We start from the raw sequence: 288,358 nt of genomic DNA, 5'->3' as shown, positions 1-288,358 counted from the left end.
CCCTGTGGACCCTGGCGGCCAGCCAGGCCAGTCCATAGCTCCAGCCTTCTGGGCCAAGGCCTGTGCAAAGAACCTCTGAGGCCCAACGTCAGGCCTGCTCTCCACACACGCCCTGAGACAGAGACCAATGCCATCTTTTGTCAAAAGCTGGAGGAGAGCTTGCCGTGTACAGTGGTGCTCAAAAAAAAAAAATTTTTTTTTTAAATTTTATACAACTGAATGATTCCTTTGAAAACTATCTTATGCATAAGTACAATCTAGAAAACCAGAGTTGGGCCCTGGTGGCTGAAGGTGGATGCAGGGTTGGCTTGGGGCCCCAGGGCTTCTGGAGCACTGCTTGAAGTCTACTTACCCAAGAGGTTGGCACTTACTGTGAGAAGCATGAGAGGCTCCATGATGCTTAAGGCTGGCTTCAGGTTCAAAAGAATGAGACAGGATTGTGGCAGACTCATTCCTGGGTTAGTTGGCCGTGGGGAGGACTGCAGGATTCCAGGTTTGCCACATGCATCGGGCGCTGGTCCACTTGACCTGGGCACCACGCAGTTCAGCACCTGTCACTCCCTGGGTAGGAAACTTATCTTCACTATCTTACATTTGGTAAGCTGAATCTTTAAAAATATGAATAAGATTAAGAGCTACAGCACTCTTCCTTTTACGTTGCCCTTACAAAAGGCATCATCTGGTTTTTCTGTATCAACAAAAGAAAAATGTTTAAGCAGAGATCTTGGTGGAGGATCAGTGGCAGATCTGTACCTCTGACCCCGGGGCTGGCAGAATGGCTCACAGTGGAATATTCAGACAGACCTCCTTCTCCTAGACGTCAGGGATCATGCCCATGGGGGAGTTGACCATGGTCACGGTGTTCTTGCCAAAGAGCTGGAACTCATAGTAGATGAGCTGTTCCCCAAAGCCATTTTTGGGCTGGAGGATGAGCCGGCAGGACTTGGTCCATGTGTGGGCGTCCAACAGGGACATGGCCTGGTACTTCATGAGACAGGCGAGGCAGAGGGTGGCAGAGCGGCTCAGCCAGCAGTACACTGCGGCAGGGTGCGGCCCTGCTCCCTCTCCATCTTGTGATGTGGTCGGCCGCGGGGTCGAAGTCGCAGAGCTGCGAAGTGTGTGTGTCAGCCACAGGCACCGGCATGCGGTGGACGTCCTCAGATACGGTGCTCACCGTGTCCGCTGAGAGGGTGATGACCATGCTGATGTGGCTGCTGGAGAGCGTGAGCGTGTTGTCGGCGGCCACCCTGCTGCCGGCGTACAGGCTGCTCCTGACGGCGAGAGGCCGCTGACCGAGGGCTGCGGGAACTGAAACAGGAAGGCCCACGGGGTGCTGTCATCCGACTGGTGGGTCAGCTGCCAGTGAGACATAAAGGCTGCATCTTCCTGCTAGGCTGTGTCCACGGAAAACACTCTCGCCTAAGCGGGAGGGTAAGTGCGCTTAGATAGCAACTTTAGGTGAGGGTCTCCGGGTGAGAGAAGACCGGTCACGAACAGGGAGCCACTATCCCTGCCGCCCGCAGCTCCAGTTTCCATAGCACTGATCCCTTGTCGCAGAGAGGAATGGGCCGTGGTGGGTCTCCGGAGAAACGCCGGCCTCGTTTCCCTGTCCTGGAGCTGCTGGGCCTGAATTCATCTGCCCTGGTTACCCGCCCTGCCATCATGCGGAGGACCGCAGCGGTCAGTCGAGAAGCGCGTCGCAGCCCACTCCTTCTCGCCCATTCCATCTCCATGGCAATACTGAATTCTCACAAAAATCTCTTTAAGTGTGATTCTTTGCCTCCATTCTACAAGGAAGGAATCAGAGGTTGAGAGACTTAAGTAAAATAGCTGACGCCCACCAAGAGAATAAGGACCAAAGCTACCATACTGGTGTGGACAGGTAGCATGAGAATTCCAAGGTCAAAGTAGCCTGTCCATAAATTCAGGGTTATTATCACCAGCATCTCAAAGTTCTTGCATTTAACTCTTCCTGCTCACATAGACCCTCAAAAATATCCTCCTACCCCAAAGTATCAATAAAAGCCTTCAAAAGATGCCTCTCCTGGGCCCATGGACTATCTTGTCAGTCAGCCAGCACCTACCATTTTCACAGTCCTTTCTCCAGGAGAAAGGAATGGCTACCCACTCCAGTATTCTCACCTGGAGAATCCCGTGGTCAGAGGAGCCTGGCGGGCTTCAGTCCATAGGGTCGAAAAGAGTTCAAGAGACGACTGAGCGACTAATACATATTCCTGGCATCGATGTCTTTCCTAATGCAGCCACTAGGGGGAGAGTCAAAGCCGACATGGCTGATGGACATCTTGGAACATCCTAACCCGCGTCCCCTCCTGGTCCCAGAGCTGCCAGTTTTGAAAATGTCACTGTGGTCCTGGGTGCCACAGAGAAATGGGGACACTGGCTCTTGTCCTTTCACAGTGATGCCCGTTGTCACATGGACCTTGAAGCAGCTCACCCAGTGTCTGATTCTCCCCTTTCTCATGAAGATTCCAAACCTGACCCTCCTTTTAGCTTTCCCCAGTCCCCTCCGCTGTACCTCAGGCACAAAAGAAAGCCAAAAGAGGACAGAATATCGAAGTCAGCTTTTACTAGGATATTTTCCAGAGCATCTTTCATAATTAAAACTTCTATAATTCAAGAATAACTTTCCTGTAGCACTGACAAAGAATAGCATCATGTAGTTCTGTTTATCCAGAGAAGGCAATGGCACCCCACTCCAGTACTGTTGCCTGGAAAATCCCATGGACGGAGGAGCCTGGGGGGCTGCAGTCCACGGAGTGGCGAAGAGTCAGACACGACTGAGCGACTTCACTTTCACTTTTCACTTTCATGCATTGGAGAAGGAAAAGACAACCCACTCCAGTGTTCTTGCCTGGAGAATCCCAGGGACGGCGGAGCCTGGTGGGCTGCCGTCTATGGGGTCGCACACAGTCGGACACGACTGAAGTGACTTAGCAGCAGTTCTCTTTATCAGTTACCACAGCAGTAGCATAGTTTCCAATTCACTCAGTTCACCAGCTTTAAACATATGTGATTATTTTTTTTCTCATTTGGGGAGGTCCAAATTATTTCAAATTTTGTTCTAGAAATGAGATTTTGTTAGTATGTTTTTAATCACATTATTTCATATTTACATAATCCAAAATCACATAAGGCTATATATGTCAATACATGAATATTTCAGCCCTTTCCACTTTCCCCCTTTTTCTTAAGAAGAAGGAATATTACTTGGGAGTTAAGTGTCAAGTTTCTCCTATTGAGTGTGAAATCTGGGAAATGAGATGATTTTTGTAGAAATAAAGACAGATTACCCACCCCAGAAGCCCAAGTGTATCACAGAGATTCAGACGCTGAGAGCACTAGTTTTAGGAAGACATCACTGTGCATGAACATAGGGATGAAAAAGAAGGAGGAAGTGAATGAGGGAATATCACAGTGATGAAGGGAGAGATTAGATGACAGAACAAGAAACAGATCTTTAGCTCTATACTTGAGTGGAGACTCATAGTCAAGAGACCAAAAAGGCATGTCTTTTTGTTTCATGGAAATTTTCAAAGACTATAGAGAAAATGGGAAGAGAACATTTTATATTTTCATGAACCACTTCCAGAAAGTTCTTAGGAGACTGCTACAAGGCATTATAGAAAGACTGAGAACAATAAAGATGTCTGAAGAAGATGCACCCAAGTACTGTGTGAATCACAACAAACTGTGGAAAATTCTGAAAGAGATGGGAATACGAGACCACCTGACCTGCCTCCTGAGAAATCTGTACGCAGGTCAAGAATCAACAGTTAGAACTGGACATGGAACAACAGACTGGTTCAAAATCAGGAAAGGAGTATGTCAAGGCTGTACATTGTCACCCTGCTTATTTAACTTATATGCAGAGCACATCATGAGAAATGCTGGGCTGGATGAAGCACAAGCTGGAATCAAGATAGCAGGGAGAAATATCGATAACCTCAAATATGCAGATGACACCACCCTTATGGCAGAAAGCAAAGAAGAACTAAAGAGCCTCTTGATGAAAGTGAAAGAGGAGAGTGAAAAAGTTGGCTTAAAGCTCAACATTCAGAAAACTAAGATCATGGCGTCTGGTCCCGTCACTTCATGGCAAATAGATGGGGAAACAATGGAGACAGTGAGAGACTTTGTTTTTGGGGGCTCCAAAATCACTGTAGATGGTGACTGCAGTCATGAAATTAAAAGATGCTTGCTCCTTGGAAGAAAAGTTATGACCAACCTAGACAGCATATTAAAAAGCAGAGACATTACTTCGCCAACAAAGGTCCATCCAGTCAAAGCTATGGTTTTTCCAGTAGTTATGTATGGCTGTGAGAGTTGGACTATAAAGAAAGCTGAGTGCCAAAGAATTGATGCTTTTGAACTGTGATGTTGGAGAAGACTCTTGAGAGTCCCTTGGACTGCAAGGAGATCCAACCAGTCCATCCTAAAGGAAATCAGTCCTGAATATTCATTGGAAGAACTGATGCTAAAGCTGAAATTACAATCCTTTGGCCACCTGATGTGAAGAACTGACTCACTGGAAAAGACCATGATGCTGGGAAAGATTGAAGGCAGGAGGAGAAGGGGAGGACAGAGGATGAGATGGTTGGATGGCCTCACTGACTCATGGACATGAGTCAAGCTCCAGGAGCTGGTGATGGACAGGGAAGCCTGGTGTGCTGCAGTCCATGGGGTCGCAAAGAGTCAGACATGACTGAGTGACAACTGAACTGAAAGAAGATGCTCTTTTAAGCTTTGCTAGCATTAATGTACTCCCCCCTTTGGCTTTTCTTTTCCTCCAAGAGACTGAGTACAGATATGAATTGCTGTCAATTATGTTTTTCTGACACACACTGCTTTTGAAGACAACATTGCTTAGAGACTTAACCATATGTATTCCCAGTTGCACTCAGGTCATACAAAGTAACAAAGAACCCCCTCTCTTTTCAGGAAAAAAAAAATGGCCCTCAAGCATATCATACCTATAAACAGATATCAACCAAGATCAACAACTTTTAAACCTCAGTTTGATGTGAACTGGGACGTATGCCATTTATGTTGAGTACCATCTAGAACTGGGACTAACTTCCTTCATACCAGTAGGTGTGTTTAAGATACTCAGACCAGGACTTTCCTGGTGGTCCAGTGGCTAAGACTCCATGCTCCCAATGCAGGGAACCTGGATTTGATCCTTGGTCAGGGAACTAGATCCCACATGAAGCAACTAGTAGATTGTGAGTTTCACAACTAAGACCCAGCACATATGGACACCTTATCTTCAACAAAGGAGGCAAGGATATACAATGGAAAAAAGACAACCTCTTTAACAAGTGGTGCTGGGAAAACTGGTCAACCACTTGTAAAAGAATGAAACTAGAACACTTTCTAACACCATACACAAAAATAAACTCAAAATGGATTAAAGATCTATATGTAAGACCAGAAACTATAAAACTCCTAGAGGAGAACATAGGCAAAGCACTCTCCGACATAAATCACAGCAAGATCCTCTATGACCCACCTCCCAGAATACTGGAAATAAAAGCAAAAATAAACAAATGGGACCTAATGAAACTTAAAAGCTTTTGCACAACAAAGGAAACTATAAGTAAGGTGAAAAGACAGCCCTCAGATTGGGAGAAAATAATAGCAAATGAAGCAACAGACAAAGGATTAATCTCAAATATATACAAGCAACTCCTGCAGCTCAATTCCAGAAAAATAAATGACCCAATCAAAAAACGGGCCAAAGAACTAAACAGACATTTCTCCAAAGAAGACATACAGATGACTAACAAACACATGAAAAGATGCTCAACATCACTCATTATCAAAGAAATGCAAATCAAAACCACAATGAGGTACCATTACACGCCAGTCAGGATGGCTGCTATCCAAAAGTCTACAAGCAATAAATGCTGGAGAGGGTGTGGAGAAAAGGGAACCCTCTTACACTGTTGGTGGGAATGCAAACTAGTACAGCCGCTATGGAAAACAGTGTGGAGATTTCTTAAAAAACTGAAAATAGAACTGCCATATGACCCAGCAATCCCACTTCTGGGCATACACACTGAGGAAACCAGATCTGAAAGAGACACATGCACCCCAATGTTCATCGCAGCACTGTTTATAATAGCCAGGACATGGAAGCAACCTAGATGCCCATCAGCAGATGAATGGATAAGGAAGCTGTGGTACATATACACCATGGAATATCACTCAGCCGTTAAAAAGAATTCATTTGAATCAGTTCTAATGAGATGGATGAAACTGGAGCCCATTATACAGAGTGAAGTAAGCCAGAAAGATAAAGACCATTACAGTATATTAACACATATATATGGAATTTAGAAAGATGGTAATGATAACCCTATATGCAAAACAGAAAAAGAGACACAGATGTACAGAACAGACTTTTGGACTCTGTGGGAGAAGGCAAGGGTGGGATGTTTCGAGAGAACAGCATGTATATTATCTATAGTGAAACAGATCACCAGCCCAGGTGGGATGCATAGACAAGTGCTTGGGCCTGGTGCACTGGGAAGACCCAGAGGAATCGGGTGGAGAGGGAGGTGGGAGGGGGGATCGGGATGGGGAGTACATGTAACTCCATGGCTTATTCATGTCAATGTATGACAAAACCCATTGAAATGTTGTGAAGTAATTAGCCTCCAACTTAAAAAAAAAAAAGACCCAACACAGCCAAATAAACATATAAATAATAATAAAAAGATATTCAGACTCATTCAAATATTCTGGATTTTTCATAGCAAATGCTGGCAAGAGATTTGTGCTTTCTGGGTAGTTTTAGATACATACATCTTCATATCCTTTTTCTTCACTTATTCTCCTCTTTGGGTCACAAAGTCAAATTTTATAGATTTCACCCCACTCTACTGCTGAATCCATCCCATTTTTCCTATTTAAAAATAGTATCACAATCATTTCATATGACTGCTCATAGCAGTTCCTAGTGGATTAAAACAACTAGTTCATAGTGGATTAAAACAACTACTATTTATTTAGCTCATGATTCTGGGAGCTGGCTAGTTATTCTGATCAGAGCGAGCTCAGTAGATCCCTGCTGGACTTGTGTGTGCTTCCGGAGGCAGCTGGTGGACAGCTAATGACTGGATGGTCTAACGTGGTCTCGTTCATGTGTTTGGTGGTTGGCAGGCTGGAGTGACAGCCCATGTGCTTTTCATCACTCAGCAGGATCGCCTGGGTCACAAGGTCCCAGGACAGACAAAAGTAGAAGCTGCATGGCCTCTTGATGCCTTAGTTTGGAACTCACTTGATGTCACTGGTCACAGCAAGTCCCCAGGTCAGCCTCAGTTTCAAGGACCAGAAAATAGACTCCATCTGTTGCTGAAATGAGCTGAAAAGTACTGAGGCCATTTTTTACAATGTGTTCTACTATTGCTATTTCTGAATTCACTGTCCCTTACTGCAGAGAGACACTGTAGCTAAAACTGTATGCCATCTTCTTGCCATTTACTATAGGGGAATTTGTACAAGAGCCATTTACTGGCTGCTCCTGAATTGGGAGCAGTATTTTGGCAAAGTTCCTATCAAGAGTACTAAAAGGTAACCAGACACATGGTGTGTATGTTTGGTAGTAAAAGCCCTGTGGATCTGCTAAATTCCATTAGAGTCACTAGCAGTGCTGTATGGCGTGCAGAGTGAATGTCCCCTTTTATGTACCTTCATTAACTGGTTAATCAAGTGGCAAAATGGCCCTTAGAGGAGGACTCTGCCATAGCAGAGTGGGACGGAAGACATATAGACAAGACATATGGAAAAGTTTGAATCCAGAGAATGGAGACAGAGATGGTCAAGGTCCCCCAGTGCAGAATGGGAATGAGGTTGGGAGGGAAAGGTTTCTTTACTAGTTACAGAGTGATAGAATGTCCTAGAAATTTGAGAGGGCAGCTACTAACAGATAGTAGGCACATGAAATGGTGATGGAAAATTCCAATCACCTCACAACTTTGTCTAGTCCCTTTTTTTCTAGCCTAACTTCTCCCTTCCCACCTCCCCCATCCTCAACTCCAATTAATTGATGCTCATTTGCAATTTGCTAATTGATGTCTTCTTTATCTTAATACCCTGCCAGTGCTTGACACACAGAGGTAGTCAGCAAGAATGAAGATGGCAAGACTCAGACCCCTGAAATTAGTGAGTTGATCCATTTCCTTTTTTCCCTGAAGTTTTCCCTAGGTCTGAGTGACGAGATAGTGCAGATCAGTATCATTCCCAAATTCACTGATTCTTCTATAATTAACTTCTTATAAAGTGGTGCTCAACAAAAGCTTGTTGGATAGAAAGATGGATGAATGGACATGAAGAATTAACGCCAAGAGTGGGAAGAAATTCTGAGGATTGAATACAGCAGTGGTCAGAGTCGGAGCCTGGGACAGACAGGAAGGTTGTTGAGAGGCTTTCATTGAGGAAGAGACATGGGGAGGATAAAAACATTCCCCCAGCTGCTCTAGAGCAGCCAGCTCACACAACAGCAAACCTGGTATTTTTATTCTCAGGATGTCTGCAAAAAGATCTAGCCTCATGATCTTGGGTTGTTTTAGTTTTCAACCTTGACTTCGCTAGGTAATATTTTAAAACACAAGTTTCTTTTGAGCAATTTTATGCATAATCCTGTGACTACTCAGTGACTTCTCTCCAAAGTTTTACCCTCATTTCCACATCTATGTCATCCACAACATCAACAACATTTGTGTGCTATAATAGAAGAATAAGATCATGTAGCTTAAAGACATCTGTAGGCCACAGAGTTTTAGAAATGCAAATCTGTAGTATCAAAATTTTAAAGGATAAAACCTGTAACCATTTTTTTTCCTCTGCATATGCAATCCAACAACATTATAAAAATCCCATCACACAAAACAAACTGCAGCATCAAAAGATAACTTTAATAAAGAAAATATTGTTCTATAGTTCTGTGTTTAATTATGTCATCCCAAATTCAATTTTGGATTGAAAGCCACCTAACTGACTTTGAAACTGTGTATTTCAGGAATAGTCTTTTCAAAATTATACTCAAATAAAGAAGTTAATAAAAGACTTTTTAAAAAAAAAAAAGCAAAAGCTGCCCATATCTGTTATTTTCCTTCCATAGAGTCTGACATTTGATAGCATATCTTATTATTTTATTTCAATGCAGTATTCAGGGAAAGCTTTTGAAACCATTTTGATTACCCTGACAGCTGAAATAAGATTTTTACAAGAACAGCATATTTGGAGCCAAAGATCTGGTTGACACAATGAATGCAATGATGAAAATCATTTTACAGCAGCCCAGCTTAGCATATTGGCTTCATTTAAAATTTATATCACACAGGTTAAAAAAATTTTTTTTTCCTCTAAAAGAAAACAGTAGCTTTCAATTCTTTCTGATGGCCAAGAAAAGTCCTAAAGCTTTGGAGATTTGAATAGCTATTAGAGTCCCAGGAACCCATTATCCAGCATCTTAAAATTATTTTCAGAGGTTTTGAAAAGGAAAGCTATCTTGGAAGCTGCATAATTAAGAAATTAGCAGAATAGCAGACCCCTGCAGAGACTTAATAAATTGTGCTTGAACATGTGGAATGCTCCCAGTAAAAATCCACCCTCTCAAAACTGTTCTAATAGGCATTGAGACAGCAGTGGTTGAAGATTCAAACTGGCAATCAGATTCAAGACACATTGCAGGCTTTCATCTCTATTTACATCCCTTCATAGAAGGTTAGAGGACAGGAAACAGCATCTTCATTTCATCTGGTACCTGCGGTAAGCAGAATCATGGCACCCCAAAGATGTCCATGACCTAATCCCCAGAACCTGTGAATATGTTATGTTAAACGGAGAAAGAGAATTAAAATTGTAGATGGAATGAATGTTGATAATCAGCTGACCTTAAAATAGGGAGATTATTCTGGATTGTCCAGATGGACCTAAAGAAATCACAGGAATCCTTAAAAGTAGAAGAGGGAGACAGAAGAGATTAGAGTGATGCACTATGAGATGGACTCAATCTGCTGTTGTTGACTTTAAAGATGGAGAGACAACAAGCCAAGGAATGTAGGAGGCTAGGAAATGGATCCTCCACTAAAGCCTAGGAAAGAAGAGAGACCTGCTGACACCTTGATCCTAGCTCCATGAGATCCATGACAGACTTCTATATCCTATAAAACTTTACAGTAATACCTTTACATTGTTTTAAGGTACTAAGTTTGTAGTCATTTGGTACAACAGTGATAGGAAACTCACATGACACTCATCAGGTACCCAACTACACAGCTTATATTGCCCCCTGACCCATGTAGGAAATGCAAAGCTGCCACAGAACAACATCCAAGATGTGGATAGGTCACCTGGACACAAAGGCACCACACGTACAGCTTCCCAACAACCTTTCATATGGTGCCTGTGATAAAAGCCCCAGTCGTGCATACCAGTGCCCAGCAGCCCCAGTCAGGAGCAGTTCCTCCAGACCAAGGCCTCATGACAAACGAAACAGACACAACATCCCACATTCATTGATCACTGCAGTCCGTAGGGACACAGGACTCTGAAGTCCTTCTGACAGGCAGACCAGGATCTACTCAGGGCTAAAATGAACATTTCCTCAAAGTTATGATTCCAGTGTCATGATATTTACTACATTTCAGGTTGTTCAAATCTGGAACATAGGGTACCCTTCCCACAGACATCAAAGACAGGGGACTTGCTTTCCCTAGAGCCAAACAGTGCAGAGAAGGACACATCAATGTTTCAGTGCTCACTAATTCAGTGTTCAGTTCAATTCAGTTGCTCAGTCATGTCCGACTCTTTGCAACCCCATGGACTGCACCACACCAGGCTGTCCATCACCAACGTCCAGAGCTTACTTAAACTCATGTCCATTGAGTCGGTGATGCCATCCAACCATCTTATCCTCTCTTGTCCCTTTCTCCACTTGCCTTCAATCTTTCCCAGCATCAGGGTCTTTTCAAACGAGTCAGCTCTTCACATCAGGTGGCCAAAGTATTGGAGTTTCAGTTTCAGCTTCAGCTCTTCCAATGACTATTCAGGGCTGATTTCCTTTAGAATGGACTGGTTGGATCTCCTTGCCATCCAAGGGACTCTCAAGAGTCTTCTCCAACACCACAGTTCAAAAGCATCAATTCTTCACCACTCAACTTTCTTTATGGTCCAACTCTCACATCTATACATGACCACTGGAAAAACCATAGCTTTGATTAGACAGACCATTGTTGGTAAAGTAACATCTCTGCTTTTTAATATGCCGTCCGGGTTGGTCATAACTTTTCTTCCAAGGAGCAAGCGTCTTTTAATTTCATGGCTGCAATCACCATCTGCAGTGATTTTGGAGTCCCCTCAAAATAAAATTTGTCACTGTTTCTATTGTTTCCCCATCTATATGCCATGAAGTGATGGGATCAGATGCCATGATCTTAGTTTTCTGAATGTTGAGTTTTAAGACAACTTTTTCACTCTTCTCTTTCACAAGAGGCTCTTTAGCTCCTCTTCTCTTTCTGCCATAAGAGTGGTGCCATCTGCATATCCAAGGTTATTGATATTTCTCCTGGCAACCTTGATTTCAGCTTGTGCTTCATCCAACCCGGCATTTCATATGATGTACTCTGCATACAAGTTAAATAAGCAGGGTGACAATATACACCTTGACGTACTCCTTTCCCAATTTGGAAACAGTCTGTTATTCCATGTCCAGTTCTAACTGTTGCTTCTTGACCTGCATACAGATTTCTCAGGAGGTAGGTCAGGTGGTCTGGTATTCCCAACTCTTTCAGAATTTTCCAGAGTTTATTGTGATCCACATAGTCAAAGGTTTTGGCGTAGTCAATAAAGCAGATGTTTTTCTGGAACTCTCTTGCCTTTTCAATGATCCAGTGGATGTTGGCAATTTGATCTCTGGTTCCTCTGCCTTTTCTAAATCCAGCATGAACATCTGGAAGTTCATGGTTCACGTACTGCTGAAGCCTGGCTTGGAGAATTTTGAGCATTGCTTTGCTAGCATGTGATATGAGTGCAATTGTGTGGTAGTTTGAGCATTCTTTGCCATTGCCTTTCTTTGGGATTGGAATGAAAACTGACCTTTTCCAGTCCTGTGGCTACCGCTGAGTTTTCCAAATTTGCTGGCATATTGAGTGCAGCACTTAACGGTGACTTTACTGAACCTCAAAGAATGAGAATCAACTGTATTTAAATCACCAAAATGATGCGGGAATAGAGCTGGGAAGAATGACATGCAGCCTGAAGATACATTTTTGTCAAGAAAGAGAGACCAATGCATCTGGAGTCAAGCAAAACAACGCAGAGTAGCAGGTGGTAATGTCTGATGCAAAGCTGGAGAGTTGGAGGAGGAAGGAAGAAAACTCTGGAAGAATCAGTAAAGAACAATTTAATGTAAGGAATGTGCTAATATCAGAAATGGGAGATATTAGGGGCAAGTCTGTGATAGAAATTTTTTTTTTCTTGCTTACTGACCAGCTTTAAACCTCAGCCTGTCTGTGGTCACCCTCTCCTTCTATCTGTCTGGGAGCCCAGGTTCTTTACACTCCACACAACAACAACAGCAGGTCAACCCTCTTCTCAGCCTCTAAGTTGGGAAAAAGAAAAGGTCAGCTACTGAGTACACAAGCATAATTCTATCTTATGACTCAATATGTCACAAAATAGAATCCATTCTCCTTTGCTATTTCTAAATAAACACCTCTATTATGTCCATAGAAGACAAAGGTTACCTAGTGAGAGAAATCACTCATGAGAGAAAAAAATACAATTTTGAACAAGGCTTTCAGCTGACCTATACAGATGTATGAAAATAGGACTAAAATCTATACCAGATGATGAATTCGAAAAGATGAAAACATAATCAAATTGCAGTAACATTCCTCAATTTAATTTAACCTTAGAAGGGCCTGGTCAATGGTCTCTTAAAATTTTCACCCAGTGATTCTCCAGGGAACAGAGAGAAAGAAAAATTATACTTAAATATATGCATGCATATTTATAAACATACTGTAGCTAATCTTTTTTTTCTACCAACAAATATTTCCAGATTGCTCATTAAGGCTTCTCAGCTTAAAAAAAAAAAGTCTTTGGCAAAGAGGCTTCATTCTGAAAAACTGGAGGGCTAGTGTCTAATCTTGAAGTACTTCTGAAAAATCCTTCACCAAAAAGTGTAACATTTACTCTGCCCTCATAATTATGCCAACTTGTAATGAGTTTTCTTTCGGGTTTTAGCAATTCTCTGATTATTGATTAAAAATTCACCAAAAGGTTAATATCCAACAATAACTTCAAAAAATTACCCAGACTCCCTTTCCTAAACTTATTTTGGGTTTGTTATTCAATTCCACTTAAAAAAAAATGTTAAAGTGGAAATCAATGATGTACCAATTTGACAAGGTTCTTCCATCTTTAGGAACAAGAAAAACTTAATAAATTGTTAGCATTAACCAGAAAAGGAAATGAGTGCGTGCATGCACTGCTCACTCACGTCTGACTGTGAGCCATGAACTGTATCCCAACAGTCTCCTCTGTCCATGGAATTTTCCAGTCAAGAATACTGGAGTGGGTTGTCATATCCTACTCCAAGGGATCTTCCTGACCCAGAAATTGAACCTGCATCTCTTGTATCTCCAGCACTAGCAAGCGAATTCTTTACACTGTTCTAACACTTGGGCCAATTGATGCAAACAATTGACTCATTGGAAAAGACTCTGATGCTGGAAAAGATTGAAAGCAAAAGGAGAAGCGGGTGGCAGAGGATGAGATGGTTACATAGTATCACTGACACAATGGACATGGATTTCAGCAAACTCCAGGAGACAATGTTCATGGGTTCTCAGTATCTCAGAATGAAGGTAAATTGGAGTGGTCGAACAGGAGATGGCAAGAGTGAATATTGACATTTTAGGAATCAGTGAACTAAAATGGACTGGAATGGGAGAATTTAATTCAGATGACCAATATATCTACTACTGTGGGCAAGAATCCCTTAGACGAAATGGAGTAGCCCTCACAGTCAACAGAAGAATCCAAAATGCAGTACTTGGGTGCAATCTCAAAAGTGACACAATGATCTCTGTTTATTTCCAAGGCAAGTCATTCAATATCACAGTAATCCAAGCCTATGCTCCAACCAGTAATGCTGAAGAAGCTGAAGTTGAATGGTTCTATGAAGACCTATAATACCTTCTAGAACTAACACCCAAAAACGATGTCCTTTTCATCATATAGCACTGGAATGTAAAAGTAGGAAGTCAAGATATACCTGGAGTAACAGGCAAATTAGGACTTGGAGCACAAAATGAAGCAGGGCAAAGGCTAACAGAGTTTTTCCAAGAGAATGCACTGGTAATAGCAAACACCCTCTTCCAACAACACAAGAGAAGACTCTACATATGGACATCACCAGATGGTTAATACCAAAATCAGATTGATTATATTCCTTGCAGCCAAAGATGGACAAGCTCTATACAGTCAGTAAAAAACACAAGACCAGGAGCTTGCTGTGGCTCAGATCATGAACTCCTTAGTACAAAATTCAGACTTAAATTGAAAAAAGGAAAAAAAAAAATTGAAGAATGGAGGGAAAACCACTAGACCATTCAGGTATGACATAAATCAAATCCCTTATGATTACACAGTGGAAGTGACAAATAGATTCAAGGGATTAGATCTGATAGATAGAGTCCCTGAAGAACTATGGACAGAGGTTCACGACATTGTACATGAGGCAGTGATCAAGACCATCTCCAAGAAAAAGAAATGCAAAAAGGCAAAAAGGTTGTCTGAGGAGGCATTACAAATAGCTGAGAAAAGAAGAGAAGCTAAAGGCAAAGGACAAAAGGAAAGATATACCCATTTAAATGCAGAGTTCCAAAGAATAGCAAGGAGAGAGAATAAAGCCTTCCTCAGCGATCAATGCAAAGAAATAGAGGAAAACAACAGAATGGGAAAGACTAGAGATCTCTTCAAGAAAATTAGAGATACCAAGCGAACATTTCATGCAAAGATGGGCACAATAAAGGACAGAAATGGAATGGACCTAACAGAAGTAGAAGATATTAAGAAGAGGTGGCAACAATACACAGAAGAACTATACAAAAAAGATCTTCATGACCAGATAACTATGATGGTGTGATCACTCACTTAGAGCCAGACATCCTGGAATGCAAAGTCAAGTGGGCCTTAGGAAGCATCACTTCGAACAAAGCTAGAGGAAGTGATGGAATTCCAATTGAGCTATTTCAAATCCTAAAAGATGATGCTGTGAAAGTGCTGCACTCAATAGGCCAGCAAATTTGGAAAACTCAGCAGTGGCCACAGGACTGGAAAACGTCAGTTTTCATTCCAATCCCAAAGAAAGGCAATGCCAAAGAATGCTCAAACTACTGCACAATTGCACTCATCTCACACACTAGTAAAGTAATGCTTAAAATTCTCCAAGCCAGCCTTCAGCAATATGTGAACCGTGAACTTCCAGATGTTCAAGCTGGTTTTAGAAAAGGCAGAGGAACCAGAGATCAAATTGCCAACATCCGCTGGATCATCGAAAAAGCAAGAGAGTTCCAGAAAAACATCTATTCCTGCTTTATTGACCATGCCAAAGCCTTTGACTGTATGGATCACAATAAACTGTGGAAAATTCTGAAAGAGATGGGCATACCAGACCACCTGACCTGCCTCTTCAGAAACCTGTATGCAGGTCAGGAAGCAACAGTTAGAAGTGGACATGGAACAACAGACTGGTTCCAAATAGGAAAAGGAGTACATCAATGCTGTATACTGTCACCCTGCTTATTTAACTTATATGCAGAGCACATCATGAGAAACGCTGGGCTGAAGGAAGCACAAGCTGGAATCAAGACTGACAGGAGAAATATCAATAACCTCAGATATGCAGATGACACCACCCTTATGGTAGAAAGCGAAGAAGAACTAAAGAGCCTCTTGATGAAAGTGAAAGAGGAGAGTGAAGAAGTTGGCTTAAAGCTCAACATTCAGAAAACTAAGATCATGGCATCTGGTCCCATCACTTCATGGCAAATAGATGGGAAAACAGTGGAAACAGTGGCTGACTATTTTTCTGGGCTCCCAAATCACTGCAGATGGTATTGCACCCATAAAATTAAAAGACGCTTACTCCTTGGAAGGAAAGTTATGACCAACCTAGATAGCATATTAAAAAGCAGAGTATTACTTTGCCAACAAAGGTCTGTCTAGCCAAGGCTATGGTTTTTCCAGTGGTCATGTATGGATGTGAGAGTTGGACTATAAAGAAAGCTGAGTGCTGAAGAATTGATGCTTTTGAACTGTGGTGTTGGAGAAGACTCTTGAGAGTCCCTTGGATGGCAAGGAGATCCAACCAGTCCATCCTGAAGGAGATCAGTCCTGGGTGTTCATCAGAAGGACTGATGTTGAAGCTGAAACTCCAATACTTTGGCTACCTGATGCGAGGAGCTGACTCATTTGAAAAGACCCTGATGCTGGGAAAGATTGAGGGCAGGAGGTGAAGGGGATGACAGAGGATGAGATGGTTGGATGGCATCACCGACTCTATGGACATGGGTTTGGGTGGACTCCAGGAGCTGGTGATGGACAGGGAGGCCTGGTGTGCTGCAGTTCATGGGGTCGCAAAGAGTCAGACACGACTGAGCAACTGAACTGAACTGAACTGAGCAGAAAACAGTTTTTCCCAATCACTATCAAGTGACTATCATCTTTCATCTGGACTATTGCTAAACTGCCCATTTAATTATTATTAATTATTCTGCCTACTTAATTTGTTCTCCTCACTGCATTCTTTTCTATTTTTTCTGAAAAATAGTCACAATTTTCCCATGTTTAAAATCTACCAATGCCTTCACATTTCTCTACAAATGAAGATCTAAATTCCTGGTGGTCAAGGGTTTTTTTTTTGTTTTGGGGTTTTTTTTGTTTGTTTGTTTTGCTCTGCAAATGCAAGATCTCAGGTCCTGGACCAGGGATTGAACCTTTACACCCCCTGCAGTGGAAGGGCAGAGCCCTAACCACTGGACCACCAGGGAAGTCCCCTGATGGTCAAGGTTCAAAAACAGTATGATACAATGGAAATATATTGGGAACCATGTATTGAATTTTAAATTTTATAGCAGCCATGTGTTTTCAGAAAGTTTTAACATGGTAAAAATAATTTTAATTCTATATTCAATTTTAGTCAGTCTATCCAAAATATGATCATCTCAATATGTAATCAACAATTCAAGTACATTTTAAATGTTACCACTATAAAAATATAGTTATGTGTGGTGACGAATGTGTTAATGAACCTTACTGTGGTAATCATTTTGACACATATACATGTTTTAAATCATCGCACTGTACACCTTAAATTTACATGATGTTATTTATCAGTTATATTTCAAAGCTGAGGAAAACACTAAAATATTATTGAAATATATTACATTCAGGTTTTCATATTAAGTGTTTGAAGTCCGATGTGTATTTTACTCTACAGTGCATCTCAAATTGGACAAGCCACATTTCACATGCTCCACAGCCTCAAGTGGCTAGGGGCTGCAATATTGGACAATGGAGCTTACAAGATCAAGACTATGCCAGGGCTTCCCTGGTGCCTCAGATGGTAAAGAATCTGCCTGCAATTCAGGAGACCTGGGTTCGATCCCTGGGTCAGGAAGATCCCCTGGAGAAGGGAATGGCTACCCACTCCAGTATTCTTGCCTGGAGAATTCCATGGAAATAGGAGCCTGGCAGGTTATATCCATGAGGTTGCAAAGAGTTGGACAATACTGAGCGACCAACACACTCAGTCTTCTCAAGCTGTGGACCTATTTAACCTTCAGGTCCTCAAAATTCAATTCTTTGAATTTTCCTAGTCCTTTATACATGTTGAGTTTTCATACAACAAAAAATTTGAAAGAACACAAAGTTTTTTTTAATGGGCAAAAGATTCGTATGACATTTCACCAATGGAAATACACAAACGGCCAATAAGCAAGTGAAAGCTACTCAACAGTCATTAGGAAAATTCAAATCAAAATCAAGATGACATACCACTTCACATCCACTAGAATGACTATAATTAGACAATAACAAGTATAGATGAGAATGTGAAGAAGCTGGGAGTCTCATATACTGCTGGTAGGACTGTACAATTTTGTGCTTGCTTTGGGAAATACTCCAACAGTTCCTTAAAATGTTGAATATAGTCACCATCAGTTCAGTTCAGTCGCTCAGTCATGTCCGACTCTGCGACCCCGTGAATCGTAGCACGCCAGGCCTCCCTGTCCATCACCAACTCCCGGAGTTTACTCAAACTCATGTCCATCAAATCAGTGATGCCATCCAGCCATCTCATCCTCTGTCGTCCCCTTCTCCTCCTTCCCCCAATCCCTCCCAGCATCAGGGTCTTTTCCAATGAGTCAACTCATAAGACCCTACAATTCCACTTCCAAGTATTTACCTAAGAGAAGTAAATGAAGATATATATCTACACAAGACACATGTCCATACAGACATAGAAATAACCTGTTAGGTAGGAAGTTAGGCACAAGCAAGAGGGGTGGCCTAGCCGAAAAGGATGCAAGCTGATCTCTAAACGCCATCCCAGACATGCCCAGGAGAGCTCACAGATATGCTGCAAAAATAACCACAGAGACTTTTCCAGCTCCCGCACATGCACCATAAGCACACACTGGATACAAACTAACCACAGGGGCTTCTCCAACTCCAGCATATGCGCTGGTGATGCACAGCTGTGTCCTCAAGTAACCTTAGGCAGCTAGGAGCCCATTAAGGGTTCATAAATATTCTATACATACATACATCTGATTATAACAGACTGAATTATGGGAAAGACATGTGCAATAGAACCTCTTGTTATGTAACTTGCAACTGTCAATCAAAATGCTCAGTCCATGCCCATATAAATGAATATGTAAAAACCCTGTTTTGCGTGTGCCCAGACACACCCCCTTCCCTGATTGGCCTTAAGTGTATGCTCATTTGCATTTTGCACAGGGCAGCACCAAGAGAGGGAGACAGGAAGTATAAAAAGGAAAGCCAAGAAACACTGCCGCTCATCTGGAGTTGGCCTACTCACATGTTTTGGGAGTGCTTAACAGAAGACTTGTTCACTAGGACTGTAACCAGTTTTTTGTGTTTTTTTTTTAATCACTTCTATTATGATATATGAGTTGAGATGTCCTGTCAGAGATATAATTAGTCTGTCATTCAAGGCCTCATAAGACAAGAGAGAGGGGAATAAACTAACCTGACAAACCCTAAAGGTCTGTCAACAAGCAAAAGGGTAAAGTATTTTGTGTGTGTGTGTGCATGTATATGTGCACATGTCTGTGCATATGTCTGTGCATGTATGCATGCTTAGTTCCTTTAGCAGAGTCCAATACTTTGTGACCCCTCCCCCCAGGCTATAACCTGGGTTACCATTTGCTCACTCCAGGGATTCTTTGCAACCCAGGAATCAAATCTGAGTCTTATTTCCCCTGCACTGGTATATGGAATTTTTTTTACCACTATACTACCAGGGAAGCCTACATGAAGCAATGTGTGTGCTGTGCTAAGTCATTTCAGTCATGTCTGACTCTTTATGACCCAATGGGTCATAGCTTACCAGACTCATCTGTCCATGTGATTTTTCTAGGCAAGAATACTGACTGGAGTGGATTGTTCCCTTGTCCAGGGGATCTTCCTGACCCAGGGATTGAATCTGAGTCTCTTACATCTCCAGCATATTGGCAGGCTACATATAGTCCATGGGGTCACAAGAGTTGGACACGACCTAGTGACTAAACCACCACACAGAGATAGAGAGTAAATAAATAGTTGCCTAGGGGGCATGAGGATGGAGAGTGACTGCAAATGGGCACAGGGGCTTTTGGGGAATAAGGGAACCATTCCAAAACTGGGTTATGGTGATGGTGGCACAACTGTATAAAATTATTAAAAATCAGGTGGTGCTAGTGGTAAAGAACTGGCCTGCCAATGCAGGAGATGTTAGAGACATGGGTTTGATCCCTGGATCAGAGAATATCCCCTGGAGGAGGGCATGGCAACCCACTCCAGTATTCTTGCCTGGAGAATCCCATGGACAGAGGAACCTGGTGGGCTACAGTGCATAGGGTCGCACAGAGTCAGACATGACTGAAGCAATTTAGCACACATAAAATGAGTGAATTTTATGACAAAATATTTATCTCAATAAAGTTATTTTAAGTAAAATATCCACACAAAATTAAAAAATAAATCTGCAGTAGTGCATTGGGCAGTCCTGAGGATCTGTCTCTTGCTTCCATAGTGTTTGAATGGAACAGATGCAGAGATGCCCCTTCCTCCAATGTCTGTCCACCCTCCAATATCCTGGGCCTCCAGACCAGCCACCACTTCTTTTGAGCTTAACTCCTTACTGATCAACCATGAGCCCCCAGATTCATCAGAATGATGCCACCCAGGTAGAGGCTGCTGTCAACTGCCCAGTCAACATGTATCTGCACGCCTCCTACACCCACCTTTCTGGGCTTACTTCCACCACGATGCTGTGGCTCTGGAGTGCATGGGCCACCTTCTCAAGGAATTTCAAACTGGCTGGAAACTGGTCCCTGGGGCCCTTTGCTGCAGTGCGTCCAACTAGACAAACCTCTCCTCTTCTGGAGCAACAAAATACAAAGAAACTATAAGGAAGTAAAAATAAATGCAAGCATGTATAGTTGGGACAAATTATGAACAATAAGAGAAAAAGACTAAAAACCCAACTGCTACTTCTCAAGAATTGGAAGTAAAAACAGGGTGTCAGGAGCAAAAACAAGGTACTGCACATGATCCCTGTACTCAGCATCCCTGGACCCATCCCTACCCTCATTCCATTTGAGAGGCCAGCTCACTCCCCTGTCAGAGAGCCAGTAAGGCAACCTGTTACTAGTTTTCCCTCCCTCATGCTTAACCCTAACTCAAAAGGAGCAGGGTAAAACCCAGGGCGCTGTGGAAGCCATCGAGCTCGGGGAAAAGCACCGGAAACCGGCCTTCATGGACCTGCAGGCCCGGGGCTCTGCCAGCGCAGCCCCCACCTTCTGGAATTCCTGGACAGCAGGAAGCCCCCCTGGTGTCAGGGCTTCTGCCTGAAGCCCCTTTCTACAGCTGCTAGGCAGCTTGTTAACCACCCTGGAGACTTGCCTAAGCCTTGCACCAAGTGGAAACAATAAAACTTTTTGTAGAAAAAAAAAAAAACTTGAATGTTTACATCCTGCTGTAACATTTTCATGCCTTTTATATTCCCAGTCTCCTCCCAGCAGATCCTAAGTTGCAGGCAGGGAAGAACCATTCATGCCTTGCTCCTGGTTGTAGCCCCATCATCCACGCTATGCCTTTCACTGAGCAGGGCTCAAACAGCTGTTGACTATACTGAATAAATTGCTTAGGCAATTTCAAAAAAAAAAAATCACAGACACTCAAAGTTCTTAAAAATCCTACTCAGCAATAAAACACACTCAACAATATGGATGAACATTATGAAAGAAGCCAGAAACCACTGATTACATACTATATGATTCCACTTACAAAGTTCTAGAACAGGGAAAACTAGAAATCTGAACAGTGGTTACCTAGGAGACCAGGGGGCAGGCATTGAGAGGGAAGGGGTACAAGAGAACTCGCAAGGTGATGGTAGTTTATAGGTGTTCGGTTCAGGTCAGTCGCACAGTCATGTCTGACTCTTTGCGACCCCAAGGACCGCAGCACACCAGGTTTCCCTGTCCATCACCAACTCCTGGAGCTTATTCAAACTCATGTCATGCCATCCTCTGTCGTCCCCTTCTCCTCCTGTCTTCAACCTTTCCCAGCATCAGGGTCTGTTCAAATGAGTCAGATCTTTACATCAGGTGGCCAAAATATTGGAGTTTCAGCTTCAGCATCAGTATTTCCAATGAACATTCAGGACTGAACTCCTCTAGGATTGACTGGTTGAATCTCCTTGCAGTCCAAGAGACTTCTCAAGAGTCTTCTCCAACACCACAGTTCAAAAGCATCAATTCTTCGGCGTTCAGCTTTCTCACATCCATACATGACTACTGGAAAAACCATAGCTTTGACTAGATGGACCTTTGTTGGTAAAATAATGTCTCTGCTTTTTAATATGCTATCTAGGTTGGTCATAACTTTTCTTCCAGGGAGCAAGCGTCTTATAATTTCATGGCTGCACTCACCATCTGCAGATTTTGGAGCCCAAGAAAATAAAGTCTGTCACTGTTTCCGTTGTTTCTCCATCTTATTTGCCATGAAGTAATGGGACCGGATGCCATGATCTTAGTTTTCTGAATGTTGACTCTTAAGTCAGCTTTTTCACTCTCCTCTTTCACTTTCATGAAGAGGCTCTTTAGTTCCTCTCCCCTTTCTGCCATAAGGATGCTGTCATCTGCGTATCTGAGGTTATTGATATTTCTCCCGGCAATCTTGATTCCAGCTTGTGCTTCCTTCAGCCCAATGTTTCTCATGATGTACTCTGCATATAAGTTAAATAAGCAGGGTTACAATATACAGCCTTGACGTGCTCTTTTCCTATTTGGAACTAGTCTGTTGTTCCATGTCCAGTTCTAACTGTTGCTTCTTGACCTGCATACAGATTTCTCAGGAGGTAGGTCAGGTGGTCTGGTAGTCCCATCTCATGAAGAATTTTCCACATTTTTGTGTGATCCACACAGTCAAAGGCTTTCAGTTCAGTTCAGTTGCTCAGTCATGTCCGACTCTTTGCGACCCCATGAATCGCAGCATGCCAGGCCTCCCTGTCCATCACCAACTCCCGGAGTTTACTCAAACTCATGTCCATCGAGTCGGTGATGCCATCCAACCATCTCATCCTCTGTCGTCCCCTTCACCTCCTGCCCACAGTCCCTCCCATCATCAGGGTCTTTTCCAATGAGTCAACTCTTCGCATGAGGTGGCCAAAGTATTGGAGTTTCAGCTTCAACATCAGTCCTTCTGATGAACACCCAGGACTGATCTCCTTCAGGATGGACTGGTTGGATCTCCTTGCAGTCCAAGGGACTCTCAAGAGCCTTCTCCAACACCACAGTTCAAAAGCATCAATTCTTTGGCACTCAGCTTTCTTCACAGTCCAACTCTCACATCCATACATAACCACTGGAAAAACCATAGCCTTGGCTAGACAGACCTTTGTTGGCAAAGCAATGTCTCTGTTTTTTAATATGCTATCTAGGTTGGTCATAACTTTCCTTCCAAGGAGTAAATGTCTTTTAATTTCATCGCTGCATTCAACATCTGCAGTGATTTTGGAGCCCAAAAAAATAAAGTCAGCCACTATTTCCACTGTTTCCCATGAAGTGATGAGACCGGATGCCATGATCTTAGTTTTCTGAATGTTGAGCTTTAAGCCAACTTCTTCACTCTCCTCTTTCACTTTCATCAAGAGGCTCTTTAGTTCTTCTTCACTTTCTGCCATAAGGGTGGTGTCATCTGCATATCTGAGGTTATTGATATTTCTCCCGGCAACCCTGATTCCAGCTTGTGCTTCTTCCAGCCCAGCATTTCTCATGATGTGCTCTGCATATAAGTTAAATAAGCAGGGTGACAATATACAGCCTTGACGTACTCCTTTTCCTGTTTGGAACTGGTCTGTTGTTCCATGTCCAGTTCTAACTGTTGCTTCCTGACCTGCATACAGGTTTCTGAAGAGGCAGGTCAGGTGGTCTGGTATGCCCATCTCTTTCAGATTTTTCCACAGTTTATTGTGATACACACAGGTAAAGGCTTTGGCATGGTCAATAAAGCAGGAATAGATGTTTTTCTGGAACTCTCTTGCTTTTTCGATGATCCAGCGGATGTTGGCAATTTGATCTCTGATTCCTCTGCCTTCTCTAAAACCAGCTTGAACATCTGGAAGTTCACGGTTCATGTATTGCTGAAGCCTGACTTGGAGAATTTTGAGCATTACTTTACTAGCGTGTGAGATGAGTGCAATTGTGCGGTAGTTTGAGCATTCTTTGGCATTGCCTTTCTTTGGGATTGGAACGAAAACTGACCTTTTCCAGTCCTGTGGCCACTGCTATGTTTTCCAAATTTGCTGGCATATGAGTGCAGCACTTTCACAGCATCATCTTTCAGAATTTGAAATAGCTCGACTGGAGTTCCATCACCTCCACTAGCTTTGTTCGAAGTGATGCTTCCTAAGGCCCACTTGACTTCTCATTCCAGGATGTCTGGCTCTAGGTGAGTGATCACACCATCATAGTTATCTGGGTCATGAAGATCTTTTTTGTATACTTCTTCTTTGTATTGTTGCCACCTCTTCTTAATATCTTCTGCTTCTGTTAGGTCCATACCATTTCTGTCCTTTACTGTGCTCATCTTTGCATGAAATGTTTCCTTGGCAGCTCTAACTTTCTTGAAGAGATCTCTAGTCTTTCCCATTCTATTGTTTTCCTCTATTTCTTTGCACTGATCTCTGAGGAAGGCTTTCTTATCTCTCCTTGCTATTCTTTAGAACTCTGCATTCAAACGGGTATATCTTTCTTTTTTCTCCTTTGCCTTATAGGTGTACATTTGTCAAAATTCAAAGTGCACACTTAAAAATCAGTGCATGTTGCATACAAATTATATATCAATTAAAAAATCTGAATACCACTGGTAAAAACTAAAATTAAAATTTATTTAATAAATAAAGCCTCCTAGTTCTTTAGTAGAAAATTCAAGGTTTTCCATGTCCTGGTCACTGCATGCCACTACACACTCACTTCTTAGAAAGTTGCCCCACTGCCCTCCCCAAACTGCACCCCCAAGTCCATCCCCACAAACCCTGGGCTCCAGCCTTATTAAACGACTGACATTTCCCCAAACACACCACGTCCATCCATTTCTCTGTACCCTCCTCTCCTGAACCTCCTCTCCCTTCCCTGACAGCTGGGCACCTACTGATTTTGCAAAACTTCAGAAAATTTAGTTATGGTTGCCTGGAGCAGTGGGCACTAGAGATCTTTTGGGGTGATGGAGCCATTCTCAAATTGGGTTGTGGTGGTAACTGCAACTGTAAACTGACTGAAATTCATTGACTCGTACACTTAAAGCAAGTGGCTCTAATAGTATAGTATGTAAATTAAGCCCCAGTCAAGGTATTTGTTTTTAAAATATGTAACATGTAAATCAAACCATCATGCTATATACTTTAAACTTATAATGTGATGTCTCTATGTCAATTTCTCATTAAAACTGGAAGAAAAAAAAAAACTAAGCTCAAAGATAATCCCTCTGTAAAGACCTTCCGATCCCCTTCCAAATCCTCAAACCAAATACCTCTTTTCTCTGTCACACCTCTCTGTACTCTGTACCTACTCCTGTTAAAGGCTTCTGTGCTTCAGTACACTTTTTTCTCTAAATCTCTCTATTCTCAGATGCTAAGTCCCAAGGGTGCTACCTTATCTAAGCTTTTGTCATCCATGCCTAAAACCACACCTGACACATAAAGCAACTTAACTGCAGCTCATTCCAGGCTCCTTTATCCATGGATTTCTCCAAGCAAGAATACTGGAGTGGGTTGCCATTCCCCTCTTGAAGGGATCTTCCTGACCCAGGGACTGAACCCAGGTCACCCACATTGCAAGCAGATTCCTTACCACCTGAGCCACCAGGGAAGCCCCAGATAAATGTATTGCATTTTAACTTCATAATTCCTTGCACTATAAGCCTAAGAGTTGGGTCCGGGTTAAAACTGAATGTTTCCCTATTTTGACAGTTATGGCTTTCAATCTTTTGAATGCATGAGTGTTGCTGGTAAAAACATGACAAATACCCACAATGTGCATAGTTGTGATTCTTGCCCTTGGACTTGCACTTCAACCACCTAGACTCCCCCTACTCCTACCTGTATTTAAAATACTCAGTTCATTTACATGGATTTAAAAGTCTGTCAAGAACAGAATTTGGAGAATGCCATCCAATCTCATCAACTCCAATTTGCCAGCCCACAGTTTGGTTAACAGCAGCACTGTAGGCTTCAGAGTGTCTTAGAAACCATACTGTGTTCTGATTCTTAGCTTTCTTGTCCTAATGTGGTCATCACTCAATTCAGTTCAGTCACTCAGTCATGTCTGACTCTTTGTGACCCCAAGGACTGCAGCACACCAGGCCTCCCTGTCCATCACCAACTCTGGAAGCTTGCTCAAACTCATGTCCATCCAGTCGGTGACGCCATCCAACCATCTCATCCCCTGTCGTCCCCTTCTCCTCTTGCCTTCAATCTTTCCCAGCATCAGGGTCTTTTCCAGTGACTCAGTTCTTTGCATCAGGTGGCCAAAGGATTGGAGTTTCAGCTTCAACATCAGTCCTTCCAATGAAAATTCAGGACTGATTTCCTTTAGGATGGACTGGTTGGATCTCCTTGCAGTCCAAGGGACTCTCAAGAGTCTTCTCCAACACCACAGTTGAAAAGCATCAATTCTTCAGCTCTCAGCTTTCTTTATAGTCCAACTCTCACATCCATACATGACCACTGGGAAGACCATAGCCTTGACTAGATGGACCTCTGTTGGCAAAGTAATGTCTCTGCTTTTTAATATGCTGTCTAGGTTGGTCATAGCTTAACTTCCAAGGAGCAAGTATCTTTTAATTTCATGGCTGCAGCCACCATCTGCAATGATTTTGGAGCCCAAGAAAATAGTCTCTCACTGTTTCTATTGTTTCCCCATCTATTTGCCACGAAATGATGGGACCGGATGCCATGATCTTAGTTTTCTGAATGTTGAATTTTAAGCTAACTTTTTCACTCTCCTCTTTCACTTTCATCAAGAGGCTCTTTAGTTCTTCTTCACTTTCTGCCATAAGGGTGGTGTCATCTGCATATCTGAGGTTATTGATATTTCTCGCGGCAATCTTGATTCCAGCTTGTGCTTCATCCAGCCCGGCCTTTTCCATGATGTACTCAGCTTAGAAGTTAAATAAGGAGAGTGCCAATATACACCTTGACATACTCTTTTCCTGATTTGGAACCAGTCTGTTGTTCCATGTCCACTTCTAACTGTTGCTTCTTGACCTGCATACAGATTTCTCAGGAGGCAGGTAAGGTGGTCTGGTGTTCCTATGTCTTTAAGAATTTTCCACATTTTGTTGTGATCCATACAGTCAAAGGCTTTGGCATAGTCAATAAAGCAGAAGTAGATGTTTTTCTGGAACTCTCTTGCTTTTTTGATGATCCAGTGGATATTGGCATTTGATCTCTGGTTCCTCTGCCTTTTCTAAATCCAGCTTGAACATCTGGAAGTTCATGGTTTACATACTGTTGAAGCCTGGCTTGGAGCATTTTGAGCGTTACTTTGCTACCGTGTGAGATGAGGTCATACTAACTTCAATGGAAACCCCTGAAATGAGTGTTGGCCCCAAGTCTTCCCCACTCAGCAGGCACTGTTTCCAGGTTGTGTGAGATATCACAGGAAAGTGAGAAAACACTGGATTTTAGGTGAGTGGCCCTGAGCACAATCCCAGCCTCACTCATCATTACCAGGTGACCCCTGGAAGGTACCTACTATACAGTTCTAAGGTGTGGCCTCAGCTTCTGCAAGTTTAATAACTGCCCATTCAAACTTACTGAGCAACCCTGCACATCAAAAGAGGCAGAGTATGAGAATGTGCTCTTTCATTTAAAATGTTCCATCAGTCCAGAATTGCTAATCACTGCCTTCCTTGCTGGTTTTCTTTTGCACTTTGCCCTAATGGCTCAGTTAGTCCATTGGGATCTGTAAATTATCCCCCAGCTGCTGTAGAACAAAGAACCACTTGATACCCTTCAATCCAACTGGAGAAATGTACACGGAGTAAAGTCTGTATAAAGGGCACCTGGCTCAGTGCTCTACACGTTTATTCCCTGAGTGTCTCAGATGTTCTGCAACAGCTGATCATAGTAATCTGCTTTAAAATAAAGTGTGCTATTGCTAGGTCAGCACAAAATCTAAAGGATGGCATTTGTTCTCACCTTTAAGCTTTTCTTGTATTTTTTCCCCCAATTTCCCACAAATAACACATACTTCTATTACATTAGGGAAAAGAGTTTAAACAAAAAAGAAAAGAAAAAGGGAAAACTTTTATGCTCATTCTATTTTAGACCAACCATATATAGGTAATACATTCAAAATACAAAGCAGGAGACCCTATTAGAAAAACTTTTATATACTGTCTTCTTGACAACTCTATGAAGTAGGTGTTATTATTTCTTTCCTTTTCACAGATGAGGAAACAGAGGCCCAAAGATGAAGTAATGTACCCAGAGTCACACAACTAGTAAGCAATGGAACTGGGATTTGAACCTAAGCACTTTGGTGTTGAAGTCATGCTTTCAACTAGTAGTCCAAAGGGAAAGACTGTGATTTACTGGTATTACCATCTACCATGACTTTAAGAGTCCAATTACACAAGCAGGCTCCCTAAGGAGAAACCAGTGGTCTATTAGACTGTGGAATCCTGAAGGCAAAAACAATGTGTGATTCATCTGGTTTTCTCTACCAGTTAGCTTTTGCTGCATACCAAACAACCCGAAAACTTAAGTACTTAAAAACCACAACCAGCAGTTTCACTCATAATTCTGTGGGTTGGCATTTGGGCTGGACCTTTTTTTGCTGGTCTTCTGCCATGCTTCGTTGAGACATGCCAGTTAACTGCTGGTCAGCTAGATGTCTCTGCCTCTGGAAGTTGGCAGGCTGTCAGATGGGGTAGTAAGACCCCTAGCCATAGGTGTCTGATCATACAGCAGTCTGGTCTGGGCTTCCTCACATGGGAGAGTGGCAGAGTCTCAAGAGTGGATAAACCTGAGTGAGCAAGAGTTTTTCAAGTCTCTGCTTGCATCACATTTGCTATTGACCTATTATCCAAAGCAAATTATGTGGCCAAGCCCAGAGTCAGTGTGACAGGGGACCACTCAAAGGCATGGAGGCAGAGGAGTAACTCATCTGCGGCGATTTATGCAATCTACTAGTATCTCCATAACCAGACACAGAATCTAGTAAAGAGTAGACATAAAATGAATGCTTATTGAACTGAATGATATCTCTCTTTCATAAAAAAATCAAAAGACCAACAACCTCCCCCTTCTCTACACAAAAGACACCAGATCATGCAGGTGGAAGAGGCTGACTGATACCTTCTCACAGAGGAACACCTCGCCCTGGATAATGGAGCCTACCACTTGACAGCCAGCTCCCAAAGCAGGATCTTCTCAGCTCATGGGGTGAGGGGTATGTTCTTACTGGGGGGCTGCTTCCCTAAAGCTCTTAGAATCCCAGGCCTCATTCTCATCAATGGTTCCATCAAGCTTCCTAAGGGACCTTCCCTTCTCCACAGCTTCTGTGGTGTCCCTTAGGGACACGTCTCTGAAGCTGCTCCAATTAGCATCCCTGCTCACCCTCTAATGGTTCCCTAAAGTTCTGCAGCCCTTTGAAGAAAAGGGCACAGGAAGAAACAATTGTGTGTGTTTTAGGTCAGTACTTTCCAATGTGGGATGATATTTTCCTCATGGGATACTTGGCACTGTCTAGACATTTTTGGTTGTCACCATTGGAGGAAGGGGGCTGGCATCCTAGTGGGTAGAGGTCAGGAATGCTGCTAAATATCCTGTAATGCACAGGACAGCCCCCACAGTAAAGAATTATTCAGTTCAAAATGTCAATAGCCACAACTGGTAAAGAATCTGCCAGCAATGCAGGAGACCCTGGGTCAGGAAGATCCACTGGTGAAGGGATAAGCTACCCATTCCAGTATTCTTGGGCTTCCCTCATGGCTCAGCTGGTAAGGAATCCACCTGCAATGTGGGAGACCTGGGTTCGATCCCTGGGTTGGGAAGGTCCCCTGGAGAAGGGAATGGCTATCCACTCCAGTATTCTGGCCTGAAGAATTCCATGAACTGTGTAGTCCATGGGGTTGCAAAGAGTCAAGACACAACTGAGCAACTTTCACTTTCATTTCATGTTTGAGAAACCATGCCTAAGCTCAAAGGGAGCACTTCTCCATCCTAAGGATGCACCCACTGTCCTGCCTGGGACTGTTACATGGCTGGATCCATCACCCACTCTAAGAAGAATCAATGTCTAAGCAACAGTGCTAAATTCTCTGTGCAACTTAAATCTCAGGAACGGTTCACTGGGCACCCATAATTCCCCAGGTTAGACTGATAAACTAAGATCTAAATGGAAGGTTAGTTACATGCAACATGATCTTATTGTCTCTTTCTATTATCTATGCTCAATGCTACTGATTCTGCGGGTAATTTTCTCAAAAAAAGAAAGAGGAGTGCTTAAAGGTTTTTATTGTGAGCCACTTAATAGCCTCAGGAAAGAAAAATGGCTTCCTATGGAGAAGAGCATTGTGGGACTTCTGTGTGAACCATTCAAACCCTTTGATAAAATGCACATGAGTTGCAAGGAATAGATGACAGGCATTCAGTTTTAACAAAATGATATGTGTTCCGTGGAGGAAGAGAATTTCTTGCCATCAGAGAGACCACCAAGAATCGAGGGAATAGAACTACACAGACATTGATTGCTTTGGCAGCTCCACGTACAAAAGGGACAGGAAATGAAAGCCTTGATTCTAGTCACCCATCTCACTGTGACATTTTAGCAATGCTAATTAGAAGAAAGGCGCTGACATTTCCCCATCATGAAAGATAAACTAAAATTTACCCAGGAAATTTACTTCTGGTTTTCACAGAAGAATTCTAGAGTAATGGTGCTTTTTATTAACCCTGGACTTCGTATCTTGCCTGTTCACTTTCTTGGACTCCTGTGTGCTAGTAGCTAGAAACATCTTCCATGCTCATTCCCCAGAGCTCCTCATTCAAGAGAAAGGCAGGGAAAGGAAGAAGGCAGTGAGGGTCCATGGCTCCAGCTGCTCTTTGATTTACTTTAAACCTTTTCTTTCTTCACTTCTTCCCAGGACCTGAGGCTTCTCAACACCCTCCTCCACCTGCCCTGCATCTCCCTCTCCTCTCTTCTTCCTCCTGTTTCCCTCACCCCTGCCTCGGGGCCCCAGAGCCCCTGGAGGGCACATGGGGACTAACAGGAATCTCAGGCAAGATGTGGAGATATGACCCATGTTGGGGGAAGGTACATAGCTCCCTCCACACCCCACCGGGTTTGTGGTGAAGCTCAAAACAGGATTTGGAACAAAAGCCCCTTTACCCTGGGTCATTCTCCTGAGGCCAGGCCAGTCCTGGGATTTAGACTCATCCAAGGAAGAGCCAAGCATCCTTCCCTAGCCCCTTGCATGGAGAGCCCAGCTTCCCATGTGGGCCGTATCCTCTAGCATCCTCTAAGCTGGCCTCTACTGTGATTGCCTAGACTTCTCCAGGTAAGCCTCGGAGCAGCAGGAAGGGATGCCCAGGACCAGGCCTTGGTGGAGGAGTTTCTCAAGCAAAGTTCCCCTGTGGGTTCCTGATGAAGATCCCATTGTTACTGGTTCTGATGCCAAAGTCCTCTCACTTCACAGGAGAAATTTTAAGGGACTGTGAAGCTGGGCTCTCCATCCAAGCTGGGAACCACCTTTGGTTGAACATCATTAATCTCCATTATGTCACAATGGAGTCAGAATCTGCATTGAGTGGTAACCATGGAGTGTAAGGCATAGAGACAGCTGACATGCTGGGATAAAAGGTCCAAATGCACATTGAAAAAAAGATGGGCTTTTGAGTCACAAGTTTCTTTACTAAGTGCCTATTCTGTACTAGACACTGCACTAAGGACTATATATTCCTCACCCCCAAAGGCTGTGTGACTTTGGGCAAGGTAGTTAATTTCTGTTTCTGTTTGCTTTACCAGGTAGTGATAGCTACCTTGCAAAGTTGTTTTGAGGACTACTTGAAACAGCATGTGGAAAGTTCCTGGCATGTGGAAGCTATCTTAACTTAAGCTGCTATAACAAAATACCATGGACTGGGTAGCTTAAATAACAGAAATTTATTTTCTCACGGTTCTGAAAACTAGGAGGTCCAGTCCTGGCTGATGTGGTTCCTGGGGAGAGCTCTCTTGTTGAGCTGCAGGTCTTTACCTCCTCACTGTGTCTTCACATAGCCTCTCTTCAGTGCATGCGTGCAGAAAGGAAGGGCTCTCTTTCTTCCTCTCTTATAAAGCCACTAATCCCATCATGAGGCTCCTATCCTCATAGTCTAAAGTGAAAGTGAAAATGAAGTCGTGTCCGACTCTTTGTGACCCCATGGACTATAGCCTACCAGGCTCCTCCATCCATCCATGGGATTTTCCAGGCAACAGTACTGGAGTGGGTTGCCATTTCCTTCTCCAGGGGATCCTCCTGACCCAGGGATCGAACCTGGGTCTCCCGCATTGTAGGCAGACGGTTTTTACCATCTGAGCCACCAGGGAAGTCCACTCATAGTCTAATCTAACCCTAATTATCTCACAAAGACTCCTCTCTAAACACTATCACTTTGGGGGTTTAGGCTTCATATGGATTTGGGGGAGACAAACATTCAGTATGTAACAGTAAGCAGTAGGTATTAAGTAAATGGTAGCTGTTATTATCACTAAGTTATTATTAATAAAACAGGTATTGACACTCAGGAAACAGCTACAATAGCATGACTTGGTCTAAGACAAAGGAAATCTGTCTCAAGCACTCACTCCCCTGAATCAGTACCAGCAGAAAGTAAAGCATCAGTTTCTTAGTGTCCCTTCTCAGGCTCCCAGTGCTAAAGCAGCACCAAGCTATTTCTCCTTGCTCGCTCTTGAGGCTTCTGGTAAAGCAGGGTCCCTCAGCACTGGTTGAGCACCACTGATCTGGGCAGACTGCAATTGTGGCTATTAACCATGATCACTTCCACCATCTACAGGGCATTCTCTGTGGTCCTCCCACATCTGAAGTGTTACATGCCTATTCACTTGGCTCCCTTCTAGTTGTGCAACATGCAATCCTAGTTGTTCTTCCTTATTCTGAGGATTCACAGCACCCAGGATCAAGATTCTCCCCTCTTGGTTGATTTCCAAAATATATAAACACCTCACACAACTCAATATCAAAAAAAGAAAAACCAATCCAATCAAAAATTGGATGGAATACCTAAAAAGACATTTCTCCAAAAAAGACATACAGATGGCAAACAGCCACATGAAAAGATGCTCAACATAGCTAATTATTAGAGAAATGCAAATCAAAATCACAATGAGGTATCACCTCACATCAGTTAGAATGGCCATCATCAAAAAGTCTACAAATAGTAAATACTAGAGAGGGTGTGCAGAAAATGGAACCCTCCTACAATGTTGGTGAGAATGTAAATGGATAGAGACATTATGGAAGACAATATGAAGGTTTCTCAAAAACAAGAAATAGAACTACTGTATGATCCAGCAATTCCACTCCTAGGTATACATCCAGAAAAGATGAAAATGCTAATTTGAAAAGATATATGCACCTTAATATTCATAGCAGTACTACTTACAATACCCAAGACATGGAAATAACCTAAATGTCCACTGACAGATAAATGGATAAAGAAAATGTGGTTCATATGTCTACAATGGACTATTACTCAGCCATGAACAGAAGGAAATATTGCCATTTGCAGTAACACAGATGGATCTAGAGAATATCACACTAAGAAGTCAGACAAAGACAAATATTATATGATATCATTTATGTGTGGAATCTAAAAAATAACACAAATGAATCTATTAGCAAATCATAAACAGACACAAACAGAAAAGAAACTTATGGTTACTAAAGGGGAAAGGGAGAGGAGAGAAGGATAGATTAGGAGTATCCTAATTATTTAACAGATGCACATTACTGTAATATAAAATAGATAAGCAACATGGAGCTACTGTATAGCAGAGGGAACAATGTTTAATATCTTGTAATAACCTATAGTGGAAAATAATCTGGATATATAACTATATACTTGTGTGGGACTTCCCTCATAGCTCAGTTGGTAAAGAATCCACCTGCAATGCAGAAGACCCCGGTTGATTCCTGGGTCAGGAAGATCCGCTAGAGAAGGGATAGATTACCCACTCCAGTATTCTTGGGCTTCCCTTGTGGCTTAGCTGGTAAAGAATCTACTGCAATGCAGGAGACCTGGGTTTGATCCCTGGGTTGGGAAGATCCCCTGGAGAAGGGAAAGGTTACCCACTCCAGTATTCTAGCCTGGAGAATTCTATGGACTGTGTAGTCCATGGGGCTGCAAACAGTCGAACACGACTGAGTGACTTTCACTTTCATATATATGTGTATATAACTTAATCATTTTGCTATACACCTGAAACTACCAGAATGTTGTAAATCAACTACACTTCAGTAAAAAAGAAAAAAATATGTGCAAGTGAGGAAGAGCAAAAAACAAAAAGATTCTCCCCTCTTTAAATCTCTAAGCAGAAGTCTCTACCCTCCACCTCCTCACATTCTTTGATAGCCAACCCAGTTACAGGTTGTGTTCAGGGCAGACTTCACACCTCCCAGTAAACTCTTCCTTTTCCATCCTGAGAAGGGTGGAAAGTATGTTCATTTCTATCTTGGTGAATCTCAAGTTCAAGAAAATAAGTCAAAAATTAAGTTCTCAATTACTTTCTACATGATTTTCAAAAGGATATTTCCTGGTGGAAAGATAAATGCTATAAAATTTCAACAAATTCAGTTAAAGGGAAAATAAACATCCTCACGTGTTTTCATGGAATATGGACTTTCATAAGTTCTTACGCTTAGTCGCTCAGTTGTGTCTGACTCTTTGTGACCCCATGGACTGTAGCCCCCACAGACTCCTCTGTCCATGGGATTCTCCTGGCTAGAACACTGGAGTGGGTTGCCATTTCCTGTTCGAGGTCATAAGTTCTTAGAGGCTATTTAATCAATATTCCCAGATAAAATATTAAATTCTCTCTGTGTCAATTACACCTTTTACCCCAGCAAATGCAAGCAGAATGTCTGATGAAAAGAACATCAAGCTAAACCTCAAGGAATCTGGGCTCTGGACCAAACTCAGTGTCTACTGGGGGTTTCAGCTTCATCGTCATCAGGTTTCCTTCCATCATGAGCATTCTGCATTGGTTTAAGAAACAATTTCCTGAACTCTAAAGTAGCTACAACATTTAAACATGGTGTTCTGTTCTACATGAGCCCCTTTTTCCAAATGCCACTCGATTTCAAAGAGCAGAGAGAACCATCACAAACCGTTTAATCCAGCAAACACTGATACAGTGCCAACAGAATTCTTGATAGGTTCAAATACTTCAAAATTCCTTGAGTACCCACTGGCTTGAACCCTTAACCAAGCTTATATGAAATATACTTCTCTTATTTACCACTGCATTCTTAGGCATCAGTCTTCTGTTGAACTAAAGGGGGAAAGAGATAAAATTTCAATATAGACAGACTGAAGTTTACTTTCTTTGAGGCAAATATTGCCCCCTATTTTATCACCTGAATATTAAAGACTATAATATATAATCTTTGGGCTGAAAAGTAAAAATGGGACACAGAAGTGAAGGCTGTATGGATGAAATGTGACCTGTGCATTCTGATAGAATGTAAAGTAGAAGATGGTATGTGACATAAATCCTCTAATGCCTCTCCTGCAAGATTCTGGGAAACAAGAGTGTGATACTTCAGACTTCCATTTATCTTATCTGGAAAATGGGGATGAAATTATGGGTCTCAAAGGGAAGTTGTCACAATGAAAATACATTCACATCAGGAGAGTTTATTGAGCATCTAGTCCGTGTCCCACGCCATGCAGGGCCAATAGGAAACAGAAGGGCAAGAAAGTCCCTGTGCTGACCATCACAGATCGCAGCCTCTGTTCTCTCAACACAAACAGGACTGAGCAAATCTCTGCAGACGCCATGAAGGATCCATCTGACCAAAGAACTTGTGAAAATTTTACTGATCATCTCCACAGGAGATCGATTCCACTGCATAGCATACAATATTGTCCTACAAATATTTGGTTTTTATTCCTATAAATAACTCTTCCCACATCTCCTCTCTGAGCCATGTAAATTCCACCATCTTCTTCTTCCACCTTATTTGTGTGAAGATTTTAGCCCTGTCCTGGCTTCTCTCTTCCATCTTGTGTCTCCCACCCAATACTGAGATGGTAAGCTTCTTGAAGTCAGTGTTTTATACTGAAGTAGCACAACCAAAAGCACTTTTATTTAAAAAAAAAAAATCTTCCATTCTCTCCAAAACAGCAGGCTGATGGTGGGTGGATGTGAAGAGCTGGAGGCACCCCAAATGCCTTATCCTCAGTAAAACAGCTTTCCCATGTCTGAGGAACACTGCTGGGTGAGCACACACAAGACTGGAGAAAGATGCCTGGACAGCAGAAGAAAGGAGAGGAATGGAGGAGGGTGAGTAGCCTGGAGCCGTAAGTGGGGTGGCTGGTGGTGTCTGGGCTGAATGGCTGAGAGGACAGACTTGGCAGGAGCTATTAATGGAGTTTTTGAGAGCCATAAGTATACACAGGCCCTGGCATGGAGTGTGGATTTGACAGAGAAGGAGGGGCGGTAGAAGTAAGGGCAACTGCCCTACTGTGAACTGTGAGGGCTTACGTACAGGTAGCAGCAGGGTGTGTTCTGAAATCAGAACAAAAAATATATTTTCAATCTAAAATTTTTAACATGACCGGATAACAATTCATAAATGTCTCCCACCCTAGAATGACCCTTTCATCCCTCTTTCAGTCTTCTTTGCACTTTTCAAGATTCAGATCAATTTCCATTCAACCCAAGAAGCCTTCTCAGAATTTCTGGCCACAGCAGCTCTTTCCTTCTCTCAACTTACAGGTATAATTTGTATTGTTATGCTGCTTTCTTTGGGTTCTCCCCATCCTGCCATCCATCCAATATACTATTGAATATTATCTAAGTAATCCTTAACCACAGTTATCATACCTCTACTCAAAAAACTTCACTGGCTTCTCTCTGCCAACAGGAATTTAAAAATGGAAGAGGATCAGTCACTTACAATCATTGGCTCAGTACCTCTCATGTGTCAGCATTTTCCCCAGAGCTTGAGTGAAAGTGGCAATGTGTCATAATTCATTCGTTTTTCATACTATTTTATAGCTTGTGATCCTGCCCTGCTCATCTACATGCCAATTCAATGCAGCTTCCAAAAATTCAGAGCCAGAGGGGACAAAATTTACGGCAAAAAATATATTATTGTTTTTCAAAGCCTATCATAACCTAACAATCAAAGGGTTATGCACTGTATCATCCCCAGAAATATCCATATGTTATTAAAAGGAGTCTAAAATCCCTTTGGAAGGAATCATTCTGAAACTTCCATCATTAGACCACTGTAATGCTACTTAAATATCCCCAAACCTGTTGCCCTGATCCAGTCACACACTCCCCACTATACGATTTTCCTGAAAGTTTATCCTAACTTCCAGTGAATGTTCAAAGGGTTGGAACCAAAATTACAACTGATTCAAGCTCTGTCTCCAACCCTGGCTATTCATCAGAACCCCCAGTGCTCCCTCCAGGTCAATTAAATCAGGACCTCAAGGGTTGGGCCAGACGTCAGTATTCTGATTCTGATATGTGGCCAGGGTTGAAAGCACTGCTGCGTCTTGCTCTCTCAGCAGAAAAGGGGGTCTTTCTAGGTCAGCTGGAGGGGGTTCAGGAGCCAGGTCAGTGCACCAGTTCTTGAGAAGGCTGGCCAGGGCAAAGAAGGATGCCAGCTTTGGAGAACCTGGGCACCACGCAAAGGACTGGGGCCAGGACACCCAAGAGGACCAGGACACCTGCCCCCTCAAGAAGAAGGGAACCTTGACCACATACGCTGCCTCCGTGAGGAACCAGCCACATTTTTACGGCCAGCTAGACATGCAGAATCTTTCTGGTGTTCCGAGCATCACGTAGCAGTAAGGAGAATCAGTTAAACTTTCCTGCAACACTCTCTTGCTTCTAGAGAAAAAAAATCTATTTTATCTATAATTCTGCAGAGAAATCCTGTTGTCCTCTGACTTAATTTAAACCACTATTAAATCACTTCTTCTCAATAGATTTTAAAGACATAAAAGACATCTCAGAATGGCTATGTTTTAACACTGATTTTGGTACCAACCACTCCTGACTTTGGAACCAAGCTCTCAGAATGAATTTTCAGGGAGATTCAGGGTAAAGATCAGTGAACAAACACAACCTCAAACAATAAAATTGAAACAATTTGTCAGGCTCGCTTTAGCTCAATACTATAGGTGACACAGAGAGCTGGAGACCAGAAATGATACAACTCTTGGAATTAAAAATGACTCAAAGCTTCAGATAACATTATATTTTATTCCTGATAGGGTAACTTTCTCTCTCTACAACGTTTAGTCTTCAAGGCTTCCAGATATTTCTACAACTCGAATCCAGTTATTGAACAAGGACAACAGAGCCTTTACATCCAGAATGTAAATCTGTAGAGTGTTCAATGCTGCACAATCAATCACCTCCTCCATAATATATAATAAAAACTAGCCTGGTCATGTAAGTAAACTTCCTGGGCCCCATGACTAAAAGAAAAACAAATCCTTGTGGCCCTCCTTGTCCCTGGATCCCAATACCCTCAAACCCTTATTTCTGTCACACTCCTCCAACCACTCAAGCCATACCCCAAACACCCACCACACGGGCCTGTCCTCTCTCCTTAGCCTGCTGTGAGAATGGGCTCACCCCTGGGTCTCTTGCCCTCAAATCCAACTCCATTCTCCCCCAATGGGGAAACGTTCCTGCTCTGTTCTGCTTAGGAGGTCAGCGCTGGGCATTTGAAATAGGGGTGTGCCTTACCCTGTGGGACCACTTTGTCACTGGCACTTACATTCTCTTGCCCACCAGCCTCAGAACAAATGCAAGACATATGTCTAGATACAAAAGTAGGTACATGTATGTATCTATATTTGTGTATATGGATATGAATGTGTATTTCTATGAATCAGTGAAAGAAAATAGAGGATCCTCCCCCCAGCTTCCCTATTATCTCAGCCCATTCCTAGTGTGTAGCTGTGACAAAGAGTTAAAAGGAATAAGCATGCTCACACAAACCAAACAGGACACCTCACTCCAGCACCCTGCATCATTAAGCCAGCCTGCGGCTTTTGAGACCTCAAGGCTCCAGAGATAACATAACTGAAACTCTGACAGGTGTCAACTTGCCATCATATGGAATGTGCAGGATGGCATCTGCTGGAAAGGAGTCCCAGACACATAAAGCAGGAGGCAAGTCCTTCTCCCCTCCACTGGTCTTGTCACGCGAGACATGGACAATCTGTCCACAGCTTTATCCACACCCTGTGACTCTCCTGCTTAGAATCTTAGCATTTCCAGATCCAACTGTAAACGTCTGACTCTGTTACTGTGGAAATGAATGGTGGGAGTAAGAGAGTGATGTGGAAGGAAAGTTGACTGCAAAGAGAAGGAAGGGAGGTGTTGTCCTTTCCTAGACTCAGAAAAACTTGGGGCTGGAGGTTCTGGTTGGCTCATAATGACCTCAAATATGTGATCATCCAACCTATGATCAATGCCTCCTGAAGCAACCCATTCTATTTTCTTACTGCTTTAATCATCAAACCCATTAAAGTAAGTGTCAAGATGGTAAGTCTTACAGAGCATGGATCTTAGCCTGAGTTGTTCACTGATCCAGCTCCAGTGACTAAACAGTACCCGGCACAGAGCTGTCACTAAACAAATACTTGTTAAATGAATGAGCGCCTCCCAGTGGCTCCCAACAATGATTCTATTTCTACTCTGCAAAATTCAAAAGTCTGTTTTTCTTCACTATGATGGCCTGGCACATTTTTTAAGACAACTATCATGTACCCACCACAACTATTTTCCTTTCCAAGTTTAAATCCCTGGTTTGTTCAGCCATTTCTTATACAGTAGACCATGAGTCCCCCCAGGAAAGATTTATCGGATGCCTGCTGTGCAGTCACCACTGGAGAGAGGTGGGACCCTCAAAGAATTCTAGGTGTTATCTACTCCATTCATCAGAGGCTGACTCTCTCATCCACCACGTTGTTCTCCTTTGTCCATGAGGACAAAAATGAAAGGCTCTAGCAAATGACAAACATAAACCCAGGTCAACTGCAGCTTCTGTTCTGCCCCAATAAAGCTCTTTGGCTACTTCATCCCACAGGAGGAGAAGGAGAGAGAGGAGGAGGACAAGGCAGAGGAGAGGGAAGAAATGAGGTTAACTTGGCACTATTTTCATGGCTACACGCAATGGTTCTCAACTTTGGCTTCATGTTGGAATCACTTGGGAAGCCTCAATAAAAGATGGACTCCTGGAAGCCCATCTCAGAGATTCTGACTGAATTGGTCTGGGATAGAGGCTGGGCACCAGAATTTTTCAAAGCTCCTCCCAAGTGATTCTTTCATGTAGCCAGGGCTGAGGGCCACTGTGCTTATGCAAACCCCTGGGGATCAACATTTTTTTTTTTTTTATTAGTTGGAGGCTAATTACTTCACATCATTTCAGTGGGTTTTGTCATACATTGATATGAATCAGCCATGGATTTACACGTATTCCCCATCCCGATCCCCCCTCCCACCTCCCTCTCCACCCGATTCCTCTGGGTCTTCCCAGTGCACCAGGCCCGAGCACTTGTCTCATGCATCCCACCTGGGCCGGTGATCTGTTTCACCATAGATAGTATACATGCTGTTCTTTTGAAATATCCCACCCTCACATTCTCCCACAGAGTTCAAAAGTCTGTTCTGTATTTCTGTGTCTCTTTTTCTGTTTTGCATATAGGGTTATCGTTACCATCTTTCTAAATTCCATATATCTGTGTTAGTATGCTGTAATGGTCTTTATCTTTCTGGCTTACTTCACTCTGTATATGGGGCTCCAGCTTCATCCATCTCATTAGGACTGGTTCAAATGAATTCTTTTTAACGGCTGAGTAATATTCCATGGTGTATATGTACCACAGCTTCCTTATCCATTCATCTGCTGATGGGCATCTAGGTTGCTTCCATGTCCTGGCTATTATAAACAGTGCTGCGATGAACATTGGGGTGCACGTGTCTCTTTCAGATCTGGTTTCCTCAGTGTGTATGCCCAGAAGTGGGATTGCTGGGTCATATGGCAGTTCTATTTCCAGTTTTTTAAGAAATCTCCACACTGTTTTCCATAGTGGCTGTACTAGTTTGCATTCCCACCAACAGTGTAAGAGGGTTCCCTTTTCTCCACACCCTCTCCAGCATTTATTGCTTGTAGACTTTTGGATAGCAGCCATCCTGACTGGCGTGTAATGGTACCTCATTGTGGTTTTGATTTGCATTTCTTTGATAATGAGTGATGTTGAGCATCTTTTCATGTGTTTGTTAGTCATCTGTATGTCTTCTTTGGAGAAATGTCTGTTTAGTTCTTTGGCCCGTTTTTTGATTGGGTCATTTATTTTTCTGGAATTGAGCTGCAGGAGTTGCTTGTATATATTTGAGATTAATCCTTTGTCTGTTTCTTCATTTGCTATTATTTTCTCCCAATCTGAGGGCTGTCTTTTCACCTTACTTATAGTTTCCTTTGTAGTGCAAAAGCTTTTAAGTTTCATTAGGTCCCATTTGTTTATTTTTGCTTTTATTTCCAGTATTCTGGGAGGTGGGTCATAGAGGATCTTGCTTTGATTTATGTCGGTGAGTGTTTTGCCTATGTTCTCCTCTAGGAGTTTTATAGTTTCTGGTCTTACATTTGGATCTTTAATCCATTTTGAGTTTATTTTTGTGTATGGTGTTAGAAAGTGTTCTAGTTTCATTCTTTTACAAGTGGTTGACCAGTTTTCCCAGCACCACTTGTTAAAGAGGTTGTCTTTTTTCCATTGTATATCCTTGCCTCCTTTGTCAAAGATAAGGTGTCCATAGGTTCATGGATTTATCTCTGGGCTTTCTATTCTGTTCCATTGATCTATATTTCTGTCTTTGTGCCAGTACCATACTGTCTTGATGACTGTGGCTTTGTAGTAGAGTCTGAAGTCAGGCAGGTTGATTCCTCCAGTTCCATTCTTCTTTCTCAAGATTACTTTGGCTATTCGAGGTTTTTTGTATTTCCATACAAATTGTCTTCACCCATTTTAAAAAATACAGTTTAGTTGCACCACAACCATACTCCTTCATGTACACATTGTCTATGGCTGCTTTTGTCCTTCAGGAGCAGAGTGAAGTAGTTGTGATGGAGACTATGTGGCCAGTAAAACCTAAAATATTTACTATCTGGCCCTTTAGAAACAAAATTTGCTGGCCTCTAGCTGAAAACCAATATCAAATTCAGTCTAGAGTTTGAGGAATTTATGGCTTTGCTCTTGGAAAATCAAGGCACCCTCAAGAGTCTTCTCCAGCACCACAATCTGAAAGCATCAATTCTTCAGTGCTCAGCCTTCTTTATGCGAGAGCTGGACTGTCCAGCTCTTTATGGTCCAGCTCTCACATAAAGAAGGCTGAGCACTGAAGAAATGATGCTTTTGAACTGTGGTGCTGGAGAAGACTCTTGAGAGTCCCTTGGACTGCAAGGAGGTCAAATTAGTCAATCTTAAAGGAAATCAACCCTGAATAATCATTGGAAGGACTGATGCTGAAGTTGAAGATCCAATACTTTATCCACCTGAAGAGAAGAGCTGACTCTTTGGAAAAGACCCTGATGTTGGGAAGGATTGAGGGCAGGATGAGAAGGGAATGACAGAGGATGAGATGGTTGGATGGAATCACTGACTCAATGGACAGGAGTTTGAGCAAACTCTGGGAGATGGTGAAGGACAGGGAAGCCTGGTGTGCTGCAGTCCATGGGGTCACAAAGAGTTGGGTAAGACTTAGCGATTGAACAACAACAACAAATAGTTTGAGGAGTTTATGGCTTTTCTCTTGGAAAATCAAGGCACCATTATTTGTTTTTAATATTAGACCTTCCTACCTATTATGGCCCTGGACCCATTACTACTTCTCAAATTGAGAAACACTGCCAATATTTTGCCAATATCACCTATCACAACTCTGAAGATGAGAAGCAATAAGTTTCATTCTGTTGTATGAATGTATATAGTAGAAAACCTAACATTGCCTATGACTGCATTTGGTAATTCTCATTAGCAGGTAGTTATTGACCAGAATGAGTATGCATTTTATACATGTTTACATATTTTCTATCTGAGCAGACTGTGTGCAGCCAAGCTTCCTACTCCATTCTCTAAATCTACAAGCTATGAAAACTTAAGCTTATAATATATAACACATATTTTATATACAACATGTACTATTTAGAATATACCATATGGTATATGGGGCTTCCCTAGTGGCTCAATGGAAAAGAATTTGCCTGCAATGCAGGAGGCACAGGGGACACAGATTCAATCCCTGGGATGGGAAGATCTTCTGGAGAAGCGAATGGCTACCCACTCCAGTATTCTTGCCTGAAGAATTCCATGGACAGAGGAGCCTGGCGGGCTACAGTCCATGGGGTTGCAAAGAGTCAGACACAACTGAGCAACTAACACACACACACACACACACACACACACACACACACTATATACTAGGCAAGCTCTAGATGTGAGGCAGACAGCCCTGCTGTTGCATGGTCTCTTGGGTGTTTCTGGATCCACTCTGCAGATGTCTCTAAAGCTTATGATCAGTGATCCATGGGAAATGAGCCTTAAAATGAACGTGTTTCACTGAAACTTTAGGCATGAAGAATATACAGGAAGATGCTCGTAAGAATATCTGCCCCACTCAATTGTCCCTAGATGATTTCCATATTGTGAATAATCTGAATCTCTAATATCATGTAACATGATCTGCTGATAGCATGGCCTGAATGTTTATGAGTAATTATGGCAATGCACTTCTGCCCCAGGTGAATTAGAATGAGTGATATCTTTCTCTATTATCTGCATAGTTGACACGCGCTTTCTCAGAGACTCATTTTCCATGGGACATTGATAAGTCCTAGAAATTGCCAGAAACAGCCAGAGAAACTGCAGTGAGGCCTGAACCTGCCTCACTCCCAGACTTGCTGTGGTCTTGGGAGCTTGCCAGTTGAGAGGACGCAACGCTGAGCTGAGCTGAGCTGCTGGCACGCCTCAGAAATTAACTGTGTAATCATGCTTCCTGCATCACAGTCACTCTTGTTTCAGTCAATAAGCCTGTAAAGAAAATGGAATCATTAACTAGAATAGTAAAATCAGAGGAAGCATTTTAATGCATTTACTATATGAAATGCTTTCACCACTGGAAAGTCCTTTGATGGAAGTGTAGAAAATTGCTGAGAATTTACAAAGGCAGAATGATCTTCAGAGCTACTCCTAAACATTATACCAATCTGCTTTGAATCACAAGTAATAAATGGCTGTACAGTGGGTCCCATGCACAAATACACAATTTATTAACATGTATTTTGACAAGACAATATGGGAACCCATTTAGATTACCTTAAAGTCACAAATACAGACACCCAGGTGCACATTTACCTGGTCTTGGAGTGGCTGAGAAACCATCTCCCAGCTCTACCTCAGCTGAACTGTCATCTCATTACTCAGCATTGAGTGGCCCTGCTTCCTGGTCCTTCAAGTGTAACTGTCAACATCATCACTGATTTCTGGAAATCCAATTCAAATGATCACAAAGAGCTGTTGCTGGACTTTTAGTCTCAAGTATGTGTTTTCTGTCATCTAATTATTTTCAACAACAATCTACCTATGATTCTATCTGTCAGAATGTGCAATTAAACCTGAGGACCCCATTTTCACATGTAGCATAACATAGTACATCTAGTACATCAAGTTGCAGAAAAATAATTATTCTGATTACAGCCCCGGGCAGGGAAGATCATACTCTATTCTTTCCCTTATAGAATGTCTCACATCTCAGCTAGCCATGGTAGAAAAGGATTTGACCCTAGCACATCACTTCTGAGCAGGGAACATCATGCTCTGTTTTTCTGCCTTGCAGAGTGGCCCACGTATCAGGAGAAAATGATGGTGGTGGGATTTGATGTGGGCTAGACTGGCTCTACAGAGAAGGCAATGGCACCCCACTCCATTACTCTTGCCTGGAAAACCCCATGGGCAGAGGAGCCTGGTGGGCTGCAGTCCATGGGGTCGCGAAGAGACGGACACGACTGAAGCGACTTAGCAGCAGCAGCAGCAGCAGACTGGCTCTAAGGCCACATTATTTGTGCTTCATGATAATGCTTACTAGTTAAGAGTAAGAATGGGATAAATCTTTTAATAAGTCAGTTGGTCACCTGATACTCTCTCTGTTGGTCAAATCCAAAGTTAAACAGTCACCATATGACCCAGCAGTTCCACTCTGAGGTATATACCCAAGAAGAGTGAAAATGTAACTTCACACAAAAACTTGTGCATGAATATTCTTTCCAGAATTATTCATAAGAGTCCAGCAGTGGAGACAACCCAAGTGTCCATCAACTGATAAATGGATAAACAAAATGCAGCATTTCCATACAATGCACTACTATTCTGCCACAGAAAGGAAGAAAATTCAGATACCTGCTACAATATGGGTGAACCTCAAAAATATTATGTTAAGTGAAAGAAGCCAGACACCAAAGACCACATGCCTATAACTATGCTTATAGGAAATTTTCAGAAAAGGCAAATCTTTAGAGACAAGAAGTAGATTAGGAGCTGGGGGGACAGGGGTGGGGAATCGGGAGTGACTGCTAATGGGTATAGCGTTTCTTTGGGGGTGATGAAAACATCTGGATTAGATTGTAGTGATAGTTGGTAATTTTGTGAATATACTAAAATCCACTGAACTGTAAACTGTGAAAAGGTGAGTTTTATAGTACGTGAATTACATATCATATTTTAAGAAGGAAGGAAGAAAACCCAAGGAATAAGAGGCAATACCAAGGAAAAAACAAACTTGGAATGGGGTGGGAAGATGGCTCTTCAAGGCTGAGATTCAGCCCTCACTGGAGAGAGGGTGGCTGCAGCCCACTGGGTGGCAGAGAAATTGGCCAGGTTGCCCTGGGCCACAGCTGATTTCTGAAACAAGCCAAGAGCCATGGCCTTGGAGCTGTGGGCCAGCGCTGAGAAGCTGGAAATCCCCCCACAAGGAGCCAGCAGAACAAGATGGTGGGAAGAAAACTGGTCACTGGGTGCTAATGAAATTGGAAAGCTGCCCTTAGGGGTGCTGTCGAATTTGTAGGAAGCTGGCAAGGGCACTGGCTGGACTCTCCAGAAAGTCACCAGGGTGCTACCCACAGGAGATGCCGCTGAGCTTATGGGGAAACCAGTCCTTCCATGGAGAGCCTGCCCCTGAGCCCCATGGCTGGGGCACCTGCAAAACTTGCCATGAAGTTGCTTGCAGGGGTGCCACTGAAAGTCGCTGGAGTGAGCTCCACCGGGGGTCCCACATGCCAGCCCAATACTGCAGGAACAAGAAGAAGCAAAGTACACACACAAACCAAGAAAAGAAGTCACTTCCTCCTCCAGGTTCTCCCCAAGACCCTCTACCAACAGAGCTTAACCCAAGGCCAGCTGACAATAGAGCAACATTCCAGGACCACAACCAGGGCAACAGAGAGTGGATTTGGAGCTGAGAGGCAAGAGATTGATAATAGGCACAGATCCTAATGGTTGTTCTTCAAAGTTCATATTCAAGTGTGTTTAGAAAACACTGCTTAATATGCCACCCTTAAAATACATATTAGCATTTTAGCAACACTGAGGCATGGGGAAGAGCCCTATTGAACTCTGCTCCACGTGGCATTTCCAAAACTCATTTGATCACAACTATGTTTGTCCTGATAACTGACACACTGCAGAATCCTCCCTGGTAAGCCCTGGGTGTGGCATCGGGAGACTGGCGTGCAATACCCAGGAGTGAAGCGGCACTGCTGGTGAGCAGCTTGTGTGCCTTCGCAGAATCACATGGAGCCCGTCTGCTATTGAAGGGACTCCTCTGGAACAGAATGCACACAAATGGAGTCATCTGGCTGGGCTCCTTCGTGGCATTTCCATTGCTTTATTTACTGCACAAAAACCATAAGTTCTGCAGACTGTGGAAATACAGTTTATTTAGGTAACTAAAAATATCCCCTGAATGCCATTTGGCCATTGCTGTATTTCTCAACGCCTCCTGCTCACCCAGAATTGGCTCTAAATTACCCCTTGATGGTGCAATGGAAACAGGATGGGATTTAAAAGCTGGAATTAATGGCATTAGGGTCAGGGGCCTTTGAATGCTATAATCCTGCCTGACCACTCTCTCCATTTTCCCTTTTGGGGTTCCTGAGGGAACTAGAAACACAAAAAGAAATGAGTACAAATGAAAACACTATTATCTGCACACTGGAAGGGGCAGATTGCAGCTAGGGGAAAAGTAAGCATAGGTGGGCTGGGGGGGGAGAGCCCCTACATCGTTCAGTCTCATGTTCAAAACCCAGTTCCACCCCTCTTTTGAACAAGATAGGGAAGGAAAATATAATTTTTCCTCTACCCTTTCATATTTTCATCTGGGGCCCCATTAACCAAAGACAGATTAGCAAGAGAAAATGAACAGGTTTGTTAACATGCAAACATGGGAGAGATCTAGGGGAAAGTGAGTAACTCACAGAGCTGGCTCAGAATTCAGGCTTGAACACAGGCTTGCATCAACTATACTTCGATTAAACAATAAATAATTCAGGCTTAAATATCATATTCGACCAAAGAAAGTGAAGGGTGTGTGGGGGAAGCCAGTTATGGGGAAGTAATAGGAAAAATACAGCGAATAAGAATAAGCATTGATATGCAGATTTAAGCCAGTACTTCCTCTTTTGATAAGGGGACATAAGTGACAATTCAAGCTACCAGAAAGATTCAGATTATCTATATAGAATGTAGAGGATTTGAGTACTCTCTTGGGTTATTTGCTCTGGGAGAAGCCAGCTGCCATATTGTAAGCTGGCCTATGCAAAGACTGATGTTGTCAGGAACTGATGGAGGCTTCTGACCAATAGCCATGAGTATCTGAGACCTCCTAACCACACCACATGAGTGGGCCATCTTGGAAGCAAATCCTCCAGCTTCAGTCAAGTCATCAAATGACTGAAGCCTCAGTGATAGCTTGGCTACGACCTCGTGAGAGACCCTGAGCCAGAACCACTGGCCAAACTACTCCCATATTCCTAACCCTCAGAAACCACGTGATGATAAATTTTCATTTTAAGTCATTAAATTTTGAAGCAATGTGTTACACAGCAATAGATAACCAAGACTCTCCAAATGCTGTTGTTGTTGTTCAGTTGCTAAGTTGTGTCTGGTTCTTTGCGACCCCATGAACTACAGCACGCCAGGTTTCCCTGTCCTTCATTATCTCCTAGAGCTTGCTTAAACTCATGTCCATTGAAGTCAGTGATGCCATCCAACCATCTCATCCTCTGTCGCCCCCTTCTTCTCCTGCCCTCAATCTTTCCCAGCATCAGGGTCTTTTCCAATGAGTCAGCTCTTCACATCAGGAGCCCAAAGTATTGGAGCTTCAGCATAAGTCCTTCCAATGAATATTCAGGGTTGATTCCCTTTAGGATTGACTGGTTTGATCTCCCTGTAGTCCAAGGGACTCTCAAGAGTCTTCTCCAACACCACAGTTTGAAAGCATCAATTCTTTGGTGCTCAACCTTCTTTATAATCCAAGTCTCACATCCATACATGACTACTGGAAAAATCATAGTGTTGACTATACAGATCTTTGTCAGCAAAGTGATATAATTCTGAGGAAATGATTCTGAACTCTAGGATTCCATCTCATTTTTAAATACACACACACACACAAATAGTGTGCATGTTGCATGCTTAGCTGTATCTGACTCTTTGTGACCCCATGGACTATAACCCGCCAGACTCCTCTATCCATGGAAGTTTCTAGGCAAGAATACTGGAGTGGGTTGCCATTTCCTTCTCCAGGGAATCAAACCTGCGTCCCCTGCATCTCCCGCACTGGCAGGTGGATTCTTTACCACTGCACCACCTGGGAAGCCCTTAACACATACAGAAATAGCCTTGAGTACAATTCTCTCGTCATGATATCTGGTGAAACCAGGATTAAGATCTCCAAAATATATTATATCACAACTATATTCCTTGCATTTATTCCCATATTCATTCATTCAGCAAATATTATCAAGCACTTACTATGTGCCAGGCAATGTTCTAGGCAGTGAGGATACAGCAATAAGCAAGACAGGTAAAAACCTCTGCCCTCATGGGACTCAGATACTTGTGGAGGAGAAACAACAATATATAGAATATTAGGCAGCAATAAGAACTAAGGAGATAGAACAAAGCAGTGAGTTTGATCAATCAAACTTCACTTCCGGCTCTCGGAGCAATCCAGGGCAGCTTTCCTCTGTGAGGTGATTCAGAGAAAGGGCAGCTTTCCTCTGTGAGGTGATTCAGAGAAAGGCTCTTTTTATCTTCTGGTTCTTCTGGTTCCACCTCTAAAGGGTCTCAGAATCCTCTAAAGATGACCAGCCAATGAGGACAGTAACAGAGGAGCAGGTACACTTGTATCTCAATCACCTCCAACCAAAAGTGGCCACATTCTTTCTACTCACACACCACAATGGCAAAATGTTATGCAGCCCCACGGAGATACAAAGCCCTCTGGGAAATGTAGCCCCAACAAAAGCTCTTTGCTACAAAAGGGGTGCCGAATCTGAAGTAGGGAGCCATTTTTCTCCAGTCCAGTCTCATTCATCTACTCCAGCTCCGCCTGTTCTATCTGTTGGGTCAGACTTAAGCCCAGGCCCTATCACGCCAAGGGGGAAAAATGTCTCCTACTTTGATATTAAAATCCCATCACAGAAAATTCAATTCTTTTTCTGAGTCATCTATTTTTTTTAACATCTTGCCAAAAATGCAGTCCCCTGAAGTGGTGATGTATGTAGTTCTCAATCCTTAGAGTGGGTTATTGGATTTCCCTTTTTATTCCCTGAGATAAGAAATACCAGCTTAGCTGGGAACTCACGACTTTTAATGAGAGAAGAGAAGGGAGGCAGAGTGGACATGTGCCAATAACCACTCACAGCTCTGCTACGAGTGAGTGGTTGGGTTCTCCATCACAAACTTGAAACTACTCCTGGCATCTTCTTAACTGCCTACCAACAGCACCTCTCCCAAGTCAAGGAAATACTTGACAAATGTGTATTAGCTGCATATAGTTCTTCTCAAAGAGAAAAAAAGAGCCCCAGTTAATTGCACAAGCAACTAAATGTCAGGAGTAATCATTGAGATGAGAGTAGTTCATCAAAGCAAGTCAGGAAAGAGGAGTCTATTTAAAAGCTAAATGGGGTTCTAAAAGGTAGACCCTGAAAAGTGTGACTTCCAGGCTGATTTTATTTTAATGCAAAGATCCACTCTTTCCTCTCACTCCCTATGATTATTTTATACAAATTGCATTATATCAATCGTTAGTGAAATACAGGTGTAAGCTTCATTTTCACTTCCTAAGACCAAAAATGACTTTGGAGGGGCCAAATTGTATTTTTTTAAAAAACATCTTTTAAACCTTCCTATGTTCTGGAAGTAACAGATGCAAACTCAGAGACACATTGCCTTAGGTGATACTCTCAGTGTTTCTAACTTCAACCTGTGACCTTCTATGCTAAAGAAATTTATTCACCCAAAACAATTTACTGGCTTCCCTTTGGAAAGGCTTATTTCTATAAAAGTGAATTAATTTGTTAACCCACAAGAATAAAGAAAAACTCCTTGGGTTTTTATTAGCAATCACATCTGTTTCAGTTCTGTCTTGGAAACAATGTGTAAAATGTCACTACACAGACAGAATGCCGCAGTCATTTTAACCCAGGCGACATTAGAATACATGCTGGTCTTGGTGTTTCTCTCTGTGACATTAGAATGAGACACTGCATGAGAATAATACTCTCATCCCAGTGATGCTTCTTCAAGTCATTCAAGGGCTCTTCCTTGGAAACCAGCTTGCAACCTGGTCAGGGCTGTGTCTATCATTGACAAAGGCTTCAAGAAAGGGTACATCTAAAAAATGAGGCTGATTTTCTTTAGGCGGCTTAAAAACCACCTTTGAAAAATGTATTGTTTTCTAGGATTTCTGTAAAAGAGTACCACAAACCTGATGGCTTTAAACAGAGGAAATTTATTCTCTTCCAGTTCTGGAAGCTAGAAGTCCAAGATTAAAATGTTGGCAAGGCCATGCTCCCTCCAAAGTCTGTAGGAGAGAATCCTTCCTTGTCTCATCCAGTTTCCCATGGCCCCAGGTGTTCCATGGCTTATGGCAGCAACACTCCAGTCTCTGTCTCCATCCTCACCTGGCCATCTTCTCCCTGGAGGTCTTGGTTCTTCACTCTCCATTTTCCTCTTCTTATAAGGATGCCAGTCCTAATGGATTGGGGCCTGCCCTAGTGACCTCATCTTAACTTTGTTACATCACTGAAGACCCTCTGTCCACACATTCCAAACTCTATTTCCTCACATTCACAGGTACCAGGGATTAGGACTTACAATTCAACTCAGAAGGCACTCCAGAGAAGGGGTTCAAAACAACGTTGAAAGATCACAAAACCCTCTAAGCTACTGTGAAGGTCCTACACTCAATATGCCAGCAAATTTGGAAAACACAGCAGTGGCCACAGGACTGGAAGAGGTCAGTTTTCATTCCAACCCCAAAGAAAGGCAATGCCAAAGAATGTTCAAACTACTACTCAATTGCACTCATCTCACACGCTAGCAAAGTAATGTTCAAATTCTCCAAGCCAGGCTTCAACAGTACGTGAACCATGAACTTCCAGATGTTCAAGCTGGATTTAGAACAGGCAGAAGAACCAGAGATCAAATTGCCAACATCTGCTGGATCATCAAAAAAGCAAGAGAATTCCAGAAAAACATCTATTTCTGCTTTACTGACTATGCTAAAGCCTCTGACTGAGTGGATACCACAAACTGTGGAAAATTCTGAAAGAGATGGGAATACCAGACGACCTGTTTCCTGAGAAATCTGTATGCAGGTCAAGAAGCAACAGTTAGAACTGGACATAGAACAACAACTGGTTCAAAATCAGGAAAGGAGTACGTCAAGGTATATATTGTCACCCTGCTCATTTAACTTATATGCAGAGTACATCATGCAAAATGCTGGGCTGGATGAAGCACAAGCTGGAATCAAGATTGCTGGGAGAAATATCAATAACCTCAGATATGCAGATGACACCACCCTTATGGCAGAAAGCAAAGAAGAACTAAAGAGCCTCTTGATGAAAATGAAAGTGAACAAGTTGGCTCAAAACTCAACATTCAGAAAACTAAGATCATGGCATCTGGTCCCATCACTTCACAGCAAATAGATGGGGAAACAATGGAAACAGTGACAGACTTTATTTTGGGGGGCTCCAAAATCACTGCAGATGGTGAGTGCAGCCGTGAAATTAAAAGACGCTTGCTCCTTGGAAGAAAAGCTATGACCGACCTAGACAGCATATTAAAAAGCAGAGAAATTACTTTGCCAGCAAAGGTCTGTCTAATCAAGGCTATGGTTTTTCCAGTAGTTATGTATGGCTGTGAGAGTTGGACTATAAAGAAAGCTGAGTGCCGAAGAACTGATGGTTTTGAACTGTGGTGTTGGAGAAGACTCTTGAGAGTCCCTTGGACTTCAAGGAGATCCAACCAGTCAATCCTAAAGGAAATCAGTCCTGAATATACATTGGAAGGACTGATGCTGAAGCTGAAACTCCAATACTTTGGCCACGTGATGCAAAGAACTGACTCATTTGAAAAGACCCTGATGCTGGGAAAGATTGAGGGCAGGAGGTGAAGGGGACGACAGAGGATGAGATGGTTGGATGGCATCACCGACTGTATGGACATGGGTTTGGGGGGACTCCAGGAGTTGGTGATGGACAGGGAAGCCTGGCATGCTGCAGTCCATGGGGTCGCAAAGAGTCGGATACGACTGAGCAACTGAACTGAAGCTACTGCAAGGACTTTGCAAAATAATATTTACAGAGTCCAAAGCAAGAATACAAATGGAAGGCCACATTCCATAATCCTAAAGAAATAGCACTTACAAACCAAGCTAGAGCCACAGCCTGGCCCACGATCCCACCTAACACCCCACAGCCCAGAGGCCACAGTTACCTCCGAGAGGCTCACAGAGCTGAGGCTGCCAGCAGCAGCCATGCGGTTGAGTTCAGACAACAGAATGGTTCTCACTGGGCAGGGTGCAGTGGAAGCAAGACCCAGGGATGACTGGACCTGCCCCAAATCAACCAGGTCCCTGAGGAGCCAAGGGGAAGTTCTAAGAATTTTATGAAACTCCACCAGCTGAGCAGAAGGGAAGGAGGGAATGCAGTTATGTGCAAAACCCTGTTTGCCTAGTCACTCTTTTGGAATGACTGGGGCAGTCAAGTTTTAATGAAAGCAGCCACTCTTTTTCGGGTTTCCGGGGGCAGAGGCAGTGCTTCCCACCACACACACACTTACAGGCTTTTAGCCAACCATTCTCTGGACCAGTGTGATGTGGGGGGTGGGGTGGTCTTTCTGGGGAGCCTAGGTCATCCAGTGCATCGCTCCCATAATTCCCAGTAAAAAGTTACTGTACTTTTTCGATTGTTTTTAAAACTGCAAAATTCATAAAACTTGTTTAAACTTTCAAACTCTATGAGTTCAAAGAATTCTAAATGTCACCTTTCATTGCTTGTAATGTGTGGGGCCCAGAGCAAGGGCCCCTCATATCCTAGTCTAAGGGCAGCACTGAGGCCTGGTTGTTATTTGTTTAAAAGAAGAATCCTTGTTCCTTTATAAGCCCTAGTGTACATGCATGCTCAGTCATGTCCAACTATTTGCGACCCCATGGACTGTAGCCTGCCAGGCTCTTCTGTCCATGGGATTCTCCAGGCAAGAATACTGGAGTGAGTTGCCATGCCCTCCTCCAGAGGATCTTCCCAACCCAGGGACTGAACCTGGGTCCCCTGCATTGCAGGCAGATTCTTTACCACCTAAGCTAACAGGGAAGCCCATAAGCCCCAGCCGCGTGCTTTGTCGCTCAGTCATGTCCGACTCTTTGCAACTCCATGGACTGCAGCCCACCAGGCTCCTCTGTCCATGGGGATTCTCCAGACAAGAATACTGGAGTGGATTGTCATGCCCTCCTCCAGGGGATCTTCCCAAGCCAGGGACCAAACCCATGTCTCCTGCATTGCACGTGGATTCTTTACCAGGGAAGCCCGTAAGCCCAGTGAAAGAAGTGAAAGTGGCTCAGTCAAGTCTGACTCTTTGCGACCCCATGGACTGTAGTCCATGGAATTCTCCAGGCCAGAATACTGGAGTGGGTAGCCTTTCCCTTTTCCAGGGGGTCTTCCCAACCCATGGATTGAACCCAGATCTCCCACATTGCGGGCAGGTTCTTTACCAGCTGAACAACAAGAGAAGCCCAAGAATACTGTAGTGAGTAGCCTTTCCCTTCTCCAGTGGATCTTCCCGACCCAGGAATTGAACCAGGGTCTCCTGCATTGCAGGTGGATTCTTTACCAAATCAGCTATCAGGGAAGGCCTAAGAGGGAGGTACAATTCCTGCAAGGCTCCCTCATTGGAGGAAAGACAGCCCACACCCATCTCACCAGTAGGGGGCAAAGTGGTTACTGAGGCTAGTCTGACCCCACTGACTGAACTGTCACTGACCAATTCAGCCAGGTTCTTCTAAAAGCAAGACACCTGTTCCACTTGATTCTCGGGCAGGGCAACCCAGTTTGAAACACTTTAGTGGAGGCAGGAAAGTGCAGACTGGGCCAAAGTTGTGAGGTTGTGAAATCTGAGGTTGATGGGCTTTTAGGAGACTTTCAGTCTTCCTTTGGTTCATCTTTTAACCAGTCCCACCATCCTGCTTTCTGCTCCCAAACTCATTTCTCCCCTCCTACCAATTCCCACCAGTTCTTGGGCCCAGAGGCCTTTTGGGCTTGCCACCTACTATCAGGAAAGTACACTGTCTGATAAACGCATTTATGCTGACATGTTAGTACATTTAAACATTTTTCTTTCCAAGGTTATTGACTTTTAAAGTGAAACATGGGAAGAGGGGCAATGCTTAACCCAAAGGGAAAACTCTGGTAATTGAATTGTAGATGTCAGAAGATATATTATGCTTATATTGGGAATTTTCCCAGTACTTCTCCCTTTATGGCATATAAGTCATTACCAACTCTACTGAAAGTAAAGCTTGTCCTTGTTTTATTATTATTATTTCAGTGTTTATATGAAATATTAACTAATTATATTATCAAATAAGTTTATTTATATAATGAATTTATTAGGCTCAGTTGGTAACCCATTCTAAAACTCTAACTCTTTGGACATACACAGTGTCCAAACACACTATATACACACATATGTATACTGTATACATACACAGTATAAGAGCAGAAACAATAGTTCTTCCTGTCTAATAAAACCTTGCATTTCTAGTTTATACTTGGACATCTGATCCTGGGAGCAACCCTGGATAAGGTATGCTGGATAGTTAGTATGGTCTGTTATTCCCATTTTACAGAAGAGGAAATTGAGGCTTAGGGAACATAAGTGTCTTGCCGAAGTTCATGTAATTAAATGAAGGGAAGAGGTGAGGTAGGGCTCAAACTGATCTTTTCACTTCGAGCCTGGGAGATAAATATTAGCAAACAGATAAGAAGGGAGAAATGAGAAAATGTGATGCCGATAGACAACTCCTAAAAAGCAGGCATCACAATGTGAACTCTGTAGACAGGATTTTCAGAGGTGTAATGATATCTCACAAAGAAATTGAGGTATCCTCCTGAACTTTATCTGAAAGGAAAGTCTGCAGTTACAATAAACTTACAAACTAGAAGAGCTCAAAAAGTTCTCCAGCTTTGTTAGTGAAAATAGATCTGTCTTTCCCTTGTGGCTCAGTGCGTTAAGAATCTGCCTGCAATGCGGGAGACCTGGGTTCAATCCCTGGGTTGGGAAGATCCCCTGGAGAAGAGAAAGGCTACCCACTCCAGTATTCTGGGCTGGAGAATTCCATGGACTGTATAGCCCATGGGGTCGCAAAGAGTCGGACACGATTGAGCAGCTTTCACTTCACTTCACTTAAGTGGCACAGGCCATGTCCTCCACTCTCAACTCAAAGTACTGTAGGACAATCAGAAAAAAATGGATATGGAATCTGATTACTTTTTTAAAAAAGAGAAAATCAAAAAGAAATGTAAAAGTAGCTTGCTGGGAACCGTCTATAGAGTAGCTCCTCTTAGAGACAGAAAGTGAGAAGACAGTTACTGTCGTTTGACACACATTAGCTTAGACCAGGCCCAAAGGAAACTCTTGCTCCTTCTGAAAGGTACATTTCACCTGTAGTGCCATCAGCCACAAGATTAGAGTCTGACTGCACCAGTTCTCCACCTGTCCCTGTCTCCATGACTTTTGTTATGAGATTTTTGTAGTTCACCTCACTAATGATGCAGAGTTTATTTCCTCACTCCCTTCAATCAGAGCTCACCCAAGAGTAGATGAAGCCTAGACCACATGAGGCCTTGCATGTTCCCACTTGCTCTGCAACTGCCATGAGAACATACCCCTGATAACTTGCTGGAGGATGAAAGATACATGGAACACAGCCACAGTCAACCTGGCTGAGGTCAGTCTAAATCAGCCGATAGCCAGCTGACCCCTTGACAAGACAGCAAGCCCCAGAGCTCTGAGACATGAGTGAGTCAGGTCATGATCAGTCAAGCCTAGCCTACAGGAACCTACAGCCAGCCAAGCCACAGATGTATGAGAAGCCCAGCCAAGAGCAGGAGAGCCACCTACCAAACGACCCCACATCGCGAGCAATAGCTCTGGTTATTGCTCAAAGACTAAGGTTTGTTTGTCATGCAGCATTACTGGAATAGTAGATAACTGATACAGAGTCCTAGCTTTTTGGCTCCACTCTTGTTGAAGGAGAGTCTAGAAAGCCAAAGACAGCTTCATGATACCTGACCACTCAATAGTTTCATGGGGCAGCCAACCAATCCACTTCTTGTAGCATCTTCCCTCTGTCCCTGAAAAGGATGCAAACCTGTCAGTAACTCTGTAGGTTAAGCTTTCTTGGTATCTTTCAGGAGTAGACCAGCCCTGACCACATGAATCATGGAGATACAAAAGAATGAGCAAAGTCTACGCTTGTGAAGGATATTTGGTGGTAGCACAGCATGGTTTCATTTCTGTGAACAGTTACAATAAAATATATATGTATGTACAGAAAAGGACCGGAAAGGACCTTACATACTGAGGCTCCAGAAAGGTTTTTTTCCAAGGAGACTAGGTTGTATTACAGGTTAATAATCTTCTTTTGCTTGCCCATAATATCTAATAATTTCCTGAAATAAACCTGAATTTGTTTAATTTTAACAAAGAGAAACATAAACCAGGAAAGAAACAATAAAACTTTAAAAGAAAAAGAACAAATATTTAAACTTATTTTCAGGGATTGAGTGGATTATTATCATTTATAGTTTAAATCAATTATGCAGAATTGTCAGATGAAAATTAACTGAGATTTTAAAAGCAGAAATCATGGGAAATTCTGAAAAGCAGACAAAATTACTTGCAGACATATAAATAGTTGCCAGGTGCACCCAAATTAGCAATGATTTAAAAAACAAGAAAAAGAGACTGGGTATAAACTTTTTCCAATGAATTTCTGCCTAGAGCAAGAGTGAGCAAACTTTTTCTGTAAAGGGACTAATATTAAGAAAATATTTGAGGCTTTGTGGGCCAGACTGCCTGTTACAACTACTCTGCCATTGTTACATAAAAGTAGCCACAGACACTCTGTGAATGAATGAGCATGAGTGTATCCCAATAAAACTTTATTTATAAAGGCAAGTGGCACACCAGATCTGGCCCAGTGCCATAGTTTGCCTACCTCTGGCATAGACAACTGCTGGCATAACAGTAGTAGCTAATGATCATATTGACAGTAACTTACTACGTCATAGGGATGAAGTGTTCTCTGCATCAGCAGGCCCTGTTCACCTTTGCCTGTTGTCAAATCCTTTTCCTTCTTTATGTCTCAACAACCTCTTCAAGAAGCCTGAGACCATTTATCTTAGAAGGATGTTCTAATCACCTATTTATTGATATTTGTCCTTCTCCTCCACTAGGCTAAAAGTACCTAACAGCAAGATTATGCCTAAATCACTTTTATATCCCCACAGCCTTGTGGAGAACCTGGACCATAGTAGATACTTACTAAATGAATGTGAAGTAAATGATTCAGCAAAACAACAGTCACATCAAGACAATGAGAAGACAAGCCACAGACTGGGAGAAAATATTTGCAAAAGATACCTCTGATAAAGACTGCTACCCAAAATATACAAAGATCTCTTAAAGCCCAACAATAAGAAAATGAACAATCCAGTTAAAAAATGGGCACTAGATCTGAATAGACACATCATAAAAGAAGATAGGCAGATGGCAAACAAGCATATGAAAAGATGCTCAACATCCTATGTGTTCAGGGAATTGCAAATTAAAACAGTGAGATACCACTATATACCTATTAGAATGGCCAAAATCCAGAATACCAACCACACCAAATGCTGGTGAGGAAATGAAGCAAAAGGAACTCTCATTTATTGCTGGTGGACTTACAAAATGATACAGCCACTTTGCAGACAGTTTGGCAGTTTCTTATAAAACTAAACATACTCTCCAAATAATTCAGCAATAGTCTTTGGTATTTACCCAAAGACTTATGTCCAGACATACCTTATGTCCACCCAAAAACCTGAATACAGATATTTATAGCAACTTTATTTATAATTGCCCAAACTCAGAAGCAGCCAAGATGTCCTTCAGTAGGTGAATGGATAAACTGTGGAAAATCCAAACTGGAATAATATTTAGCACTAAAAAGAAATGAGCTGTTAAGCAAAGAAAAGATATGCAGGAGGCTTAAATGCATATTACTAAGTGAAGGATGCCAGTCTGAAAAGGCTACATACTATATGACTCCAACTATATTATATTCTGAAAAAGGCAAAACTGTGGAGATGGTAAAAATATGAGTGGCTGCCAGGAGCTGGGGGCAAGGGGAAAGGATGAATAGGTGGAACACAGAACATTTTTAGGGCCGTGAAAATACCCTGCATGATATTATAACAATGGATACATGTTGTCAAAATCCATAGAATGTACCACACCAAGAGTGAACCACAATGTAAACTATGGACTTTGGGTGATGAGATGTGTCAGTGCAGGTTCAGGGATTGTAACAAACATACCTCTCTGGTGGGGGATGTTGAAAGTAGGGGAGGCTGGGCGTGTGTGGGGAAAGGGGTGTATGGGAAATCTCTGTACTTTTCTCTCATTGTTGCTGTGAACCTAAAACCAGTTTAAAAAATAAAATCTACTTAAAACACACACACAATTACATCATTATTGCAAGTGCTGCCTCAGCCTCTTCTGCGGTCCTTTAGGAGACATTTAAAGCTAATTACGCATAGGCAATGGTTTGTAAGATCTGACTCCAAAAGAAAAAGTAACAAAAGAAAAAAAACTAATAAATTGGACTTTAATCAAATTTAAAACTTCAGTGCTGCACATCAAGAAAGTCAAAAGACAACCCACAGAACTGGAAAATATTTTTTACAAATCATGTATCTAACAACGGACTGTTATGTAGAATATGTAAAGAACTCTCACAACTCAAGAATAAAAAGGCAAATATGTCAATTTTAAAGTGGGAAAAGGATTCAAATAGACATTTCTTGAAAGTGTACAAATAAGTATTTCCTAGTCCAAGAGTGAAATACTTCAATAATAATGACTGTTAACACTATTAATTTTATGTTGCTGCTGCTAAGTCACTTCAGTCGTGTCCGACTCTGTGCGACCCCATAGATGGCAGCCCACCAGGCTCCCCCATCCCTGGGATTCTCCAGGCAAGAACACTGGAGTGGGTTGTCATTTCCTTCTCCAATGCATGAAAGTGAAAAGTGAAAGTGAATTTGCTCAGTCGTGGCTGACTCTTAGCGACCCCATAGACTGCAGCCTACCAGGCTCCTCCGTCCATGGGATTTTCCAGGCAAGAGTACTGGAGTGGGGTGACATTGCCTTCAAGCAATTATTAAATTCTCCCAAATAAATAAATAGGGAAAGGGACTGACAAGAAAAGTGACTACTGAGAGAATGCATTAAGTGAATACCTTTAGGAAAACCCTTATAATGGTTTATCCCCACCAATGTTATACAGTTTTAAGTGATTAGATTATATGTGATTCTAATTTCTGCAGAATTGTTCAATGGACATTCAGTCATAACATTAATCAAAGTAAACTTTAAGAATTTAATTTTTTAAAACCATTACAGATATAAAAACACAGTGGGGAACTTTCAGGCCAACTTCTGCAGGAAAGTTTGACACTGAAAAGGTAAGTGGGAAAGCAAAGCCTCAAGATGCTTTAGTCCTATGGCCCGTAATTACTAACACAAATACTTGTCTTCAATTCCAAGGCCATTCCAATTCAGAAGAACTGAGCCAGAGTCCTGGATACAGAGAAAGGGGGGCCTGCGGTAGGCAGGAGTAGGACCTGCCTGTCTCTCCCTTCCCCCACACCACTGCCACTAAACCTCTGTGAATGGCATGGATCTGGGCCAAAGCAGGAGGGGAAATGCACCCCAATATTAAATCAAGATTGGAGGAGCCAACTCTGGGGAACAATCATCTACTTAAAATTTTGGATGTTTTTAAAAATATTTGAAATTGAAGTTACCACCTGGGATCCCTTCTTAAGCCACCTGTAATCCTTTTTGGACTAAGGTTTAAACTGATACTTAAAATTTTTATCTATTTTTTAATGTTAGAAATGATAATATCAAATATTATCAAACGATAATATCGAATTTCAACTTTTCCTACCCACTTCGTAGGTTGTCGGTTCCATTTTGCAACAGGCATTCAACAATTAGTTTTTATCAACCTCCATAGCAAAGTGAATAAATACAGAATTGTAAAAAAGAGCACTCCCTTGTTTTTACCGAGTCTGTCTCCAAAGTCCCTTGATTTAAACAGAAAAAGAATTTATTTCCTTTAAAAAGAAATAGCACTTTGAATAATCAAAAATAAGGAATGTCAAAATGGGAGAAAATAATTGCAAGTGAAGCAACTGACAAAGGATTAATCTCCAAATTATGCAAGCAGTTCAGGCAGCTCAATATCAGAAAAACAAACAACCCAATCAAAAAATGGGCAAAAGACCTAAACAGACATTCCTCTAAAGAATATATACAGGTGATTAATAAACATATGAAAAAATGCTCAACATTGCTTATTATTAGAGAAATGCAAATCAAAACTACAATGAAGTGTCATCTTATACCAGTCAGAATGGCCATCATCAAAAAATCTATAAACAATAAATGTTGAAGAAGATGTGGAGAAAAGGGAACCCTCTTACACTGTTGGTGGGAATGTAAACTGATACAGCCAATATGGAGAACAGTATGGAGATTTCTTTTTTTTAAAAATCTAGTAATAAAACTACCATATGACCCAACAATCCCACTACTGGGCATATGCTCTGAGAAAACCACAGTTCTAAAAGACTCATGTACCCCAATGTTCACTGTAGCATTATTTACAATAGCCAGGACATGGAAGCAGCCTAGATGTCCATCGACAGGTGAATGAATAAAGAAGTTGTGGTACATATATACAATGGAATATTACTCAGCCATAATAACAACAGAAAAAAAAACAAATGTGAGTCAGTTCCAGTGAAGTGGATGAACCTAGACCCTGTTATACACAGTGAAGTAAGTCAGAAAAACAAATATTGAATATTAACACATATATAGGGAATCTAGAGAGATGGTACTGATGAACCTATTTGTAGGGCAGCAATAGAGACACAGACATAGAGAACAGACTTGTGGACACAGCAGGGGAAGGAGAGGGTGGGACAAATTGAAAGAGCAGCACTGAAACATCTACAATGCCATATGGAAAATATGGGAATTTGCTGTAAGATCAGAGAGCTCAACCCAGTGCTCTGTGATAACCTAGAGGAGTGGGATGGGGTGGGAGGTGGGAGGGAGGTCCAAGAGGGAGGGAATATACATATACCTACGGCTGATTTGTGTTGATGTATGGCAGAAACCAAAACAACATTGTAAAGCAATTATCCCCCAATTAAAAACAAATTTTAAAAACTAAGGAATGTAAAAGTTATACTAAATCCAGTCAATCAACAGTCAAGCTTTTTTCCAGCTAATTAAAAAGTAGAAAAGAATCTGGTTTCCATTCCATTATAATTATATTCCTTTCAACAAAAGTGTGATAAGCTAAGAGATCATGACAAAATGCTATCACTTAATTCTAATATTTTCAGTCATTCCAAATGTGTTCAATTCTATTCTATACATTTCCAAAAGTCTTGTCTTACTCTCAACACTATTATTGGGAACTTCATAATTCCTAAAGCATTAGTTTCTGACTTAAGTGTACATTTTGCAAATATATTTTGTTCATATTAACTAGAAAAGAAAAAATAATCCTATTACAATCACTTAGAACAATAACAAAAGAATATACAAAGATGCTCTTAGGAAAACTTGTCAAAGACTTGGAAATGGGCAAAAGATAACTGAATGTCCTTACAATGGAGGTAGTGGTGAGTATTTTCCAGCCAACCTTCCCAGGATTATTTAATTTAATTCAATAGGAGTGTGCACCTTTGATTGACTGTCATTACATTGACTGGGCTATTTTACAATTCTGCAAGGGTAGAATTTGTAGAAAACTGTAAATAATGCAAATTAATTGTTCTCCACTGAAATCCCAGTTAATTTTGTCTAGTAGAAATAGAATGAATTTCTGTCCCATAAAAAGAATAACCTCAAACATTATGTTTTGTTGGCATATAGGATAGCACTATATCCATCTATATGTAAAACAAGCCATGTATCTAATTTTACATTTTCTAGTAGCACATTCAAACAGGTAAGAGGTAAAATTCATTTTAACATATTTTAAGTCAATATATCCAAAATATTATCATTTCAACAAGTAATCAACTTTTAAAATCCAGAAATATTTTATATTCTTTTTTACACTAAGTTTTCAAAATCTAGTGTGCAGTATTTTACAAGTATAGCACATCTCAATGCATACTAGCCACAATTCCAGTGTTCAACAGCCCATTATAGTTACTGGCAACATACTGGATGGCACAGCTATAGTTTTTCTTTGTCTGCATAGGTCTGAATGGTTTAACTATCACATCTTCCCATGCAACTATTTGCTAAAACACTTTTGGCATTAACTCTAGATACTTCTTTAGCACCTACTATGTGCCTGGCTGTTTATTGCTCACTAGGGCAAATATAAAAGCTGTGTAATGGATTTCCTCTGTCCTTAAAGAGTAAGGTGATTATTATTATTATAAAAATAATTATATAAATGAATTCTTGAATTTAGAGGATAATAGAGAAGCAAGAAATCAATACAGATAGGCATAGTTGAGGATGAGGAGGAGATTTGAAAGGGAAGAAGGGTGTTCTTCCCTTCCAAAAGGATATTCAAGGCTTAATAAAACAGAATGGTAAAGGAAAGGGGTATATTGGAACTTAGACAAAACAGGAAGTTACTGGCCTGATTTTGTCAAAGTATTTATTTGGTTTAGATCATGGTTTTCATAATATATCCTTGCTCTTTGGTGGATAAATTAGTGTAACTTTAGAATGAAAACAGATGTTCTATGTTGTACAATCTCAACTGTGTTCTACATATGCGTTTTAAAATATAGTAGGGAAACACCCAAAAATGGCCCTTGGATGACTAGATTGATTATGGTGGGGTATAGGATGATCCTGCTTCTTTGAAGTTTGTTATCCCTTTCATTTTTTTTCAATAATCAGATGAAATTTTTTTTCCATTTATTTTTATTAGTTGGAGGCTAATTACTTCACAACATTGCAGTGGGTTTTGTCATACATTGACATGAATCAGCCATGGAGTTACACGTATTCCCCATCCCGATCCCCCCTCCCACCTCCCTCTCCACCCAACTCCTCTGGGTCTTCCCAGTGCACCAGGCCCGAGCACTTGTCTCATGCATCCCACCTGGGCTGGTGATCTGTTTCACCATAGATAATATACATGCTGTTCTTTCGAAACATCCCACCCTCGCACAGAGTCCAAAAGTCTGTTCTGTACTTCTGTGTCTCTTTTTCTGTTTTGCATATAGGGTTATCATTACCATCTTTCTAAATTCCATATATATGTGTTAGTATGCTGTAATGTTCTTTATCTTTCTGGCTTACTTCACTCTGTATAATGGGCTCCAGTTTCATCCATCTCATTAGAACTGGTTCAAATGAATTCTTTTTAACGGCTGAGTGATATTCCATTGTGTATATGTACCACAGCTTCCTTATCCATTTGTCTGCTGATGGGCATATAGGTTGCTTCCACGCCCTAGCTATTATAAACAGTGCTGCGATGAACACTGGGGTGCACGTGTCTCTTTCAGATCTGGTTTGGTGGGAATGCAAACTAGTACAGCCACTATGGAGAACAGTGTGGAGATTTCTTAAAAAACTGGAAATAGAACTGCCATATGACCCAGCAATACCACTTCTGGGCATACACACTGAGGAAATTTTTATAATTAGAAAAAATATGTATTATTTTGGAAAAAATGTATTCTGGAAAAATGTTGCACTTGTTTGATGACTCCAGAAATTCTGAAACTAGACTGAACAAATAGGTATGTCTAACCACTTGGTGGCGCTAGTGGTAAAGAATCCATCTGCCAACGCAGGAGACGCAAGAGAGGCAGGTTTGAGCCCTAGGTCAGAAAGGTCGCCTAGAGTAGGAAATGGCAACCTGCTTCAGTCTTCTTGCCTGGAAAATTCCATGGACAGAGGAGCCTGGTGGGCTACAGCCCATGGGGCAACAGAGAGTCGGACACGACTGAGCGACTAAGCACAAACACACAACCACTCCAGTATGATCTCCTGAGGTTTTAAAAACTCGAACAAGAGTCCGGGGCTTTTCATATCACATATTTCATAACAAATGGCTATTGGACTGATATACAGTGGAGTAAGCTTTCCTCCATTTTCCATGAATTTTGTCTTGCAACTATGAGAAAAGTCAAGCACTGCTCAAGTTAATAAGTGGCCATGTAGGGTTGATTTTACTTTTGGAAAAGCAGCTTGCTAAAGGTGGCCACCTCATTGTTTAATAAGGTTAATAGCTAATGGTTTTTACTGGGATGGTTGTTCACTTGATCACTCAGCGTCTACTGGTCACGCAACTGATGGGGATGTTAAACACAGCTTTCAATCTTTAACCCTCAGCTTTATGATTTAACTTATGGAACAAACTGTTGTCATATTTTCCAGTCAACTTGATCAAACAGCTCTTGAAGAATCACTGGATTATTTACTTTCACTTTGTCCACCTTACCTCTAGCACCGTCATTATGTCTTATCCTTATTTGCTTTTGATATTTACTAATTACTATTAACCATTGCCCTTTGTCTACTCTCTTCTCTCATTCTGACTCTTTCCACCTACTCAGCTATTTCTCATCCTTCCCACATAGTCTCCTGCTTTAGCCCAGTAGTTTCAAGTTAGACTTCTTGAAATACGCCTGGCACATTTTCAAAATGTTAGGACACTTGGTAGACTTACAATGAGATGGCTGTTTAAGTGTGATAACTCCTTATCAATCAATGAAGTTAGCAATCTTTACTGATCAACCACTGTATTTATGGTTTTATGGCACTACACAGATTTTTTTTTTTTAAAGCAAATGTGGCCCTAAAGAAGTCCTGAATAGCTTGCTTGTACTCATGGAATCAAGCAGAGAAAAGCATGAACTATAGAAAATAGCATATAAATATATACATGCCTTCACTGTAGTGCTCTTTATGCTATTGAAAACACTAGAAACAATCTAATTATCCAACAGGGGAATGGGGGAGAATTACATATTTATGTGTGTGTGTGTGCGCATATATATATATATATATATATATAAACAATGAAATATCATGCAACTATTTGAATAGTGATTGATATCATTTGAGTTACTAAGAATAGCCTTTTAACATGATTTGCTTTTACATACATGATCCCACTCACTTTCCTGTCTCTGGATCTTTAATGGTCCTCTGTTACCTGGATGAGATACCTTTTCTCTCCCCTCCCTGCCAGTCTCCCCATCTCCAAAACCAAGTGCTACACATGCATCAACAAGCATTGATTGCGCACTGTGCCAGTTGGCACTTGCTCTCATGGGGCTCATGGTCAAATAATTACACAAGTAAATATATGGTTACATCTGGAATGACTGCTGCAAAGTACAGTAAGTACCCTACATATGAATGAGTCTCCTTTCAAGAGTGTGTTTGTAAGTCCAATTTGTAAGTCAAAATTAGCCTAGGTACCCATCTAACACAATTGGCTATATAGTATTGTGCTGTAATAGGTTTATAATACTTTTCACACCAATAATACATTAAAAACAAACACAAAAACTAGATAAAATATTTACCTTACAGAACAGTACCTTGAAAAGTTCTGTACAGCACAACAGCTAGTATATAGGGGCTGGCATCAAGTGAACAGGAAAGAAGAGTTCCTGACTGGAGGAGGGAGAGGAGGTGGGAGATGGTAGAGCTGAAGGACTGTCAGCAATACGAGACAAGAGGGCGAGGTGCAAGTTCACTTACATCTGACGTGCCTGGACATGTGAACCCAAGTTCACATCTTTGAGAGTTTCCAACTCGAAGGTTTGTGTGTAGGGGATTTTCTGGTAAAGCAACAGATGTAAAAGACAGTAATCTAGGGAAGTCTTCCCTGGAGAAATGACACTTGAACTGGGACCTGAAGAAAAAGTAAGATTTATGAAGCAGTGGGGGTAGACAGCAGGGGGAGCAATGTGTGCGCGGATTCTGTTACAGAAAATGCATGGTGTTTTCAGAGAACTGAAAATAGGTCAGTGTGGCCACAAAATAGGGAATAATAAGGAAATACTTTGAAACAAAGTAGAGAAGTAGACAACACGGCAACTATATAAGACTTCCTGGTGTATATTTAACAGAGCAATGGGAAGTTACTGAAGGACTTGAAAGTTGAGAAGTAGAAAGGCGATGTCATCAAACTTGAACTCTGAAAAGATCATACTGGCTTCAATGCAGAGACTGGATTGGAAAGAACACTGGGTAGACACTGGGAGACCAGTTATGAGTCTAGGACATTGATCTGGGTGAAAGTTCTAGCTTGATCTAGGAAGTTGGCTGTGGAGATAGGAAGAGACGGATCTGAGAGGTATCTGGAGGATACAGTTAGTAGGGCTTGATAATAGACCAGAATGGAGAATGAAGGGAAGAAGTGGCCAGGATGACTCCTGGGTTTCTGGCTTGTGGAATTGGATAGACAGTAGTGTCATTCATTAGAAGATGAGGTTCAGGATTGAAGATCACAAGTTTGGTTAAGTTTGGCCCTCCCATTATGGGCTTATAGATAGTTACTGAAGCCATGGGCATAGATGAAACTGTCTAGGAGGAAAGGATATAGTGAGAAGAGAGGAGGGTCTGAACTGAGTCTTAAGGAACTCCAATATCAGATGGAAGATGCAACTGCAGAGGCAGAGGAAAACAAAAAGTTAGAGAGACCAGCAAAACCACAAGAGTGGTGTCTCAAAACCAAGAGTGCCAAAAGCCTTCCACAATCTTTCCAAACTGTGGTGATTTGTCAGCCCCAAAACTTTAGTTAAACATTTTTATAGCACCTTTTCACTTTATATTCCTTTCCACATATATATTATGGCTATTTGTGCACATATCATAATACCACCATTAGAGTGGAGGATCCTTAAAGGCAGAGGCTGTGCCTTTTTTAATCTTTGTATCTACAACAGATAGCACAGTGTTGATTATATGGTATGTTCAATAATTATCTGTTAAAAGAATGAACGGATTGTGGGATGGTAAGTCATTAAAAATTTAGTCAAAGAACTATTGTGACATCCAATGATGTTAATGGCTCCTTCAAAACTGAGGTCTTAGAGATGTACAATATTGCACTCTACTGAGAGGATCTAAGATAGATGAGATGGCTTAGGATGTATAGCATTTTCAACAATACTCAGTAATGCCAGAGAAGTCAAAGTAAAGCCAAATCTGTAGTCTACCTATAATGACTATAGTTACGGTCCACAACATTTTTTGAAATGGACTTCTCCAATGTTGTTGGGACCAATAATCATTTTCAAATTCGCACTGATAAGCTACAGTGAAAACTGGGTCTAATAGTCACATAGTCAATTTACATAACATTCCCTTCATTAAGAAACTTCAAAACTTGTGGTGGGAGCAGATTTCAGAAGTTATTTGGGGGATTGCGGGGTGGGGGTGGGGTGGATTGTTCAAATCACTAGGAATCTATGTCCAAAGCACTGATGTCATTCGACTAACTAAGCTATAAGAAGTTGTCAATAGGTTTTCATGTAAATAATCTGTTTCTTTCTCTGTACTCCCAGCCTTCTCTCCCCACTACTGGCTCCACCTAAGTTCCATTCAACCATTCAGAAACAAAGTCCAATCAACCAGTGTGGCTGGAGCACTTATGGACAGTTCCATGAAACAAGAAGGACCTGAGTGGGACCTTAAAGGATGGACAAACCTTCGGTAGGCAGTTTATGAAGAAGAGTCAAGCACATTTTTGCTGAGCGGTGGGGCTGAGAAGCAGTCTGAGGGGCCTGGTGTTCAAGAGATCCTAACCTGGCCATAGTAATGAGTTCAGCTAGGAGGCAGGGCCATCTGTGGTCACATTAAGAAGGTTCTCAAATGCTTGATGCCTGAGTTTAAATGTTATTCTGAGTTGGTGGAGAATCTGTATTGCAACTGGATATGAAGGGGGGTGGGAGGAGGAGAATGTCAGCATCACACATGGAACTCTTTCAAACTACACACAGTCTCCCTTCACCGCAGCTGCACACTATTGCTGAAAGAACATAGCATTCAGCTAAAACTCTCAAAGGCACAGAAAAACTTGCTAGCTGTGATAAGAAATTAACTCACTCACCCCTGGGCTTTGCATTCATCTTCCTGTTCCCTCATTCTGATGGCCTCTGGAGCTTCTCCCTCATCCTCTTTAGCTGAAAACAACTCAGAGTCTTTTTCTTTGTATTTCCATGACAGAGTGGAGACAGACATTTTCCAAAATTACATTAGCAATCACTAAGATATATCAAACAAAAAAGGTAAGAATAACAGAAAAAGTCAATCTTCTCAAGTAAGGATTTGAAGTCTAGAATTACCTAAGCTAGATAATGTCACTGAAGCTGTATGCCTGAAGTGTCCTACTGTTGAAGGAGCATCTTCCATACAGGAACTCTGATCCCTACATAAGGGAATTCAATTCAATACAGAGCATACAGGGCTTCCCAGTTGGCTCAGTGGTAAAGAATCCACCTACAATGAAGGAGGCATAGGAGATGCAGGTTTAATCCCTGAATTGGGAAGATCCCCTGGAGGAGGGCATGGCAACCCACTCCAGTATTCTTGCCTGGGAAATTCCATGGACAGAGGAGCCTGGTGGGCTACAGTCCATGGGGCAACAGAGTCAGACATGACTGATGTGACTGAGCACAGCGCATACAACTCTCACTAAACCCCTCTCTTCTCTCCAATTCTCAGCATCCCCAAATGCCCAGGAGCTTTTCACTATTGAACCTGAGAAGTTACTCTGTCATCTGTGCTGTCCACTCCCACCATCCTTCTCCCTTGACTACTTCTCTTTTCCATAAACCATCCCATGTATCACTCCACCACACCAAATATCACAGAGTTTGTGCTACAAACTCTGTTTTAGGCAAGAAAAGACCAAAGGCTATACAATGGAAAAAAGACAACCTCTTTAACAAGTGGCGCTGGGAAAGCTGGTCAACCACTTGTAAAAGAATGAAACTAGAACACTTTCTAACACCATACACAAAAATAAACTCAAAGTGGATTAAAGATCTAAATGTAAGACCAGAAACTATAAAACTCCTAGAGGAGAACATAGGCAAAGCACTCTCCGACATAAATCACAGCAAGATCCTCTATGACCCACCTCCCAGAATACTGGAAATAAAAGCAAAAATAAACAAATGGGACCTAATGAAACTTAAAAGCTTTTGCACTACAAAGGAAACTATAAGTAAGGTGAAAAGACAGCCCTCAGATTGGGAGAAAATAATAGCAAATGAAGAAACAGACAAAGGATTAATCTCAAAAATATACAAGCAACTCCTGAAGCTCAATTCCAGAAAAATAAATGACCCAATCAAAAAATGGGCCAAAGAACTAAACAGACATTTCTCCAAAGAAGACTTACAGATGGCTAACAAACACATGAAAAGATGCTCAACATCACTCATTATCAGAGAAATGCAAATCAAAACCACAATGAGGTACCATTACATGCCAGTCAGGATGGCTGCTATCCAAAAGTCTACAAGCAATAAATGCTGGAGAGGGTGTGGAGAAAAGGGAACCCTCTTACACTGTTGGTGGGAATGCAAACTAGTACAGCCACTATGGAAAACAGTGTGGAGATTTCTTAAAAAACTGGAAATAGAACTGCCATATGACCCAGCAATCCCACTTCTGGGCATACACACTGAGGAAACCAGATCTGAAAGAGACACGTGCACCCCAATGTTCATCGCAGCACTGTTTATAATAGCCAGGACATGGAAGCAACCTAGATGCCCATCAGCAGGCGAATGGATAAGGAAGCTGTGGTACATATACACCATGGAATATTACTCAGCCTCAGCCGTTAAAAAGAATTCATTTGAACCAGTTCTAATGAGATGGATGAAACTGGAGCCCATTATACAGAGTGAAGTAAGCCAGAAAGATAAAGAACATTACAGCATACTAACACATATATATGGAATCTAGAAAGATGGTAACGACAACCCTATATGCAAAACAGAAAAAGAGACACAGAAGTACAGAACAGACTTTTGGACTCTGTGGGAGAAGGTGAGGGTGGGATGTTTCGAAAGAACAGCATGTATACTATCTATGGTGAAACAGATCACCGGCCCAGGTGGGATGCATGAGACAAGTGCTCGGGCCTGGTGCACTGGGAAGACCCAGAGAAATCAGGTGGAGAGGGAGGTGGGAGGGGGGATCGGGATGGGGAATACATGTAAATCTACGGCTGATTCATATCAATGTATGACAAAACCCACTGAAAAAAAATAAATAAATAAAGGAAAAAAAAAAAAAAAAAGACCAAAGGCTATGCCTAAATGTCACGCTTTCATCTAAAACCATTCTTCCAATTCCTTACCTGACCCTAAGCTCTGTGGTCATCAAGCTCTGCATGTTCTTCAGCACCCAGGAAAACTGTCAATATTCACAAATCCGACCTTATTCTTTTTCAAGCCTCCTTTATCTGCTTGAGGCCTGTTGCTAAGCTCCAGGTTCCTGACAGAGGTACATACTTACTTCACACCCAAAGAAGAATACCCAGTAAACAACATTTATCATGTCCATAAAACTACTTGGTCTGCCATCCTTGAAATGACCCTCTCAGCCTACTCCTCTTCCTCTGCTTCCAGCTTCCCCACTCTTAGCATGTACTTGGAAAAGATGCTCTCATACAATTTCATAATATAACACTTCCTTAACTTTATTAGAAGACTAAGATAAATTCTGAGTGAAAGCTGGCAAATATTAAGAGGAAGGAAAAAGAGAAAATTAGGTAACAACTAGTGCCAAAGGTCTGTTTTAAAAAGGTCCTAAAAGTGTTTACGATCTTCCCTTTCAGTAGACTTATTTGGCAAAATATATTAAAAGTTCTATGAGTACAATTCCCTCAAGAACTCTTAGTATTCACCTGGAAGTGAGGACCAAGCATGATATCCTGCTTGAGTGTCCTGTGGAAGACTGTAAGTACTTGTGGCCTAGTTGAAAAGAGAAATCCACTCCTGTGGATCATTTCCAAATTTGGCCACCAAAAATTTCCTTATTCTTGTATACACATGGCACTCCTCCCATCAAGAGGTGGACCCATTTTCTCTTGGATTGATCTTGTAATTTGCTTTGGCCAGTAGAATGAGGCAGAAGTGACTTCTAGTACTCCTAAGAACTACAAGAACTTTAAAACCTTAAGAAGAGTTGTAATTTCGGCTTTTGCCTTTCGGGGAATCAGTTGACAGATTAAAAATCTCAGGCTAGGCCACTAAATGAGAAGAAAGAGGCCCAGCTATTCAGCCCCCAACCACTCCAGCTGAATACAGGAACATCATATCTAGCAGAAGAACTACCCAGCATAGCTCAGGCAACTCAGAAAACCCATGAGAAATACTAAATTGCTATGGTCTTCAGCCACTTAAGTTTTGAGGAAATCTATTATACTGCCATAGAAAACTGAGATCTGTTTATCAATTCAACCCACTTCAGTCAAGGATATCAACATATCTGGATCCCAGATAACCTCTTAGTGTTCCTAGTTTTTATGTTTGAACTGTCCTTTTGTTATTGGAGTGTTCCATATTGATCTCAACCATGCAGGAAGCCTGGCGTGCTGCAGTGTATGGGGTCGCAAAGAGTCGGACACAACTGAGCAACTGTACTGATGCATTCCAAAGAGTTTCAGTTTCAAATATTATGCCCCATTGTTTCCATAAGAACAGTCAAAGTTATTAGAGCTTACTTTGAGTTCACAAGCTCTGACCATTTTATCTATATTACTCCTTTAATATAGTTACTCCTCTAACTTCCTCTTCGATTCCAAAGATACTTTGGATTTTATTATTGAACTGAATTTTAAATTTTACTTTCAAAGCGTCCTATGCCTATATTTGCTATGATAATTTCCTCTTGAATGTGTTTTGCAAGTTTATTCATGCTTTTCAAATGTAAATTCAATGATGTGAAAGCAACGTGTATTCAGACGATAGCATTCATCAGATGTCACCAGTGAAATGAAAAGATTCTCCAGGGATTCAACTCTAGTCCTTCTCTCTTCCTTACACTATAGAATCTCAGCATGGCTTTATCAATGTCAATGACTTAAAGTAGCATTTGTAAAATAATGACTCACAAATCTAGACTTTCCATTTGGACTTCTCTCCTTAAATTCAGATATCATTCCAACTGCCTATCAGGTAACTCTACTCAGATGCTCTACAGGCTTCATAAACTTGCCATTCTCAAAATGGAATTCATTGTCCCCCAAACTTATCCTTCCTTCCTTAATCCTTCACTCAATGAATGATAGCAGCATTCTTCCAGAAATCTGGTGTCAGGAAGGAAAAAAATTCCCCTCTACCTTTATAGGTTCTTCTGACTGGTTTAAGAACTAAACTGACATGAGGCAGATTAATAGGAGAAAATTAAACAGAAGTTTGATAGCATTTATACGTGGGAGAGACCCAGGAAAACTGAGCACCTCATCAAAATGGCTGAAACCCTCAAATTTTGTGCTATCTTCAGCTAAAGATTAAAGAAGATGTTGGGGGTAGGCATTTTGGACATCAAAGGGGAGAAAGGCAATTGACATGGAGATGGAAAAGCAAACATTTTATAAACAAAGGTTTGTTAGGCCATGCAGAGACATTGGGACAGAGAGAAGAATTTTAACAGATTTTGCTTCATTCCTCCCTGTCTACATACTATAGTTGTCTATAGAGATAGTTTCCTTCCTGGAACAAGTCTTCTATCTATAATCTTTAGGCAGCTAGAGGGAAGGTCAAAAGTTCCTCCTGAGTCTTTTGAGCCTTGACTGTTTTCAACTCAAAATGATCCACATGCCAAACAGATATTTGGGGGTAGCAAGTTTTGTTCCCCCTACAAATGTGGGTCTCCCCCAGCAGACCAGAAGTCCTAAGATCCATTCATCCCTACATCTCCAAATTCTAACATATGATCTAATATATTGTAGTGCCCTGTGTTTCTTTTCAATTAATAATTGAATGAACAATATTTCCACCTGGTTCTATTAACCCCAATAAGAAATATCACCCCTGTCTAAGCCAACCAAATGTGCCAATACTTTCAGCACCATCTAGTCATGTTCAAGGTAAGACTTCATGAGGAACCTTGTTACCACAAGCAGGAGGAGTAGGAACCAAATGAGCCACCACTGGCCACATATGCTTGGGAAAATCTTGGCCTCTACATGCCATGACACATAGCCTTCCTTACATGGGCTTGCCAAGTGGCACTAGTGGTAAAGAACCAGCCTGCCAATGGAGGAGGCTTAAAAGACACAGGTTCGATCCCTGGATGGGAGGAGATCCCCTGGAGAAGGGCATGGCCACCCACTCTAGTATTCTTGCCTGGAGAATTCCATGGACAGAGGAGCCTGGCAGGCTACAGTCCATGGGGTTGCAAAGAGTCAGACGTGACTGAAGTGACTTAGCACTCACACGCACCAGGACTGACAGAATACCTTTGAACTGGTTGCATGATGGACCCACTGCCTCAGTGCCTGAGCCCTACTGAATCCAAGCTCCTTTCTGAGCAAAACACATCACCTTCCTAATTACAGGAATGAGACCTCTTCCCAGTCACTCATGCTGCCATGCCCCCAAGATATTCTTGTAGTTCACAGTTGTATAATATCAAATGCCTCTATCTTATGGAAAACAAGTTTTTTTTAAACATTTTTTTTTCCTGATTACAGAAGTCCAGCCAGTTCTAAGTAGTTTAATGACAACTCAGTTCAAATCTATGTCCTTTTTAATGCACCGTGTTGCAGATGTTAATCCCTCTTTCCTTTTGGGTCACATATACAAACCCATGTCCTTCCTGGTTCATAATGCCCCTCTTCCTCTCTCTGTAAGCTCCTGGAGGTCCCACCTGCTTCAAACCCAAAACAGTCTGGGTCACAGGTATTTTCAGTTTGTCTTGCTAGCCTAAATGTCTTTCACTTTCTTGGAAAGATCATGACCGACAGTTTTGTGAAAAATATTTTTAACATTTATGTCTGTAATAACTGCTTTTTTATTCAAGACTAATAGCATCTTAAATAATTATTTGATCTGGCAATTTCTTTATGAAATCAAGCACAGTTTCAGATATATATGAAATATCCTCTGGGTTTATCATTCTAGACTCTAAAAAGTAACTATTTTTTTCATTCAAAAACATTTGCCCTTCTGGAGTTTGGGGTGATTATAGTGGGTTCATTCAAAATATTCTATTAATACAGCACTTCCCATTTCATAACATCTGAATAAAAAAGCAATTTAATTTCCCTGAAAACAATTTTTTGCATTAAAATTCATTATATCTATTTACATAATTATAGCGAAAGCTCAATGAAAACCACCAATCTATTTAACATCTTCTGCTTGATGAAGCACATTAGAACATGAATATACAGTCAAAAGACAGGTTTCTTTTATTACCAGGCTATGTTACGCTATTTCTATAACAAATCTTACCGCCCTCTACCCATCCTTTGTCTTTATATACGTAATTTATAAAACTATGCTATTATAAGTTGAACTAGGGAGGGAGATTTAACACTTGTGAAATGTGGATTATAAATAAATCAATGCCAATGTGCTATCAGCAAAGGTCTTAACATATGTACTTTCCTTAATAAAGTAAAATAAACGTATTAATAGTTTATAAAAGAATGGATAACACTCAAACATCAGAAAAAAATAATTCAGTCTGGCAAATCTTTTCACTTAAGTCCGAAAGTAATCTTTGGATTTATAAATTTAACACAATCCCTATCAAAATTCTAGCTGCCTTTTTTTGTGTGTGCTTTTTTTGCAAAAATTAACAAACTGATCTTAAAATTCATATGGAAATGCAAGGGACCCATAATAGCCAGAACAATCTGAACAAGAAAAACAAAGCTGGAGAACTCACATTTCCCGATTTCAAATTTTATTACAAAGTTACAGTAATCAAGATAGCATGGTACTGGCATAAGGGCAGATATATAAATTAATGGAATACAATTTAGAGCCTAGAAATATGCCCTTACATTTATGGTCAACTGATTTTTTATAAGGGTTCCAAGACAATATGAAAAAGAATTAAGTTGGACCCCTACCTCACACTACACAGAAAAATTAACTTAAAATGGATCCCTAAGAGATAAAACCATAAAACACTTAGAAGAGATCATAGGAGTACATCTTCATGACTTTGGGTTAGAAATGATTTCTCATATATGACACTAAAAACACAAATGACAAAAGAAAAAAGTAACAAATGGGACGTCATCAAGATGAACAATTTTGTGCTTTAAAGGAGACCATTAAAAAACTGAAACAACCCACAAAATGGGAGAAAAACATTTGCAAATCACATATCTGTTATCTAAAATATGTAAAAATCTCTTACCACTCAATAATAAAAAGACTAGTAACTTATCTAAAAAATGGGCAAAGGATTTGAATAGACATTTCTCCAATGGAGACATACAAATAAGCAATAAGCATCATCAGTTGCCAGGGTCCAGCCTCGGCAGGATCCAGGGGATACCATCAGGATGAATGGCATCGGGGAGGGAGGGAGGGAGAGAGAGAGAAGACACGTGAGACCAGCCTTGATAGGGCCAAGTCTGTGTTTTACTTTTTGACTACTGGTTTTATACCCTTTCACAGAACGTTTTCAAGGTACAAGATACTTACTCATGATTACACAGGATTAGTATTACATCATTTTGTTTTTTTGGGAAAGCAGGATGTTTTTTGTTTTCTAATTCAATAGTAATTCTTAGCACATGATCTTCTGGTCTTGGGGCTATTAACATTTTATGCAGGTCAGGTGATTGTAAACCTATTTTCCGTTTTTATGGTGACCTTAACTGAAAGGTAGCAGTCTCATAGGGAAATAGTACAGAGTAGAATTATATCCTTGTTAATACAAAAATTAATCCTTCTGCAAAAGTTATCAATTGCGTTTTTCTAAGAAGTTTACCCCATACTGACTCTGCGACTTTGGTGAGGCAGCTTCTGCCTAGCACTCCTGGCTGACAATTAACAACCATCTCATTGTTACCACACTAGGGCTAAGTCCTTATTTCTCTAGATCTTTAACTATATTAACAATGGTTTCTATAACACAACCTTAGCACATTAAAAGCAAAAACACAGCAAGCAAAACACAGCAAGCAAATGTCAACCCAATAACCACCTATAGAATAATTTTTCTTATGTTTTTTTAATAGGACTCCTTTACCCCTTAAAAAGGCTCTATGTCTATTAGGGCTTTTATATAATCAGGTTCTATATGCTATTTTATGATTAGGATATTATAAGCAATCATGCATATTAGTACCAAGGGCATAAATGCATTTGGCTAACAAACTACCAGCAAAGGAGTTTAAATTAAAACACTCCTTTCACCCTGGATAATCTCATAAAATACCACCACCTGGGAAACTTATTGATTAAAGTTCTAAGTTGATTCTTATTTGGGAAGAGATCAGGGAAGGCCTTCTGCCTGTGTCACAGAAATTAGGGAGTAGTCTATTGAGGCAGGCATCAGAAAGACAGATATCATCTTTAAGGTGAGTGCTGGAGGCAGCTTTTCGAAATCCCTGAAAACCTGATCTGCCTTGCCTGTCAGGCTTTCTCCCTCATGACCTTGTCAGGGGTAGGGTCTCGTGTGTTGGCTTTTTCGAAACCCCTGAAAACCTGATCCGCCTTGCCCGTCAGGTTTTCTCCCTCATGGCCTTGTCATGGGTAGGGTCTCGTGTGTTGGCTCGCGGCAATCAGTCATAAGGGAAATGTAAATCAAAACCACAGTAAGATATCACTTCATACCCACTAGGATGGTTATAATCAAAACGATGGACAATAACAAGTGTTGTAGAGGATGTATAAAAACCAGAACTTTCTCACACTGCTGGTGGGAATGCACAATGGGAATGCTTTGGAAAAAGTTTTACCGTTCTTCAAAGAGTTAAACATTGTGTTACGATATGACCCAGTCATTTTACTCTTGGGTATATACCCAACAAAAATGAAAACATATTTCCACATAAAAACTTACACACAAAATGTTCATAACAACACTATATCAAAATAAGCAAAAAGTGGAAATATTCTAGATGTCCATCACCTGATGAATGGTTTAAAATTTGATGCATCCATTTTTTCAGTGTTCTTAGACCCAATTCCAACGTGTGTCAGTTTCCCACACAACACCACACAATTCTTGGACACCAGCAGTGTGCTCGAAAACTCAACTCAATTACATCACTATCTGCTCAGAGATAGCCTCAGAGTCCACAGGTTAGAGGTTCAGTCCTACAAGAAGGCTCCTGTCCTCCACTCCAAACACCATCTGCAACCCCAGGTTATCTGTGCTTCTGAGCAACTGACTATAAATCAAATGTCTCCATGACTCCCTCCTTGGATTCAATTACTTTGGTAGAGTGGCTCACAGAACTCAGAGAAACGTTTTATTTACTAAAGCATCAGGATATTATAAAAGGATAGAATTCAGGAATAGCCAGATGGAAGAGTTGCATAGGGTGGGGGATGAAGAAAGGGCACGGAGCTTCCCTGCCCTCTCCAAGTGTCCTCCTACTCTCCCCAAATCTCCATGTGTTCACCAACCAAGAAGCTCTTCAAACCCAATCCTTTTGGGGTTTTAAGGAGGCTTCATTACATAGGCAGGAAACAATTAACTAAAAGATTTAACTCAATCATTGGCCATTGGCAATTGATTCAGCCTCCAGCCCTACTCCCTTCCCAAGAGATCAGGGGTGGGACTGAAAGTTCTAACTCTCTAATCAAGTAGTTGGCTCCACTGGCACCAGTCCCCATCCTTAGGTGCTTTCCAAGTCATTTCATTAACATAACAAAGACCCTTTGCTACTCTCATCAGTTAGGAAATGTCAAGGGTCTTAAGAGCTCTGCAAGAAAACAGCTGAAGACCAAATACATAGTTCTCCTAACTCAGCATATTATATCCATGCAATGGAATATAATTCAGCAACAAAAAGAATGAAATACTGAATAGTAGAAACATGCAAGGGCTAATGAAAAATCCACTCAGAAAATACCACATACTACATGATTCCATTTATACGAAATATCCCGAATAGGCAAACCTATAGAGACAGAAAGCAAATTAGTGATTTAGTGCCGGGAAGGACAGATGGGGTGAGTAATGGGAAGTGACTATTAGTACAACCCAGATTTCTTCTAGAGGGAATGAAAACTAGATTGTGATTATGGTTGCACATCCTGGGAATATAAGCAAAAAATGAATTATACACTTTAGGTGAATTGTGTGGCATGTGAATTGTATCTCAATCCAGCTGTTAAAAAGAAAAAATTAAAGTAATCTTTATCCCATTTCATGTCAAAATTCATTATAAAATCTGAATTAGGAAATAAGAATTAGGAAAGGTTTATGAACTTCCTTTTCTTCCCTTAATAGTTTTGATCTTTAGCTGAACATTTTGTAACTGAAGTGTCTGCTAAGTTGATCCTATCCCTCTCCCCAGTGCTAATTTCATCAAACTTCCCTTCATCTGTTCTTTCCCCCACTGAGATCAGTACTCTTGTACTTAAACGATGCAATCCCAAACGACTCATTTATCTCTTGAGTGGCAAGCAGCATTGCCACAAGAAACCATTTTTCTCTTGATTTTAGAAGACTTGGCCAGTCTGCAATCTACATTCTGCTTCCTGATAGACTGCTCAGATAATATTTCTTTACTTTTGTCAGGAAAACTTGTGAAAGACTTTGAAATGGACCCAAAAAATTATTTTCTGGGTGTGCCACTGGTACATCTTTCCAGGTTATCTGATTCTATAGAGGCTTGTGCCTTTCATTGTCTTTGAGATATTTTACAACTCTACGCACTATTTGTTGTTGTTTAGTCTCTAAGTCATGTCCGACTCTTTTGTTACCCCCATGGACTGTAGCCCACCTGGCTCCTCTGTCCATGGAATTTCCCAGGCAAGCATACTGGAGTGGGTTGTCGTTTCCTTCTCCAGAGCATCTTCTCGACCCAGGGATCTAACTTGAGTCTCCTGTACTATAGGTGGATTCTTAACCGCTGAGCCACCAGGTAAACCCTTTTATTGTGTCATAGCTGGCCATATAATGTTAGCACAATAGCTAATATACAATTGATACTCAATAGTTTTTTGTTAAATAATCTTTTTTCCCTTTTACTACATACCTGGAAGTCATATCTATCGTCAGAGGAGTCCCCTGATGTAGTTAGTTTGTGTCTTCCTAAATCAGGTCTGTGTTGTTGGCACTGCCTTTCACCAAGAATACCACACACACAGCAGATCTGGCCTCAATTCATGTGATTTGAGGACTTGCATTCTACACATGAACTCCATTATTTTCAGTCTCAGTAAAAATGTCAAAATAAACAATTCTATAATTGAATAGCACACCGGTCAGCCCACTGCCCATCTCCCCAGTCATCACTAGCAGGCATGGGAGGATGGTACAATTTCCCATCTAAGAACTTCATTGTGACTTTGTAAGTTAATTTCCAGTCTTCATGAAGCTAAAGGAGTTGTTATTAAGAGTATCGGTGATTCAGCCTTTTCTCATTCTTAGCAGGTTTAAGGCATAAAAAGAAGGCAAGGGGTGGATGCATAATAAAATGAGGTGCTAACTCTATTATAAAAAAAGAAGAGCAGTTTTACAATTATGAGGCAGTAAAGAAAAGTCTCTCTTCCTCATCACCAAGTTTTGACTGTGGTCTAGGAACTAAGGCTTGTCCTTAAATGATGTGTGTTTACTCATTCATTCACTCAATCAACATTGATTAAGCACCTGCTAGGGATCTGGTACTGTTGGGCAACGTAGCAAATACCAAAGGTGCCCTGCAGAGAATTCCCTTATAAGCTAAAGGACTGTCCCAATGGCCACTAAAGGACTGCACTCACCTGCATATCCTGGAGGTGCCAGGATGGGAGTGAGTAGATAAAAGACCCCAACTTCCTACTCCTCAGGACACTGCACCACAGCCTCTCTCAAAGCCTCAGAGGGCTTGGGCCTCTGTTGCCCACAGTGATTTCCCGCTTATCCATGCATCTTTTGATTGCCTTTCCACCTTCCCTTTCTTCCTGGAATCAACTCCAAAACAAACTATCTGCACCCTAATCCTTGCCTTGGGGTCTGTTTGGGAGGAAACCCAAGCTAAGCCAGAAAATGTCTGTATCCACGTGTGGGTGTGTGTGTGGGTGTGGTTGTTACCAAACAAACCTTGGGTCCACTCTCCTGCAGCCCAGCAAAGCCAATCTACTGACACCAGGCTGTGGTGAAAGAAAGTACACCATTTATTGCAGGGCCAAGCAAGAAGAATGGGCAGCTTATGCTCAAAAGACCTGAACTCCTCAATGGCTTTCAGGAAAGGGTTTTTAAAGGCAACATTTGGGGTGAGGGTTGCAGCTCATGGAATTTCTTTTGATTGGTTGATGGTAAAGTAACAAGGTAATGTTTCTGGAATCTTAATCACAGCCTTCTGGTTTAAAGGTCCTTCCTTCACAGGTTGTAATTCCCTTTAGTACTCTTTGACCCTTCAGGAAAGCCTGATTCACCTACAAATCTGCTTGTGAGGGGGTGCTGTGAAGGGCAATGAGGAACAGGATCATGAATGGAGGTGAATCCTCACCACAGCCCTCCTCCTCCCTTCTGAGGACATTCTGGTTAGAGGCAGCAGTGTGGGTATATCCAGGAGGACTGCATTTTAGTACAGATCTTCAGTTCAGGTCATGCTCAGCTATGGTTCACAATGGCACAGCCAGTCACACAGCACTTAGAGGATAACAAGAAGGGACCAAGGGAGCCTCCCCTATTTCTCAAATGCACCTGAGCAGTACTGCCCAAAAGAAATAGAATGTGTACCTCAAATGCAAGCCACAGATGGAATTTAATGTTTCTTGTTAACATATGAAATTTAAAAATTTTTTAAAAGGTGAAAATAATTTTAATTTTGTGTTTCATTTAAATAATATATCCAAAATATCATTTCAACATGTAGTCAATATAAAAATTACTATTGAGATCTTTTCCTTTCTCTTCCTAAGTCTTTGAAACCTTGTGTGTATTTTACATTTACAACACATTTCAATCCAAACTAGGCACAGTTCAAATGCTCAATAGCCACATGAAGTTCATGGCTACAGTACTGGATGTTGCTGGCCTAAGGGAAGGCGACCCTGAAAAAGAATAGGCCCTTAGATAATAACCCCTCATACACAATGTTTCATGTAGCAGCTTAACCGAGGCTCTCAGTAGCAATCAGAGACCACGACAAGCAGGAGTAAGCCATGGAAGAGGAATAAGGAATGAGCCAGAAGCCAGCCCTCCTCTGAGAGATAATTGTGTGTGTAGGCAGCCCCACTGTCTGGGCCACATCTGCTGTGTCAAAACCCAATTAGGATTCCTACTTTCTACTGTGTCAGGAACAAGTTGTACTTCCTGGTCTCTTTATTTCCTGCTACTATTCCTTCTATAAGTTTCTTTTTAAAAATAAGAAAAAAAAAATCTTGACTCATTCTGCTTGTTTGCTGTGAGCCATGAAGTTCCTTGCCTCTGATCTGGGGGTCTTATACCTTCTGCCAGCATTCAGGGAACTATGTGTAGGCTAGCTTGTTAGGAAGGTAAACTCCCAGCCCCTCTACAGTTCTTGATATTATCATCCCATCCTTCAACATCTAAGGAAGGTTCGACTCCTCCAATTTGACTTACTAACCCGTAGAGCTCTTAACACTTCTTATTTCTACCTAGTCTTTACCATTTACCATAGAGAATATTTTGTTTTAATTTTCCATGTGTCTATTTTAACATCTCCAACTCCCCACCACCAATGTTGCTCTATGCACAATATTCCTTTAAATGTTTGCTTACTGACTCATTGATTTTTGCCCCATAAATATGAGACATTTTGCACCTTGTGATGATGGAGTCCTCCCTGCTCCTTTCTACCATAAGATATGAGGATGATGCACATCCTCCTTTCCTCTCTCATATGCTCTCCTTCCCTCAACCATCCTCACATCCTTCAGCATCCCTTTCTCCTAGAGTCACTTACCACACTTTCCTTTTCATAACGCTAAAACCCATCAACTCAGTGAAATCCAGCCTACTGAATCTGGAGTTATGGGACACAGAAGCTAAAGATCACTTTTTAAAATGATTAGTGAATGCCCAGCACACATTCGTCTTCAGAATGCCTCAGGAAAAAATTTTCCCCTCACCAAAGCAAATCCCTTTGGAAGGAGGCTGCACTATTGAGACTACAGTTAACAGGCCTCCACAGTCCTTTTCCTCATAGGAAAATGAATCATTATGGCATGAGTCCATCAGCAGACACAGGATGTTAACCATTTTATGGCAAGTAAAGTGGAAAGGAAAGTGAAGTTGCTCCATCGTGTCTGACTCTTTGTGACTCCATGAACTGTAGCCTACCAGGCTCCTCCATCCATGGGATTTTCCAAGCAAGGGTACTGGAGTGGGTTGCCATTTCCTTTTCCAGGGAATCTTCCCAATCCAGGGATAGAACCTGGGTCTCCCACATTGCAGGCAGACGCTTTACCATCTAAGTCACCAGGGAAGCAAGTAATTACACCAGAAATTTTCAATTAGTTTAAGCTACTCAACACTTCAAAAGGTACAGAAATAATTTTTTATTCTCTAGATTTAAGTGATTCTTGTCTTTCTTTCCTTCTTACCTCTTCTTTTTTCCCTCCCCTTCTTCCTTTTTTTCAAGCCCACAGCATTAAACATGCGTTTTTCAGAGCTTTTCAAATTGCAATGGACAAATGTGTAATGATCTTACTGCCTGGATGGAATACATGGTAAGCAGCTCAGATTAATCTGTAATATCAAAATATTATAGATTTTCCTGGGTTTCCCTGGTGGCTCAGTGATAAAGAATCTGTCTGCCAATGCAGGAGATGCAGGTTTCATACCTGTGTGGGGAAGATTCCCTGGAGAAGGAAATGGCAACTCACTCTAGTAGTCTTGCCTGGAAAATCCCATGGACAGAGGAGCCTGGTGGACTACATTCCATGGGGTTGCAAAACAGTCAGACACGACTTAGAGACTGAACAACAACAAATAGGTTATCTCAGTGGCACTGAGTTGCTCACAGACCATGAGATTCGTCTATAATCTGATTAAGGGTAAACATATCTATGTGAAATGGAGCACTGTTGTCTGTAAAGGGAGTGGGAAGTTAAGGTAGATTGAACTGAAACTTCCCCTCACTGCCTGCCTTCATTATCAGGGTTAGAGGTAGGAAGAATACTGAACTTTAGAGAACTTCACTGTAGTGTGGTTCATCAACACTGTCATGGAGGGGTTGTCCACTGAAGTTCAAGATGGGTAAGCACTGAATATAGTATTAGCATGTTAAGGAATAGCTCCAAAGCCATGTTGCTATGGATGGAATTCCAGCTAAGCTATTTCAGAGGACAAGATGGTTGGATGGCATCACCAACTCCATGGAAATGAACTTGAGCTCTGGGAGATGGTGAAGGACAGGGAAGCCTGGCGTGCTGCAGTCCATGGGGTCACAAAGAGTTGGACATGACTGAGCAACTGAATAACAACAACATGTTGTTATTACTGGGCAATTTTCAAATCATCTTTGGAAGGTGATTAGGGCCCTAGGTGAAGAATGATGTTCAATTTTTAGGAACCTAACAGGGAAATCATCTGCAGCTTGCCTTTTTTTTTTTTTTTTTTTTTTTGCCCACCCCATTCATAGGACCAGAGCTTCCCACACTGTAGTACCAGCTGAAGTGGAGAGAAAAGCTCCTCACATCCAGTACACTACTGGGAAGTCTGAATTCAAAAGTCCCAAGAAGAGATAGGGGCTTTATTATTCTACACGGAGGGTTAGCAATCCTGAGGCATGTGCCAAAAAGGAGGCCTTCAATGGAGATGCTTTTAAAGAGAGAGTATTTGAGAGGTAGGACAGCTAGAGAACAAGGGGACATTCATGTACTCCAATGGCTTGGACAGTGAGCACTTTGCCTCTATGTATAATACAAAGGACCAAGCCAGCCTCAGTCACAGTTCAGTTCAGTTGCTCAGTCATGTCTGACTCTTTGCGACCCCATGGACTGCAGCATGCCAGGCCTCCCTGTCTATCACCAACTCCGGGAGTTTGCTCAAACTCATGTCCATGGAGTCGGTGACGCCATCCAACCATCTCATCCTCTGTCGTCCCCTTTTCCTCCTGCTTTCAATCTTTTCCAGCATCAGGGTCTTTTCAAATAAGTCAGTTCTTCCCATCAGGTGGCCAAAGTATTGCAGTTACAGCTTCAGCATCAGTCCTTCCAATGGCTATTCAGGACTGATTTCCTTTAGGATGGACTGGTTGGATCTCCTTGCAGTCCAAGGGACTCTCAAGAGTCTTTTACAACACCACAGTTCAAAAGCATTGATTCTTTGGCACTCTGCTTTCTTTATAGTCCAACTCTCACATCCATACATGACTACTGGAAAAACCATAGCTTTGACTAGACGGACCTTTTTTGGCAAAGTAATGTCTCTGCTTTTTAATATGCTGTCTAGGTTGGCCATAACTTTTCTTCTGAGGAGCATCTTTTAATTTCATGGTTGCAGTCACCATCTGCAGTGATTTTGGAGCCCAAGAAAATAAGGTCTGTCACTGTTTCCATTGTTTCCCCATCTATTTGCCATGAAGTGATGGGACTGGATGCCATGATCTTAGTTTCCTGCATGTTGAGCTTTAAGCCAACTTTTTCACTCTCCTCTTTCACTTTCATCAAGAGGCTCTTTAGTTCTTCTTCGCTTTCTGCCATAAGGGTGGTGTCATCTGCATATCTGAGATTATTGATATTTCTCCCGGCAATCTTGATTCCAGCTTGTGTTTCATCCAGTCCAGCGTTTCTCATGATGTACTCTGCATATAAGTTAAATAAGCAGGGTGACAATATACAGCCTTAACGTACTCCTTTCCCGATTTGGAACCAGTCTGTTATTCCATGTCCAGTTCTAACTATTGCTTCCTGATCTGCATACAGATTTCTCAAGAGGCAGGTCATGATCATGACAACATATTCTTTTTCAAATGTTAATTCGTTCCTCAATACAGGCAACTTGGCACACCTTGGAGATACTGTGGGTTCAGTTTCAGACAACCACAACAAATCAAATATCTCAATAAACTGAGTCACACCTGTTTTTTTGGTTTCCCAATGCATGTAAAAGTTATGTTTAAGCTATGCTATAGTCTACTGAGTGTTATATTCAATACATACCTCCATTACAAAATACTTCACTGCTAAAAATGCTAACCATCATCTGGACCTTCAGCTAATCTTAATCTTTTGCTGGTAGAGGGTCTTGCCTTAATGTGGATGGCTGCTGACTAATCAAGATGGTGTCTGCTGAAGACTGGGGTGGCTGTGGCAATTTCTTAAAATAAGACAACAGTGAAGTCTGCCACATAGATTGACTCCTCCTTTCATGAACAATTTATCTGCTGCTGTCTTACATAGGTACAATTCATGGTGCCCCAAACAATTCCAATAGTAACAAAGATCACTGATCACAGATCACCATAACAAATAATAATGAAAATGTTTGAAATATTTCAAGAATTACCAAAATGTAACAGAAAGACACAAAGTGAACAAATGCTATTGGAAAAAATGGTGCCAACAGACTTGCTCAACAAAGGATTGCCAAAAGCCTTCAAATTGTAAAATACACATTATTTGCAAAGTACAATATAACAGGTATGCCTGTACATAGAATAGTGTTAAAAAGACATTATTCTGAGTCTCCCTTGTGGCTCAGTAATAAAGAATTTGCCTGCCATTGCAGGAGACACGGGTTAAATCCCTGGTCCAGGAAGATTCTACATGCCATGGGACAACTAAGTCCATGAGCAACAACTACTGAGCCTGTGCTCTGGAGCCCAGGAATCACAACTACTGAGCCCACACACCTAGAGCCTGTGCTCCACAACAAAAGAAGCCACTGCAATGAGAAGCCCATGCACCATAGCGAAAAGAGTAGCCCCTACTTGCTGCAACTAGAGAAAGCCCACATGCAGCAATGAACACCCAGTATAGTCAAAAATAAATAAAAATAAAAATATACTATTCTTATTTTAGACATTAGAAAAAATAAGGCACAGCCTAAGAGTGAAGTGGAAAATCAAGGAGAATGGAAATGGGAACAGAGTGGGCAGTAGAAGTTTCCAGGTTTGTCAGCAAGAAAATCCATCAAACAATGTCAAACAGCAAACCAATACAATGTCAAACAGCAGACAAAGCTAGAAGAACTTCCACACCATTGGTGTAGCAGATGCCATCTGCAACCCACCCATATCCCCATACTTACCACTTCCATGCACACCAATCTGGCTTCTAATGCCTGTACCTGCAATTCTCTTCCATGAACTTTCTTTGGCTGCCAGAGCAGCCCTTTCCACTGGAGGTGTTGAGGGATTAACATCGCCCTGGGAATAACAACAGTGGGTGGATGAATATGCCAGCTCTCCTACCTCTCAGGAGAGCTGACACTGAGGTGTGTGTTCTATATTGGTTTCCCAGGATTTCCTCAGTGATACTGCACACAGGCTGACCACAGTCATAACTAGCATAATCTCCCATCCTGTATTTGCTACCTTCTTTTCTCCAGCTCACTTCCCCACTCCCCAGCAGTGTTTCTTAGAATTAACTCACTAATTTGCACAGAATTTTGGTCTCAAGATCTTCTTCTTGAGGGAACCCATACTAAGAAAACAGCCTATCCTATGAAACTAGAACAGTGACAAACCTGTATTGGTGTCATCTAATTCCAATAAATTCATGTAATAGAATTCATTCCAGAACTAGTCTGCCAAACATCAACACGAATCAGCCATAGGTATACATACTGATGTTTGGCAGAGACCATCACAATACTGTATAGCAATTATGCTTCAATTAAAATTAAAAAAAAAAAAAAAGAACTAGTCTGGAAAAGATTAGTTTCTATATCACCCATTTCCTGGGCTGTACTAGCTAGTGGAAAATCTGCAGAATGTGACCCTCTCTCACCCTCTCTCTTCCCTATATTCCAGGCCATGCCCCACTAAGTTATTTCCAGGAATCTCTAGAATGTGTCTCATGTATGCTGCAAACAAACCAGTCAGGACCCTGCCACTTGAGCTGGCTCTATCCCCTGCCCAATGTCCTCAGTAAGGGGTCACCATCCCTAAAGAGGCAAGAATATACAATGGAGAGAAGACAGTTTCTTCAGCAAGTGGTGCTTGGAAAGTAGGACAGCCACATGTATATCAACAAAGTCAGAACACATTCTCACACCATACACAAAGATAAACTCAAAATGGCTTAAAGACTTAAGTATGAGACACCATGAAACTCCTGGAAGAGAATATAGGCAAAACGTTCTCTGACATAAACTGTACCAAAGTTTTCTTAGATAAGTCTCCCAAGGCAATAAAAATAAAAGCCAAAATAAACAAATGGGAGTTAATCAAACTTAGAAGCTTTTGCACAGCAAAGAAAGTCATAAACAAAACAAAAATACAACCTATGAACTGGGAGAAAATATTTGCAAATGATGTGACCAACAAGGGCTTAATTTCCAAAATATACAAACAGCTCATACAACTCCACAACAACAACAAAACAAACAACCCACTTGAAAAATGGGCAAAAGACCTAGGGAGACATTCTCAAAGAAGACACACAGATGGCCAGTAGGCACATGAAAAGATGCTCATCATTGCTAATTATTAGAGAAATGCAAATCTAATCTTTTTTTGTACAGTTCTTCTGTGTATTCTTGCCACCTCTTCTTAATATCTTCTGCTTCTGTTAGGTCCATACCATTTTTGTCCTTTATTGAGCCCATCTTTGCATGAAATGTTCCCTTGGTATCTCTAATTTTCTTGAAGAGATCTCTAGTCTTTCCCATTCTATTGTTTTCCTTGATTTCTCTGCATTGATCACCGAGGAAGGCTTTCTTATCTCTCCTTGCTATTCTTTGGAACTCTGCATTCAAATGGGTATATCTTTCCTTTTCTCCTTTGCTTTTGGCTTCTCTTCTGTTCACAGCTATTTGTAAGGCCTCCTCAGACAGCCATTTTGCTTTTTTGCATTTCTTTTTCTAGGGGATGGTCTTGTTCCCTGTCTCCTGTACAATGTCACAAACCAAAAAAGTTCTTCATGACCCGGATAATCACAATGGTGTGATCACTCACCTAGAGCAAGACATCCTGGAATGTAAAGTCAACTGGGCCTTAGGAAGCATCACTACGAACAAAGCTAGTGGAGGTGATGGAATTCCAGTTGAGCTCTTTCAAATCCTAAAAGATGATGCTGTGAAAGTGCTGCACTCAATGTGCCAGCAAATTTGGAAAACTCAGCAGTGGCCACAGGACTGAAAAAGGTCAGTTTTCATTCCAATCCCTAAGAAAGGCAATGCCAAAGAATGCTCAAACTACCACACAATTGCACTCATCTCACACGCTAGCAAAGTAATGCTCAAAATTCTCCAAGCCAGGCTTCAACAATACATGAACTGTGAATTTCAGATGTTCAAGCTGGTTTTAGAAAAGGCAGAGGAACCAGAGACCAAATTGCCAACATCCATTAGATTTACCAAAAAACAAGAGAGTTCCAGAAAAACATCTATTTCTGCTTTATTGACTATGCCAAAGCCTTCAACTGTGGATCACAATAAGCTGTGGAAAATTCTGAAACAGATGGGCATACCAGACCACCTGACCTGCCTCTTGAGAAACCTGTATGCAGGTCAGGAAGCAACAGTTAGAACTGGACATGGAATAACAGACTGGTTCCAAATAGGAAAAGGAGTACATCAAGGCTGTATACTGTCACCCTGCTTATTTAACTTATATGCAGAGAACATCATGAGAAACACTGGGCTGGAGGAAGCACAAGCTGGAATCAAGATTGCTGGGAGAAATATCAATAACCTAAGATATGCAGATGACACCACCCTTATGGCAGAAAGCGAAGAAGAACTAAAGAGCCTCTTGATGAAAGTGAAAGAGGAGAGTGAAAAAGTTGGCTTAAAGCTCAACATTCAGAAAACTAAGATCATGGCATCCAGTCCCATCACTTCATGGCAAATAGATGGAGAAACATGGAAACAGCGGCAGACTATTTTGCGGGGCTCCAAAATCGCTGCAGCCATGAAATAAAAAGACACTTACTCCTTGGAAGGAAAGTTATGACCAACCTAGACAGTATATTAAAAAGCAGAGACATTACTTTGCCAACAAAGGTCCATCTAGTCAAGGCTATGGTTTTTCCAGTAGTCATGTATAGATGTGAGAGTTGGACTATAAACAAAGCTGAGCACCGAAGAATTGATGCTTTTGAACTGTGGTGTTGGAGAAGACTCTTGAGAGTCCCTTGGTCTCTCAAGGTTGGATCATGAGATCCAACCAGTTCATCCTAAAGGAGATCAGTCCTCAATATTCATTGGAAGACTGATGCTGAAGTTGAAACTCCAATACTTTGGCCACCTGATGGGAAGACCTGACTCGTATTTGAATAGACCCTGATGCTGGGAAAGATTGAAGGCAGGAGAAGGGGATGACAGAGGATGAGATGGTTGGATGGTATCACTGACTCAATGGACATGAGTTTGAGCAAACTCCAGGAGTTGGTGATGGACAGGGAGGCCTGGCGTGCTGCAGTCATGAGGTCACAAGGAGTCAGACACGACTGAGCAACTGAACTGCATTGAAATCAAATCTACAATGAGGTACCACCTCTTACCAGTCAAAATGACCATCATAAAAAATTTTGCAAGTAATAAATGCTGGAGAGGGTGTGGAGCAAAGGGAACCCTCTTACACTGTTGGTGGGAATGTAAATTGGTACAGCCACTGTGGAAAACAGTGTGGAGGTTCCTCTAAAAAACTAGAGTTACCATATGATCCAGGAATTCTACTCCTGGGCATCTATCAAGACAAAACTATAATTTGAAAAAATACGTGCACCCCTATGTTCATAGCAGCACTATTTACAATAGTCAAGACATGGAAATAATCTCAATGTCCACTGACAGATGAATGGATAAAGATACCATACTTATACAATGCGGTATGACTCAGCCAGGAGAAAGAATGAAATAATGCCATCTGCAGAACATGGATACAGCTAGAGATTATCATACTAGGTAAAATAAGTAAAAAAGAGAAAGACAAATACAAATGCTATCACTTATATGTGGAATCTAAAAAATAACACAAATGAACATAGCTATGGAACAGAAAGACTCAGAGAGAACAGACTTGTAGGTGCCAAGCAGGAGGGGAGAGGGAAGGACTGGGAGTGTGAGATTAGTAGATTCAAACTATTACATGTAGGGTAGATAAACAACAAGGTAGGTTCAACTGTACAGCACAGGGAACTATATTCAATATCCTTTGATAAACTGTACTGTAAAAGAATATGAAAAATAATATATATGTATAAGCAAATTACTTTGCTGAAATTACCACAGCTTAAATTAATGGATTGTAAATCAAGTGTACTTCAATAAAATTTTTTTAAAAAATAAAACCAAATTAAAAAGAAAGGATCATCATCCCTTCCCTGGTGTTCTTATCACACTGAGGTTACACTGAGCTCCATAGGGAGGGAGAGGAATGCCCCCTGTCTTAGTCATACTTTTGTCACTTGGGCACCTACATGGTATTGTGTTCCCGAGTCATGTAAGCTCTTTGTGAAAATGCCCCTCTGGCATCTGCTGCCTGCAGCCCCTTCAAGCAATTACCTCAATCATGATCCCCCGGGGCCATTATGGAGAGCATCTCCAAGACTGGATCATGCTGCCCTCTAAAGTCTTTTTCCATAATCATCCCTCACCTCTCTTGATCTCATTCCTCCCCAAACTCCTCTGCCTATAGACCTTTGGTGCCTCATTAGTTATCTCTTCCCAGAAATATATGAATTGCAGGGCTGCTCACAGCTTGGGCCTCAGCAGGGATTCACACTTCATTTATTGTCTAACACAGACACATACAGATCATCCACACTCTCTATCTTCACTCAGTCCATCTCAAAAATCAGAGCTAAAATGACTTTGGGCCTGGAATCAATTGGATACAGTGATGAATTGGTCTGATAATTCCCATCATAAAACCAACTCTATAATGTGTGGTCACAGACTCAGTCACTTTTCATTCTGTTCTGTCTGAAATTCTGTAACCTTTTCTAAACAACATAATTTACCTTTACTTTGCCCTGGAAATTTTGCAAAGACTATTGGTCCAAAGTCATGAAGTTCTGACCTGATTAGATTTGAGTAGCTGATGGGAAAAAACAGAGGTCCAGGAGTTCTAAAGTATTTCAAGCAGAGTATAATTGGAATGTTAAGAAAAGATCAAGAGGTAACAAATTGAACATAAAAACACATGAAATCTGAAAGATGCTCAAATGCCACATCCTCTTTAAATCCCATCCTGTTCCCTTCACACACCCGTAGTCATGCACGAGCACAAGAGACCACTCGCTCACTTGAATAGGCACATAACGCTTGGCTCAACATGGACAGGGTAGCACCTGATTCTGAAATCAGACTCTCTAGGATCAAATCTGTGACTTGGATGAATTACTTGACCTCTACATGCTTCAGTTTACTCATATGAAAATGAAGATATAGTCCTAATGAATTAACTATTTTTGAAGCTCTTAAAAGAGTAGCTCACAGAGTAAGCACTATATATATGGTATTTATTTTGCTATCTTCTGTTTTATTTTTCATTACCTGAACATTTGTCTTAACCTTTCTACCAGATTTTAGATGTCAGAGGACAGAAATCACATCTTCATATTAATATTTCTCTTGCATTTGCAAGATGCTTGACAGTAAATGTCCAAAGAATTTGACATGATTTAGTGTCCACCAAAACTGAGGCCTCCTCCAGGCCCACAGGGAATATTTTTATCACAGCATGATGCCACAATGATGAAATTAATTCAGCATAACAGAAGTAGATAGAAATGAAGTTTGAAATAATATGCAAATGTAGGACTAGGATGAAGGATTTACTGACACTAAACCCAAGTAACGGAAAGGACCAACTGATGCCACCAAGATCCCGCTAACAATCCCAGCAACGCTTGAGGGGATCCTGTTTCCTTGTATTTCTCACAAGATAAGCCAGAATCTTCAAACTGGATACTCATCACAAAACTAAGAGGAAACAAACAATCTAAAAATTCATTAAAGTATAAGAAATGTGTGTATTTTGCATGTACCAAAGAATGAAGAGAAAGTGTTAGTTGCTCAGTCGTGCCCAACTCTTCACGACCCCATGGACTGCAGCCCACCAGGCTCCTACATCCATGGGATTTTCTAGGCAAGGATACTGGAGTGGGTTGCCATTTCTTCCTCCATGGATCTTCCTGACACAGGGATTGAACACGGGTCTCCTGAACTTCAGGCAGATTCTTTACTGACTGAGCTACCAGGGAAGCCACCGAAGAGAAAAGGCTCATCCAAATTTATCAAAGTTCCTTCATACATTGGAAGGAATGAAATACATGAATTCCTACTGCTCCACCACCTGCAATAACAGGGACCATTTATTTCATACTTATTCTGGGCCAAGCTATTTAAACACATATGTTGGTACCTTCCAGGTGATAGATTAAATACATATCTAATTTTGTTCCTTCCACCAAATTACACTAAACTTTAAAAAAAAATCCCTTTTTTGGTAAGTATGGGGAAAGAAGAAGAGAAAATAAATTTTTGAAAGTTGGCCAAGCAAGGTACTGGAGGACCTCTTTAAAAATACTACTCTTCAGAGTGAATTTGAGTGGATAGGCTAAGTAACTAAATTTATCCATTTCTGATTTCATTCACAGTGATATGTTCTATCGTGTGAAGCAAAGTTTTTGATGCCTCAATGGAAAAGTAATATTTAATGGCTTATCAGAAAATGTTAATTTAATTATGAGTGAAAGTAATTGTCTTTTTGTCAGCACCAATACATTATTTAAATATCTTTAGACATCTGTGATTGTATAGGCAAAGTTCACAGCTTAGGGAACTATTAAAAATGTCCTTTGCTTGCTTGCTGAGTTGCTCAGTCATGTCCGACTCCTTGTGACCCCAGGGACTGCAGCCCCCAAGGCTCCTCTGTCCATGAGATTTCCCAGGCAAGAATACTGGAGTGGGTTGCCATTTACTTCTCCAAGGGATCTTCCTGACCCAGGGATCAAACCTGCATCTCCCATGTCTCCTGCATTGCAGGCAGATTCTTCACCCGCTAAGCCATCAGGGTAGCCAAAGATATAAGCTACTATGTCCAGCAAGTTTAAATAATCAGAAAGATTAGGTTGCAGTCCCCAAATGTATTTGCCAATAATGAAATATAATTTTTTATTTTTCACATTTGAGATATAATTGACATATACACCACGTAAGTTTAAGGTGCTTAATGTAACTAGCAAAATGATCTGATTTACATACATCATGAAGTGATTACCACAGTAAGTTTAGTGAACATCCATTGGAAAGATGATTTTTTAAAATAGCATGATGAATTATTTGATCTCCTTATGTTTAAAATTCCTAGTGGCCACTAAAATATGAGAAATATATTATCTGAATAACAATCAGGTTTTTCGGTGGCAAGAAATTTTCCCTCTCTCTCATGAATAAATTTGTAAAAGTAGTTTATAGTCTAGAAAATAAGTTGGTCTACTTATAAATATATGTCTACTTTCTCAGTTCCTAACACCATCATCCTGGGTAAGTCTACAGATAAGACTTCAAAATGGAAGTGGAGCAGAATGTGCCAGCTCAAAATATGCCTCTTTGGTATAAAAATTATCCTGAGGCTGATTATTTTTAAGGAACAGCAGACACACAGAAGCAGCTCTGAAAAGAGAGCAGAAGTTGCTGTTTTGTCGGCGACATTTACATTTTAAGGGAAACCTCCATTGGTAAGGCCATTTCCCTCTCTGTACCAGGAAACGGAGGATGACTAAAACTCTAGAAACATATTAATGGAGAAGGCTTGGAGGTCAATCTGTATTAACCACCTTACTCATATTTGCTGTACTTTTCCTAACATCCTCCCGTAACTGGCTCCCTTCTCCTAACATCTCCTTTTGTCTTCAGTTGGAGATGGTGTTTATAACAGCATGGGCCATGCCAGGGAGTTACTCAGTTCCTCTGGGTCTCTCCCATCTATCCAGCAAGTGTACATGTCATCAAACTTCTGTTTGCTTTTCTCCTGTTAATCTTTTATCACAGAGAAGTTTCTTCCCTTGTGGCTCAGCTGGCAAAGAATCCACCTGCAGTGCGGGAGACCTGGGTTCAATCCCTGGGCTGGGAAGATCCCCTGGAGAAGGGAAAGGCTACCCACTCCAGTATTCTGGCCTGGAGAATTCCATGGGCTGTACAGTCCATGGGGTTGCAAAGAGTCAGATACGACTGAGCGACTTTCATTTTCACTTGTCAGCCAGGAACCTGGAAAGGTAGAAGGAAAATGAGTTTTCCTACCCTACAAAATAATATTTATTAAATATATATATATGCTGTTTCAATAGGAACATTTCTCACCACAAGTGATAATAAAGCCAACTCAAACTTGTTTATACTAAAAAGGAACATTACTGACTTAACTGAAAAGTAAAGGGAAGGAATTCTAGTTTCAGTTAAAGTTGTATAAAAAAATAACAGCAGGACTCACTACAGTCCATGCCTTGACTTGCTAACATCTATACACACCTTCCTTTTCACACCTAATTTTAAAAATGTATCCTTCCAACATCATGCAACTATTTGATGACCCACCAAAAATGTACTCACTCCCTTCCTAAAAGGATATAGCCCAATGTTAAGTCTCATTAAGTTATTATAATCAAGATGCCTGGGTGATGTCTCCCAGACAGGTCCACACGTAGCGCCTTGTCGTCTGTAAGTCTATGGAGAGAATCTTTAACCACCCCAACAGACCCAATATACAAAGGTTGGGGGGAGACCAGAGTATAAAACAGGACCATTGTTAGAAAAACAACTCCCATTTGGGAAAAAAAAAAGGAAAGGAGGAAAAAACCACAATGATTATGAGTAATATATTCTACTTAAGAGGGATCTCAACGACTCCCTTCTGTAGAGGGTTTTGCTCTCTGGGAAAACCCCCCTTATTCACTGTCCTCCATATATGCATCTGAGATGGGCTTTGGTGGGAGACTCTCCTTTTAAGGGGCTGCACCTTGAGCAGTTTGATCCCCATTGTTGCACATTTGGGAGACTGAACTTGATGTTTCAGGCCAAACAGGAGATCACAGATTTTTGCTCACAGAATTAGGGTTTCACCTGTAATACAACCTTCTTAAAAGCTCAATTAGATTTTTTGCTTATACTCACTCACTCAATTCTCTGAGCTAAGAACATTAAGTGAGAGATCTTATCAAGTCAGAGCCCATGAATTTTAGACCCTAACCAAAGAATGACTATCTTTCAGTAATAAATCTCAATGCCCTGCCTAGCCTGCAATTTAATGACCTCCATCTTGATATCTGATTCAGGATTGGGAATACATGTAAATCCATGGCTGATTCATATCAATGTATGACAAAACCCACTGGAAAAAATAAAATAAAAATAATTAAAAAAATAAAATAAAATAAAATGACCTTTTTAAGGGAAAAAAAGAAAAAGAAAAACATAAAACAGTAGCAGGATTTGGAAGGCACAGGTTCTCTGGATCCCCAGGCTGCCTGTTCTAAACCTTTGTCGGGCAGGAAACACACTGGAGAAAATGCCCAAGAGGGGCAAGAACGTGGTGTGTTTCCCAGGCCCCAATTTCATCACCTACTGTTTCCTGCCTCTATTTCCACTTTAGCCTCAACCAGAAAATTCACCTTTTCCGATCTTGCATGGGTCATGATACACCGACTCTCAGACAACTGCGACTGCTGGCTGCAGGCAGAAAGACCTCTAATAGTAAAGTTCTGAAAACAGCCCCGAGTTGAGATGCTTTTCTCTTTCTTGTAAGAACTATCGGAGACCACACAAAAGCACCTGCATATTCCAGCCCCCTGACTTGTTTCCCTGCCAATTTCCCCTAATCTTCAGCCTCCGCACATAGAAGAGCTGAGTCCCAAGATGCCACGGGCAACAATTTAACCAACTGCTTTGCTAATGCAACACCGAAACTGCCAACTTCCTAGTCAGGGGTAGAGACAGCTCACATTCATCTTCATCATCCAATTCCACTTGGAGACTCTGTCACTCATGGTCCCCATTTACTGGTGTGTGTGTGGACTCTTACTCTGGGTAAGGTACTCAATAGGGCTAAGTAGAAACCACTTGACACACTAATTTACCACAAATAGTTCCTGTTTCAATTCAACTTTCCCATTACCCCATTTCAAAGAAATTTGGGGGAGCCCCAAGTGCCCTCAATTTGGGAGCAGGCTCTTCCAGCCCAACTTACTTTTTCCTTGTGAGATTTCTTCGGATTTTCCCATGTTCACATCCCTCCCACCACTCCCATCACAGATCTGCATTTAGGGCAGGGGTCCCCAAGCTCCAGATCTAATGCCTGATGATCTGAGGTGGAGCTAATGTAATAATAGAAATAAAGTGCACAATCAATGTAATGCACTTGAATCATCCTGAAACCATCCATTCCCCAGCACCCCCCAACTTGACCCAGTCTGTGGAAAAATTGTCTTCCATGAAACTGATCCCTGGGGCCAAAAAGATTGGAGACCGCTTATTTAAGGTCCTCCATGAAACCTTCAGGCAGCAATCACTGTATTCCCTTCCCTCTTCATAATCCCCACCTCCCCACACACACACAGGGAAAGTAAAACCCACATTGCAATCCCAGTATGTAATGGCCTATTTATTGCTATACTTGGCTTCCTACCCTCACACATAAATAGATATCTAACGTGGTAGTTCAAAAGTCAAAAATTCAGTCAAGTTCTTTAAAATTAATAAAAGAGATCTATGCTATTTTTAAATTATTAATATGTAGCTGCTCTGTCTTTAGACCTAATCAACTTTTCAGCATCCCCTAATTGTAACGTCCCTTCTAAGATATGGATAAACAGGCAGATAAGTAGACAGAAGGACTAACTATATACCAGAATAGCAACGAATTTCTGTAGGTTGTGGAATGAAGAGAATTTTTACGTTCTTCTGTTTTTCTATATTTTCTAAATTATCTGAAAAAATACTTTTCTTTTCAGACACACACATGCCAAAAAAAAAAAAAAATACAAGGTATGAAAATTTTTGAATAATTCAGCTAGCCCAAGAGATCTTTTCGGGTCATGGGAATCCTCTAAAATTACATTGTGGTGATGGTTACAGAACTCTCTAAATTTACTAAAAATCATTGGATTATACGCTTTAAATGAATGGAGTTTATGGTGTGTAAATTATACCTCAATAAAACTATTAACAAAGAAATAATTTCCATTTGGCTAAATTTAAGGAGCAGTAATTCCATCAAAATGCCCAGGTAACAACCTCACAGAGAGGTGGTAGAAGATAATAAGGAGAGGTCAGATGAGAAAGTGAATACATACAAAGAAAGGAAGGGAGAAAGAGGAAGAGAAAGCAGGTGGGAGGGAGAAAATTGCTCAGAAATTAAATGGGAGAGTCCTACTCTACCATAGCTAAAGACAGCCTAGCTGTACAACTCCACCATTCCCACTGTGTGGGATTTAGGCCGAACATCAGTGTATTGGTAAATGAACTTTTCTTGGCCCTCCAGCACAGCAGCAGCAGACTGGTACTTTGACAATGTTGATATAATCTGGACATTCTACCACCATTTCTTTCAGGTTATCCCATGTATAGCAATTTTGGCTTTGTGTCTTTGAAAGACAAAGTGTGCACAACAAACAAAATGCTCTCATGGTGTTGCTGTATACCACATGGATACAAACAACTAAGTGTTTTTGTTTTTTTTTTTTTTCGTCTAAATGGTTAAGTGCTATCGTCATACAATTTAACTCTAAGTTTCTTGAACATCTGTTGGATACAAGGAAATCCATTTTTTATTTTGAGGGATGTAGAGATGAACAAGGAACAAGTACAAGTTCTTGTCCTCTAGGAATTAACTATCAAAGAAAGTACATACATCCTATTTTAGAGGAGCTGCCACACTTTATAAAGAAGGCAAGGCTGGAATTTTGAATAGAATTTGAAAAGAAAGAGCTGAGGGAGGACCTTCCAACCAACCTGGGAAACAGCATTCATGAAGGTACAGAAGATGACAGATTTAGGGTATGATTAGGAAATGGTGAATCATTTGGTTTGATTGCATGTAGGATTCATAAGCAAATGATGAAAATATTTATTAGGGTCAGATGATGGAGCATCTGAAGAGGTTTTTTTTTTTTACTTTTTATTTTGTATGGGAGTATAGCCGATTAACAATGTTGCAATAGTTTCAGGTGGACAACACAGGGACTCAGCCATACATATATGTGCATCCATTCTCCTGAGGAGTTTGATCTCTTCTGCATATATAAAGTGGAGTCAGTGAAAATATTCAGAACAAACATATCTTGAGATACCAGTTTCTATGACATGAAGGTGGTATGGTAGTTTAAAAGACATGTACGTGTCCATAAATTCTTTGATATGAATTTTACATGTGGGAGGAAGATAAATAATTAGTGGCCAGAGGACAATTTGTGATGGCTTTAAAGATACATCCACAGATTCTTCAATACTCCTCTTCCCAAAAGATAAAACTTAATTCCCTCCCCTCGACTGCGGGCTGTACTTAGTGACTCTCTTCTAACCAATATGGAAGGAGTGATGGACATCACTTTCAATGTTAGGTTACAAAAAGACTGCAACTGCCCTCTAAGGAGAACGTTCACTCTTTCCAATGGCTCTCTGGGAGAAGCCAGCTTCCATGTGCCGCATGCTAAGCAGCCTGGGGGAGACATCCATGTAGTGAGAAACTGAGGCCTGCTAAACACCGTATGAGTCAACTTGGAAGCAGATCTTTCCCCAGCCAAACCTCAGATGACTGTGACCCTGGACAACACCTTGATTGCAGCCTCTCAAGAGTTCTCCTGATCCAGAACCACCCAACAAAGCTGCTTCTGGGCTTCTGACCTATAGCAAGTGGGAGCTTTAAGCCAAGTTTTGGGGGAGTGTGCTCTGCAGCAATGGATAATTACAAATGGCCTAGAGAGAAGAGAAAGTGGGAAAGGCAAAGAGCTACTTTAGGAGAGATGGCATTAGGCAAGGCAAGAGATGATCAAAATGTGAATCACAATAGTAATGATGAGTAGAGAAGAAGGGATCTATGCCCAGGGCCTGAGAGAATTTAACTGACATGATTTATGGGCTGATCAGATTGGGATGAGGTGAGGGGGAAGTACTACTCAGAGAGAAAGACACTATAATGTGCTTTCCATGTCCAGCTGAGGGGACCAAGAAGACAGCAATGTTGTTCATAAAAATGGTCTTCAGAGGAGAGAAGCACATAAGGGGCAATGGTGAGTTGACTGTGTGTTGCCATGTCTGTGTGTGTTCTGGTTTTCAACACACCGGCTCTGATACACCAGCTAACATCTGCACAGAGAGATCCAAAAAGCAATTGCAGAATCATACCTGGCACATTGAGGGCACAGCTGATTCAGACTAGAAATGGAGATTCAAAGTTATTAACAGAGATGGAGCAAAAGGATCCATACTTTGAGCAGCAAGGTTTTAAGGCACCTTTCACGCTTTCAGTCCTGCCATTGCCTGAAAATAAGGGAAAGTTATTCAATATAATAAAAGCTCAAGGGGTCCATTGGAAGGGAATTTGGAAAGCAGATAAAGAAAATAAGAAAAGGAATGCTTCAGGACCCTTTGTCCCACTACTAACGACATAGTGGCATAAGTAAGTGACTTAACAATAACATAATCAAGAAGCCAGAACTCAGAGAGAAAATAAATATGCATGACTTTCTTCCGACACCACATATCATGAATAGCTTCCTACAGAAGTCTATTTTACCTGAGTGAAAATACACATTTGTATATTAAATAGAATACATCTACATAGCTAATTTATCCACTTAAATAATAACCTATGACGCTTTAAGGCAATATTTGAAAATACATCAAAGATCCAAAGTTTATATAGAAGACTCTAAGGAAAGAATTAAAAGCCTCAGGGAAAACCATGCAGCCAAAACTAGAACAATAATGAGCTGAAATTTCAAATTTTATTCTTGCATTTATTAACACATTCGGGCAGAAATGTTGCTTAGAATACATTTCTTTCAGTGCTTCTAATAGCCACGTCTGTCTTTCTCAGCCTCTGCCCACTGCAAGATCACAAGTCTCGCCATGCCCTTCTTAGGTCAAATAACCCTACAAGCATGCCTTCTTGCCACAAGGATCTTTATCTCTCTGCTTTCTCTGCAGTCAGTAGTGGTCACATTCATCCTGGAAATCCTGTGCATTCGACCATTTCTGCTTCAACAGCTGAGTCCCTCAGCACACAATGCCAGATTCAGGGAGCTAGATCATTATGGACAGTCCCCACACTAAAAGCTACAATTTAACTGGACAGTTTTTAATAGGAGACAGTTGTGGATCTTGGCTAACAAACTTAACTGTGCAAGAAAGGCCACATTTCTTTGTTGTCTTGAGGTCAAACTAAATTGGACTCTGAGCCCTAGTTCCTCCTGACTGGTGGGAAATCCAATCTGAACCATTTGAGCCCACCTCCCTTCCCTTTCCCCTGGGTTGTAAAATGTCCCACTTCCAAATCAGTCATCAATCATTAGTCTGAGGCAGTTATAGCTGAAAAGTCTAGTGACCCATGAGTTACAATTATTTCCTACCTCCTGGGATGCACACGTTCACCAGTGAGTACTAAGGGCTGGAGGAAACTCCCTTTGCCCCTAGAAGCTGCCTCAGTGACAGCACCGTAATCTTTGTTCTAGCTCATACGTTCCATCTCAGCCCTTTGCTGCCCCGACTCCACATTTACACCTAGGAAAACATCCAAATTCCTAAGCCCGTGTTGCCATATCATGCAGAATGTAGATAACACTTGTCGGGAGCTGAGGCAAGACTGAATATAAAGGGCAGAGTTAAGGAACCAGCCAGACTTTACACAGGGACCGGGAAGTTCATAGTCAAGGTGTAGGTAGAGGTCTTGAGCTAAATGAACAAGTCAGTGGAGGTGCCAGAAGACTTGGAAGAGTCCAGTGGATTGAGCAGTCAAGAAGGTCATTTGGTCACTTTGATAAAAGCCATTCCCAAGGACTAATAGGAAGGGAAATCTGTTTGAAATAGGCTTAAGGATCTTTGAGAAGTGGAAAATAGTCACAGAAAGTTTAGTCTGTTCTTTTGAAAATGTGAGAGCTAGAGGTGATTTGGAGGGCTTTGCCAAGGCTTGTTATAGTCTTTTTAAGATAACAGCAACTTGAGCATCTTTAAAAGCTATAGGGGGAAAAAAAAAAAAAGCTATAGGGAAGGAGCCAGGTTGAACACATAAGCCAAAGAAATATCAGAGCAAGCCATAGCTTTCTTCTAGTGGAGATATGAGGGAAGAGACTCAAAAGCATAGAGAAAAGGGTTTGTTTGTAGAAGGAGAAGAGAAAAGGATGCCCCCTATGAATAGAAGAAAGGAGACAAGGGTGAAGGCCGACTGAAGTAAGTCTGAGGTCACACGGTGAGGCAGTTGTGGAAACTCACAGCTCAGAGCCTCTCTTTCCTCTGTGGAGCAGGGGACCGGGTCCCCTTGCTGCATGATGGGGGTGGACAGTGGGTTTGAGGCATGAGGCAAAGATTTTAGCTTAACTTGTTTTTGTTCTTTATATAAATATGCAGGACCTCACAAAATCTACTAATTATTCCTAAGAATTTGAGGATTCTTGTGGATTTTGTAGATACACAATCACAGAACCTAGAAGTAATGAGTTTTGTTTCTTCCTTTATAAAAGTACCTCATTTCTTTTACTTGCCTTATGCCATTGGCTACAGTTGGGCTTATATTAATTCTTCCAGCAGGGATTTCCACATCTGTGGTGACTATAAATTTCTCCACACCTTATATAATGCAGATTTGGGGTTTTAGTTTCTCACAAAATATTTATTTTTCCTCACTCCAAACCACAGCTGGGACAGGATTGCTTCTCTCTTAGATCTATTGGTAGAGTGTTCTAGTTACCCTTCCACACAGGGCAGCCTTTCCTGCGGGGCAGCTTTAGTCTGGGATTCCAATTCCCCCTCCCCACCTCAACAGAGACCCAAGGACACCTCTCTTTATGTAAATACACTAGCCTCTGATGGCCCTAGGTATTTTTCTACATTGTGGATGTTAAACTCTAGCTCCTGCATGTGGGGTTCACATCCAGTCCTCTGGGACACCAGAACATCAGCTTGGCCATTACCTCGGATGTTCACCTCCCCCACAGTAGAGAAAAATACATCTGGCATGCAGTGATTTTGTACTCAAATATTTTGCAGACTTTTAACTTGGGAATCTTGTGCTAAATAAACCAGAAAGCCCAGGCAGGTTAAGAAAGAACATGAACTAGGTGGACAAGGTCACTTTGACTCTTGTTCAAACACAAAAACCTCAAGCACCCACATTTATCTGGTGGCAGAGCCAGGCCTAGAGACCAAGGGTTGTGGCTCTCAGTCCGGGGCCCTTCTGTGCGTCCCACATTGTGGCACGGATCTTGGAGCTGTGATGTATTGAAAACGTAAATAACTGCTCAGCGGGTAGAAACCTCAGGGGATAGACAATTCCACATTCAAAAAAGAAATGACTTGGAGAGCTGAAATTCACATCCATTATTCTACATCAGTTACTTCATCTCACAGTGGAGGAGAAGCAGCACTATGTGACCTTGCCTGTCTGAAACTAGGAACTCTTTTACGGCAGCATATTTTGTTTGAGCAAAATCTTTTTTACCTAGTACTCACGGAGTCCTGATCTCATTTTCCAAAGTGTTCCCTCCAAACATCATCAGCTGAAAGAAATTTATCTCTTTCTATAAATTAATTTTGTAGACAATTTTTCATGAACAGCTACCTTGAAGGCTAACACTAAATGAGATACACTTATGCTGGCATCTACAATTTATCTTGCTTAATGGGCAATTTTGCTCTCTGGGAGTGAATTTTCATCTTCAGTAGGAGCAAAGCAACTTGGGAGTGAGGATGTATGTCAAACTGTCAAAGAAAAAAGCCAAAGAAACCCATGTAAACTAATCCAAGGACATAAGGACTATGAGAACCACTGGGCTAAGTTGCCACCTGATGTAAATTTTTTTTAGCTCTACCCTTGTGATGAACTCTATGCATTATCTGTCAATTTGTTTGTTCACTGTTATAAGTGATATCTCCTAGCAAAGATTAGGAATTCCACCAAACAACCAGATTTATCAGGAAGATCTCAAAATCGGGTTATTAAATTCAAAAATGCTCCCATGTCAAGTGCAAAAGAGCCGCTACTCCAGCCTCCTGGAGCTCTCCCTCCCACAGCGACAGGGCTATCCAGGTCTGGGGAGTCCCACGTGGGTACTGCCTGGACACTTGGTGCCTACTGGCCTTCCAGCTAGCGCACCGCAACTCCCATGAACCAGCACCCATTCTGACGTGTCCTTTCAGCCAGAGAAGGCTCAGCTGGGATGATGCCACCCCAGTTGGCAGTGCTGGATGGCAGTGGACAAATGCCCAGGGCCTCTCTCACCCCTAGGCTCTGCTGCTGCTGCTAAGTCGCTTCAGTCGTGTCCTACTCTGTGTGACCCCATAGACAGCAGCCCACCAGGCTCCCACGTCCCTGGGATTCTCCAGGCAAGAGTACTGGAGTGGGTTGCTGTTGCCTTCTCCGCATCCCTAGGCTCTGACCCACCCTCACAGGCTTGTACTCCCTTGTACTAAACCATCTCATCAATCTGGTCCAACTATAACTTCAGATTTTCTGGTTATTTTTAGTGACCATATAATATACTAAAATAATGTCGTTTTCTGACACTTAAATATTAGTGTTAACTAACTTCTAAAAAATAACTTTATCACTGAGCAGTTTTTATATAATACAACTCCCAAACTATTGTTTCACCTAGACAGTAATTTTGCAGTGGCTTTGATTTTGTTCTTCATCTGCAATCAATGTTTCAGAAATGGAGCTCTTTGCTGCAATCATCGCTCAGGCATGTATTAAGTTCCTGGCACTGTATTCATACACTTAGTACAGGCAGACCTCAGACATTGCAAATTCAGTTCCATATCACTGCAATAAAATTAATACTGCAAAAAAGTGAGTCACACAAATTTTTTTGCTTTCCCAGTACATACAGTATACTGTAGTCTAGTAAGTGTGCAACAGCATTGTATCTAAAAATAATGTACATACCTTAATTTAAAAATCTCTATTGCCATAGATGCAACTAGAGATGATCATACTACATGAAGTTAGACAAAGAAAGACAAATATCATGTGATATAACTATATGTGGAATCTAAAAAATGATACAAATGAACTTATTTACAAAATAGAAACAGACTCACAGGCATAGAAAATAAACTTATGGTTACAAAAATGGAAAGGAGGGGACTAAACCAGGAGTTTGGGGTTAACATGTACACACTGCTATAAATAAAATAGATAACCAACAAGGACCTATTGTATAGCATAGGGAACTCTACTCAATATTTTGTAATAACCTATAAAGGAAAAAAACTGAAAAACAATATATATGTGTATAAGTGAATCACTGTGCTTTATGCCTGAAACTAACACAACATTGTAAATCAACTATACTTCAAATCTTTAAAATCCTCTATTGTTAAAAAATGCTAACAATTATCTGAGCCTCCAGTGAGTTAAAGTAGTAACATCAAAGATCACTGACCACAGATCACCATAACAAATAAAATAATAATTTAAAAGTTTGAAATATTGCCTGAATTACCAAAATGTGACACAGAGCCACAAGTGAGCAAATCTTGTTGGAAAAACGACACTGATCGAATAGACCTGCTCCACTCAGAGTTCCCACAAAAGTCCAATTTACAAAAAGCAAAATCTGTGCAGTACAGTAAAGCAACATGCAATAAAACAAGGCATGCCTGCATAGGAATCAAGAAAGCCTTTAAAAAACAAAATCAAATAGCCTTTTACCCCAGGAACACAGACAGCTAATAACAACATAAGCAGAAATATTGATGATTAAAAAAACCTCCTATACATACAGCTACAAACTATTTTGTTGCAATATTACTCCCATCCATATATATATAAAGCACAAGGAATTCGGGAGCATTTTTACTGCCTTTGCTTAAGATATGAAGGGTCATGGCTTTTCAAGCTCTAAACTCAGAGACAAGAGTGACAAACTCACCCAGAAATAAACCTGCACACCTACTGTCAATTAATCTTTGACAAAGGAAGCAAGAATATACAATGGAAAAGAGACAATCTCTTCAGCAAGTGGCGTGGAAAAGTTGGACATGTAAAAATCAGTAAAAACATGTAAATCAGTGAGGCTAGAGCATACCCGCTCACCATGCACAAAAATAAACTCCAACTGGCTTAAAGACTTAAACATAATGACAAGACGCCATAAAACTCCTAGAAGAGATCATAGACACAACATTCTTGGACATAAATTATACCAGCATTTTCTTAGGTCCATCTCCCGAGGCAATAGAAATAAAAACAAAAATAAACAAATGGGACCTAAACAAACTTCCAAGCTTCTGCACAGCAAAGGAAACCACAAACAAAAAGAAGACCTAGAGAATGGGAGAGAATATTTGCAAATGATGTGGCTGACAAAGGCTTAATTTCCAAAATATACAAACAGCTCGTGCAACTGAGCTTCCCTAGTAGCTCAGCTGGTAAAGAATCAACCTGCAATGCAGGAGATCTGGGTTCGATCCCTTGGTTAGGAAGATCCCCTGGAGAAGGCAACAGCCACCCACTCCAGTATTCTGGCCTGGAGAATTCCATGGGCTGAATAGTCCATGGGGTCACAGACAGTTGGAGATGACTGCACAAACTTTCATTTTCATGCAACTCAATAACAACAACAACAAAATCCAATTGAAAAATAAGTAGAAGACCTAAACAGACATTTCTCCATAGAAGAAATACAAATGGCCAATAGGCACATGAAAAGATGCTCATCACTGATAATTATTAGAGAAATGCAAATCAAAACTACAATGAGATACCATCTTACACCAGTTAGAATGGCTATAATTTTAAAAAGTCTACAAATAACAAATGCTGGAGTGGGTGTGGAAAAAAGGGAACCCTCTTACACTGTTGGTGGGAATGTAAGTTGGTGCAGCCACTGTGGAAAACAGTATGGAGGTTCCTCAGAAAACTAAAAAATAGAATTACCTTATGATACAGCAATCCTACTCCTGGGAATATATCCAGACAAAATTCTAATTCAAAAAGATACATGTACCCCTATGTTCACAGCAGCACTATTTACGATAGCCTAGACATGGATGCAACCTGAATGTCCCATCAACAGATGAATGGGTAAAGATTATATATACATACACACACATATGTATATTTTACATATATGTATAATGGAATATTGTTGTTTAGTTGCTAAGTAGTGTTCGACTCTTTGCAACCACATGGACTATAGCCTGCCAGGCGCCTCTGTCCATGGGGTTTCCCTGGCAAGAATACTGGAGTAGGTTGCCATTTCCTTCTCCAGCAGATTTTCACAGAGCAGGGATCAAACCTGCATATCTTACATTGGCAGGCAGATTCTTTACTGCTGAGCCACCAGGGAAGTCCATTATGGACTGTTACTCAGCCATAAAAAAGAATGAAATAATGCCATTACAGCAACATGGGTGGACCTGAAGATTATCAGACTCAGTGAAGTAACTCAGAGAAAGACATGTGTCAAACCACTTATATGTGAAATCTAAAATATGACACAAATGAACCCTGTCTATGAAACAGAAACAATCTGGGACATAAAGAATAGACTGGTAGTTGCAAAGCAAGCAGGGGGTGGGAGAGGGATGGATTGGGAGTTTGAGATTAGGAGATGCAAACTAGTATATATAGAATGGATAAACAATAAAGTCCTACCATACAGCCCAGGGAACTACATCAATATCCTGTGATAAACCATAATGTAAAAGAATATTTTAAAAAATAACGCGTATGTGTGTATAATGGAGTCACTTTGCTGTACAACAGAGGTTGGCACAATATTGTAAATCAACTATACTTCAATAAAGAATTTAAAAAGTGACAAATTCAAATGACAGTCAAATACTTGGGATCCCTTGGTTTCTCTAAAAATATCAAGAGTATTTTTAATAACTACCATCTTTTGGGCAAATATTATGACAGGAATAATGCTAAAGAGTCGTTGCCTCATTTAATTTCTCACAAGCCTATGCTTAGATGTTATGCCTTTCACATGGTGAGGAAAGAGGATCAGAAAGGTGAACTAACTTGCACTATCCTGCCTCAGGTTTGTCTGACTCTTATCTATTCTGATACATTGGCATGTGTCCTACTCCTATTCAGACATCTCACACCAATGCCAAAAGGAAACAGATGCTCTGAACAAAGTTTGAAATTTCACCTTGATTAGAGTACCAGGGGAAAAAAACAACAACTCAGTCTTGTTCTCAAAAAGGAAGATTTCCACACAAATAAAAACTCTCATTCACTGGACAAATACTCCTTGAATACTTATAGTGTGCCTACCTTTATTCTGGGAGCTGATTATTAAAGTAAAACTGAAACAGCCACTACTCACTGGGTAATTCAGAACTATACTAAAGATGATGAAAAAAAGGAAAAATGTAATTTAGACTATTCTCCTTAAGTATAGCAGGGAACTCTGCTTGAATCTAAATTTTGTTCACCACAGAAATCAGGTATACTTAGGGGCTTGGGAGGTAGAATATGAAATCCTAATGCATGTAGAGAAATGTGCCATTTAAAGAAACTCATTGTAAGGGAAAAGAATCTTAAGAACAATTTGGGGAGCAGGATAGCAGACAAGGTCAAAGAAGAAGGTTGGTCATCCAGATCATCTGGCTTGGTGATGCAGTCCCAGAATCAGGAAGTAAGCAAAACCCACAGGAGCCGAGTCACCAGGTGTCAAACCTGGCAGTTCCACTCATAGGCAACAGGACCTACTGCCCATGGCTCTTGCAGCAAAGGAAGACAGTGCCCTCCACACAGACAACCGTGTCCTCAGCACAGGGCTTGGGCAGCCTCAGGACAAATATTGGCTCCGGCCTCATCTTTGAAAACCACCAAAGGGAGTGAACCGACTGCTATCTGGGGCGTTAACAGTGTGAAGAGACCTTTCCACAGGGGTCTGGAGCAGGAGATGGGGAAAAACACTGGTGACTCAGGTCAGCCAAGGGACCTCATTCCTGGAACCTTCATGAGACTCCTGAGACCATCTGGAAGTAACTGGGGAGACCAGAGTTCAAACAGAGTGCTAGAAGTGGAGGCTGAGCATGGGAATTTAAGGGTTTTCTCATTTTCTGCCAATTTGTTTTAAGCACATTTATAATATTGCAGTGTGAGAAGATTAATGAAGTCTCATTTTATATGTGAAATAACTCATCCATAGTTTTTAAAATTCAAGAATCTCATAATTCCACAGCTGCATGACCAAGTGATTTTCATAATGAGTTTATCCTATTGTCACATAGCACAGCCACCTTTGTCATTAAACAGAAATAATGTTCCTATTAGAATATGTATTTATCTGAATTACATGGGTTTTTAATCATACAGCTGTAGGAACTTTGTCCCTGTTGTTTTGACCTATACAAACTCCAGGCTAGTGTGGCTGGGATGCTTGGGTTACATAAACAGCAGAGACAAAGAGGCTGATGAATCAGCTACAGTCATTCCAATCAATTAAAAAGCACCTTTTCCTTTCATTCCAATAAATTAACACCTATTTTCCTGCAACATGGCATTTTCTCAGAAGGCTCCTGAAAATATATTAAGTAGGAGTTGCATTCTAAGGCAGTTCCCGGAGACTTCCCACCTAAGTAACCATTATACTGACATGGCTGTTAATACTTTCATTTTTCAATTCATTGGTGATTACATCAATCCATTTTTCATCTCTTTAATGGGCTTATATTCTGTCCACCCACTCAGAAGTCACCCATGGCCGTAAGCAGTTCATGAGCCTTTTGCAAACACAGTCTGCTGAAACTGAGAGACTGTGTGCTTTAATGCATTTTTGTGTTTTATTTTTACTGCAAAGATAAATGTAGTCATTGAGATAAGCAGGCTCTTAGAAAAAGTTCTATTTGTTTGCTTTTCTAAATGGCTTTGAAATTATCTTAGTAATCACGGAGTATGAAGAGTTAGACCTGCACAGTTCACTCTGGAAGCCATTAACCACGTGTGGCAATTGAGCATTTTGCCTGGTTGCTAAGCTGGGTTGAGATGTGCTTTAAATATAAAACGTATCACTGGATTTTAAAGATTTATATGCAAAAAATGTAAAACATCTCATTAATCAAATTTTATGTTCAGGAAACACTGAAATAATAGTTTGGAAACATTGGTTAAATATAGTACTAAAGTTGATTTCACCTGTTTCTTTTTATTTATTAAATGAGAGTAATAGAAAAATCTAAAAATACATATGTAGCTCACAATGTATTTTTCTTCAGCAGCACTGAGTTAGATGCTGCCATGACTCCTCCACCATCATTTTCTTTGTCCATCTTTATGTGGAGGGCACGCTGGGACTGGGGAATTTATCATCTTTCCAGGAGTGGAGGTTTAGGTATCTCCAGAATATTCCTGAATATTCTCAGGGAGTGTCTTTCCTGGCTGTCACTCTGAACTGCCTTCATGCTTCTGCACTCTTGGACAGACCATCTTTTTCCAATTTCCCTTATCCCTAGTTTCAGTCCCTTAAGAACTCATGTTTCTAGCCTCAGGAAGAAATTCACATCCCCCCAAATTTGTTTTTCATAGACACATGCTTTTCTTTCATGAGACAGACTTCTAAGGAGTAATTTAGCGCCCTATTATCTCAATCTCTCTCACCAGATTCAGCTCTGGGCCTTTATTTGCATAACCAAAAATCCTCTCAAAATGTTTTCCCAATCTTTCTTTGCACCCTGACACATAGAATGTGAAACAGCCACTCCAGCCAATGCTAACCTTATTCCCACCATGCCTTGCTGCTCCCACTGCACAGGCTGGGTAACACCTCAGTGGGCAGGATGTGAAGCCAGCGAGAGCTGTTGTAAGAGCTACATGTTTACCATGGTCACTTCACTGGGTTTGCTCATTCAAGCCTTTTTGCTTACTTACATGTATTCAGCCTCCATTATGGATTATCTGTGTACTTTTGAATAGCTGGTTGTGAATTGTTAACTTTGATCAAAGACCTGTGCATTTCCCCCTTCCTGTGAGCCAGGTATCATACTGGGTCAGAGCAATGCTGGAGACCTTGGGACAGGCTTTGTCTCTGCCTCCTACTCTGGGCACTACTGCCCAAGGGAGCTTTCACTGAGCCTCACAGAGTATGAATACACCTGGGGTAGGGCTGGCTCTTTGGGAGAGTCCCAGAATCCCCTCAGCTAGTATCTAAGCAGAGGGAGGGAGGTATCTCTGTGACATGGATGGTGGAGGCCCCTGTTACCCTGTGGTTATAAGGAAAATAGGACCAGGTCAGGGCTGGGTTTCAATGATGACTTACTAAGAATTCAATAACACATTTTTTTTCAATAATACATTTTAATGTAACTTTTTCCCAATAATTTAAACACTTGCCTCAGAGAAATGGCTGTTTCTAGATCTGAAGCAGGAAAAGGACAAGATGTCATGTTAAGCCAGAAAGTACATTTTCAAAGATTAATAGGAGGGGTCCACTAGATACAGAAGTGAGCTCCTACTGTCCAAAGTCATCAAAATTTGAAAATTAAGAATAATGGGCTCTGCCAGAAATAAACTCATACGTGCCAATCAATCTTCAACAAAAGAGGCAAGAATATAAAATAAGAAAAAAATCTCTTCAGCAAGTGGTGCTGGGAAAGTTGGACAGTTACATGTAAGTCAGTGAAGCTAGAACACGCCCTCAACACCATACACAAAAATGAACTCAAAATGGCTTAAAGCAAAACACCACAAATTCCTAGAAGAGATCATAGGCAAAACATTCTCTGACATAAATCATACCAGTGTTTTCTTGGGTCTCTTAAGGCAATGGAAATAAAAGCAAAAATAAACAGATGGGACCTATTCAAACTTCCAAACTTTTACACAGCAAAAGAAATCGTATTTTTAAAAAGAAAAAAAAAAGACAACCTATGGAATGGGAGAAGATATTTGCAAATAATGCAACAAAGGTTTAATCTCCAAAATATACAAACAACTCATACAACTCAATAACCAAAAAAAGAAGAAAAAGCCCAATAAAAAATGGGCAGAAGACCTTAACAGACATTTCTCCAAAGAAGAAATACAGATGGCCAATAGGCACAATGAAAAAGATGCTCAGCATCACTAATTATTAGAGAAATGAAAATCAAACCTACAGTGAGGTACCACCTCACACCAGTCAGAATGGCTATAATTAAAAGTCTACCAACAACAAATGCTGGACAGGATATAGAGAAAAGGGCACTCTCTTATGCTGCTGGTGGGAAGGTAAATTGGTACAGCCACTGTGGAAAACAGCATGGATGTTCCCCAGAAAACAAAAAAAGAGAATTACCATATGATCCAGCAATCTCATTCTTGGGAATATTCCTGAACAAAACTATAATTCAAAAGATACATGTACCCCTATGTTCCCAGCAGCACTATTCACAATAGCCAAAACATGGAAGCAGCCTAAAGGTCCATCAACAGATGAGAAGATAAAGATGTGGTACATATTAACAATGGAATGCTACTCAGCCATAAAAAGGACAAAATAATGCTATTTGCAGCAACATGGATGCAACTAGAGATAATCATACTAAATGAAGTCAGAAAGACATATCAAGGATATCACTTTATGTGGAATCTAAAATATGGCACAAATGAACCTATCAACAAAAGAGAAACAGACTCACAGACATAGAGAAGAGACTTGTGGTTGTCAAGGGGGAGGGGCAAGAGGAGGGGAGGGATGGACTGGGAGTTTGAGGTTGGTAGATGCAAACTATTTAGACTGGATAAACCACAAGGTCTTAATGCATAGCGCAGGGAACTATATTCAATATCCTGTGATAAACCATAAGGGAAAAGAGTATCAAAAAGAATATATATATATTTGTGTAACTGAGTCACTTTACTATAAAGCAGAGATTGAAACAACATTGTAAATCAACCATACCTCAATTAAAAAAAAAAAAATGTTTAAAGAATAACGGGCTCTAGTTCCACTCAAAATGGAGTAAGGATATTCCATGCCATCTGAGACAAGAAGAGTATAGCCATTGTGGAAAAGGACTAGAGGGCGGCCTTGGGCAGAACAGGCCTTGCAAGCTAAAGAACCAAGGCGATGGGGGCCTGAGTCACAGAAACAAAAATCAAGCTGATGGGAATAAAAAATTAACTTTGTTATACTAACGAGTATACCTAGTTGCCACAAGACAATAAAAGTGAAAGTGAAGTCAAAACTCGACTATAAATATCTGTTACTGTGATTTCTTGCAAAAAATACTCAGGTACTCCCTCCCCTTCACAGCAGCACTCCCTACTCCTGATAGTCACCCCAGAGCCACCTGCTGCGGATCAAAGCAGTTTCATGATTTTTGGAAATTATCAGTGATGATGAGACAAACCCTCCCTTTTGTTATAAAAGCAACTCACCCCTTCTACTTGGGAAGCTGGCACTTTTTTGCTACCTTCTCCCCTGTGCACAAGCTATCTCTTTTAAGAAAAAGTTTTGTTTGCCTAAGAGTCTTGGGAAAGCGATATTCACTTCTATGGTTATGCTGCCCAAGGATCTGGAAATGGCCTGGTAACACATCTCTCCCTCGGATTTTAACAAAAAAACCCTAGACAAGATCCAAAAAGCAACTACCAGAGGACTCTGAAAGGTGAATGAATTAGTTTTCTTTTGCTGCGTAAATAAATAATCACAAATTTAGTGGTTTAAAACACCACAAATTGGGAACTCCCTGGCAGTCGAGCGGTTAGGCCTTGACGCTTTTGCTGCTGAGCACCGGGATTCTATCCCTGGCTGGGGAACTGAGATACTGCAAGCCATGTGGCACAGCCAAAAAAATAATAAAATCAAACAACACAAATATGTTATCTTACAGTTCTAGAGGTCAGAAACGTAAAATGTGTCTGCAGTGAGTTGTTCCTTCCAGAAGCGGCCTGCATTCCCTAATCACGGTCCTTCCTCACATCACTCTTCTTCTGTTATCACATCTCTGCGCAGTCTCTCTTGGCTGTTTCTTATCAAGGCCTGATGATTTCATTGGCCCATCCAGATAACCCAGGTTGATCTCATTGCAACATCATTAAGTTTACTAGGCTTGCAAAAGCATTTTTGCCATGTAAGATTAATATATTCACAGGGGCCAGGAATTAGAACATTGACGTCTTCTTGTGTGGAGTTTGGGGATGGGGTGTGGGGAGGCATTATTCTACCTACTACAGTGGAGAGAAAGCAGTGGGACTGGGTAAGGAACCCAGGTCTTAAATGATGACCTGGAAATGAGGTTCTAGGTGTTTTTCCTTCTATACATCGCAGCTCAAGCTCTGGGGTCACCCATAACTCAGGATTGAGAGCTGGAGAGGGCACAGACAGAGGGAACCCTAGGAAAAGCCTGCCTTCTCCAGCCATGGGTGGGGTGGGGGGGTGGGGTGGGAAATCCTGCAGGCGATGCCCTTGGGACTTACCCTACTCTATGTCCGGGGAGAACCAGCCATGAAGCAGCATCAGGAAATCTCCAAATATCTAAACATAAATGCTTTTTTTTTTTTTGGGAATCCAGAATCAAATCAAGCAAAAACATTACCAACAGATAGAGAACACCATTGAGTCCTATAGCAATGGTCTTAGAGGACCAGCATAAATTGTCGGGATATCAAGGGTGGATAAAAGTTGAATTCCAAGAAGGCTCTTGGGAAATTAAAAACAAGAAAGAAAAGAAAAAACTCTTCAGGATGAAAACAAGGATTAATCACGGGCATGAAGAACAATATGACTCATGAATTTCAGATACAGGCAGAAAATGAATATTTAACAATTATACAGAAGTTAAACTAGAATTAGGCAGTTGCTAGATAAGATGCTGAAAACAGAACCCCTAGTCAGCTAAAGCCTTGCCTATTAGAATCAAGAACATTTTTCAAGTAACTAACAACTGCACAATTTCAGGCTCCTTTTGAAACAGGAGGGAAGCAGAGCAGGGCACAACCCTTAAAGAATGACATAGCCATTGAGGCTATGATATAACTGGTTAGAACCAACTAGGTCCAAGATGGTGGAAGATTCAATTCCCAGTGAACCTTGGACCTCAATATTCGCTCATTTTAACACATCAGCATGCCAAATGACATACCGACAGGTGCCATGACTGTTCCAAAAGTGAAAGTGAAAGTGAAGTCACTCAGTCGTGTCCTACTCTTCGTGACCCCGTGGACTGTAGCCTACCAGGCTCCTCTGTCCATGGGATTTTCCAGGCAAGAGTACTGGAGTGGGGTGCCATTTCCTTCTCCAAAGCCTACTATAAAAGGGCAAAAAGTGGGTGGTGGCCTAATTCCTTGAAATTTCTGTCCCTTCTCCAAAATAGTTGGAATACTCCCATTCGTTAGCCTATGAAATTATCCAGCTCTTAAAACTATCCCATATTTGGGGGCCTCTCACCTTCTGAGATGGTCCACACTCTGTCTGTGGAGTGTGTTTCTCCCAAGGCCACTCTCGCCTCTGAGGCGGGCCACATTCTGTCTATGGAATGTGTGTCTTTCTAAATAAATCTACTTATCTACTTTTTACCTATCACATTGCCTCTCGCTAAATTCCTTCTGTGCTGAAATATAAAGAACCTGAGCTTCATTAAGTCCTGAGACCAGGTGTGTGATTTCAATTAAAAGACAGTGGGGGGAAAAAAAAAGACAGTGGATTCAAGCCCCACCCAAGTTGTGCAGTTTTACTTTCACAGTCATAAATCAAACCAGAGACCATTACAAAAACCATTTAAGCCAGCCATCTCTTCCAGGAAGGAGTAACAGTTAAAGGACTCAAAAGGAAATTTTAAAGGCATTTTTGAGGAATATAGTTATATTTTGAAAGGTCAAGAAGTGAAGTCGCTCAGTCGTGTCCAACTCTTTGCGATCCCATGGACTGTAGCCTACCAGGCTCCTTCGTCCATGGGATTCTCCAGGCAAGAATACTGGAGTGGGTTGCCATTTCCTTCTCCAGGGGATCTTCCCGACACAGGGATCGAACCCAGGTCTCCCACATTGCAGGCAGATGCTTTACCCTCTGAGCCACCAGGGAAGCTTGAAAGGTCAAGATATGACTTCAAACAATGACAAATGTGAGGGAATGATGATCATTTGATAGAAATATTATTTCAGTATGAAAGGTCCAACTTATAAAGAATAGCCCCCTAAAGTTAACTAGCAGGACCCTGGTTGTTCCGTAAGAATAAGCAAGCTAAAACAGAGATCTACTACTTTCTATTGGCATGTCACTTTGCAATCTCCTGCCAAATCTGGCTCCGATTTTATTTCACACATTGTTTTTAAAAAACAAACAAACAAAAAAACTAAAAACAAACAAATAAATGATCCTCCCAAACCTTTGGTAATTTCTCCAAAACAGTGTTCTCATCGACTCCACATTAGGACTTACTGGAAGTCTTAAAAAGGACCCAGGCCCACGGCCAATCCTAGGCCAACTGATTAAGAACTTGTTGAGGGCTGGACTGAGGCACTAGCAGTTTCTGTATCATCCCAGGTGATTGTAATGTGTAGCCTGGGTTGAGATCCACTGCCACACATGAGCCCTACTCCACCTGTGTGACTAGAATCCACTCACATCTTGCTTGAACTACAATATACTGAAAAGTAACCCCAGCATCCCTTCCCTCAAACACACCATATTGAGATGTCCCCCCTCGCATTCTCATGTCCTGCTTCATTTTAGATAAAGGTATGAAGAGAAGTGCAAGGAGACCCAACCAGTCCATCCTCAAGGAGATCAGTCCTGGGTGTTCACTGGAAGGACTGATGCTGAAGCTGAAACTCCAATACTTTGGCCACCTCATGCGAAGAGCTGACTCATTGGAAAAGACCCTGATGCTGGGAGGGATTGGGGGCAGGAGGAGAAGGGGACAACAGAGGATGAGATGGTTGGATGGCATCACCGACTCAATGGACATGAGTCTGAGTAAACTCCGGGAGTTGGTGATGGACAGGGAGGCCTGGCGTGCTGCGATTCATGGGGTCGCAAAGAGTCAGACACAACTGAGCGACTGAACTGAACTGAACTGACCAAGAAAAGTATTTTCCCAAAATAGTTCCCTTTCACAGTTTTGCAGTTTCTGGTTTGGGTACTGTCTTCACTAAATAAAAATGGATTTTGGAGTCCCCTGGCAGTCCAGTGGTTAAGGGGCTTCCCAGGTAACACAGTAGTAAAGAATCCACCTGCCGGGCTGGTGCACTGGGAAGACCCAGAGGGATGGGATGGAGAGGGAGGTGGGAGAGGAGATCGGGATGGGGAACACATGTAAATCCATGGCTGATTCATGTCAATGTATGGTAAAGACCACTACAATATTGTAAAGTAATTAGCCTCCAACTAATAAAAATAAATGGAAAAAAAAATAAAAATAATAAAAATAAAATACTGCAACAGCAAAAAAAAAAAAAAGAATCCACCTGCCAATGCAGAGACAGGGGTTCAGTCCCTGATCAGGAAGATCCCCTAGAGGAGGACATGGCAACCCACTCCAGTATTATTGCCTGGGAAACCCCATGGACAGAGGAACCTGGCAGGCTACAGTCCATGGGGTTGCAAAAGAGTAGGACACAATTTAGCAACTAAATACACACAGACACACCAGTGGTTAAGACTCCACGTGTCCACTGCAGAGGTATGGCCAAAAAAGGGGGGGTGGGGATTTGTGTTTGGCAAGAGTAAGGAGAGGCTGAAACAAAACAAGGTAGCTATAAAGGACTCTTGACCCAGACTGGAGACAGAGGGAACAAAACAACAGTCTCTTCTTCCCCTTCACTTACCTTCTATGTCTATCTCCAAAGATCCTCTGCCTCACGTAAGGATACAAGCTTGTTGGTGTTTCCAGAACTATTTCTATAGGGAAACCCAAATAATAAATATAGGCTGCATCTGTCAACTTAAATGAAAATCTCACAGAAACATAAAAAAAAAAAAAAAACTGCTCATGTTGATAACCACTTTTAGATTATTCCCATTCACTGGGAGTCCTGGTATTTGAAAATAGTCTCTTTCCTCTCTAAGCATCATGGTGGTGGTTCCAGAGGCAGTGGAGGATGTTAGATGTACATGTACCTTCTTTACAGACTGTTGAATAATTCTGCATGAACTTCTAAACCTGATTCACCCAGAAACTATGAAGATAATTTGATTCAAGCCCCAGACCTGATCCCCTATGTCTTTACTACATGATGAAATCAAAAGCCGAAAAGAGACAGTGGTGTATAACATATTCGAAAGTTACCTGTGTCTGCTAAATTATATTAAACTAATTAATCTAATTTTATTGTTTTTAGTAATTTGTATTGATGTACAGTTGATTTATAATGTTGCTTAAGTTTCAGATATACAGCAAAGTGAATCAATTATAAACATACATATATTCACTCTTTTTTAGATTATTTTCCCACATAGGTCTTTACAGAGTATTGAGTAGAATTCCCTGTGCTATACAGTAGGTGCTTGTTGGTTACCTATTTTATATTCATATATAGTAGTGTGTATATGTCAATCGGAATCTCCCAATTTATCTCTCCCCAACTGATTAATCTAATTTTAATACTTTTCCTTCTCTTCCACCTAATCATAAATCAAAGGTTTTCAGTAATTCTCAGAGCAAGAAGAATTTCCATATTCAACATGACAACTTGAAATGTTGGAAATGCTTAGACTATTAAGTGATTAACTAAATGAGCACTATTTGCTTATTAAATTGCATAATGTAAAATGAATATTACTTTCAAATAGTCAAATAAAAGACATAAAATACTGAACATAATTGCTGTCAAGTTTTAATTATCTATACTCGTGGCAAAGGTAACCTGAATAAATGGAAAGTTAGAACATGTTTCTGGAAAGGAAGACAAGTGTCAACTCTAAAAATAATATACAAACGTCATTCCAATCAGCATGAAAATAAGGATTTTTAAAAAGGTGAAATAATTTTAAAGCTTATACAGAAGAACAAATGTAAGAAAATAAAACCAAGGAGAAACTAAAGAAAATTTTGAGGAGAGTAATTTATCTTTCCACATATTAAAACTTATTGTAAAATCTGCTGTATAATATCTGCATGCTGCTTCTGCTGCTGCTAAGTTGCTTCAGTCGTGTTTGACTCTGTGCGACCCCATAGACGGCAGCCCACCAGGCTCCGCCGTCCCTGGGGTTCTCCAGGCAAGAACACTGGAGTGGGTTGCCATTTCCTTCTCCATAGGAAGAGACAAATTCATGGTAGAACAGAGAATGCAGAATTCAGAAACAAATTCAAGTAAATGCAGAAACTTAATTTACAACAAGGGTAGTACTGCCATTTATTTTTAAATGAGTTGTATTAGGTTAAATGGTTTTCCATCTGAAAATAAACGTCATAGCTCTACCTCATACTGTATTCTTTTAAAATTCCAAAGATTATAGTTTTAAGAGTAAAAATAAAACACTAAAAATATTAGAAGAAAACTTAAGACAGTAAATGGATAACTTTAGAAGGTGAATGTCCTCCCTAACAAATAAAAGCTACCATTACATCTTTAATCATTACATCTGTAATACCTGGATTACAGCAATAAAGTCTTAATTACTCTGCCTGCATTTCCTCAAGTTCCTCTATAATACATTCCCCATCTTTGGGAAACAAAATCTGTACAGCTGAACATGGTTGGACCTCCTGTAACTATGTCATCCTTTTTCATCCTTATATTTGTTTATTTGTGTTTTTCTCTTTTTTTGTTTCCTTGAGTCAATTTTTGGTCTTTGTTGAGTTTTTTAAATTGTCTTTGCTTTCTATTTCATTTATTTTTGTTATTGCTTTCTGTATCTTTTTTTAAAAAAGGTTTTTTGTTATCTTTGGATATGTTACATATTTATTAGTCTTTCTTCTTTTCCAATGTAATTACCTAATAGTATAAATTTCCCCTATAGTACAACTTAACTTGAAAGTTTGGGTATACAGTTTTGTCATTACTATAGTTATATTTCCATCTTGGTTTCTTTTCTTACTCATGATCATTTAGATATGTGTTAATTTCCAAACATATGGCATTTTCAAGATGATTCTTATTGAAATGTCACATAAGTACCAAAAAGTACACACCTCGATGAACTCCCACAAAGTGAATTTACCCACGTACTCATTCTCAGAACAAGATAAAGAATGTTATTAGTTCCAGAAGCACCCAGTATGTCCACTTCAAGTCATCGGCTTCCCCAAAGGTAACTAATTATCCTTACTTCTATCACCATCAATCAGTTAGTTCTGTCCATTTTGAGATTTTATATTAAGAAAATATAGAATGTTCTCTTTTGTACTGACTGTCTTTCGTTCTTCCCCATAGTTGTGAGATTTGTCCATTTGGTTGCATGTATATACAACTCTTGATGGACATTTGGGCTATTTTTTCACTGTTTGATGGATAATGCTATTACTAACATTTTCTAGGAATTTCTGTTGGAAATTGAGTTATGTGTTATAGCTATGCCTAGATTTAGAGTAGAGACGACCAATTTTCCAGTATGGTGGTACTGAGATACATGAGCATCGGCAGAGGACAAGAGTTTTGGGTACTACCACATCATTGCCAACACTTAGCATGATCCATTTTCCTAGTGCTAGGATTTGGGGAGCACAAGGCGGCTTCTCATTGTGTCTTAAATTTGCATTTCCCTGAAGAACTGAGCCAAGCACCTTTTGATATGCTTATTTGGTATCTCAGAAATCCTTTTTTATGAAGTACCTATTCAAGTCTTCTGCCCATTTTTAAAATTGAGATGTCTGTATTTCTCTCACTGATGTGAAAGAATTTTTAATAAACTGATATCAGTCTTTTATTCAATATTTGTGTTTAAAATTTTTTCTTATGTCTTCCTTTTTCACTCTATTAATGTTACATTTTCATGATTAAAGGTGTTTTGTTTAGATATGGAGCAACAAAACTAATAAATTGGCAATGGGGGTAAATATTAGAACAACAACTTTGGAATATAATAGGGTATTACCTTGTAAAGTTGAAGATAATCCGGGTCACCCAGTTCTTTTTCCTCCCAGGTATCTGTCCCAGAGAATCTCCAGCACAAATGCACACAGAAATTAGACAGCAATACTATAAAAAGGTAAAAATGACAAATGTCCATTGACAGTAAAATAAACAATTTCTAGCATATACACACAATGGAACAATATATAGCATCATAAATTAAATAATATATATCAACTTGGATGAATCACAAAATTATAATGTCAAGTATAAAATCAATTCTCAGAAGTCTATATGCAAACTATGCAAATACAGTTGAAACTATATCAGTGCCAAAATCATACTAAGTTTGACAATACACTGTTTAGGAATATGTATATATTCAGAAATAATGAAATTATAATCACAAAGAAATGATAATAAAGTTTAAAATAATGGTTATCTTTCCTGGGAAGGAATTCAATTGGGAAGGTTCCCACAGTGTCCTGAAGTTTTGGTAGTGTTCTAGTTCTTAAGCAGGATGAAGGTATACAAAGGAGTTTTATTTATTATGACTTTTATATTATATAAATGTAACATCTATATGTCTATTTTATAATCAAAGGTTTTTTAATACTAAAGTGAAAGTCACTCGGTCCTGTCCGACTCTTTGCAACCCCATGGACTACTGGAGTGGGTAGCCTTTCCCTTCTCCAGGGGACCTTCCCAACCCAGGGATCGAACCCAGGTCTCCTGCATTGCAGGCAGATTCTTTACCAGCTGAGCCATAAGGGAGGCCCAAGAATGCTGGAGTGGGTAGCCTATCCCTTCTCCAGGGGATGTTCCCAACCCAGGAATTCAACTGGGGTCTCCTGCATTGCAGGTGGATTCTTTACCAACTGAGCTATCAGGGAAGCCCTTTTAATATTAGGTACCCATCAAAGTGATATTTTTGGAGGAGTTTGAAATATCATGGAAATTACAAAGATCAACATATATGCTTCTGTATGCATAGCATACCTCTGGCAGGCTATATAAGAAAGCGGTAATGATAGTTCTTTTAGATAGGTTACCTGGAAAGGCTCCATCAGCCCCTCTTTTCATCCTTCTCCATCCTGCTTTGTATCTCAGACTCTTTAAATACTGTTGCTATATGTCTCCATTGCTCTAGAATTTCCAGGTGAGTTCAACCAGTTGGAGGCATCAAGGAGAAGAGTGAGACTTAAGTATTTATTCCTTCAGCTCCTTCCCTGCCCTTTGGCTAGGACTGTCTATGTGTCCCTCTAAGAAAGGCACCTGTTGCCTTGCCCTTTGCATTAGTCAGAGTTCTCCAGAGAAACAGAAGAAATACGATGTGTGTGTGTGTGTGATAAAGAGAGACACAGATTTATTATACTGAATTGGCTCACATGATCATGGGGCTGAGCAGTCCCAAGATTTGCAGGGTGACTTAAGCTGGAGAGCCAGGAGAGCTAATGAGTAGCTGCAGTCTGAGTCTGAAGGCCTGAGAACAAGGAGAGCCAATGACATAGGTTCCAGTCCAAAAGCCAATAGGCTCAAGTCCCAGGGAGAGCTGATGTGTTAGGCCAAGTCTAAGGCCAGAAAAGGCTGTTGTCCCAGCTCAGCAGTCAGACAGGAGGAGCTCCCTCTTGTTGTTCAGTCACTCAGTCTTGTCCAACTTTTTGAGACCTCATGGACTGCAGCCCACCAGGCTATTCTATCCATGGGATTTCCCAGGCAAGAATATTGGAATGGGTTGCCATTTCCTCCTCCAGGGGATCTTTCCGAGCCAGGGATGGAACTCATATCTCTTGCATTGGGAGGCAGGTTCTTTACCACTGAGCCACCTAAGAACTGGCAGTTCTTGCCATATGACCCAGCAATACCACTTCTGGGCATACACACCGAGGAAACCAGATCTGAAAGAGATACGTGCACCCCAATGTTCATCGCAGCACTGTTTATAATAGCCAGGACATGGAAGCAACCTATATGCCCATCAGCAGATGAATGGATAAGGAAGATGTGGTACATATACACCATGGAATATTACTCAGCTGTTAAAAAGAATTCATTTGAATCAGTTCTAATGAGATGGATGAAACTGGAGCCCATTATACAGAGTGAAGTAAGCCAGAAAGATAAAGAACATTACAGCATACTAACACATTTATATGGAATTTAGAAAGATGGTAATGATAACCCTATATGCAAAACAGCAGAAGAGACACAGATGTTCAGAACAGACTTTTGGACTCCGTGGGAGAAGGCGAGGGTGGGATGTTTCGAGAGAACAGCATCGAAACATGTATATTATCTATGGTGAAACAGATCACCAGCCCAGGTTGGATGCATGAGACAAGTGCTCGGGCCTGGTGCACTGGGAAGACTCAGAGGAATCGGGTGGAGAGAGAGGTGGGACGGGGGATCGGGATCGAGAATACATGTAACTCCATGGCTTATTCATGTCAATGTATGACAAAACCCACTTCAATATTGTAAAGTAATTAGCCTCCAACTAATAAAAATAAATGAAAAAAAAAAAAAAAAGAATTGGCAGTTCCCTCTTACTCAGCCCTTTTATTCTATTCAGGTCTTCAATAGCGTGGATAGTACCCACCCACAGTAGAGAAGCCAAATGTCTGGCTATTCCATGGCCCAATCACTCTTTTCTATAGCTGCAGCTGCTTCACTGTACTGTGTTTTCCTTAACCAATGCTATTATAAATAGTCCCTTAAGAAAGCATTTCTCAATTTATCCTATTTGAGTATGTCATCTGTTTTCTTCTTGACCCCCAACTGATACTCATATTTTTAAATATTACTACTGTTGTTCAGTCACTAAGTTGTGTCTAACTGTTTGTGACCCCATGGACTGCAGCATGCCAGGCTTCCCTGTCCTGCACTAACTCCTGGAATTTGCTCAAACTCATGTCCATTGAGTCAGTGATGCCATCCAACCATCTCATCCCGTGTCACCCACTTCTCCTTCTGCCCTCATTCTTTCCCACCGTCAGGGTCTTTTCCAATGAGTCAGCTCTTCACATCAGGTGGCCAAAGTATTGGAGCTTCAACATCAGCCTTTCCAATGAATATCTAGGGTTGATTTCCTTTAGGATTGACTGGTTTCATCTCCTTACAGTCCAAGGATCTCTCAAGAGTCTTCTCCAGCACTACAATTCAAAAGTATCAATTCTTTGGCACTCAAGCCTTCTCTATGGTCCAACTCTTACATCTGTACACGGCTACTAGAAAAACCATAGCTTTGAGTATATGGACCTTTGTCAGCAAATGATGTCTCTGCTTTTTAATATGTTCTCTAGGTTTGTCATAGCTTCCCATCCAAAGAGCAAGCATCTTTTAATTTCATGGCTGCCGTCACCATCCACAGTGATTTTGGAGCCCAAGATAATAAAGTCTCTCACTGTTTCCATTGTTTCCCCATCTATTTGCCATGAAGTGATGGAACCAGATGGCATTGTTTGAATGCTGAGTTTCAAGCCAGCCTTTTCATTCTCTGCTTTCACCCTCATCAAGAGACTCTTTAGTTCCTCTTCACTTTCTGCCATTAGAGTGGTATCATCTGCATATTTGAGGTTGTTGATATTTCCTCTTGGCCCCCAAATAATACTCTTACTTTTAAATATTAGTAAATGTGGTTAAAATTTCTAACATATAGTAGATTCTGCAAGCTTATGGGTAAAGGGTTTTTCAAACACATTGAGATCATAGGCCAGCTGAGTGGCTCAGAAGGCCTTTGACATCCAGTTTCTCTCTCTCCCTGGCCTTCTGGTGTGAATCTCCAAGTGCAGCCAAGGACCAGAGGAAACCTCAAATGCTAACACCCAGACAGCACTGACTGTTCATGGTATCTGACCCAGGATCTTTGAACTACGGTCTGGCCTCATCTCCTCTAGGACACAGCTGGACACTAACAAGCAATCCAACATGACATTTAAAATTCAAAATGTGAAACACAGAATAATGAAGCCATCTGGTCGATATTGTTGTCCAACAATTATAAGTAATGTGAGCTATAAATACAACAAGCAAAAGGAAGCAAACAAGAGACCATTAATCAATACAAACAATTTGCACGAAATATGATGACTCAAGTGTATTTACACAAACAGAAAATCCTTTTTCAGGAGAATCTTTACAAATGGTACACTAAAGCAGGTCTAGATGGAAAAATACAACCTGCTAATGTCCTTCAGTCATGCGACCTCTCTCAAGTAATAAAAAGCTGCATGGGAATTTCACACAGAGCACCCTAATGTTGACATTTAATAACTCACAGTTATATATGAAAGGTAACAGGACCATTCTTGGTTCAGAATCCAGAATAACTTAACAAGAGTTACATCATAAGGACAGCTTAGTGACCAGGACTCTAAGAAGCTAGTAACACTTGTCATCAGCCCCACTCATAAAACCTGTAGGAGCTTGAGTGAGAAAATAAACAATCACAATAGTTTGCCTCTGGATCTATATCTCCAACAGTCTCATCTCTCTGACTATCCCATAGTCAGCTCAAATTCAGCATATCTAAAACTGAACAAATGCTCCTCCCTTCCCAACCTGGACTTTCTCTTGTACCCTAGGCTTCTGACATGAGCAACTGAACATATGATGCAATCTGCAGAGATAGAAAACACATTTAAACTACATGGTTGATTTCTCAAAAGAAAGGGGAGTGTAGGAGAATGTGTTATTTGTCCTCAATTCTTCCTTCCTTCCCTTCCTTTACCCGAGTTTACTGTGTGCCAAGAATAAATCCCAGCCCTCACTGATTTAGCCAATGGAATTAAAGGTTTTAGCTGTGCTTGCAGGGTTTGGGTTGGTCTCTTTGGCACTTCTACCATTGGCCATGAGAACAGGCCTTGAGTAGCCACTAGGGATATATCAAATAGATCAGAAACCAACCTGCAGCCAGAGCCAAGTGCTGCAAAGCCACAACCACTTGCAGACCCATGGGTAAGAAATAAGTGCTTGCTTGCTTTTGTAAGCCACTGAGATTGGAAGCAAGGTGCTTAGTTGTTATGTAGCATTATCACAGCTGAAACCTGACTACAGGTTTCTTCCCTGGGAAGACAAAATAACAAGTGTATATAGCACAGTCTATCCTTGGTAGTTTATTGTTTGTACACACACACACACACACACACACACACACACACTCCTTTATTCCTGTGCATATTTTTTAATGCTATCACCTACTACAGCTAATCCACATACAACCAAAAAAGAACTGACCCCCTTCCCCAATAGGAAGCAACTCAAAATCACAGTCACCCCATCCAGCTCCCAAGTCAGATATCTCTTGGTGATATCCATGACTCAAGCAGAATGAGATGTGACGTCTCATGGTCTTGCAATATGTGGCCTGAATGACATCCATTATATGACGTGAACAGAGAGGGGCCAAAAATGTTCAATAAAAAGGAAAAAAGAAAAGTTAACATGTCAAGCATGGACATGACCCTCCCTAGAACATCTTTAGTAAAGTGTCTACTTGTCAGTTTGCCTCCCTAGCAGTAGAGAGAAAGTTTGTCTTCACTGAATTTCCTTCACCCAGTGTCTTCCAAGGTCCCACCTGAGTGAGGTGGCGGGAGCTTCCCCTACCACGCATGGCACCATTTTAGCAGCCTGCTTCCCAAGGGAGCATGCCCTTTATTATAGAAAAGAGGGAGGGCTCAGCCATTCACTACAACTCAATCCACTTCACATTCTAGGATCTGTTCCTTGCAAAAATCCCTCCTCAAGGTACAAATTTATGACTTTGCTTTCTCCTGGCTGCAAGCAAACAGAAACCAATGCTGGCAATAAGCACAGAGTGAGGGAGTGGGCTGTGACAGAATCCATCGGAAGAACACACGCTCCAAAACAAGCTGAACAACCAAGCTGTGAAAGGCAGAAACCAGGGCCTCAGTGACCAGAGTGCATGGACCTTTCACCCAGGCCTGTAAGATCAGCAAGGTCACAGGGAATGCCCAACATAAACGTATCTCCCGGAGCTCAAGGAACAGCCACTTTGGGGGCTGATGAAAAGGTTCTAAAATAGATTGTGATTGGAGAAGGAAATGGCAACCCACTCCAGTATTCTTGCCTGGAAAACTCCATGGACAGAGGAGTCTGGCGGGCTGAAGTCCATGGGATTACATGACTGATCGTGTGTGCACGAGGGTGGAGGGAGATGGGTTGGTAGCAAGAAACTGGTAGAACTAAAAAATAAATAAAATAAATAAAGACTCGATAAAAATGACAACGAAAAAAAATAAAATAAAATAGATTGTGATGATGGTTGCACAACAGTGTGAATGTACTGAAAATCTGTGAATGCTTTTTAAGTGGGTAAATTGTATGGTATGTGAATTATATCTCAACAAAGCTAGTATAGCTATAAAAAATTTAAGTCAGGAAATCAAAGAGAAACAAAGATTAAGAAAAGGCAATTCACAAAGGTGGAGATCAGAATGGCTAATATTACCAGCAATCAGAGAAATGTTAAAACAAGAAGATACCATTTTGCACCCATCAGACAAAAATTAGAAAAGTGAGTAAGACTCAGCAGGTGGTGTGGGGGATCTGGCCCATTCCTGATCTGCTGATAGAAATGTAGACAGGCAACCTGGCTGGTCGTGACTCAGTTAGGTGTGCCTATTTCCTGTGCATGTGTGTTTAGTCATGTCTGACTCTTTGTGACCCCATGGACTGTAGCCCACCAGACTCCTCTATCTATGGGATTTCCCAGGCAGGAATACTGGAGCAGGTTGCCATTTCCTCCTACAGGGATCTTCCCAACCCAGGGATTGAACCTGCATCTCCTGTACTGGCAGGCAGATTCTTTACCACTGACCTACTAGGGAAGCCCCATTTCCTCTGTGGTATGGTCAACCACAGAGTCTGACATACCGCAGAGAACCACTGCTGAGCACTGGAAATGTGACTAATCTGCACTGAGGTGTGCTGTCAAGATCAATAGACCCAGACTATATAATAAATTTAAAACAAATGCCCAATAAACATTAAATCTCACTTCTAAATTAAGACATCATTTACACAGCCAGTTGAAGAAATTTTCTAGTTCATAGTCATGGTTTTCCTTTATTAACTGTCATTTTTAAACAACTTTGATTGGGTCATCAGCGTTAGGAGCAACTTTCCTACTACAGGTTTCCTAGGTTGCCTTCATTCTGTTTCAGATAAGAAAAGAATTACACTAATATGCAATTATTTATTATCAAGCCAGAAACAGATAGGAATCATGAGAGCCATGGAAAGGGATTTGAGTGTAATTTACAAATTTAATAAATTCCCAACTGCAGAGCATTACTACATTTCCAACTGTTCATCATTCAACAGCTGAAAGCCCATTATTATAAAGCCCTTCATGAAACATGTCACAATCCCATAAATCTACCCAATTCTACCCTAGGTTGGAGGAAATCATCCTTTAGCATGTTCACATGTGTGTACAGCTTCTCTCAGTAGAGAAGAAAGCCTCACATACATGTCATCACCTCCCAGGAAAGATGCCATGACATGATTCTATTTCTCCATTAAAGAACTCTTGAAAGACTCAGAAGTTACTCATGTGTGAATCTCTTCCAATCTGCCCTAACATCAGAATTAATTATCTGAACATAGGGCTCAAAGTCTACTGTCTATCACCCTACTGGCAAAGCTGACTCAAAAAAGTCTGACGAATTGAATTATCCATGTGTCTCAACCTTTCTTTTTTAAGAATTCCATTTTCTTCAGTCCTTATGATTAGAAAGGCCAAATCTGCTGATCAACAGTAGCTTCCACCTGAAGCTTTGACAGGTGGTCTGGTTATTTTCTAAACTATACCCAAATCAAGGCCAAAATGTAGAAGTACGACACTGGCAATCAGTAGATTTTGCTGTAAATGTTTGTTTTCCTTTGAATGCAGAAAATACTCATTACTTGCAAATGTTATTAAGGGGAATGTAAAAGAACCTGCCAAGTAACTTTCCCTTATGATGGTCCTGGGTACAGAGTGGGAAACCCTAGAAAAGTAAAACCAACTAACCTGTGTCTTTCCTCTCTTTTAAAAATACTGTTCAGTATCTGAAGAGTTCTAAGGAAGAGTGAAGCAAGCACTTTCTCAAAACACAGAGGCAGAGGTAGGGCTCAGGTACCTGGGGGCCACCAGAAAAAACCAGTCAGATGGCAGACTGCCAAACCCAACAGCAAGTCTCACAAGTGCCTATACTATACTGGTTTCACCCCAAACACAAAAATAAGCAAATAAGCATATAGGAGATGCTTTATGATTTTAATATTATACTTATGCTCTCTGAATTACACCCAGGGATTCCACCATGAGCAAGTGGTGGATGTACACATCCCCTTAATACAGAATCTAGAGCTCTGCTGTCCAATACCACAGCAACTCCCTCATGCAGCTACTGAGCACTCAAAATGTGGCTAGTCTGAATTAAGATGTGTTTGTAAATATAAAATCCACACCAAACTTCAAAGACTTAATAAAACAAAAAGAACATAAAATATCTCATTAAAATATTATATTGATTACATGTTGAAATTATATTTTACATACATAGTAGCAAAATATATTACTAAAATTAATTTCACCTGTTTCTTTTCACTTTGTAATATGGCTACTACAAATTTTCAAATACTACATATGGCTCACATTTTATTTTTTTGGATAGCACTGGCTAATATTTGCTTAATGTATTTATGTGCTCCTATGTTGAGTGCATATATATTTACAATTGTTATATCCTTGCTTTGATTTATCCCTTTATTATTATGAAATGTCTTTGTCTCCTATTATAGTCTTAGTCTTTGTTTTAAAGTCTATTTTGTCTGATGAGTTCTGCTATTACAGCTTTCTTTTCATTTCCATTTGTATGGGATAGCTTTTTGTATCCCCTCACTTTCAGTCTACATGTGTCTTTAGATCTGAAGTGAGTTTCCTGTAGGCAGCATATGTATGGGTTTTGTATTTGTATCCATTCAACCAGTCTACGTCTTTTGATTGGAACATTTAGTCCATTGATATTTAAACTAATTATTGATAGGTATGTACTTATTGCTATTTTGTTAATTATTTTCTGGTTGTTTATGTAGTTCTTTTTCCTTTCTTGTTTTGTGCTCTTTCTTTGTAATTTGATGACAATCTTTAGTTTCATGTTTTGATTTCTATTTTTGTCTGTGTATGTGTATCATAGGTTTTTGATTTGTGGTTATCATAAAATTTACATATAACATGTATATACACACACATATATACATACACATATATGATTATTATAAGCTGATAATCTCAAGTGTAAATGCATTCTAACAACTCCACATTTTTACTCCCCCAGCCACCTTTAAAGTTTTGTCATCATATTTTATATCTTTTTGTTTTGTATATCCCTTAACTACTTATTGTGGATATAGACGATTTCACTACGTTTATCTATTAACCTTCCTACTATATTTGTAAGTGGTTGGTTAACTACCTTTAAAGTATATTTGCCTCTACCAATGAATTTTTCCTTTCATAGTTTTCAGATTTCTACTGTGGTCTTTTCTGCTTAGAGAAGTCCCTTTAAAGTATTTTGTAAGGCTGGTTCAGTGGTGCTGAAGTCTTTTAGTCTTTTAGCTTTTGCTTGACTGTGAAACTCTCTCTCTCTCCTTCAAATCTGAATGAAAGCCTTGACAGGTAGAGTACTCTTGATTGTAGGTTTTTTCCTTTTAGCACTTTGAATATATTGTTCCACTCCCTTCTGGCCTGCAGAGTTTCTGCTGAAAAGTCAGCTAAAGTTCTTATGGGAGTTCCCTTATACATAACTGGTTGCTTTTCACTTACCACTTTTAAGATTCTCCATCTTTAATTTTTGTCATTTTAGTATCATGTGTCTTTTGGTGTGGCTCTCTTGGTTTCCTCTTGTTTGGGACTCTCTGTGATCCTTGAACTTGGATATCTGTTTCCTTTCTCAGGTTAGGGAAGCTTTCAGTCTTGCCAGTATTTCTAATACAAAGATGCATCTACTCAACTCCTACTCATGCATCAGGATTTGGTTCAAGAACCCAGCTAGATCACAGGTTTTTCCATATTCTCAGCCGCATCAATTCAGGGTTGAGCAGACAGGGTGTGCACAACATCTGTGACAAACTGAACTAAAAATTGACCTTTCCCTTGTACATTTTTTTGTACTCATTTTTTTCACTAGAGAAATATAACCACATCTGAAATAAGAATGCTGCTTAAATATTATAGTAAAGCAAGAATTTTTGCATGATATGCCTCTGAAAGAACCCAGAACCATTTGATAATATGGTCTCCAGGGAAGGGAACAAGAATTATAATCTTTTAAAGAGAATATCCTCATTCTGTAGAAAAAGGATTTTTTAAATTTAGGTTCCACTGGAGACTTGTAAATAATTTTTCTTGCCTTGTACCTTTTAGATCAGTAGTCAATAAACTTTTTCTGTAAAGTGCCAGATAGTAAATATTGTAGGCTTGTGGGTCTCTGCGGCAACCACTTAACTCTGCTGTAGTAGCTTGAAAACAACCATAGATAATATGTAAAGGAAGGTGAATAACTATGTGTAAATAAAACATTAATTTAAAAAATAGGTGGAATTTAGCCAGTTTACCACCCCCCCCCGACCACAAACCTGCTTTAGATAGTGTCTCCTTTGAACAATACAGAATGTGTAATCATATTCTTTACTTTTTCATTCTTAAATAGGTTAAAACAAATCTCCCTCCAACTCAAGTTAAGAATTATGCTAGGAGTGTTGGAACAAAAAGATAAAGATAATGGGGAACAGAAGAAAAACATCTAGTTTATTATATAAAATCATAGAGTTGTGATACTCACTCAGGAAAGCAAAGGTGTTTCAAAAGCCATGAATAACTCTCTCCTATCAGAAATCTTCCAGGTAAGAATCAATAGTGGCAACAAAAAAGTCATATTCTGGGTTGAAAATTACTTCTGAGTCTCCATACTTCTCAAGTTGGAGACTAAAATAATGTATACTTGTGCAAATAAATTCAGAAATTGCTACTCCAGAAATGCAGATAATCTAAATTGACTACATATTGACTGCTTACCATTAAATTCTCTATAGAAGTGACCACTATAACAAGTAGTTTCATCATCCTGGCCTGTGGCACATGATGAGGATTCTCTAATTCAGAGAATCTCCCTGAAAGGGAGATTCAGTGTGGAAAAGTTTAGTTTACTGGGACATTGGCCCCAAACCCCAGGTTCTAGGCTTTTATCTAACTCTTCAGAATACTCCCAGCATATTAGCTGAAATCCTAGTCTCTCCCAGAAAAAAGTTAAAGCAATATTCTGTTTTCAAAACAATTTCTTGTTCAAGAAAAAGAAGGGAAGTTTAAAACTGACCATTAAGGCTATAAATGAACTATATAACCAAACAGTGCCAACTAGATTCCCCTGCTTTACACTGGTATTCTTCTCAGAGGAAGCGGGTAATACCAAAGAAGTTTTAGGGATAGAAAGTGGGCCCCATAGAATTTGCCACTATCTTTTAGAGATATTCATGGGTATAAACCTAAAAGACCAAAAGCTGCATAGCAAAAAGCAGCTCAAAAAGTTCAGTTTGTATTTCCATCAGTGTCCATATGTCACACATGGTAAGCCTATGTAGAAATAGGGTACGATGTCTACTAGACCAGTGAAAAACCTTGGTGTTTAGCAAAATTCAAATTAAGATGGAAATCCAGTTGCTTTGTTCAAGGGCAGTATGAGTCACAATCAAATGAGTTGTTTTTCAAAATGGCTCACCTATTATTACTGATAATAGAAGAAGCAGTGATACATGCAAAATAGCAGCTCATCATTACATTTGGCTTATTAATAAACCCATACTCAAATGTAAACACAAATGATATAATGGTATCACTCAAGAAAAGCCTACCTCAAAACTGAGAGGCTGGTTACTTGTCAGAGCTAACTTTCTGGCTAGTACTGACTATGCCACTCAGATTAATGATGAGTATAGAGCCTACTTCCTTACCACTGACCCTAAGAGTACAAGTTTGATTCTATTTTGCAGATTCAAAGAATCCTACATCTTCCCATCCACAAGTGAAAAGAGTTAGAAGGGAGACTCTCAGAAGGGCTTGGCAGCCTAGGGAGAAAGCAATCCAGACACAATGCTGCCATATGATCTTGAGCTCTTTCTTGCTCCATTCAAGAAATTCAACTAAACCCCAAAAACACTAACTCAGAACCCACAGGCAACGTTTCACTATTTCTGGATTTCTGGGGCTGTCTCTGTGTATCTCCCCTCATCTTGTATGGCATCTTCAGGGTGCAAAACTTCAACTCTATGGGGAAACGGTGGAGTCTCGATATCTGGCACTGACCTTACTTAACAGAGCACAGATGCGCATGTAACTGGTACTTTTTACTACAACAAAATAGAAAGTCTAAGTAAGAAATAGAGCAACAAAAGTGACAATCAGGAATGGAGCTGGAGAACTTATGGAGAAAACAAAGAAACTGAGTCCCTTCAGCTTCAGTTCAATCCAAGTTTCAATAAAGGAAAAGTGTGGGCTGATACAAGCAGGTGATGACACCAGTGAAACACTATTACCACTCACCCAACTGCCTGCCAGTCTGGGAAACCACACCCCCACTGGATCTTGGAGCTCTCTGCCCACTATTTTTGCACTGTGAGACCATGAGCACAAATTTGTGTAAAACATTTATCTGCTTTGCTCAAAAGGCCTTTCTTGGCTCACTAGTTTGTCAGAGGATCCCATTTTACACTCTCCCATAAGGGTCTTTGTCCTTATTCTTTGACATTCATAGCTCCCTGAACATATCATAATTATAATTAAATGGTTATTTTCCTATAAATTTGTGTAAAGCCTGCCTTCCCTGAAGAAAAGGTCAGGGGCAAGAGGGTAGGTTGCTTCTGCAGGGGAAAAAAAATCATTTTGCCTCTACCCTTCTAGGTTCTTGGCTGAGAACTTTCTGTAATAACAGATTAACAGGAGAAAAACAAACAAATTCTGTTGTCGAACCAAAGACTGTGTGCATGTGTCTCCTGAGGCCAAACAAACTGAAACGTTGGAGTTTGGAGCAGAGAAAGGTTTATTGATTGAGAGGCCACCAGCAGAGAAGATGGGAGATGTAGGCTAATCTCAGATCCATCTTACTGGCTGGCCAGGGTGTAAGATCTTCAAAGGCAAAAGGAGGTAAAAGCATGTGTGTCAGCTCATGCACAGTTCTCTGACTGGTGTGTGAGGCAGCGACAGGGTAATGTTTTGGGAGTCAACATCACAACCTGGTTTCAATCAATCTGAGGTCTACTGCTTGTGCTCAACAATTAGTCACCATCCATCACTAGGGTGAGGGTCTTAGTTTTTCCTGACACAGGGATCAAATCCAGGTCTCCTGCATTGCAGGCAGATTCTTTACCATCTGCGCCACAAGGGAAGCCCTCAATTTCTGCAGAACAACTCAAAGATAAGCATCAGATTGTCATGTATCCCTGGAAGAGGAACTAGGGCTCTGTATTATCACTGAACTATTGCTGCCCAATATTTGTTTTGGGGGGCTCCAAAATCACTGCAGATGGTGACTGCAGCCATGAAATTAAAAGACACTTGCTCCCTGGACAAAAAGCTATGACCAACTTAGACAGAATATTAAAAAGCAGAGACACTACTTTGCCAACAAAGGTCCGTCTAGTCAAAGCTATCATTTTTCCAGTAGTCATGTATGGAGGTGAGAGTTGGACTATAAAGAACGCTGAGTGCCAAAGAATTGATGCTTTTGAACTGTTGTGTTAGAGAAGACTATTGAGAGTCCCTTGGACTGCAAGGAGATTCAACCAGTCCATCCTAAAGGAAATCAGTCCTGAATGTTCATTGGAAGGACTGATGTTGAAGCTGAAACTCCAATACTTTGGCCACCTGATGTGAAGAACTGACTCATTGGAAAAGACCCTGATGCTGGGAAAGATTGAAAGCAGGAGGAGAAGGGGACAGCAGAGGATGAGATGGTTGGATGGCAACACCGACTCGATGGACATGAGTTTGCCTAAGCTCTGGGAATTGGTGATGGACAGGGAAGCCTGGTGTATTGCAGTCCATGGGGTCGCAGAGTCGGACACGACTGAGTGACTGAACTGAACTGTTGCCCAACTGCCTGTCCTTTGTTTCTGCATCCTCTCACTTTCCTAATTACTAACTGACTAAGTCTACTCTTTGGAACTCGGGGAAAGTATAGGACACTGAAGCCTTTTTCTACAAGAAAGAGGACATGGAAAGTCTTTGGTATCCAAGAGGGTCCTGCTTGGTTTCAGTTTAAGAGCATGTATACCTGCTGGAAGAGACCAAGGAAAACTGAGTAACTTCTATACAGCCCAAACCATCATCTTTGCTACCATCTCCAGCTAGAGAGAAAAGATGTTGAGGGGGAGGCCAGTTAGGGGAGGTAACCAGGCAAAGCTCAGGAATCCAGGGTGAGGTTGTTATGCAGATTGAAGTCACTGCCTTCTCCACTGAGAAGCGGTTCCGGAGATTTACAGTTATGGAGGTTTCCCTTATAAATGTAAATGTTTCTTAAAAAGGGCAACTTCTATTCAGTTTTCAAAGCTTTTCCTTGTCTGCTGTTTCTTTAAAATCAGCCTGAAATAATCCTTTTGCCAAAGAGACATACTTGGGGGGCAGATTCTGCTTCCCCACACTTCCCCCAGCACCTACACCAGGTGTTACTCATCCTGGGGGCTCAAGATATATTTGTCAAATGAATGATTTATAATACCTTCCTATGTGTTCACGGCCACGGCTGCTCCACTATCCTAAGCAGGTATGCTACCACCTTTCTGCGCTTCGCTGGATTCCAAGTTCAACGGCTGTCTCCAAAAGAGAAAATCTCCTGTAGCAACAACAAAGAGGCTGGTTTGTTGTTTCATAAGTGCCCTTCCTTCCGGTCCTATTTACATGCATCATTAGCCCAAAGCGTAAGCACTCTATTATAAGTTATTTTAGAAGTCATAATCATTACAATTGTAAACTCCCACTGAAACCAGACTACCCCTTGTGCTGTTCAAGAATCCCCTCGGTGCTTACGTATCTCTCTCTAGGAGGCCTATTCCAGCTTTTAACCTTCCGTGTGGGCTTTTCATTTGGAGCCTCTTGTGATCTTCAAGCTGTAATTTTCACAAGTGGCGCCCTAAAGCTCTTTAATATTTTTGTTTACCAGAAGTATTCATTTCATTTCTGCATGTTTGGTAGATGAGTTTTCTGTAGCAGTTCACAAAATAATGTTTTACAGCATTAAGAGAAAAAAGTTAAAGGCCAAAGACAACCACAAAAAAAATCAAGTGAGCAGTTAAAATATTTATATTAGTTTCAGAAGGCTCAAATATAAGCAACAACTAAGTCATCGCAAGCACATTCAACAGGGAGATCAGGAAGCATACTGGATAAGAATGTTGTACAGTCGGCCGGGGACTGGGGCAGGTGAGGGAGATGCAGGGCTAGATTCTATCTTTATTTTAAAATCTGGTATTTTGCTCTTTGTGAATTTTTTAAAATGAGGTTTGGTTTTTAAAAATTCTTACATTAAAATACTACTGATGCTTTCTCCAAAAGTCAAACAGAATTACCATAAGTAATTCCACTCCTAGGTATAACTGTTTACCAAAAGAGCTTTAAAAAAAAAAAAAAAAACAGATATTCAGTTATTTACAGAACTTCCGTGGCGGTCCAGTGGTTAGGACTCTGTGCTCTCACTGTCGAGGACCTGGGTTGGATCCCCAGTCACGGTGTGGCAAAAACAAAAACAAATACAACTATTTACACATGACTGTTCACAGAAGCACTAGCCACAAAAGACAAAAGGTAGAAACAACCCAAGTGCCCATCAATGGATGAATGGATAAACAAATTGTAGTCTAATCCATACCAGGAAATTATATTCAGCCATAAAAAGGAAGGAAGAACTGACATAGGCTACATTGTGGATGAACTTAAAAAACATCAAGCTCAGTGAAAGAGGCCAGACACAAAAGGCCACATATTGTATGATTCCACTAATATGAAATATCCAGAATAGGCAAATCCACAGAAATAGAAAGGAGTTGCAGAGGGCTGGGAGGGAGGAATGGACAGTGACTGCTAATGGATGTGGGGATTTATTTTGGAGGAATGGAAATGTTTTGGAACCAGATAAAGGTGGTGGTTGCACAACACTGTGAACGTACCTAATGCTATTGCATTGTTCACTTTGAAATGGTTAATTCTATGTTATATGAATTTCACCTCAATTAAATATGTGTGTGTGTGTGTTACTGATCTTGACTCCTGAATTTTTTTATGTTCCCTTAAATTCAGTGCCTGAGGCCAGGGTCTTACTTACCAACCCTAGTCTTGGATCTGTTTCATTTCACTTTTTAGTAGAAATAAACAGTGAGAAATTGAAATAAGCTTGGGCCACATGTAAATCCGTGGCTGAATTCCAGGTAACAGAAAGACTCATTTTTGACTCAAAACTAGTCATTGTCTGTGCCCTGCCAGCCTTCCCATATAGCCTGGAGAAGCCTCAGTTACCTGGATCCTTGCTTACCACCTGGACATCACCATATGCCAGACAAAACACCAAAACACTTTCTGTCCACTGAGACGGTTGGGAAATGTTTAATTGGCTGAAGAAATTTGCAAGAACCAAAGGTCGCCTCTAGAGGAAAAAGAAAACCACCCCTTTGATTCTGGTTTATTGAAGTACGTATTATTAAATTCCCCTTGAGGCTGGACATCGCATGTTTGGTGGAGAACAGAGTGATTCTATGAGTGTGGTGATTTCATCAGATAGTTCCTTCATCTTGGCTTCAGTTACTTCAGAGCCTTAAAAAAAAAAGAATATACATATTAGCCACATCAGAAGTTGAATACTGTAAGTCTTTAAAGTATCTCCAACTAATCTTTGCATCATTTTGGTTTGCTTCTGAAAGGCTCCATGTTTGAGGCAAACCTAAACAAACCTGGATGTGCCTTCCCTGGTGAACGGCAATGTTCTGCCCCTAAGTGAAATAAGAAGAGAAATCATACTGGAGCGACTGACTCTGTACAAATTTTCCAAAAACTGCTGTCCCTACTAAAGAGCTGCGGTGCTGGAGAAGACTCTTGAGAGTCCCTTGGACTGCAAGGAGATCCAACCAGTCCATCCTAAAGGAAATCAGTCCTGAATATTCATTAAAAGGACTGATGCTGAAGCTGAAACTCCAATACTTTGGCCACCTGATGCGAAGAACTGACTGATTGGAAAAGGCCTTAATGCCGGGAAAGATTGAAGGCGGGAGGAGAAAGAGACAACAGAGGATGAGATTGTTGGATGGCATTACCAACTCGATGGACATGAGTTTGAGCAAGTGCCGGGAGTTGGTGATGGACAGGGAGGCCTGGTGTGCTGCAGTCCATGGGGTCACTAAGAGTCGGGCACAACTGAGCGACTGAATTGAACTGAACTACTAAAGAACAGGAACAATTTAAGACCTGTCCTACTCCTAGGGATTCCAAGCAGCAGCGGCCTGTGAGTGTGAATGGAATAAAGCCATCCAGGCTGCTACCTTCTCTAATAAAACCTCCAGGAGCTGTGAGGGACATAAGCTGCCCTTGGAAGCCAAGCCAGTCTCTGACATCTTCCCTACAAAGAAAGAAAACAACTATTTTATTTTCTACAGATTCAAGGAAGTCTGCTTTTTCATGAGCAACCTAGATCACGGGTCAACACACTGTGTTTGGAAATAGTTTTATAGGGACATAGCCCTGCCTATTTATGTGTGGACATCCAAGCCTGTTCTCCATCTCCAATGCACTGCAGGGCCTGAAAAGCTGAAAACAGCTCCTGCCTGGCCCTTTCCAGTACAAGTCTGCTGACCCCTCAGCTATACTCTTACAACTCTAACCACCACAGCCTCCATTACCCATTTATAGGTACTCAGATATGTTTACTCCTGGCCTCATGCACATTCCTAACTGCTAGCTTTCTCAGGGGTGTTCCAGATTACCGGAAGCACAATCAGCTGTCAAGTTTGTTCTGCTCACTATGCCAGTCAAACAGGAGCATCCCGGGATCCTGTGAGATGAGTCCTGTGATGCTCCCTTCTGCACCAAGACGACAGCTTGTCTACAAAACAAACAAGAACTTCAAGGCTCCATCTCACCCTCTCAGGTTGTCCTGGTGATTCCAAGTCATGGGTCAGTTTCAGCTGATTTCCAACTCAGCTAACCTTGGCTCTGAAAAGCTGTCATCACTGGCATCACTGTATCTGTCACTAGAGCAAAAGATGAACTGATTCAGCAAAATGTAAAAAATTTTGCACAATTATTCTATTTATGATCCCAAACACTTTCCACAATTACTCCCACTCAGAGAAAATACTAAGGAATATTCTAATACTACTTAGTCACTCCAGGAAGATATTAATCCAACCATAACCAATGGTCTCCTTCTTTTGTCAGAGGAAATGATCACTTGCTTTTATTTTAAATTGGAAGTACTTTATTTAGAAAATTTATAAAAGCATTTCAATTTAGACTGAAATGTACTGAAGACCACTAATATAGGCCAACAACATGGAAGTTTTCCATTTCAATAAGCATTCTCATAGGTCCAAGGGTTTGAGAAATAATATGTACAATTTTGCTATTTTCAAATTAGAAACTTTATGTGTTGCTCCAACTACGTCGAGTTACATGTAGCATTCAAAGTAGGACTGATTATTGACATAGATGCTGCCATCTTGGGTTTCTGTAGAAATAAAGCTTCTCCACGAGATAGGCCTACAATTGTACTTTGACTTGGAGTCACAGGCTCAGTTTGGGGTTCCTCTTGCTTGGTTCCAAGTAAACAAGCCAGCTGATCAACCCCTCAAGAGCTCTACTGATCTATGAAGATGGCTTTGCCAGGACATAAGTGTTTTATGCCTGAGCTACTCCTAGTCTTGGCCAAGTTTTTACTGATTTATAGCAACAGAAGTCTGAATTCCGTAAGAGTTCAAAATTCAGTTTTTTTAAAAGAGAGAAGAGGAAGCAATTGGAGAAACCCTATGCTAACAGGCTAGAAAACAAAGATTTACAATAAACATATTGAGTAAATATCAATAAATACATAAACAAAATCAACAAAACCTCACTATCCTCCCTGACTTCTGGACAAAATACTGGAAAGGGGGAGGGTGGGGCTACAGTATGACGAAGACAAAGATAAAGCTCAAGAATGGCAGAAAAGACAAGATTTGTTAGATAAACAATCAAGTAGAAAATATCTCCTAGTTAGATTTTAATTCAGGAAAACCACTTTTACTATTATCAAAGGGTTTTCAATAAAGAAAACACATAATAACCAAAGAATATTTTTTCAAAACAAGAACCCAGAAAAGTTAATATATCCTTATCCATGCACTCTCACTATACAAACATAGAGTCCCTTCTGGTTCTCTGCAACAAAAGGGGATCTGGAAGATGCACTCAACTTCCTATGTGAGAAGAAATGAAGGTCAAGGATGTTCAAGTGATTCACCAGGCACACAGCTTGTTTGAGGTGGGGCCAGAATCCCCATATCATGCTAACCCAGGCCACAAGTTCAAGTCTCAGCTGTGTGCTACAGTGGGCCCACAAGGTGTGTACCCTAACACCACAACTGAGAAGGTCCAAAGAGCCAAAGGAACTCCATTTTCTCTAGTAGTTCAAGCTTCCTTCCCTGCTGCTGAACTCGGGAAAGAGGGGTGGGCCCACATCTTACCCCTCGCTCTTTTGGTTGTAGTAGTTATTAGCTACGTACCTTCAGACTGGTCACTTGACCCCTTGAGAGTCCAGAAAAAATTACTAAGGATACCTACAACACCTCACCAAAATGTTATGAGGGCCAAAAGAGACTGCACAAATGTACTCTGAAACTACATAAAAATATAAGCCATTGCTGGTTATGAGGGTTATATGTTTTATAACATGATATCTCTCAAAAAGTCATGGAAATAGAAAGAAGCAGTGAAAACTGCCAAGTGCATGATTTTCCTGTACCAAGAGTAATACCCTCCCCACTTCAGCAAGTGGACTTGGGTGGGTCTAACCTAATGGCTCTAGTTTCCTGTCTGCTGGCTATCAGCCCTAAACTCTGCCAATGCATCAAAATGGCACAGGGTAAGCCTAACAAAGGGAAGCTCCAAGGCAAATGACTGGGTTCACTCATTTTTTCATGTGTTCAGAGACAGAGATAGAACAACCAAATAAACCACAACACTCAAGAACAGAATTCTCAAAATAGGCAATGCTGCTAAGCATGCTGATTTTATGGCATTCATGTGCCAGCAAAACACAAGTGCTAGAAACACAATTCTGCATGCAGAACAGCAACAGCTCCTGCAAGTGCAATAAAATCTGTGCCACGTAAGACTTAGGGGTTCATTTTTTGTTTCACATAGAGTAGACTTAAGTCATAAGATATACTTCTCTGGGGATATTTTCACTTAGTTCGAGACATCTCAGCTCTATCTTAAGACTAACCTATCTCTTTAAATAATCTCTGTATACACACACACACACACACACACACACACACACACACATACACACACTTCTCAGTGGGGAGAGTTATTAGGTATTAGGGTCTTACATGTTAAATTTTTTGAAAGGCCACAGAATATGGAACTATTCATGTGAGTCTTCTTACATTTGAGGAGCAGACAGTTTTAAACCTGCACTGGCCAAACCTGCACTGTAGCCACAAGCCACAGTAGCTATCTGAATTTAAATCAACTAAAACCAAATAAAATTTAAAATTCCATTCCTCATGTATATACACTGAGCCATACTTCAAGTGCTCAACAGGCATGTGTGGTTGGTGACTATGATACTGGACAGTGCAGATTTTCTTTTTAAGGTAAGAGCATTCTTTATTCCTAGTTTCAAATATTACACTTTTATGTATAATATAAGAAAGCAATACATATATCTATATATATAGGGCTTCCCCAGTGGCTCAGTGGTAAAGAATCTGCTTGCAATGCAGGAGACATAAGAGACATGGGTTCGATCCCTGAGTCAGGAAGATCCCCTGGAGGAGGGCATGGCAACCCACTCCAGTATCCTTGCCTAGAGAATCCCATGGACAGAGGAGCCTGGCGGGCTACAGTCCATAGGGTCACAAAGAGTTGGACATGACTGAAGCAACTTAGCACACAAATACATAAAAACTTTGCCAATGCTAGAATTAAAATAGAGCTAAGATTAAAACTGACATAATCATAAGGACAGTGCATATTATAGAACATTTTCACCACTGCAAAAAAGTTCTATTGGATAGCACTGATTTAAAACAAATGAATAATGATTTTAACAAAAACAAACTATAATCACCATGCAATGGTTCTCCTTGTCACTCTCTAAGAAAGGTTTTTGTAAGGTCTGGCTATGTACAGTCAAAATCACAGCAAATCTCCCTCATGCATGCACCCTCCAAATAATGGAAGTATTCTTTTCTAAAAAGCTGTTTACTGTACTATTTCCAAGACAAAATCAAAATCACCAGCGGCAACACACAGGACTTGCCATCCTTCAACACTGGCTCAACTCAACAAGACTTGACCACCATGGTCTACATGTGGTTCTTTGACAAACGAAAGGCTTGTCATAGTCAAGTTTGTTTGTCAAAGACTCCTGGTTCCTAATAAATTCCTAATACAAGAAAACATATTCCAGGGCACCAGGGCAACGGTAAAGTACTGCCTCACATGGTCCACCTTCTTTTTACCCTGAGGCAGCTGTTAAACCATTTCTTTTCCATTAACAGAAAGAGGTAGTTAGAATTAAAAAATTCTAATAGCATACTTAAGATCCCCAGCATGCATAAATTCCTATAATACTTTATATCAAAACCCATTTCATGTGGAGAAAGCATGTTTTAAAACAGGTTGCCATGCACACAGTTTTCCCCAAAGCGTTGTTATCACTATACTTACTTCCTTCTCAAAGAGCCCCTGGAAGCCATAAAATATAAGAGCAAGGGAATGAATAACTTAGTATGTTTTGAATGAGTCTTGCATTGAATAGTAAATGGTAGAACACAACCCTGGCAGGACATTAAAAGCACAGTAGTCTATATCAGTATTAACTCCATCCCTGGCTGACACCACATCATGAGCAGACAGTGAATCACGATCAATAAAGAGCACCTTTTCAGCAACATTTAATCCCTTAGGGAAGGCATACTCAAATGGTGCTTATCAGCAGTACTTTACAAGAAATAGTCTCAAGGTATGGTTTTGGAATCTAACAATAAGCAAGGGAGCTGTTTTAAAGATGTCTGAAAAAGCTGTTGAAAAAGAAAGCAAAAAAGAATCTTCTTTTCCAGTTCACTTTTGCTTGAAATGTAACATAGGGAGAAAAATAGTATTTTTATATCAGGTGAAAGTTTACAAAGCACCATCTCAACTGTTCTTCACAGCAACCCTAAAGAATGAGGATCCTGCGGTTTAAGAGTGGGGACTTGGAAAAAAATTACCCAGGAAGTGGCATATCCAGAAAATAACCCCATAGCACCTGCTCTATTTGTCCACACTATCCCCACAAAAATGAAATATTTGCACCTTATACGGCAAGAATGGTCCCTGGCAACATCAACCATGCAGACCAAAAGTTAAAATAAAAAGCAAGGTGATTCCAAGTTTAAAACAGTGCTGGAAAATGCACATTAGATTCACACAGGAGAAAAGGAGTATCTTACTCTCCTAGTCAAAGAGAAAGAATCACCCCAAGTGGGATAAGGATGCCTTAGAGGGATAAATGTACACTCTAATCAGCAGAGAGGCCACGCCTACCTCTAATGGTCATCATCAGTAACCATTTGGGGAACCAGCATCCTAACAGGCTACAGATTGCCTTCCACCAGATTGCCAGCAGAAGGTGGATTGAGAAGAGGAAAGCTGGAGGCATGGAGACCAGGTAGGAGGCTTTGCAGGAGGCAAGAGATTAATAATAATAATAATAGCACAATAATAATTCCCATTTAATTTCCTACCACAGTCCAGGCACTGTGCTAAGTGTTTTCCATTTAGAAAAAAATGTACACTTCGTTACTACCTTGTGAAGTGGGTACTATTACCATCTCCTTTTTATAAAAGCCATCTTAGCTGGGGGTCTGTATCTGAGAAGACCCTTGGAAGAATATTGATGGATGGGAGGTTTCTGGGATGTGAATACTGGGAAATGATGTTCCAATTGCTATGTGTGTGCACTTTAACAGGAAGTGGGTCCACAGCTTTCATCACTTTCTTGGAAGGTGATCCGTCAGCCCCAGAATGTAGAGAAGCATTAAGCTACCCATTAAGACCCCCAGGACAGGGCATGTGTTCTTATTGGACTAGTCCTTGATTCTCTTGTGCCCAGCACCATGGCTGGGGTGGTGTAAGCTCCAGCACATGTGGCGTGTTGAGTAGATGCTAAAGTGTGCAGCCATCAACAGTAGGAGCATCATGCAACTTGGAAAACTGGGTATGAGGTGTTCAGTTCAAAAGACAAGCTTCTGTAATTAATAAAAACTGTGGTGATACTTTGAGAACATATGAATATCCCACTTTCCAAAACCTTTCATCTAATGGTTTTGGCATCCACTTATGATCCTTATTTGACTCAGTTATTACATCAGGGGTGGCATCTACATTTTTTAAATTGGCCTTTTTTCCCCTGAGTATTATTATGTAATTTTAAAAACATATAATGTGTTATAATGCAATTTTGTCACTACTGTTTTTGATGTTCAAACTGTCCAAATGAGGCCAGCAGGAATCCTTTCAAGCTAGCTTCTTTGACCTTATACAAAATCTTCCCCTTGGTTTTTAAACTCTTCTTTCCTTTAAGTCCAGCAACACCTTCTGGCCTCATCCTGTACTCTTCTTGTCCCAGACTTGAAACCAACCATTTCTTCCAGGAGCCCTAGTTCATTTCAGTGGGGGATGGCATCTTAGAAACTAAAATGGAGAAAAATGTTTCTTTACAAAACAGACCTCCAGAGAGTCACTATCTTAACCAGGTGTTAAACTCAGCACCATTCACTGTGTGACTAAAGAGGGAATATTATGTGCCTCACGTGTTTCCTGATGTGTCCTTACGAAGTCCACAACAGCCCCAATGAACTATTCTTCCAAAAATGCCTAGCCTGAATCAAATCAAGACAAAATATGAATCAAATTCTGGTCATTGCTATAACCGGCCTGGCCTCTTTATTTTAAAAGTCACAATATTGTAAAGTAATTATCCTCCAACTAAAATAAATTAATTTTTTTTAAAAAGTCATTGTTATGAAGAACTGAAAAAGAGAGGGTGATTACCCAGATTAAAAGAAACTAGGAAACATAACCAAATGAACCTCAAATTCATCACTGATTAAATTTTTTAATTTCAAAAAAAGCTAAAGAGACATTTGGGGATAAATGGAGAAATTTTAATATGAACTGGATATTAAATGATGCATGGAATTAATGCTAATTTTCTTAGGTGTGATCATGATACTGCAGTTATGTGAGACAATGTCTTCAATTTTAGGAAATGAATGATAAAGTATTTAGGAGTGAAGTGCTATGATGTTTGCAACTTATAAGTGCTTCTGAAATAAGTTTAATACAGTGAGAAAGAGAGAGAAGCAAACGTGGTAAAAAGGCAACAATTGATGAATCTAGGTGAAAGGTATACAAGTATTCACTGTACTATTCCTTCATCTTTTCTATAGGCTTGAAAGAATAAGAGAAAAAAAAAAGAATTGGGAAAAATACACACACACACTCTCTATTCTGATTACAACCATGAAAGGAGTCATATACGAGTATAAACTAAAGACTGGAAGGAAAGACTCAAAAGCGAGGACAGTGACCTAGTTAGGTTTACAGGTTTATGGATCCTTTTTCCTATTTTCCAAATTTTCTCGAATGCCTCAGCTAGAAGTCAACAGAAAACAAAGTTTTCCCAGGCTTGAAGACAGCATATCACCTCAACGGAAAAGCCCAGTAGTCACAGGACACAGACCAGAGACAATGGTGAAGGAAATGAGTGCCTTCGCTCCCTGACTGCAGAGATTCAAAGAGAAAAGTGAAGAGGGAAGCTTGAGCTTGCAGGAGAGAAGGGACTCAATCCTAGGAGCACACAAAGAATCAGGAAATAGAAAGCACTGACTGCAACTCTGTACTTCCTGTAAGACCCTCTGATTATAAAGTAGTTTCAACTCTTGAGTTTGGTCTGAAACAATCAAGCAAATACAGTGTGCCACGGAGTTAACTTTCCTCCCATTTCTATACTGGCCTGCCTTCCGTTTCAACTCAAATAGACGATTTCTCTGCACAAGAGATAGATTGTGTTGGGTGGAGACATGGAATCTAAGATCCTAAAACCTAGACTAAAATGCTACTCACATGTCTTAAGATTCTGCTTTTATATTTTGAAAACATGTTTTCCCAAAGAGCTGCATTTCTGTGAACTGAACTCTATCTCGGTTCTTGCTTTCCGACATAGAACAAGCACTATCTAAGCAAGAGAGTTTTAGTCTGACCTGACAGAGGAGCATGATAAATGCCAGCATCACAAAAACTGGAAGTCATTCCTGACCTCAGTGTGGAGTGACTGCACCTCAGGGCCTTGTAGGGCAGCCCGAGACACACAGGCTGAGAAACAACCTATGACTTTAGACTCTTATCCCTCTTCTCTTTCCAGTTGCTTAAAAATGGAATTCTGAAACTGTAAGGACCTACTGTATAGCACAAGGAACTATATTCAATATCCTTTAATAAACCATAATAGAAAAGAAAATATATATAAAACTGAACCATTTTGCTATACACCAGAAACTAAAGCTAACACAACACTGTAAATCAACTATACTTCAATTTTTTAAAAAAATGGAATTCTGGACATAAATCATGTGCTTTGTTTCTACATATTGAAGAACTCACAATTATAAGAATCTTTGGATCTTCTATTTCATATAAATCTACAATTTTTTATTACAATTACATGAAGCAGTCTCATTCCATTACATCATACACCAGCAAAACCATGCAAATTTGTGGTTACTGTTTAAACATGGGACAAATTATACTTAGACACCAGGAGAGAGATATCAGCAAATAATTACAATGATTTATTTAATGGGCCATAATTTCCCATTGGATTTTTTTATTCTAAAAATTGTTTCCTGGACTTGTGCAAAAGAGTTAACACAATAGGCCTGAGGCTGACATCTTTAGAAGGGCCTGTTGCTGGGGAACTTGGCTTTCAGAATGTTTTCTCCATTACTAACCGATAAAGTCATTTTTGGGGGCCTAGGCTGTTTGTACAGGCAATGTGATTGTGGTGAACGCTTGCTTTCCTCCTGGGAGCCTGGAATTTGGGTGGTTGCTAGGCAGAGAATGCCCATGTGACCAACCTTCTATAGAAACTCTAAAGCCTGAGTGTCAAATGGGCTTCTCTGGGCGTAAACATCACACACTGCATTTGTACTGCTGGAGGGAGGGTGAGCTCTATGTGACCTCTCACGGGAGGGAGAAAGCATAGGAAAGCTGCAGATAGATTTCTCCAAGCCCTACTTACACCTCTTTCTCTGCCTGAGCAAGCTGTGTATGCTTATTCTGTCACTGAAATGAATTTTAGCCATGAGTACAACTATATTCGGATTCCTCCTAATCAATCGTTAAATGTGTGGGTGGTCTTAGAGAATCCTCCAAACAAGATTTAGTTTGATTTTGCAAGTTCTTTTGAGTAGCTTATAAAAACCTAAAAAAATAATATCCTAAAACCATTATGCCTCTTGAACAGACCCCCACAAGTCTAAAACCAGGTGGGCCTGGTCTTCATAACTGCTACCATTCTAGAAGATACCAGAGTAGCTAAGAGTTCAGCTCACCAGCTCGAGATCCCAAAGTAATATTCTTACTGCAGTAAAATATAAACACAGTAAAACATAAAGGTTCTCCACAAGTCAGAAAGCAAAAGTTAGAGCCCAGGTGTATTTGCTCAAGGCCAAGGATTTTTACATTGTGGGTTTTTCAAGACATCGATGGCACATATGCCATACATTTAAATAATATCAGCCAATTTCTGGGAAAGGAAGCCATTATTCTAGTGTTCAAATTTTTTGTCACATTTGTTTAGGATTGATTACAGACAGTAATCTTGTTTGACAGAAATACAGTCCCAACTCAGCTCACATTAGAGCCTGGCTACCAAAGCAGTTACTTGTTTTTCAATGCTCACTAACACCATGGATCTGGGCAGGGAGAAGCTGAAGTGCAAGGTTCCTCTGGAATTCTAGTGTCTGCCACTGGATTAAATCATGGGTCCCATTCTTAGTCAGAAGGCCCCCTGCAAGGTGTCAAGATTAGACGAGACTATATCCTCCTGGCATATACTTAGTATAGTAGGGGATATATCCTCCCCTACATTTAGTACTGTAATGGGTAGTAAACAACCACTGCATACTGGGGAGCCAGAGAGATGAAGATAAATAAGATGCTGGCTTCTCTTAAGGAATGCACCAATTGGTGGCTGATACACAGGAATTCTCTGATCACTGTGGAAGCCTGCTAGTCAGCTGTGATTCCAATCTCAGCATCAGAGTCTTGTTAAGAGACACACTGTGTCTTGCTCAGGAGTTGCTAGCAAGCAGTCACTTTTCTTAGAAACTACCAGTGAACTTTACTCAGAGACTACCAGCCCCCAGGTGGGAAGTGACGCGCCAGCCAGTACACAGGTGGGCAAGCCACACAAATCAGATGTCATTTATATATTAGTTGATACTTGCAAATAACCATATAGTTTTATGAGAACAATTATGCACATGTTATTTCTCCCAGTCATCTAACTTGTTCCACTGTCATCCTCCTTTCACATGTGAGCACCTGAAACAATGGAGAAAACAGAGTGGCAGGGAAGGGTCACAGCATACATGCAACAGGGACCACACTGGAATATTCAATCTGCTGTGTAAGCTGTACAGAGTCACAGCACAGGAAACTCATCTTCATATACAGCCTCATGCAGAACCAAGCCATGGGCACCAGGACAAGTGGAGCTGATGCTTCACTGAAGCAGGGAAGCGCCTGAAACCACCCACCCCAGTCCATTCCTCAGAGCAACCTGGATTCCAGCTCCACAGGGCATGGTGTGAAAACCACTGCACTGGTTCAAGAGAGCAGGGAGTGATCATTAATTCATTAACAGGTCCAACGTGCAAAATATTTAAAACTGTTCCCATCTGAAGACACAGTTAAAGGAAATTCTAGGGAACTGTGAGTCTCTCCTAGCAGGTAATACTGCAAAGGAGCAGGCTCATGTAACAAAGTACACACAGACACACCATGCCACAATCCTTTGTTCAGTCGCTAAGTTGTGTCTGATTCTTTGCAATCCCATGGACTGCACTATCACTATCTTCTGGAGTTTGCTCAAACTCATGTCCATTGAGTCGATGATATCATCCAACCATCTCATTCCTTGTCACCTCCTTCTCCTCCTGCACTCAATCTTTCCCAGCATCCAGGTCTTTTCCAATGAATCGGCTCTTCACATCAGGTGGCCAAAGCATTGGAGGTTCGCCTTCAGCTTCAGCATCAGTCCTTCCAATGAATATTCAGGATTCAGTTCCTTTAGGGTTGACTGGCCACTTCCTTGCTGTCCAAGGAACTCTCAAGAGTTCTCTAGCACTACAATTCGAAAGCATCAATTCTTCAGCGCTCAGCCTTCTTTATGATCCAACTCTCACATCCATACATGACTACTAGAAAAACCGTAGCTTTGACTATACAGACCTTTGTTGGAAAAGTGAAGTCTCTGCTTTTTAATATGCTGTATAGGTTTGTCATAGCTTTTCTTCCAAGGAGCAACCATCTTTTAAGCCATGCATATGGCTTCAGTCACCATCCGTGGTGATTTTGGAGCCCAAGAAAATAAAGTCTGTCACTGTTTCCATTTTTCCCTGTCTATTTGCCATGAAGTGATGGGAATTGAATGCCATGATCTTAGTTTTCTGACTATTGAGTTTTAAGCTAGCTTTTCCACTCTTCTCTTTCACGTTCTTCAAAAGGCTCTTTAGTCCCTCTTTACTTTCTACCATAAGGGTGGTGTCATCTGCATATTGAGGTTATTGATATTTCTCTTGGCCATCTTGATTCCAGCTTGGGATTCATCTAGCCCAGCATTTTGCATGATGTACTCTGCATATAAGTTAAATAAGCAGGTTGACAATGTAGAGACCTGAAATACACCTTTCCCAATTTTGAACCAGTCTGTTGTTCCATGTCCAGTTCTAACTGTTGCTTCTTGACCTGCATACAGGTTTCTCAGGAGACAGGTAAGATGGTCTGGTATTCCCATCTCTTTAAGAATTTTCCACAGTCCTGGCAGTCCTCAAACGCAGTATCACAAGACTCATTTGCTACAATGAGGGTCCACAATGGTAACTTCTAAACAAGATATATCTGGTTATTGTGGGAGTAACCCCTACCTAAGCACATGATTCTGGCCAGTTCCTTTCACTTTTAAAGTTATTACATACAATATTCCTAGATGAGAAGAAGTAAAGATGTAAATTCTCACCAAACTAGTATTTAAATGTAAAGAACTTTTAATGAAATTTAGTGAAAATTAAATTTTAATGAATTTTAATGAAAATTCCTAAGGAATTTTTAAATTCAAATTAGACTTTCAAAATCATTGTACAGGTCCTCCAGAAGAAGAGGTAAACACATTTTTAAAAATATTAAATAATGATAAGAGTAGGGTAAATAAGGGCTCAACTTACAATAATGCTATGACAATAAAAAGGGTGGTAAGGATTCAGAAAAAAGAGATGAAATCACCAGTGGAACAAAACAGAAATCCCTGAAACAAATCTAAATTACTTAATTGGTGAGGGTGGAGTGGTGTCAAGGGGATGGAGATCCCTACCTCACATACCACACCAAAAATAAAGTCCATGTATATTACATATTGAAACTATAAAACTGAAACTATATCAGTCTCCCAAGGCAATAGAAATAAAAACAAAAATAAATAAATGGGACCTAATCAAATTTACAAGCTTTTGCACAGCAAAGGAAATTATTTTAAAAAAAGAAAGAAAAGACAAGCTACAGAATGGGAGAAAATATTTGCAAATGATGTGAAAGACACAGGCTTAATTTCCAAAATATACAAACAGCTCATGCAACAACAACAACAAAACCCAACTGAAAAATGGGCAGAAGACCTTGATAGACATTTCTCCAAACAAGACCTACAGATGGTCAACAGGTACATGAAATGATGCTCAATATCACTCATTATTAGAGAAATGCAAGTCAAAACTACAATGAGGTATCACCTCATACCAGTCAGAATGGCCATCATTAAAAAGTCTACAAACAACAAATGTTAGAGAGGGTATGGGGGAAAGGGAACCCTCCTATACTGTTGGTGGAAATGTAAATTGGTACAGCCACTATGGAGAACAGTATGGAGGTTCCTCAGAAAACTAAGAATAGAACTACCATATGATCCAGCAATCCCACTCCTGGGCATACACCTGGGCAAAACTATAATTCAAAAAGATACCTGCACACCAATGTTCATAGCAGCATTGTTCCCAATAGCCAAGATATGGATACAACCTAAATGTCCATAGACAGATGAATGGATAAAAAAGATGTTGTACATACATACAATGGAATACTACTCAGTCATAAAAAAGAATGAAATAATGCCATTTGCAGCAACATGGAGATTGCAGCAGACCTAGAGATTATCATACTAAGTGAAGTAAGTCAGAAAGAGAAGCACAAATACAATACGATACCACTTCTATGTAGAATCTAAAATCTAAAATCTAAAATCTTCACAAATGAACCTATCTCCAAAACAGAAACAGACTCACAGACACAGAGAATGGACTTATGGTTGCCAAGGGTGAGGAGGGAAGGCAGAGGGATAGACTGGGAGTTTGGGATTAGTAGACACAAAATATTACATTTAGAGTAGATAAACAACAAGGGCCTAATGTATAGCACAGGGACCTATATCCAATTTCCTGGGACAAACCATAATGGAAAAGAATATTTTAAAAAGAATATATATATAAAAAACTGAGTCACTTAGCTGTACAGCAGAAATTAGCACAACACTGTAAATCAACTATACTTTAAAATTTTTTCCTCTGAAACTATAAAAGTGCTAGTGGAAAACAAATGGGTAACTATATAATCATCTTTTGACAGGGAAAGAGTTTAGGCATGATACTAAAGACACAATCCACCAAAGTAAAAGATCTGACCACGTTAAAAAAAAACATAAATAAGGACTACATAAAGTCTTTATTTAAAGTTCTTTAGTGAAAATAAAAACTAAGATAAACCTAACAAAAACTATTGAAAACCATTAACAACTTAAAAACAAAACCACTCTGAAAAAGTATGTGTAATCAAACAAAGGATTAATGTCCTTTATACATAAAGAGCTTACTAATCATCAAGAAAAAGGGTAATAGCATAAGGAAAATTAGGGCAAAGGATATGAATAGGGTATTAATAAAACAAAAAAGCCAATAAACATATAAAATATTCATGTACATGTATTACTCAGAAAGTCAACAAAAGAAAATCCCTTTTTTTCACCTACCAAAATGACAAATATCTGTAAAATAATACTAAGCATCAGCATGATTTGGAAAACTGACATATTACTCTTGTAGATGTGATTAAATCACTTTCATTCAGAGAAAAATGTATGCTTATTAAGAGGGGAAAAAATGACTCTCCACTTTAAAAAAATAAATCCTACAATGATATTAAATTTTATGAGACGCCTACAATGTTGATAACTGTATCTTGAGTCACTGCTAAGGACACAGTAAGCTGGTTGGTTACCTTGAAGACAGCTTGCATCCCTGTAGGAGGTAGGCATTCAGATTCCCAGTTGCCGCAAGTAACAGCCCCAGGTACGGAGGGGAAGGCTTCATTGGCCTAGAAGAAAACTCGGGATGGAACTGGACACCAACAAAATAGGGGTGATCTGAAATGAGAATAATTACAATGCAATTGAAGCTGATAAATCTGAGAACAGCCTTAAAAATCTTATCTTTAAATAAGAAAACTCATTACATGGTAAGATTTAACTTGTTACCTATATCATAGCCAGATATTTTCATGATACAACTTGGTAGTAGAATTTCAAATTGTAAAACACATCTCACTAACAAGAGATTCAGCATTTTATTTGTGGAAATAGATTGAGCAAAGTTAAGCAAAAGTTTTTGAATGGGAAGATGATCTGCTATTGAGGCCCTTCCAAGACTTGCAATGGTTCTATTTCCATGGGTGGGGTCCAGGGCAGGCTACCCCAAAGTATGTCTCAATGGCATACTGATTATTTTGAATTAAAATTACTTAAGATTGAGCTGATGTAAGAGGGACACTTTGACACACACTCCACCCAGTCTCCCTAAAAGCAGGAAATAAACCTCTCACGTGAAAGGTACACTCTCAGCATATGGAGGTGGAAGGACATCCTTATCACTACAGACACGGCATCTGGGCAGAGAAGCCTATATAAACACATTTTGTGACTTCTTTCATTTATTACCCAAGCTCAAATTTCATTTAGATTCTTCACTAATTAAGCATTCAAAGCCTAAGTTTCTTTGTCCTGTTAATTCCTCATATATTTATTGCTTCTGTGTCTAAAAAGTACAAAACCTACCTACTTTCTCCACTTTTTAGGTTCCATTTCTAAGAGACCTCCATATGTACAATTTTTTCTTTTTCTCCTGTTTATCTGTCTTGCATCAATTTTATTATCAGTCCAGTCACAAGAACTCAAGAGGGTAGAGGGGGAAAGGTCCCCTCCCCCAACAGCCTGATATCCTCATACGTCAGGCTAACTGTAAGTCACTTTCAGATGGCTTCAGGCCATTTCCTACAAGTTCTCCTTTCCCAAGGGATGGGTCCCCTGGGAAAGAAGCAGGTATAACTGCTTTTCTAGTCATAGCTCTGGGCTGGATATTAATCACAGACAGCACCATGAAGCTAATCAGGCACTCATACTTCAGCTATGTCGATTTATCTTCCCCTTCATGAATCACAGCCTTGTCGTGGCAAAGGGGCTTGCCTAACTCAATGAAGCTATAAGCCATGCCTTATAGGGCCACCTAAGATGGACAGGTCATAGTCAAGAGTTCTGACAAATTGTGGTGCACTGGAGAAGGAAATGGCGAACCACTCCAGTATTCTTGCCACAAGAAGCCCATGAACAGTATGAAAAGGTAAAAAGATATGACACCTCAAGATGAGACCCACCCTATGTCAGAAGATGTCCAATATGCTACTGGGGAAGAGTGGAGGGCAATTACTAATAGCTCCAGAAAGAATGAAGTGGTTGGGCCAAAGCAGAAACAATGTTCAGTTGTGGATGTATCTGGTGGTGAAAGTAAACTCTGATGCTGTAAAGAACAATATTGCATAAGAACCTGGAATGTTAGGTCCATGAATCAAGGTAAATTGGATGTGGTCAAGTAGGAGATGGCAAGAATGAATATCGACATCTTAGGAATCAGTGAACTAAAATGGATGGGAATGGGCAAATTTAATTCAGATGACATGTATGGATGTGAGAGTTGGACTATAAAGAAAGATGAACACCAAAGAGTTGATGCTTTTGAATTGTGGTGTTGGAGAAGACTCTTGAGAGTCCCTTGGACAGCAAGGAGATCCAACCAGTCCATCCTAAAGGAAATCAGCCCTGAATATTCATTGGAAGGACTGACACTGAAGCTGAAACTCCAATACTTTGGCCACCTGATGCAAAGAACTGACTCATCTGAAAAGACCCTGATGCTGGGAAAGATTGAAGGCAGGAGAAAAAGGGCATGACAGAGGATGAAATAGTTGGATGGCATCACTGACTCAATGGAAATGAGTTTGAGGAAACTCCAGGAGTTGGTGATGGACAGGGAGGCCTGGCATGCTGCAGTCTATGGGGTTGCAAAGAGTCAGACACAACTGAGTGACTGAAATGAACTGAATGGAACTGACCATTATGTCTACTACTGTGGGCAAGAATGCCTTAGAAAAAAATGGAGTAGCCCCCACAGTAAACAAGAAAATCCGAAATGTAGTACTTAGGTGCAATCTCAAAAATGACAGAATGATCTCAGTTCATTTCCAAGGCAAACCATTCAAATATCACAGTAATCCAAGTCTATACCCTAACCACTGATGCCAAAGAAGCTGAAGTTGACTGGTTCTCTGAAGACCTACAAGACTTTCTAGAACTAACACCAAAAAGAGATGTCCTTTTCATCATGGGAATTAGAATGCAAAAGTAGAAAGTCAAGAACTACCTGGAGTAACAGGTAAGTTTGGCCTTGGAGTACAAAATGAAGCAGGGCAAAAGCTAACAGAGTTGTGTCAAGAGAACACACTGGTCATAGCAAACACTCTTTTCCAACAACAAAAGAGATGATTCTACAAATGGACATCACCAAATGGTCAATACTGATATCAGACTGATCATATTCTTTGCAGCCGAAGATGGAGAAGCTCTATACAGTCAGTAAAAACAAGACCTGGAGCTGACTGTGGCTCAAATCATGAGCTCCTTATTGCAAAATTCAGGCTTAAATTGAAGAAAGTAGGGAAAACCACTAGGCTATTCAAATAAGACCTAAATCAAATCCCTTATGATTATACAGTGGAGGTGAAGAATAGATTCGAGGGATTAGATCTGATAGACAGAATGCCTGAAAAGCTATAACACTGTACAGAAGGCAGTGACCAAAAACACCCCAAAGAAAAAGAAATGCAAGAAGGCACAGTGGTTGTCTGAGGAGGCTTTAGAAATAGCTGAGGAAAGAAGGGGAACAAAAGTCAATGGAGAAAGGGAAAGATATATCCAACTGAATGCAGACTTTCAGAGACTAGCAAGGAGAGACAAGAAGGCCTTCTTAAGTGAACAATGTAAAGAAATAGAGGAAAACAACAGAATGGGAAAAACTAGAGATCTCTTCCAGAAAATTGGAGATACCAAGGGAACATTTCATGCAAGGATAGGCACAATAAATGGATAAGGATCTAAAAGAAACAGAAGAGATTAAGAACAGGTGGCAACAGCAATCCCACTCCTAGGCATATACCCTGAGGAAACCAAAACTGAAAAAGACACATGTACCCCAATGTTCACTGCAGCACCATTTACAATAGCGAGAACATGGAAGCAACCTAGATGTCCATCAACAGATGAATGGATAGAGAAGTTGTGGTACATATACACAATGGAATATTACTCAGCCATACAAAGGAATGCATTTTAGTCCGTTCTAATGAAAAGGATAAACCTAAAGCCTATTATACAGAGTGAAGTAAGTCAGAAAGAGAAAGATAAATATCGTATACTAAAGTATATATATGGAATCTAGAAAGATGGTGCTGACGAATTTATTTGCAAGGCAGCAGTGGAGAAACAGACATAGAGAACAGACTTATAGACACAGGGAGAGGGGTGAAGAAGGTGAAATGTATGGAGAGAATAACATGGAAACTTACATTACCATATGTAAAACAGATAGCCAACAGGAATTTGATGTATGTCTCAGTGAACTCAAACAGAGGCTCTGTATCAACCTAGAGTGGTGGGATGGGGAGAGAGACAGGAGGGAGGTTCAAGAGGGAAGGGACATATGTATACCTATGGCTCATTCATGTTGATGTGTTTTGTTTTTTTTTTTATGTTGAGACAGAAAACAACAAAATTCTGTAAAGCATTTATCCTTCAATTAAAAAATAAATAAATTTTTAAAAAATAAATAAAAAAGAAGTGGCAAGAATATACACACACACAAAAAAAACTGTACAAAAAAGGTGTTAATGGCTCAATAACCACGATGGTGTGATCATTCACCTAGAGCCAGACATCCTAGAGTGCGAAATCAAGTGGGCCTTAGGAAGCATCACTACGAACAAAGCTAGTGAAGGTGATGGAACTCCAGCTGAGCTATTTCAAATCCTAAAAGATGATGCTGTTTAAGTGCTGCACTCAATATGCCAGCAAATTTGGAAAACTCAGCAGTAGCCACCAGACTGGAAATGGTCAGTTTTCTTTCTAATTCCAAAGAAAGGCAAAGCCAAAGAATGTTCAAACTACAGTACAGTTGTGTTCATTTCACATGCTTGTAAAGTTATGCTCAAAATCTTTTAAGCTAGGCTTCAGCAGTACATGAACTGAGAACTTCCAGATGTACAAGCTAGGTTTAGAAAAGGCAGAGGAATCAGAGATCAAATTGTCAACATTCATTAGATCATAGAGAAAGCAAGAGAATTCTAGAAAAACATCTACTTCTGCTTCATTGACTACACTAAAGTCTTTGACTGTGTGGATCACAACAAACTGTGGAAAATTCTTAAAGAGATGGGAATACCAGACCACCTGACCTGCCTCCTGAGAAACCTGTACGCAGATCAAGAAGCAATGGTTAGAACTGAACATGGAACAATGGACTGGTTCAAAATTGGGAAAGGAGCATGTCAAGGCTCTATATTGTCACCCTGCCTATTTAACTTATATGCAGACTACATCATGCGAAATGCCAGGCTGGACGAAGCACTAGCTGGAATCAAGATTGCCAGGAGAAATATCAATAACCTCAAATATGCAGATAATACAACCCTTATAGCAGAAAGCAAAGAGGAGAGTGAAAAGCTGGCTTGAAACTCAACATTCAAAAAAAATATGATCATGGCATTCGATCTCATCACTTCATGGCAAATGGAAGGGAAAAAAGTAGAAGCAGTGACAGATTGTATTTTCTTGGGCTCTAAAATCACTATGGACAGTGACTGCAGCCATGAAATTAAAAGATGCTTGCTCTTTGGAAGGAAAGCTATAACAAACCTAGACAGTGCATTAAAAATCAGAGATATCACTTTACTGACAAAGGTCTGTATAGTCAAAGCTATGGTTTTTCCAGTGGTCATGTACAGATGTGAGAGATGGACCATAAAGAAGGCTGAGCACTGAAGAATTGATGCTTTCAAATTCTGGTGCTAGAGAAGATTCTTCAGAATCTCTTGGACTGCAAGGAGATCAAACCAGTTAATCTTAAAGGAACTCAACCTTGACTATTCATTGGAAGAAGTGATGTTGAAGCTGAAGCTTCAATACTTTGGCCACCTGACATGAAGAGCTGACTCAATGGAAAAGACCTTGATGCTGGGAAAGACTGAAGGCAAAAGTAGAAGACGGAGGCAGAGGATGAGATGGTTAGATAGCATCACCAACTCAATGGACATGAATTTGAGCAAACTACGGGAGATAGTGGAGGACAGAGGAGTCTGGCATGCTGCAGTCCATGGGGTCGCAAAGAGTCAGACATGACTTAGCGCCTGAACAACAGCAACTTATCCCCTGTAATGAAGAGTCTCCAAGTGATAAAAGGATGGCCTTTCAATATGTTAATAGTGGTTATGGCTCAAGGTGGCAAAAGTTCAATATATTTTTATTTTCTTCATTATAATTCTTTGTATCATGTGAACCTTTACAGTGAATTTCTTACATTGGGCTTCCCTGATAGCTCAGTTGGTAAAGAACCCGCCTGCAGTGCAGGAGACCCCGGTTTGATTCCTGGGTCGGGAAGATTGGCTGGAGAAGGGATAGGCTACCCACTCCAGTTTTCTTGGGCTTCCCTTGTGGCTCAGCTGATAAAGAATCTGCCTGCAATTCAGAAGACCTGGGTTCGATCCCTGGGTTGGGAAGATCCCCTGGAGAAGGGAAAGCTACCCACTTCAGTATTCTGGCCTGGAGAATTCCATGGACTGTATAGTCCATGGGGTTGCAAAGAGTTGGACACGACTGAGGGCAAATAAAGCTGTTACATATTGAGAGTTGTAAGAAACCCCTATATGAGCAGTTCAAGTTCTCCTAGATGTAATAGGAACAGAAAAATCACTTTTCTCAGGTATCTGGAATCCCCTGTTTGTGAATGGTAAAAATTAATGGGCAACATTTTCAAATCTGGGTAAAAATTTTCTAGGATTACAAATTCCTCTCCCCACTCAGAACTCTCAAAAGCTATGTTTATTCCCAGATTAGGAAGCAACTCCTAATTGGAGATTGGGCAGCTCTCTATTCCCATAACTCCCCTAGTAAAAGCATGGCTGGTATGTAGTCCTTACTTTAAAAATAATTTTAATGGCCATATATATATATATATCAAACTGAAGATGATAAAATATAACTTTTATAGGAAGAAGTAAATATAATTTTAAATCTTTCAATGGGACACTTTATCAAATGATCTGAAAGTCGAGTATGGAATTCAAAATCACAAATCCCCATCACTTACCACTGAAGACCCCAAACTACTGCTCAGTAGTGAGGAAATGCTGGTTGAATGGCAATATCCATTCTCCTAAGATTATCATTTAAAGTTTAGTCCTTATTGCAATGAAATAGATAACAGTCTAGCAGATTGTTCTCATCTAATGGTTATAAAGCTTTAGAATAGGAAAGGACTTCAGAAGTAGGGTAAATGTCCAGGTATAGATGCAAAAGCCTGGAGAAGCTTTGTTCTGGTCAGCTAGCTGAGGTTTCAGCTTTCATCATCTGATTATTAGCTGACGCTTCCCTTTGCACCTGTGGGGCCAGGTGTGTCCTGGGGCACTCACTACCCGCTTCAGAAGCCTTGATGCAAGATCACCATTTGTTCCCTTCTGCAAGGATTGATCTTTCAGTTTTCAGATGATGATCCTTCTCCTATTTTGAGTCTCCTTTATAAAACAGTGACAGTATCAGATAGTAGTTTTTGTGTCTGTTTTCATTTTTGCTGTGCTCTGCTCAGTCACTAAGTTGCGTCCAACTCTGCGACCCCATGGATTATAGCCTACCAGGTTCCTCTGTCCATGAAATTTTCCAAGCAAGAATACTGGAGCAGGTTACCATTTCCTTCTCCAGGAGATCTTCCTGACCCAGGAATCGAACCTGCATCTCCTGTGTCTCCTGCATTGGCAGGCGGATTCTTCACTCACTGAGACACACCTGGGAAGCCCGTTTTCATTTTTACTTCTTACTTACTAACTAAACAAAAGTTGGAAATCCACTCCCCCCCCCCCCAGAATAAAGCTTTGCTATACAAAATGGTAGCCCTTGGCCACAGGTGACCATTTAAATTTATTCAAATTAACTGAGCACATTTTAAGTGCTGAAGTGAAGTCGCTCAGTCATGTCCGACTCTTTGCGACCCCATGGACTGTAGCCTACAAGGCTCCTCTGTCCATGGAATTTTCCAGGCAAGAGTACTGGAGTGGGTTGCCATTTCCTTCTCCAGGGGATCTTCCTAGCCCAGGGATCGAACCTGGGTCTCCCACATTGCAGGCAGACACTTTACCATCTGAGCCACCAGGGAAGCCATTTTAAGTGCGAAATAGCCCCAAACAGCTAGTGGCTACCATACTGAACAGGGCAGAATACTCCATCATTGCAGCAGGTTCTATTGGACAGCTCTGAATTCAGAAAATTCCAGTGTAGAAATCCTCTATACCATATCTAGGAAGAAGCCTCCTTGAATTAGAGGGACACTCAAGTGTGAAAGCTTGGTGAGAGGAATGCCCTCTCCTCTCAGGAAAGTGTCCCCTCAAGAAAAGAAGAGAAACCATTTGTCCTTAGAAAAGAAACCAATGCAGCTTTTAAAGACGTGATGAATCCTGCAGCACAGCATCTAGGGATGTCTCTGAAAGAAGCTGACAATAATTGTGTTTTTGTACCACTACAGACAGAAGCTGAGCAATGGATCATGTCATAGCCAAGGAAAGAATATTTGAATGAATGGACCATTGCTCTGAATCACTTTATTCAAAAAATCCCCTATACCCAAATGAGGAAAGAGACTGAAAAGTTTTTATTTTAATGATATTCTACCAGTCAAAGCGTCTTTTAAATAATGCTCTTAATTGCTTTGAAACATATTCTGACATTATACTAATCACAAGTTTTGTTGTTTCTTTTAGAACTCCTTCAGGAATGTAGAGATTCATGGATATGGTAAGAGTAGCTAAGATCAAAGTCTTCTGGGAAGTTTTCCTTAATAAAATGAACTCCCTTGCAGTCAGCTTTTTTAAAATTTCAAGGTTTTATGGCGGATCTCATTTCCTTTCCAACCCACATGAAATTTGAAAGTGTCAATAGGAAATGAAACCCTTACAACGAAAGAAGCTTCTAAGTGTTTGCTGATAATAATGAGTCAGGAGAATTAAAGAGAATAATGTAGTTGAACAAAGTAAATAAACAATAATTTGCTTAAGAAACTTCTCTGCCCTCTCACATACCAGACTTACGAGACTTTAACACCAAGCAGCGATCCACACTATAAAAATTATAAATGATGGACATTTCTATCAAAAGAACTACAGAAAATATATCCTCATATTCTAATTTAAAACCTCAGGCATGGATCAACAATCTTAGGTGGAATGTCCACTGAAAACAAGAAGAACAATAAAGTCCCACAAAAGTGGTGGCAGAAGGCGGCTATGGCCTGGTTTAGATCCAGCCCCTCCAGTGACTAGCTGGATGGCCCTAGCAGGTTTCTTAACCTCTGCACTCCAGTCTCCTCTCTAAAGTAGGAATAACATCACCTGCCTTGTAAGTTACATAGGCACACGGAGTCCCTAGCAAGGGGTCTGGTGAGAAGCATCCAGTTAGTGCATGCTCAATGTCCACTGCTTGCCTTCTTTCTGGGTCCAGGTAACATGCCACTGTGGTCAAAGCCTTTCCCAACTTCAAGTGTCCTCCCTGCTTGGAACTCTGAAGTACCTGAACAGTTTAGAGACAGAAAACGAAAGGGACAGAGAAAAGGAATCTGAAGTAGAAGAACAGTGACATGGGTTAAGATGGAAAAAGAAGTAGAAAAGTTAGAAGAGTAAGTAGTCCAGGTTATCTGGAGCCCAAATATACAGATTGGAAAGGTAGGTTCTAGAAAATGATGCTACCATTTTTAGAGCATCCTGTACACGCTAAGCATTCAATAAATGAGGGCAGTTTATCCAACAGATCATTGTCACATGTACTGCACAGTCGGTTACCAGTAGTGAGGAGAACATCAGGCCATTCTTCCTCAGAGGTGGGAGAAAGCAGAGTGCTCCTCAACAGTGGGCTGCGTGCCTTTCCCAGACCATTGAACCCAGAGGCTAGGAACAAGAGATACCCCAGGAAGTGGGCAAGGATGCTAAGGAAGCATACTACTGAAAGAACTGGTAGGCTCTGAACACTACAGCATTTTATGGCAGTTCACATAAACAGAGCCCAAAATAATTAGTATTATAAGCGATCTGTTTTTTCATACACTTTATATTTAGTGCATATTATTTCTATTTAATTGAATATTTATTTCAAAAGAGAGAGGAGAAAAGAACAAACAAAATGGGTCTCAAGTTATATCTTTGTATACATACAGTTGACAAACAGATATTAGCTCACAACAAAAATTTTCAAAAATGAAGACCCCACTTACTTGCCAGTTCAATGATTTCCATCCTCTCTCCATCAACATCCTGACCTACAAAACTTAAGTCTTTCTGCTCAAGTTGGCTGATTAGGCTAGGATTCACCTGGAAAAACAAGAAATTAAGTGTCTTTGGACAGCAGAGCAATACAGACATATCATCTTATGAAAATGATTTTCCATTTTGGTGATGCTCTAACTAGTAGTTAATTTCTATTTATAGTCAAACCTCAAAGCCTATTTTTAAACTCATAATGAACCTGAGAAATAGTTTAATCACAGCCCTTAAATCTGGAAGGCCCATCTTCTGTTGCCCAAAGATAAGTTTCAAAAAGTAGGACTCTGAGATTACATCAAACTAAAAAGTTTCCACACGTGAAGGAAACCATCATCAAAACAAGGAGGCAGGGAATTTCCTGGCAGTTCAGTGGTTACAACTCTGAACTTCTACTGCAGGGCTCCTGGGTTCAGTTCCTGGTTAGGGAACTAAGATCCCTCAAGCCCATGGTGAGGCCAAAAGACTAACAAACCAAACAAAACAAGGCAACCTACTGAATGGAAGAAGGTATTTGCAAATCACACATCTGATAAAGGGTTAATATCCAAAATATATAAAGAACTCATACCCTTCAATACCAAAAAAGAAAAATTTTTAAAGGGGCAGAGGATCTGAATAGACATTTTTCCAAAGAAGACATATAGGTGGCCAAAAGGTACATGAAAAGATGTTCAACATCACTAAATGTCAAGTAAATGTAAATCAGAACCACAATGAGTTATCACCTCACACCTGCTAGAAAGGTTATCATCAAAAAGACAGGGAATAACAAATGTGAGAAAGGATGTAAAGAAAAGTCCCACAATGGTGATGGGACTGTAAATTGGTCCAGTCACTATGGAAAACAGGATGGACACTCCTCAAAAAACTATGACTAAAACTACCATATGACTTAGCTATTCCACTTCTGGGTACTTATTCAAAGAACATGAAAACTCAAATTCAAAAAGATATATGCACACTATGTTCACTGGAGTATTATTTACAATAGCCAAGACATGGAGACAACATAAGTGTCCACTGATGGATAAAGAAGATGTGAAAATATATATATATATCACAGAATACTACCCAGCCACAAAAAAGAATAAAAACATGCCTTTTGCAAAACAATATGGATGGACCTTGAGGCTATTATGCTAAGTGAAATAAATCAAAGAAAGACAAATATGATTTCATTCACATGTTGGATCTAAAAGAAAACAAAACCAAGGAACAAACAAAATAAAACAAAAACAACTCACAGAGAACAGATTAGTGGTGACCAGCTGGGAAGGGAGTTGGAGGGTAAGCAAAATGGTGAAGGGGATCAACTGCATGATGATGGATGGTAACTAGACTTTCTCTCTTGAAACCTTGAGACTAGCTTTTTATAGCCATCCTCCTACTTGCTTCTTCCCTTGAATTATGTGTAATAAACTATCTCTCCCCAAATGACAAATCCACTTGAGGATTGAAACTATCTTATTTCTCATGTGACTAAACCAAAATCTTTCTTTATATATATAGTTACATAATCGCTCTAAAGAGAAGCTTGGAACAAGTTTTCTACCAAAACACTGGTTATAGATGACACCTTGATGACCTGGTTCACAGCCCCTTCCCTCATTCATGTCATCAGTGGCCGTTTCCCAAACTTTTCAGCCTCTCCTTCACAGAAAGTGTTTCCTTATCTAAAATCAAAGTGGGGTCCCACCTGTTTGTCTCAATCTTAACCCCATATGCATACATGTGTGCAAGCTCAGTTGCTTCAGTCACGTTCGACTCTCTGTGACCCGCCAGGCTCCTCTGTCATGGGATTCTCCAGGCAAGAATACTGGAGCGAGTTGTCATTCCCTTCTCCATGGGATCTTCCTGACCCAGCAATCGAACCCACGTCTCCTGAACTGTAGGTGGATTCTTTACCACCGAGCAACCGGGGACAAGCCCTTACTCCACAGTAATTTAATGTGACAGATGTACCTCATATCGATGTCTGTGTCTTTCTTCTATGAAAGGTACATCACCATAAAGTTTCCCTGTAAAGATATGAAAGTGAAATTAATACTGGAGTAATCACCTTTGGAACCACATCCATGGCATCTGTGTGAGAGAAATCTCTTTGATCTCTGTCTATCAAAGGCCTAAAAATGAACTAGACTTTAGATAGTAATATTGATTTTCTTTTCTTATAGGACAGTGAGAGCTCCTTTGAAACCCTGAAGCAGTTCTCAAGTAAGCCATTACCAGTGTGCAAAGGGAAGCCTACCATGGACCGCAGCGAAGACTCTCCTTTCACGCGCCTGCCTGCAGGGCCGAAAGCCCCAGTGACGTCTGCACCATAGTGCCTGAGCAGATTCGTTAACAGGGCTCCTTTTACAAAAGAAGAAAATGAAACAAGGGGAAGGGAAAAGAAACCAAAGGACTTGCCCAAAGCCCAGGCCCGCTGGCTGCATAGTCCTGTCTGGAGCCCAGACCTCCTTACTCCTGGCCCAACGCTTTCTCCACTATGCCAGCCACCTCTGCTTTCACATGGTACTGGCCACACTGGTTTACATCCCACTTTAAAAATATGCCTACACTTTGACTAAAATTTGACCTCTAAGAATTTACCCCAGAAAACAGAAACAAGGACACAGAGGTAACCACGAGGATGTGACCTGCTGCGTTCTTAGCAGGGGACAATCGGGAAGCAGTGTCACCTCAGGAACAGAGAGGGCTGCTGGCATGAATGAGGGCACAGTGCCATGCACAGTTCTCACCCAGGGGTGTGTAGTGCAGAATCACACACGGGCCTACTTAGACAGGCCTATGTTGCAGTGGGGGCCACAGCCCAAGGCAGCAACTTGGGAATATCTGTCTGGGATGGACACAGGGGTCAGTGGGAGGCCCAGTGACCCAGTGTAAAGTAGCCAGGAGCAGGGTCTGTCACCAGACGCGTCTCTCTCAAGAACAAGCCCCAGTGGGCACATGGAGAGGCAGGATGGCCAAGTGGGTCACAGCACCGGAGCCACTGTAGCAGCACTAGCCCTCAGCATGCAGAGCCCAGGCTCACAGCCAGGGGACAGGAAGACCCCGTGACGGTGCTGGAACGCACAGCCTAACCCCAGCAGAATCAGGAGCAGGTCTCCACTCCACAGGCAGGGGGTTACCAGACTCTCCAAGATGTCATCAGGCCACGGAACAGGATGTTTCAACCAAGAAAGACCCAATGCCTCACATCCCATTTGAGCTTTTGACCTGGATAAAGAAAACGCAAACTGACTGTATTCTCTATGACTTGGTATGATCAATTATCGTTCCTGAACTTCCACTTGCAATTCTGTGCATATAGACTGAGTTCCCTGGTGAGGATGTTAATGACAGTGAGTATTGAAGGTATGTGCTTTAGAAGAAAAATGGGCAATAGCAGGAGCAAGGAACTCCTTTGAGAAAACTCCAACATGCCTCTGCCAAGGGGTCATTTGAGACAGAGCCTTTGTACTCAAACTACTGGTTCATAAACATGAAAGAAAAATTGGAAGACAGTAGCACAATAATGCCCAGTTGGAAAAAATGGAGACATATATCATGAAGTTACAAGAAAAAGCAGCTGAAAGATCTGAACCTAACTTTGGGAGGATTCTGATTCTCCTCTAACCTCTGATTTTGTCTTTGATATTCTTCTAGTTCAAAATGTCTTCTCTGCTTCCTTCATTAGAACAGATGACTAAGCAAATCCAGTAACAGAGTCCGCCAATACTAACAGGTGGTGAAGAAAATGGAGAACCCTCCAAAGATAAGGAATTATATTGAAGAGTTATACTTGAGTCATTGCGACTAGCAGGATATGGTGCAAACTTTTGAACCTGTGTGGCTTGTGCCTGCTGCCTGGCTTAAGGCAAACTTTTGTTTGCTATGAAATCGCAGAGGTGATAGGAAGAGAGGAGGTAGAGTGACTCTGGAGCCAGACTGCCTGGCTTTAAATTCCATGATACCATGTAATGGATGTGTGCCTTGGGCAAATTACTTCACCTCTCTGCCTCAGCTTCCTCATCGATAAAATAGGGGTAATGATAGTCTCTACTTCATGGCGTTGTTGTAAGGAATGAATAAATCGAAACATGTGATGCACCTAAAACAGTAAGTAAACCATGTGATTGCTATTGTTATCTCTAGACTATGAAATCTAAACAGAAAGAATAGAAGCTAGAACATAAGTTCTACAAGATAACAGACAATATAGGGACTCATTCCCTCAATTCTTGTGACTAGTGTCTAGCACATAGGCAGGTACTCGATACATATTTGTTTAATGAATGAAGCATATATATGGGAGGGTGTATATGGTACATGATGGATTGTTTTCAGAACTTTGGAAATGTTGTTTTATGCACTCAAAATCTTAGTCACTGACAAATCTATTAAGAATGAATTAATGAAATTAATCCATTGTCATATCTATAAAAAAAGAAGCAAGTAGCAGCAAAATTTTAGAAAAAGAAATCTGATAAAGTCTTAGGACCTACAAAATACTCTCAATGTAGGCAGCAAGACCCCAACAATGCATATAACAGCATCATCAGAAACAAAAACTGCCAAATGACACCATCTCCTTCTCTATTTCACTACTGGGTAGATTCTGGCTCATATATAAAATATATTTAACCACTAACAGTCCTGCCAATCCCCACCCTCCTGTTAGTAATCCTAGCATCTGAACCTGAACCTTTCTCTTTCCTTTTCAGAGCAAAAACTTCCCCCCTCCCAAAAGCTATACAAGCTGAAAGGTGGGAACAATCCAAATGTCCATGGACAGACAAATGGCTAAACAAGAATGGTATATACATAGAATGGAATATTATGCAACCTTAAAAAGGAAGGAAATCCTGACACACGCTACCGTATGGATGAACCCTGAGGACTTAAAGCTAAATAAAATAAGTCAGCCACAAAAAGCAAATGCTAGATGACTCCACGTCTATGAGGTACACAGAGTCGTAAAATTCTCAGAGAGAGAAAGCAGAACGGTGGTTGCAGGGGTTGGGGGCAAGAGGAATCAGAAGTTGTTAAATGGGTAAAAGTTTTAGTTTTGCAAGATGAAAAAGTTCTGCAGATTGGTTGCACACCAATGTGACTATACTGGATTGTACACATAGAAACGGTTAAGACAGCAAGTTTTCTGTTATGTGTATTTTAGTACAATTAAAATTTTTAAAGTAAAAGGTATACATCCTCATTCTTGCCCCCACCATTCCCGCTTCTTCTGAGACATCCTTTATCCAAACCCCTCATCCCTACCCTTTGCAACCCAGCTTTTGTTTCTGTCATTTTACTGAACTGCTCTCTAAAACCCAGCAGATCTGTCCTCAGTGGGGACCCGAGTAATGCCCCCATCCCCCATCTGTGACCTCTGCTCCTCTCTGGACTCCCCTTGCCCCACCTACCTGATCTGCATCCGCCACTGGGGACAACTGCCCGAACTTACGCCCTCCCTTCCTCTCCCACCTTTACTACCCCAGGAAGCTGTCAGTCTGTCAGTTGTATGCTCCCTTTCTATACCTCCTGATCCTTACCTTTCACCTGGCCTACACATTCCCTATTCTCAGAGAGCTGAAGGAAATCACCCAGAGCGTGTTGTTGTTCAGTCGCTCAGTCATGTCTGACACTTTGCGACCCCATGGCCTGCAGCACGCAGGCTTCCCTGTCCTTCACCATCTCCCAGAGCTTGCTCAAACTCATGTCCACTGAGTCGGTGGTGCCATCCAACCATCTCATCCTCTGTCATCCTCCCCTTCTCCTCCTGCCTTCAATCTTTCCCAGCATCCGGGTCTTTTCCAATAAATCAGCTCTTTGTATCAGGTGGCCAAAGTATTGGAGCTTCAGCTTCAGCATCATCAGTCCTTCCAGTGAATATTCACGGTTGATTTCTTTTAGGATTGACTGGTTTCATCTCCTTACTTTGCACCCATAGTGTGCAAAAGCTAAAATCACTACCTGATAAGCTTCGTTACCTCTCTCTCTTGGTAGACTTGCCATGCTTTTGCACAAACATCTCTCAACTGCTGTAGTGGTGTCTTAACTTGACTCATTTTTAAGACTTCCCAGAACCTTGTCCTGTACTAATTAGACATTATAGGAGCTAGAGCTCTCTATGTCTATGCAAGAATTTGCTACTGTTTGTCTAATTCAGAGACCCCAAGAGGCTGCCCAGGGTGCAGATTCTTGGTATATTTGACTTGTACAGTGTTGGCAAACACAAGTGTTTTTATTTTTAAATAAGTTGCCAACATTTAAAAATCAGGAAGATTTCTCATAAAACTCTGGATTTCCAGATTCTCTTAAAAATTTAGAAGCCTGGCAACAGTGAATCCACAATTCTTCACGTGACTATCAGCTGTAGCAGTTACTCTTTTGATGGGTCAAGTGCTTGTCAACTTGTCCCAGGCCTGACCACTCCCTGTGGCCTCTCCAACTCTGAGGCCCACTATAGTAGCCACTGATTGTTGAGCGTAAGCCAAGGCATTTCCTACACTTGGCCGTGTGACTCATTCACATTCCCTACCTGGACCTACTGGCCCAGCTGCTCAATCCAAGGTTGATTCAGTGTCCCTCTCAAGCCAACCACCCGGTTTCGATCGGCTTTCAGAAGCCAGGGATGGGTTCTTCACTCCCTGAACCTCCAGCTCTCCTCCATGAGACACTCCCCATGAAACCTGTGGAAGCCTGTTTTGGGGCTCTGGGCATGAGGAGGCTCAGCTCTGGAAGCTGTTCAGGGGTTTCCATCCCCTCTTTGATTAAGGTCTATCCATTTGTCAAAGTGAGGTGGTCAAGGCTTCAGGCTCTTAAATCAGCTCAGTCACTCTCGAACAGGTGACTTCACCATGCTGCGATGCTGTTCTCTTGTGCAGAACGCGTCTGGATCCCAGGGGTATCGAGAGGGATAACTGAAAAAGATGCCCATCGTGTCCTAGTGACTAGTGCTTAGAAAGTGCACAGTCTGGGCCAGTTGCTATCTTTCTCCTTCTCCATTTTTCACTTTTGGATTTTAGCAAATCAGTCCTTTAATTTTTAGAAAACATCTAATTTTATTTTTCATTATCTGCTTTTATCTCAGTTTTCTATCATGAAAATACAAATTTTCTAGTTTAATATTTTCAAAACTCTTTCTGAGATTTTCTGCATTCTTCTGCTAGACCATAATAGCAGGTTGGGAGCCAGGAAACCAGAACAGAGGGGCTGGAGAGAACACGCAAGATGAAGGGGCTGCCTGCCCACAACTCCTCAGCTGGCCTCTCCTTCCCTCCCACCATCCCCGTGGGAGTCCATTCTTAATGCAAGCCACTCACTGAAGTTTACCCCAAGCACTGAGAGAATCATAGGTCAATACAATAATCTCTCCCCATTCACGATCCTAACACCACACTTGAGTAGTGTTTCTTGTGCCAGGTGCTGTTCTAAGGACCCAGACATAACTGAGTTAGCCCTCACAAGGCCCCCCACAAGGCAGCAGCTCTTCTGATGTCGATTTTCTACACGCAGAACTGAGAGTAAGCAGCCACAGCCAGTGACTGAGAGCTGGGGCTGGAGGGGGCTCTGATAGGGTGGTGTGCTCCAGGGGCTGGGCTGTAACCACTCCCGGAGTTCCCACGGGTAAAGTGCTCAGGAAAGAGCTGGGCCAGTAAGGGAGACATAAACGCTTTCATCCCTTAGATTAACGGAGCTATGTCCCAGCCCTGTGAACCCCCCTATCCACAAACACAGTTTGCTGGGAAAGCCCCAGCAACAGGCAAGAAGCAGCCAGAAAGAAAAGGGACTCCTAGTGTGTGCTATCCACGGAGTGGCGGGGAGGCTGGCCCACCCCTCTCCCAAAGTCCACCATGCTCCTTTCAAATTCCTGTCTCAGTACAATATGTTACCCTGGCACAGTCTTTCCGGGTCCCTAAATCCCTGGTGATTTCTTTCAAACTGTTTTATAAATCACCTCATTAACCCAGCCAAGGTTTTTTGTGTGGCGTGGTTTTTTTTTTTCTCAAACTTCCTAACAACCTAATCACACCACGAACTGGAAGCTGTTTTTCTCTATCAACACTTGGATAAGAGATAAGAAAGCTAAAGCAGTTTTTCTGGCCTGAAAATTTCTCTCCCTTATCCCCATCTCTTTCAATTCTTTCCAATTTGAGATTGAACCACTCTGCATCTCTAATGCCATGAATTTTACCCAGATCCTTAGTACAGGGACTCACGCAATACCTTCTAACTGGCCTCTTGCCTAAGTTCTCTCAAAACAAAAATCTCTTTCTTTTACAGTAAAGCAGAAGTAAGCCTTTCAGTGAAGTCGTCATCCTTATTATGAGGAAATACAGACAAGGTCCCCAGAAGGAATTACGTCTTTTCCTAAACTATTCAATTTCCACCTGCTGTGTCCAGACAGCTTCCCTGGCCTCCTGCAGCCTAGACTCTGCCGCACTGGCTAGCGGCTGGGGTCACCCTGGGGAGATCTCCCCAGTCTCCTCTGCCAGCTGACGTCTGCCAGCATCATCTCATCATCCCTGTGTTGTCTGTCCTGAGGATAAGGGTCATGTTAGAACTTTGCTGGGAAACCACCAGGGTCTGGTCTCCAGTTGCAGGCACTGCGCTGCTCCTAATTCCTTCCAATATGTCGTGCTGTGTCCACCACTGGACTGGACACCTCTGGAGGGCAAAAGAGCATCCACTCGATTTTAACAACTCCACAGCCCCGCACACACAGTGCTCGATAGCTGGCTCTCTCCCTCCTCTGCCTCCAGAGTGCCTCCTCAGCACCCTCCCTGCTTCCAGCCCTGTGCATTCCTGATTCTAAAGGCCAGGGTACTGTCTTGGAGGGCAGAGTTACATGGACTGCTTTAAACTGGGTTTACTCTAGTGCCCCTAGCATCGCATACCCACGCCAGATTGTACAGTATTTAAACATTCTATGTGAATGGCTGAAATAATGAGTACCTTCTGCTGGGTGGCAGTTTGGTTTAAAGATTACACTTGACATAGACAAAACAGGCTTCCTTTCCTGGATGTCTTAGCAACAGGTCTGGGACCTGACCAAAAAAATTAAGCCAGGGGCCTATAATATTTTGGAGACACTGTCTAACAAGTTGTCAGCTGTCCCCTGAATAAGCTCTGAACACTGTCTGAATTGCTTTGTACTTTATTATGTCCCCACCTCTCACACTCAATTGAGAGTCACAAGCAAAATGATAAAGTTTATTTCTGAAATCTTAAAACCCTCTCATATCAGAGAGTGCTCTCCCCGGCTCTCCTCTTACCTGAGCCTGACCCCTCTCTAGCCACACCTCATTCTACATTTCTCACTCTTCAAAGCACCCCATTTAACACTTAACTGCTCTGCACTGTATCCCCCTACTTTTCAAAAGTCATCTAATGAGTTAATCAACCAAGTAATGTTTCACTATAAGCAGACAAGTCCTACCATTGACATTCCCAGATAAAATATGTGTGGTATTTTAAGTGAGGTGTAATTTACACCTCAGTTAAAATATAACATACAGATCTAAAATGTTTAAATAAAATATACAGATCTAAAGTGTCTGACAAGTGTAACAATCCTGAAATACGTAAAGAGTTACATTTTTGGAGAGTGATCATAATGATGGGTTGTAGAGCCAGGGCCATGTGTTCCAGTAGAAGACTAGAAACAGTATGAGAAGAGTGGTCGGGGCCTTCCACCCCACACACCCACAGTGAGCTGTTTCACCTCTGGGCCCTCCACTTCCTCAGGTGATCAATACAAAGACTGGACCAAATGGCTTCAGAAAGCCCTCTTGAACTTATTCTGTCACTAAACAGGATATGTAGGCAGACAAGCAGGGAGCTGTCCTTGAACGCTCCCGAGGAGGGCAGCAGCCTTGAGGCCTAGGCCTCCCGCTTCAGTTAGCCTGTGCTTCTTTTGTTTAGATCTGGTTTCTGTAAGCCATGGCAAACCCCTGACTTTGTTCAGCCCTCGAACTAAGAATGGGTTTTACATTTGCGAATGGTTGAAAAAAGCCAAAAGAAAAATAATATTTCATAATGCATGAAAATTACATGAAATTCACATTTCAGGTCCCATAAATAAAGGTTCATTGGAATACAGCCAAGCTCACTTATTTGCATATTTGCCTATGGCCGGTCTCACAGTACAACAGAGTTGAGTAGTTGCATCAAAGACCTCATGGCTCCAAAATAGAAAATATTTACTATCTGGCCCTTTACAGAAAAAGTTAACAACCCTTGCTTTAGACCATCTAGGTAATAGACTGCGGGCTGGTATCACTCTCTCTTCCCGTGTTTAAGTAGAGACTTCAGGATAGATTTCCAGGAACTCTTATTTCTAAAAACCCTTGAACCAGCAATGGGCAATTCCCTACACACTGTCATTAGTCCCTTAATAAGAAAAAGCCTTTGCAGACAAAGACAACACATATATACAGAATACAGGGCAGGAGTGATCCTCTGGGAACACATTTCTTATAAACAGAGCAAATGATGATTAGTAGTACATTTGTCCAAATCAATTCACTCCTATAACCTCCACTCTAGAAAACTCAAGTTCAACTCATTAAGTGCATACATGAAATATGTACAGCTTTTCTGTATGTCAATCATACCTCAATAAAATGGTTTAAAAAAAGAAAAATCAAGTTCATAATTTCCACAACACTTAAGGAACTAACATGTGACTAAGGAAGAACAAGGAATTGGTCTTGATGAATATAAAAATGAGAATTATTACTTCCCTGGTGGTACAGTGGATAAGAATCTGCCTGTCAATGCAGGGGTCACAGATTCAATCTCTGGTCCAGGAAGATTCCACATGCCTTGGAGTAACTAAGCCCGCGAGCCACAACTATGAGCCTGGGAGCTGCAACTACCGAAACCTGCACATCTGGAGCCTCGTTCCACAACAAGAGACGCCATCGCAATGAAAAGCTTGTGGACCACAACAAAGAGTTAGCTCCAGCTTGCTGCAACTAGAGAATGCCTGAGTGCAGCAATGAAAGAAGACCTAGTGCAACCAAAAATAAATAAATAAACAGACAAATAAAATTTTAAAAAATAAAAATTAGAATCACTTTAGTAATCCAGCCATTCCTGGATTAGGAATCCACCTATTCCTGGATTAGGAATCCAGCTAATCCAGTCTATCGATATTGTTAGGCTTTGGTCCTACTTCAAATACTGCTTCTTTTAGATGTCCTAAGTAGGACTAAAAGAAGTAGGACTAAAAGAAGTCCTACTTCTTTTACTAAAAAAACTTTACCTTTCTGTTTTTCCACTGCTAGGAGCCCAGGTTCAATACCTGGTCAAGGAACTAAAGTCCCACAAACCATGTAGCACAGCCAAAAATAAATAAATGTATTTATTTTAAAAATGAATGATCGGCATCAAAATGCTTTCCATCAAAACTACAAATTATTCTCATAGGCAATATAGGCAAATGTATTTTTTTTTAATTCATTTATTTATTTTTGGCTGTGCTGGGTCTTTGTTGCTACATGGGCTTTTCTCTGGTTGCAGTGAGTGGCGGCTACCCTCTAGTTGTGGTGCATGGGCTTCTCATTGCAGCAGCTTCTCATTGCGGTGACTTCTCTTGTTACAGCGCACAAGCTCTAGGGGTGTGGGCTTCAGTAGCTGTGGCACGGAGGCTCAGCAGTTGCAGCTCCCAGGCTTCAGAGCACAGGCTCAGAAGTTGTGACACATGGGCCCAGCTGCTCCACGGCATGCAGGATCTTCCCAGACCAGGGATCCAACTCGTGTCCCCGGCATTGGCAGGTGAATTCTTCACCATTGAGCCACCAAGGAAGTTCTGTTCGTACCATTCTTACAGAAATGTGTTAATTAGGGAAAACAAAAACCTACAAATAAAGGGGCTGACTAGAGGGGGAAAAAAGTCCTTCAAAAGAAATATGCCAGCTTGGTTAAAAAAAACAACTCCTACAAAAGAAATATGCCATAGGGGAAAAAAACACTATGGTGATATCTATTTTTATATTTGTAAGACAATCAACAGAGCCATGGTCATATCTCCAATACAACCTCTATGGAGACCTGTGGAAAACCTCACACAGGTGGGAAAGCAAAACGATGTGTCTCCTGGGGACCACAAGTTCATATACTCACATGACTTTTGCAAACTATGAAGCATAATTTAAATTTAAGGCAGGCCTGAAAGCAACCCAAATGTCCATCAACAGATGACTGGATAAACAAAATGTGGTCTATCCATACAACAGACTATTATTCACCCATAAAAAGGAATGGAGTACTGACACATGCTACAATGTACATATATCTTAAAACATAATGCTAAATGAAAGAAGTCAGAAAATCCCATTCCATTTATATGAAATATCCAGAACAGGCAAATCTATAGAGATCGTTAATAGATTAACATAATGGGCTTAGGGCCAGAGGGGGAAGAGTGGTGATAGCTAAAGGGAACAAAGTTTCTTTTTGAGGTGATAAAAATGGTCAAAGCTTGACTGCAATGATGGTTACCTAACTCTGTGAATACAATTAAAAAAAAAAACAGTGAATTGTACACTTTTAAAAGATGAACTGTATGATATTTAAATTATATCTTAATAAAGCTGTTTAAAATTTTTTCAAGGCAAGCAAAAGATGTTAATTAAGCAACAAGTTTTTGGGATGTGTTTAAGATTCATAAAAACTGTCAATGCTATTTTTACGTCTACTGTAAAGAAAAACAAATCTTAAATCAGTCTTATTGCCATCAAGACAGCTAAAAATTTTAAGTATACTCAACACAATGCTCTTTTTAAAAAGCTTAGTATAATTATAACTGATCTTTTACAGCAGATACAATTTTAAAAGATGAAATTCCCCACTAAGAAAGTTTCAGAGTATCTGGAAACATCTGAAAGCCAAAGAATCTCTGCTAATACCTACGAAGAGAAAAATTTCTTATAACACTGGCTTCTCATCCAGAGAGAGAAGGGAAATGTGTATACTTTGAAACTTGTCCTTTTTAAAATTTCTTTCTTGCTAGGAAGCTTTATATTTCTTAGAAGTTTTTTTATCAGCCTTAAAGGAGAAACTCATATTTCTAGTCTTATTACGCTTCAGGTGAAGAAGGCATTTTCCTAAGGTATTCTTATAACTTCACAGGAACAATGCTGGATGCCCGAGATATCTGGGTTCCTGCCTCGGCATCCGGCCCAGGGGTGGTGGGGGTGTGGGGGGAAGGTGAGCAGGGGTGGTCTGTCCTGGCCACCACTCGATTCTCCATAATCGAGCACAGCGCACAAGGTACAGAGTAGGCACTGCGATACATTTATCAAGTTGAATCAAGAGCTAGGGGTTACATCAAGTTATTCTCAAATCATTTTAATTTATGGGGAAAAGTTGCACAGAAATTTGAATAATTTCTGTGATCAGGATCAGCAAATATCAGCAATATATAGAAGATCAGCTAATATCAGATGCTAAGGCACATCATATTTTCCTTGTCCCATGCTGGAGCTACTCGGGGAACAGAGAAATAGACTTCTGATACATAACTGCCCCTTCTCAAGAAGTTCGGAAATTTAGTGGCTCAAAGCAGTCAGACATGAAACAGTTAAACAGGGAGCCAGTTTCCAAGTAGTGGAGAGAACAGTGGACTCACAAGAACTGAGCTGGAATCAGGACTGCCCCAGTGCAGGGTCATCTCCAGGAGCATGGGTAAAACACAAAGTAGCCCACTGGCCAGGGTGTGGTGGAGAGGAAATGAGAAGGGGCAGGCACATGTGTTCTACCAACCCTTCCAGGGAGAGGGACGGGGATGCAGGAGAGGCAGGGAGGGCAGAGGCAGGGAAGGGGTGATGGGGTGGAATGGAAGAGCTCCAGGAGGGCTGTGGCCAGGCAAGGCCTGCAAATGATGCCTGCTGAGTTAGAAAACAAATAATCTGAGAAACTTACTTAATATTGAATTTTCAGTTTTGAAAACAGTTCTTCTTATTCCCAGCCTCATCGTTCCTCCCAAATTGCCAGGGTTGTGCTCCGGCATATCAATCACCTTAGGAAACAAAACAAGCCCAGTTTTGGATCTTGCAAAAACATTATTTTCCAAATTTTAAGCTTTACTTTTAGGGGATGTTCACCGAGTAAGGATGTTCCCTAAAAAATAAAATTCGATCGTTCCTTCCAGTTTTCCTATTCAAACACGGTTATGCTTTTATACACTCCTCACAGTATGCTGCCTTTTCGTCTCTGCTTCTCATCTTTCATTCAAATCACAGGTACAAAATTTATTGGGAGCATCTTCATGACCTCCCTCCTGTCATTATTCAAACTCAGTTTTGGTCAATGTTCACACTTCAAGTTCTGGCCTTCTGGGACCTTCCACGTTGGTCTTCATGTCCCTCATAATAATAACCCTCTCCTGCTGCCCAATCCGTTTCCTAAAGATTTTCTAAAAGCAAATGGCACTAATACAGTCAGCTATTGGTATCTGCAGATGCCAAACCCATGGACATGGAGGGTTGACTGTACTTATCTGCAGAAAATCTTTAGAAGGATTCCTTGTTTTTGGCCCATGCTGCGGCATGCAGGATCTTAGTTCCCTGACCAGGAATCAAACCCATGTCTCCTGCAGTGGAAGCACAGAGTGTTTAACCACTAGACTTCCATGGAAGTCCTCTAGAACGACTTTTTATTAAAAATATATATCATCTATTAGCATATCCCATAGCTCAGAAACCTAAGCATCACCCTGGATCTCCCTCTCCTTCATCCCTCACATCCAACGTGTCAAGTTGTATCCACTTAGCCACTCCAGACGTCCTGCATCCATCCACACAGTTCCTACTACACCCATTACCATAGCCTTTCACCCAGGCTGAGGACAGAGCTCACCAACTAGCCACACCCCACATTTACACACCCCCCACTACCCTGCACACTGCAGGCAGAGTGGTCATGGTATTTCTCCTGCTTAAAATCCTTCACTACGTGGTGCTGGCCCAGCCAAGCCCTTCGGCCTCACTTCCCATGACTTTACCCTCCCACCCCGAGCCAGTCACCGAGCCCTCCTTCAGTTCAAGTGCATCTTCTTTCCTGCCACCAGGAGGACTTTGAACATCTCTCACTCCCCTACTCTCTTTTCCTAAATTAATCCATCCTTAACTTTAAGATCTTAGTTCAACTGTCCAACATGAGCTTCCCGGGAACTGATCCTCCCAGGCATCACAGCCTAGTTGGGGTCCTCTAGCAACATGTTCCCTGTCACTGTGTCCCCATCAGTTTGTGTGAACAGTGCTTTGTGTGCTAGACTGAATCTCTAGGAGCTGGGCTGCTTTTGGCTTTTCCCGTCACATTCCCAGCCCCCAGCACACCCGGAGCTGCAGCTGGTGTGCACGGAATGGATGCATGGAGGACTTCATGAACTCAGAACTTCAGATTTCAGATTTGTCTTCAGGATTAATTCACAGAAACGCAGAAACACGTGATTTTTATGAAAAGCCTGTTCTTGTTCGTCATCGGTCTATTTTCTCAGTTCTGTTCACTACAATCTCATGGTTTTACTTCACCTTTTAAAAGTTGTTAAAAAAGACTATAGTTGGGTGATTTAACCTCTTCTAATGGAATTGCTCAAGTTTCCTCTCATAAAACCTTTCTGTCCTTGTTTTTTTCTATACCTTAACTACCACCTAGTGCTCTACAGGAAACCTTGACAACTGGAATTTTCCAAGAACTTGTCTGATCTTATCAATGCCCCAGGACTTTCTGAGCCACCTGAACCCTGTGGCCCCAGTATACTGTAAGAGTCATTGAGGGGAAGGGGTGGAGAAGAAAACTTGACTACATGCCTTGGCAGATGAAGTGCTCAGTTCTGAAGTGCTCTTGGCCTTGGCATGTCTTTCCTATCTTCCTGGGTCAGCTAATTACAGTTAGATTAAGTATTATGGGAGTGAGGTGAGAGAGGGCATTAGCTTCCAGTTCAGAAAGCTGAGCTGTTAATAAATGCCCAGCCCTTTGGGTATTTTCTACAAAAGAGCAGATAAGACTATACTACCTGCCACAGACTCATAAGAAGTCCTAGACTGATTCACAGCTTCAATTTCCACTTCAGTTGAAGACAAGCTGAACCCTCTAGGAAGACTACAGCAATAAACTCCCCTGGTTTCTTCTTGTAAGTGTAATATGATGCTTCAAGTCACCCTTACTTACTGTACTGGGTTTTTCCACTCAGGAAGAGTGTTTTTTCAGTTATTAGCAGGTTTGGAATTCAAGGACTGTTCTGATATAAATCACTGAGAATGGTGTCAAATGACCCAACTAAGAACAGGAATCCTGCCTTACTGCTTACTTACTTGGGATGAATCTGACAAACACAAGGCCAGAAAACACTTCCAAAAGAGATATTTCCAAAAGCTAAATGCAGTGGGCACAGGGCTGCCTAAGGGTCTTAAATATTCCTCCAACATAGGGGGAAGTCTGGAAATTCCTGAAAGAGCAATATAAGAATATTATTTAGATACATGAAGGAAAATATCAAGAGAAACAGCTATAAGAGTTGAGGGTGGTAAAGAGAAGGTGCGGATTACTGAATTTTTTCATTATAGACTTTTTGCAATTGTTGGCTCTTTCAACTTTGAACACAGCATTACTTTAACGAAAATACAAATTGAAGGCCCAAATGGTGAAATATATCATGTAGGCCTTCCACTAGGGTATTTGTTCACATTATCCCCACTGTTTTCATAGCAATAAGACAGACCTTCTCCTGAAATGATAGCACAGAAAGAAATCCCAAGGTGTAACTGCCATGGTGACCCTCCAATTAAAATGTGCTACCATAGAAACCACTGGAGAGGCCAACAAAATGTTATAGAAAAGATGAGGGAGCAGATGGAAGTAGTTTTCCAACTCTGAATGATGCCCTGAATAGCACTGAAAGAAGAAAGGCAGAGCGAGAACCGACAGGAGGCCTCATCCAGTGGATGCCCATCGCACACTCACAAAAAGAGCGTCCAGGCCAGGCACCAGCTGGGGGAAACAAACACACCAGAAGGGAACAGCCGGGGAAGGCAGAGACACAGGGCACTCCTGGCCGCGCTGGGCCCAGCCATCTGCCTTGCAAAGTTGTCAGGCCGTCCTACCAGATCTAAAGATGACAATAAGACTGCCTCTCAGGTTACAGGTGACCGGATTCAGCAACAAAATTAAGGAAACCATCTTTGTTCCTGGCATTCCTTCCACAAAAAGCCTGAGAAATAGGAGAACACCACAGTTTCAAAACATATCTTTTATCATTACTGGGGTGGTTAAAGAAAAGAATCTCAGAAATCCTTTAGTTTTAATCCCCAACATTTCCAAAATACCCTAGATTTTGCATCTAAGAGGAAAAGGCTTCTACCATTGCAAAAAGGGTCGCCTTTGCCCATTCTGAGCTTGGCCAAATACAAGCTGTCACGTGATCCCCACTATAGATCCATCCTTTCTTGGAACAGAGCCACAGACCAGAAGAAAAATAAAAAAGGATCAATAAGTAACGAATATTGGTGGTGATAAAGCTTTAGGAGATGTAAAAGTGTCATGTAAGGATAAACATGGCCCTAATTAACCTTTACCAAAGTTTCTGCAGTCTACGATAAAAGTGTAATGGGTTTAAGACTTCGGGAGTCCTGGGTGCCTTACACAAGAAAGTCTAGGGAAGTTAGACTCCCTTATCAAAAATGAAATTCCTTTTTTTTTTTGGCCGCACTGCGTGGCTTGTGGATCTTAGTTTCCCAACCAGGGACTGAACCCAGGCCCTCAGCAGTGAAAGCACAGAGTCCTAATCACTGGACCACCAAGGAATTCCCAAAGATGGAATTCTTAAATGGCAGTGTGAGAAAGAGTGCAAGCCTTCTGACCTACCTGACAGACCCTTGGTAAGCCCAGCTTCTCCCATGTCCCTGGCCTCTGGACATTTCATCTGGGGACACTCGGGGAGGCTATCTCCCAGCAGATCGTCTCCAGTAGCTAGCCAGCTATAACAGCCTCCATCATTGCAGATCAAATATAAACCCTCCCATGTGACACTCAGGTTCCACCTTGTTCAAGAACCATCTATGCTCTTCCTACATATTCTAACTTGTGGTTTCTACCTCAGCTTGGACAAGTCCATGGCCAATGGCACCTCTGCTTCTGTCCCTACAACTTTACTATGTACATATTGCCTCTTCACTACTTCCCCTGAGATGGCTGCTCCCCACCATCCCCACATGGGCTCATGCTTTAGGGGCACCTTCCAGTTCTCCTTATCACGCCATACTTAATACCAATGTTATGCTACCCTATCAAAGAAATGACCTACACATTGTTAATTCATTTCAAGTAAGCGGTAGGCTGAATAATGGCTTCCCAAAGATGTCCAAGTCCTAGTCTCCAGAAACTATGAATATGTTGCCTTCCATGGCAAAAGGGATTTTGCAAGCCTGATTAATTAAGGCTTTTGAGATGGGAAGATTACCTGGGGTTATCTGGGTAGGCCCAATGTAACCACAGGGTCTTCATAAGAGGAAGCAGGAGGGTCAGGATTAGAGATGGAGATGTAACAAAAGAGGTCAGAGTGAAAAGGAGAGAGGGAGGTTGGAAGAGGCCACATGGCTGGCTTTAAAAATGGAGGAAAGGGCCATGAGCAGGCAGTCTCTAGAAACTGGAAAAGGCAAAGAAATAGATTTTCCCCTAGAGCCACCAGAAGAAATGCAACTCTACCAACCCACTTCTGAGCTCCAGACCTGTAAAAAAAAGTAAAGTTGTCACTACATTGGTGGTAATCTGTTACAGCAGTGATAGGAATCTAATATAGTCCTTTACTGTATACAACTTTAACCTCTTCAATCATTTCATATATGCATCTCCTCTCAGAAACTAAAGTATGGTCTTCTCACACACAAGGACTAGATCTTCTTTTTTAGCTCCACCAGAGTTCAGCACAGTGTCAGGTTCAGATCAAGCACTCCCTCATTAAATCTCCCTGGATTTTAATTAAAAATTAACAGAGGAGGCCCAGGGACTGGTCAGTGAGCCTACATGGAGTAGAGAGTCTCTGAGATCAAGTTGCAGACAGAAGGGGAGGGGCAGTGGACTGTTCTGAGCCTGAGGCACACTGGGCCCAAGCCCAACTCCCACCTGATACACGTGATACAGGGCCAGCACTTTCCTACAGCCTCAGGGCAGTGTGAGGATGGAATTTACAATGATGAAAGTATTGAGCAGTCTTAGGAACATGTACATATTTTCCAGCTTTTGAAATCTGGTTTTTTCCATCAGTAAAGGTCTGTTATTTACACCAGGAAAAGAAGACTCATACTTTCAGGTGTGATTATGACACAAGTCTAAGTCCTACCTCTGGGCCTCACACTAACATTGCTGACCAGCTCTCCTCACAGAAGCCTACTCCTGAGACTGGGCAGGTGGCATGGTGGCTGAGAGTGCAGCCTGACCTTGGACTTAAATTCCAGCTCTGCCAGTTCCCAGTGATGTGACCTTGACTGGGTCCTTGCCCATCTCCATACACGAGCATCCACTTCACAGGGATGCTGTAGGACTTCTGGAGCTAACAGGTCATGTGTGGAGGCAGCTTCCCTGGTGGCTCAGTGGTAAAGAATCCACCTGCCAATGCATGAGACACGGGTTCAATCCCTGGTCCAGGAATATCCTACATGCTGTGGAGCAACTAAGCCCATGGACACAACTACTGAGCCTGTGCTCTAGAGCCACAACTACTGAAGCCCACTAGCCTAGAGCCTGTGCTCAACAAGAAAAGCCACTGCAATGAGATGTTTGAGCACCACAACTAGAGAATAGCCCCCCACTCATCGCAGTTACAGAAAAGCCCATGCAGCAATAAAGATTCAGTAGAACGAAAAATAAACTAAATAAATAATTTTTTTAATTAAAAAAAAATGAAAGTCACTCAGTTGTGTCCAACTCTTTGCAACCCCATGGACTATACAGTTCATGGAATTCTGTAGGCCAGAATACTGGATTGGGTAAGCCATTTCTTTTCCAGGGAATCTTTCCAACCCAGGGATCGAACCCAGGCCTCCTGCACTGCAGCCAGGTTCTTTACCAGTTGAGCCACCAGGGAAGCCCAATTTAAAAAAAAAAGCAGCCTTCAATAGTCATGGGTTAGGAGGAACCCAGGGCAGAGGCTGGAAGTGGAAGGTGAACTCCATCACGGAGGTGTCCCTTTTAGGGACAGCAGTGCTCTGGAAGTCAGGATCTCTTCCAAACCTCAGCATCAAAAACAACATGAACCCAGAGACAGCACTTCACACCCATTTTGCTATGCGGAGCCCAGAGGTGCTCTCTGAGGCACTGCTATTGTGGTCTTTGAGTAGAATAACCCGGCCACCAAAGCCTGTAGTAGCCTGAGCTTGTAAAATAAGTTACTCTCGGCTTTCCTAGGAAAAACTGAAGTCTGTCCAAAGATCAAGCAATTGAACAGTCAGGTGAAATAACCTTTGCCTCTCCATTTTTCCATTACCCATCTTGTGCCTGTCATTTTTTCCGCTTTCTCTGGTTTCAAAATGCACTCTTTTGAACACACCCTGTATTTATCGCCCATCTCCATACATTTTTAGTTAATGTTTCATAAGAATATCTATTAGTGGATTTCATGTTTCCCACTTCAGGTTTACCCCCAAGCTTGAGTCTACAGGTGAAGAGAAAAATAAGAGACAAGAGAGGTCACTGGCAGAGGTGAGCAAGTAACAATACAAGAGGATCAATGGGGTGTTTTTCCAGTTCTGTTAGCATTTGCTGTTGTTGTTTAGTCACTAAGTCGTGTCTGACTCTTTTGTGACCCTATGGACTATAGCCCCCCAGGCTCCTCTGTCCATGGGATTTTCCAGGCAAGAACACTGGAGTGGGTTGCCATTTCCTTCTCTAAGGAATCTTCTCGACCCAGGGATCAAACCCACATCTCTTGCATTGGCAGGAGGATTCTTTACCACTGAGCCACCAGGGAAGCTAAACCCTCCATTAGCGTTTACCACAAGCTTAACTTCTGACAACAAGCAGCACTGGGCCTATTTTAATCAGAGGTCTTCCCTTGAAACTAGAGATATGAAGCCTAAAAGATTGTTAACCAATACTGTTTCAAATATTTTCTTAGAGTTAGTTTTATATATACACACGCTCACACATGTGTCATATATACAATATGTCATGTGTTATAGATAATATATATTATGTCATACAATATATACTTGTTAAAATCATATAGATATACTGTTATTGAGATCATATATAATTATTAAAATCATTTCTTTGGGACGTCCCTGGTGGTCCAGGGGCTAAAACTCTGTGTTCCCAATGCAGAGGGCCCAGGTTCAATCCCTGATCAGGGAAACAGATCCCATGTGCCACAAGGAAAAGATCCCACATGCCACAAGGGGAACGAAGTAAATATTTTTAAAAATCATTTCTTCAATACAGACTCAAGAAATAAAACAATTACCATGTTGATTTTAGCTCACAAGTGCTAATTTGAGAGGACAGATGATTTAAGATGCTATATCAACAATTGACGAGATGTGAATACAGGCTGTGATAATGAATGGCACTGTGGTTGTGCAGGAGGATGGCCTTGCCCTTGGTAAACAAGATGCTGAGGTATCTAGTGGGTGTCTGGATATCTGTAACTGATTCTAAAATGGTTGAGGCGGGAAGGGTTGTCCATAGAAAAAGAAAGCAAATGTGGAAATGTTAGTAATTAGTAAATCTGAGCGAAAGTTGGGTTGATATTCATTGACTTTTCCTAAAAATTTTCTGTAGATTTGAATTTTTTTTTAAAAATGTGTTATATGAAAAACATATTTCTTCTCATAACCATTCAACAAAAGCCTCCTTCCTCCCAGGTGAAACAGAGCATAAGTATAAAAACCTGAGAAATTCTCTAAAATCTTGATTAAAATACATTATCAAAATCAGAACACTATTTTTTTATATTTTACAAGTGAAAGCAAAATGCCTGTCTTTAAGAAGTGAGTTAGCACACAGTCAGTATTATGCATGGAAGTGTCTCAGTCGCTCAGCCATGTCCAACTCTTTGCAACCCCATGTCTGTAGTCCGCCAGGCTCTCCTGTCCATGGAATTCTCCAGGCAAGAATACTGGAGTAGGTTGCTGTGCCCTTCTCCAGGGGATCCTCCCAACCCAGGCATCGAACCCACGTCTCCTGCATTGCAGGCAGATGCTTTACCATCTGAGCCACAGGGGACCCCACTGATGCATACCATAGTCAAATAATCTGTAATAAAGGCTAGAATAACATACACAAGACAGCTAAAATGCATGGAATGATCAAGGCTCAGGATTGGTGGAAGCTTTCAAGAATCTCTATACATAAGATTTCACATTTGTTCTTCAAGGTAAATAAGGCCTTAGAATTTTAGAACTGAAAAGCATAGACAGAAATATAGTGCAATATTTCAATCTTGAATCTGTACATAATTAACAAAGGGTCAGAGAAAAATAAATAAAAAATAGAAAAGGCCCATAAAAGTATGAATGTATACAAGTATTTAAATGCTTGTAAGTGCTTTTAAAGTTGATCTGGAACCCCTTCTTGTGAGTTACGATCAGTATTGGAATAATGTTCCTGGGAAATGTCCTAATTCTTTCACAAAACTCTTTCCAAGAGAAATAAAATTAAGTTACCAATTTTAAATCCTGGCAGTTCCAAAAGTTTTAAGTAATTCCAATTGAATAAAAGTAAGTCAACTGTTTTCACAAGTTTTTAGAATGATTAACAAAATAGATTTGGCAAGGAAAAGCAATGAAGAAATAAAAAGCACATATGGGAACAATAAATAATGAAAAAGTTGAAAAAAAGACCATGCTACTCGGCAATATTGCTTTGCCAAATGAAACCACAAATTATTGTGTATCTTCCCCCCCACCCAATTCTTAAACCTGCTTCTTGATGATACTTTACTCATTATTATTCAAAAATTTAAGCCGCTTCGGGTGACAGGGTCTAAGGAAGGGGCGGCAGGTGCCATGTCGGGGCCCTGAAGGAGGCAAGAAGCCCTTGAAGCAGCCCAAGAAGCAAGCCAAGGAGATGGGCGAGATAAGGCATTCAAGCAGAAACAGAAGGTGGAGTAGAAGAAACTAAAAATAAGAGCTAAAAGCTAAGGCATCGGGGAAAGGCCCTCTGGTCATAGGTAGAATTAAGAAATCTGGAAAAAAGTAAGCTGTCCCTTGCACCTGAGGCAATGATGACCCTTAGTTCCATTTCTGCGTAAACATGTGAATTCCTTGCCATAACATCTGTTGCCATCTATAACTAGAATGAAGTATTGTCTTGGAAACTATTATACATTTAAGAATAAACTTTGTGAAAAATAAATAAATAATAAATAATTTAAGCACCTAATATGCACAAAGGGACTTTAAAGGCTATGTAGAAATTTTTCAAAGTATTTAGTATTTGATCTTTTATTTCAGCATTTTTTCTTTATGTGCAGAAAATTATTTTTTTCAAAAATAAATAGGAAAATATATTATAGGAATAATTATTTTGAAAATTGTTTTTTTCAAAAATAAATAGGAAAATAAATAAATAGGAAACTAAATTAAAAAAAAAAACAACCCTCCACATTTGAGCTTTCTGAAATATGAACAGTGAGAAAATATCCTAATTCCACTTTGGAGAGAAAATATAATCTAAGGAGTAAAGAATGCAAGCATACTCTTGGGACTCTGAACCATTAAGTAACTATCAAGGTGGCCCTTTATTGGATCTTGCCCTTAATTATGAAGTTCATGCAGTCTTAAGACTGGGTTTCAAAAACCATTAATAATTACCCTTAAATGGTAAACAAAAGGAAAATTTCACAATCAGGGTGGTGTGCCTGTTAAGACTATAAAAGTCACAAGACCCGGCTCAGCTCCTCACACTTCCATTTGGTTCTCCTAGCTGCCTGACTGCTGAACGGCCAGGTAAGAGTGCTTCTAGTACTACCTGTAGCTCCTTCTGCTTCCTTTCAGAATGGTGTGAAAGATCATGGTCTAGAGAAAAAGAGGATTTGTGCCATCTAAAGATATTACCAGTAACTTAAGAGGCTAGAAGCTGTGGTCAGGTTTCTTCAAGAACACAGTCTACGGTGTGCTGATCAGGTACAAGTGAAGAATGTCATAATTACTAGTAAAAGTATTTGACTTAAAAGCCTATCTTCTAAAAGATGTACTCTAAGAACAGACATTTCACATACTATCTAAGATGATTATTTTAAAAACACATTAGCAAGCACTGGTACATTGCTATTTCCACAGCTCCCACCCTCCTCCTCCTTTTTATCTCCTCTCCTCCCCTTTTGTTTATTCTCTCTCACCTTGCCCAAAAGCCCGCAACTCCTGCTGGCTATCATCAGTATAACATACTCCGGCTTTCTGGTAAGTTCATTGTTTTCCCAATTTACAGGACACCAAAATGAGTGCCAAAAAGTCTCCGGAAGAACTGAAGAGCATTTTCGAAAAATATGCAGCCAAAGAAGGTGATCCAAACCAACTGTCCAAGGAGGAGCTGAAGCTATTGATTCAGACGGAATTCCCCAGTTTACTGAAGGTGAGTGCAGCATCACAGTGTCCGCTGACAGGGCAGGGATGGTGGGAAGGGCGGGGAGAAGAGAGGACTCAGGGAGAGGCTAAGGTCCTCGATGCCACTGATCAGAGCTCCATGTGGAGCAGAGCAGCCAGCAGCCAAGGTGTGGGCATCACCTGAGAGAGGACACTTGAATGCGTGCCTTCCTCCTCTGGGGCAGGCTACATTTCAGATGGCAAGCTCCTAGAAAGAACGGGCTTGGTCGTCTATTGCCGCCAGCCCTGACACACAATTCCCGAGGTGCCCAGTCATAGTAAACAAAAGCCACGACTGTACTTTTACCAAGATAGGTTTGGAAGACCCCCAGGTTGCCAAGCAAACATACCAAGTCCTTCAGTCTGGGTTCGGCACCTCTGTGTCAGGCTTTAGGAAAACAAAGAGACCTGTACAATTATAGAAGCTGGACTTGGATGTGCTTCTCTGTTATAGGTAGGATCTCTCAACTAGACCAACACTTACTTGGCAATCTGTTAAGGAAATCGGCTTCATGCTGATAAATTGCCCTCCTGCGACACCCATTTCTATTTCAAAAGCATTTACATTTGTGTTAATTTATGTTAAGCACCTAAGTTTGTGGTAATGAGCAATAATACATTTCTAAACTTTCAGGAAAGGATTACATTTCCCCAGCCATAAAGTTTCTCATCAAAACCATCCCAGAGTTGTCAAAATCAAAATGCATCTACAGGCAATAAGAAACAGGGAAAAACTGATTCTCTTTGCTCCTATACCCTTTCTTTCCCTTGGAACTAAAACTCATCTTCAAAATGGAAGCAACTGTGCAACTAACTGTTACATTTGACTTGGTCCCTATTTAGCTCTAACTTCAGAATCTGGTTCTCGTATTTTAACCAGAAATGTCCCTTTTGCCAATATGACATGTGAGGTTTCTAGTTTTAGTTGTTGAGGTTTCTGTTTTTAGTACTAAAAAGCGAAGTAGCTGAATTTGATGACCTTATAGTCAATTTTCTTACAGTTAAAATGTGAAATAACTTTTTAAAAGTTAAAGGCACTAGCAGAAAAAGAGACTTTCTAATTAAAAACCAACGTTTCTGAGAAAGATTTAACTCTTCAAAAAACTCTTAAATTTTTCCAAAAGGAAGAAAAAGAATAATAGGAAAAATTTTTAAGAAAAAGAAGAAAAATAATAATCTGACAGGAAAGCCTAGGCAATCTAGTCAAGTTGTTTTTAAAGGTAAGATTGGTGAACTTTTCTGTATTTTTCTATATTTTATGTATTTCCTATAAAAAGCACATATGACTTTTCTAATTTGGATAAAGGCAGAAAGACTAGTGGTAAGTTGTGAAAAATCTACATATGAAGTCATGTACTGACTGTATTTCCATACAGACTTTTTGTAAAACAGATGTTGAATAGCTAACTTACAAGTTCGGTCTTGTGAGCATAGCTAAGTGTCAAATGTCTTTGTAGGAATCTTAGGGGTTAAAACATCCCTTGATGTAGAGATTTGCTGCACAACAATGCGAATATACTTAACATTACTGAACTGTACACTTAAAAATAGTTAAGATGGGGAATGTCATCTTATGTGTTTTCTACCAGAATTCAAAAAAAAGTTTTGAAGCTGACTTACAAACTAAACTGCTATTTCAATAGGTTTCCTGGATGCCATTTTGCCAAAGAGATTCCTTACCTTAAATTCAGAGTTGTAATGGCTTTACGATTTGAGTTTTATGGTAGTGAAGGGGTTCAGAACAAGTCTCCCTGAAATATATCACTTAAGCATGGAGATTATTTTGAACTAACAGGAATCAAAACCCAGAAGATTCAAGGAAAGCTCTTTACCTCCCACTCAACTGCCTAAATTTACATTGGAAAGGGAAGCCTGTCCCAGGCAGAGAGTTCTTGCTATAGATTCCTTTTTTCCTTAGAAATGTATCTGTATAACAGGCTAGACTTTTGTTTTCCAAACATCTCTGCCTTCCTATGAATGGCCTTCCTTCCCTTTGTATCCTTAGCTCAGGAAGTTATATAAGCCTCAGTTACCTGGTTGCCCTTTGGGTCTCAAATTTTTATGGGGTACCCCATACATATGTAATTAAACTTGTTTTTCTCCTGTTAATCTGTCTGTGTCTATTTAATTAATAGACCAGCCAAAGAACCCAGAAGGAAAGGAGGGAAATTTTTCCATCCCTACAGCAGGGACAAAATTAAGTCTGCTTAAGTCACTACAGCAATACCAGTAGTCAAAAGGGAGTCGGGCTGAAAATGATCTGATGTTCTGATAACAAGCAGTGGTTCTCTGAGTAGTTGGTTCTCAGCATCAGCACTGCCCAGGAACTTGTTGGAAATACAGATTCTCAGATCTGACTCCAAACCTAGTGAACTGGAAGCTCTGGGAGTAAGACCACCAATCAACTTGGGTTTATTACGGTCAGCAAGCCTACCTACCTGGTGTAAGAACCACTGAGCCAAAGTCACCTTGCGTAGAAGTGGGCTGCAACACACGATTTGGAGAGAAAAATGGGATGCTTGCTAATCAAGAGGTTGAGCTCTAGAGTCAGTGTTTGAACCCCAATCCCCTTCTTAACAGCTGGGAGCCCTGGGCAAGTCAGTAGCCATCTCAAAGCCTGTTTCCTCATCTGTAAAGTGGATCTCCCCCACAAGGCAGCTGGGAGAATTACACAGCTAAGGAAAAGCTTTGTCACAGAGCTGGCCCACAGCAAGCCCCTGGTCATATGCTGGCTCAGCCCTGGAGCTGGATGCCAAACCAGCTCCCAGGGAAACCTTAGAGCAGGGCCCCTCGGCAGCCAAGTGAAGCCCTGGGACTTCTCAAAAGAATGATTTAGATTACAAAGGAAACCAAATATTTTAAATTAATTTCAAAATAATAAATGTGATATAGTTGGTGGTTGTTTTTAATAGGGGGGTGGGTAGCCAGCTCTGTGACATGAAGCAATGCTACAACTAAAGTTGGTTTTTTTTTTCATCTCTCGCAGTCAGTAACATGTGACTAACATGTAACAGTAACTGTAACATGTGACAGTTGCCTTCTTGGAACATCCATGCAGTGTCTCTAATTTAATGTGCAGCAGTAACTGATTTGTTTCTCCCCCTTTTCTATTCCCTCCTTTTTGTCTAAAACCAGGGTCCAAGCACCCTCGATGAGCTTTTTGAAGAACTAGACAAGAATGGAGATGGAGAAGTTAGTTTCGAAGAATTCCAGGTGTTGGTGAAAAAGATATCCCAGTGAAGGAAAGAATAAAATATCATTCTCAGTACCAGAAGAAGAATGCCTGTGATGTGGTCCTACTCTGTACAAAATCACCAATGTCGCCACTTAATTCTTTACAATTGTAATGATCCAACACTAAGGTCTAATTACTAAATAAAGAAATCCTCAAACATGTTTCACCTTGTCAAGTACTGACTCCTGTAGCTTACTAGATTTGAAAGTAACCTTAACCCAGGCTGGATGCATGAGACAAGTGCTCAGGCCTGGTACACTGGGAAGACCCAGAGGAATCGGGTGGAGAGGGAGGTGGGAGGGGGGATTGGGATGGGGAATACATGTAAATCAATGGCTGATTCATGTCAATGTATGACAAAAACCACTACAATACTGTAAAGTAATTAGCCTCCAACTAATAAAAATAAATGGAAAAAAAATTTTAAAAAAAAGTAACCTTAATTTGATGTATCTAATTTACAGATTTATAAAGAAAAAAAAAAAAAAAAGAGGCCCAGAATAGTTCCATGATCTTGACCAAGACCACAAAAATGGTGGCAGAGACTTGGAAAGAATTCTGATGAGTCAAACCAACTCCCTCCCTCCACTTGTCTACCAGAATAACCCTCTCCTGCTCTCCCTCTGCAGCCATGCAGGGTATCACATCATTCCCAGCATCAACTCACATTTCACTCTAGTCAATGGCTAGTAAGAAACAGACTTCACAGAACAGGCACTTGTCTTTAAAGTCATCTCCTAGCACCATCTGTGCCTTTGCAATCACTGATCCTTTGGGGGAGCAGAAGGAACATAGGTCCAGAGAGTCAGTTTTACTCCATGACCGAACAGGTGGCCTTGGTTCTGGTATGTGATGCGAAAAATAAAAAGGACAGGAAGGCAGGGCCCTCTAGATCTGGCATCCTGTGCTGCTGGGATTCTGGGTATCTGAGAAGCAGCTAGCCCTCAAGTTCCACAAGCTGAGTCCAGTTCAGGGGAGGGAGGGAGAGAGTGGGGAGTGTGGGAGGAGACTAACTTTCTTCTGCCCCTCACCTGACAGTTAAAATGACAAAGTCATATGAGTACAAGCTGGCCATGATAGCCCACGACAGTGGTGCCATGGAAGCCAGGTTTTTATCCTGACCCCCACTCTCCTCTCCTCAGAAACACCAGCAAATCATCAGTGTTGCACACATTTTCTTTGATCAGCATCTTGACATTTCTGTTCATTATCACCCTCCTAATGAGCCTCATTAAACATTTTTTTCCAATGAACGTGAGCTAAAAAAAATTCTCTGAAAGGACACACACACAAAATAACTAGCATCAGTGTTTACATGTTAGTTAGTTAGTGTTTACATGTTTAGTCCCCCTAAAACTGAATTCCCCTACTGAGTTTATGATTAACCTATTAAAATCTTTTTTTTCCCGGGCAGTCCCTGGCAGTCGAACACTCTGCACTTCCACTGCATAGGGTGAAGGTTCAATCCCTGGTTGAGGAACTAAGATCCCACATGCTGAGCAGTGTGGTCAAAAAATTTAAAAATAAATAAATAAGTAAAGATAAAGCAGACATAAATCTTAACAGCGGTAGAACATTTTTAAAAAATCTTTTTTCCCTTTCTCATCCCTTCTGACCTCAATCCTGTGCTGCTACTGCTGCTGCTGCTAAGTCGCTTCAGTCGTGTCTGACTCTGTGCAACCCCATAGACGGCAGCCCACCAAGTTCCCCCGTCCCTGGGAGTCTCCAGGAAAGAACACTGGAGTGGGTTGCCATTTCCTTCTCCAATGCATGAAAGTGAAAAGTGAAAGTGAAGTCGCTCAGTCATGTCCAACTCTTAGCGACCCCAAGGACTGCAGCCTACCAGGCTCCTCTGTCCATGGGATTTTCCAGGCAAGAGTACCAGAGTGGGGTGCCTTTGCCTTCTTCCAATCCTGTGCTATCTGAACACTAATCAACCAGAGTCAGAGGACTACAAGTGCTCCTGTGGATAACATCCTTAAAGCACTCAGGTTGTTTCCCCAGGGCAAGATGAGCTAACAGATCATCCCCTCCCCAGGATCAGCTGGCCAAAGACTCAGAAACCTTAGACATCCTGACTTCCGAAACTGCGATTAACAAATGTCACAAGACAATGATTAACTCCAGTATTTTTTTTTTTTGGCCACACCAAACAGTATGTGGGATCTTAGTTCTCAACCAGGGATTGAACCCAAACCTGGAGTGAAAGCGCAGAGTCCTAAGTACTGGAGCACTAGGGAAGGTCCTAACCCCAGCCTCTTTGTTCTTGCCTTTTAAAAGGAAGACCAGGTTGGAGAGGATCTGAGGTTTCTCTCCAACTCCCTTTCCTGGCGCCTGCAATAAACCCTTGCTCTTTAGAAACCTGTATGCAGGTCAGGAAGCAAAAGTTAGAACTGGACATGGAACAACAGCCTGGTTCCAAATAGGAAAAGGAGTATGTCAAGGCTGTATATTGTCACCCTGCTTATTTAACTTATATGCAGAGTACCTCATGAGAAACACTGGGCTGGAGGAAGCACAAGCTGGAATCAAGATTGCCAGGAGAAATATCAATAACCTCAGATATGCAGATGACACCATCCTTATGGCAGAAAGTGAAGAAGAAGAGCCTCTTGATGAAAGTGAAAGAAGAGAGTGAAAAAGTTGGCTTAAAGCTCAACATTCAGAAAACTAAGATCATGGCATCCGGTCCCATCACTTCATGGCAAATAGATGGGAAAACAGTGGAAACAGTGGCTGACTTTATTTTTTTGGGCTCCAAAATCACTGCAGATGGTGATTGCAGCCATGAAATTAAAAGGTGCTTACTCCTTGGAAGGAAAGTTATGACCAACCTAGACAGCTTATTTAAAAGCAGAGACATTACTTTGCCAACAAAGGTCCATCTAGTCAAGGCTATGGTTTTGCCAGTGGTCATGTATGGATGTGAGAGTTGGACTATAAAGAAAGCTGAGTACTGAAGAATTGATGCTTTTGAACTGTGGTGTTGGAGAAGATTCTTGAGAGTCCCTTGGACTGCAAGGAGATCCAACCAGTCCATCCTAAAGGAGATCAGTCCTGGGTGTTCACTGGAAGGACTGATGTTGAAGCTGAAACTCCAATACTTTGGCCACCTGATGCGAAGAGCTGACTCATTTGAAAAGACCCTGATGCTGGGAAAGATTGAGGGCAGGAGGAGAAGGGGACAAGAGGATGAGATGGTTGGATGGCATCATCAACTCAATGGACATTGGTTTGGGTGGACTCCAGGAGTTGGTGATGGACAGGGAGGCCCGGTGTGCTGCGGTTCATGGGGTCACAAAGAGTCGGACACGACTGAGTGACTGAACTGAACTGAACTGAACTCACAGCAAATACTTACTGTCAGAGTTTGGCTTTCTGTGCAGAGAGCACACAAGCCCTTGCTTGGTTTAAAGGAAAGGACTGGGCAGATGAGGGACAGAGGTGTGAGAACCACTTCTGACTTCATATTTTATTTTACATTTTTGATTTTTCAATCCTGTGGATGTGTGTCCCGTCAAAAAGAACATGTGCTCAGACACTCAGTCGTGTCCAACTCAGGGATCAAACCCACATGCAACTTTTTGTGACCCCATGGACTATAGCATGCCAGGCTCCTCTGTCCATGGGATTCTCCAGGCAAGAATACCAGAGTGGGTTGCCATTTCCTTTTCCAGGGGATCTTCCTGACCCAGGAATCAAACCCACGCCTCTTACGTATCCTGCATTGGCAGGGGGATTCTTTACCACTAGCGCCACCTGGGAAGCCCATCAAAAAGAATAAAAGAAAACTGTTAATAAAAAGACAACTTTTGTAAAATACCATATTGCTGCTTTTCATAATGAGCTTCTTTGCATCCTTTTTATTTGGAATAGTTAGAACATACAACTATCTAAATTCTGGGAAATGCATCAGAAGCTATTTCAAAACTCAGAAATTTAACCAGAGAAAAAGAAAAACAAGTTATAACCCTTCCATCAAGAAACAAAGGTTTTTATACACCATGAGGGAATGTTTAAACACAATCTGTATCATTCTAATTCAACACAAGAGCATTCTCATAGCATCAAAAACCTTAAACAGTTCTAATGACTAATTATAGTCCACTGTAGGGATACCACTTAATGGTCTCAACTATTTCCCCACTGTGGGGCATTAGGATTAATGTCATTTTTGATTCTTCTAACTAATGTTATAGTGAATACCTGTTCACTTCTTTGTCAATATATCAGATTTTCTTAGCAGAATTTCTGAGAAGTAAATGTCTGAGTCAGACGGAATGAATATCTTTATAGTTTGTGAGACCATCTAGTTAATTCCCAAAAAGTTATATTGATTCATATTTCCACAAACAGGTGGGAGAGCACCAGCTTCACTCCCCACACAGCATTTGTCAGCTTCATTTTACCTACTTCATTAGTTACAACAACGTACATCTTTTATTCATTTATGGTTTTTATAGGAATCTCCCAACTACAGATGGTACCCAAATTACCATGGTTCAGCTTTCCATTTTTCAACTCTAAAATGGCACAAAAGCAATGTGCATTCAGTAGAAACTGTACTTCAATTTTTGAATTTTGATCTCTTTCTGGGCTTACAATATGCAGTATGATCCTCTCGTGATGCTGAGTGGCAGCAGTGACAGCTCCCAGTCAGCCACACCATCAAGAGGGGAAACAACTGACACACTGACAACCATTCTGCAACCAGACAACCATTCTGTTTTTCACTTTCAGTACAGTATTAAAAACATTGTGAAACCAAGCAGGACTCTGAAAGGGCCTCCTGGGTACAAGCCCCCCTGTGTCCCCTGTTTGTTTGTATAAAAAGCTTTCATCTCCTAGGCCTTCCTCAGATTTCAAAGAGAAGATCCAGTTAATGATTAAAGAAGTGGAAAATGCAGAAACAGAAAGCAGTCAAGCAAGGAAAGTAATAATAGCTTAAACAATAGTCACAGGACTCCTAGTTCCCCCTGAAGGGTACAGATAACAATCTGATCCATATCTTTGAGTTGTTCTGCAGAAACTAAGTGGAGGATGGTGAGTACATGCTGACCACAAAAGCACGTAGACCTCAGACTGGCTGGAACCAGAAGACTGATGACTGAGATTCCCGAAACACCATCCTGTTACTTTACCACCAACCAATCAGAAGACTGTCCACGAGCTGATTAGGCACCCTACGACCCTCACCCATAATGTTGGCTTTAAAAACCCTTGCCTAAAAGTCACCAGGGAGTTTGGGTCTTTTGAGCACAAGCTGCCCATTCTCCTTGCTTGGAGGCCTACAAATAAAAGCTGTCCCCATCCTTCACCACAACCTGGCGTCAGTAGACTGGCTGTGCTGTGCATCAGGCAGGTGGACCCAAGTTTGGTTCAGTAACAATTTAATGCGATTTTCAACACTTTATTATGAGATAGGCTTTGTGTGAGATGGTTTTTCCAACTGTAAGCTAATGTAAGTGTTCTGAACACATTTAAGGCTAAACTATGATGTTCAATAGGTTAGGTGTATTAAAAGCATTTTCAGCTTCCAATACTCAGGGCATAACCCCAGCATAAGTCAAGGAAGATCTTTATTTCCCCACTGAGTTTATGGTTGAGTACTGTTTTGTAAAAGATATTCAAGTTTGTTATGAGACTGTGACTACTAGGGTGTAGATACTATACATTGCCTATTGAGTGTCTGTGGTGATATGGGGGTTCTCTCTTTTGTTTGATCAATATGATGCATTAATCAATTTAATTCCCAGGATAAACACACTATCCAGTCATGACTGATTATCCCTTAAATGTTGTTAAATTAGACACTTTGACATTTTATTTAAGGTTTTTACATCTTTATTAATAACCAACATTAGTCTATAGCTTGGAGTTTTATTTTTTGTTGCATATGCTTTGTTGAGTTCTAATATTTAGGTCATGCTACCTTCCCATTTTTGTCTATGTTTTCAATCTCAATCAGCCCCTCACACAGTAAATACACACTATGTCTTTCAACTCCAACATACGTAAAGCACCTACTGCAGGCAAAGCATTATACAAGATGCCCTAAGATACACAAATTTCCAGACCTCTGAGATCCTAAGTCAATGGTTCTGGAATTATGCCAGAGAAAGGCTTAATCTAAGAAGTAGTATTTCAACTGGGATTTGTATGAGCAATGTTAAAGAGAACTTGCAGGGAAGTTGAAAAAGAGAGAAAACACATCATGCTGTTAAGAAGGAAGCCATTTTCGTCTGCCCTTCTAAGATCTTCTGGCTGGTCTAAGAGTTACACTGACACGAGACAGATTAACAGGAGAAAATCAAGCAAAAGTTTAATAATGTGAATACATGGGAGAGACCCGGGAAAACTGAGTGACTCACCAAAATGTCCAAAACCCTCACCTTAAACACCAACTTCAACTACAGACAAGAGGATGTTGAAGGTGGGGAGAGTCAGTTATGGGAGGTGACCAAGAAAAGCACAGTCAACAAGGGTAAGATTGTGATGCAGATTTATGCCCTGCCTGGAGTCTTTTCTTCCCTCTCATCCCTCTGTTTTCCACACCAGTTGAATCTTCCTAAAGCACCCATTTCTATTGGAAAGGCTTCAGCAAGAGTTCAGTATTTGCAAGATATGTCACAGCTGATAGGCATTATTCTTACTCATTCCCTGTTGCCTTCAGGACTAATCTTGACACTAATACTCAAGGACCTCCACAAATTAGCACCAATCTCCTTTATTTCCTTCCACTTCCCTACAGGAGCAATGTGCTTTGCTCACACTATTTTATGGCCAGATCTTAGATATTCCAGCCTACATATGCCTCTCCTCCTTTCAGTGAAGTCTCCCAGCATTTGACAATCTTCCCTTCTTACTTTAACCCATAGTATTTCCCCCGCAAACCCTGAATTCTTAAGTATTCAAGGCCTACCTGTGCTGTGCAATACTGTGGCCACTAGATTAAGTGGCTATTGACATTTAAATCAATTAAAATTAAACAAAATTTAAAATTCAGTTCCTTGGCCACTCTAGCTAAATTTCAAATGCTCCATAGCCCGGTGTGGCTAGTGGCTGCCGTAAACGATGACACAGATCCAGCACACTCTCTCATGGCAGAAGTCCTGGTTGTCAGGGCTCATAGCACTGAGGTTGTACTCACATTCTGTCCACACATTTGTTTCTACGTTTCACAGGTTTATGTCTTATGTCTCTAGCTAAACTGCAAGCAGGGTTGTGGCAGCTGCTCATTTGTAATGCACTATATTTAGGATGGTACTTAAGTGGATGAGCGCCAAATGCACAGTGAGTTTTTTTCTTCTTAATAATCTCTTTTCACTAGAATCCAGTTATTTCTACAGCAAAAAAAAATATATATATCTTTCAAGTTGTTGAAATATCTATTCCCAAGGCATTTCCCATTGAGCTAAAGGTACAAAAGCTTTAAAATGCATTAGCTTTGAAGTACTCATTTAGTCATTTGGTTATTGTTAAAATTACGGACTACCCTTGTTGATTCACTAATGCGGGCTTACTCCCAAGAAGCCTTAGCCATTAGGCAGCAGCCATCAAGCCTGGAAGAATTTTCTTTCCCAGATCGAAAATAGTTACTAGAGCCAACCAACAGCCTGATATCAACTCTGAACCTACAGTCCCCACAGAGACAGGATTAAATGACTATTAGACTCCCAGACTGGTCCATAAAAAAACATTTTACTCATAGTATAGCTGTCTTCCTGACAGCTACTTTTATGGGGAAAAAACCTCTTTAGCCCAAACTAAGATCCAAATGACTTCTTTAGGATTGCTTTGTTAGCTGGGAGATGCTCATTATAATGTTTGAAATTAAAGCAGTCTTCAATGTTATAAAAGTTGCCTGGAAGGTTACTCTAAGTGACTGTCTGGTTTTTTTAACCCTCCTAATTTGCTTTCCATATGAAATTGTTGAAAAATAAATGAAAGTAGAAAATAATTCAAACAGGGCTACAACTAAAGGTAGGAAAATGTTACGCATCATTTATGCTTAATATATAACACACCTGAATCCATTTTTTTATTATATGTGTCTATCACAAATCCACTGTGTCAGATATAAAATTAATTTTGACTTTGAAAATCCTTGGATCAAAAAGGAGTAAAGGAAGTCAAATCAATGATAAAACTGAAATAATATCAAATGCCACAATCTCAAGTCTCCATTTGCATCTGCTTAAAATGATTCACATTTCTCACTTTTCCTCACCAAGACCACCATCCAAGTGTACATGTGTGAAAGGAAAATCAAAATGGAGTTAGTACCGCAAAGAGAACTCTCTAAAATGGAGCTAGGAGGCCATTAAGGAAGTATGACTTATGCACATGTCAGCTTGGATGGAATCTGACCTTTTGACCTGATGAAGTCATCAGAACTGATACTGAACAGGACCCTTTGGGGCTCCTTTCCTGTGTTCCCTTTCTTGATTATAGGAAGTAGGCTTCATTCAGTCTCCAGGACCTTCCCTGAGTTCCAGTGAGCAGGTTCAAACAGATGCTAATTAGGGAAGGGAGGGGATGCAGGAAAAGGGATTCAGTTCAGTTCAGTTCAGTCACTCAGTCGTGTCCAACTCTTTGCGACCCCATGAATCGCAGCACACCAGGCTTCCCTGTCCATCACCAACTCCCAGAGTCCACCTAAACCCATGTCCACTGAATCGGTGATGCCATCCAACCATCTCATCCTCTGTCGTCTCCTTCTCCTCCTGCCCTCGATCTGGAGAAAGAGTCAAAAGAAACAATAGTGCAGCCTTGGGCAGGGTCCTGGTCCCCCCTCCAGGGATACACAGAACAATATATTTGAGCTGTTTTACAGATACTGAAACCCCCACCAAGTGGGAGAAGTTAACTGAGTGCTGCCCACAAGCACTAGACCCCAGACCTGATGGAACCAGAAGGCTGATGATGCCGACTTCCACTTACCTCACCACCAACCAATCAGAAGACTGCCCACGAGCTGACCACGCCCTCTTTGAACCATTACTGTAAAACTCCTCACTACTCCCCCTAGATCAGAACATAGTTTTGAGGGCATCAGCCCACTGTGGCCCCTTTTGCATGGCAAAGCAATAAAGCTATTCTTTTCTACTTTGCCCCAAACTCTAAGATTTAATTCATTGTTGGGGTACAAAGGCTGGATTCAGCTTCAGAACATCTGCCAGAACTTATTGGACCCCTGCTCTAAAACAACTCATGATTCCTCAAGGGCAAATATTCTCTGACTCACATCAGAGGCCATCACAATTCTTACCAGGCAACTTTTTAACATCTTGGTTTTTTGTCTTTATAAGCCCTGACTCTTTCTCTTCCTCATAACACACTTTTAGGGTTACCCAAATCTGTGTCTCCCAAATTGGAATTTTTTTTTGGCCACACCACACAACTTGTGGAATCTTAGTTCCCCAACAAAGGATGAAACCCAGGCCCCCAGCAGTGGAAGTGTAGAGTCCTAACCATTGGCAGGGAATTCCCCTGAACTGCAATTCTTAAGATTCCAAAGAAACTCTTATTTGAAATCTCCTGAATTTTCTTTTAGTTGACACAAGTCTGTGTTGATGTGTTTGAATGTGGATTCTGTTTCCAGATTCTCTTTCCATATCTAATGTTTAAAGTTACTATTTTTAATAAATAGAAAAGAAATGCTAAAAAGTATGCATATCCACATCCCTAAACATCAGATTGAGATCATTCTTCCTATATATATCTCAAAAGTCAAAAATATTCTAAATAAAAACTCTAAAATGCCACAAGCTATCTTCTACATGAACTGGAGAGATCTGAAGGCAAATTCAAAGTCAAGGGTGTCAGCAGCAGCCATGTGATTGAGACAGAGTAAGAATACAAATCAGCTACAGTTATTTTCCTGGTACACATCATCTAGAAGGCAGGTGAAGCTACTTGGAAGAAAAGCAATAACAAACCTAAATAGAGTATTAAAAAACAGAGACATTACTTTGCCTACAAAGGTCTGTTATAGTCATAGATATGGTTTTTCCAGTAGTCATGTGCAGATGTGAGAGTTGGACCATAAAGAAGGCTGATTGCCGAAGAATTGATGACTTCAAACTGTGGTGCTGGAGAAGATTCTTGAGAGTTCCTTGGATAGCAAGGAGATCAAACCAGTCAATCCTAAAAGAAATCAACCCTGAATATTCATTGGAATGCCTGATGCTGAAGTTGAAGCTTCAATGCCTTGGCCACCTTATGTGAAGAGCCAACTCACTGGAAAAGACCCTGATGCTGGGAAAGATTGAAGACAGGAAGAGAAGGGGGTGACAGAGGATGAGATGGTTGGATGGCATCACCGACTCAATGGACATGAGTTTGAGCAAACTCCGGGAGATAGTGAAGGACAGGGAATCTTGGTGTGCTGCAGTCCATGGGGTCACAAAGAGTCGGACATGACTGAGCAACTCAACAACAAGTCAGACTTGCTATAGAACCTAAATAATCTGCAAAGTCCCAGAGCCTTCTATTTCACCATGTGGATTAAGCAGAGGAATGACACAATGAAACAAATTTTACTCATTCTCTCATGGGACTTCCAGACTCAGAGTCTACCTTCATTCTTAGGAAACCATTTCTCATTTGATGTGTATAAGAGACACCTCTTCTTAGATATCCTGTATGCTAGTGTCTGCTGATTTAGTAAGCAACCACAAGACTAATCATGCACGCCAAAGGAGGGTCACAATGGCCCATGAGGGGGAGCAGAATTTGCCACTTCAAAATATGTCTCTTTGGCATAAAGATTATAGTGGGCTGATTCTTTTTAAGAAACAGCATACAGAAGAGAAGCTCTAACAACCTAGTGGGAACTTCCCTGGCAGTCCAGTGATTAAGACTGCGTTTCCACTGCAGGGAACTAACATCCCACATCCCACATGCCCTGAAGCAAAAACCAAACCAAATAACATTAAAAATAAAAATAAAAACAGAGTTGAAGTTACCCTTTTGTCAGAGACATTTGCATTTATAAAGGAAACCTCCATTTGTAAGGGCTTTTCTTGTGGCTCAGCTGGTAAAGAATCTGCCTGCAATGTGGGAGACCTGGATTTGATCCCTGGGTTGGGAAGATCCCCTGGAGAAGGGAAAGGCTACCCACTCCAGTATTCTGGCCTGGAGAATTTCATGGATTGTAGTCCCTGGGGTGGCAAAGAGTGGGACACGACTGAGCGACTTTCACTCTCCATTTGTAAGGAAATGGCAACCCATTCCAGTATTCTTGCCTGGAAAATCCCATGGATGGAGGAGTCTGGTAGGCTACAGTCAGTCTGTGGGGTCGCAAAGAGTCGGACACAACTGAGCGACTTCACTTTCACTCCCTCACTGTACCAGGAAGAGAAAGATAACTCTAAATCTCTAGAAACTGTTAACAATGGAGAAGGCATGGACTTAAATCTTCATGACAACCTTACCCTTGTTTACTGTGCTTTACCTTGAAAACCTCCCACAAATACCCCCACCCCCAACAATCTTCTTTACTCTTTAGCTGGAGATGGTATTTAAGATGGTGGCTTGGGGCATTCTGGGGAGTTACTCAGGGTTTCCTGGGTATACTGGAGGTATCCATGTTATTAAACTTCTGCTTGTTTTTTTTTTCCCCCTGTTAATCTGCCTTTTGTTACAGGACTCTCAACCAAGAACCTAGAAAGGTAGAGGGAAAATTACTTTTTCTCCCCCACACCCATGAAACAGATTTCAGCTGCAAATATATCCTAAAGGAGGCTCCTGGTTTCCAAATTATTTACTTTTTTAGTGAGAAGGGCCAGAATGGCTATTACCCTCTGTAAGTCACTGTTATTTGCTCAAGTTTAAGAGATTCCTGAGGCTTCCTGGTGTTTGCTGCCTGGTGATTCTATTACCTTAGTCTTTTTCTTTAATAAGGCTTCTCCCCTCCTCACAAATGCTGGCTCTTAAGGCTATTTTTCTCCAACAAACTGATTGTAGGCCATAAAGATGTTCAGTAGCAATTAGGTTTTATTGTTCTCATCTCACTTATGAGTATAGAAGCTATCAAAATGTAAAATGTACATTTCCTCCAACTTCTCAATTCCTCTTCTAAGAATTCATCCTATAGAAGTGTGCATGTGTGGCTACAAGGACATATGTACAGATACTAATTTGCAGCATGATTTAAAGCAGCAAATAATGGACACAACCTAAATATTAATCAATATGAGACTGTTTAAATAAAGAATGATGCATATATTAACAGCAAGGCAAGCATTTGGAAGATCCCTGTGCACTGAAGTGGAGTGATGAGTACAATGCAAGGGGAATGATGTCTTAGGCATGCCAGCATATGTATTTTTAAAGGAACATATATCCATATATGTGAGCAGGTAGGCGTTTGTATATACACACACACACAATCTTTAGCAGAATAACAAAAGAAATGGATGAAGGTAGTCACCTCTGGGTAAGGGAACTGAAGTGAGGTAGGGTCATGTAAAAGGCAGTTTTGTACCTTTTCTTTAGGGCTTTACTTTTTTATCCTGTGTATAAATGTTTTAAAAATACACACACACAGTAAAGGATAGTCAAGGAATAAACCTTGCCAAAGCTATCTAACAGTGGCACCTACTGGTAAAGTCAGTTCCTACCCCAAAGTATTCTCTAAGAGAAGAAATCCCAATGTTTGCCTGGCACAGCCATTTCAGCCATTAGTCAGGAAATATGTTTCTATTAAAGCCTTATAAGGAACTCTTCACTTGTATTAAGTCTTCTGAGCATAAGACTTAAAAGTACCATCTGGCTGGGAAGTTATGGTTCATTATAGTCTGAATTGCAAGCTATAAAAATGAGTGGAGAATAGCTCTATATCCTTCCACAGTGATCTCCACTCCAGCAGAGAATGTTGAGTGAAAAAAAGCAAGGCAGAAAAAATATGCAGAGTCTGCTGTCATTTATCTAATAAGGGGAGGGGCTTACAAATATATGGGTTTACTTGTATTTTTTTAAATGGAAAGATAACTCTTTAAAGAAAAAGAATTAATGGGTGCCATAAGGAAAGGAAGGGACTGTACTGAGGGGAGAGGAAAAGAACTAGATTTCTCTATGGTATGCTATCCCTTATACGCGAAATCTAAAAAGAAATGGTACAAATGAACTTACTTACAAAACAGAAACAAACTCACAGACTTACAGAACGAACTTACGGTTATTGGGGGAGAAGTCAGGGAGAAAGGATAATTAGGGAGTTTGGGATGGACATGTTCACACTGCTATATTTAAAATGGATAACCAACAAGGACCTACTGCATAGCACATGGAACTCTGCTCAATGTCATGTGGCAGCCTGGATGGGAGGGGAGTTTGGGGGAGAATGGATACATGTATATGTATGACTGAGTCCCTTTGCTGTTCACCTGAAACTATCACACCACCATTAATCGGCTATACCCCATATAAAATAAAAAGTTACCAAAAAAATACTAGATTTTTCTTAATCAGTGCTTCTCAAAGGAGACTATTTTGCCTGTGTCCCCAGGGTATGTTCTACAATGTCTGGAGGTATTTTTTGTGTCACAGTTGGGGGTTGGGAGGAAAATACGACAGATATCTAGTGGGTAGAGGCCAGGGATGCTACTGAACATCCTACAATGAACAGGACAACTATCTGGCCCCAAATGTCAATAATATATCTAATAAGGAACTTGTATCTAGAATATATTAAAAAATACTTCCAACTTAATAAGATGACAAATAATGCAATTTACAGTAGGCAAAGGATCTGAATAGACCGTTCTCCAAACATGATATACAAGTGTCCAATAAGCATACGAAAAGATGTTTAACAACCTTAGACATCAAGGTAATGTGAATCAAAGCCACAGTGAACTACAACTTCACTCCCACTAGAATGGCTATACAACTGACACTTGAACAACACAGGGTTTAGGGGTACTGACCTCTCAAGTAGTCAAAAATTTGAATATAACTTTACAGTTGGTCCTCCATATCCACAGTTTCACACCCACAAATTCAACCTATTGTCAACAGTGTAGTACTGTAGTATATATTTATTGAAAAAAAAACAAACCACCAAAATTGAAAAAGACACATGTATCCCATTGTTCATTGCAGCACTATTTACAATAGCTAGAACATGGAAGCAACCTAGATGTCCATTGACAGATGTATGGATAAAGAATTTGTGGTCTATATACACAACGGAATATTACACAGCCATAAAAAGGAACGCATTTGAGTCAGTTCTAATGAGTTGGATAAATCCACAGACTTCCCATAGCTCAAACAGTAAAGAATCTGCCTGCGATGCAGGAGACCAGGGTTCGATCCCTGGGTTGGGAAGTTCCTCTGGAGAAGGGAATGACAATCCACTCCAGTATTCTTGCCTGGAGAATTCCATGGATAGAGTAGTCTGGTGAGCGACAGTCCGTGGGGTGGCAAACAGTCGGATACGACTGAGCAACTAACACACACACACACACACAATGAGGTGGATGAACTTAGAACCTATTATACAGAGTGAAGTGAGTCAGAAAGAGAAAGATAAATACCATATTCTAACACATATATATGGAATCCAGAAAAATGGTACTGAAGAATTTATTTACAGGGCAACAGTGGAGAAACAGAAATGGAGAACAGACTTACGGACATGGGGAGAGGGGAGGAGAGGGTGAGATGTATGGAGAGAGTAACGTGGAAACTTACATTACCATATGTAAAATAGATAGCCAACAGGAATTTGCTGTCTGGCTCAGGAAACTCAAACAGGGCCTCTGTATCAACCTAGAGGGGTGGGATGGGGAGGGAGAAGGGAGGGAGGTTCAAGAGGGAGGGGATATGTGTATACCTATGGCTGATTCATGCGAGGTTTGACAGAAAACAGCAAAATTCTGTAAAGCAATTATCCTTCAATAAAAAATAAATTAATTAAAAGAAAAAAATCCATGTATATGTGAACCTGTGCAGCTCAAATGCATGTTGTTCAAGAGTCAACCGTAATCATTTCCCAAGGAAAGAATATATGTGGATCACAGTATGTTTGCAGTTAATATGTGCTGAGTAAATTAACATAGAAAGGGGGGAAGTTTCCTCAAGGGTTTCTAATGCAAACTAAAGTATAAGAACCACTGTTTTCTCTAGAAAAATAAACTGAAGTTAAAAAAAAAAAGTCAACTGTAACAAAAAAGATAACAACAAGTGTTGAGGATATGAAGAAATTGGAACCCTCATACACTGCTGGCAGGATGCTGCAACCACTTTAGAAAACAGTCTGACAGTTCCTCAAAAAATTAAACATACAATCACTATATGACCCACAACTCCCCTCCTAAGTATAGACCCAAGTAAAATGAAAAAATATGTTCACACGGAAACTTGTAAACAAATGTTCACAGCAGCATTATTCACAGTAGCCAAAAGGTGGAAACAAATGTCCATCAAAGTATGAACGGATAAATAAAATGTAATCTAGCCATATAATTAAATATTATTTGGCAATAAAAAGAAGCAAAGTACTGATAGACACTACAACATAGACAGACCTTGACAACATTATGCTAAATGAAAAAAGCCAGTCACAAAAGGCCACATACAGTATGATTCCATTTGCGGTTGATCAACACAGGTCTGAGATGTACAGGTCCACTTAAACAAGCCCTTCTTTTCATAGTAAATACTACAGTACTACATGATCCATGGTTGGTTGAATCTGCAGATATGGAGGAACGCATATATGGAGAGGTGATTAGCAGTTATAGACAGATACTTGACTGCACGGAGAGTCACACCTAACCCCTGCATTATTCAAAGGTCAACTGTATATGAAATGGCCAGAATAGGCAAATACATAGAGACAGAAAACAGATGAATGGCTGCCCAGAGCTGGGAGCATAGGTGGCTTGGGGGTGTCAGCAAAGGGTGTGGGATTTCTTTTTAGAGTAATCAAAATGGTCCAAAATTGACTGTGGTGATGATTATAGAAATCTGAATGTGCTCAGTCATTGCATTACATACTTTCAATGGCTAAATTTTATGGTATGTGAATTATATCTCAATAAAACTGTTAATAAAAAACAAATCACAATGATGAGGTGTATAGAGGTGGTATAAGGCATAGAAGGCAGAGGTCAGGAAAGGCTTCCCAGGATGAACAGGAAGTCATCAGTAATCAGATTGGGTTTACTTTTGTAATTAAATTCTTCACTGGTTTTGAGATTCCAGGGGTAGGGAGGCTGCAGGACAGGAGAGATCTCAGGTGTAGGGAATGTCATTCAGATTGTCCAACTCTAAAACTCCAAGTATGGAGGGACAGGGATGCCATGGGATGAGTTAGCAGGGTGGCAGGTGACAGAGCACAGTAGCCTTCGCTCCCGGCCAAATCCTTGGACTATTTTATGGGAAAAGGAACTGAAAAGCTGAGGAGCAGCAAAAGAACAGACAAGGATGGGTCTAGAGCCAGGACAGCCTGTGTGTTTACATCAGCTCTGATAAACTGTTGTCAAAGTCAACTCAACCTTTTCCTGAATGTTCAGCTTGAAAACTACTGCAGAGAAACCAGTCTAGGATCGTTTCTTCCTGCAAGACACAGCTGACAAAATGGATGATGGAGAATAAAGTGGTTTGATATAAACTAATAACAATAGAGTAATAAGAATAAGCAAAATCATATATAATTAAAATGTCCTGATGTCATAAGGAAAAAAAAATAATAATAGCCCCTTATGAGCATAGGCTAGAGCCAGAAACAAAATAATGACCCAACCCAAAAAGATAAACAATCCACTTACCACAGGAATATGGGCATTTGGCTCAAATTCTGTGGAATCAGCATCTGAAGATAAAGAAACGAGTTCAGTAACTCACCATTATGTAGCTGAAAAATTCTTTAAGTAATAAGAGTGCTTTTCACTAAGAGGTATTTAGAAACTCTCAGACTTACCTTTCAAGTTAAGGCAGTTTCTTGCAAACTCTATCACCGCCAGCTGCATCCCAAGGCAAACTCCTATTTTAAAAAGCACATATACAAAACAAATGAAACTATTTTGTACTGTGTCATATTTTCTGTTCATTTGTTTGCTATCTTCTCCATCTAGAATGCAGGCTGCAAGAGAGTAAGTTTGCTGCTGAAGCTTCTGCCCTCAGAACAGGCGTGGCAGGGGCAGGGAAGGGGTTTGGACGACCCAAACTGAAGTAGGAATAAATAAATGCGAAGTTGGAAAAGGGCAGAAGGCAAGGTCCAAAAGGCCAATCTGCCTACCTCCAAATGTGTCTCTAGACTGAGGCGCACGTGTGGCCTGCAGGGCTGCCCCAGAGCACCCAACTCCTTCAGAGAATGTCTAACAACACCTCAATTCACGAGGGAGTCTCTGTGGGCTGAGTCTTCACACTCTCTCTTCTCTAGATAGTTCCATGGCCTTAAATGTGGGCTCTGTTTGCAGGCAGCCCCTGCCTGGCAGCAGGCTGGGCTCCAAGGAGCGCCCACAGGCAGGCAGGGGAGTGGGAGGTCTGTGCCCAGCTGCTGAGCCCAGAAGAGGCCGAACTTTCACTGCAAGGAAGCAGCAGCAGCTGGGCGAGCTGGTACCTCCACTGCAGGCTGGAGCATGATGGAGAAGCCAAATGGAACTGAGCAGAAAGCTCAATGAGGAAAGAAAGGGACCTGCAGAGGCCCGGGCCTGTTGCCACAGGGATGCACCCCTTGCCCATCCCCACATTCACTGTGGCCCACCAATACTCTCCAATAAACAAATGTCAAGGAGCATTCCAGATGCTTTTACAGATATATCCAAGATACACAGGGACTCAAAGGAGAGAGCAATCAATATACCAAGCACGCCAGAACAAAAGTCAATAAGCGTGAAACAGCTGAGTGCTTTGGAGGGACTTCAGAAAGTCCCACAAAGCTAGGACATACAGACAGTGTGTTAAAGAGAAAGCTAAAGAGCTGCAAACTATTCTGTACAGTGAAAATTATCTGAAGAATGCTAATCATGTTCAGACAGAAACTAAACAAGATTACTTCAAAAGAAAACAGTGGCCCAGGTGAGCTTAGATGGATAAAACAAAGCAAGGTACCAAGGTAAACTACTCCTAGCTTCTCTTTTGAAAATGGATCCCTAGTGGAGAGTGTCTAGGAAGTTAATCAAAGAACAGGCAAGTGGGGGAAATGAACCTGTTGATATTAAGTAAACGGTACCAAAGCCGGTCCACTCAGTTCATAAACCCAGCAGCCCATGCAAGCACAGCATGAAACATAGCCTCTCCCCACTCCCTCTTCCTTCTGGACCCCCAGTCGCAGAGCTGCTTGTTATCCCATCAATGTTCTATTACATCCAGTTTCATTGCTAAGGAAGCCATGCTTTGCAATTTCAACAAAAGCATTGAAAACACCCAGCTCTAATTCTTAACAGAGCTGTCTCTGTAATGTTAGATGATTTTTCTGTATTATCTTTTCTAAAAGGAATATATACATTTCAATTTAAGCTTTTTTCCTGATTAGAAATAACACTGTGGCATCCTATTGAGATGTTCTCTCCTTGAAGTGGCAAAAGATATAATCAGGTGGGAATCGGAAAAGGTAAGGGCAGGTTTGAACACAGGTTCTTCCCAGCCTCTTGCTATACAACCAGACCAGTGGTAAGTTCTTGTAGGTTGACAAATTTTTTTGGTAAAGGGCCAGAGAGTAAAAATTTTAGGCTTTGCATGCTGTAGGGTCTCAATCTCTACCACTGCATTGGAAAAACAGCCACAGACAATATGTAAACAAATCTGTGTGGCTGTATTCCAATAAAACTTTATTTACAAAAACTCTGTGAGCCAGGTAGGGCTTGTAGAATACAGTTTCCAGACCCTGTAGCAAACTATTTGGCATCTAAATGTTGAAATTCAAAATCACACTTTTCACATTAACAAACCCTATTACGTGTTATCTGAACTAGGTATCAAAAATCTAAAAAAACTCATACTCAGGATTCATAAACATCAGTTTTACCCAGAAAAGGAATCTTCCTTGACCGTGCCCAAGAAATTGCCTGGAGTTTTCCCAACGTTCCTCTGATTCCAAAGCCTCCTGGCACAAGAACACCACTGCAATCAACACAAGAGGAGGGGAAATTTGACATTATTTTTATTTGTGAAATTCTTGTTTTCAGATCATGCTTATTGAAACCAAATTCAACATTTGGCACAACTGCTAGAGAATACGCTTGGAGTCTATTTTCATAATTGATTACATAATTTCACATCCTGAACTTTCTTCTTGAAATCCTCCCAATGTTATAAAGCAGTTGTGACAATTTCTTACAACTGACCTTGATATATATTTCCCAATAGGTCTCTGCAGCACATGACCATATAACTAAGAGACTCAATTCAGTTAAAAATGCCACTGAAAGAATTATCTGAAGAAAAATAGGTTAAGGTTCTTTTAAAAGTACTGTTATAAAAATGTTTTAAGACCTCTTACATAATCAGATAGAGTTAAACTGGTGAAATAGATCTTTTGATTGCTAATCAAGTTGTGGCACAGGAAAATTTCCTGGCGAGGAGCCACTTTAGAGACTTTCTGGATAAACACTCTCATTTGAAAACATAACAATTCAAGAGAAAACTGAAGGGTAATGTTACCCTCACAATACAATGCCACCCCCAAGAGTTACATTGATTACTTACAAAATAAAACCTTGAATCAAAAGATGTGGAAAAGAAAACAAAACCAAGAGAGGAGGGAAGATTGTCATTCTTGCACTGTAACTTTGTACATGGAAAGTCTGTCTCTGCATCTTTCTGTAGCATCAACTCACTTTCCCATCAATATGGTAAAAACTTCCCTCCATTTCCTTCACTGAGCCAGAGTGATTCTTAAAATCACTCTCTGTTCCTTCAGACCTTTCAGTGGCTTCAAGTCTCTAAAGTGGCTCCTAGCCAGGAAATTTTGCTGTGCTACAACTTAATTAGTAATCAAAATCTAAGGCCTATTTCACCAATTTACTTTGAAACATGCCATGTTAGTGTTAGTGGCACGTGCAGTGAAGGTGGTCTTATTCTGGGGAGGAGAAAGTGAGTTGATGCTATGGAAAAATATAGAGACAGACCTTACATATACAAAGTTACAATGCAAGAATGACAATCTTCCCTCCTCTTGGCTTTGTTTTCTTTTCCACATCTTTTGATTCAAGGTTTTATTTTTTAAGTAATCAATATAACTCTTGGGGGTGGCATTGTTTTGTGCCATGAAGGGTAACATGACCTTCCAGTTTTCTCTTGAGCTCTCATGTTTGCAAATGAGAGTGTTTATCCAGAATAAAACCATCCCCATTGCATGCGCTACTAATACTAACATGGCATATTTCAAAGTAAATGCAATGTGAATGCAGCACAAGCATCCAGAATCACAAGTACTCCAAACTATTTTTCAAATGCACAAAAATCAGTAATTGGGGTAAGTTGAATCATTATGGAAAAATCACAGTGGCATTCTCCTAACTGGCATGGAAAGTCCTTGGTACTTACTCAGCTTTGCAGAGCTTCTGCCAAGCTTCATGGAATTTCACAGGGTCCTCAGTTTCAGTAGTCTGCTCCAGATCAATGGAATCTATGTACTAAAAACATCCAACAAATTTAAAGATTTCAGAAAAATAAAAACTGGAAAATACTAGAACCATCTAACACACAATTATTCAATAACTACTTATGCAAACACTGTACTGGTCACTTAGCATAGAAGTCCTGTGGCTCTTACAGTCTTTTAGGAAGATTACAAAACCAGATATTTAAATAGGCACCCACAGCACAGGGAGATAAGAGTTACTATGGGCAAAGAAGAGAATGCTGCGGAAGAAAGCAGGACTCACACCGGAGCTAGAGGTGAGCTGGAGAGAAGAAGGGAAGGAACACCTTCATGGAAGCTTTTGGGGGAGGGGATGTCCAAGAAGCTAAGCCCTGGAGCAGATGCAAGCTGAGCATATGTGTGTGTGTGTGTGTGTGTGTGTGTGTGTGTAGTTGGGAGGCAGGTGGGAAGGGATGCAGGGTCGGGGGGGGGGGTAGTGAGGGGTGGTGGTGAAAGAACAGCTTGTATGAAACTGCAGACAAAAGACAGGAAGTGGTGACCACTCTGGTGACACCAAAAGAAGTTCCATGCGGCGACAGAACACTTGAAGTGACTGAAAGGTCTGAAGGAACAGAGAGTGATTTTATAAAAATTCAGTGAGGGAAATGGAGGGAAGACTGAAAACCAGTTGGGAAACTGCCGCAAAAGTCAGGCAAGATAAATATAGCACAAGCCCATCATTCAAACAAGACTTTAAGTAGAGGCCACCGTCAATGAATTCTATTACAAGAAAAACAGTTATGACAATTCCTGTGTACATAACAGTCCCTATATATCTGTTATTTTAGTATTTATGTTATACAAATTACTATCTGAATATATCTTAAGACACAAAATTTTACTTTATAAAATTTGTATTATAACAAATTTTCTATTATTGCTTTCTTTTTTCTATGAGGGCCTGGGGAAGCTGAATGAATAGGAAGAATAGGAAGGGAACAATTCCTTTGAAAGTCAAAAACAATAAGTGTTTAAAGAAAGAAGCTACAAAGAGATGAGAGAAAATCAGATAGGTCCTAAGCTGGAAATTACTCAATTTCTTGAACATTTACATGTATCTTTTGGTTCATTATATAAAGGTTTTACCATTTAAATCAAGATAATAAAGCCTTCCTAAATTGTGATATGCCCAGAGAGAATATCATTAAATATACACATTTATATATAGAGAGAAAAGTCTGGAAAGATATGCGTCAAACTGGGAACGATGGGTACAGCAAGAGAAGGATTTCAGGGAAGAAGAATCTTCTACTTTCTGGATTTTGCATTATGCTTTGCTTAAATTTTATACGCTGAGCATAGACTACTTCTATATCTAACAAAGAGTATACTCAAGCTATATATATATAACTTCGCCCCTGCTATCCCATATGTGCATGTGTGTGTGTATGTGCTCTGTTGTGTCCAACTCTTTGCAACCCCATGGACTGTAGCCCGCCAGGCTCCTCTGTCCATGGGGATTCTCCAGGTAAGAATATTGGAGTGGGTGGCCATGCCCTCCTCCAGATCTTCCCAACCCAGGGACTGAACCTGCATCTCCTGCAGCTCCTGCATTACAGGCAGATTCTTTACTGCTGAGCCACTGGGGAAGCCCCATTTTCTTATTAAGTAAACACAAAATACTTAATGAGCATGGAGTAGATACGTCCCTGAATGTGCAAAGCCTAATTTCAGAAACTGTGCCTTAAACCTGCATGCAGAAAAAAAGTTAACATGGCAGGCCTGACCGCCATCCTTGGAAAGGCCTGTTTATAAGGTTGGCCCTTGTCTGGCATCTGGAATCTTGGATTTGGGGAGGGTTCCCGCCATAACCAGGCTTCCCTGCTGGGTTAGCAGTAAAGAATTCGCCTGCAATGCAGGAGACGCGGGAGATATAGGTTTGATCCCTGGGATGGTAAGATCCCCTAGAGGAGGAAATGGCAACCCACTCCGATATTTTTGCCTGGAATATCCCATGGACAGAGGGACCTGGCAGGCTACAGTCCATGAGTTCGCAAAGTTAGAAATGATGAGAGCATGCGCACACGCCCACTATTAACAAGAACCGATAAGAGTGGCTCGCTGTGCCTGCAGTGTTGGAAGAAACAATATGATTTATGTAGAGCACCCGCTTTCCTCCTGGGAGTCTGGAATTTTGACACTCTGGAGGCAGAGGGCACCTATGTGACCAGCCCTCAGTAAAAACCTTGGGTGCCAAGTCTCTAATGAGCTTCCCTGACAGTCAGCACTTCACCAGTGTTGCTACAGCTTGTTCCTGGGGGATTCAAGCACGTCCTCTGTGATTTCACTGGAGGAGGACCCTTGGAAGCTTAAAGGTGGTTTCCCCGAGACTTCATCCCACTAGCCTTCTCCTCTGCTGATTTGGCTCTGTATCCTATCACTAAAATAAGTTATACTCGTGAGTACAGCTGTATGCTCAGTCCTCTGAGTCCTGGTGAATCACTGAACTTGGGGGTCCTTCAACACAACCTGCCTCTGTACAACACAAGATTTCACAATGAATGGCTAAAACATGCAGAAGATCAGGCAGGGGCTCACCATCAGATTCAACTTGTGGTTGATGGCCAAGGCTGAGTGTTCCAGGGCTTTGAACACAGAGGCATAGCAGTCCCTGAGCTTGGTGTATTTGCCAACCAGGGCAATGGAACATGTTTTCTGTAACCTTTCATACCTGGGAAGGAAAACAAGCTTAAAGGTTATATGCATGTAATAGCACATCACAAGCATAATGACAGCCACTGTTCTTATCCCAAGGCACTTTTTAAAACCTGAGGAACAGACATGCCTTGAATTTGATGTACTTGACTTAAATTTCCCACCCTACCCCCAAAGAATAAAAATCTGTACTCCAAGATATTTGAAAGTCATGAGAAAGCCCAATGTCGGCTTATATGAGCAAGCACAGACATAAATCCAAGGAGAAAAAGAAAAAGTTAAAAGCATTACAAATAAAAAATAAAAAAGTCTCCCCATCTCATCAACATGAGCTGTCCTTAAATTCACTTATAAGGTGACACTGTATAAGAAAATGCATTCTCAGTGTCAATAGGAGACACTATAATATTAACTTTGTAAGGTGACATCATATGAGAAAATGCATTCAAAATGTCTACATTAAAAATTGTTACATTCCCAGCTGACCCACAAAAGCCAAGTTATTTATGACATTCCTGAAGAATGGTGCTGAGAGAACTATTTAAAATACTATAAGCCACTTACATCATTTTTATGAGAAAATTTCATTCTACATAAGATGCTCAATCACAATTTGCCATTAGAGACACAGTCTTTACTGCTGCTTCTGTCAGGAGATCTGTTCAAAGTACACGAAAAACGTGTGGTCTGGTACTAAGTATGTGGAAATGTCACTCAGGGCTTGAAGATCTTTTAAGGCTCTGAAGCAAACTCTTCCCCCAAACACCTTAGAAAAATGTTACTGGGATGAGGAATATTCCTCTTTTATATCTATATCTGCAAAGAGTGAAAGAGAAGCGTGATGGAAATGGTAGGAGGAGAAAAACACACGAAGAGCTAAGATGTCAAAACTGACAGCAGAGGTGACTTTCTAGGAAGGTGACTGAAAAACGTCAGAGAACGCTGCTAAACCTTTAACTTGCCACTTAATTTTATGTCGCTCTGGAGACTGCCTGCCTGTGCTTCACCTCAGCTGTACAAAGGACGTAGGTAACAAAGCAAGTTGGTACCAAGGCAACATTCCAAGATGACGTGATGGGGTGGGAGCACATCCTGTCCCAGAGTTTGGCCCAGGTGAGCACAGCAGTCTGGCTGAGGCTTCACCCCACTCTCACACCTCCACTGCCAGAGGGACACAGGGTTGCAGTCAGCATGGCCAGTCCCTCCTTCCACACATCCCTCTCTCCACTCACTCGTGGCTTGTCTTCCCAGGGAACGAGGAGTCACGCAGCAGCCGGGTGGGAGAGGGGAGGCCACTGGTCAGCCCAGCTGCCGTCCGGGGAGATATGCTAAGCCTACACCCCTGTGCCCTCTTTCGCTCCTCAACCTGCACCAGTCTACTGCCTCCCTCCCCCTGTGCTCTCCATTCAGCCATCAGCTGGGTATGAGGCCTCTGAGCAGCACTGGACCTCCACGATCAAGGCTGCCCCTTTGACTTCTGTTTGCCTTCTTGTATCCATCTCTCCAGAGGCTGGACTGAGGGGAAGGGGTCTGAAGAATGGACACTTCACACCTCTATGACCAACATCACAGCCAACATGATGCAGAGAGACTATTGCTCAACATTCCCTTTGCTTGAATCCTGAGCTCAATGGTGGCTCAAAAAACCATATGTCCCCCAGAACCTACGAATGCATCCATATCTTGGGGGGGGGGGGGGAGAACACTTTACAGATGCAGTTAAGTTAAGGATCTCCAGATGAGATCATTCTGGATTAGAATGGGCCCTGACTGCAAAGACAAGCATCCTTATAAAAGAGAAAGGAAGAAGACACAAAGGAGAAGGACATGTGGCAAGAGAGACAGAGAATGGAGTGACATGGCCATAAGCCAAGAACACCAAGGAAGCTAGCGCACAGAGGCCAGGAGAAACACATGGGGCAGATTCTACCTCAGAGCTCCAAAAGGAACCAACCCTGCTCACACCTTGATTTCCTACTTCAAGACTCCACAACTGTGAGAGAACAAATTTCTGTTGGTTTAAGCCACCCATTCTGTGGTAACTTGCTACAGCAGCCACAGGAAACTAGTACAAAAACCAAACTCTGGCTTTAAAAAGCACAGAGGCATAGACTACAGTTTAGAACTAGTTTCAATACAAAGAGTTAAAATATTAAAGTTTCTCATGCTTAAAAAGGATCAGCCCCAAGTACCCAGAAAATTCCCACAATGTGACTGATTCCTTAAGCATTCTAGAGGACAGGGGCTTAACTGTATCACCAATCACTGGAGCACCTAAGTTCAGAAAATGCACTTCATTCCTGGTTCTACTTACCCCACAAATTCTAAAACGCTTTTTAAATTTTAAAATGAAAGGTCAAAAGAACTTTCAATCTACTAGTTATCTATCAAAGGTCAGTGATTTTGTCACCATCAAATCACTTGTTTTATATTTTTATGAATTTGCTCATTTAAAAACATTTCATGGGTTTTGATAAATCAAAATTATTATCTGTTTGGAAGCTCAAATTGTCCCATTTCTGACCAGTCAATGCTCTCGGTCACTCAGTCATGGCTGATTCTTTTCAACACTATAGACTGTAGTCCACCAGGCTCCTCCATCCAGGGGATTTTCTCAGCAAGAATACTGGAGTGGGTTGCCATTTCCTCTCCTCCAGGGGATCTTTCTGACCCAGGGATCAAACCCTAGTCTCCTGCATCTCCTGCACTGCAGGCAGATTCTTTACCACTGAGCCATCAGGGAAAGTGAAAGTGAAAGTCACTCAGTCGTGTCCAACTCTTTGCGACCCCATGGACTATACAGTCCATGGAATTCTGCAGGCCAGAATACTGGAGTGGGTAGCCTTTCCCTTCTCCAGGATATCTTCCCAACCCAGGGATCGAACGCAGGTCTCCTGCATTGCAGGTGGATTCTTTACCAGCTGAGCCATAAAGGAAGCCCAAGAATACTGGAGTAGTCCATCTCTTCTCCAGCGGATCTTCCCAACCCAGGAATCGAACCAGGTTCTCCTGCATTGCAGGTGGATTGTTTACCAACTGAGCTATCAGGGAAGCCCCCCAAAAATAATTTGATTATTGTAACAGACATCAGTAGCCAACAGTGCCTGATGTGAAGTTAAGGCCCAATGTATTTTCTCTCAAAATTGCCACAGCGTGGTACTAGCATCCCCCAGTTATATATAGATGGGAGAACAAGCCCAGAGAGATGAAGTAATCTGCCTAAACTCACACATCTAGTGAAAGGAGAAGCTAGTGTCTGAATCTATGGTGCCTGACACCACAGCTTACATTTTTTTTATTGAGATATAAGTGATATATAACATTAATTAGTTCCAGTCACACATGATAATTCAATATATTTATATATTACAAAATGGTAACCACAAGAATTCTAGTTAACATCCATCACCACACAAAGTTATAAATGTTTTTCTTATGACGAGAACTTTTAAGATCTACTCCTCAGCAACACCGAGCCTACATTTGTAACTACTGCACCAACTGCCTCTACCTCAGCTACATGAGAAGTGAAACAGCCAGGAGTTTATGGAGTCATGCCTCATCAACATTTAGTATAAGAAAATAGGCGATGGGGATTTCCTCTGTATACAACATCAAATTAGACAAACCTTGCTGAAATTAATATGATTGTCTTAAAGCAAAAACCTATCAGGGGTTTTTAATACCGACGCTGATAATTCATGACTGCAGGACAGAACAACAATGCCATAGCCAAAACTCTTAAAAATAAGCAAAACAAAACAAAGCCTATAGCATTTTAAACTGTTTAAAATATTCAGAGACTAAATAATAAATCAAAATGCTTCCAAAAATTTTTTTTAAATTCTGGAATCCAAGTTCTTTCAATTCAGTTTTCTTTAAGTAGAGCAAAATCAAAGGCCCTGTAAATCTTCAGAGTACAGCAAAACACCCTGACAATATGCTAGAGCTTTAGATATTTCCCAAACCAAACATGCCCATGTGGAAAGCAGACTGCTACATAGTTACCTTCTAAGGTAGACCTCAGTCCTACCCCCAAAGCCAAGAATTAAGAAAGATTACATTAGTAATTCCTTTCACAGTACCTGTCAGCCATATTTCTCCACTTGGAAAGCAAACTACTTGCAGAATCCCCAATGGGCAGATCCAATCTCTCTTTAAAATATTTAACGATGCCTTGTTCCTCCAAAAGCACAGGCACTCGGTAGGTGGAAGAAACATCATGGATACATATGACCTGATTAATGATGATAAAACACCATATTTAATGGAATGACTCAAATATGCCACAAAAACATACACAAGAATGAGCCAAAACTCAAGAGAGATGGCAGTTTATTTATACTGACAGAAGAAAACCAAGAACTCAGCAACCTAAACAGGAGTCAGAATTAACACAAGGTTAGTTTCATCTAATTACAAAACAATGAACCATATATAAACACAACCATATATAAAGAAGTCATTATTCTACACCTGGAACCGTGGATGCTATGGTAGAAAATATATATCTCCTGTGCCAGGAACTGGGAACAATGAATACATACACACACACACACGCATATATATATTTTAAACATTTGAAATTTCTTGAGTTACAGGAATAACTTTGTTAGGTTAACGAGGCTGGCACTGAGATGACTTTAGGATTGGAGTTGGTTAAAGCCAGCAAGTCATTAGAAGGCTGAAACTTTCAGCCACCTGACCGCCAGGGTAGGGATGGGGGTTAGAGACTGAGTTCAATCAGGTGACCAATGATTTACTCAATCATGCCAATGTAATGAAACCCCAATAAAAATGGTGAACACCAGGCCTCAGGGGAGCATCCTCGTTTGTGAATATACAAATGTAATGGGAAGGTGGTGCCCCCTAACTCCACAGGAACAAAAGCTCTTGTGCCTGGGACTCTCCTAGACCTTGCCCTATGTGTCTCTTCATCTGGCTATTCACTTACACCTTTTATAATAAAATAGTAATCATAAGCAGAGCACTTTTCTGAGTTGTGAGTCATTCTAGAGAATTATCAAACCTGAGGTGGTCACAAGAAGCTTCAACTTTGTAGTCAGCCAGGCAGAAGTGGGGTGGCTTGGAACAATGGAAACCTATGGCTGGTGTCTGAAGTGCAGGGCAGTCTTATAAAGGCCTGCAGAGTCTGATGCTCACTCCAGGTACTGAGCATCTGAGTTGAAGTGCAGGAACCCCAAGGGTGTCAGAGATTTGGTGTTGGAACATGTATGCTTTATATGTCAGTATCCAAAACACATGGCCCAAGGCACCATCTCCTAAGTCTAGGTTCAGACAGTAGACTTAGAATACATACACCTTGTCCTCTAAGTATGGGTATGTGGTTTGTTCGTTCACTCATTTTTTGTTGTAGCTGCTACTATAGTTGCTTTTTTTGTCTGCCCTTCATTTGGTAAATTTATAAGCTCACATTGAACACAGTCAAATTAATTACACCTATGAGGGGAGAAAGGCTCTTTTAAATGCCAGGTGGTACGGTTGTTTTTCACACCCTAATGAGCTTTCACCATCCTCTCAAGTACAGATAAAGGGCTACTGGCAGGCATTTAAGGATCTGCCACATCCTAAACAAATGCCAAGAAATGTTCTGCAAACTCTATGTGTTCAGTCTTTCCAAATCCATAGCTATCCAACCAAGGGTCCTTAAGCTGTTTGGACATCGACAACTTTAAGACAACTGTGTCTCATCTGTGCATTCCTTGATGCAATTCAAAGTGCCAAGATGTCACTGATATGATGCTCCATCCCAATTATTAATTAAAATTAAATCTCTGGACAGCCACAACTCCCAGAAGTAGAAGGCATGGGATGTGGAGCTATTTACTCATCTATCCTCCAGGCCTGAGACATTTTTTCAAATATCATGGTAACAGAGCACAACAGAGAGATGCCTGTGACCATCCATTCCCTCCTTGGCAATCCAGGTGAGAAAAGCTCTAAACGCAAGTTCACGAGGAGCTAAGAAATGGGAGAATTAACTCATGTTTAAAAAGACAATGTGCTGACAGATGTAGACAGCAAACTTATGGTTACTAGAAGGTAAGGCAAGGGTGGGGGCAGGGGAGAGAGATAAATTGGAAAACTGGGATTGACATATACACACAACCATATATAAAACAGATAATAACAAGAACCTACTGTATAGCACAGGGAACTCTACTCAATACTTTGTAATGACCTATATAGGAAAAAAATCTAAAAACTAGTGGATATATGTATATGTATAATAATCAGTTATATATATAACTGACTCACTTTGCTGTACACCAGAAGCTAACACAACATTGTACATTAATTGTACTTCAATAAAAAAAATTTTAAAGCAATGTGCTAAAAAAATGACTAATAAGCTAGCCTGTGGACTGACAAGATAGAACATTCTTCAGAATCTATAAAGAAAATAAACTCGGGAATTCCCTGGTGGTCCCATGGTTAGGACTCGGTGCTTTCACTCAGTGGCTGAGGTTCAATCCCTTAGTTTAGGGAACTAAGATCCTGCAAGCCATGCAGCACAGCCAAAAAAAAAAAAGAAAGAAAGAAAAGAAATTCCACATGGTTGAAAGTCTGGACTGTATCATCTGTTCTGTATCATCTGTTCTCAGAGGTCTTAGCAACCCAACTCTAAAAGCTGTATCCTCCTTCTATTTCAGAAACCAGTTAAATGTGTGTGATATCCATACCAAGTACTATTTACAAAAAACAATTAAACAAAACCAAAATGGCTTGATGACATACCGATACAGAGGAGTGCTTTAAATCTGCCATCACATTTTTCAAAGGCGTTCAGACTTGTGCACTGACCCTGAAGCATCAACCAGTGAATACATCAGCCTGACTACTGAGACTCAAGAAATCTGAGTAGGTAGTTTTTAGGCTTCAGAAAACCTCAAGATAATCTGAAGGAAACAAAAGATTTTTGCCAAACCTCACCCTTTTCCTGAGCATCCATCAAATCACCTTTTAAACTCCAATCCCTTGTGCCTGAACCTTATTACAAACAAGAGACAGAGATAAGTGGATAAAAGAAAAAAGAAAAGCCAGTTCTCAGATACACAGGTGGAAAGTCCTACAGAACAGAGGACCCGAACCCACATCACAGTAGTTTTTGTAGCAATGAATTGAACTGAGGCCATTGATGTAATCAGAAGTGATAGTGTGAATGTCACTGTAATGTGTGGTTTGAGGTGAGCTAAGCTGTAACAAGTACAAAGGAGAAATTGAAGTAAAAGCCCTAAGTGTCCTGAAAAGACAAGATAAAGAGATGATAAGCAGGCTTCAAATGGTTCTCTCTCCAGAGGTTGACTGCAAGTTAAAAAAAAAAAAAATCTGCCTGGTTTTGTACCTATAATTAAAATTTAAGGAGTGAAATACACAATCTATTTAAGGAGTCAGTAGTCTCGAGACTGTTCACTTAAAGGCAAGGGAGCCATAGTTGCATATGAGTCCCCCAAAGCTTTTATAAATGTTGTGAAAAGTAATACAATAATTTAAGAGGTGTAAAATGCTGGCATCAGCAGAAGTGCCTGCAAGGCAATCAAATCTAAAGAGCAGCACTAACCTGTTCAGGGTTCACGTGACAAAACATAGAAATCTTTTCCTTCACAGCCATTTCGATGGGCGTTGAACTACGGCAGACAATCTGTCAAAGTCAATCATGCACAGGTTAGCAGGCAGGAATTATTGAGCTGTTCACACCGCCACTGGTTTTCAGGAGGAAGCTATGTTAATTTTGCTCCAAGAGACTTGACAGAGTCTTGACTTGACTTTATGGAGACTTGACTTCTCCATCCTTGGCATCCCACTGGGTTACTAGAAATTGGTCTGAGCACTAATAGGAGCAAGTGTAACCAAACTCACCACAAATCCACTGGTAAGAAATGTCACAGCGTATGTGGTGAACAGACATGAGGCTCACAAATGTTACTTCCTAAAACTACAAGAAGAAAGCCAGACCAAGGGTTGGCAAACTCTTCTCTAAAGGGCCAAATGGTAAAAGCTTTAGCTTTTGCAGTCATGCAGTCACTGCCCTGACTCCTCAATGGTCCTGCCATGGTGCACAGACAGCTATGAACAAATGTGGACAATGAGTGGCAGAGAGTCACAGAACAACTTCCTTTACAGGCAGCAGGCTTACAGGCCCTTACTTGCCCACCCCTGATCTAGACTACTGGCCATAACTGGATTATTGCTATAAACAAAAGAAGGGCTAACCCGACCTAGCAGGTTCAGAGGAAAATCTCCCAGGTCCCAACTCTCTCCAAAGGACCCAGGGACCACACAAATGACCACACAATGCACTTGCCCAGTGGCCAATCAAATGAGGGCCTAGAGAAGAACAGATGGCCAATTTAGAAATGTGTGAAGCAACAGTTGATGATGAGGGAATAAACCTTCCCCAGGTCCCAGATACAAAAATTTCAGTCACTGAAACCATTTGAGAGCTAGGACTCAGATGATGCTACAGGTTAGGAGATAGAGGTCCTAGTCCACAAAACTTACCCACTCCCCTTAACTCACCAGATCGGGAGACAGGCCTAATCCCCTCAGCGCACGGACACTGTTTTGTGTGGGTTTGGTTTTTTGTTCTCCGGTAGCACTGGGCTGAAAAGAAACGGGTCACTGTCAGTATGCTGGACATCGGGCTCTTCTGGATAATGAATGGCTTCCTGATTTAAAAGGTGGGATAAACAGAGCATCACAGGAAAACCTACAGGAGCTGCTGTCTACATACTTATCTGGAAAGCTCACCTGTGGGACAAGGCTAACATGGATATTACAGAAATTCTCTCTTTTTGCTTTAAACTGGAATTGTCTGAACGCTTCCACAAACGGCATTCCTTCAATGTCTCCAATGGTGCCACCCAGCTGGGAATGGGAAAAAAAAGACACAAGAGAGAACAATTCTTAATACACTAAGCATAAGAACTAAAGTCCCCTGAAAATGGATCATTAAAAGGCTATCAACCCTTCATCTCACCAAGACTGAAACAAACTTTTTTAAAGAAAAGGAGCACTTTAAGAAAAGAGAAGGGAATTTCTAAGCAGATAAAAAGACAGAATATACACCACCAGGAGTGAGATCAGTTAGCTTCTACCAGTGGTCCCATTGGAAGGGAGATTTCAAATCTAGTGACAATATGAGAAAGCAGAGAGCCATCTGGCTCTGCCCGGTGCGAAATAGCATTCTCTCTCCATCTCGGCATGAACCCACACACACACACCCACACACAGCCTTGTGTGTAGCTGAGCAGCCTCCTTGTAATGGTAGTACTACCAGAATTAAATCACTACTATTAAAACATGCTGGCTCTCTGAAACAAGTAGTACCAAAAGCCCTGAGAATATTCCTGACAGTGTAATCCTTTGATAAATGTTAACTTAATTTACATTGTACTGCCAGTAAAGTTACTTAAGCATTTTAGACGAAGATAAAATTCACTTTAACCCATTCATCCTCACCATATTTAAATGCTTAAAGATTATCACATGGATTTTTAAATTAATTCTTTAGCATTTGAGTATCTACTACAGGCTCAACACTATAAAGAAGCCCCCAGGAAGAATTTAAGACAACCTGCTTGCTCCTGAGAAGCTCAGAAGTGAGTGAGAAAAATAAGGCAGAGCTAAAGAACAATAAGCAAGAATACAACTTAAGCACTAGGTGGAATGATCTGAATGTGGAGGAAGAAGAGATCTTGGTGGACCCAAGCCCAGAACTCACCACCTTCCCTGGTTTCGGGGACTTGACTGGGTCCAAAATCCACTTGTAGCCCTGACCTCTCTTTCCACTGGGCTTTGAAGCCAACTTGCCCTTGATGTCTCAGATGGGTCAGTAAGTATTCAAACTGACCATGCCCCACACTGAACTCCTAATCCCCACAGCCCTGGGCCTGCTTGTCTCGGTGTTTCCTCCCTCATCTCAGCAACAGCATCTCTTCCCAGTAACTGGTTCAAGCTAGAGGTCTGGAAATCATCCTCGATCCACCTGCTTTTCCTTATCCAACCCCATCCAGTGAGCTGTACCTCCAAAACATTCTTGCAAACCTCTCCACTGTTACCACCCTAGACACCCAAGCCAACATGACCTTTTGCAGGGATTACTGCAATCATCTAAGCCCTGGGTGGCTGAGACGGCCTGCTGCCTGTTTTTACACGAAGCTGTACCAGCACACAGCCCCGCCCACTCACACACCGCCTAAGGCTGCTCGGGCACTACAATGGCAAAGCAGAGTAGTTGTGACAGAGACTCTCTCACCTGCTGCTGCTGCTGCTAAGTCACGTCAGTCGTGTCTGACTCTGCACGACCCCCTAGACGCCAGCCCACCAGGCTCCCGTCCCTGGGATTCTCCAGGCAAGAATACTGGAGTGGGTTGCCATTTCCTTCCCCAGTGCATGAAAGTGAAAAGTGAAAGTGAAGTCACTCAGTGGTGTCCGACTCTTAGTGACCCCATGGACTGTTGCCTACCAGGCTCCTCCATCCATGGGATTTTCCAGGCAAGAGTACTGTCTAGCCCTTTACAAAGTTGGCTGCCCCCAATTTTAATGGCCTCCTAGCTTCCACCCTCTCCTATCCTACCAACCGTTTGTCATACAGCAGCAGAGTGACCTTTTAAGATTCAGAATACATCTCTTCCATGGTTATATCTTTCAGCAGCTCACTGCTTCACTAAAAATAAAATCTAAACTCCTTTAGGCAGCTAACAAAAGGACCTGAATGATCTGACCCTTGCACATGTCTCTAATATCATGTCCCCACTCCCATCTGCCCTTTTCCCATCCCCCTACTCTCCCACCCCCACCTCTGCACTTCAATCTCACTGGCCTTTCAAGTCCTCAGACAGGCCATGCTCTTCCTTCCTGCCCCTTAGGCCCTCCTACTCACCTTCTTCATATACACCTACTTCCCTTTTATCCTTCAGCCCAGGGAGCTGTGTGCCCCTCAGAGAGTGCGACCTTGACCATCCACCTAAAGCACCCTGTCTGTGCCCTTCCTAGTAACACAGCACAAGGTGCCATTATTTTATTTGAGTTCTTATCTCCTGTCTCTCGGGCTTCCCTCGTAGCTCAGTGGGTAAAGAATCTGCCTGCAATGCAGGAGACCCAGGTTCGATTCCTCGGTTGGGAAGATACCCTGAAGAAGGAAATGGCAACCCACTCCAGTATTCTTGCCTGGAGAATCCCATGGACAGAGAAGCCTGGCAGGTTACAGTCCATGGGGTTGCAAGAGTCAGACACAGCTTAGCAACTAAACCACCACTCCTATCTCTCTACCCCACTAGGCTGTAAGGTCCTTGAGGGCAGGAACTTGCCTGCCGTATCCCCAGCACTAGCCCAGAGCCCTGCAGGCAGCGCTGAGAATTTAGATTAATAGGACAGGACAGAAGGTCTCGAAATTTAATATAAGCCCTAGGTCACAGCATTCTAGTACCTGTTACCATAAGTACAACAGGATCAAACTAAGATGTACAAGGATTTCATTGTTACAGAAGAAATTATTCTTTACTGACTTTAAGATAACAAAACAAAACTAAAATTCAAGTCTTCTGGCTACGGAACAGACAGAAATATATGGTCATTCTGTAAGTGAATGACAAACTTAATTACGAAAATCCAAGAAATAAAACATGCAATCAGGAAACTGGCAGGGGGGGTGAGGGGTGTAAGTGCTCCCTAACTATAATGCATCAGAAGCTAATGGGGGAAAAATTAGGGGGGAAAAAAGAGGTCTGCACTTTATTTATTTATTTTTTTGAGGTCTGCACTTTAAACCGTAAAGAGACATTTTTTGGTTTTTGATGGGGGCGGTATTCTGGGAATAAGCAGGGAATCCAGAAAAGGAAGCAAAAACTTTAAACATTATCTGCCTTTGCCCCCACATGGCCTATACTGGTACTGCATTCTCTCTGCCAATTTGGAAAGTACCATTACCTCTCCTTTGGTTCACCATTATCTTCACTGTGATCAGAAACTTTCAGTATTATCACTAGAGTAGTCCTAAGTTAATTCTCTTCCCATACAACAGGAAAAATATCACCCATAACAACATTTTAAGATCTATGCAAAGCCGAAACTGAAGCAGCAGCAAGCAAATCTATGAGATGTGCCATGTCCACTTCACCTTTAAGGAAAGGAATCTTTCTCTGAAAGTTGCTGAGAGAATAAATCTTAAAAATTCTCATCACAAGAAAAAAAGTTTAACTATGTGAGATGATGGATGTTGACTAAATTTATTATGGTCATCTATTCACAATATACACATACATCAAATCATTATGTTGTACAGCTAAAACAAATACAATGTTATATGTCAGTTATACCTCAATAAAGCTGCAGAAATTTTTAATTAAAAAGTAAAAATAGATGTAGGGATACTCAAAAAATAAATAAATTAAAAAAATAAAGACAGAATCAGAAACTGAAAAAAAAATTAAATAAAAAATAAAAACAATTCTAAAAAAAAAAGTAAAAATAAAACTAAAGGAGTCCTTACATACATGTACAACTGAATCTGCTGTACAGCAGAAATTAACACAACACTGTAAATCAACTATACTTTAATAAAATTAAATATATTTATACAAGAAGATTAAGACAACTTAAAAAAAAAGTAAAGGAGTCCTTTTGGGGGGGAAAGAAGAAACCTTTTATTCCTTTAAGTCAGGTGTAAACTATTCCAGGCTCATGCTTGGATGACCTGCAGTGATAGGAATAAAGCCTATCAGCTCCACTGGTCTAAGAAGCAGAGGGCTCATCTGCCAAAAAAAAAAGGGGGGTTTGGAGACATTTCAACAGCTTCTACGTGTTTAAAACTAAAACTCAGCTTTCGTGGTCGTTCTTAAAAATCTTACATTGTGCACAAGCACAATTGTTGAGCACAACTTAAAATGAACCTAAAAGGATACCTGATTTGTGTCCAATAAGCAAATATAAACAAGGTTGTATAGAGAAGAAGGGATTTTCCTGATGACAATTTGGCACAGTATAAAAGCTTTGTTCAAAGAGGATGCTCAAAAAACAATAGCTAGGAAAGCTAAGAAGATGAAAAAGAAGTGTTAAGAAGACTTCTCCCATGGCCAAATAGGGCTTATATTTTTTGGTGAAGTTCAGCAGCAGCTCAATTACATTTTAAAAAATACATTTCCTCTTCTCTTTTTTGTTATTATTATTTAAAACATATATATATATTTTTTTATAAGAGCAGAATCAAGGAATAAAAACATTCATATACATGACCATTTGGAACTTTTCCTGGGATTAAGAAAAAGCTATTCCTTCACCTATCAAAACCTAAAAGTGAGAAAAAATATCAATAGAAAAGTTATAAAAAATGTTCAGGTTTGGTCATTACTTTTGAGTCAAGGGACCAATTCTGGGAAGATCCTTTCTCTTTCCTATTGCTTGAACAACAGCAAAAATCAGTGAAAGCACTAGACCAGCACTGTCCAACAGAAATATAACATGAGATGAGTTACATACATAATTTTAAAGTTTTTAGTCGCCATATTTAAAAAAAGCAAAATTAAACTGAAGAAACTAATTTTAACACTACATTTTATATAGCAGAGTATATCCAAAATATTATAATTTCAACATATTGCCAATTTTAAAAAAATTATTAGGTGCTTTACACTCTTTTTTTTAATACTAAGTCTTTGAAGTCCAGTTATATTTTAAAGTCACAGCACACCTCAGTTTGAATGGTCTGCTTTCACGTGTTCAACAACCCCATGTGGTGAGTGGCTACCATACTGGACAAGGTGGTACTTTGCAACAAATAATCAGTGTAAACCAAAGGAGTGAGGGCTTGTCCAACCCTCTGCTGAGCTTGAATAAAATCAGTCTTGGACTGATCTTTAAGATATTGATATTGTTAAATGGCACCTTCCAGTTGGCATTAATTTGTGTTTTTTCAAAAATTAAAACAATGCATGCACATGGTTAAAGAAACAAATTGTACAGCAGAACTTACAATAAAAAGCAAGAGTTCCCTGCCCCCACTCTTCCCTCTCCCAAGTCTAATTCCCCAAAGCAAGTACTTTAACTTCTCTGTTGGGATTTTTTCTGGCGACCTCCATATCTCTAAACCAAAGTTCATCCAGCTCGGCTCTTTCTTGACTTAGCCATTTCAGACACCCTCTTGGACTTCCCAGGTGGGGTTAGTGGTAATGAACCCGCCTGCCAATGCAGGAGACATAAAAGATGCAGGTTCGATTCCTGGGTTGGGAAGATCCCCCGCAGGAGGGCATGGTTACCTTCTCCAGTATTCTTGCCTGGAGAATCCCATGGACACAGGAGGCTGGCGGCCTACAGTCCATAGGGTTGCAAACAGTCGGACACGACTGAAGCGACTTATCACAGCTAAAGGATGTAAGTGTACTTCCTGCTGTGACAGATGAGGCTACAGCTCTCTGGTACCCCTATCCCTAGATCCCAATCTTAACTGGTAATTCTACTGGTTACTAACCTGAGATACTTTTGCTTCTTTTTTCAGCCAGCTACTAACAGTACCTATAGACCCTCACAGGGTTAAATGAGAGTGTGCTCTTCCTCTCTGCCCTCCAGCACTCCTTCTCACTTCTACCTCACAACACAATTTTTTTGTGTGTCAGTGCCATGCTGATAAGTGATCCAGCTGGGCTATGAACCCAAGCAGTCTGGCTCCAGACTCTTAACCACTAAGCCAAACACTGTTTGAGGGCCATGACAGAAATTTGAACTTGGGCAGTCTGCCTCTAAGAAACAAAAAAATGTTCATTATTCTCCTGCCTGGCAGTTAGATCAACTGACATTTAGATAAGGAGTACATGGATATTATTCTCATTCTGCACATTGAGAGGAAGGGAAGCAGTGAACAAGTGGCAAGGGAAAATACTATGCTCTTTCTTTAAACAGCTAATACTCACTTCTCACCTCCAAATCACCTCTACAGTTGGACTTCCCTAACTCCGTCTTTACTTTCAAAGCATTTTGCAAATAGCACTGAGTAGAATGCATTCTGCAATTGTTTGGTCCCCACTTACAGACTGGTGCATGCCCACCCCAGGAGTACTCATCCAGTTTAAGCCAATCTTGCCCACTGACTTGTGACCAACAGAGCAAAGACCATCTATATCGCTCCATGCTATAATCCCACCTCCTAGCTGGGTGTCCAGCACACATGATACCATCTATTCACATTCCTTGAATGAAGGAAGATCAGCTGCTTAAAAACCCATAAGGAAGGGACTTCCCTGGAAGTCCAACCATTAAGGGTTAAGACTTCCTGCTTCCATGGCAGAGGGCGCAGGTCTGACCCATGGTTGGGGAACTAAGATCCCATATGCCCACAGGGTGCAGACAAAAAAATAAACAAATAAAATAAAAATCTCAGTAGTTCCATTTTAAAAAAAGTTTTTTTTAAAAAACTCATTAGGATACAAACTTATAAAGAAATAAAGTTCCATGCTTGCCTCAATAACGCATATTTGGGGCTCTTCCTTATGACCATCCACAGGCACCATGGCTTGATTCATAACCCACTCCTGGACAGCATCAGTAATGTGAGGGACAACTGCAGAAAGAGGTAATAATTAGCACAAAAGCGTATTTCAGTGTCACGGTTATGAGAAATGAATTAGTGTCTGTTGACCTCCCAAATAACCTGAAAGCCACCTGGCAAATGAGACAAGCTCCAGTCCTAGTGTTACTATCCATGTCACTGAAATTAATATTACTGAACCAACACAGATTTAGTCATTTAAATGTTATGCCATCTCTCTTGAAATCCACCAAGCCAAGAGAAACACAGAGCAGAAGTGCCATCTTTGAAGCAACTAGAAAACACCTAAAATGCCAACTAAAAACTGTGCAAGGAGGGCTGCTAAGGGTGCTGAATGCCGAATTCCTAGGGGAAGTGGCCCAGAGTGGCCCAGCCCTGCAACCCTCGGGCAGCCCGCCCGTCAGTGGGGAGGAGTCACTGAGCGGGCGTGGAGGGGCCTGCAGCGGCTACTGTCAGCTAAAGAGGCTAAAAGGTGGTATCTCCACACGCACAAGGCCCCGGGGTACCTAAGTGCTGAGCAAGCCCGCAGCTGCTGGTCTCAGCCAAAGAAACAAAACAAAACAAATGTTTTTGTTTCTAGTTAACTGACCTAACACGACGTAAGGAGGAGAAATGGTGGCTTCTGTGAAGCTGACGCAGAGCAGCGCCTGTCACGTCACTCACCTGCCGCACGGGCCTCTGCGGCTCCCAGGCCCCGCCCCACCTGCCTCGAGGCGGGAGAAAGTCGTCTCTGATTGGTGCGTTTGGAACGACCCAGCATGCCCAGCCCAACCCCTTTCCGTGAGGACTGGGCAAGTCAGCTCTCCCTCCACGTGGGCAGCACATGGACTCAGACTCCAGGCCCAGGTTTGGGACCTTGCCCTTTCCCTAATTTTGGGGGGGTGACTGGTATGAGGCAGCAACTCTCCCTCCCGCGGGTTTTCCCAATACATACACTTGGAGGAAAACTACTAGAAAGCACAGCTGCATCAATAGTTGAGATCTAAGCCACACCATCCAGTGTCAGCAGTAACATAGCTGATCTTTTGAGGTCCATCTGTCCAATTTCTTTATCTACTTCTCACCTGTTTTTCAACCTGAAGGTGATTTAAGCGGGGTGGGAAACTAGCATCTTTACCCTACCATGCAGTTCAATTCAGTTAGGTTCAGTTCAGTTGCTCAGTCATTTCCGACTCTGCGACCCCGAGGACTGCAGCAGGCCAGGCTTCCCTGTCCATCACCAACTCCCAGAACTTGCTCAAACTCATGTCCATCCACTCAGTGATGCCATCCAACCATCTCATCCTCTGTCGTCCCCTTCTCTTCCTGTCTTCAATCATTCCCAGGATCAGGCTCTTTTCCAATGAGTCAGTTCTTTGCATCAGGTGGCCAAAATACTGGATTTTCAGCTTCAGCATCAGTCCTTCCAATGAATATTCAGGACTGATTTCCTTAAGGATTGACTGGTTGGATCTCTTTGCAGTCCAAGGGACTCTCAAGAGTCTTCTCCAACAACACAGTTCAAAAGCATCAATTCTTTGGCACTCAGCTTTCTTTATGGTCCAACTTTCACATCCATACATGACTACTGGAAAAAACCACAGCTTTGACTAGATGGACCTTTGATGGCAACGTAACATCTCTGCTTTTTAATAGGCTGTCTAGGTTGATCATAGCTTTTCTTCCAAGGAGCAAGCGTCTTTTAATTTCATGGCTGCAGTCACCATCTGCAGTGATTTTGGAGCCCCCCAAAATAAAGTCTGTCACTGTTTCCACTGTTTCCCCATCTATTTGCCAAGAAGTGATGGGACTGGATGCCATAATCATAGTTTTCTGAATGTTGAGTTTTAAGTCAGCTTTTTCACTCTCCTCTTTCACTTTCATCAAGAGGCTCTTTAGTTCTTCTTCGCTTTCTGCCATAAGGGTGGGGTCATCTGCCTATCTGAGGTTATTGATATTTCCCCTGGCTATCTTGATTCCAGCTTGTGCTTCATCCAGCCTGGAATTTCGCATGATGTACTCTGCATATAAGTTAAATAAGCAGGGTGACAATATACAGCCTTGACATACTCCTTTCCCAATTTGGAACCAGTCCGTTGGTCCAGTTCTAACTGTTGCTTCTTAATCTGTATATAGATTTCTCAGGAGGCAGGTAAGGTGGTCTGGTATTCCCATCTTTGAAGAATTTTCCAGTTTGCTGTGATCCACACAGTCAAAGGCTTTGACATAGTCAATAAAGCAGAAGTAGATTTTTTTCTGGAACTCTTGCTTTCCTTATGATCCAGCAGATGTTGGCAATTTGATCTCTGGTTCCTCTGCCTTTGCTAAATCCAGCTTGAACATCTGGAAGTTCATGGTTCACATACTGTTGAAGCCTGGCTTGAAGAACTTAGAGCATTACTTTGCTAGCGTGTTCCCTACCACATAGGAACTTATGAATACAAGGGGCAAGGGTTGCAGAGGACAAAAGAGAATAATCAAAATTGTTAGGTAGGAAGTTAGGCATGAGCAAGAGGGGTGGTCTAGCTGAAAAGGATGCAAGCTGATGTCTAAACCCCAACCCAGACACACCCAGGAGAGCTCACAATAGGCTACAGAAATAACCACAGTGGCTTCTCCAACTCTAGTACATGTGCCCTTGATGCACAGTGTGTCCTCAAGTAACCATAGGCAGCTAGGAGTCCATTAAGGGTTCACAAATATTCTATACATACATACATCTGATTAAAACAGACTGAATTATGGGAAAGACATGCACAATAGAGCCTGTTATTATATAACTTGCAACTGTCAATCAGCCTTATGTGTATGCCAATTTGCATTCCCTTTCCTGATTGGTGGTGGGTCAAGCCCTATTTTGCATAGGGCAGAACCAAGAGAAGGAGAGAGAGAGTATAAAAAGGGAAGCCAAGTGGGAGTTGTTGCCACCCCTTTGCCTTTGGTCTGCTCCCATGTCTTGGGAGTGTCTGCTTAATAAAAGAACTGTCTGTTTCCACTAGAATCAATCTGATATTTTGTAGAAGTAAACCAACCTGACAGAAACATGTGACCAATGAAAAAGGTTGGTGAAAAAAGTCATCATGTTGCCCTCCTGTTCAATCCCATGTTCCTTCCCACGGCTGTTCTTCAAAAGGAAGTAATCACCATCAATGCAAACATTCAAGAAAAAAGTAGAAAAAGAACATATTAAGGACAGACAAAAATTGACTCAGATCTACACCCAATCAGATATGTGATGAAGATTCCCATGGATTTCATAAATAAAAGCTAAAGAGAGAAAGATAAAGAGGGCAGAAAAAGGGGCTAAAGGAAACAATGACATTAGTAACAAAGAAAAGACTGATGAAAATACAATCACGAACATGGAGGATAAACTTGAAGTTTGCATGGTGACATGGTAATAGACACCGTAGTGATCATTTTGAAATGTATAGAAATACCAAATCACTATGTTGTATAACAGGAACTAACATAGTGTTGTAGGTTGTGAAGTTGCTCAGTCACGTCCAACTCTTTGCAACACCATGGACTATAGCCTCCCAGGCTCCTCTGTCCATGGGATTTGCCAGGCAAGGCAAGAATACTGGAGTGGGTTGCCATGCCCTCCTCCAGGGGATCGTCCCAACCCAGGCATCAAACCCAGGTCTCCCACATTGCAGATGGATTCTTTACTGTCTGAGCCATCAGGGAAGCCCCATAGGTTAGCTGTAGGTTAGTTATACTTAAAAAACAAACAGGGAAAAAAATATATCAGATTTGTGGTTATGGGTCGGGGGAATAGATGTGTAAGTGTGTGCTCAGTCATCTCGATTTATTATGACCCCATGGACTGTAGCCCACTAGGTTCTTCTGTTCATGGGATTTTCCAGGCAAGAATACTGGAGTGGGTTGCCATTTCCTCCTCCAGGGAATCTTCCTGACCCAATGATCGAATCGGCATCTCCCGTGTCTCCTGCATTGCAGGCAGATTCTTCACCACTTGAGCCGATGAAAGCAGACAAAAGGTACAAAATTCCAGTTATAAGAAATAAGTACTAGGGATGTATTGTACAGCATGATAAATATATTAATTATATATATTAATAATTAACATGGTTCTATGTTATGTAAAAGAGTAAATCCTAAGAGCTTTCATCACAAGGGAAACAATTTTTGTCTATTTCTTTAATTTTGCATCTCTATGAGATGATGGATATTTACTAAAGTTATTGTGGTCACCATTGTATGATGTCAAATCATTACGCTATACACTCTAAACTTATACAGTGCTGTACGTCAATTAGATCTCAATAAAACTGGAGGTGGGGAAAAAGAAGGAAAGAAAAGAACAGAGGGATTTGAGCAGGACTGAAACTTGTAAAGCACAGGGACCTCCTCATCTTTAGGTCTATTTTAAGCAGAGTGTGAGTGCTCAGCCAACAGGGCCCTCTAGTATTTGTAGAATATAATACCTTGTACTGTTTTCCCCAGGTAATCGCCACGCCTCTCTTTATTGATCACATGTTGATATATCTTCCCAGTAGTGATGTTGTTGTCTTTATAAAGATTAATATCCAAGAACCTTTCATAATTTCCAAGGTCTAAATCAACTTCTCCACCATCGTTTAAGACAAACACTTCACCTGGGATAAAAAGGCAATGTAAAAATTAAAAATTTGCTTCCAGTAGATTATTTTCCAAAGATGAACACAATATGTTAAAAAGCTGGTAAAAGACATTTATAAGCCATAGTCTATCACTATTTCCTTATTTTAATGGGAAAATTGAGTAATTCTAATCTACCCATGATAATGCATTAGAAAAATTCTAGTATTCTATAATGGTAGTTTTTAAATGCTTACTGAAATTCTGTCTTCAAGATTTAGCTTTTCCAAACTCATCATATACCATATGAAAAAGGGGCTTTCAAACAGCAGTTTTAAAAACAAGTAGCAACTGACTTTGAAGCATCAGTATCCTAGACTCTGAAATTGGCCTAAGAAAATTTTCATTGACTCCCATCTTGAGTTAAGACACTATTAAACAGACAGTGGATGAAAAGCAGAGCGTCCATTAGCCCACAGGGCGACTTGGTGAAACTGAGGCCAAAAAGAAAGTGAGCAATAAGCCACCACCTGTACAACAGCCCTGTCGAGAAGGATATAGAGGAAGACTTAATCACACTATGGGCACCTGTGTTGACTACTGGTTATGCATCTGGGTCTCCAGTGTTACTTAAGGGCATCAATTTGGAGGACAATGTCCTAACGCCACCTTGTCAGAAATGAACCTCTCCCTAATTAATAAAATTCTATCATTTACTTCTATTGCTAGATGTTCACAGCATTAAAAAAAAAAAAGGAAGGTTGGCTAGCTTCTGAACCTAATCTGAAGCCTTTTATACTCTCATTTATGTATTCCTCATAAAGTACGAGTGTGATCGGAAAGATCTCTAATTTTAAAGACAAAAGAACAAAATAATGAAACTCCAGTATTTTGTATTTCCAAAATTCCATTTCTAGTTCAAATTCTACTTTCCAATATTTATCAGGAATTACCGATCTATGGGAAAGTCTTTGTACTTTGATCATTTTAAATTCTGACAAATAGGGGAAGATCTCTGAAATCTCTTAGTTAATTCAGGCCAAGTCCAGTTTGGTAATAATCCAGGTATACAACAAATCACTTGAAATTTTAGATTCTTAAATTTTAAAAGTAGTATCTAAAAAAAATAAAATAAAATAAAAGTAGTATCTATTATGTTCCTAGGAGAAAAAGAAGGGCTTCCCAAATGGCACTAGTGGTAAAGAACCCGCCTGCCAATGCAGGAGACATAAAAGACGCAAGTTCGATCCCTGGGTCGGGAAGATCCCCTGGAGGAGGAAATGACAACCCACTCCAGTATTCCTGCCTGGAGAATCCCATGGACAAAGGCGCCTGGAGGGTTACAGTTCATAGAGTCACAAAAAGTCAGAGGCGCCTGGAGGGTTACAGTTCATAGAGTCACAAAAAGTCAGAGGCGCCTGGAGGGTTACAGTTCATAGAGTCACAAAAAGTCAGAGGCGCCTGGAAGGTTACAGTTCATAGAGTCACAAAAAGTCAGACATGATTGAAGCAACTTAGCATGCACGCAGATGAAAAAGAAAAGCTGTAGATCATGTCTTCAAGAAGCTTTTTTAAAAATTTAATGGAATTATAATAAAAATTCCAACAGGTTTTTTTTAACTTGACAGTGAAACTTAAGTTAATTTGGAAGAAAAACATGTGTGATTACCAAAATAAAACACAAAAAAGTAAATAAAAATAAAAGCCCTTATAAAATAACAATGAGTACAGGAAGATTGAAATATATATGTATATATATTTATATATTTCAATATATACAAATATGAAATAAGATAGCACAAAAAAATTCTACACAAAACCAAAATAAACCCAAAAGGTCCCTATTACATAAAGGAATTTAATATATGACTAAAAAAAAAGATATCATTACAAATCAAAGTAGGTAAAATACACAGAAATAAACTTCAAGAAATGTATAGGGCCAATAAGAAGAAAAGTTTAAAATTTTACTTCAGAGACATAAAAGCAGGTATGAATAAAATGAAAGCCACTTATAAAGTTCCTGAATAGGCCAGTCAATAATTTCAGTGTTTAATTCTTCCCCAAATTAATTCATAAATTTAAAGGGCAAGTTTGATAAAAGGTCTCTGAAGTTAGTCTTAAAGACAACTAACATTTTGAGGTTAAAAAAAAAGAAGAAAAGGCATAGTGGGGAAAGTTCTGACCTACTTGATAATAAAAAGCTATAGCTATTAAAATGGTGTGTGTGTGTGTGTGTGTGTGTGTGCATGTTCAGTTGTGTCCAACTCTTTGCAACTTCATGGACAGTAGCCTACCAGGCTCCTCTGTCCATGGAATTTCCCAGGCAAGAATACTGGAGTGGGTTGCCATTTCCTACTCCAGATAATATGGTGGGCAGGAATAAACAAAGAGATCTGAACAGAACAGAATAATAAGAGAGAAATTTAATGTATATTAAAAGGTAGTATTTCAAATCAATGGAGAAAGGATGAAATCTTTGATAACTGTGATTAGGAATAGTGACTAACCTCATCTTCATCTTTCATCAAATTAAATTCTAGATGTATTAACAATATTAAAGTAAAAGCAAATGGTGGTGATCATTTTGAAATCTATGAGTGTTGCATGCTAAGGCGCTTCAGTTGTGTCCAACTCTGTGCGACCCCATTGACTGTAGCCCGCCAGGCTCCTCTGTCCATGGGATTCTCCAGGCAAGAATGCTGGGATGGGTTGCCATTTCCTCCTACAGGGGATCTTCCCAACCCAGGGATCGAATCTGCATCTCTTATGTCTCCTGCACTGGCAGGCAGGTTCTTTAACACTAGTGCCACCTGGGAAGCCCTTGAAATGTATAAAAACATCAAATCACTATGTTGTGCACCAGAAACACAGTGTTGTAAGTCAATTATACTTCAAAAGCAAACTCATAGAAAAAGAGATCAGATTTGTAGTTCCCAGAAGCAGGGGTAGGACTGTGTGGAATTGGATGAAGGCAATTAAAAGGTACAAACTTCCAGTTATAATATAAATAAGTTTTAGATATATAAATGTAAAACATGATAAACATAATTAACACCACTCTACATTCTAGATGAGAGTTTTTAGAGCATAAATCCTAAGAGTTTTCATCACAAGGGAAACAATTTTTCACTATTTCTTTAAGCTTGCATCTGTATGAGATCATAGATATTTACTAAACTTATTGTGATAATCATTTCATGATGTATATAAATCAAATCATTATGCTATATACCTTAAGCGTATACAGTGTTGTATGTCAATAAAACTGGAAGAAAAAAATAAAGTAAAAGCAAATGAAACTCTAAAAATGCCAAAGAAAATATAGATATTTAAATATTTCTGGGATGGAGAAGCTAACAGGTGACATCAAAGGCAGAAACCATAAAGGAAACAGTGGATACATTTACTTACATAAACAGTAAAATGAAATTTATCAGCAGCAAACAGAGGTAATATTAAGACAAACTGAAAACAGGGTAGAAATATATTCATGTGGTAAGTATAGGTTAATATACTCTGCACAAAGTATTCTTAAAAATCATTTTTAAAGATCCAAAGGAAAATTGTCATAACACATGGCATTAGTCAATTTTGCTGCCTACCAAACAACCTTAACATCTCAGCAACTTATAAAACATCTATTGATTTCTCCCTCATGTGACATAGGGGTTGTGGGTCAGTTGTGAGTCTACCCTGTGTCTTCTTATTCCAGGACTTGGGTTGAAGGAGAAATCTCTCTATGGGGAAGGCAGCTCGAACAGCAGAGGGCAGAAACACAAGACGGACCGAGCGAAATCATGCCATCGCATATGCTTCAACAAGGCACATGTCATATTCACTAAAACCCTACAGAGCAAAACAAATCACATGGCCAAATAAGGTGACCGACCTATCTGGTTTGCCCAGGAGTAAAAGTATTCCCAGGATTCAGGACTTTCAATTTCAAAAGCAGGAAAGTTCCAGACAAACCAGGAAGAGTTCGTTACCCTATGCGGCCAAAGGCCAGAGTCACTGGGGCGTGGAGTTTGCTCACAGAAGGAAGTTGGGTGATGGTTTCAAGTATATATATGATTTACCATAGACTCGAATAAGCCATTTCACCAACAAAATGAAAGTCAAAGAAATCTAAATTAACATAATGAGATACCCTTTTTTGGTTTGTTTTTTCATATACTCTCAAGTTAGTAAAGTTTAAAAAGAATAGTATTCAGCAAAGGTATAAAGAAAACTAAAAAACCTGAATAACATATCTACCCACCAAATCAGAAATTCTGTACCTAGACATTTATGTTAAAAAATTTTTTAAGTTTCTTGTCACAGTGTTGCTTATAACATCAATAAATTGGAAATGAATTCCTATTATTGTACAGATTCTATGCAACCTTTAAAAGTATAGAATCTATTAAAATGTCTTCAGGATTAACAGGTACACACTACTGTATATAAAATAAGCAACAACAAAAAACACAAACAAACAAAAAAAAATAAGCAACAAGAATCTACTGTATAGCACAGGAAACTGTATTCAATATCTTATAATAACCTATACTGGAAAAGATTCTGAAAAAGTGTGTGTGTGTGTATGTGTGTGTGTGTGTGTATAAAGGGTATGGCAACCCACTCCAGTATTCTTGCCGGGGAAATCCCATGGATAGAGGAGCCTGGTGCACTACAGTCCATGGGGTCAAAACAGTCAGACATGATTTAGTGACTAAACCACCAAACCACCACCATAATGTATAACTGAATCACTTTGATGTACATCTGAAATATTGTAAGTCAAGTATATTTCAATTTAAAAACTAGTTTGACTGTAAGATTCAGCTCATTTAATGTTCAAAAATAAGCCAACTGATCTATGATGTTAGAAGACAGGATAGTGGTTACCCTGGTCATTTTAGATGGGGAGAAACTGGAAAGAACATAAAGGGGGTTTCTGTTTCTTGATTTTGGGGCTGTTAACACAGTATGTTCATGTCATCAAGTGGTACACATATGATTTATACACTTTCTTGCTTGTATGTGAAAAGTTTAAAAGGAAAGTATGTAAGGGCTTGTGCCTTTTTAAAAATAATTAGTATAGAAAATTCCCTGACAGTGCAGTGGTTAGGACTCCATACTTCCAGTGCAGGGGTACAGGTTCAATCCCTGGTCAGGGAACTAAGATTCTGCAAGCTGTGCAGTGTGGCCAATAAATAAATAAAAATAATGAGTATATACATAAAAATTTCAACATTAATAATAATTATTCCAAGTGGTGGGAAATGGATGATTTTTATTTTCTTTAGGTCTTTCTATATTGTCAATATAGTCTATATTGTCTGATTTTTTTCTTAACAATGAAATGTTGAGAAATATATTACCTTTATGATAAAAAAATAATAATAATCCACACTACAAAAAGTACAGTGAGAATGGTATCCTCACATACTGCTTTCCAAAAGTGTGGACTAATTTGGAATGTCATCAGCAATCTGAAAAATGTATCAATAACCATGAGAACCTTCACAGATCCATAATGATCCAGCAACTCTACTTCTGGAACGCTATCTTAAAGAAATTACCCAGATACAAGAAAGAACTGCAATCTGACCCAGTGCTTTATGGGGTGGGGGGAGGGGTTCTCCCTCATACCGTGCTCATAAGGTGAAAAAGTGCCCGCATCGATGTTTATATAGGGGTCAATTTTGATGGCAGTCACTCGGAGTCCACATGATTTTAGAATCGTCCCAATACTGCTGGCAATGATCCCTTTACCGATGCCTGAGATGACCCCACCAGTGACCAAGATGTACTTCATTGGCAGAGGAGTGGCTGGGTGCCAGCACCCAGGTATAATCTGAAAGGTAATAAAATTAATGGTCAGGGAAGAGAAACATGATCTTGAATCAGTAAAGCAGAGAGTGTGTTGAACCAAAATTTCAAAAGCCCACAGCACTTTTTCTATCTAAGTATTTGAAACAAAGTCTTATCATCTAGGTTTTTCTTTCATGTCAATATTCAGGAAGCTGTGGATACTTTCTGCAAGCAAAATGTCTGGCTCCATTACCCTGATGTTACATTTACCCCAACTTTCACGTGACAAACTTCTTCATAAGAAGCCAACATTTTCTAAGATTCAGAGGCATAGTAAAATGTTTAAGAGATCAGGCTCTGTAGTCAGATCTGTACAAGCTGTACCTGTTTCTTCATCTGTGAAATGAAATAAAAAGTACCATTCCTTTGGAATATTATTCAGCACTAAAAAGAAATGAGCTATCAATCCACAAAAGACATGGAGGAAACAATGCATGTTACTAATTGAAAGAAGTCACTCTGAAAAGGCTACATACTGTACAATTCCAACTATATGACATTCTGGAAAAGACAAAACTATGAAGACAGTAAAAAGATGAGTGGTTTTTAGGGGTTACTGGGGAAGGGTGACTAGGAGGAGCATAGAGTGTTTTTTTAGGGCAGTGCAACTATTCTGTATGATACTATAATGGTGGATACAGGTCATTATATATTTGACCAAACTCACAGACTGTGTAACACCAAGAGTGAATTCTAATGAAACCTGTAGACTTGGAATGATAATGATGTGTAGGTTCACTGACTAACGAATGTTCCTCTCTGGTTCAAGATGTTGACAACAGGGAACACCGTGGGTATGGCACAGGAGGTATATGGGAACTCAGTACTTTCTGGTCAGTTTTGCTGTGAACCTAAAATTGCTTTTAAAAGAATAGTCTATTTTTGAAATCAATATTCAAATATGCCAACATTTTAAAAAATCTTGCAGGTGGTTGTGAGGATTAAATGAGCTCAAGAGGTCAGGAAACCAGGGCCCACAGGTCACATCTGGCCCACTGTCTATTTTTGTACAGTCCCCAAGCTAAGACTGTTTTTACATTTTAAATGATTGAGAAATGATCAAAAGAATATTTCATGACACATTAAAATTAAATGGAACAAAAAAAAATTATATGAAACTCTAACTTCAGTGTCTATAAATCAAGTTTCATTAGCATGCAGCCACACTAATCATCTACACACTGTCTATGGTGCCTTTCTGGCTACAATGGCAGAGTTGAGGAGCTGGGAAAATAGAGGCCTCTGGCCCACAAAACCTGAAATATTTATTATCTTTCATGGAAAATATTTGCTGATATCTGGCTTAGAGGGGGTCAAGTCGACTCCTATATTAACACGTTGTTGTTGTTCAGTCACCCAGTCATGTCTGACTGTGACCCCATGGACTGCAGCAGGCCAGGCCTCCCTGTCCCTCACCATCTCCTGAAGTTTACCCAAGTTCATGTCCATTGTATCAGTGAGGCCATCCAGCCATCTCATCCTCTGACGCCCTCTTCTCCTTCTACCCTCAATCGTTCATCAAGGACTTTTCCAGTGAGTCAACTGTTCGCATCAGATGACCAAAATACTGGAGCTTCAGCTTCAGCATCTGTCCTTCCAATGAGTATTCAGGGTTGATTTCCCTTAAGACTGACTGGTTTGATCTCCTTGCTGTCCAAGGGACTTACAGGAGTCTTCTCCAGCACCAAAAGTTAGCTACTAATGTTACTATCAATTAATAATAAATGTATCCTCCTTAACTAAGCATGTGGAACACTGAATCTGTTCCTTACTCATCCATTTCATCATATAGAAATATTCAAGCAGGGAAAAAAAAAGAAAATATTATGTCATAAAGAAATTTTATTTGACTTTGCCGCTGCTGTCTGATCCAAACCCTTTTGTTTTAAAGGCAGACAGGGAGTCCATGAGCTACTTGGTTTTCTCTACTCTGAGTACTATTGTTTTTCTCTTGAGCATCGCCAGCGGCTGTGGGCCTCTGCCATTTCACCAGGCACGTGAAGGTGAGCCGTATAGTCCTGGCAGGCCAACTGCCAACAGAGTGAAACTATTAATATAAAATTGCAAGTCATAAAATTTTTTAAATAAATTAAAATTTAAAAATTCAAAATAATTAGAAATTGCAAGTATAAGAAAAGACAGTCACTTACAAAAACTAATAACTATAAATCCCACTTTCTATTGCAACTCACAATTTTTTTAAATACCTGGAAATTAAGTGTAAGTGCAATGAGGTAGGAATAATTTCAGTTCCCTGCTTATCCTATGTCAGTCATCCCCAACGAAATGCCCATTCTGATTTTGTAGTTTTCTCTACTTGCAAAACAAACTAGCTTAACTTAAGAGATGTAGAGTTATCTCACCTCAGAGCTGTGAGTTCTCTTTGATCACCATCAGGGTGAGTAGACTGAAGTCATCCAAAATACAAAAGTCCCATCCCAAACGGCTTCCATAAGTCTCTGGGCCTGCCTTTCTCTACACACTACAATGGATCACATTCAATGTCATCGCTTCTCTTTACTAGCCACCTGGCCATCCACCCACTCACCTGAGCTAGATTTAGCCTACAAGATTCTCATTCCAAACCCAGAATGCTCCTTCTGTGGATCCAATATGTATCTAAGTCTTCCTCTTACCACTCCTACTAGCCCAGGTAGTTGGTAGAGTGGGAATTTCATCACAGTCTTCCGTTACTCATCCCACTGTTGATTTTTTTTCTATTTTGATCAATGCCCCTCCTCTGGAGTCAGACAGCCCGAGTTCAAGTGCTGACTCTGTCACTCATAGCTATGACCCTGGGCACCTTCTCCAACTTTTGAAAACTTTGAATTCTCCACCTGGGCAGTACACAGAAACAATACCAGTGCCTGCCTTACAGAGTTGTGTAGGCATTTCCAAAGAGAGCAGCACCCAAGTGCTGAGTGATGGTTAGCTCTTATTTTTCAGAGCCACCTATGCACTGATTCGGTCAGCTAACAAATGTTTACTGAAAATCTGTTAGGTAGGGGAGGAAAATCTGCCACCCCAAAATGTGCCTCTTTGGCATGAGGATTTAGTTTGATTATTTTTAAGAAACAAGGACTCAGTAAGTCTTTCTTTTTTACCGCCCCCTCCCCCTTGCCGCCTAAGGAATTTAGATAAAGAACCTGTTCCCAGAATAGAGCTATCACCAGAGATACGGGTTGGCAAAAAAAATTCCTTCGGGTTTTTCTATAACATTGGATGGAAAAACCCGAACGAACTTTCTGATCAACCCAATATTTTCAGAGACTATGAGCTAGATGTAGTGGCAGAAGCTCTTAGAGATCAGAATCTACTCTGGGTCCCACTGTCTCTGCCTGGCCCAGCACACATTTGTTTAGGGGAATATTTGCCTTTCTGTCTCCAAATTAATTGCCTTCTTCCCTCTTCAAGTCCCAAAACACTACCTCCAACACCCTCTTTCATCTTGAGCTGAAGATGCTATTAAAGGTGAGGGTTTCAACCCTTTTGGCAAGTGACTCAGTTTTCCTGAGTCTCTCTCAAGAATTATTAAACTTTTTAAAATTTTCTTCTATGAATCTGTCTCATGTCAATTTAATTCTTAAGTCAGTCAGAAGAACTTAGAAGGACAGAAGAAAATTTTCTTCCTCAAGAACAATTACATGCTTGATGTGTTCCCAGATTCTGTGTGTATGGGGGTGAATATAAAATCAAGGTTCCTGCCCTCCTGGTTTTCGCCTTTTCTGTGGGATGAAGGGGCAAATAAGCGGCACTGTAACTACCTTATTCCAGCACTGTCACACTATTAAAATGACTTCCCATTTGTAAAAGTTAGCAACATGGAAAAATGCCCTAAAAACGGAAGAGTATTCATGAGAAGGTACATTATGTGGTTGTCAGAAAGCCTAAGAATCTTTCATGTAAAATATGCTTACATTATAAGCATTATATTATCTATTATATAAGACATTGTATCATCTCAACTGCTTTTTAAAATTAAGACTGCTCAAGTCACACTAAAATGCTACATTTTAATATATTTAGGTGGTTGGGTTGTAGGTAATTATCAGTTTTCCACATTTTCAAAAGCACAAGATAACTTTTGAAGCACATCAGATATTTTGCAAAGTTCTTTTTGAAAATGTAACTTAAAAATAGAAAATATAACTTAATATCAAGGAGACACCTAGTCCTTTCTATCTCTTCTAAGCAAATAAGTAAGTCTGAAGCAAAATTTTAAAACAGTAGAAAAAACAGATTCTTCACGCTCCTTCTAGAATCAGGACTTTTTTACTCTTGTGAATTACATTATTTACATTGACTCACAGGCAGTGAGCAGAACCAACTGCCTGTAAAATAGGGGTGTGTAGAGCTGTCCGCTATCCAATGAAAACATAGCATTTGTGTAATTTTAAATTTTCCAGTCGCCATATTAAAAAAATAAAAAGAAACAGATTATGGTCATTTTAATCATATCTTATTTAACCCAATGTATCCAAAATACTATCATTCAACACATATATCAATGTAAGAATATTTTGGTGAGATAATTTACATCCTTTTTTTTTTTTTGGTACTGTCTTTCGAAATTATGTGTGTCTACTCAAAGCACATCTCAGTTCACACACTTGCCACATTTCCTGCTCTCAAGAGTCACAATGCTGCGAGTGGCTACCACACTGGACAGCGCAGGACTAGAGCAACTGAAAAAAAAAAAAAACCATCAGAGGCAACAAGAGACACCTTCTCGATGACGGCCATTTAGAAAGCAGTCAAAAACAAAAGAATACTTACTGAATGAGCCCACTTTATGGAAATTCTAGAACCGTTAACACTAAACTCTGATGAAAATCAAGGGGTGAGGGCAGTTGTGGATTGACTGGGGAGGAGCACGAGGGAACTTTCTGGAGTGATGGAAATGATCTAGGTCTACGTTTGGGTAGTGGTTACGCGGGTGTATAATTTGTCAAAATCCCTTATCTGCACACTTAAAATGGGGGCATTTTATTGAATGCAAATTAGACACCATATGTAGAGACACTGTTGAAGAAAGCAAGCTATGTTGTAGCAGCAGCGGACTCGGGCTCAGCGCGCCCTAACCAGCTAGGAGCCGGGAAACGAGAGTCGCGGGGCAGAGGAGGGGACGGAAAGGCCCTCTCCCCCGGCGCTGGGGTGCACTTCCGCCAACGCCATCTCGGGGGCTCCCGGGGCCCGGGAGAAACCGGGCTGGGGGCGCGGCGGGCCCCGGCGCCCGATTCCGAGGCCAGGCGCGCGCAGAAGCGCCTCCTGGGGACGCGGCGCTCGGGAGCCCGGGCCGCTGGCCGCCCCAGAGCGGGCTCCCAGGGCCCCGGCCCCGCCCGGCCGCTGTCGGCCCGCGGGCAGAGCGCGCGGGGTGCGGGGACGCGCGCGGCGGCCGCCCTCGGAGGGGACAAAGGCGCTCGGCCCCACGTGCGCGCCGGGCCCGGGCGCAGGCGGGCAGGCGGGCGGCCCCGGCGGGGGATTACCTGTGAGCCGCCGGCGGCGGCGCAGAGGACGGCCGCTGGAGCCGCCGGGCTCCGCCTCGAGGCCCGCCCGCGCTCACCTGTCGGCTGAAGAAGAGGCCGCCGCCAGGGGTGTCCCGAGCCTCCCTCAAGGTCCCTCCCGCCTCCCGCGCGGGCCTCGGGGTGCGCGGCGCCCTCCTAGCCCACCTTCCCCTCTCTTGCCGCCGCGGGCCCCGCTGACTCACTCCGCTGAGCTCGGGGTTGGCACCCGGGTTTGTGCCACGCTCCGAAACAAGCGGCCCCAAAGTGAGTCCTCTGGCGCCGGCGGCTTCCCGTCACCCTCCGCCCTGGACGCGCTCGGCCCCGGGCCTGGCTCAGCCCCGGGGACTGCCCCTCCCCTCCGCGGCTGGCTGAGCACCGGCACCTCGGGGACGCGGGTGAGCGCCACGTCCCGGCGCCCCGGCCTCTCGGCACGCCCCGACCCCGCTCGGGTCCTCGCGTCAGGCTCTCGACGCCGGAAAGGGCTTCTGGGTCTCGGAGAGGAACTGCGGGAGCGCCAAGCGGAGGACGAGGGTCAGACGGAGCGCGGGGCTCACGCCATGGGGAGAGGGCTACACCTCTACTGCAATCAGTACGGTTCCTGGCCAGTACGCGTGTAGCAAACATTAAAATTAAAAAATTAAAAATGCTAGGGGCTAGGGGGACGACAATCAGGGCTTCGCCAAGTGACTTTTTAAAGAGGATGGTTGGTGCCTTGGTACCAAGAAAGGACACAGGAGGTTGGTTATTAAGGCGAAGGGAAGAACGTGCACAAATCACTGAAGGAGAAAGGATCTAACAGGGACAACAGGAGGGTTTGGAGTGAGATGGAAGGGCTGGGAAACTGGTGAAAATTTTGACTAACCAGCCAGGAGAGTCACTAGAAGGCCCAGTGAGATGAGCATCACTGAAGACCCAGTGGAGTCTAGAAGCCATTAATGTACAATGAGCTCCAGCTATAGTTGTGCAAGGTTGACATATAAATACTGATATTGTGATAAAACCAGACTTTGCTGATTGAGTAGAAGGATGAGGGTGAGGAAGTTAAGGGCACTGAAAGAATGTGACGATGGTGACGCACCAGGGGCCTAGTCCCCAGAAGAAGGGAGAGGAGCAGGGAGCAGGTAGACTAGAACTAGGAAAACAGATGGGGACTTCCCTGGTGGTCCAGTGGTTAAGACTCCGCGTTTTCAATGCAAGGGGCTGGGGTTTGATCCCTGTTTGGGGAACTGAAATCCCACATGCACCACAGCGCTGCCACACAAAAAAAAGAGACCAAAAGATGAGGGCCTGTAGGGATGAAGGGACTGAGGAGTTGTCACCAGACTCTGGGTGTCAACGATGTCAAAGGGGAAGAAATTCCAGGAGATGATCCAGTTTAGGGTCTGACCCTGAAATGAAGTCGAGTGAGATGGGCGTCACTGGAATTGGGCCTAGGGCTCACCAGGCCAGTGTGGGGGACATTGAGGACCCCCAGAAGGATGTCAACAATTGGAGGAGTCAATCGAGGCCAAGGAACCAAATCTTCGGTGAACGTGGAGGAGCAATGAGGAATCTAGTAGGTAACAGCAACAAGGAAGGTAGAGGGATGGGTTGGCAAAATTCAATTTTTTTCTTTTTTTAAGGAGGAAACACCTTATACACCTTATAAAAGACAGGAAGCACAGAGGACTTTGTTGTAAAACAAGTCTTCCAGAGGACCCAGCACAAAGGATGCTTCTGAAACAGGTTCACACTGATGGTGTAAGGCTTCCTTCTACATTTCAGTATTTCATTTCCTTTTTACAACCAGGACAGTTGTTAAGATCCCCTTTTTTAATCTGCAGAATCTGAGGCTTAGAGCTGTAAAATGCCCTGACCAAAAAGTCTGTCCCCAAAGCTGAACCCTTCATCACAGGATATAAGGCCTCATCTTAATTCTGTTAACCTATGAGGCCAACAGATGATGGATACTCTGTGAATACAAAGGGATTATTATAACTACGGTATCATTAATCCAAAATGGGAAAAGATTTGAGGAGAAAAACAAATCTGATAACACGAGTAAGACTGACTGACTTGTGTGGAATCAGAGTGTATCTTCCCTCACCAGGTGCTTATATAGCATTGGGGATAAAAAAAATCTTTTTTAATGAGAAAAGGCATTCCCTGGCAGTTCAGTGGTTAAGACTCCACACTTCCACTGCAGGGGACACAGGCTCAATCCCTGGTCAACTAAGATCCCACCAGCCGCATGGCAAAAAAAAAAAAAATCTGTTATTAAGTTGACTGCTCATGTTCTTTTATAATCTTTTATTTTGAAAAATTCTACCCTTCAGGACAATTGTAACAGGATGTGTGGCATTTGCTTCAAATTAATACAGGATAGGGGGAAATAGGTGGGCATACAGATGATACAAACCTGGCCAGGGATTGATGACTGTTGAAGCTCAACTTTTAGGTTGGTTTTCTATATATTTAATTTTCCCACAATAACATGTAAACTCCAACTCTTTTAAACACATACACACAATAAAATTAGCACAATTTACAAATTAATAATCCATATGTTCATCACACATGAATGGGTAAATAAAATGTGGAGTATACACACAATGGGATACTATTCAGTCTTTTTCAAGATAGCTTTTTTTCATCATATTCAATGATTTCAATATTTAGATTTCACATATAAGTGATGACATACAGTATTTGTCTTTCCACATCTGGTTTATTTCAGTAAGCACAATATCCTCCAGGTCCATCCATGTTGCTCAGCAAAATTCCGTTCTTTTTTATGGCTGAGTAGTGTTCTCGTGTGTGTGTGTGTGTGTGTGTGTGTGTGTATACATACCACATCTTTATTCATTCATGTGTTGATGGACACAGGTTGCTGCCATACCCTGGCAATTGTAAACAATACTGCCATGAACATTGGGGTGCATGTATCTTTTTTAATTACTGTTTTCCTTTTCTTTGGATATATACCCAGGAAAGGAATTGCAGGATCACATGGTAGTTCTATTTTTAGTTTTTTGTGGAACCTCCATACTGTTTTCCACAGTGGTTTCACCAATTTACATTCCCAACTACAGTGTACAAGCATTCCCTTTTCTCCACATCCTCACCAACATTTGTTATTTGTGGTCATTTTGATAATAGCCATTCTGACACGTGTGAGTTGATATCTCATTGTGATTTTGATTTACATTTCTCTGATAGTTAGAGACATTGAGTATTTTTTCATATGCCTGTTGGCCATGTGTATGTCTTCTTTGGAAAAATGTCTATTCAAGTCTTCTGCCTATTTTTTAATCAGGTTGTGTGTTTATTTTTGATATTGAGTTGTATAAGCTGTTTTTGTATTTTGGATATTAACCGCTTATGTCCCTTGCAAATATATTCTCCCATTCAGTAGGTTGTCTTTTCATCTTGTGGATGGTTTTCTTTGCTGTACAAAAGCTTTTAAGTTTAATTAGGTCCCATTTGTTTATTTTTGCTTTTGTTTCCTTTGCCTTAGGAGACAGATCAAAAAAAAATATTGCTACAATTTATATTAAGGAGTGTTTGAAGTAGCCTTTTAAGCCAGAATATTAAGGAAGTTCTAACACATGCTACAACATGGATGAACCTCAGGGACATTGCTCAATGAAATGAACCAGTCACAAAGACAGTTGTGGTATAATTCCACTTATATGAAGTTCCTGGAGTAATCAAAAATCAGAGACAGAAAGTAGCTTTGTTGCCAGGAACTAGGGGAAAGGGAGATAGGGTCGTTGTTTAGTGGGTAAAGAATTTCAGTTTTGCAACAGAAAAAGAATTGTGCAGGCTGGTTCCACAACAATGTGTATGTAGTTAATACTATTTAATTGTACACTTAAAAACTGGTTACAGTGGTAAGTTTTATGTTTATCTACCACAAGTAGGGGCTTCCCTGGTGATTCAGTGGTGAAGCATCTGCCTGCCAATGCAGGGAACGTGGGTTTGATCCCTGGGTCAGTAAGATCCCCTGAAGAAGGAAGTGGCAACCCACTCCACTATTCTTGCCTGGGAATCGCATGGACAGAGGAGCCTGGCGGGCTACAGTCCATGGGGTTGCAAAACAGCTGGACACGACTTAGTGACTAAAAGAACAACCACAATAAGAATTTTTTGAACTCAAGTTTCTTAATCTCATGAACAGTGCCCACATCTCCAATTCTTACAACGTCAAAAAGTTTTCCCCATTGTGTTTGAGGATCTGAATAAAATCCACAAGTTGCCATGGGTCCTCTCTTAAGCCATTCTTAATCTATAGAGTCCCCTTTCCCTTTTCCTTACAATTTATTTGAAAAAACAAGGTCGTCTGCCTGTGGTTTCTCACAGCCTAGATTCTGCTCCTTATATCCTGACGTGTCCTACGATAGTTTCCTCCATCCTGAGCTAGGTTTGATGTGGACTCATGAAGAGCTTGGGACTTCCCTGATGTTTCAGTTGGTAGAATCCGCCTGTAATGAATGAGACCCAAGTTCGATTCCTGGGTCGGAAAGATCCACTCCAGTACTCTTGGGCTCCCCTTGTGGCTAGGCTGGTAAAGAATCCGCCTGCAAAGCAGGAGACCTGGGTTTGATCCCCTGGGAGAAGGGAACGGTTACCCATTTCAGTATTCTGGCCTGGAGAATTCCATGGACTACACAGTCCATGGAGTCGTAAACAGTCGGACACGACTACGCGGCTTTCACTCACTCACTCAGGAAGAGCTTAAAAACATCCATTTTCAAGGGGCCAGCCCAGCTGAACCTGAAAAGGCGAGGCTAAGTCACCAGCCAAGCTGCTCTGAGTGACAAAGACGCTGTTTACTACCCTACATCAGGAAACTACAAAATTCCGGGGGCGGAGGAAAAGGGGCGGGGTTGGGAGACGTGGGGAAAACCCTTTGTCCGGTTTCCACGCGCGTAATCGAGTTACGAAATAAGGGGAGGGCGGGGCCTTTGTCCGGAAGTGACGCCAGCGCGGCCGGTGGCGGAGTTGCCGTGGAGGCGGGGCGACGGACGGAGCCGCGGCTCCGGGTCGCCCTTCCTGCTCTCTTCCGGGGAGATATTTCTTGTGGAATTGAGAGTAGGCGGCACCCTCAAGGGTCTCCCGTGACCCGGACCGCGGTGGCGGCCCCGCTGACGGGATGTTCCGCGGTTTGAGCAGCTGGTTTGGCTTGGAGCAGCCGGCGGCGGGTGGCCGGCAGTCCCAGGGAGACGGACAGCCCAGGGGACACTCGCCACCCGATCAGCGCTCCGAGGCGGTGGCGGAGTCAGCGGAGGGGGAGCCACAGCTAGCCACGAACCAGGAGCTCCTTCATCAGGCCAAGGGCCTAGGCAGTGAGTCTCCGCCGGGACCGCAGGGTTTCGGGGAGCGCCCGCATCCCTCCTGCCGCCCCTGGGTGTGGACCACCAATGATCCGGAGTGTGGGGTGGGGAGAGGAAGGTGTCTCTGTCGATCGGTCGGTCCTCACAGAACCGGAGAGGTTGGTGAGGATCTGGGCAAGACCGAAACCTCATCTAGTAGTCAAACCCTGTGCTTGAAGTCCCCAGGGGCTAGTGACATGTCACTCTGCAGAGTGTGTCAACACTGAGAGCGGAGGCGCAATAAAGCAATGGGGCCCGACATCTTTAGGTTTGACGGGGAATCTTTTTTATTAAACTCGCCAACTTTCACCTCCACGGCCTTCCAGCCCCAGTGGACAGGGGACGTTGAGGAGCTTTTTGCCCTTAAATCAGAATGTGTCGTCCCAGTTAAATTGAGGAAGAGTTGCTAAAGGCCTGTGACAAGTAGGCTCTGTCCTTTTAGGTGCAGCTAAACCTTTTTCCTTAAGGCGGGAAAGTAATTAATTGCCAACTATTGTCTGTATTCCAAGTTTCAGCACTAGATGCTTTGTGAACGGATGTTTCATCTGTTAAAACACCCCAGTGAGTTGGGAGAACGAGCTCAGAGTTAGTGGCCCAAAGTTAGGCTGATATGTAAATGGTAGAAGTGAAATTTAAATCTGGGACTGTCTAATTTCAAAACCCATGCTCTCTCCCAGCTTACAGTCTAGTTCAGGAGGAGGGTATAAGTAATAAACATGCAAAATAAACACAAGCTGTAGTAATTCTGCTCCTGGAAAGACCTTGTCAGGCTTAAATAATCAAACCGTCTTTGAGAAGGTGGCCCTAAAGCAGACAACACTACAAGTGAGAGATATGAAATTTAGCAAACAGTTTTAAAGGATTTAGTTCAAGATACTGAAAGGCAAGAGCATAGGGCAGGCTGGAGCCGGAGAGTGGAGAAACACATATTTGAATAGGAAAGGCTCTAACGTTAAAAAAGTTTACTGTGGGGTGGAGAGGCAGGGAGAACAGGCATCATCTCACATTGTGGCTGTACACAGTCTCAGCCCCAAGCCTCTAAACAGTGTACAAGAAAAATAAAACTAAGTGCTGTGCAATGAAATCACTGAAGAGGGAACGACTACTTCCTCTGTGGAAGATTGGGGAATATTTGAGCTTGGAATATTTGAGAGATGTGAGAAGATGAATTTGACTAGAGCAATTTGCCTCTCAGCTATGTTAGGTAGCTGGGATAAATAAAAGTGGGACCACATTAGGAAAGGCTGTGTATGTTTGTTTCCTTGATTTCATAGAACATAGAGAAGCATTTTCGTTTATCTTCAGAAGAATATCAAAAGTGACTTCTTAAAATTCAGGGCTTTATTGAAGCTTCATGTTTATATTTAGTAATAAAGACTTCCAAATATTTTTAGTAAGTATGTTTTCAATATGAAAACTTTGAAACCAAATACTGCCATCTCTTTCTTTCCTCACCAGGCTTTCTTTAAGTTTAGGAGGCTAAGGTTAGATGAAGGACTTCCCTGCCCAAACACACATTGTGAATGCAAAGTTTCCAAATAAATTAGAGCTCATTTGGCTCTGAAGTTTGTTTATTTTTTGGCCAAGCCACGTGGCATTGTGGGATCTTACTTCCCTCACCTAGGATAGACCACTGCAGGGATCTTAGCCACTGGACCACCAAGGAAGTCATTTGATTTTAAAAAGATGTAAAGGTCCTAGTTTGTACACAACCCCTCAAAAAGATGAGAGACAATCAAATATTTTTTATTTTACATAGTGATACTAAGAGGTATATTCTTTAAAAAAAAAAAACCCATCTTTGTTTTGAAAACTTTAAACATCTCTGTGCCTGATTCCCACTGAGTAGATTAGTTTCTTTGGGGCACCAGCTTGCCATTTAGAGACAGGTAGCCTGTGTTTGAGTTCTTTGTACTTCTTACTGCCTTTATTGTAATTTCATTTGCAAATCATAGTAAGTCCAACAAACAGGCTTTTAACAGAGAGGACCAAGACCACCCCCAGGTTTCATGAGCGCCCACCGAAATTGTAGTTTCTTTGGCAAGGAGGAAGAGAATAGGCTATTGGCTAGGCAACAAGGTCTTCCCCATCTTCATGGACAAATCATTTATCCTCTGTAACTCAGCTTTCCTAGCTGTAAACTAGGCTAATTATACCTACTCTTCCTGGGATGCTTGTGACATGATGAAAATGAAGAGAAGATATTAGCGATCTGCCCCCTCCTTCCAGAAAGTTGCTGTGTCTATTCACTTGCAGACATTTTACTTAGACTGTCTTTTCTTTGGTCGCTGCTTCAGTTCAGACCCCCTCCTCCTAAGTCCCTGAAGTGGACTTTGTACTCCTGTTACTTCCTGTTAACTCTTATCTGCATCTCAATTTTTCTGTCTTTAACTTGGTGTCAGCCAGTCTCTGCACAATTCCAGACTTCTCGTCTTTATGAGCATCTCTCCTGAGAATCTCTTGTCCTGTGTCCCACTGCCGCCTCCTTCTGACTTAGGAATCCAGGCCTCTCAGTGATTAACTCTTGGGAGACATCCCTCCCTTTTGGAGAGCCTCTGTTTAATGAATAATCTCGCTCCTCTTGTTGTCTTTCAATCTTTCTTTGTTGGTTTATTTGTTTATCAATGGACATCCTTTGAGGGCAAGCACTGTGCATTCTCGGAACTTCCCTGGCAGTCCAGTGGTTAAGACTCTGCATTTCTAATGCAAGGGGTATGGGTTTCATCCCTGGTTAGGGAACAAAGATAAAAAAAAAAGCCCAAAATGACAAGTCTATCAATAATTCAAAAGGTATTCCTGAGAAAATCTTAAAGGGAACCCTACTCTTTTAGAAGTTTGGATTTGTCTATCTGCAGAGAATATTTTTACAAAGTAATGTGGCTGTATTCTCATTTTATCATACTACTCTGGGTAAATAAGCTAGTCATAGCCAAAAGGAAATCAGGGATCTCCCTAAAGCTCAGCATTTAGTCACTCCCCATTCATGCACTCAGCAAGTACTTACTGGTCACTTTCTGGGGATACACTGAGTCAGCCAGCCTCCGTCCCTGCCCCAGTGGGGCTTAGGATGGGTCTTGAGTCTAGCTGAGAGGACACATTCACCACGTAATGGATATAGTGTCATGGATATTGTTGATCTGGCACCACAGGTAGTGAGGGAACACCTCTTGGGGACACCTATGCTGGCCAAGGAGCCGGGGTCCATTTGCTGAGAAGTGATGTGTAAGTGGAGGTTCACAGGATGTGTAGTTAGCTGGGTAAAGAGAGGGTGACCGATAAAAGTGTTTCAAACCAAGAAATGACGTATTTGGGGCTTCTTGGTGATCCTGAAGAATTTCTTGTGGTCATGTGAAGGGGAGAATGGTGAGAGAGAAAGAGACCAGGGCCAAGGAGTGTCCTGAGGTATAGTCACAGTGGATGTTAATACCAGGAACAGATGGACACCCCCCAGACACAGTGGGGAAAGGGAGACTGTTGAGTGGTAAAGGAGGCGGTAAGTGGGCGAGATGTCACTTGATTTTCCATGGTACCAGCCACAGAGTGAGGATTTAATCAGGTGTGCTGAGCTCCCTGGGGTGTTCTTACCAGGGTCTTCTCCCTGCCCGTGTCGTGAGTCAGCCCACCTGCCCTCTCAGCAGGTGCGCGTCACAGAGGAAGACTGCCCTAGATTTTGGAGCATTTTCTGTGAGATGAAATTTGAAAGCCAGTTGCCTGGGAGCGTCCCCCACCATGACCTTCCTGAGGTCGCTTCCTGCAGCCCAAGTTCTGTAGAATGTGAACTTTAAAATGTTATTTATCTACAAGTACACCTTTACATCGTAGTGCAAAAAGAGCCCTGATAACAAATGTGTTTTCAGGGCTTTAGAAAAGTTAATTTTGTGTTTTCGTTTTGTCTTGTGAAGTTTGTATGTTCCAATTTGAATTTCATTCCACATATTTGCTCATTATTTACATAAGGGCTTGCCAAGATTTCTATTTATTAAAAACTCCCCCAGATTTATCATGGGATGAGTTAATCTAGGAGAGGAGGGGCTTTTTTCTTCTTTTTTTGAACAAGAGGAAAGGAGAAAATTAAGATGGGATACTTAAGGTCTAGAAAGGAAAGAAAGTAAGAAGGAGCCTTGATCTTATTGTAAAGTAGGAGAGGAGATTACTTGCTGAGATAAATTAGAACTAGAGGCTGGAGAACGGCAAGATAATTTTGAAACAGCTACTGGGGTGAACTGAGGAGCATGCTAGCAGTCTTTGAAAGCAATGAACTAAAGGCCCAGTGTGGATGGCCTGTCCGCTGAGAAAGTGGAGTACTACTGGTGCTTCTCACTCCTTAAGTTTTAAGTCCCAATTAAAAAGAAACGTGTCCTGCAATTTTAGTCTTACAAGCACTATTTAAGGGAGAAATTTACAAATATAATAGCCATCATACTTGAATGGAGCATAGACTTTTTTTTATTCTTTACAGACTATCTGTTTAACTTTGCAACCGCTGCTACAAAAAAAATAACTGAATCAGTTGCTGAAACAGCACAAACAATAAAGAAATCAGTAGAAGAAGGAAAGATAGATGACATCATTGATAAGGTACATTTAAATATCTTTCGGAAATATAAGTTTATGAAATTCATTAGCAGCTAATGTAATCGTCCCTTTTTATGACCTTTATTAATCCAAATAGGGTTTCATATTCTGATAAAAATGTTAAGATTCTTGTTTTTTTCTCTCTCCCCTCTCCTTTTTGTATAATAAGTAACTATAAGTTACCTGATTTAAATAACCTTTGTCTTTATTTTAATATATTCTAAAATACATTGATGCTTTTGGGTAATACTAAGCTTTTCATTTTGTGAGTTTAATTTTCAACCATAACCATTTCAGAATACATTTATGCCTTTGAATCATTTGAGTTCATTCAGTTGAATCTTTTTAAAAGTCCTGGACCAATAGGAACAACCCTTTTAAGACTCTAGGGAGTGAATTTATTCATTTTTTGCAGTGGTAGGGTACAGGCCTAGGGAATGTCATTTCTGTTGGTAACTGTTTGAACTAAGGAGGTCATCAATCAAACTTAAGACAGCTTGTTATTTAGATATTTTCATTGTGTGTACTGTTTGTTAGAATGAGATTTGACCTGTCTTTTATTGTTTTATAGAATAACGTAAAAATTCTGTCTTTAACTCCTTTTATTTTTGCATTTGAAAAGATCGTCTATCATAAAGACAGTTGAACACTTAGAGTTCAGAAATGTTGAAGATTCCCTCTTACTGGGGAAGGGAATACATACCACTTTTTTGTCTCATTATTTGAAGAAAATGAATAAGATGTCCCAAATGAACTTCACAAATCTCGAGTGTATTTCTTATCTAATAAGCTTTTTAAAAGTAATTTAACTCTTATGTATTTTTTTTCTATGTATTTTTTAACAGACAATTATAGGAGATTTTCATAAGGAACAGAAAAAATTTGTTGAGGAGCAGAATACAAAAAAGTCAGGTATGGTATAGGTTTATACGTGACTTACTTGCCTACCAGATTTTACTGAACACTGGTTATGTGCTTGACATCCCACTAAGGCTATGAGATTACAAAAATGTCCAAGTTAGGCCCCCATCTTTCAGGTAGCACAAGGATCAGTGGGGACAAACCTTCAGGACTTGAAGGAAATCTCTCCCAGTGGCTAGGATGTGGGTGAGGTAGCCCTTCTGGGGAGCTGGCTCTGAAGGAGAGAGAGTGGGCTTTTCTTTTTTACTTTCTCACATGTCCAGCAGAGTCTCTGATGTATACCTAGTGGGCACTTAGCAAATGTTGGCTCCCTTCCTGAATAAAAGGAAGGGCTTTCCAGGGAAGTGACAGAGGGCTGTGAAAAATCACAGGGTGTTGGAGAACTTACTCAACACATTTCTTTACTGATAAATGTTTGTTTAAATGTTTGCAGTTGCAAGATCTCAAAATGCCTGCTTTTACTGTTTGGTGGTTTTCAGACACAAAACTGGCCTCATATCTTTGAATTTGGCAAAAGTAGTGTAAAATACTTCAGTTGGTTTGAGCAGTACCACAAATTCAAAAACAACTAGTTACTCCTGTGCTGAGTTCCCATCAGGCATTGTTGCCCCTAGGTACCCAAAACTGGGAAGCTGCTCTTTGGGACAAGTCAACTACTGGACAGGGCAGTGTAACCTGGTGATTCGTGGGAAGCAGTAAAGTTGACCCTGGCTCAGGAACTTGGTGCAGGAGCTAGTTGGTGCCTCTGAGATGGGAACTGTGGATGGATTGGGAGTGAAAGGTTTGGAGGCAGGTTCACTTTTTTTTTTTCCATTTCATTCAGTATGCATTTCCTAAGAAATAGGGATATTCTCTTATATAATCACCAATGGTACAGTTACCAGCTTTAGGAAATTTAACACTGACATAATATTCATAGTCTAATTTTGTCACTTGACCCAGTAACATCCTTTATACATTTTTCCCCCTCAGTTCAGCATCCAGTCTTGGATACAGTACTGCACTTTTTGTCGTGCTTCTTCTTTTAAAATAGACCATTCCTCATCTGGGCTTGGTCTGATACTTCCTCATGATCAGATTCAGATTATGCATGCTTGGCCAAAAGACTACCTACATGACGAATCCTTCTCAGGAGATCACATCTGGAGGCCTACAGTGGCCGTCTCTCCTGGGTGATGTTGATTTTGGTCACCTAGTCAAGGCATTGTTCAACTTTTCCATTGTATGATGCAAGTCCGTTTGTTACCAAATGCATACGTGCATAAGATTCATAACATTAACTCTGAGGATTACAATGAGTGTTCGTGTTTGGAACTTATTAGTAAATTGCTAAAATGGTTATGTGGAAACTTTCTCATTCTTTCAAGCCACAGATGGCAGTGTAACCCCCTCCCCCCTGCCCCCCTTTTTTAATTGTAGTATAGTTGCTTTACAATGTTGTGTTAGTTTCTGGTGTCGCAGTGTAACCCTTGTAACCTGATTTTACTTCTTTGCCATTAAAAACCTTTTAGAAGTAGCAGTGCCACCATGGGTTGATAGTAATGATGAAGAAACAATTCAACAACAAATCTTGGCCCTGTCAGCTGTAAGTAGCTTGTGATACCGTGTACCGAAATACTTTCTTCCTATCATGACTTCATCCTTAGCAGAATGTTTTTCTTCTATACAGTTTTAAAAATATTTTGAGATGTTAGGAATGTACACATCAACTTTCACTATTTTTTTCAATGTCCTTAAGTTTGCTTTTCTAGTCTGTTTCACAAAATAATTCTTTCAGCCTTAAAAGGATTTCTTTTTGTTATTAAGACAATCTTTTTTTTTAAGACAGTCTTTTGAGATGTGCTATTAAGAAGTTTCTAGATAGCATTCTAATTCTTCCGAATGAAATGATCATACTCTAAATTTGCTCTTTAATTACTGTATATATTTCTCTGAAACTGAAATTGAAAGAAATAAATCTCCATATGCTGCCCCGAAAATATTAGAGTGTTACCACCTAAGAATCATGTAGCACCTGACAGTTTCAGGAAGTACTCTCTCACACATTATCTCTTGAGCCTCCTGGTATGTCTGTGAGGTAGGTAGGGGCTTTAAGCACCACTGCGCAGGTATGGAGACCAGTACTGTCAGATGGGACCCTCACTCCTTATCTTTGTCTCTACTGGGCTATGAACTCTCAGCAGAGGCTGGCTTTGAGCTCTGTCCTCAGCACCCAGCATAAGGCTTTCACTATTTCAGTGATTTTCAAGCTTTATTTTTAACCTACTTTTTTTTTTAACTAAAGTCGTAAATGGAACCTTGGTCTAGAAAACAAATGTAGAGCGGGGCTTTCCCTCCCTTCCACTGCCCCAGGGCATTTAAGATTTTTTTTCTTCCCGTTAGTAAATCCCTAAAGGCCTGAGGATCCAATTCCAAGCTCATTGTGGAAACCATGTATTTTTTTTTTTGACACCATGTATTTTGATGATCACCTTACAGTCAAACTTGACATGGACATCACACATCTGCTTGCTTCTCCCCAGAAGGGGGAGACTTGGAGTGTTGGGTGGGGGCCCTGGCCCTATCACATGCTCAGCCAAGGTTCCCCAGGTGACCCAAGGACAAGCCTTTCCCTGCCTGGCATTCTGCGGAGAAGCTGCACTGTCTGTCTCAGTCACCATTGTATTCTCATGCCCTCAGTGCAGGGACTGACCTTCAGAGCGTCACAGAGATTTCAGGCAGAGCGTGGGCGCGTACGTTCCATCAGAAGGTCTGGGACTAAAGTGTGGTTTGTGCACACTTGAGAAATGACTTGGGTTTTACTTTTCTGATAAGACCATCATGGTTAGCTGACTCCAACCTTGGGTTCTTTTATACTAGTTTTCACATACTAAAACAGAAGTCTTTTTTTATGGTTTCAAATTATATAGTTTCAACAAGTTACATGGTTGAATTTCCTGACCTCGCATGACGCTCTCTCCAGGTGAAACTATTAAAGAATATATGAAAGGATTGATCATTCTCCCTCTCTCTAAGGCAGACAAGTTAATGACAGCTCATTGCACTTGGTGGCTGAAGCATTTAGGGAATTTAGTGTGTCATATCTTTGATGCATTGTTACCTATTAATTGCGGTCTATGGTTTCCCCCGTGTTTTTCCTCTTTTTATCCAAGGACAAGAGGAACTTCCTTCGTGACCCTCCAGCCGGGGTGCAGTTTAACTTTGACTTTGATCAGATGTACCCCGTTGCACTGGTCATGCTCCAAGAGGATGAGCTGCTGAGCAGGATGAGATTTGACCTTGTTCCTAAACTGTAAGCATTGGGTTCTCGAGCCTGATGGGAAAGAGACATGGGCTGGGGGCCAGGATGTTCTCAGACATTCTTCGTGAAAATGGGCTCTAAGGCTCTTCAGCAGTACCCACCTCCCCACCCCCCCACACACAGGGTGCCATAGAATCAAAACTCAGGGTGGACTTTTGGGGAATTTTGGAGTACAAATGAGATGTGTTCTTTTATCCCCAGTTAGATGGTGGAAAGAATTTTCCTATGAAAAAAGCACATGCACCTGCACCGTCCTGAATAAAACTAAGATCCCCAAGGTGCATCAGAACATGGCGCTGCCTTTTCTCCACTCGGGCTCTTCTCTGTGGCAGTGGTCTCTTTCTCCTTCCCATCCAAGGCTTCTCCTCTCCACAAATCCCTGCTTGTCCCTTAAGCTCCAGCACATGTAGCATGTCTTCTGTGACGTGGTGATCAACAGAGGCCCCCTCCCTTCTCCTCTGCCACCATGAGTTCTTCCTCACCTTTTCTACCTTCTTTTGAATCTGCCCCATTTTTAAAGTCAGTGGTCTTTCGTGTTCGGTGAGTGTTCCTGTTTAATGCCTCTCTCTCCTTGTGTGATGGGGTTATCTTCCTGTTCTCTGAGGACATGAAGTCTGGCTTTCTTAAGATACCCTTCTCACTCTGCCTTCTCTGCATCTTGACTTTGGGTTCTGTGGTTCATGCTGATGGCTTCTCTTACCCATTCTTTGGGGCTATGTGCTCCCCTGGGCCGTTGAGGCAGGGCAGCTCGGTAGCTGTGAGCAGACTCCTCAGCCTGGGCTGGCTGTAGAAGGAACAGCGAGTCGAGCCTGAGCCCCGTGGCTTCAGTGTAGCCAGGAACCCCTGTTCTCAGCCGCGCCAGCGTCCCTAGTGCAGGGACTGTGACTCTTGGTCTCTGCCACTTGATGAAGGTGGTGTCTGCCAGCCTTCTTGACTATAAAGTTACTCCTTTCCTCTTTGAAATTAATAACTATTTACTGGGGAGGCACTTTGAAACTCTGTAAATATGTCATTTCTCCTCAAATTTTCCATGTATTCATATACCTATGTATATCTGTATGGACTCAAGGTCCTGTTTTATGCAATGGTTATAATCCATTGCTATCAGTATTTGTTTTGATGCTCAAATCATCACCTATTTGCCAGTGGAAGCCCATTCAAGCTGGCTTCTATGTCTTTTTAACTCATCCTGTTCATTCATTGAGTCCTTCCTTTCTAGCATGAGATAGTCCTCCAGGCTCGCTTTGTACTTCCCCTGCTATGAGCCTGGAATTGGCTGTTTATCCCAGGGGTTCTGGTTCCTTTTAGTGGAAAGTGGTGCGCATTAGGCATGCTCTTTGTTATTGGGGTCTCACTACTCCTTGGCCCACTCAGTGGAAGAGCTAGTGTGCTCATATACACACAGATGCGCTTGTTTGCATCTCTATCGAATAAAAACCATATGGTCACAGTGATACTTCACAGCAAGGATCATTCTAGAATTTTCCCTTTCCATGATTGTAACTCCCTTTTCTGATGGTGAGAAACCCAGTTTCCACTATCCTTAGTATTTTTATTTAAGCAGTCAATCCCCTTGTGAGTGAGCAATTGTCCTTTATCACCACCACCACCTCCCCAGCTTAGACACCCTCCTGTCCCTGCTCAGGCTGTCACTCACCATTCCAGGCCACCGCCATGTGGATGGATACTCACCTTACCCTTCTTGGGTGCCGACACCTCACCCCAGGTGACGAGTGTGCAGCCAAGTTTGAGAACCACTGAGAGTTCTCAGGTTGAACTGCACGTCAGTCTTTTTATCAGTAATCTGCCACTTCATTACTGTTACTGATTGCTAGTTATATGCAAACTGCCAAACATGTCCTCTCATAAGGAACAACACCCACAATCCTTTATTCTCACTGCTTGAAAGCATTTAATCCTTTGGGAAACAGATAACTGGGGGGGACCTGGCTCCACTTCCAGTCTCCCAGGCTGCTCATGGTGCTTTGACAGCAGTCCCCTACTTCCCTCTGCTGAGGGCAGTGTCAGTATATTTAAAATACCAAGAAACACTGAGGATTCATTGGTGCATTATAAACTTTGCTGCTGTGGAGAAGATAGTTTTCTTCTTATCCTATTACTCAGCTTTCAATTCGAAAGCAAATGAGAATTTCCTTTGAGCCTCATTCCGATTCGAAACTGTCTGTAAAAACGACCTATTCCAATCTCCACTGCAACAGATAAGCCCTGCACACGTGTATGCATGCATTCTCAAGTATGTTGTTGTTTGTCTTTGAAAGCGTGAAGGAAGACGTGTTTTGGAGGAACTACTTCTACCGCGTCTCCCTAATTAAGCAGTCGGCCCAGCTCACAGCCCTGGCGGCCCAGCAGCAAGCTGCTGGGAAGGAGGAAAAGAACCACGGCAGACAGAATGAGTTGCCGCTGACAGGTATATTCAAGAAGACTTCACTCTGCAGGGCAAATGTCACAAACGTTCCTTCATAAATACTCTTGAGATTCTCATGAGCCTGTCATTGTGCACATACCAGAAATGTCATCGTCATCTTAGGGAAACTCCTTTTCCTTCCAGAGAAGATATTCATTCTTCTCTTGTTGCGCTCTCTCTGACCATGCCCACCATCTTCCCTCTGTTTTCGTTTCCTTTGCTTTTCTCATTCTTCAGGTTTTTTATTTCTTCCTTTGTATTTCTCCCTCCATCACCAGTTATCTTCCTATCTCTCTCCTTGCCCTTTTCATGCTTTCTGTTCTCTGCTGACTCAGCTCCCCACTTTCCTTTGGTTCTCAGTCTCCCACTCAGCCTGCTCATTTCCCCAGTTCTCTGGTCTGTAGAGCTGAGCTCAGCCAGCCAGCCTGGAACCAGACCTCAGTCGGTGACACATGTGACTCTTCCTTATTGTGGCAGTTTTACCCTGGTTGTTGGGGAAAGTGGTTTATAATATCAGCAGTGATTTCATACAGTGGTCCCCAACCTTTTTGGCACCAGGGACTGGTTTCGTGGAAGACAGTTTTTCCCCAGGACCAGAGAGGGGGTGAGATGGTTTCAGGATGTTTCAAGAGCATAACATTTATTGTGCACTTTATTTCAAATCTGATGCTGCTGCTGATCTGACAGAAGGTGCCAGTCCATGGGCCAGAGGTTGGGGACCCCTGACTTAATACCTGTAATAGTTATTAAAATAAGATAGGTATCTTGTGTCATATTTTTAATGTTTAAGAACAGTTGCTTTGTATAGGTATCTGTTACAACTAGAGACTTATCCATACATGGAATTTTAAATGATTATATAAAACAGTGCATCCTAAGGCACCAGTTGTATGGACCACTAGGAGGGCACCTGACAACTGCATTTAGGGTCAGGAAATGTAATGAAGTTGCTCTCACAAGAACATTTGGCACTTTGCATGCAGATGTTAATATGAATCCCAGTTGTCTCTCATACTTTAGTATTTCTTATTAATTTTTTTTATTAGTTGGAGGCTAATTATTTTACAATATTGTAGTGGTTTTTGTCATACATTGACATGAATCAGCCATGGATTTACATGTATTCCCCATCCCGATCCCCTCTCCCACCTCCCTTTCTACCCGATTCCTCTGGGTCTTCCCAGTGCACCAGGCCTGAGCACTTGTCTCATGCATCCAACCTGGGCTGGTGATCTGTTTCACTATAGATAATATACATGCTGTTCTCTCGAAACATCCCACCCTCGCCTTCTCCCACAGAGTCCAAAAGTCTGTTCTGTACATCTGTGTCTCTTTTTCTGTTTTGCATATAGGGTTATCATTACCATCTTTCTAAATTCCATATATATGTGTTAGTATGCTGTAATGTTCTTTATCTTTCTGGTTTACTTCACTCTGTTTAATGGGCTCCAGTTTCTTCCATCTCATTAGAACTGATTGAAATGAATTCTTTTTAATGGCTGAGTAATATTCCATGGTGTATATGTACCATAGCTTCCTTATCCATTCGTCTGCTGATGGGCATCTAGGTTGCTTCCAAAAAATATGGAACGCATCACGAATTTGCGTGTCATCCTTGTGCAGGGGCCATGCTAATCTTCTCTGTATCGTTCCAATTTTAGTATATGTGCTGCCAAAGCGAGCACTTCTCTATTAATTTTATTGGAAAATGCCATTTTACCCAAAACTGCTTGTGTATCAAAATGGGCTTAACAGGAGAGCCACTGTGACTGAGTGTTACGTTTTATTGATACTTTGTGCTTTCTAGCATTTGGGACAAAAGGAAAACTTAACTTAATTCTCATTATCTTTTTTTTTTTAATTCTCATTATCTTAAAAGAAAGAGCAGAAATATTCTTCAATGCTTTTTGCTAATAATCAAAACTCGTTTCCTGCTGGAAACCTTACATGAGGGGTATTAGAATATGATGATATATACTAAACATATCCCCAAAAGAAAGAGGTTGAGATGGTTTCATCTGGGTAGTTCGTATGATAATTACAGAAAAACAGAAAGCATAACATTAAAAACTCATTTCTGAAAATTACTTAGTATCATCATGTGCTCATGAATAATTTAGTTGTTATCATCATATGTATTCAGAATTAAATCAAGCAATTCTTGACTCTCTTCTTCTCACTTCTTAGAGGCAGTACGGCCCAAAACACCACCTGTCGTAATCAAATCTCAGCTTAAAACTCAAGAGGTAATACAGTCTTACATTTTACCTAGTAGTTGATGTGTGGAAATGAGGTAACTCTGTCAGCTAGCTCAGATACCATTTCAAAACTGCTGATATGCATATGGGTCTTGTCTGTTCTGAAGAAGAGGGATCCGGTACTTAAAGGGTTAAAGCCCTACAGCTGAGACCTGAGGCGATCCTCCGGGACTAGACAGAATGACTGGAGTGATCCAAACTGTGAGTGAGTGGAGAGACTCAGTGGTCACTCCTGTGGTCAGCGAGCCGGTGTGCAGGTTAGGAATTAGAACACAGTGGCCATCCGACTAGCCGGGGAGGGGAATGAAAGTGAGGCTGCAGTAAGTCGTTAGATGACCGTAAACACGAGCTCTAATCTCTGTACGTCGTTTCAAAAACCATTTCCAGGGCTCATGTATTGCCTTTCAGGATGAAGAGGAGATTTCTACCAGCCCATGTGTTTCTGAGTTTGTCAGTGATGCCTTCGATTCCTGTAACTTGGATCAGGAGGACCTGAGGAAGGAAATGGAGCAGCTGGTGCTGGACAAAAAGGAGGAGGGGACAGTCATACTGGAAGGTACAGAGCCAATGACAGCACTGTTCTCATCCCCAGTGCTGAAGTTGACCTTAGAAAATTTTGTTATTTTGGAGCAGATATACAAAACTAGGTTGTAACTTTTGCATCAAAACTGCTCTGTGTTCCACACTAGAAGGTGGATTCTGGCACACATGACCAGACTTCCCATTCCTCTGCCCTAAGCAGAGAAGCATAGAAAGGAGACCACAGAGGTTAAGTGACTCTTCTGAGGCATCTCAGCCCCAAGGATATGTGGCCAGGACTGGGCACCAAAGCCACCCCTTCCCGTGGAGATGCTGCCCTCCGGCCTTCTGCTTTCAAAGCTGCATCCTGCTGGAATTTATACTGTAGGTTTAAGACACTTTTTCCAGCTGCTGTGTGCCACGAGCACATCACTTCTGGGAAGGAGCAGGCTGCCTTTTAAGAACCAAATTAATTTAAGGTGATGTAGGAAAAAAGTGCAAATGATGGGGCTGCTTTCTTTGCCACATCAGGACAGATTGCTGGCTTCCTGTTGGATGACAAAAAAAGGCTTCATCATTCATGAAGCTTTCAGAGACTCACCATCAGGGAAGACAGCTGTTGCCACTGTTGTGCAGAAAGCACTGGTGATAAAGCTGGCCTCCCAGAGGTGAACCACCTGCAGATCAGGTTCCATCCATATGTCTGTCACTGTCATGCTCTGTGATCTTGGACAAGTCACTTAACCTCTAAACCTCCATTCCCCATCTGTCAAATGTATATAACTGTCTCCCTAGTCCATGGACTGTTCTAAGGTTAAAGAATGATATTCAGAGAGTGTTTAGCCCTCGCCTGGCTGAGTGAGTGCTCTAGAAACATTAGCTGTTTTTGCTGCCAATATTAATTATCAATTATCTATTTAAATAGAAGGAAAATCAGAGGCCTAGTTAAAGGAAAATAATACGCAAAATTTACTGACAACATCTGATACCTTTGCTTCTGCATTTAATAAATGTATCTTTCTTATCATATTTCTCTTCAGTCACAGTTAAAATCTGTTCAGTTTCTTAGCATACACAGTGCTGAACAAAGCCTAAGACAGTAAATATTTCTGTGGTTAGGACGTAACACAGGTAATTATAGTGGACTGCATTGTTCAGACCACCGTGATGAATTCAGAATCTTTTTTTTCTCATTTGTTTCTTTTAGAGGATTCTGTAGATTGGGAGAAGGAACTACAACAGGAACTTCAGGAATATGAAGTGGTGGCAGAATCAGAGAAGCGAGATGAAAACTGGGATAAGGAAATAGAGGAAATGCTGAAGGAGGAAAATTAACTGTCTGTCTCCTGAAATAAAAGAATAAACCTTAACATTCTATAACTGACATTAAATTCTAGATGTTGAGACTCGCTTAATCGGAAGGCACAAAGAAATATAACTTTATTAAATTTAAAATTATTCTTTTTTCAAGCTGAAAACTTGCCTCCTCTACTTAAACAGGACACAGGACATTTATTCTCATGATCAAAAAGGGATGTTAAGTAATGTTCCTTTAATATAAATCTAGTTAGAGATGTTCTTATAGTCAGTACAGACATCTTTCTGGTAGTCAGTACAGACATGTTTCAGAAACATAAAATCTTAGAGTACAGTTTTCTGTGAGGTCAGAAATATAATTTATTTTTCAATTGTGGTTTTCTAAACATTTGTACTTCTTGCATTTTTGTTGATACATATATGTTAAAGTACTTAATGGATTAATAACTATCAAAATGACCAAATTGTACCAAAGAACTTGAGAGGAAGCACTTTCTGAACTATTTTCTTGCAGATATTTTCTAAAATTCCATCTGGAAGCCAAAAGATAAAATAATTATGTTGATTATAATGAGTAAGCATCACACAGTTTGACACTGAGAAATACTGTGTAAAATTTTGTTTTTCCTTGGGGCCTTTTTAAAAAAAATCTATGCCACATTTAATAATGGTTTCCTAAATTTCACATCATGGTTTTTGTAGAAAACAGGGTCTTTCATCCTTTAAGTACCAATGACTGTCAGAAGCCCCTTCACCTTAAAGTCTCATGTTGTTTAAATCGTCTCCACATATAATACATGTTTTTGCTTTTTTGTCTTAATTAAAGGGTCAGTCTTTATAAAATTGTGTTCCCTGAGTACAACTTTTGGGACTTTATTAATCAATCCTCCCTGGATTCTGCACTACCGCAGGACTGTTCACAGAACGTGGTTACTTGAAAAGGATAGATGGCTGAATACCAGAACATTCCACAGTGTTTGCTTCCTGAACCTTTCAGGTTTTTCAAAAAGCCTTTATTTCATAAAGGGGAGCAGAATTAACACAGTTCTTATAAGAAACATGTACTTATTTATATTCTTGATACCATAAAAATTAGTCTATAGTCCTCTGGCAGATATAGTCAACGAGAAATAGGTGTTTAGGTTTGTAGTTTGGGATATGCTCCCGCAAAGAAACCAGGCTTCCTCAGCTAGAATCACTTGGGTTGTATTTGATGAAACCACTGACACCATTATCAAGAGACTTCCACTTGTGGGTCTGCAATTGCTGATTACTCAGAGGTGGTGTCTGGCAACTTTTGAGGCAATCCTGTTGAAAGGAAAATTTTTTAAGAATTTAGAGTTTGCTGTAGTGAAACAAATGTTAAATGTTTTTAAGTAGTTAAAAATCCTAGATACAAGCAGCTCAGAATATGACAGTAGTTGGCTCTTAGGATATGCACTCAAATTCTTATTGACGAATGTTGAATAAACATAAAAAAGGAAAGGTTTCAGAGAAAGTTAAAAACCTGGGGCTTCCGTGGTGGCTCAGTGGTAAAGAATCCACCTGCCAATGCAGGAGACGGGTTCGATCCCTGATCTGGGAAGACCCCACATGCTGCAGACCAAGCCCGTGTGCCACAACTACTGAGCCCATGTCTTAGAGCCCATGCTCTGCAACAAGAGGAGCCACCACAATGAGAAGCCTGCGTACTGCAAGCAGAGAGTAGCCCCCGCTCATCGCACCTAAAGAAAGCCTGTGCAGGGCACTCTCCGACATAAATCACAGCAAGATCCTCTATGATCCACCTCCCAGAGTAATGGAAATAAAAACAAAGGTGAACAGATGGGAACTGGCTGAACTTGAAAGCTTGTTGCGCAATGAAGGAAACTAAGCAAGTGAGAGGACAGCCCTCAGAATGGGAGGAAATAATAGCAAACAAAACAACTGACAATCTCCAAAATATACAAGCAGTTCATGCAGCTCAATACCAGAAAAATAAACAACCCAATCAAACAGTGGGCAGAAGACCTAAACAGACATTTCTCCAAGGGAAGACCTACAGATGGCTAATAAACACATGAAAAGATGCTCAACATCGCTCATTATTAGAGAAATGCAAATCAAAACCACCATGAGCTGTGATCTCACACCAGTCAGAATGGCCACCATCAAAAAGTCTACTAACAATGAATGCTGGAGAGGGTGTGAAGAAGTGGGAACCCACTGTTGGAGGGAATGCAAACTGATACAACCACTATGGAGAACAGTATGGCGATTCCTTAGAAAACTAGGAATAAAACTAGCATACAACCCAGGAATCCCACTACTGGGCATATGCCCTGAGAAAACCAGAATTGAAAAAGACACGTGTACCCCAATGTTCACTGCAGCACTGTTTACAATAGCTAGGACATGGAAGCAACCTACATGTCCATGGGCAGAGGAATGGATAAGGAAGCTGTGGTACATCTACACAATGGAATATTACTCATTTATAAAAAGAAGCATTTGAGTCAGTTCTAACCAGGTGGATGAACTCAGAGCCTATTGTACACAGTGAAGTAAGAAAGAAAGACAAATACCATGTATTAGTGTATATATATGGACTCTAGAAAGATGGCACCTACGGTCGGATGTGCAGGGCAGCAAAGGAGCACACACGCTAAGTAGCTTCAGTCGTGTCTGACTCTGTGTGACCCTAGGGACTGTAGCTTACCAGGCTCCTCTGTCCATGGGATTCTCCAGGCAAGAATACTGGAGTGGATTGCCATTCCCTCCTCCAGGGGAGCTTCCCGACCCAGGGATCATAGCTGTATCTCTCATGTCTCCTACCTTGGCAGGCAGATTCTTTACCACTAGCACCACCTGGATCTTACCCACAGGGCAGCAGACGAGACACAGGAGTAAAGAACAGACTTTTGGACTCAGTGGGAGGAGAGGGTGGAATGATTTAAGAGAACAGCTTTGAGACAGATGCATTACCATATGTAAAATAGATAGCCAGTGGGAGTTTGAAGTATGAAGAAGGGCATCCAAAGCAGGTGCTCTGGGACAACCTAGAGGGATGGGGTGGGGAGGGAGCGGGGTTCAGGACGGGGGACACAGGTATACCTATTACCCATTCATGCTGATTATGGCAGAAACCATCACAATATTGTAAAGTAATTATCCTCCAATTAAATAAATTTTTAAAAACCTGGGCAGCAACAAAGACCCAGTGCAGTCATAAATAAATAAATAATACCTTAAAAAATTAAAAACCTAAAATGAGAATAGAAATGTTAGTTGTTGCTATTAGTTTTACATGACAGTCTTAATGCTTAATTGTATGTTACCCTGTGAAAATAAAAGGATAAAATAAGATGTTATCCACAGCGTATAAGTAGATTAACCAATTGTACCACTGGAGCTCCTATACGCAGCACAAAAATACAGTTAGGCTACAGTTTTATAGATCCATCAGTGGGTGAAATGTTCTGCTTTTGTAAATTACACAGGTAACTGAAGTGTTCTTCTTCTTCTTCTTTTTTTTTTTCTTTTCTTTTTCTGGCTGTACTGTGGGGCTTACAGGATCTCACTTCCCTGACCATGGATTGAACTTGGGGCCACAGCAGGGCAAGCCCAGAATCGTAACCACTAGGTCATCAGGGAATTCCCTGAAGTATTATTCTTTTAAAGGGCAAAATAATTTTAACCTGTTTGATGGGAAATTTTTCAGTGTTTATTATATGCTTGGGGGTCAGCCGACAAGTTATACTGTGCATAAAAATACATGAGCTTCACGAAAGGGAGCTTCATAAAAGGAAACAGAATTAAGCGGTTGGATATGCAGGGACTCAGGCCCCCCCACCAGACCTGCTGGCTCGGGGTCTTGTGTGGTACCAAGACCCCCGGGGATTAGAATGGACCTCACGAGCTGAGAGAAGGAACTGGCAACCCACTCCAGTATTCTTGCCTGGGAAGTCCCCTGGACAGAGGAGGCTGCTGGGCTACAGTCCGTGGGGTGGCAGAGTTGGACATGACTGAGCGAGCACGCAGGAGTTGACGGCGCTGCACCAATGCACTGATGCGCTCAGGGCAACAGAACTTTCTGGTGCTTTTTACTCTTCCTGTAGCATCCTCAGCTGACACTGGCTTTCCAGTTGTAAGTGCCTCTAGTTGTCACCCGTTGCCCACTCCCCTTTCCACAGGCCCAAATTAAGAGGATCCAAGTTCCCAGGGGGACAATGAATAATCCTGCTAAATCAGATATTTCTCACAGCACATTTCAGAGTGTGCGCTCTACCAACCACAGAGGCAAGGCTCTCTGAGGACCACGTTACATTTTCACGAGCTTTCTCTGAGGTTCTCGGGCGGCATCTAAGGCCTGATGTGCCCACCCTGAAGGCTGTGAAGTCTGGATGATGTGTTTATGCACATAAACCTAAATAACAAAAATCATTTAAACGGTAAAGAGAGCATCGAACCATACTAAGTCTTTAAAGGCTATTTTAGGTGCATGGAGTCAATATTACACAAGAATGAGCAATATCCATCTATTTTGCGATTACAGCAGTTGATGGCAAGTAAGTCAAACCCTCAGCTGACCTTGCCAGCCTCAGGAGGTTGTGCGCTGCTACTGTGCTCGCGTCCCAGTGGCAGAACCTCCTATAAGCAGAAGTGCTAACTTACACAAAGTGACAAGACTCAATGTGTCATATCCAAAAATTTAAAAGCTTTTCTTTTAGGAGATAAAGCAGGTATTTGTACTCATTGTGCTTTCAGATGCCCCGTTATAACCAAGATGGTTTTGCACAATCAAAATAATGTTACAGTGCTAGAAATTCAATAGCACATCTACTAAAACTCGAATGATACAGAGATGATCATGGCCCCTGCGCAAGGATGACACACAAATTCGAAGAAGTGTTCCATATGTTTTACAATTTTGAGCATTAAAAAATAATAGTAATATTATGAATAGGATTCACAGAATATTTTTAAAGTTTACCAAAAGAAAACAAGCTTACATCCAACTTGCAACTTTTTATTTGCATTCTTGACTGCTTAAGGTATTAAAAAGTATGGAGAAGGAAATTGCAACCCACTCCAGTATTCTTGCCTGGAAAAGTCCATGGACAGAGGAGTCTGGCGGGCTGAAGTCCATGGGATTACATGACTGAGCATGTGTGCACGAGGGTGGAGGGAACTGGGTTGGTAGCAATAAAGACCTTTAAAACTGCTGATGCCAAATCACCACACACAGAAAAATTTAATTGGCCCAGGGTGGAGTCCTGGGCATAGGATTTTTAGAAACTCCCTGACTCCTTTGGTGGACAGCCACCATTGTGAAGCACTGGGCCCTGAACAAAGAGGCCCCAGGGAAAGTCAGACTGCTTTGGGCAAGATATTCTAGTACGGGGCACTCAGCTGATTCCATGTTTCTTAACGTCCATCCCTGTCCCAAGTGTTAACTGATTTTCAGAGAGGCCATTCTAACACAGATACTACTCTAATTGTTTTCAAAGTTTTTAAAAATTTTCTAAGTAACGGAAATTCCCTGAAGGTCCAGTGGTTGGGACTCCACTGCAGGCGCAGAGGCTCAATCCCTGAACGGGGAAATAAGGTCTCCCAAACCCTATAGTGTGACTAAATAATAATACTTATAATGATAATAAAATCTACAGTATCTTCGGATTTCAGGTTGAATATGGCAGATTAAATATATCCATTTATCTCTACTCTGTCCACAAAACCCCATGAAATGACAGTAAAGGAATAAAAAGAAGAGACATGTTCTTACTGACAAAACAGGGGATCAGGTAACAGCAGCCAAGTGGGGACAAGGACATTTTAATGCTTCAGAACCCTGGAAAGCTCAGGGATTCTAAGCTACCTCTGAAGGTTGAGGACAAATTGATATCAGAGTGGGCATCTAGCCTGTCTGATACAGTTTAAAACAAAACGAAGAAAGAGCAGTATAAGCACATTATGAGTTATAGAAGCAAACAGATGAAACCGCTAAGGATTTAAAATGGTTGATTCTGGCAAGTGGGAACTGGGATGGGAAAAAGAAATCCTGGGTTTTGCTCTTCTGAGAGCCTTGTGTCATTTGGCCTTTAAAATTAAATTCTGAAAGCAATCATCCTTCAATTAAAAAATAAATTTAAAAAACAACAAAAAAGATAATATTAAGTATATACAAAACTTAGATTTTTTTGAAAGCTGCTGTTGAAACGCGTTTGGGAGTAAGGTATGCAAATACTATAGATAAGAATGTAAAATTGTAAAATCTTTCCAGGTGACAGGTGGGCAATATGGATCAAAAATTTCAGTGTGTGGAACATTTAGTCCAGCGTTTTCACTCTTGGAATTTGTCTTGAGGAAGTAATTGGACAACCACTGCTTTGAGTATAAAATAGAAAAATTGGAAACTATCTACACGCCCTACACCAGAATTTTGATTTGAACAAGTGATGGCTCCTCCATGCAGTGAAATTATATGCAAATACTTTAAATGATGGATTGCACACATCCCAGACGGTCAAAGATTCTAAAAGCCTGAAAACAACGAGTTGCTGGGCATGTGAAACAGCGAAATGTTGATATAGTGCCATTGAGTGTGTACTGGTACACTGTCTTTGGAGAAAAAGCAAAAATTGGCAAAACATAAATGAAAAGTTAACTATACACTTTGATCAGCAATTCTCATAGGGAGTCTAAAATGACTCCCATGAACTGTAGAGTGCATGGAATTCTCCAGGCCAGAATACTGGAGTGTGTAGCTGTTCTCTTCTCCAGGGGATCTTCGCGACCCAGGAATCGAACCCAGGTCTCCGGCATGGAAGGTGGCTTTTTTACCAGCTGAGCTACCAGGGAAGCCTGAGACCTTATGGATTGTTACAAACATTACATCCTGGGGAGGGAAGGAGGAGAACAGAAAAACACACCTACCTACATAGGTTTACGAACTACCTCCATAACTTTATGAACAAAGAAAACAAACCTATATGAATAATGCAACTATGAAAGTTGACTACCTCTAACTCCAGTAGTAATAACAGTGGACTAGGAACAACAACAAAAAAAACCGTGGCTCACATGATAAACAATTCGCGGGCAATGCAGGAGACCTGGGTTCTATGTCTGGGTTGGGCAGATGCCAGAAAAGGGGAAGGCTAACCACTCCAGTCATGGCATCTGGTCCCATCACTTCATGGGAAATAGATGGGGAAACCGTGGAAGCAGTGTCAGACTTTATTTTGGGGGGGCTCCAAAATCACTGCACATGGTGATTGCAGCCATGAAATTAAAAGACGCTTACTCCTTGGAAGGAAAGTTATGACCAACCTAGATAGCATATTAAAAAGCAGAGACATTACTTTGCCAACAAAGGTCCGTCTAGTCAAGGCTATGGTTTTGCCAGTGGTCATGTATGGATGTGAGAGTTGGACTGTGAAGAACGCTGAGCGCCGAAAAATTGATGCTTTTGAACTGTGGTGTTGGAGAAGACTCTTGAGAGTCCCTTGGACTGCAAGGAGATCCAGCCAGTCCATCCTAAAGGAGATCAGTCCTGGGTGTTCATTGGGACGACTGATGCTGAAGCTGAAACTTCAATACTTTGGCCACCTCATGCGAAGAATTGACTCATTAGAAAAGACCCTGATGCTGGGAGGGATCAGGGGCAGGAGAAGAAGGGGACGACAGACGATGAGATGGCTGGATGGCACCACCGACTCTATGGACATGAGTTTGAGTAAGCTCCGTGAGTTGGTGATGGATAGGGAGGCCTGGCGTGCTGCGATTCACACGGTCACAAAGAGTCGGATACGACTGAGCGACTGAACTGAACCGAACCATTCTAACATTCTGGCCAGGAAAATTCCACGGACTGCATAATACAGAGGGCCTCAGGGTTGGACAGATGCCAGAAAAAGGGAAGGCTAACCACTCCATTATTCTGGCCTGGCAAATTCCACAGACTGCATAGAACATGGGGTCGCAAAACGTCGCACATGATTAACCGACTTTCGATTTCCCCCTAACCAGCAACTAGACCTGCAATGATAAACACAGAAAGTTTCAAAAGTCTAAAAGCATCGACTGAAATCAGTTATTTTCCAAGTTCTACTTTTCAACACAAAATTATTGGTCTTGTTTGACTTCACAAGACCTCCAAAAATTGGTGGATAAAGTAAAATTTACTTTCTTGGTTCTGCTTGACTTAGTCTGCACGACAGTACCGGAGACTAAGCTCAAGCAGAAGCAAGAAAGGGAGCACGGATACCTCATTCAGCCTGGGGACGTACTGATAGGGGGAAGTTGACTCCTAATACACTGAGGATGAGAAAATATAAAACGGTAAGTCCCAGCGAAGAGGTTGTAGCAGATCTTTTCACATTAGTGGACGAAGGCTCATTCCTCAAAATACTATGTTTAAAGGAAATCTACGATAAATTCAAATAATAAATTGAACATATCGCGCGCAGTGCATTCTGGTTATGCAAATTAAGGCTGAGTCCCCGCCCCCGAGATTCGCGCCTTTCCCGCCCCAGCTCTCGCGAAGCCTGCTTCCAGTCCCTTGTTCCCAGGCCCCTGACTCCATGTCTTCTCCTTGACGCCCTGGGTCTGATTTCTTTCGAATAAAGGATTTTCTTGACGGCTGAAGAAAATGATATAGGAGTGCTGCATTTGACACAGAGAAGCTTCACTATAATGTCAAATGAAACAGAGTGTCCTGAGTGCACAGTCTTGCCAAACTATTTGCGACCCCTTGGACTGTAGCCCTCCAGGCTCCTGTGTCCATGGAATTCTCCAGGCAAGAATAATGCAGTGGGTAGCCATTCCTTTCTCCAGGAGATTCTTCCCCAGGAGTGCACCTCGGTCTCCCATATTGTAGGCGGAGTCTTCACTATCTAAGCCACCAGAGTGACTCTAATAGGTAATTAAAAAAAAAACAAAAAGGTGTCTACCAATATAGGAGGAGCTGGTTTCATCCCTGGGTCGGAAAAATTGTCCAGTTCCTTTGCTCAGTCGTCTCTGAACAGCTCTCCCGGGGCTTGTTCAAACGCATGTCCACCGAGGTGGGTGCTCTATAATGAGTCAATGTTGTCTATTTCTCCTCCTGTCTTCAGTCTTTCCCGGAATCAAAAAACAAAAACAATCTCAGGGAAAACCCGCTCAGGATTATGAAAATCTTACTGACTAAACATCAAGAACACGCTTTCCCATGATAAACACACATAAATCTCTTAACTGCTGGAGGCGTAGAAAAACTGCCCGAAGCCCGCAATTTTTCAAATTCTGTTCCACACAACAATAGTGGCCTTGTTCAACCTAACAAGGACTTCATAAATAATCGGAAGCTTGTCTAATCCTTACTTGGGCGTACCTACCGAATCCTCAGTACAAGACCAAAGACTCAGCTCGGGTAGAAGCAAGGACAAGAGTAAAAACACCCCACAGAGCCTGTGAACATAGCGGGGATGCCCTGATGAGGGAACGCTCACGCCTAACACAGTGAGGCTGAGGAACGTCAAGGGTAAGTCCGGGTCAAGAGTTTGCAGCAGATGTTTTCCCAGAAGGGCATGAAGGCACATTCTTCGAAATACTATGTTTTTTAAAAAATGATAAATTTAAATAATAAATGAAAACTACATTGCGCGCAGTGCATTCTGGTTATGAAAATGAATGCTGAGTCCCCGCCCCCGAGATTCATGCCTTTCCAGCCCCAGCTCCCGTGAAGCCAGCTTCCAGTCACTCGTTTCCAAGCCCCTGTCTCCATGTTTTCTCCTCCTCGACACTCTGGTTCTGATTTCTTTTGAATAAGGCTTTTCTTGACGGCTTAAGATAATGATATATGGGTGCTGTATTTCACACAGAGAAGGTTCACTATAATGTCGAAAGAAATAGACTGCTGAACCCACTCAGTCGTGCTCAGACTATCTGCGACACCTTGGACTGTAGCCGTCCAGGCTCCTCAGGGATGGAAACAGCTCCTCCTATATTGGTAGACACCTTTTTGTTTTTTTTTTAATTACCTATTAGAGTCACTCTGGTGGCTTAGATAGTGAAGACTCCGCCTACAATATGGGAGACCGAGGTGCACTCCTGGGGAAGAATCTCCTGGAGAAAGGAATGGCTACCCACTGCATTATTCTTGCCTGGAGAATTCCATGGACACAGGAGCCTGGAGGGCTACAGTCCAAGGGGTCGCAAATAGTTTGGCAAGACTGTGCACTCAGGACACTCTGTTTCATTTGACATTATAGTGAAGCTTCTCTGTGTCAAATGCAGCACTCCTATATCATTTTCTTCAGCCGTCAAGAAAATCCTTTATTCGAAAGAAATCAGACCCAGGGCGTCAAGGAGAAGACATGGAGTCAGGGGCCTGGGAACAAGGGACTGGAAGCAGGCTTCGCGAGAGCTGGGGCGGGAAAGGCGCGAATCTCGGGGGCGGGGACTCAGCCTTAATTTGCATAACCAGAATGCACTGCGCGCGATATGTTCAATTTATTATTTGAATTTATCGTAGATTTCCTTTAAACATAGTATTTTGAGGAATGAGCCTTCGTCCACTAATGTGAAAAGATCTGCTACAACCTCTTCGCTGGGACTTACCGTTTTATTTTTTTCTCATCCTCAGTGTATTAGGAGTCAACTTCCCCCTATCAGTACGTCCCCAGCCTGAGTGGGGTAGTTGCATTCTCTTTCTTGCTTCTGCTTGAGCTTGGTCTCCGGTACTGCCGTGTAGACTAAGTGAAGTAGAACCAAGAAAGAACCGTTGCTTGACCGCAAATTTTTGGAGGTCTTGTGAGGTCAAACAAGACCAATAATTTTGTGTTGAAAAGTAGAAGTTCGAAATAACTGGTTCTGATTGATTCTTTTAGACTTTTGAAGCTTTCTCTGTTAATCGTTGCAGGTTTGGTCTTTAGTGACTTAAAAATGAGAGTCGGTTAATCATGTGCGACGTTTTGCGACCCCATGTTCTATGCACTCCGTGGAATTTTCCTGGTCAGACTGTTAGGATGGTTCCGTTCAGTTCAGTCGCTCAGTCATGTCCGACTCTTTGTGACCGCGTGAATCGCAGCACACCAGGCCTCCCTATCCATCACCAACTCACGGAGCTTACTCAAACTCATGTCCATAGAGTCGGTGGTGCCATCCAGCCATCTCATCGTCTGTCGTCCCCTTCTTCTCCTGCCCCTGATCCCTCCCAGCATCAGGGTCTTTTCTAATGAGTCAATTCTTCGCATGAGGTGGCCAAAGTATTGAAGTTTCAGCTTCAGCATCAGTCGTCCCAATGAACACCCAGGACTGATCTCCTTTAGGATGGACTGGCTGGATCTCCTTGCAGTCCAAGGGACTCTCAAGAGTCTTCTCCAACACCACAGTTCAAAAGCATCAATTTTTCGGCGCTCAGCGTTCTTCACAGTCCAACTCTCACATCCATACATGACCACTGGCAAAACCATAGCCTTGACTAGACGGACCTTTGTTGGCAAAGTAATGTCTCTGCTTTTTAATATGCTATCTAGGTTGGTCATAACTTTCCTTCCAAGGAGTAAGCGTCTTTTAATTTCATGGCTGCAATCACCATGTGCAGTGATTTTGGAGCCCCCCCAAAATAAAGTCTGACACTGCTTCCACGGTTTCCCCATCTATTTCCCATGAAGTGATGGGACCAGATGCCATGACTGGAGTGGTTAGCCTTCCCCTTTTCTGGCATCTGCCCAACCCAGACATAGAACCCAGGTCTCCTGCATTGCCCGCGAATTGTTTATCATGTGAGCCACGGTTTTTTTTGTTGTTGTTCCTAGTCCACTGTTATTACTACTGGAGTTAGAGGTAGTCAACTTTCATAGTTGCATTATTCATATAGGTTTGTTTTCTTTGTTCATAAAGTTATGGAGGTAGTTCGTAAACCTATGTAGGTAGGTGTGTTTTTCTGTTCTCCTCCTTCCCTCCCCAGGATGTAATGTTTGTAACAATCCATAAGGTCTCAGGCTTCCCTGGTAGCTCAGCTGGTAAAAAAGCCACCTTCCATGCCGGAGACCTGGGTTCGATTCCTGGGTCGCGAAGATCCCCTGGAGAAGAGAACAGCTACACACTCCAGTATTCTGGCCTGGAGAATTCCATGCACTCTACAGTTCATGGGAGTCATTTTAGACTCCCTATGAGAATTGCTGATCAAAGTGTATAGTTAACTTTTCATTTATGTTTTGCCAATTTTTGCTTTTTCTCCAAAGACAGTGTACCAGTACACACTCAATGGCACTATATCAACATTTCGCTGTTTCACATGCCCAGCAACTCGTTGTTTTCAGGCTTTTAGAATCTTTGACCGTCTGGGATGTGTGCAATCCATCATTTAAAGTATTTGCATATAATTTCACTGCATGGAGGAGCCATCACTTGTTCAAATCAAAATTCTGGTGTAGGGCGTGTAGATAGTTTCCAATTTTTCTATTTTATACTCAAAGCAGTGGTTGTCCAATTACTTCCTCAAGACAAATTCCAAGAGTGAAAACGCTGGACTAAATGTTCCACACACTGAAATTTTTGATCCATATTGCCCACCTGTCACCTGGAAAGATTTTACAATTTTACATTCTTATCTATAGTATTTGCATACCTTACTCCCAAACGCGTTTCAACAGCAGCTTTCAAAAAAATCTAAGTTTTGTATATACTTAATATTATCTTTTTTGTTGTTTTTTAAATTTATTTTTTAATTGAAGGATGATTGCTTTCAGAATTTAATTTTAAAGGCCAAATGACACAAGGCTCTCAGAAGAGCAAAACCCAGGATTTCTTTTTCCCATCCCAGTTCCCACTTGCCAGAATCAACCATTTTAAATCCTTAGCGGTTTCATCTGTTTGCTTCTATAACTCATAATGTGCTTATACTGCTCTTTCTTCGTTTTGTTTTAAACTGTATCAGACAGGCTAGATGCCCACTCTGATATCAATTTGTCCTCAACCTTCAGAGGTAGCTTAGAATCCCTGAGCTTCCAGGGTTCTGAAGCATTAAAATGTCCTTGTCCCCACTTGGCTGCTGTTACCTGATCCCCTGTTTTGTCAGTAAGAACATGTCTCTTCTTTTTATTCCTTTACTGTCATTTCATGGGGTTTTGTGGACAGAGTAGAGATAAATGGATATATTTAATCTGCCATATTCAACCTGAAATCCGAAGATACTGTAGATTTTATTATCATTATAAGTATTATTATTTAGTCACACTATAGGGTTTGGGAGACCTTATTTCCCCGTTCAGGGATTGAGCCTCTGCGCCTGCAGTGGAGTCCCAATGACTGGACCATCAAGAATTCCCATTACTTTTATTTATTTATTTATTTTTTTATTTTATTTTTTATTAGTTGGAGGCTAATTACTTCACAACATTTCAGTGGGTTTTGTCTTACATTGATATGAATCAGCCATAGAGTTACACTCCCATTACTTTTAGAAAATTTTTAAAAACTTTGAAAACAATTAGAGTAGTATCTGTGTTAGAATGGCCTCTCTGAAAATCAGTTAACACTTGAGACAGGGATGGACGTTAAGAAACATGGAATCAGCTGAGTGCCCCGTACTAGAATATCTTGCCCAAAGCAGTCTGACTTTCCCTGGGGCCTCTTTGTTCAGGGCCCAGTGCTTCACAATGGTGGCGGTCCACCAAAGGAGTCGGGGAGTTTCTAAAAATCCTATGCCCAGGACTCCACCCTGGGCCAATTAAATTTTTCTGTGTGTGGTGATTGGACATCAGCATTTTTAAAGGTCTTACGTGGTTCTGGAGCGCAGAGTCACTGTTCTCAGCTAAGCAGCTCACTGGTTCAGCCCGTTTATAACAGCACGGCAATATTTGGACCATAATCTATCCCGTGTTCTTGTTATGCAGTTACTTTTGTGTGTTGTCTAGATTCTGAATAGTGCCTGTTTTCATGCTTTAATTTCATGAGCATGTCTTCTGTTAATCTGAGTAAGGAAGCACACAGAGGCATTAACATAGTATTGTCTTGCCACACTCATTTGGCAGAGGCATAGGATTTAGCTCAGTCCTAACAGCACATTTATACTCTGCGGGAAGTCACCATGACAAAGTGAAAAGTGTCCAGTGATGTGGCCATTCTGCTGTATCTGGATTTTTGCATTGCTGGAGTGCAGTAATGGTGGAGAATATTACAGTCTCAATGACTATGATTGTGATTATAATGTGGATACTTGAGTCGTAGTCACCAAAACCCTCCATTAATTATGAATTGATCCAATGTCTATATGGGGTCACAAGGAGTGGGACACGACTGAGCACACACGGATGCACTATATTAGCCTTCCCCCCTGCCAGTCGCCACCCCCACCCCACCCCCCACGCCCCATCCCCCTGCAAAGCGTTATTGAAAACAGGCATAATTCTTAGAGGGTCTGGTTAGTCTTGCTGAATTTTAGCTTTAGCGTGGAGAAAGTATAGTCATTGCTCATCATGGTTATCAGAAAAAAACAAGATGGGTCAGTATATATCATCACGACTGGAGGAGGGAAAATCCTACAACAGATTTAGAGTAAAGGACTGTGTGCAGGGAATTCTCTGGTGGTCACCCTGCCTATTTAACTTATATGCAGAGTACATCATGCAAAATGCCATGCTGGATGAAGCACAAGCTGTAATCAACATTGCCGGGAGAAACATCAGTAACCTCCGAAATGCAGATGACACCACCCTTATGGCAGAAAGCGAAAAAGAGCTAAAGAGCCCCTTGATGAATGCCAAAGACAAGAGTGAAAAAGTTGGCTCAAAACTAAAAATTCAGAAAACGAAAATCATGGCATCCGGTCCCATCACTTCATGGTAAATAGATGGGGAGACAATGGAAACAGTGACAGACTTTACTTTCTTGTGCTCCAAAATCACAGAGGACGGTGACTTCAGCCATGAAATGAAAAGACGCTTGCTACTTGGAAGAAAAACTATGACCAACCAAGATAGCATATTAAAAAGCAGAGATAATACTTTGCCAACAAAGGTCTGTCCAGTCAAAGCTATGGTTTTTCCAGTAGTCGTGTACGATGTGAGAGTTGGACTGTAAAGAAAGGTGAAGGCCAAAGCATTGATGCTTTTGGACTGTGGTGTAGGAGACGACTCTTGAGAGTCCCTTGGATGGCAAAGTGATCCGACCAGTCGATCCTAAAGGAAATCAGTCCTGAATATTCATTGGAAGAACTGGTGCTGATACTGAAACTCCAATACTTTGGCCACCTGATGCGAAGAACTGAATAACTGGAAAGACCCTGATGCTGGGAAGGACTCAAGGTGGGAGGAGGAAGGAGATGACAGAAAATAAGATGGTTAGATAGCACCATTGATTCGAAGGGCATTAGTATGAGTAAGCTCCGAGAATGGATGATAGACAGGGAAACCTGAAGTGAGGCAGTCCACGGGGTTACAAAATAGTCGGACGTGAGTGACAGAGTCATCTCAGCAGACGAAAACCTAACCTCATGATTTCACACGATAAACACACAGAAAGCTGTTAAGTATAGGAACCCCAGAAATAAACCCTGCCTCAAAACTTTCACTCTTCAAGGTCTGTTTTTGCATACAAAAATGCTGGCCTTGTTTATCTCACAAGACCTCCAAAAATTGTGTGTAACTGGCTTATAATCCTCCTCTAGGCCTAACTAACCGAATCTTAACTGTACAATGAAAGACTCAGTTTGAGTATGAGCAAGAATGAGCACAAGAATACTGCATGGTGCCTGTGCACATACGGATGAGGGAACGCTCACTCCTAACACAGGGAGGCTAAGGCACGACAAGGGTAAATCTGGGTCAAGAGTTTGCAGAAGATCTTTGCACAAAAGTGGGGGGGTTCAGGATGGGCAACACATATAAATCTATGGCTGATTCATGTCAGTGTATGGCAAATACCACTACAATATTGTAAAATAATTAGCCTCCAACTAATAAAAATAAATGGAAAAAAAATAATAAAATTAAAAAAAAACAAAATAGTAAATTGACAGTATATTGTGGGCAGTGCATTCTGGTTATGTAAATAAACGCTGAGTCCTCAGCCCCAAGATTCACGCCTTTCCCTGCCCCAGCTCCTGTGAAGCCAGCTTCCCGTCCCTTGTTCCCAGGCCCCTGACTCCATGTTTTCTCCTTCTCGACACTCTGGGTCTGATTTCTTTTGAATAAGGATTTTCTTGACAGCTTAAGATGATATATGGGCGCTGTATTTGACACAGAGAAGGTTCACTATAATGTCGAATGAAATAGAGTGTCGAACTCACTCAGTCGTGCTAGGACTATGTGCAACCCCATGGACTGTAACCCTCCAGGCACCTCTGTCCATGGAATTCTCCAGGCAAGAATACTGCAGTGGGTAGCCATTCTGTTCTCCAGGAGATGCTTCCTCAGGAGCAAATCTGCGTCCGCTTTGTAAACAGACTCTTTACCGTCTAGGCCATTAGGGTGACTCTAATAGCTGTTTAAAAAAAAAAAAAAAAAAAAGTGACTTCCGAAATAGGAGGGCCTGGTCCCATCTCTGGGTCATGAAAATTGTCCAGTTCATTTGCTCAGTTCTGTCCGACCGGCTTTCCTATCCGTTACTAACTCCGGGGGCATGCTCAAGCTCACATCCATCCAGTCGGTGATGCCATCCAATCATTTTATTCAATATTGTTCCTTTCTCCTCCTGCCTTCAATCTTTCCGAACAGCAGAAAAACCTCAGGGCAAACCCCATGCGGGGTTATGGGAATCTTACTGACCAAAGGTACAGCAGAAAAACCTCTTGGAAAACCCCATTCAGAGTTATGGGAATCTTACTGACCAAAGGTCAAACCTGTGATCTCAAATGATCAACCACACAAAAAAAACTCTTAACTGCAGAAGTCCTAGAAAAACTGCCCGAAGTCGCCCACATTTCAAGATCTACTTTTTCACACAAGAATGTTGCCTTGTTTATCTCACAAGACCTCAAAAAATTGTGGGTAACTCACCTTTTTTAACACTTGGGCCTACCTAACCAAATCTTAAGTGCAACACAAAAGACTCAGTTCCAGCAGGAGCAAGAACAAAGGTAAGAATCCCATACTATACCTGTGTACATATTGATGAGGAGAGATACACTCCTAACACAGTGAGGCTGAGGAGCATCAAGGGTCAGTCCTGGTAAAGACTTTGCAGTTCTTTTCAGGTAAGTGGATGAAGGCTCATTCTTCAAAATACTACATTTAAAAGAAATCTATGATAAATTAAAGTATTAAATTGAAACTATATTGTGTATAGTTCTCTGGTTATGCAAATGAACACTGAGTCCCCACCTCTGAGATTCACACCTTTCCTGCCCCAGTTCCCACAAAGCCATCTTCCAGTTCCTTGTTCTCTGGCCCCTGACTCCGTGTCTTCTCCTCGAGGCTCTGAGTCTGATTTCTTTTGAATAAAGGATTCATCACCAGGCCAAATCTCAGAATGGTTTTATGGAGCAGTCCTTTTTACCACCTGCTTGGCCTTCTCAGTCCAGGTGGGAAAACCTTCAATCAGTCCTGTGAATGTATCTATCATGACTAGTAGGTATTTATACCCTTTAGAAACTGGCATATGGGTGAAGTCTATCTTCCAGTCCTCTCCTGGGTAGGTCCCATGCTGTTAGACGGGCTGGGCCAGCTGGGGTCTTCAAGCTCCTTGGGGGTTGTTTAATTGGAAAGTGGGACAAGAGGAGACCACTTGCCTTATAGTCATTTGGAGGCCTGTTCCTGTGAAGGACCTTTCTAGTAATCTTTGGAGGGCCTTCTCCCCTAAATGAGTGGTAGCATGTAAGGAGTTAACCAACTTCCACTAGAAGTTCCCAGACAGAAAAAGGAGTCCCTCCTATGGGAACCACCCCATATGGTCTTGAAAGCCCTCACTCTTAGCTTTAAGAGTCTTACCTTCAGTATATGAAGCAGTTTCTAGCAAATTAGCCTGTGGAACTAGGGTGGCAGCCCCTACTAGGTCACTGTTCTGTAATGCTGCTCTCTTAGCTGCCTGATCAGCTGCTTGGTTCCCCCATGCCACTTCTGTGCTCCGTTTTTGGTGTCCTTTACAGGGGGAGACTGAAAACTCAGTGGGCAGATGGACTGCCTCCAAGAAACTAAGGATTTGATCACCATACTTGATTGGGGACCGTTGGGTGGTCAGGTGGCCTCTTTCTTTCCAAATAGCAGCATGTGCATGTAGCACCAGAAAGGCATACTTGGAGTCAGTGTAAATGGCTGTTGTTTTTACTTTTCCCAGCTCTAAAGCTCAAGTCAGAGCTATGAGCTCAGCCAATTGGGCTGAAGCATCTGGTGGCAAAGGTTTAGCATCTGTAGTCTCAAAATTGGAGACTACCGCATATCCAGCTCTTCTTTTTCCATCTAAGATAACACTGCTTCCATCAGTGTACTAGATTTCTTCAGGATTCATCAGAGGATCTTCTGACAATCTGTCTCGGGGTTTCGTCCAATGGTCCAAAGTTTCTAGGCAAGAGTGAATGGGGAGAGAGCCCTTGGGGTAGGCAGAAGAGTAGTTGGGTTAGGAACCTCACAAGGGAATATAATCAGACCTGGGTTTTCCACCAGCACTACTTGATATCTGACGATCTTTTGATCAGACATCCAGTAAGTGGCCTCTCTCATTCAGGAGTTGTTTCGCTTGGTGGCTAATAAAATTAGTTTGCACCCAAGAGAGTTTTAAATCATCTTCTATCAGGACTGCAATAGCTGCAGGATTTCGAAGGTAGGGAGGCCAAACTTGGGTGGTTGGGTCTAGCCTCTTGGATAAGTAAGCTACTGGCTGGGACTTGGGTCCCAACCTTTGAGTTAAGACTCCCAAGGCTATTCCTTCCTTTTTGTGGACATATAGTTGGAATGCTTTTTCCCGGTCTGGCAATCTCAAGGCGGGTGTTTGAGTTAAGCCTTGTTTTCCTGTAGCCTTTGCCTCCTTTGGAGGAGTTCCCCTTGTCAATGGGATTGAATCATCCTGTCCCTTGAAGCTTTCATATAAGGGCTCAGAGATTAGACCATAGCTGGGTATCCAGATTCTACAATACCCGGTTAGCCCCAGGAAAGCTCACAATTGTTTTCAAGCCATGGGGGAAGGCAACTGCAGGATTCCTTGTACTCATTTGGAGGACAGCCTCCTAGACCCATGTGTCAACTGAACTCCAGTGTAAGTGACCTTTGTCTTAACCATCTGTGCCTTAGCATGGGAGGCTTTATATCTCCTCTCTGCCAAAAAGTTTAGAACCTTAATCACATGTTGTTGGATGTTTTCCTCATCTGGGGAGCAGACTAGTAGGTCATATACATATTGCAATATTTTCCCATTTGGTCCCAGGTCCAGATCTAGGAGATCCCGGCAAAGAGCCTGTCAAAACAGGTGGGGGCTATCTCTGAACCCCTGAGGTAATATTGTCCAAGTCACTTCAGCTGTAGGGGCTGAGAAGTTTCCCACAAGTTTATCACAAGGGTGGCTCCCAGCTTAGTGAGTATATCTCTTCCCAAGAAGGGAGTAGGACACTCAGGGACCACCAGAAACTGGTGGGAAAATATCTGTCAACCCCAGAAACAAAGAATTGCTCAAGTAAATCTTGTTGTAATTATTTTTCCTGTAGCACCCAAAATGGTACAGGTTTGGGAGGAGAAGGCTCCGGAGTAGGAGGTCAGGACAGAATAGGTAGCCCCTGTGTCAACCAAGAAATTCTCGGACCTACCTGCCACATCCAGTTGAACCCTTGGCTCCATCCCTGTGATGGTTATCTGTGACAAGTGGGCTGGCTGGACTTGGCTGCTTCAGTCCTGTTGAACCATCATATGGGAAGGCTTGGCACTTGACCTTGAGGCTCTTGGGTCCTGAGGGCAGAGTGCTACCCAGTGTCCCAATTGATGGCATTTGTAGCAAGCCATTTTAGGAGACTTGCCACGGTTTGGACACTCTTTGGCCCAATGTCCCGCCTGTCTACAGATTAGGCATTTGTCTCGTGCCTTGTCCTTCAAGGACTTGGGGTTTGCCATAGGGCTTCCCTGGAGGGCGGCCAGAATCTAGGCATGCCTTATCTCTTTCCTTCTCTCTCTTTCCGGGGCCTTGGACTTCCTCTCCTATTCTCTGTGAAAAAAGGTATTGGTGGCTATCTGAACCATCTCATCTAAGGAGGCAGCAGGGTCCTGATGCTATAGCTGTTGTATATTTATCCTTATGTCTGATGTGCACTGGGACAGGAATTTGTCCTTTAAAATCACCTGTCCATCGTAAGAGTCTAAGTCCAGATTGGTAAACTTTGGGAGGGCCTCTTTTAGACTTTCCAGAAAGGCAATGGGGTTCTTGGACTCCTGAGTTATTGTTGAGACTGGGCACAGTCCCACAACTAATAGGCTTCCTCCTATTTCCATGGGTGGACTTACTTAGGGGTGAGTTTTTCTGAAGCTTATCCTACCCAGTACTGTTGCAACCTGAGAGCTGGGCATCCCCAGGTCAGGGTGCAGATCCTCAGGCAGGTTGAGGCATGTCAACCTTCTAGAGAATGAATCCTGGGGCAGGTCGAGGCATGTCAACCTCCTGGGACCCCTGGACTGGCAGATCTCCAAGCAGGTTGAGGCATGACAGCCTCCAGGGGACCAGATCCCTAGGCAGGTCCAGGCAGGTCAACCTTCTGGGATCCCCAGGTTGGAGCTGGGCATCCCCAAGGTCTCCAGTGTGACTAGTGCTGGGTAGGATTAAGGGGCTGTAATTTTTTTTTTTTTTTTTAGGGGCTGTAATCTTAACTCATTGCTGGTTTGTCCACCCCGGATGGGAAGATACCATGAGGTAAAGCACTCCAAGCCTGTGCCTTGAGACTGGAAACCTGGTAAAATAGCTCCAAGCCTAATCCTCTTAAGGTGATAAAAGTCACTGATTTCTTCCTCTAGTCCTCCATAAGAACAATTTAAGGTGTCTCCAATGGTAAAAATTTCATTGTCATAGACCTATTCTAGGTAATAACAGAAGTAATGACAAAGGAGTGGGTTAACTGGTCCTATTAGGGGCGTTAAGAGTGCTTTAATAATAGGCTGGGTGGAGCAGGATGTTGCCCGAAGAGGGGGCAGGGTCCTGGTTGTCGGAGTTAGTTAGTGGCTTAAGGACAAAATGTTAAGAGGCAAGAGACCAGATGTTCATAAAAGTGGAGTGGAGATTTGATCTGGGGGTATGTTCGCAACTTTAGGAGAAGGGTGGTAAGAGTTTGGGCACAAGTGGCCTGCAGGGCTAATCTCCAAAGTGGCAAACGTTGTCCCTGGAAGCCCAATTACCCTTGAAGGGATGCCACCAACAGATGGACTTCTAGCAGGCATTTGTGTGCCTGTCACCTGCCCTAGCGGGTTCACTGTGAGGTGTTGTTGTCACACATGTTGTAGGCAACATGGAAGATGAAGGCCTGAATCTCTAGAGGGATTGGATATTATACAGTATTTTCTTCCCAAGGGCCAGCTATTTTCTGGTTTGTCCCACCAGAAGACTGTAGACACAACATTGTGGACCCAGATGGTGCTCATGAAAAGAGCATAAAACAGGAGGGATGGGGGCAGGGCACAACTTTTCAAAGAATGACATAGCCCAAGGACATAACATAAACCAATTAAAATCAAAAGGGTCCAAAGTGGCAGTCAAGTTTACTTCAACTAAACCTTGATCCTCAATCTGTAAGCTATGACACACCCAGAGGCGCCATGACAGTTCCAAGGCACTAGCAAAAGACCAAGGACTGGGTGGTTTCCCAAGTGTCGGAATGACCCTCCCACTCATTAGCATATGAAATTACCCAGCCCATAAAAACTAACCACACCACATTTCATGGCTGCCTCACTCGCCCTCTGTGATGGCCCACACTCTGTGCAGCGTGCTTCTCTCTGAATCTGAACAAATCCATTTCTTACCTTTGTCTCTCACTGAATTCTTTCTGCAATGAGATATCAAGAACCTGAGCTTCATTAGGTCCTGAAACCCAGGCACCTTGGGTTTTGGTTGGGTTTGAGTCCTTTCTGCAGCGTCCCAATCTTAGGTAAATGGTTTCAAGCACAATTTTGGAACTGTGGAAATGGAAAGATGATGACCTGCTCAATACTTTGTAAACAGTGGCATAGATGAGGAGAGGAGCTGAAGGACGGGAGGAAAAAGCAATGGGAAGAACGTGCCGAGGAACCCCCT

General features: G+C 41.4%; 3 protein-coding genes, 2 non-coding genes and 1 pseudogene across 10 annotated transcripts; 3 read left to right on the top strand and 3 right to left on the bottom strand.

The window, feature by feature from the left end:
- Window positions 1–780: 780 nt before the first annotated feature.
- LOC133052900 (dual specificity protein phosphatase 18-like) lies at window positions 781–1,371 on the bottom strand (annotated as a pseudogene).
- A 136,667-nt stretch (window positions 1,372–138,038) lies between these two features.
- Window positions 138,039–245,986, bottom strand: CTPS2 (CTP synthase 2). 6 transcript variants are annotated; one of them, XM_061136079.1, is made up of 20 exons: window positions 245,907–245,986; window positions 239,799–240,003; window positions 234,029–234,199; window positions 229,510–229,610; window positions 222,809–222,925; window positions 222,578–222,661; window positions 221,619–221,699; window positions 218,122–218,273; window positions 213,920–214,052; window positions 211,285–211,373; window positions 209,765–209,859; window positions 207,716–207,778; window positions 207,564–207,607; window positions 176,890–176,986; window positions 164,938–164,993; window positions 162,927–163,023; window positions 153,298–153,442; window positions 139,647–139,691; window positions 139,425–139,543; window positions 138,039–138,261 (listed from the first exon to the last, which is right to left on the bottom strand). In XM_061136079.1, exons 2-20 carry the CDS (start codon window positions 239,962–239,964, stop codon window positions 138,149–138,151), a joined length of 1,968 nt encoding a protein of 655 aa, XP_060992062.1. In that variant the 5' UTR covers window positions 239,965–240,003; window positions 245,907–245,986; the 3' UTR covers window positions 138,039–138,148. The 6 variants fall into 6 exon arrangements, with proteins under 6 accessions (XP_060992062.1, XP_060992059.1, XP_060992060.1 ...); XM_061136076.1 differs by lacking the exon at window positions 245,907–245,986 and adding an exon at window positions 245,728–245,886; XM_061136077.1 differs by lacking the exon at window positions 245,907–245,986 and adding an exon at window positions 245,690–245,879.
- S100G (S100 calcium binding protein G) lies at window positions 186,756–190,940 on the top strand. Its single transcript, XM_061137792.1, has 3 exons — window positions 186,756–186,908; window positions 187,390–187,533; window positions 190,680–190,940. The coding sequence occupies exons 2-3, from the start codon at window positions 187,399–187,401 to the stop codon at window positions 190,782–190,784; spliced, it is 240 nt and encodes a 79-aa protein (XP_060993775.1). The 5' UTR covers window positions 186,756–186,908; window positions 187,390–187,398; the 3' UTR covers window positions 190,785–190,940.
- Window positions 245,987–250,495: 4,509 nt separating the features above from the next.
- SYAP1 (synapse associated protein 1) lies at window positions 250,496–266,268 on the top strand. The gene is made up of 9 exons (XM_061137999.1): window positions 250,496–250,851; window positions 255,338–255,456; window positions 256,299–256,365; window positions 257,886–257,959; window positions 259,527–259,666; window positions 261,955–262,103; window positions 264,288–264,346; window positions 264,767–264,914; window positions 266,085–266,268. The coding sequence occupies exons 1-9, from the start codon at window positions 250,659–250,661 to the stop codon at window positions 266,210–266,212; spliced, it is 1,077 nt and encodes a 358-aa protein (XP_060993982.1). The 5' UTR covers window positions 250,496–250,658; the 3' UTR covers window positions 266,213–266,268.
- LOC133053176 (U6 spliceosomal RNA) lies at window positions 263,679–263,785 on the bottom strand. The gene has a single exon (XR_009692111.1). It is a non-coding gene; the product is annotated as a U6 spliceosomal RNA (small nuclear RNA).
- Window positions 266,269–270,989: 4,721 nt separating the features above from the next.
- On the top strand, window positions 270,990–271,096 carry LOC133053267 (U6 spliceosomal RNA). The gene has a single exon (XR_009692198.1). It is a non-coding gene; the product is annotated as a U6 spliceosomal RNA (small nuclear RNA).
- The last annotated feature ends 17,262 nt before the right edge of the window (window positions 271,097–288,358 follow it).

This window comes from Dama dama, chromosome X (assembly GCF_033118175.1).
Source record: "Dama dama isolate Ldn47 chromosome X, ASM3311817v1, whole genome shotgun sequence".
NCBI lineage: Eukaryota > Metazoa > Chordata > Mammalia > Artiodactyla > Cervidae > Dama > Dama dama.
Note: the sequence above shows the minus strand (reverse complement) of the source record. Positions and strands in the feature narration are given on the sequence as shown.

Coding starts and splice junctions, on each gene's coding strand:
- S100G (XM_061137792.1), top strand. CDS start 187,399: ATGAGTGCCAAAAAGTCTCCGGAAGAACTGAAGAGCATTTTCGAAAAA. Junction 187,534..190,679: donor AATTCCCCAGTTTACTGAAG/GTGAGTGCAGCA, acceptor GTCTAAAACCAG/GGTCCAAGCACCCTCGATGA.
- CTPS2 (XM_061136079.1), bottom strand. CDS start 239,964: ATGAAGTACATCTTGGTCACTGGTGGGGTCATCTCAGGCATCGGTAAA. Junction 221,700..222,577: donor TAGGCCTGTCTCCCGATCTG/GTGAGTTAAGGG, acceptor TGACTTTGACAG/ATTGTCTGCCGTAGTTCAAC. Junction 164,994..176,889: donor AACTGAAAATTCAATATTAA/GTAAGTTTCTCA, acceptor ATATCTTTACAG/GGAAACTTTATGGTGATGTA.
- SYAP1 (XM_061137999.1), top strand. CDS start 250,659: ATGTTCCGCGGTTTGAGCAGCTGGTTTGGCTTGGAGCAGCCGGCGGCG. Junction 259,667..261,954: donor TTTGACCTTGTTCCTAAACT/GTAAGCATTGGG, acceptor TGTCTTTGAAAG/CGTGAAGGAAGACGTGTTTT. Junction 262,104..264,287: donor GAATGAGTTGCCGCTGACAG/GTATATTCAAGA, acceptor CTCACTTCTTAG/AGGCAGTACGGCCCAAAACA.